Below are 288,358 nucleotides of genomic sequence, written 5' to 3'. Positions count from 1 at the left end.
GTCACATTTTTGGATCAAGTGTGTTTATCCTCCCAGCCGGCCCCAGGTTGAAGTACACAACCTGCGCCGCTGCAGCAGAGAAGTGTCCAGGCATGCTAACAGCTTAGGCCTTATAATGGAGAGAAGAATAAGGGGGGAAATTAATTGAGCTGGGAGTCATTATCTGAGTGGTTAGTCAAAGGACAAAGCATGCTACAAGTCCTGTGACCAGAACAGGTTTTGACAGTTCATCTGAACTGCAAACAAGATGGACCCGATAAGCGCTCGAGGCAGGGCTCAGGTGAGTTTTAGGTGGTCAGTCAAGGTTGAGAGGGTGGCGACCTCAAGCTTTTAAGAGGTCATGGACTCAGCCTCTTTGACCCTTGACCCTTAAAGAAGTCTCCGAGAACTAAGTGGTCTCAAACTCAGGTTTTCCCCCCACTTTGTCACAGCGCATGTCGTTGCTAAGTGGTGACTAGGTGTGTGTTTTTGTTTTACTCACTCTTCACTGAGACAGCACAGTATGATCAAATATTATGAAGAAATGCTGGCTGATGAATAAAGGACTCTGTCATAAAGTAAAAGAAGCTCTTATGTCAGCAGTCCCCCCTCGCAGAAAATCCTCGGCCAATCACAACAGACAAGGGAAAAGGATTCATGTTTGTCACAGTGACATAGTTATATCTCTTAGTGGTGATCCCCCAGCAATAATATCAACATGAAGCTCCTGAAGAGGATTGTAGAGGGATCTGAAAGGCTCGTTGCTTCCCTCTCCTCTCTTAAGGTTGAGCTGCAGGAGCAAGTCTGTAAACATACCGTACATCCTCTCCAGGAACTTTTTGAATGGCTGCCATCAGGAAAATAGTACTGCAACATCAGAGGCAGACCCACTGGACCGCTGGACAGCTTCCTGCCTCAAGCTGTTAAAAACCTATTAAGAATATGCTCTTCACATATTGCTTTCTGTCACTTTGGAGCAAACATATAAAAAATTGAATTAAATCAAATGAGCAAACAGTAGATTGTGGCATTCAAAGTGTTAGTTTTTTCCTAAACGTAGGCTTAAAGTGCAGTTTTCTTTATGCTTTACTTGGCTTTCGGTAAATTATGATTAAGACTAATGAAGATTCCCTGCTCATTTCTTGGATCTCTGGAGCTCCTCCACTGATATCACAGACCCCTATGCTGCTTCTTACTAATGCTCTTTTTTCTCCGCCTCTCAGTTTAGGTGGATGGCTAAGTATCGATGGGTTCTGAGTTGTGCTTGGGATTTGGCCCTCCCCTTTCCATTTCCAGATGATGGGTTTAACACTGTAAGATGGTCCAAACTCAGGGCCACTAATGGGAGAATCTAAGTCTGCTTTAAACTGTATTCCTCTGTTTTCTCAGTCTTCAGGATGCTGATTCTCTTCTAATGTTCTTTTAGTACCCTCTGAGGTTTTCATAGAATGACTTAATGTATACTGGGATTATCTGACAGTGGATTTGGGTCAGAGGGGTGCCAGAAAGTGTTGAATTCAATTGTGAATTATTCAGGACTTTGTTATGGTTATCACATGACAATCCAATAGAATACATTGAAGTTTCAGACTAATGTGAAAACAAAACAGTTTTGGGGATATGAATGCTTTATTAAGGCTAGATATTTAATTTGTTCTTTTTTTCTGTATGCTAACATTCAGCAGCATGTTGTCTGCTGGCATACAGTGAAATTACAATAGATCTGATATAATCTTGTGTTCTCAGCTATATATAAGTGATTCAGTCTGTTCTTTACCAAAATAAAAAGCAAATGAAGAAGAGCCTGATCACCGGTGGGCCCCTTTCAGAGAGCAAGAGGAGCGGCACAGATCAGGCGACAGATACAGGTAAGAGGGGGAGGGATAGAGGAGTTTGAAGTTAACCAGTTGGGTGAGAGCCTTGAGCCAATGCAGCCAGGAAATTATGCTACAGTTGAAGTGTTGAATAGATTAATAACCTGCTGCTTATTGAAGCCAGGTGGGAAAATAGATTTTTCAGTCATTAGAGATAATATTTGAGTCACTTCTTTCTTTTGGGGGAATTTGTAAAACTGTATTTGAGTTCACGTTTGTAACCGCGTGGGTATTTTCAGTACTGTTACAGCAGTAAAACACAACCAATATTTAAAATACATGAAAATTATCCAACTGTAAACGACTTTTGCGAGGTTTTAAATCAGGTCCCATCGATTGATTGCACTCAGCCACAAAAGAAACTGCTGAAAGTTGAGAGGAAACCATCATGCGGTTGCAAACCACTCTCCCCGTTGAGGTAGCACACTTCACACATCATGAACTGAATGTTTTGCAATTGTGTGGACTCACTTTTTGCATGGTGGATCCACCTGGTTAGCTGACAAACCACACTACAAACACCAATTCCTGTCATCTGGCTAAGAATGAAAGAGGGACACATCAAAATCTGAATTCTGCGCGTGCCATAACGGCAGTACATACCGGATCTCGTTTTTTTTTACAACCACAGGTTGTTATCTCCTATGTCCTTTGCAACCAAACCCAAAAATCTATATTACTCAGTTATAGATCCACCCTCAGCACCTCAACACTCCCTGTAACTGATTTAACTGTAAGCAAGATGTAGTGATTTAGAAGTATAGCTGCATTCACAATTCAATTAATAGTCTTTGGTTTAATGCCTCCACATGAGCTAATTATCTGGCTGCATTAAACATTTAAAGCTCCCGAAGGCATAAGGAAATGATAGCAAAATCACTGCTCCAACAACTGCTTTGCTTTATTAGTTTGAGGGTGGATGTTTCTTGGAGAGAGCACCTGCAGAGGAACCTGTTTGAACCAAGAAAAGGAACAGAATGATGACTTATTGACTGTTTATTGCAGGACATTGTCCAATAAACTTGATTTTGGATCATTGAGCACAGAATGTTTTACATGTGTGTATTTCACATTCTGCAAGCAAAGTCAAATATATTCCAAAAACTTAGCTTTAACCATTTCAGAGGAAAATCAGAGCGTGCATGAAGCCATTTACTTGCTCTTTTTTACCGCTTTTAACCTACTTCTCAGACGACTGCATATTGTGATCAGATGCTGTCAAATTGGTCCAGGTAAACACCTTCTATCAATATCACTTCGAGAGCCGGATGAGGCAGAACAAGACAGCACAGCTCAAAGTAGAAGTATCAGAGGAGGAATCTCCTTTAATTTAAGATTCTAGTATGAGTCAAGCAAAGAATTCAGTTTGCTTTATATAGCTGAGCTCAAAATTAGACCCGGAATCTGCATTTTAACATGACCTATTTTACAGACCTTGTCTAGTACCTGCAGTTCTCATTTAAGAGTAATCTAAGTTTAAGCAGAGGTCAACTATCCTTAGGGAATATCATTAAACAAGACCAGAAGGCAGGAGATGAACTGGCTGTGGTTTGACCTTTCTTGCCTGTAAAGGCTTTTCTTTCAACAGCTGCTGAATCATCTCTTTATTTTGCTAACCAAGGGAAATAGTATTGAACATGGAGATATTTGTTTTATTATATACATTTCTAATGGGACGCCATTAGTTGATGATAAGAACCCACGTAATTCCCGACAAAGAAATGAACACAAGTACATCTGTTTATGGACACAATGAAAAAATGTTGGACACCTGATGAAAAAAGATGTAACAAGTGAGGGGAAAACTAAGAAAATAACCAAAGTGTCAGGATTATTCATTGGAAACTCATATCAGTTAGTATTGTTGAATTAGACGGTCTATAAAAACATTCATTATTAATGAAGAAGAAGCTGATTGTGGGAAAAGTAAATAGTTCTCTCCAAATATGTGCAACTTTATTATTGCACGTACTCATGAAGCTGGTTACAGGTGCTCTGCTATAGGCCTGAATATCCCAGTGAGCACAGTTTGGACAATAAACAAGCAGTAAATAGAACATCATTTCAATATTCTGGTTAATCGGAATGATTACTTAATAAACCACTTAATAAGAGATTTGAAAAAAAAATAGAAATAGCATCTTAAAGGTTCTGTGTAATAATGAAAAGTATAATCCCTACAGGAAAGCATGCTCGTTTGTGTTTTAAGCTTAAAGAATTAGCAGACATAAATTAAATAGTTGAATAATACACTCAGGTTAGGTGACAACTATACTTAAAGAGTTTGGATGTGCTTTCACACATGTTTAAAAGAGAAATTACCACTGCACAGCACCCCATACAACACCATGAACAGTATACATCATGGTTTCAGTCTGTTTTTAATTAAATAATCTGAGTTAATGCAGTGAAGTTGAAATTTAGAAGGATATTCTTTACAGGAATTAAAGGAGGAAATGAACATTGCCTTTTTTTCAGCAAGAAAATTATCTATTAATTCACAAACATGTTTTGGTTTTAGAGAATGAAAATAATGTTTGAGTTGGCACAGTTAATCACCTATCTTGGTATCCATTGGCAAATGTATAGAAACAAAAATAAAAAATTGTTCTTGAAATACTTTTGTGTAGAAGAATGGCTTTAAAACAACCACAATGATAGAGTTTGATCCCTAACGGGTAAAATATGGGAAAAAGTATCAGTATTTTATTTTCTTGAGAATGCCAAGACAACCCTTATTTTCCCAGTGAGGGAGGAGCCACTCCACATTAAAAACAGCCATTACCAAATGCTATATTGGTATTGAATAAAACCTGTATTAGGCTCATCTCTAGGATTCACTATAGTAAAAAGAATATAGAAATAGAGAAAAAAGTCTATATCCATGGCCTCTACTTGTTGTTGTTTTTTTGCGTCATTCCAGCACATAGATGAGTCTATAAACTAATTTAGTTTCATATTCACAAAAAAACATGTTTAAGTATGTATGGTATAGAAAATGGATGAAGAAAAATGACCTAGCGTCTATGCCTTACATGTTGAATAAAACTAAATCCTCATTTTGTTTTTACACTCTGCATTGTCTACAGTATCAGAAAATGAATTAAAACTAAATAGTTGCACAACAGTGTTTAATTTAGACTGGTCCCAAATGATGTCAAACTTCAGCTACAGGATAAAATTATTTTACTTTAAATGTGTCAAAAATTACTGAATCTCTTGTTGACGAGTAATATGTGAACTACTGTTTGTATTTTAAAGAGTAGTCATTGAAGTATTCTGTAACTAGACTGTAACCATAATCTAGTATCAATAGTGATGTAGATGTGTTGTAGCTGTGACAAGTCCACCAACAGCTCTCCACTCAGCAGCACCTGACCTATTGACCTTAGTGACACTTTAGCTGATAAAATGTCAAAGCCTCCCCCAGGATTCTATATGTGATTATCAACATTTACAAGATCGTTTTTATCACCACACTGTAAATCTAATTTGTTCACTCGTTTTCCACAATATTCATCCTGCTGCAAGAGCCCTACAGTAAGTGCAGCCTTTATCTGTTCTCCCTTTAACATTGTACAATGCACATTCATTCATGCAGAACCAACATCAACTCTCTAAAAGACAGTGGTGCTTTGAAAACAACCAAACTCACATAAAGGAATGGTAACCAGGTGTAAGGGAGGAAATACCTGGGAGTATTCCTTGCTCCAGGAATGTTTTTATTAGCCTTTTTACAAATGTCGCCATTTTGAGGTGTGTACACTATAAAGTGCACTGCAGACTGGATCACTCAATCAAGGGGAGCGTGGCTTCAATAGGGAACCTGTGTTGAAGCAGGGGTTATGTTATTTGAACAGCTGGCACAGTTTAGTTCGGCATGTTCAAATGCGAACAGGTCTGGGGCCGTGGTACCACATGATGGGGAGAAAAATATGCAGGCCTTCCTCAGTTTTCAGCAGGAAAGGCTTTTTACACTGCGATCCTTAGCAAATAAGGTAGGATCTAGCAGATGAGTGAACCTGCTGACACTGGAGGAGCTGGAATTGAGTGCAAACAGAGCAGCAATAACACCAACACTAAAGTATATTTACATAAGTATCCTGGTATTATGAATTAATTCAGAAAAAAAGTGTCAAAATAGATTTCCTTTATCTTGTTTTCACTATGATGCATCAATCTATTAATGTCAAAAGTTGCAAGTCATATTTGGGAATTATCTCACCCAAAACTCATCAATGTTTCACCCTGATGTTGGAAAATAAACCATTTATTTATCATCTTTTACTTATCTGACATTAGGTCAGGAGGGTTACAAATCAAACAAACCCTGCCCTCTATTCACATTCACTACCTCAGTTAGATGAATACCAAAGAGTTCCCAGGCCAGCGTTGTGGGTTTGTTTTGGGGTCTTTGAATAGACACCATGATCAGAGGCCCGAAGCACCACAGCTGACTCCTTTCCATGCAGACAAGCATCTTATCAGCCTGTTTCTACAGTAAAGGCTCCTGCAGAGTCAGTTGTACTGAGCATGTAACGAGTGACATGAAACCCCACGCACACTGTCCCTGGACAATTAAGATTTGATAGTCGAGGTCATCGCTTTCCTACGGTACTGCTTGGTGTTACCCTGTATAAAACAGTTGGAGGAAGACTTGTTCTCAACCCGCAGAATGTATCTATGGAGTAGTGTGTTGTTTGTCACTGAGCACATATTATGGATAGTATAGAGCTTTGCACAGACCTGTCTACTTTTGAATGCTTTCAGTCCACATTAATTTCACCTATTTTAGTGGAGGAAGGTCTGCAGAGTCAAGTACGTCTGACTTTGTGGTTACCTTTAGTCTAAACAGAAACCCTACACTGTAAGATTATCTCAGTGTGTAATAATGTAACGTCATAAAGCCAGAACTATATCTCACCTTTTAAAAAATTTAACTTGTGTAAAAGGAAATCCAGAAGAATATGCTCATTATTGTCTTCAGTGAATATTCTAACTAATATTAGCCAGGTATACATCAGTATTATATTTCTAATGATTTTATGCACTTAAAACTGTTGCAACACTTTAACAACCAGGGCTAGCACTAGTGGCTCATTTTGACTTCTGAAGTCAGAACTGGTGGGTTCCAAGTGTGATACCAGTGAGGGTTTCCAGCTTTTATTGTCTTTGCATTCAACTGTCTGCAGTCCATACACACCCTTTAACTACAGTACCATCTCTGTTTTGAACCAAAACAATGGGAGAAGAAAATGGCCTACTACTTTCTTTTATGATCCAAGTCTGTAACAAGTCTATGGTATGACTGCACCAGTTCGTACTGGGATGGGGGAACTGTTCTGCAGGGCAATATGTAAATAGTTTTTAAAACAAACAACCAAGTGTTTTCTAGAAAACACTTTCCTGTACTTAATTAAAAATAAAAATTTGCCTTCTGGCTTTCATCCTCTTTGAGATTCTCAAATTCTTGTAAATATATTAGCAGTGTGGTTCAAAATATAGGCTATAAAACTTTCCATCTCCACAAATACAATTATTTATAATTTTCATCATCCAGTCCTTTGGCAGTTAGGACAGTGTGAGAATGTGGGGTGTCAACCACACGTTTTACCCACAATGGTGACAGAAACATAGGCTGTACCCATTTTTCCCTTAATTATTAATGACATCACCAGGAGACCCTCAGGGAGACAACAATATCCGGGTCTAAAGGCTCAGCCAAAAACTCCACTGGATCATGAAAAAAGCAGTTTTGGAGAAGATACAGAAGTAGAAGTGCCAGCTTGAAGACAAATTAATTTCTAAACATGGAATCTGACAATATTGTGCTCTGAAGAGTTTTTCATGGCCTCCATCATTTGGCTCTCCTTTAAATCAGTGCCGTTGTTTTCATCACATCCCATAGCTTAGAACCATATTACTCATTAAGGTTACCATGCATTTATTGCCAACACACTAGGTACAGTGTGTTTAGTCAGCTTAATTTGGCTATCAGTTGGATCTTCTACAACCAAAACCTAATAATGTGGCAGATGAACCCCTGGCTTTGACATATCCAGTTCCACATAACCCAAATATGATAAGATCCAGCAAACCACATCATTTCAACATTTCTTTAGATGCATTTTTAAACCGATCTCTAAAGAAACTCCTGGGTATAGTTGTGAGCACTGATCCAGTATCCAAAAATTGACGAAAAACTCCACCTATGCCAACTGAAGTCTCCAAACAGCAACTCCTTAGTCCAGTCATGGATCTACTGGAGAATGACTATTGGGTGTTAATACCCTGTTAACAACCAGCTCTAGTTTTGTCTGCTGGGCTTTTATCAAAGACCTCAATTCTGCAAAGACTAATGAGCCCATGCTTTTACATCATTCCGATTCCTCATCACCAGCTCACCTTAGTCTCTAACTTTATGTTGATGTCTCTAGCTTTAATTCTGGAAAATATGATCTTGAGGAAAAAATACAATTGAAATTTAAAAGCTAAATTTTGTCCATGGCTTATGTATCTTAGTTTTGATCTGTTTATCTTACAATAGCAGCTTTGTTTAAAAGACAGGATAATTAGGACTCAAGTATAACAATGATCAATTATCCAGTTTAGATCAGTTAAGTTAGGGTAATCTTTGTTAACCTCTTTACTATCAGCAGACACATTAATAACAATGTTTTTGGGCTGACTCAAGTATTTTTTATACTCTGCTTTGTCCCTCCAACATAGTTTTTCTGTTTTCCAAATAAGAAACTGAGTTTCCAAATTTATTCCAGTCTAACTGGCAGTTTTTAGCATATTTCTGCATTTCACAACAAAATGGTTACAATTACTGCTAATGCTCAGCAAGAGAGTGTTGTATATTTTTTATTCTGAATAAAAGTGAACAATTAAGAGTGTGTCCAACGCTTGTAGCTTGTAAAGCCCATTAAACCCAGCCAGGACTTTGGATTCTCATGGACCCCAACGGCAAATCTGAAAACATTCCAGTATTTCAAGGCTTTAAATGCTCTCCCATTTCTATTTGTTCCTATCTCAGTACATTATGTAGAAAAAAACATCATTTTCACTTGCCTCAACTTGTATGTATGTGTGTGGTGTGACAAGTGGGGCCTCTGATTCCTGGTGTTAACAGCTAATAAATCAGGCCCCATCCCCTCAGTCCTCTGCTGGCTCAATTATATCCACATGTAGCCGTTATTCCTGCCATGTTAGCTGTAGTGAGCTGCATATTTTTAAAAGGTGGGTTTCCATAACACTTGCTGAAAGCTATGCTGGTTGTTGAAACACATGTTTGGGTTCTTTGGAAGCCAGACTCTAGCTGTTTTAAAGCACAAATGCTGTGGAACATAGCAGGAGTTAGAATTGTTTTCAGAAGTACAACCACCGGTATGTTTGTAGAGGCAGTTAAAAGGTTTATTATGCAGAGAAAGTCCCTAAGAAAATCTAGGTGAATTTTTTGAAAGAGTCCAGCAACATTGGAAGACTGTTTTTGAAGAACAGATAAGGTTATTGGTTTATGAACTTGGCAACAATTTTGTAATCAAATCCATAATTCATTAAAATCTTAAATTTTTTTCCATAAAGTGTGATCCTGATAAATGGGCTTTAAAAAGAATTTAAAACCAAAGTTAAGCACAAAACATCTGGATTGATTAAAATATCACAGATTTTAGCTGTTTAGTTTAAAAAGTGAAACTTGTTTTGTCGACAGATTCATGAGAGAAATGCTGAGCAATTTCTAAGGTATTTATTTCTGCAAGTTTGGCTCAGAGCTAGTAAAAAACCCAAATTCATAACGGCTATTGTCTGATGTTCATGTGGAAGACTTTTGACTTGACTTAAAATGAGTGGAACCAACAAAAGTACTTGCTATTAAACAACCCTTTTATTGAATTATTTATAATTATTTATAGGGATGACAAGCCTAATTTCACAGCGTGGGTAAAGTTCAAAATACCTGCATTGAAGATGGAATTAGTGCTTCAAGGTACTGCACATAGATACATCCAGGATATGGGCTTTAAGTCATTCTTTGTGTCAAGTCACTCCTGAGAGACAGTGGAAAAGCCTCATTGCTAAAAAAAGAAAGAAAAAAAAAGACGTAATCTTCCTCGTCTAATGCGCTCAAGGCTCAACGTGAAGTTTCCAGTGACTCTTCCATATCAGCTGTTACTAGTCAAGAGACCTGGGCTTCATTAAACAGCAGATCTACAGAAAGGCCTCTATGCCACAATGCAGTAATGCATTACAAATGCAAAATATACAAAGGATTTAGCTCATATACTGTACAATTAATGGACATGCTTTGAGCAGGGCAACAATTCTGCTCTGTGAATAAAAAGGAATGTTAAAATAAGATCATGACATGTGTAATGAATATGGCCTATACATTTATTTCACTACTGAATACTAAAAATAAAATAACACTTCAATTCATCCATCCATCCATTTTCTGTCACACTTATCCCTGCTAGGGTTGTTGATGCCTATGTCAAGCTGTCTACTGGCGAGAGGCAGGGTACGCCCTGGACAGGTCGCACAACCGGACAAACAACCATTCACCTAATGAGAATTTAAAGAAACCAATTAAACCAACAGTCATGCTTGAGGAAGCCAGAGTACCCGGAGAGAACCCACACATGCTCAGGGAGAACATGCAAACTCCATGCAGAAAGACCCTGGGCCAGGAATCGACCCCGGAACCTTGGTACTGCAAGGCACCAGTGCTACTCACTGTCCCACTGAGCAGCTCACTTCAGTTCAATACTTATGCTTTTTTCTCCAGGCTTGATTAGATATAAATTATTTGCGATAAAAGTTGTTATGTCAGCTAATAAGCCATAATAAAACCAATAAAACAAGGTTCAGATGTTTCCCAGAAAAGTTACATTTAGAGCTTTTATGCCAACCCTCTACAGTAACTGAAGGACTGAGAACTGAGCAGCTCCTCCTTTGATCTGTTAGTTTTCAAGAAAAATTTAAATACATTTTTTTTTTTCATTGAACCCATAATTTCTACATGAGTTTTTCATTTAGTTACCAAAAACTAGAGGCTATTTGGTGAACTTTGGTGCCATTATTTAGGTGTATTCCCCCAGAAATACAGTGCTGAAAGCTGCCAGCATGTACAGTCCTCAACAGTCCTTCTGCTGTTTTTCTAACAAATAGTTGAGGGTTCTGAAACTAGAGTAGGACAGGAGCCAAGTCTGTGTCATTCCTTTGGCGCGTGCCAACTTTTTACCAAACATTTCTCCCCCTGTTTTTTTTCCAGCAGGAGAGAGAGGGAAATATAGCGTGGGGGTAGAGGTGGTTGGAGAGCCTCAATGCTATCATTCTTTGATTCTGTTTGAATCTGGCTGCATGTGAGCAGGAAAAGGAGCTGAACGTGCTTCCTGAATGTTTCAGGGGGGAAAGCGGTGTAATAAGCAAGGGGTGGGCGGTTAAAAATAACCGGGCTATATAAGCCCAGAGCAGGATCTCAGTCAGTCTGAAACTCCCACTGACTCTTGTTCAGTCAGGATGTCCAGCAGGTCCGCCGCTGCTTCTTACTCTCTCACGCTGTTTTTCCACTTACGTCGAAGTACATGAGGTTGAGCTGATGTGTCCAAAGTGATGAAGCACTTACCGAACTGACATAGACATGATGAATTCCAGTGTACATTAAATTAATTCAAGCAATTAGATGTAAAAGTGACACCATGAGGTTTCATCATGGAGAAAATGAGTGCTTTCTGCATGATGAAATATCCCAACCCTGTGAGCAAGTACTTGGAAAATGCAAATGAAAATGCATAGGCTTTCGTAATGTTGGGAATGAGGATTTGCTTTCTTAGGTTTTCTTCTGTTTATGGGTTCTTTCCAAACACATTTGATTAAAGAAAAAGACGTTTTAAAAGGCAGGATTTTACTCAATATTGGGATAAACTAATCTAAACCAACCTGGGCATACAGTATATTGTTTTTTTAAACGTTGCTGACTATACTTTTGTTCTGGCAGCAACAGCTGAGATCAAGAGTTTGTGATCAGTCTTTTTAATCACTGTGGAGGATGTTTGCCCCACTCCTCTTTGCAGAATACTTTAATACAGCTGCAATGGAGGGATTTTGAGCATAAATGGTCTGATTTTAGGTCATGTCACAACACTTGAATGACTAGGCCTTCATTTTGCCTTTTTTTTTTTTTTTTTTTTGCCTGGTTGGACTTGCTGTTGTGTTTTATGGTTCTTCCCCTGCTTTGTTACCCAAGTGAATGTGAGCCTTTCCTCATAAGCTGATAGCTGGACATTCTCCTTTAGGATTTTCTGGTTGAGAGCAGAGGTTATTAATACATTATTTATAGTAAATGGTCCATGTTCAGATGGAGAAAAGTAGCTCTAGTTCTCCACTCCACCATACTTGACTGTGAACTAGATATTCTCGAGCAAAAAATTTAAGCCTGATAAACTTTTACATAAAATTTCCAGAAAAAAATAAGCTTTTTTTTCATCGGTCCACAGATTATATTTTAAGAAGTCTCAGTGATTTTCATGTTTTCTGTTTGCAAATATGAGATGAATCTTTCTTCAAGGTAAGCCCCCATAGATGTCTATTATAGGCCAATCCCCTTTCTTCTCCACTAATGGGAAAGGTGGTGCCTGGAGAGCTTTAGATGTTTGGGTTTTGGTTTTTGCAACGTCCAGGTTGGGTCAATGATGTGCTACATTATAGCCACAGGTGCTCTGGGGTGAGGCTGCTGTACACAGTCACCAGCAGGCCTTCTAAACACCATCAGCAGGTAATGCAGGTGAAGTGTCTTGCTCAAGAACCAATGACTATGATCAAAAGCTGGGGTTTAAACTGACAACCCTCCAACTGCCCCAATAACCTGAAAAAAATCTGAGGCCAAATACTGTTGCTAAGCCTTGTAAATGCAATTGTTAATTTATTACATCTTAACATCACAAAACAATGCAATACATCTACTGATCCTCAGTCTCTATTGGATTTTATGCTTCTTTTATTCTCTGATATGTTATTTTGTCCAGAATCAAAAGCTGAAGGTTCCCTGACATCGGTTTTAGAGGAATTTAAAGGACAGTTTTTAGGTCCAGTGCATCAGAAAGATATTAAATATTTGAAAAGCTTAGTTAGATTAATTGCTCAATATTTTGGCTGCTCGTCATCAACCTGCTGATAATGTCGTTCTCTATGCAAATAGGTGAGCAGTGACAATAGAATGCAGGTCATATTGTGAAATGGCACAGCTTACCCAATGGCAAAACTGTTGCACAAATGTCACTTTGGATTTCTCTGGAAGTGTTGCTCATCCTCATTAAAGCGTTGCGATGCCTTCTCGGATTCAGATTGGACTGCAGATTTGAAGACTAATAGACCAGATGAGCGGAAGATCAAGAACCTGTAGAGCACTGTGTGCCAAAGTCAGGGTCGTGACCCCTCCTGGGCTCCTTGATCAAACAGTATGGTGTGTTGAAGTCCAAAACATAAATTAAACATGAATACTTATTTGAAAGTGCTCCAAGATTTAAAAGCACGGTTTCAAAAAGTACAAAACCAACTGCTTGGTTGGGTAATAAGTTGGCTCTGCTACAATTTTATGTTTCAGAAACTGAAATATATGGGAACCTAATCTATAGATGACACTTAATCCCAACCTTATCAGAGGTGTTTCTCTTGCTTCTGACCTTTGACCTCACTCTGAGGCAGAATCTTACACAGGAAAAGTGCATACAAATCTCTGTCGAATGTTCAATAACAGCATGTTCCAGAAATATGACTGATGCACTCAGAAGGGTGTTCCAGCAGTCCCATGTCTACTTCTTAATGAAAATTATTTCAGCAATGATGCACATGTATTCACACGAAGTGACGGCACAGGGTGAAATACAAACCTGTCTGGAAAACATCACCAGGATCACTTAGAACTTCCATTCAGTCTGCCAGGTTTTTTTATTTTATTTTTGTGTTTTTATTTCCCAAAGCCTGCATAGAGATTTTTTTCAGTTTGGGGCGGCGCTTCGGTTTTCTCATCTAGAAAATCTAAATAAATTCCTCCTTAGAGTTCTTGTGTTTTTGCTTTTTACTTCACTATAATCAAGCAAATTTCTAATGGAATTAACGTAAAAGAATAAAGTTTATTTATAATTTCAATTTCATTTATGAAGGGAGAAAAACTCTTTTAGACATGAAAAAAAAAATCTACATTTTAAGGGATAATTTAGCTACCTATGGTCAGATTGCTGCGGGAGCTGAAATATTTAACCAAACACGGGTGTAGTAATGTTATTCTGTTTGAACATCCACCTCCGAATGACTTACAAAATCTGATTTGTAATGCTGAGGTAATACTTTATATAGGTAGTTCATGTGCCACCATCCTCTAGTATGACTAACAAATGACAATTCTGCCAGTAAGAGAGGAAGAGAGTGTGTTTATAAGCCCCTGTGGTACTGTGTAATGCCAAATGGTGGATAGAAAGATGAATACAGGCAGAAGATTTTCCACTAGATGGTGAAATTTAGGCAAAAGTGGATGTTCCACTATAAAAAGGATTCAAGAACATCTAAACCAATATTAGTGATGGATGGTTATATTTAAACTTGTATTCCTAATTTTAAAACATTTCAGGTCAGAGAGAATCAATCACCTGATATAGCTACAACCCTGCCTCAGAGGTGATACAGCGTTTGAAAGCCAGTTTGAACCATTCAAACAAATTTCTCATAAATGTGGAAAAAAATGAATCTTCAGACATGTAGAATAATTTCTTCTTCTGAAAAATAGCTAAACTTATTTTGAAAATGTACTACATCTTGGGAAAAAAAGGTTAAAAACATAATTGAAAGTAATTGACAAATTTTTTACATCTATGATGACTGCATGGAAACTTCTAACTACATATATATAAATATTACTCAAGTAGTATTTGAGCAAAGCAGATCTGGGTTGGTTAATAAAACAGAAGGAGAGCAAGAGTTCAGCAAAGGCTTAAGTTCCCTAAATTGGAACTTTAGAGCTTTTTAATATGTTAAAGGTAGTTGTGCAAAAAGGGAAGTGAAAGTGCTCACTCTCACTTGGAGCAAACAGAGGAGGGTTGTGGCGAAGACCAGGGATCAGACTCAGCGGTCAGGGGTTCAACCATCAGGCCGGCCAAATAAAAAAAAGGCTTTCCTGCCGGTTCTTACTGGACTCGTTCTATGTGGACTCCCTGTATGTGACGCATTTTCCTCTGCAGTGCACATCAGGCATCAGGATGTAGATAACTCCCAGCTGCACCAGTTTACTGAACATGATGGCCAGAACAGGTTGATGATAGGTAATGGGTCTGTCGCAAGGATCTGAGCTACACCAGCCTTGCGGACAAGGTCCTCAACATATTTAATGGGAGCTGTGTATCTGCAGCAGATGGAGAAGGAGAGGGCACAGCTCTGAGCAGCACATTGAATAGTTTCAGTTTATAGACCCTGTTTCACTTCCTCTCAGATGGGTTTTTAATATCTTTATACAACAACTCTCCAATTATTTCAAATTCCAACAAAGCAAATAATTTTAAAGTACAAATTTTTTATCAGTTTCAGAAAATAGCTAATTACAGTTATGTTTTCATTTCCACTTAAAACAGTTTAAGTCACACACAGCTGTATAATACTATAGCCTCTTGCTGAAGTTATGCCATATTTAAATGAATTTTGTGACTGGAAACCACTTTAAAACCATCAAATGCCGGTCACCGAAAGATGACTGATGAGAAATGGAGGAGAAAAGATCAGTCAGAAAGAAAACAGGACAAGACCAGGTCCTCTGCAAAGACGTTCACTGGACAGGCGACACCACGAGAAATTTAAATTGTTCCATGGAAAAACAAAAACGAATGCCAACTAATATGCACTGAGGTGAACTTTTTGGGATATTTTCCAGCACCTGGCCAAACAAATGTCACAAACTGCACAGATGCCAGAGGAAAAACTATAAATTGGGAGGTACTAGTTAATTTTTCCTATGATGATCAAGTTGTATCAGCTATTTCAGGACAAAGATAAAAATACTTAATAAGCACACTTATTTTTACCATAATTTTAAATATGTTGTAATTTAAAACAAGACAATGAAACTGAAATGGATTTCCTCTGTAATGGAAAATAACTTTCCCATAGCATGATACTGCCACCACCTTTCTTCAAGTCCACTTCCCACCTTAGACTAAATTTGAAGATTTGAAGTCACACCTGAGCTCTGGATCTCTGCAGCTCCCCCACAGTCGTGATTGACAGTGTTAAATGTATTCAGTTAAATCAACCTTTCAGTGTTTATTGACTTCTTTGTGACATTTTTAGATTGTTTTTTTAACAAAACAGGGGGAGAAAAAGAACAACACTTTTCCTGCTCTGCTATCCATCAGAAACCAGCCTCCTCTCTGCAGAGCCAGTTCCCTGTTCTTATGCTAATATGTGACCAATCGACACCGCGCTCCCATCATTTACACCTAAAAGAGATGTTACTTTAAGTCATGTTTACATCGCGAGTGGTCCGAGCGTGAACAACCGTTTCAGACGATCCTGGCGCCTGTTTGGACAAGCCTGCTGTGAGGGAACAAAAAAAACAAAACATTTTCCATTAATGATAATGAGCCGAGAGCGAGAAGCGCCAAGCAGGTGGATGAGACAGCAGGCCTGGAGTCACTTTACCCTGCTATAGAAAGACACGTTTTTAAAGTTGTCATTGTTCTAAAAAAAAAAAAAAAAAAAAAAAAAAAAAAAACTCACATTTTAGCTCATTAAGATAATTTTCCCACCCTCTTTGTCCTTCTATAATAAGTCTTTATTTCTTTAAGCAGGTATGAGGCATTCCTGAGAAATGAATGGGCTAATTGGTCAAATTAATTCAAGGTGAGACACCATTCTCATGAAAGCCAAATTTTTCTCCTTTTTTTTTCTTTTTCTAGATAATCCAGTTTAACTCGAATACAAATTTCAGTCTGACACCCACATAAAAAACTTTCTATTAGAAACAAGGACACTGCATAAAAAAATAAGAAGCAAACACGGTTTACTGAAATGAAAATAATTCAAATAAATTGCGTACAATCTGATCTAAGCATTAGTGCTAAAAATAACTAATGCTCCAATATAATTCAACCCAACCTTATTTTTACACATTTATTAAAATTCAGATATGTTTAAGGAAAATGTTCATTTAACGTTCAGTTTAATTGTATGGATGTTAATTGCTTTAATCAGAATCCTTTTTCTTGATTTGGAAAAAAAAAAGAGAAAAAAAAGTTTTGAGTGAGCCTAAGGCACATTCTTAGTTTACACGAACAACTAAATGTTCAATAAAACTGTTAGAGCAGATTGTCCTAAGGCTTTGTTTCTGTCATCAGACCTGTTCTTCTGCTTATATTACGTAAGTATATGGTTTTCTTTCTGCTGCCTACGTCATCCTCCTCTTTATAGGGCTCCGAGCGCCTCTCCTATCACAGTCAGAGAGCGCACTGAGCCGGCAGCCTAGAGAAGCGGCTTTATAAAGAGCTAAATTTACCAGACTTTACGTTCGTTTCCTGAACTCTCACAATTGGCTGCTCTATCTCAGCTTGGAGAGTTATAAAGTCGGGGAGGACCTCCTACCACTTTTAAACTGCTGTTGGTGTGATTGAAGCGCAGCTGTGGAGAGAGAGAGAGAAGGAGACAGTGAAAGCGCTCCAAACTGCTGCGGCTCAACTTCAACAGAGATCAGAAGTTGTGCAAATATTATATCCCACTGAGCGATGGCCCTGTCAGGAGTGATGCTGCCATCGTTTTCGACCTTCTCAAACCAAAGAGAAAAAAACTGGGAAAATGTAAGTTTGAATTCTTGCAGGAGAGACTGAATAACTTTTGTGCGCAAGAAAAGCTGAAGTGATTCTGTGCAAACTTATTTATAATGTCTAATTATTGTTTTTTTTTTTCTGCGCAGAGGTGGAAAGAAGAGATGGACAAACACCCATCTACGGGTTGCTCCATGCTTGAACTGGTACAGAGTCTGGACTGTCAGAGCAAAAAGGACGACGAGGATCTGAGCAATTTCTTGGATCTGGATTTTATTCTCTCCAACACGGCTGGATCGGACAGCGCGGTGGAATACGTTGGCACAGCTGATCCCATGTACTCAACAAGCGGGAACTCCGTGCCGCAGTACCCCGCAGAGGACCACCGCTCCCCGCCTCCTCCCTACGGCGCCAGCCTCATGACGGAGCTGCTGCGCTCTGACGGACCCGGCGGCTACGGTGTCGCGCGCAACCCCGGCGTTCAGGGGAGATTTTACATCAACACGGCGCAGTTCCCCCGCCCGGAAAATATCAAAATAGAGCCAGCAATGGACAGCTACGGCCCCGTGATGGGGATGGTCCCTCAAAGCTGCAGCAGGATCAAACAAGAAGGCAACGTTTCATGCATGATGTCCTTCGAGCAGCCCCGTGTGGCCATCTCCCCGCGGGCGGCCAGCAGCATGACCCCGCCGCTGAGCCCAGACGACCAGCAGGCTACAGACTGCCAGGCGCAGATGTGCTTCCAGCAGAAATACAACACGGCTGCGTCCTTCCAGCACCACCCTCAGGCTCCTCACATGCAGATGCCCTACCACGCTCCGCATCCCGGCTTCGGGATGTACGACGAGGGTCTCGCCCTGCAGCCCGCGGGCGCGCAAAGGGTGTTGCTCACGCCGCCTTCATCCCCGCTGGAGCTGATGGAGTCCAAGCCGAAGAGAGGGAGGCGTACATGGCCGCGTAAACGCACGGCGACGCACACCTGCACGTTTGCCGGCTGCGGAAAAACTTACACCAAGAGCTCACACCTGAAGGCACATCTGCGAACTCACACAGGTAGGCGCTCCATCCTCACTATCCCTTTTGTTTTGTGCAGCAACAATCTATGCTGACCCAAACTTTAAATAGATAATAAAAATCTAACTCTTGTGCTTATCTTTCCTCCACGCAGGTGAGAAACCATACCACTGCAGCTGGGAAGGCTGCGGGTGGAAATTCGCCCGCTCCGACGAGCTGACCCGTCATTTCCGTAAACACACCGGACACAGACCCTTCCAGTGCCACCTGTGCGAGCGCGCCTTCTCCAGGTCTGACCATTTGGCGCTTCACATGAAGAGACACATGTGAAGGAGCTCACCAAAGGACTTGATTGTGATTCAGCTGTATTTTTTTTTATTTAAAATGCTCTCCAAGTGGCCAAATTCTTTTATATATATATATATATATAGTATTGAATTAAAACGTTTTAGTGTATTTTTTTCCCTAAAACTGTAGCTGGTACTACTTTGGTTGTATAAAGAAAGCTTTGGAAAAGCTTCGTTTGCTTGAGAGCAGGCAGACCAAGAAGGGGCTGGCCCTGTATATACTACTCTTCTTTGACAGAACTGGAACGCTGTGTTTGACACAAAGTGCCTTTCTATGACTGTGCTACTGTAAAACTCTTTGTAACAGAACCCAAAAAATATGTAAATGTTCTTGTTGACAGGGGTAAAAATGCACATACAGTTGCCTAACAAGCGCAGAGACAATGTTTTATTTAAACTGCCTCATGTGTCTGAACTGCCTTCTGACTTTTTTATTTTTTGTCATCCTATTTGGAATTTCTTTTCTTCTCCGTGTGAATCTCTGGGATCCAGCCCCTCTGTACACTATCAGGGCTTGATGTCCTGTGCATTATTTTTTACTTACATTTATATGAATAAGTACATGGATTTTATACTGTAAAAAATGTGTATTTATTGTAAATATTAAAAAGAACAGATTTGAAAACAATATTTTGGGACTGATGAACTTTATGATCACTTACTCGTTTCTCATTGCTACCCTCTTGCTCGCTCGTTTTGATTAAAACCACATCCACCCACTCAATACGGTTTCACAACTGTGCTTGAAAATAGATGCACCCAGGAAAGCTGCAGGTTATCAGATCACCATCACTGGAAAATACGGTTTTGAGTAGAAGATGCTGATTTAAGAGAACTTAAGGACGACCTGATTTCCAGTGATGTTTTGCAGCTGCAAGACAGAGAAGGGTAGCCGCTTGTGGGCTTAGCCTATAAATACAAACACTCCATTTTCATAATTACAGAGTGAGGCCAGGAGCCGTCTGGACAGAGGGGCACTGCAAACCCTCATCAGGGAGCCCTTAGACTCCCTTTCAGATGGGTAGAAATTATAGTAGGACATCAAAGCGCCTTAATACTACAATTACACATATTCACCCTGCACTACAGTTTCAAAGTATCCAGGTCCATGCTTTATATTATACATATGGTGTCAGTGAGCATTTGTATCTCCTGCATGAAGGACTGCATTGAGAGCTGGTATCAAAGCCAGATGCCAGTAGTGAAAAGATGGATGACTGCTTTCAAGAAGGTTTTAAAACCTCCCTGAATGATATGGTCACGGACATTTAATGTGAGAACAACAGCTTTGCCCCCTAAAAGAAAATTTCAACAAGTAGATTTCAACCTAAATGTTTCCATGTGCAAGAGTTCATATTTTTCAACAAAAAAAAAGAAAAAGGGAGAAAAAGGGGAAGCATATACCGAGTCAAAAATATCTATACTGAGAGATGCATATGTGTATCACTCTCATTTCACTTTTCTTTGTTCTAATATCAAAGCATAAACTTGAAAATAGAATAAAATATATCCATGGTGAATTTTAACAGGTATAGTGTGAATAAAATCCCTTTCTTTAGAACAAATCATTGGTTTTAGTTATTCCTGTTGAAAAAACGTCTGAAATGACAGACAATTTAAACAGTTTTAATGTTTATTGTCTTTTTCTTTTATTGTTCAGCACTTTGATGAAAAACTTGGCCTTAAGGTGGACCTTATAAATTAGATTTTACTTTGGCAGGACAAAATAGAAAAAAAGAGTATTTTGCACACTATCCACTCATAATGATATCATATTCTCTAAGGTTTTACAAAGTGCCTTAAACCATTTCTTTCTGAGACAAATTGAATATATCAAAACTTCAATGAGTTTTAAAACAAAACCAGATAGCAGAGGGTTGAAATAATTGAGGATTCTCTCTAATCCACACCAGAATAAAGTGACATGCAGGGTAAAACAGCCTTATTAATATTGGCTTAGATATTCATTACTGCTTGCACAGTGGTCTAGATGTTAGCACTGTGGCTGTGCAGCAAGGAGGTCCTGGCTTTGAAGCCCAGCCAGGGTCTTTCTCTAAGTTCTCCTCAGGTATCCTGACTTTTCCCACAAATTCAAAAATAAGCACCTTAGGTTAAAAGGTCTAAATTTCCCTCAGATATGAGATTTTGTGCAAGGATCCAGCACATTTGTGGCTATAGGTCTCAACACTTTTTTAGTGTTTGGATGGTGTTGAAACAACTAGTGTCCAACTTATTTTTGTTTTTTGAGGTTTTTTCTACAGTGGCTGACAAGAAAGAGGGTATGAGAGAAGGAGAGACATGCAGCAAGGGACCACAGGTCAGATTCAAACCCGGGTTGCCCACATCGAGGACTAAGGCCTCCGTACGTGGGTCGTGCGTGCTAACCACTGTGCCACTGAAGCACGCCCATAGTGACTAAGCATTTAGCAGAGAATGAGGTCTATAAAGAGTTTCTTTCCTCATCACATCGACCCTCAGCATAATGCAACCACTATTAAGTTCAACAGTTGGGACTATGTTTTTAGGGCGAACACTAGGCCTTGTGCTTTAAAAATGCAGTCTTGTGCACCAAATGCATGTTTTTAAAAACCTTCTGAGTTGTGTGTTGTAATTATGTGTATCAAGACAAATCATCAAAATCCTCAAAACACGAAATTAGCGTCAGAAATGTGTGAACGTAAACTTAACACACAGTCAGCATAAAAGCAGCTGTATTGTTTCTGTATGCTATAGAACTTCCACTGCAGTCAAACAGAGCTTCAACATCATGCTTCCACCACCATGCTATACAGCTGTAAAAACTTCTTTTTTTTAAACATTATTTTTGTGAGAGGGGGGTGGGGAAATTTTTTTTTCTTCCTAATTTTAAGTGGGTGTTGCACATTTTAGAGCCTTCATGTACAATTTCACCTCGGTTGGGAAAAGTGAAAGTAGTTGTGTTCCCAGTTCGTTTTTCACTCAGTAATTATTCAAATAAATCTTATATAGCCCTTATTGTTCATTTATTAATATTCTATAATTGCATTTTCCTATTAAAGCTGTCCTTTTTTTTGCTTATATTGATGAAGAAATTTTCATTTTCCAGGAATGTTATAACTCAAGTTTATTAGGTTAAAATTTGTTACATTATTTCAGAAAATCAAAACTCAAGATAATTAATTTTTAATAATTACATATATACTTTGCAATATTACAGCTTAGTGTTGATATGTGGATAATCTAAGGCGTTGTCACATGTATTACATGTCCTATATTGAATATGCAGTACATTCATTATGTGCCAAATAGACCTGATTAATAATGGAGAGCGATAAGAATGCATTTGAAAAACCTTCCACATTCATAGACATGTCTTCACAGAAAAAAAAGAACATGTAAAGGTTTTTTTTACCTGTCAGCGAAAAAGCAAAGTAAGAAAAATAAATGTACTTCTGTAGTAATAAGTAAATGAGAAAAAGTTCATGTAACAGCATTAGCATAAAAAGAAAGGGTTTACACTTTTCCATTTTATAGAGGCTTTTAGTTGTATGGGAGTGCAAGTTTGTCACATCAAACCAAACCATTGGTCAAAAACAAGCTGCTCACATCTGAAGGACTGAGAAGTGGTTCATTAACGAAGGAATATGCCAATGATTATCACCAGCTTTGACAACGTTTCAAAACATCTTCAATTCTTGAACCCGAATGCGATAAACAGTGGAGATGAAAGCTTAAATAATTAAATCAGGTGTAATGACAGAAAAAAAGGATGTTATGATCTGACCAAGTCCTTCAGGACAGCTTAGTATTTCAGGCAGGACTTGCCTAATCCAAACCGTGCTCATTTAAGTGTAATTTAATCATAAAGTATGGAGTGCACAAAAAAGATTTCTTTAACCATCTGGTACTGGACAAGCTCAACAATCGCAGACCAACAGAGTGGCTGACGTCTTCTGTTTGAGTTTTCTGCCTAACTCAAGGTTATGGAAAACAGACTTCAAAATGCATTTTACTTCATTCTTTGACTTCATACATAAACTGTAAAATATTCCCTCTTTGGCTAATTTGACTTGCCTGTTATATTAACATAGAAAAGAACCATATGGATGTGATATTCAAAACACTGAGGATGCCTTTGTCGTCATAGTATCAGAGAAAAGTCTTCCAGTGTTTATGTTGCAAAGCATTATGGTTAGCAGTTAGATAAAATGGCTGTGAACGGCTCCAGTCGGCGAGACTACAATGAGATAAATACATCTTCCTCGGCTCCCCCCGCTGAGTGCAGCCTCAGACAACTCTGCAGAGATTACTGGAAGCGTGCGCCAAGACGACGATGATGACAGAGGTGGGAAGATGAGAGTAGGGGCTAAAGTGTGTTGAGTCTGTGCTACAAGTGCCTTTTTTAATGCTGGCAGAGCTGCGCCACCTCCTGTAATCAGCTGTTTAAGGTAAACAAACTAACAAGCACAAGGTGGGCGGTCATTGGGAGTAAAAAGAGTTTACAAAAATGGCTGGTGCACAGACACATGGAAGTTCAAGCTGTTCCTTTTTGATGCAGCTCTGGATCAGAGTTAATATGTTGAAGCCATGGATGTATTTCAGTGTTTAAATAAAAAAATAAAAAAAAAATCTTTTTTGGACACATAATACACAGGAGAATCCAAATTTTCAGTCAAAATATTTAGAGATGCACCAAGAAGGATGGCTGGTAATCGGGTTTTCAGCTTGACCGGCCCTGGCCAATCAGAGGCTGGTGAGAAACTCGGAAATCTGTTTATTCTACTGAGTGAAATCAGGATAAGAAGCAGCTATCAGTATGTGCTGATGATATGGAAACCATTATTGATGGGAAAAACACTTTACAAAAAAAAAAAAAAAACTTTTCCACTCCATGTGGCTGAAAGACGTGAGACGCCAAGATTGAATCCAGACAGAAGATTGAAGAAGTACAACCAGTGAAGAGTAATCAAAGTTATGCTTTTAAGATGCACAGCAACAAAAAGTCCTAATGAGAAAAAGTATTTTGTATGAGAGAGAGTTTCAGCAAATAATAAGAAGGCTGACCGTCTCTTTAAAGATGTAGATTCGGAAATTTACAAAATCATTTGGGGGCGTTTCAGTTTACGTTCTACAATTTCTAAGCTTTACACAAAAACTGCTATTGAAACAGTGTAAAACAACACATCTGTAATGCTTATCTTTATTTCAAATTAAAACATGTTTAACAGTAACTGCTCTCTCACACATACAACCTCACATACAGTAGGTTCCACTTCCTTTACCAATAAATTATCGGAGGAAAGATATAAATATGTAGTTTGCATGCTATTCCTTAATCCTTGACCTGCTAATACTGATTATGATCATTTTCTTAGGAACCTTAAGGCACAAAAGTTTACAATAACTGGATAAATTTGGGATTGGTGCATCTCTAAATTGACAGAAAGTTTACGTCTGGGTGGTTAAATAAGACAGCAGAGCACTTGGGAAGCTCCCATAATTAGATATTTACATTAACCAAGTAATAATGATGGCTGCTAGTGTTAAGAAGGAAATCCATGCTACTGTCTGGTAAGGGTTGTAACAGCACTGTTATGGTAACTAAGATGGCAATTTTATGTCATCATTGACCTGGGACGCTTTACGCACAAAGAGATGATGGGTACTGTAGCTCAGGGTTTGAAGTAATTATAGATAATGTGCTGAACCTAATTTTGACTCTTCTTAAAGGGTTTACCCACCAGGCCGGCTGAGAAGTCAGCAGTGCTGGGTAGCCTGTGATGTTTTTGTTGTGTGGAGCTAAGCTCTGAATTCTCCCTGTTTAAAGTTGGTGTTTGGAAGCTGTACCTTTAATGGTTTGAAATTTAGAGTCACTTGATGAGAGTCCAGTCATAACAGAAGAAACACAGGTTTCTTAAACCACTTGGTTAAAAAAAAAGAAAAGGAAAAAAAGAGGGATCTGAGGTCATGAGCCTGTAAACGGAGAACGGAGGACAGTTAGGTGGACGGAGAGCTGAGCTGGCCGTCGTCCTGCTCAGGTGTTGGAAGCGTCTGCCTTGCTAAGAGCGATGGCCAGCTCCAGATCCTGCTGCTCCTGCAACCGCAGCCTCATCAGCCTCTCCTGCTCCTCACGCTCGCTCTCCCGCTTGGCCCACTCCAGCTGCTGGTTCTCACTTCCAAACTGCAGCGGACAAACAAACATTAGAATTGGGAAACAAAACCAAAAAAGAAGAAAGAAAAAGAAAGGAATGTGGTTGCGGCTTGAGGTTCAAATGTCAACACAGAAACAGACAAATCAGGGAACAAAAGCAGATGTTTCTAAACAGGCAGAAAGTCAAGAACGACGGACATTGTGTAAAATGATGAGCAGCGAACGGCAATAAATTGGTAAACAATTAAGGCCCAATTAAAACAGATGCAGAAATGATTAATCAGTGCTTTGTAAAAGTACTAATAACCAATTAAAGTTTTCATTTTGTCACAAAAATATAGAAAAAAAATTACACAAATATTCAGAAAGTGTTGCTTTACATTCAAAATGCTGTGTGGGGTGAAGACTAAATCCTCTTCGTAAGTCTGATCTGAAAACTCTGATCTCAACACATAGACCAGGAGTTAAAGATGATGGAAGTCAGGTCTTGATGTGCATATGACTTTTTTTAAGGGGAGAAAATACAAATCAAGCAAAACCTGCTGCAAAACTGGAAGAACACGTTAAAGGCTGCAAAAGACTTCAAATTGAGGGCTAATCAAGATCTAGAGCATCAAAAGAGGTTTAATAAGAACTTTGCTTATGTGTTAGTAATGAACCAGACCTATATTAACTTAGAAAAACTAGTGCAAATTTACTTTTTTCAATCTATTTAGCAAAGAATAGGCAAATATTTTGGTCTCCAGATGTAAAAGCCTGCTTGGAACAAACCCTAAAACATTCGCCATTTTAACATCAGCAAAAGTTGAATCTACAATTTACTGACTAATAGGTGCTGAAAATAAATTCACACCACACTTTTAAAATTTATATTTGTAACTTCAATTATTTTCTTGGTCGTCACAACTATGTATACTGCATAAAAAACCAACATAAATGCAAGTAAAATTCATTAAAGGTTCTGGTTTTAAAGTGACAAAACAGATTAATGATGAGGGTTTTTAGCACTTTTGCATTGCACTAGATTTCTATTACATAAAAAAGCAAACACACCAAAGCTAAAAGCTTAAAGCAACACTTTCAGAAAATAATTCTATGCTAAAGCAACAAATTCTTGGTAATTCTTTATAGATCATGTGCACCCATGATTGACTATATTCAGATTATGTGGTGCAAACAAGAGTTTCACATGCAAAGATGGATCACCACACCTTTTCTTTTTCTTTCTTACCTTCTCAACTTCAGATCCTGGCAGAAAAAAAAAAAACAAATAATGCAAAGCTCCATAAAAGAAAAAAAAAATCCCTTTTTACAACAATCATGCAGATGTCACATGAGAAAACCCCAAAAGTTGCCATGCATCATCTCTCTATCTGAGAGCATGTCCGGCTGTCATGAAGATAGTGGAAGGCGGTTTACAAAGCGGCAGATTTTCCTCAGTTGTGCTGAGCTCCGAGGCATGTCATGCTTTGAGAGCAAATAAGCCTTCAACTTGCCCCTCTTGCACTTAATGACACGAAAAATGCTCTTAAAGCACGACCGGAACAGACAGACGCGTCCACCAGCCTGGTGGCAGTCACATTTATAAATCCTCACTTTCTGCAAACATGCAAACCCGTTTTTCCATGAAGAAAGAATTCCACACACATCCAAATCAGTCATGCAAACATTTTGCTCTTTTGTGGCCCAACTGTGAAAAAGCTGTAAATGTGGTTAGTCAACAGCCGGTAAACATGTTTGCGGTGAGCATTCGCTGTCCCGAAGTAAAAGACCAAAATGTGGCCCGACGGCACTGGACGACATCTCTAAGCAGACAGCTCTGCAATTCATGCAGTCGGCGTTTATCGGTCCAAAAATAAAAGAACACACACAGAAAAAAAAAGACGAGAGAGGACTACACTTACAGAACCAAAACCCACAGGACAGTCTTTGGATTCGTTTCTTGGCTGTGCCAGAATAAAAGAATCTCTACCGACACCCTGCCGTAGCTCTGACGCACTCGAACCGAGCAGATTTACTGGAGGAGATAAAAATTGTAATCAATAAATACCTATAGCATCTTTCCCTCTCATTAGAGCTCCCTTGGGAAAACAAGCTCACACTTAAAAACTGAATGTGTAATAATGGACCCACAAAATATTCACAGGAAGCCAAAAGCTTTGTGCCCACGTTGTTCACAATCGTCACCCTGGGGAGAGCGATAATGGTTCAAGAAAAGGTGTTAACCACATTTTTGAGTATAGTTCACTGATGCATTGATGCTTCAATTTGCACAGAGCTGCTTTTCTGGAACATATGATTGGTAAAAGCAGACACACCCTTTTTACTGTAAGCTGAGGACACTTTGACAATAATCGCTTTTCACTGGTTCCCATTATCTTCTAAGTGTCAGAAAAACCTAGAGGGCTTAAGCATAATATGTAGAAAAGCTAACCAAATATTTGTCTCATTAAATCCCAATTACACAACCCAACTTGAGTAGGGGATGTAAACAAATGCTGCAACACAACTGCAGACAAACATCTGAGTTGCAGCGTCCTCGAGGACCAGGATTAGTTGTGCAACTGTTTCAGAGATGCAGATATTGAGAGCAGGCCACAAATTTAGGAGTGAGCCTCTCACTTCCCTTTTACATGAGAGGCACACTGCGAGAACAAGCTTGCTGGCAAACTGTGGTTCATCTCAACCCTGTTCCGCGTGGTGAAGCAAAGGGGAACACCGGCTTTCTCAGGCTGTGGCTTCTGCTTAAAGAATAAGTGCAAGGTCACAGCGGAAGGGCATGGCCTGGGAATGGGTTGTAGGTGTTGTATGACTTCACATGAACTCAAAACGCAACACTGTGTAAGAAAGAACCACCATCATCCCAAAAACAGAACTTTAAATTAAGTAGCATTGGTTTGTTATTGTAAGGAGTAAAAAAAAAAAAAGAAAAAAAAAAAAGAAGTTTCCTATTAATATTAGCAACAATGTGAACTGGTTAAATGAGGTTCCCACATGCTGTGACCCCGACTATTCTCATATCTCTGCCAACAGCTTTCCTGTTGACAGTATCAAAACAAGAAACTACTATCTCTGCAATCTTATACCTTACTGAGGAAGTTGTTTTTCTAGCCTGCATTTAGGCCATAAAACACCTTTCTGCCGTAAAAACAGAAAAACAAATGAAACGTTTATAAAATAGTTAAGCTTTGTTTAGTTTTTCTTAATAAAGAGGCTTTTATGTTGGCCACCTTGCCATGGCTGGGTAGAGTAATAGCACATAGAAAACAAACATCCTTTAATTTTAGTACATTAAAGGATTTCTTAGATTCAACATTTGTTTAGTTCAATGTTTTACTTTTAAAGACCCAGATTATTTGAATTTAAGCCCCATAAGACTTCTAAAAAAAAAAAAATCAAGTCAAATATAACACAATGATTTTTAATTCTGAGGTGTGTCGTGTAATTTGAGTCAAGGTCAAATAAAACGAGCCAAAATCCGGGCATTAAAGATCCACTCTCCCAGGATAAAGGAGTTAGTTGCAGATGACAGTTTTAGCATCAGTGCTCTTTAACTGAAGTCAGGTTTACTTTGGCAATAAAAGTATTATCAACAGTAATTGCATTCCCTTCATCATTGATGCATAGACTTCTGCATATCTTACAGCACATGAACAGGAGAACAACCTATAATGCAACATCGGAAAAAGGACCTATTTTTGGATGGAGGAGAAAGAATCTGACGTAGAAGAAATTATTTAATTTGCTGCATCAAATAATGGGTCGTAGATCTGTGCCTGATTTAGAGCTGCTGATTTTAATGTATTTATTGAATGCAACAATAGAAGACCTCCCAGTCATCAATAAGAGCCGATCAAGTGATGGTAGAACCATTTCCCGACTGAGAAATGACTGAAAACATGAAGCAAATAAAGCCAACTGGTCCTTTTTTTTTTTTTTTAAGAAATATAAGATTATATTTGTAATGAGCAAGGAACAAAAAACTGCATAAATTTAACAGTTATTTCATACATTTAAAGAAAACAAAAAGTTAAGTTAAAATGTGGATTAAGACCTAAAGTTAAGATCATCATATTTAAGACTTTTTAAATAGCTTTGACAGCAATCGCATGAGGATGATCAGAAATATATTGCCACATCAACAGGGACGGTTCAAACAGAAAGTAAGCCTCCTTGTGTGGCCATCTTGGTCCCCAGATAACTTAGTCCTATTGAAATATATCCAACAATGTGAGCTGTGGTAAAGGAAGCTCACGCTGCAGAAGAAGGGATGTTTGACACTGAATTATCAAGACAGAATGAGTAGAAGACGAATGGACGCAAGAAACTGTGAGCGAGTAAGGGGAGAGATTAGGGAAACACATTAAGTATTAAGAGCAAAGTTTCTTCACATCTTTATATTCTGACAGCATTAAGTGACAAACACACTGATGTACAGTAAGATCTAACGCCAATATTAAAAAAAAAAACTCTCATCTGTTAATGTCAAAAAGTGGTATCTTAAAAAAAGGAATTACCATAGGGAGGTGCAGGCCGGTTTGGCACATTTTTCTTTGCTGGAGGGTCAGGCTTCTGCTCATGCGAGGAATAAAAAACAAGAAAGAGAGAGAACAGAAATAAAATCCGTCAACAATTTTATAAAATAAAGAGGACAGCAGATTTCCAAGAAGCCAGCAAATGGTCAAGGTGAAAGGAAAGGTGGAAACCTACAAGCTTCAGTGGAATATTCAGCTTTATGGTGCAAGTGATTCACGACTACAGGAGCTTACCTTAGACATGTGACTGAAGTCAGCAAATCCAGCACCCTTTCCTCCGAAGGAACTGCTTCTAAAAGGGTCCGCTTTTGCAAACAAATCTGCAACAAAAGTTTATTTTAATACATCTGGAGCATTTGGTTGCAGACACAGAAGGAGCCAGAAATTGTAATAAGGTTATGCCCCAAAAACCACACGCCGAAATTATCTCCGTATTTTGCTTATTCTGAGGGTTTTTAGGGGGAGGGGTGCCTTTGTGCTATTTTCAGAGCAGAGAATGTGGCATGACCGTTTAATTTTCCATGAGATTTTCTGTGAGAACCTGTAGAACGGCGTTTTTTTCTTCTTCTTTTTTTCGACCTGACGTATGCATCTGATCAGCTAATTAAAGGCGTCAGTTGGTGTGCTGTTAACCAGAACTGAGCCCGTGTTGTTTTGTTGAAGCCACTTCATTTCCAAAAAAGCAACAAACTGCAGATGGCTGGAGTAAAGAAAACAAAACAAAACATTCTACCATAATCAATTTTTTGTGTGTGCCTAAACCACAAAAGAGCCCATTCACGTGCAGCGTGCTGTTTTCCTTTTACGCGCACTAACTCAGGTCTACAGATGCCTCTGTGTTCCTCAGAAGCATGTGCAGAAGGCGCAGAGCCTTGAACAGCAGCTGCAACCAACTTTAAAACAGCTTCCGCAGCGAACGGGGGCCCAGCACTTCAATGGCAGCAGATACAGAGGGAGGACAGAGGCAGGAGAGCGCCGCTTGAAGGAGTGGCAGTGTGTTCTAGTGTTGAAGGAGCAGCAGTCACAGTTTCTGTTTTGCTTGGCTCCTGAACGCCTCCTGTTTTTCCAGGGTGAGGGGGAAGTATTTTCAGTTGGCCAGCAGTTAAATGTGTAGGTGCTCGGCTAAAAATAACCTGAGACCAGAGGAAAAACTGAAGCCGCAGAGAGTAAAAATTGTTTGCCCCCTTATGCCCCATCCGCCAAAAATAAAACCTAAATCTAACACGTCACCCAGAGAGGCTAAGAATGACTCTTTGAGATGGGTTTGATCCTAATGGTGCCCTCTCAGGACCAGAAGACTGTTAATAGACTCTGAGAAGAACTGAAGGAAAATCTGCCTCTTTAAGTAAAGGGATAAATGCTGGTGTTTTATTTGACAAAGTGATGTCAGGGTTTAAATTATTACACCATCTTCCCATCTTAGTCCACTAAATCCAGCTCAATTACTGTTTTAAATACAAAACATGTAAACTTTTCAACATATTGTCACAAACTTCAATATATTTTAAAGCCATTTCATGTGATAGACTTAAAAGTAAACAGAGGAAAATTATTATTACTCTTAAAAAAACATTAAAACATGTACTCAGCCTCCCTTTATTTGAAACCCCTAAATTATACCTCTTTCCCACTGAAAAACCCATTTAAACCCGGGAACAATTGGCTTTTAGTGGCAGTGGGAACAGCTCACTGTCGCGTGTCGACCCGGGTCAAACGACTCGACAAGCGACACGCATTAAAATCGTCTCAGCCCTGATCGGCATGCTGTGTGAACACCAGAGCTGGGTTGACCCGCTAAATTACGTGACACCATTGAACGCAACATATAGACGTCAACACACAGCACCAGTCACTTCTGATCTAACAAGGAGAAACAACTCCGTTTGCGTTCCATAAACACGGCCAAGCACTGGTGGGAGGGATTCAGACAGATAGAAGAGCGAAAGAATAAAGAACACTTACACTATATTGCCAAAAGTATTTGCTCACCCATCCAAATTATTGGAATCAGGTGTTCCAATCACTTCCATGGCCACAGGTGTATAAATTCAAGCACCTAGGCATGCAGACTGTTTTTACAAACATTTGTGAAAGAATGGGTCGCTCTCAGGAGCTCAGTGAATTCCAGCGTGGAACTGTGATAGGATGCCACCTGTGCAACAAATCCAGTCGTGAAATTTCCTCGCTCCTAAATATTCCACAGTCAACTGTCAGCTGTATTATAAGAAAATGGAAGTGTTTGGGAACGACAGCAACTCAGCCACGAAGTGGTAGGCCACGTAAACTGACGGAGCGGGGTCAGCGGATGCTGAAGCGCATAGTGCGAAGAGGTCGCCAACTTTCTGCAGAGTCAATCACTACAGACCTCCAAACTTCATGTGGCCTTCAGATTAGCTCAAGAACAGTGCGCAGAGAGCTTCATGGAATGGGTTTCCATGGTCGACCAGCTGCATCCAAGCCATACATCACCAAGTGCAATGCAAAGCGTCGGATGCGGTGGTGTAAAGCACGCCGCCACTGGACTCTAGAGCAGTGGAGACGCGTTCTCTGGAGTGACGAATCGCGCTTCTCCATCTGGCAATCTGATGGACGGGTCTGGGTTTGGCGGTTGCCAGGAGAACGGTACTTGTCTGACTGCATTGTGCCAAGTGTAAAGTTTGGTGAAGGGGGGATTATGGTGTGGGGTTGTTTTTCAGGAGCTGGGCTTGGCCCCTTAGTTCCAAGGAAAGGAACTCTGAATGCTTCAGCATACCAAGACATTTTGGACAATTCCATGCTCCCAACTTTGTGGGAACAGTTTGGAGCTGGCCCCTTCCTCTTCCAACATGACTGTGCACCAGTGCACAAAGCAAGGTCCATAAAGACATGGATGACAGAGTCTGGTGTGGATGAACTTGACTGGCCTGCACAGAGTCCTGACCTCAACCCGATAGAACACCTTTGGGATGAATTAGAGCGGAGACTGAGAGCCAGGCCTTCTCGTCCAACATCAGTGTGCGACCTCACAAATGCGCTTCTGGAAGAATGGTCAAAAATTCCCATAAACACACTCCTAAACCTTGTGGACAGCCTTCCCAGAAGAGTTGAAGCTGTTCTAGCTGCAAAGGGTGGACCGACGTCATATTGAACCCTATGGATTAGGAACGGGATGTCACTTAAGCTCATATGTGAGTCAAGGCAGGTGAGCAAATACTTTTGGCAATATAGTGTATTACGCTCTGGCTTCCTAACTTTTCTCTCTCTATTGTTTATTTTCCTGATTTCTGTCGCACTGGTGACATCATCAACTCTATCCCAGTGTGATGGTGTCACCAGACATGCAGCAGCGGGGGGACAGCTTGCCAGCGAGTAGTCAGACTCAGCTTGTTATGAGAGTGGGAATGGAGCCAAATGCCGATTGTCAGCAGGTCAACCCATGTTTGAAAAAAAAAAACATGTTAACATGCCATTTTCAATGAACAAGAGGCTTACGGACATTAGGGAACAAACGTTTTTATAAAGACAAAGGAGCCCAGCAGACTGAAGGAAGCTGTGGAGAGGCTTTAAACACCACATGAAGCTCCGCTCAGTTTACTGTAAATGCAAAGAGTGTGATACAGCTGAAAACAGATTGTCCAGATACCCTGGGCTTGGCAGCATTTGGACTTCTTGAACAATGTTTAGTTTTTTATTTTTTTTAACACAAGAAGCTAATAAAAAAGGCTAGATTTAGTAGTTCCTTATCCAATATTTGCATATTTCTGCACCAAAATGAAACTAGTGCCATGAACACTAATTTCAGTTCCCTAATTTTTTTTCCCTTTCACTAGATTTCAAACAAAAAATGAAAATTAAATAGCATATTTCTTTCTATAGCAGTTATACACTAAATTTTCTTTTTTTTAAAGGGCAAGGGTGGGAAGATATACTGACAGAAAAATGTTTAGTTAAGCCCTTCACCTCTTTGCCTTTATGGACAAGAGCCAAGAAGGAAGTCATTGTTGAATAAAAAATATATGAAGTCTTATTAGCAGCTTGTCAAAAGTATCGTAGGGGGAGAACAAATGCGGAGAAAGGTGCTCTTTAGAGACAAACACTGGGTACTACCCAGAACAAAGTGACTCTGAGGAAAATCTGGCACAGCGTTATGCTGTGGGGAAGCTTTTTTTGGTCAGCAGGGAAGCTGGTGAGAGAGAATGAGAACATTAATGGAGGTAAATACAGGGAAGAAAAGCTGTTAAAGACTTGAGGCTATGGTGGAGCTTCATGCTATAGTTTAGTTAATTAGAGTCAGGCTACAGCGGAATGGTTTATATCTGATTTAGGGCTGCAACTAATGTTTTTTTTTTCTGTGAATCGATGAAGTTGTCGACTTTTCCACTTGAGGAGTTCTAGATAGAGGAATTTGACTTTTTTTTTTATCTTAAATGCAAAATGATTTTTTTTTACTCTTGGTATGGTGTTATTATATAAAATGCCATTAATTAAAATGTTGCGTGGAGAAGATTTCGATTGTTGTTTATAGTTGTTCTTCTTCTGTCTTGTGTTGGTTGGCAAGCAACTTCCGGAGGGGCATTATCCCCAACTACTGGAATGGAGTGCGAATCGCGATGTGCAGCCAGATGACGCGTTCTGCTCATGCGCTCTTGTTATCAGAGAACCGAGCCAGGGAAAAACCGAGCCGAGCCCACCTCTGGAACTGGTCTGCAGTTAGCTCGGTTCGGTTGTGTCTAGCTCGGTTCAGTTCAGTTTGCTTTCCATTTACACACGATAAGTTATCTCAGTTACTAGGGATGGGAATCGAAAACCGGTTCCTGTTAAGAACCGGTTCCGTATTTTCCGATTCCATGGCATCGTTTGGCAGCTCACTGAACGATTCTTTTTTCGATTCCCGCAGCACCAGAGCCTAGAGCGCCGGCTCTGGGGAGCACGACTTACGTCACGTTTTTTACGTAAGTTACGTAAGTTACGCAAGTTACGCAAGTTGGAAGAACTATTCGAGGAGGAAGACAACGAGCTGCGGTCACTTTGTGAATCAAAGCCCCGTCTTTCCTTAGCCCAGAGGGTAGATCAGGAAATCCAGCTCTATAAAAGCTTGCCCTCCATCCCCTGCAGGGATAGCGCCACACTGTGGTGGTGGAACAAGCAAGATACGCTGCCCTTGCTATCTGACTGGCTGAAAACTACCTCTGTGCAGGCTTCCTCCACCCCATCTGAGAGGGTGTTCTCCACGGCTGGAGACACCATAAGCCCTGAAAGATCCTGTATCCTTCCAGAAAAAGCAGATATGCTCATCTTTCTGCAAAATAACTGTTAATTTTCCCTACTACTCTTTTATAATTAGTATTTTTTGTTATTTAAAATAGGTTATTATCCCATCATTTGTTATTAGACATTGTTGGTTATTAAGTTTGTTCTTGTATATTTATTTTTCATTTAAACACAGATGTTACTCCAGTTTCACATTTCCTGTGGACATCTTGATCTTGTTGAGTTTGTAAGATTGTGCAATAGTTAAGTAAACAAAGTTGATGCTGATAATCAAACTGTTTGTTCTCCTTTTTCCCCCAAATTGGAATCGAAAAAAGAATCGATAAAGAATCGAATCATTTCATAGAATCGAAAAGGGAATCGGAATCGTGAAAATCTTTTCAATTCCCAACCCTATCAGTTACTGAGCTCGGAACGGTCTCGGCACGGTTTTTCAAGGGTAGTGTAAATGGGGTATATGTGTTGGTCTATCATTAAAAAGAAAAAAAAATGAAAAGGAGTCACTGAAGATCGTGATGACAGTGTGAAAAATGCTAGATGTACTGATTTGGTGCTCTACTGGAACAAGTGTGAGAGGAAAAATATACAAGACCATAAAGATGTTGAGGCACAGAAAAATATAATCACAAAACACAAAGAAAACACTGAAAAGGATGGACAACAAAGAATCGATATGTTAAAGCGGCCAACCTGAATCTTTTGTTTTAGAGCTGTTGGATTTGAAGGGGTCACCGCTCCCAAAGGCACCAGGCTGGGGAAAAAAAAGAAAATCACCAAAACAATCAAAAAGAGAATAAAAACATCTCATTCTGCAGGTAAAAAGAAGAGCAGTCCAACCAAATACGAAACAACAAAGGGTCAAACCTTGGCTGGCGGTGTGGGTTTCCTACTGAAAGGTTCCCCAGAGCCAAACACGTCTGTCTTGGGTCTTTTAAAAAAATCCTCAGATGAGGATCCCTTGAAGGGATCATTTTCTTTGAAGGGATCTTCACCAAATGGATCTAGACAAATAAAATGGTGAAACATGAATAATAGAGAAAATGACAAAACGTTGAGATAGTCACCCAAAAATATCAACATCTGAAACCAGAATTCTATATATTCTTAATAAAGACAAATAAACAATAATAACGCACTCCTAACCTTTTAGAAGGTCCGACTTGAACGGGTCTTCTACCTGGAAGGGGTCTGCTGGGGGCTCCTTTTTAGCACTGTTGTTAAACATGGCTATCCTTGACTTAAAAGAGTCATCCTGATAAACACAAATATATATGCATTTATTCACAAACACTGAAACAAAAATTTTTAAATCCTTCATGTCAAAGCAACAGAAAAAAAAAAAAAAAAAAGGAGAGACTAGAGATAGCAGCATCCAGCTGTGGGAATGAGGCCTTGGCCTCAAAAATGAAAAATTAATGCTTTTAGACATGTCCTTATTTATTATCAAATTTCACAAATTTATTTAAAATGATAATGTCAAAGTCAAAGAACAGACACAGAGTACATTTTATTATCAACCACTCAAACCCCTTTTGGCTCATCATCGTAGATACCTGTTCAAAATACCAGTGGAGACAAATGATTTGCTACTTTAATGCCAGTAAAACTTTTAGGTGAATAAAGTACTTTAGACAATCTGATTATTTTAAATTTAGATAAAACATTCTTTTTTAGAAAAAAAAAATATTCCATTTATATTTTTACATATATTTTTAAGAGACATCTCCCTCTCCCTTTTCTATTAGATGCAAACAAGCAAGTTAAATGCAAGCGGGTTATTTTAAAAATCTGCTTCACTGGATTTTTTTTATTTTTTATTCCTTAAAATAATTAGATTTGTCATTTCAGGTTTACATTGATACATAAAGCTCAAGCAGATAATTTAAGTGAAATTTCCTCAACATTTTGGTTAAATTTCCTCATTATTTTGGCTAGCGTGACAAATAAAGGAAGTACTCTAATTTTATTTTCTGTACAGGGTTCCTACAGCAAAAGGCAAGTTAAATTCAAGACTTTTTAATGCCACTTGAAATAAAAATTTAAGACCAAATTCACAAGAAAAATCCGCTTGCGACACCTTAACCCAATGGTTTATTTTAACATAAACCACTGCACTAATGTTTCAAATATTGAAAAGCTTCCCATACAGGAAGAAAGCTAAAAACACACAAATGACAGATATATTTTAACAATTATTTAACTGAATTTACAAACTTCGTTTTAGCAGGGAACAAAACAAATCAGTTTTAAAGCCCCAACATAACCAGTGCTAAGTCTTTTTTGCAGCTATTTTTCTTTGTATCGTTTTCTTAGTATGTTTGATTTGGTGATAAGTGGAGGCGTTGCAGAGACAAGGGTGGAACAAAACTGAGAAATACCGGCTGTTTCTCAGTAACTCGATTTTGATGCTTTGTGTTTCGTGCTTCGCATGTGCGACTCCACTGCCTTAATTCCCATCATTCCGAGCTTGAATTGCTTCTTGCACAAAATACACTGTGCCTCATGTATGTTCCCTCATACTGGTTTTAGCCATCGAGAAAACTCTTGGCTGGATATCCTATTTTCGTTACATTTACACTTGCTCATATTTTCCAGACAAAAAGTCAATGGTGCATCTCCCAAATGTCCCGGACGCAACAACGCTTTTATTGGTTCCAGCTATCGGGACGGAACCAATAGTGGTTTTTAAAAAATAAAAATTGTCAATTTTAACGTTTTATTTAGATTTAAAAAATAAATCGTAATAAAAATAATCCTATTTATGATGTTTTAGAAAGACTGATTTAAGACATTTTAATACCAATTAAGGCCTTAGTTTTATTTTGAAGAATTCAATGCCTTTTAAGACGTTTTAAGGACCCGCGGGAACCCTGCTGTAAGAAGAAAAAATATCAAACCACACAATAGAAAAAATACAATTTCTAAATTATGAATATTTTAAGGATGCACGATATTGGGATTTTGGCCGATATCCGATATGCAGATATTTTAAAACTCATGTAGCCGATAACCGATACCGATGTTAAAGCTGGACAAAAATAAGTAGTCATTGAAAATAGCAGTTCTGTTATCCATTTCTGACACTAATAATAATAATATCCAAATCTGACACTATAATATACTCAAATATATTTTCATATGCTGATATCAAATTGATTTTTAAAAACGCAGTATCGATCTATTTTACTTTTTAAAACTTCGTGAAATTTCATCGTTCTGTTACAAACGTGATATTTAGCAAATTCTTGTGAGATTTTGTTAGTAAAATAGATCGATACCGCGTCAATATATCAACATATAAAAATATGGCAACATTTCGTGAATTTTCGGGGGATTTCGTAGCATAACGATGACATATATATCAGCATATGAAGATATTGTGATATTTTAATGTATCAATATTTTTTCCCTCGTCTTTAGAAGTTTGTAAGTCTGTAAAAAAGAAGTTTTTGAGGAAGAAGAAGAATTAGTATTTTTTATTTTTTATTATTTTTTTTTTTACTTTAGAAACTCAGAAGCTGATCAAATATCGGGTTAAATATCGGTGGGGTGGCCGATGTCCGATATTCAGTTTTCAGGCCGATACCGATAGGGGGCCGATTATATCGTGCATCCCTAGTTTGGGGTTTTTTTTGGAGGCTGAAAGACATTGCATTCAGACTCATTTCTGTTTCTTACCGTGCTTCTGAAGCCTCCATTCTCCCTCTCAGTGAAACCCGGGCTTAGATCCGGCAGGTTGCTTAAGTTTCCCCTGTTGATTTCGCTCAAAGCGCTGTTGTACTGCTCAATAGTTTTGGTCAGTTCGTTTTGGGTGTCCTGGATCAGTGAAAGCTTACTGCGAGCCTAAAAACAACATATCAAAAGTGGATAAAAACCGTTTGGTTTTATCTGTAATGGTCTGTATTTAAAAGCTGATGTAGGCAAGACTACAAATTCTGACATCTTTAGAAGGAGGAATATAATTGCTCTTCTGCAAACTAAAACTGAAGCAGTGGTTAGTGGTTAACTGATAAAGGAAATAACCCTAACCACTACGAGAAACATTTTGTTGTTGTGCACCAAAAAGCCTTCTAGATATTAGATTCACGTTATTCTAACTTTTCAGCCGAATTACTGATAGTCTGAAAATAATTAACACATGTAAGTCCTTCTGTCTTCAGCTGCTTGCCTGACCTGATTGATCTCGTCCTGTGTGGTTTTCAGTGACTTCACCACACTGTCCAGCTGAATGCGACCGGAGGCCAACCTCTGCTCCAGCTGGGCCTCCTCCTCCTGCAGACGACTCAGGTCTGCCTTGGTGCGATTCAGCTCATCCTCCTGGCTGCGGACGCTAGTCTCCTGAGAACGGATTTGGCTTTGCAAAGAAGAGATCTGCATAGGGAAGGCCGAAAACGAGGATAAAGTCGATGAGTTTGACCCACAGATCAAAGCTTTAACCGTTGTGTAATGTTTGAGTCTTTGGGATCCGTTCTCTTTTTAAATGAGAAAAGAAAACTAACACATTGATTTCTACATGGATCAAATAATTAATTAGTTTCACAACATTACATAGTGGTACGCCTCAGAATGTGAAAGTTTAAAGGGAAAGAATCTCCATAAATCTTCTTTATGTTCATTGAAATGTAGTGCAAATGACATCTGTGTTTTACCTTAAAGGTACAGTGGAGGATCTTCGCAAATTATTGAAAAGACCCACCCTCTCCACTTTAAAAAAAATATGCACATGCAAACTCATACAAGCTTACTTTATAAAAGAAGATTTGCAATTTTTCAACTGTCAGACTCAGCATCGGTAAGTGAAAATGGGGACGAGCACGTAGAAAGGCCTTACGTAAACATATCGCCAGAATGATTGACAATCAGGACCACTTATTTAGATTAGGGCTGCAACAACGAATCGATAAAAATCGACTTTTAAAAGCGTTGGCAACGAATTTCATCATCGATTAGTTGTGTCGCGCGATTATTGCGTCATCCGCCGCGCCGTCATCACTGCCTCTTGACTGAAAGAGGAAGAAAAAAAATATGGCAGAGCGAGTCAGCGCCGCAGGTGCAGTGTTGCCAACTCAGTGACTTTTCAGACCCCTCCAGCGACTATTTTTCAAAAAAGCGACTAGCGACAAATCTGGCGACTTTTTTCGGTGTCACTGGCGGCTTTTAGAGACTCTTACGTGAAAGCATGTATCGTTCCTACTCTGCCGTGGGGCGCCTCCCCCACCCCAAATCGCGTTTTCCCGCAGTAGTCCCTCTCAGTCAGAGCCTCAGCGTCCAGACTGCAAATGAAGCGCGCATGCACCGGGATTGACGGCGCAAATTGATCACAATAATTAAAATAGCCTGCGCTTTGTAAAGCGAAAAAAGTGATAACATGCAACTTTTTTCAAAAGAAATTAACATGGCACGGAACCACCATGTTCGTTTGGTTTTAAAGTGGGGGAAACGTTACGTTAGTTTCTCAGGTAGCTCATCTGATGCTTTCCTTACCTTGTTAGTAGGTTACAGACAGTGATAAGGTTGGCTACTTATTTTACTTTTAATTTCATTTGAATTAGCTTAAGCAGCGTTTACATTTACTTTATAATTAAATTAACTTGCAAATTATGAGGGCAAGACTTTTAAAGTTTAAATCTTCTGGCTAAGATAAAGTAAAGAAGATCCTGCAATTTATGGAAGTAAAGCAGAATAAAATCCAGCAAGATCAGTAATATGTCAATTAATTATATGCCACATTCCCATGTAAATATCTGTCTTTGGAGGATGTGTTTTTTTACCACCCCTAGTTCTCTCATTTTTATTCCAAATACAATTTATAATTTGAATCACAGGCTATTTTTATCTCTATGGTTCAGTATTTTCTCAAGTAGCAACTTTAACTGCTATACTTACCTGTCTTAAAAGGCAGAACTCTTCTAGTCTAAAAAAACTCATTTGTTGAAATGGGGGGGCCTATTGTTTGAACCCCTTAGGGGCTTTAAAAACAAAAATGTCTTTTTTTGCGCTTTATGAAACAAAGTAGCATATATTTTGTGGATGTACAGCCACATTTCTCATGTAAGTTTGCGTAGTTTTAACACAAACATTTATTTTTCATATTGCACCAGTACAGTTAATGAGCAACCTGTACTTGTGTGCTTGTTTGTTCTGTCTAAAATGTTTATTTTGGAATAAAGAGGTTAATATAAAAAAAAAATTTTGTCCGATTCATCGATTAATCGAAAAAATAATTGTCCGATTCATCGATTTTTAAAATAATCGTTAGTTGCAGCCCTAATTTAGATGATCCACTCAGAAAACAAACTTCCTCCCCTATACCTTTAATATAAACCAGCAAGACCACCTATACCAATTACACCAAAACTTTTCTACTCTACAGTCAAAATGAGAAATCTTAACATATAGCTTTGGGATATGCATGATGATTTAAAAAGCAGTGTCTGACCTGTTGACTCTCCTCCTGACATTTCTGCTTCAGTTCATTGAGCATTCCCTCCAGTTTGGAGCGCTGCTGGTCCATCTCGTCCAGACGTCCCTGGGAATCCTGCTTTTGGGCCTCCAGGCTACGAAGGCTGCTGCTCTCTCTGTCCAGGTCCATCTGCATGTCCTGAGAGTCCATGAAAAGACAGAGGGCATCTGTAAAGCACTGTCCTCATAAAGCCATTTGCCTGATAATGAATAGGACAGCCTCAATGCAGTGTTGAGTGCATATAGTATATAAAGTAGAGATACTGTTTGAATAAGACTTATGATCTGCATATAAATCCTTTTTTATGTTGATTTTATATAAAATCTAACTATTACGAGAAACTAAATACTTTTTTCCTCAATAATAAGCTATAGTTATCACATTGAAGAGGATAAAGTGCTTGAAAGATCTATTAATGAGCATAACGTATCTATTAACCTTTTTAATTGAAATGCTCAAATAAAATTTTCCCATAAACATGTGAATGCTTTAGCTTCACCTTACCTGAACATCACTGTTTTTTTGTCTAATGACTTCCTCGTTTTGAAGAATCTCTTGCTCCAGGAAGAATTTCTCCCTATTTAAGACGGAACATTCAAAGGTAAACAAAGGCAGGAGTGAAAGGTTTTCATAGCTTCTGCTTTCAACAAACTTAAGAGGAAAAAAAAGGCACTAATCACCTGACATGCCACCATCAGAATCAAACACACCTCGACTACTTCAATGCAGCATTGTGTTCTAGAAAGTGTTCATTGTCTCACTTGTCAGCTTGAGTAAAAACTTATGATTTGTTTCAACAGAATGGCTTAAGCAGAGTGATCAACAAATCGTTAATCCAACAATTCCTCGTTTTTTTTTTTCTAGAGGAAGACAATTCACAACGATCCTCCAGCTACTTTGGGTGCTGCTGCTCACCTCTGCAGCTGAGCTACTTCCTGGCTGAGGTCATCCAGCTCTTTGTTGCCTGTAAGCTCAACTGACCCAATGGAGCTGGTGCTATCCTGAGGAATGAGGCATAGAAACAATTTAAGGATGAAGAGAGGGACTGAAAAAAAGATCAGAGAACATGAGATGGGCAACAGCAGGAGGGCTAAAGTGTCAAATTAATTTAAGACATGAAGGAATGATTCTGAAACATAAGTGGAGGGATGAAGTAGAGACGAGGTCTCAGCAGAATAGAGACGGAGAGAGGAGCTCCCTGCTGGTATTTCTAAGAAAACAAAAGTCAGCGGAAGGAAACAGAAACATCTCTTTCAGTTTGGTGGGAGAGAGGGAGAGATAGACAATAGATGAATGACGAGACATGCATGCAGACCACTGCAAAGGCAAAGTATCTGCATCAAGGTTTTAAAAGATTTAAATTTTATATCACACCACTCTGGGGCAGATTTAAAGAGCTTTATTAAGACAGTAAGGTGACCCAAAGACACCAAGGAACGCAGCCCTGATCCTCTCCAATAGTTGCTGCACACTGTCAGCAGGCTGCAAAACTTCTTGCTTAAATAAACAGACAAATTCAGCTGTTTTAAAAGCGAGAAAAATCATTTAACCGAGTAGTTTTGCTTAAACCTGTGTATCTACTTATTATATCAGTTTTTGGAAAAAATATAACATTGAAAAAGAAATAAAAAAAAATGTTATTGAAGCAGCAAGAACATTTTTTTAAATAGGATATTTTTAGTGCTAATACAGTGTTTTTCATAGCATCATTTATCAAGGCTGTCTGTCATAGCGTGACACTCATTGTGGCCTATGTCTCTGGCAGACAAACACAAACTATTTACAAACCTCAGTTTATACTTTACAGGAAAAATAATGAAAGAGCTCCAGATGTTAATTAGGGCTTCTCTAAAGCTTTTCATTTACATGGACCCAAAAGAGAGGGGGAGGACATTTTAAAAGGTTTTGTTTCTCAAACTTGATTTTTACATTACACGTGGAGAGAAAATGTTATCACAGAGCTTAATGATTGCTTTAACATCTTATTGAAAGTGGAATTTTCTTTGTGTTGCGATAATTCATTGATGTTTTTTTAAAGATTTAGTCCAAATAAAAAAAATAAAAAACACAAAGAACTGAAGATATTTGATGAGAAATTCTTTGTTATTAATTTATTCTGTAATCACAGAATTCTGGAAATCTGTGCCACTAGATTTCTATATTCTAGATTTCTTCTACTAAGAAATGTGTAGATCTAAGGAAGCATCAGCTGCTAAAACAGGTGGTTTTAGTCAGAGAGCACAGCTGTACGTTCCTGCTCTCATGCTGGGGCAGGACATGTGATAGAGCAACAACACCACCTTGTGGTGGTGTATGGAAGTACTCACTCTGAGCATACTAGCTGCAGAAACAAGGTCTGGTCTCACAGAAGGAAGAATCCCCATATAGCCCTGATAGAAGGGATAGAAAAGGGCTCAAAAGTTAAACCATTATACTGAATTGGAGATCCGGAAAGAGGAAAACAGGCTTAAAACCACAAATACAACAAAAGTATTCACCCACTTCAACCTTTTTCCTGTTTAAGTTATGTTTCACCCACAAACTTCAATGTTTGAGATTTCATGCGATAAATCAACATAATCATGCAGCAAAATGAAAATAATTCATGCATTTGAATCAGGTGTTGCAGCACATTGGCCAGTACTGGAGTATGAGACCACAGCTTTAAACTACTGCAGATCTGGTTGTATGGTTGGGATGTCATCCAGCTGGAAGTTGAAGATCCACTTTGTTGTCTAAATCCTTTGCAACCTCTAACAGTTTATCTTTAAGGGCCACCGTATATTTAGCAATATTCATGTCCCCATCAACTCTGACAAGTTTCAGTGCTGACAACATTATCCCGCAACCACCATTAATCTCTGTGGAGAAGTTATGTTCAGGGGGACGAAAGGTTCAAGGATGTTTTGGTTTTTGCTTTACAGAGCAGCTTGCGTAAAGGCAAAATGATTAAGTCCTCTTTTAATCAGAGTAGGTTCTTGGACATGCTTCTGCCCAAATGAGGCTTGCAAACTTTAAAGTCAATTTCTTATATTATGTTTTCTTGCAAATCTCTTCCATAAATGCCAGATTTGTGACATGCACAACTAATCTGTAAGAAAAATCAACCTTTTTAATCAAATGTCTTGTCCAGATATGAGCTCTTCTGCAGTTACTGCAGGGTTATCATTTGACAGCTTCGCATGTAAAAGCTCTTTGCCAGCTCTGTTTAAAATATTCTATAAATTACCCTATTTAAAAACCTGACTCTGCCTTAAACATTTCCACAACTTCATCCCAACCTTCCTGCTGTTCCTTGATCTCCCCGATGTTATTCCTCCGTTAACATTCATCAACAGTCCTGAGAACCGGAAATTAAACTGACACATGGACTCCATTCGTTTACCAGGAAGGTAACCGTTTAGCCTGAATTCAATTTAAGGCTATTAGAGTCAACACGGCTACAGCATGCAACACTTTTTATGCTATTTTTTATTTTAAATTTAGCCATTTTTTCCCTTCAAAAAACATGCACTAACTGGTTTTAGTCCATTCATTCTCTACAAAATACATAGAAAGTTTGTGGTTATAGGACAAAAGGTGAAAAGGGTGTGAATACTTGTGCAAAATCACCATGCAGCAAAGACACATGCTTTGAGAAATTAGTCAAATTTTGAAGGTGGTTTTTGTAGAGTATTTATGAGTAGTTTTTAGTAGTTTTTTAGAACACCATTCAATCTACTCATAAATATTTTACATGACCTTAAAGGAAAAGATTTCATGTCACAAATCAGACTTTGCCAGAGACGGATTTATGGAGAGCTTATAAAGTACAGACTCACGAGACCCATAGCTGATCCTGCAGTCCTCTCTGATGGGGGGATCATATCTGATGTCAGAGTTGAGGGGGGGTCTATGCCTTTAGTCACCTTCTGTTGGATGAAATGCATGGCCAGAGCAAACTGCTCTGGTGTCAGCTTGCCTGTCTGTTTTGTGTCGGCGAGTCCCCTGTGCAAAGGAAGTAAGAGTTTAAAAGAGAAAAACCCTGCAAACTTTTTTTCTGAGGATAGGTAGTAAAACCATTGGTGTCAAAAGTTCACACATTTGTTACTTGAATAGAAGTATAGATACTGCAGTTTAAAAACACTCGAAAAACACTTGAAGTATCAACTTGATCTCTTTACTCAAGTTTGTTTTAAAAATGTAAAGAATAGAATGTACAGAAACTTATTGGAAATTGTAACGAGTAGAAGTCAGAAGTAGGAAGAAAAATAAGTAATGGAGTAAAGTATAGATACCTAAAAAGTGTACTTAAGTAAAGTAACAAAGCATTTGTACTTTGTTACTTGACACCTCTGACTAAAACGCCTCACAGATTGATACTAAACTTTTAGATGGTTTGAAATTTCTAAATCACAGCTTGCAGAGATTCAGGTGGTGCAATCAGTTAGGTGACTTTCAATAACGTATTTTGACTGGGAATAATAAAAAAGCTCACAAACCAAAGGGTCTAAGAGTAATTTATGAAAGAAACAGGCTAAAATTATGCCTCAACAATGTCTGCTCCCTGTTACTATGATGCATATATCAGATATTTCACAGGTTTTCTGGATCCAAAAGTTAGGGTAATTCAGCATTTCCTCTAGATTTCATGTAAAACTTACCATAGACTAAGTAAAACGCCTAAAACTGCCAACTTAAGGTGGTGGACAGGTTTCAGTGCTTGGATTATCCCAGAGTAGGACAGCAGCTAATGATTACTTTGCAAATGGAATCGTAATCGAAATTAATAGGATAGCCAAATGTTCCTTAAAGAAGATTTTTCACTAAATTAAACTAAAGCTTGAGGGGTTCTGGATAGAGCATATTGACAGATGGAAAAACATTTTTTTTATCTTAAATGCAAAATGTATATATATCATTTTACAATTTTGATATAATTACTTCCTTAAATGTGTTGTTCTGACAGCTAAAATAATATTATACAGTCTCTATACTCCAGGTAACGATTAATCGATCACTAAATTAGTTGACGATTATTTCAATAATCGATGAATCCGATTAATTGTTTCAGCCTTATCCCAGAGGCTATGCTGTCAGGGGATTTAAAACCCCTGGTAGAGTCTCTCAATGCAAACAGCCTCTGGATTGAGGGTCGGACAAAGAGCTGTTCAAGGCACCCTTATGGTGACTATGAAATCACAGCACTGGGTATTGCCTGGTATGGGGGAGCTGACACCTCACCCTGGACACCCTGGATTATTAACCATCTTTACAGGGACCATCAACAAGTTTGTCTGTGTTTACACATTACAAAACAATTTAAGGTCAAATAAAACATTCTTGAGATGGAGATATGCAGTTGGTCTTCTGCTTAGATTTAAGACCGATTGCATTTTAAAACTGACTGATTCTTCTTGCGTCTAATTTTAGTTGTTTCTGCACACTGTCAGCAGGCTGCAAAACTTCTTGCTTAAATAAACAGACAAATTCAGCAGTTTTGAAAGCGAAAAAAATCATTTAACTAATTAGTTTTGCTTAAACCTGTGAATCTACTTATTATATCAGTTTTTGGAAAAAATATAACATTGAAAATTACAAAAATTTTTATTAAGCAGCAAGAACATTTTGTTCTTAAAATAGGATATTTTTAGTGCTGGACATTTAAAGTTTCAGCGCCTTTTCCAGTGCGTAGTTTTTTTTTTCATGCCTTTAGAAGCATCTGACGGCACACTGCTTTGGACTAAGAGGTGGACTCACCAGATCTGCGCCAGCATCGTCTGAGAAAGGTTGGACTGCATGAAGATCTCAATAATATCCGTCCCGCTGATGAAGCCGTCCCCATCGCTGTCGGTTTTGTTGAAAAGCTCCCTATATTTTTCTCTGTCGGCTACAGGTACCACCCAGTTCACTGCAGCCTGTTGGTAACAACATTAAAAATCAGAGCATACATCTAATCTTTAATGCCCCTTTCGCCAATACAACATGCATTGATTTAGAGCACCTTCTAAAAGTATAACAGTCCATCAACATTCAGTCACATTTTAACTTCAAGGATTGAATCAATTTCATAAGAATGTAAACTGCAATGATAATAAAAGTTGGCTTTTCTAAGACAATCATGATTACAAATCCTCAGTGTTGTATACATTTGTTTTCAGACCCCATTACTTTGACACCTCTAAATAAAACCTAGTGCGATTCATTTAATTTTCCAAGTGTTTTTTTTTTTATTTCTGTTAATATCCTGCAGTTGCTCTGTGAAGATTGGACATTTATTGGAGACCAACGAACAGAGTAGATGAGTCAAGCACAATGATTTTGGGAGAAAATTTTAAAACAATATCCTGACCAGTAGTTTGGGTCACGAGACCATTATGGTACCACTATGTTTGTCTGAGGCTGAGAAGTTTGAATACCACAGTTCTGGCAGATACATTTTTTTTCTCTAAAAATGCAATGTGGTTAAAAACCATTTAAGTATTTCAACCTGAACACAGCATTGCCTACAAGGTGGTGACAGCATTATGCTGTTGGGATTTAGCACAGACAGAAAGGCTGGATAAAGTGGGATGTGAAGACATAAACACCAATATTTGTAAAACATTTGTTAAACTTTTAGAAGCTGCAAACCACATAAACTAGTAAATATTTAGGCCCCAGTAGAGCTAATCAAAAGGCTAAATCACATCCAGAGAATCACTCCAAGTTCTAAAAATGATCTACTTATTTGATTCTGATTTGCTGAGGGAAAGAGTACAGTAGTGCCCCCTGGGGTTGTTTTGAAGTTCTGATTACGGTAGATTGAATCACAATCATGTTACAATGGGTTAAATCTTAAGTAAACTATAACAGTGTCTGGGAAAGGACTGGAAATTTACATTTGTAGAAATTTATTAATTAAAAACATTGAAGTTGTATGTGACCAAATATGCAAATATTCAAAGCGCATTAGTATGCATTTTTAAATTTTTTTTAACATGGAATTTTTAAAGTCTTGGATATCATGGCATCAAGGCAGAAGCAGCCGGTTTATATGCAAAGTCTATGGTTGAAGCATATCAGAAGGACCTGCATCGCGTCTCTAGCAGCAGGTGCAGTGCACCTTGAAGTATCTGAGCAGCTGCGGCAGCGCCTCATTAGCATTTTAGCATCTGAGGCACATAACGCCTTTCACAGGCAGCAGAAGCTGAAGTTTGAATCTTTGCAGCTTGGCGCACCACATCAACCAATCAGAGAAGCTGATCTGGGATCTCGCAGGGAGCTGGACACAGGGATGCTCATCAGGAGCTGTCAGCATAAAGCCATCAGAAATTAACAACAATATATATATATATATATATATATATATATATATATATATATATATATATATATATATATATATATATAGTACAGACACATCTTGTCATTCAAAGAGTTTCCTTTATTTCCATGACTATTTCATATATTCTAGGTTCTTCAGAATAGCCACCTTCTGCTCTGATTACTGCTTCGCACACACTTGGCCTTCTCTTGATGAGCTTCAAGAGGTAGTAACCTGAAATGGTCTTCCACCAGTCTTGAAGGAACTCCCAGAGATGCTTAGCACTTGTCGGCCCTTTTGCCTTCACTCTGCTGTCCAGCTCACCCCAAACCATCTCGATGTGGTTCAGGTCTGGTGATTGTTCAGGCCAGGTCATCTGGCGCAGCGCCCTATCACTCTCCTTCGTGGTTAAATAGCCCTTACAAAGCCTAGAGGTGTGTTTGGGGTCATTGTCCTGTTAAGAAATAAATGATGGTCCAACTAAACGCTAACCAGATGAAATAGCATGCCACTGCAAGATGCTGTGGTAGTCATGTTGGTTCAGTATGCCTTCAATTTTGAATAAATCCCCAACATTGTCACCAGCAAAGCACCCCCACACCATCACAACTCCTCTTCTAAGCTTCACGGTGGGAACCAGGCATGTAGAGTCCATCCATTCACCTTTTCTCGCACAAAGACACGATGGTTGGAACCAAAGATCTCAAATTGAGGCTCATCAGACCAAAGCATAGATTTCCACTGGTCTAATGTCCTTTCCTTCTGTTATTTAGCCCAAGCAAGTCTCTTCTGTTTGTTGCCTGTCCTTAGGAGTGGTTTCCTAGCAGCTGTTTTACCATGAAGGCCTGATTCACACGGTCTCCTCTTAACAGGTGTTCTAGAGATGTGTCTGCTGCTAGAACTCTGTGTGGCATTGACCTGGTCTCTAATCTGAGCTGCTGTTAACCAGCGATTTCTGAGGCTGGTGACTCGGATGCGCTTATCCTCCGCAGCAGAGGTGACTCTTGGTCTTCCTTTCCTGGGGCGGTCCTCATGTGAGCCAGTTTCTTTGTAGCGTTTGATGGTTTTTGCGACTGCACTTTGGGACACTGTTTTGCCAATTTTTTTGGACTGACTGAACTTCATTTCTTAGAGTAATGATGGCCACTCGTTTTTCTTTACTGAGCTGCTTTTTTCCTGCAATTATACAAATTCTAACAGTCTATTCAGTAGGACTATCAGCTATTTATCCACCTGACTTCTGTACAACACAACAGAAATCCCACTTATTAAACCTGTGAAGTGAAAACCATTTCCGGCTGACTATCTCTTGAAGCTCATCAAGAGAATGCCAAGAGTGTGCGAAGTAGCAGTCAAAGCAAAAGGTGGCTACTTTAAAGAACCTAGAATATAAGACATATTTTCAGTTGTTTCACACTTTTTTAAGTATATAATTCCACATGTGTTAATTCATGGTGTTGATACCTTCAGTGTGAATCTACAATTTTCTTAGTCATGAAAATAAAGAAAACTCTTTGAATGAGAAGGTGTGTCCAAACTTTTGGTCTGTGCTGTATATATAAACGGAGTAAAACTCTAATAGGTCTCCATAAAAGTCAAGAATATTCTTTTTTTCTGTTTGATCACTCACTGGGGTCGCTAGGGGTGCTGGTGCCAATCTCAGCTGTCTATGGGCGAGAGGTGGGGTACACCCCGGACAAGTCACCAGTCCATTGAAGGGCAACACAGAGACAAACAATCACGCACACACTCACACCTAAGGAGAATTTAGGAAAACCAATTAACCTAACATTCGTGTTTTTGGAATGTGGGAAGAGTACCCTGAGAGAAACCATGCATGCTTAGGAGAACATGCAAACTCCATACAGAAACATCGGGGGCGGAACTCGGAATACAGAACCTTGTTGCTGCAAGGCAGCAGTGGTACCAACTGCTTCCCTGAGCAGTATTTTTGCCTCATTATTGCCTCAGTGACCTTAAAATGTTGAAACCTGCCAGCAAAATATTTTCACTTTTAATATACTGGTGTCTGCAGTTTGTTCCACATATCTGAAAAACACTAATGTTCTCTTCTAGCCGCCACGAACATCAGCATAAAGTCCCTTATTGCTGTTGTGAGGAGCTCTGCACGGCCATGACAGCAAAATAACATTTCACATTTTATGCTACATTTGAAAATAAAAGATATTAATAAACCGGCCATCAGAGAATGTTTTTGTCATTTGTGCAGGGAAATTACTCTCAGATTAAGCAGACAGGCTTTACCAGAAAATCTGCTTACTCAGCCCTCCTCTGGATGAACCGTTTTGGCTTTCCCAAACCCTGTCCTCCCAGAGTCAGCGCACCCACAACCCGCAACCATGACAACCAGTCAACGTTCGTAAAGATAGTGGCTGGGAGGATGAAATAATACATTAGATGAAGGCTGTAGCTTGACTGATGGGCTGCTACAGACCGTTCTGGACAGTTTAATTCACTTTATCAGGGGAAAGATTTTCAAACTGACCCTTTTGAGCGCACATTAACTAAGAGGTGGAGAAAGGCAGTGAGGGCGGTGAAAGGGTTATCATTCTTTGTTAACCTCATACAAAAGCTTCAGGACACATGACTGTTACAAAATTTTCATAATGGGAATTTTGCATAATATGGGACCTTTAAGGCAGGATCATAATCTTGAAGAACTGACTGCACAGACAATCTTTTGAAGTGTACTTTCTTGCTTAAAAACTAATTAAAACTGCTATTTGCCCACTTACATCACCAAATATAGCAAAGCCAATAAGCTGTTTAACAGAAGAGCACCACAAGCATCAGATGCGTTTGTACATAACTTACATAACATACATAACTACTGTGGACAAACATTAAAGATGAAGCAGCAGACGCTTCTTTGCTGCTCAAATCGCCTTTTATTAGAACGTTAACAGGGTCAGCTACTAAAAATTCAACAAACACCGACTGCTTTCATCCAAATCTGCTCTGAATAAAAAGAAAATGTGTAAATTTCACTGCTGGATGTTTACAGAGTTTGAGTGCCATTTAAGAACCGACCAATCAGCTTGATGGTTTGCTATTTTTTAAGTATTTTATTACTTTTTTCTGTTCTTAAGTTTTAAAACTTTAAATTCAACATCAAATGGATATAATCTAAAAGAATTAAACCCATTTATGGTTCAGGTCAGATTTACTTAAGGGATATCGTACAATTTTTTTATAAATCTGAAGATGATCAGAGTGATCTTTAAGACAAACCATCTTAAGTTAAATGTATGTTCTACAAAGATTCCTGGACGAACGACATGTACTTTCTTTTGTCCCAAGTATTTTGGTGATACCATTTGTTTCCTTTTCCAGGAAACAGTTTCTCAAAAATTCATGGGTGAAAAAAATCCCTGCAGGAGAAACAAACAGTTGTTCATACAATAGCCTCAACAATGTGGTAAAACAAGTCTTACTGTTGGCAACAGTAAAGTTAATACATGAATTACTAGTCTCTCCAAAACTCCCAGATCAGAACCTGTAACACTACTTTAAACAAGTTAAATTGTTATTTGCAGAAGCAAAACACACCAATACACAAGCAGAGCTTTTTTTTCAACCCAAACTTTCCCCAAATCAAAAGCTGTAATAAATGAAATAAAATTTTGCAATTCATATCCAATAATAATAAAAGAAACTAATAAAAACTGAGAAGCAATCTTCTTATGTCTGTGAACTTCATTAAGTCTCTATAAACATTGGCAACATAATGCATAATTCCTGTAAAATCCTTTATAAAAGGAAACTGAAAATAAAGAAGACTTAAATTATTTTTAACCCTCATAATTATACACTTTTTAAATTTTCCGTTTAAATTCTAATTTTTGTGAAATTTAAAAGAAAACAATCATCAGTCAAAGTCTCTAATGAATTGATATTGATGCACACTAATCCTGCAACTAATGGTTATTTTGCTAATTGATTATTTTTTTGATAAATTGATGGATAATCGGATAGCAAAAGGTTCTTTTAACGAAAACTCAAAAGTTTCTACTTGAGGAACTCTGGATAGAGCATTTTAACGGACCTTTTTATTCTTAAATGCAAAATGTTTATGTATCAGCTTGGTATCATTACTGCTCTTAGTGGGTTTCTGTATCAGCTAAAGGCATGCGTTAGAGTCTCTATACTCCAGTTAACGATTAATCGATTACTAAATTAGTTGACGTTTATTTCAATAATCGATTATAATCCGATGTTTCAGCCTTAATGAACCCAGAAAAAAAAGCATCGTAAGTTAACGTACCGTTGGAGTGGATGCTGAGCTGGATTTAAAGGAGTGTTGTGGAGACAGTTTGACAGCACTGGGACTGAGGGGAGTAAAGCCACCCATAGCAGGAACAGTGCTCCCGATAGGAGGAGTGGAGCTTCTAAGAGAAGGAGAGCTCCGCAGAGTCTCTTTGAGAGCAATGGGGCTGGATCCAAGGCCAGGCAGCACGGCCACGGCGCCCGGAAGGGCTGGTGCTGATTTTTTCCTTTTGGAAGGTGGGATAAGAGAGGACGGCAGGCTGCTTGGAACAGGCTCCTTCTCCATAGTACGATATACAAGATGCATAGCCTGGAACATGATAAAAACAACTATTGTTAAAAACTTAGTCATGTTACATTTATCTTAAGGCAACAGTAAAAAAACTAAAAAATAAATAAATAAAAATAAACACATACCACAGTGAATTCTTCTTTGTCCAAATGTCCATCCTTGTCAACATCACTAAGCTCCCAAATCTATAGTTAAACAACGAAAAATACTCAACATCTGATTGCTTTGAAATGTTCAACTATACAGCGGTATACAGGGTGTATATTACCTTTCCCAGAACATCCAGAGGTAGCTTGGAGTTTATTAAAACAGGTCGGACCTTGTCACCAGATAGGAGACCTTTTATAGGGGATAGACTTTCAAATATCGCCTCAAACTTCCCCTTTTCATCAGGCTAGAGGAGAAAAAAAACATTAGGAAGACAACATTTTTCATTCAGTCTGAAATCTTCAGTCTGTTTTGGCTCACCCTAATCGCCCAATCAGACGCTGCTAATGATCCAGTTAGCAACGGACTGTCAGTGTCTCTCTGTAAAAGATAACAGAACATACTAACCACCATTTGCATATAAGGGGAAACTCATAGGACTGATGTATGGGGGTTACTGGTGTGAATATGCAAAAAGAGATTAGAAAGGCATAGCTTATAAACAGCTAGATTTTAAAAAGCTAGTCAAAGTTTTCAGTCTTTTTAATGGACACCAGTAAAAGTCAAATTTGCCCAGTTGTATGGAGTAAACCAAAGAACTGCTACCTCTTGCTGCTTTGCTCTGAACACTTCACTTTTTCCTCTTAGAAAAAACTAATTACACTGCAAAAAGTAACTGAGTCATTACCATCGCCACCCATCAGTGTGTGAATGGTGCATGAATGGGTGAATGACTGAATGTAATGTACCATTACCTCGTTGAAGTAGCTTTGTTGTAAACTAAAACGACAAACTTCAAGCAGAACGTCTGTAAAAGGTGCCAAGCATGGACAACTTCTCTAGCCGATTACTTGAGTTAATAACCAGGTACTTTAGTAAACAAAAACATATAAACTGAGATAATACAAAGTTATGAATAACATTAACTTGTCAAAATTAGTAGTTCAACATGTTGAAACATATTGTGTCTTAACTAAGTATAATCTGATACAAGTTTTGATTTCCAATAAAAGGACAACATTGCAGCTTCAGGTATTGATAGAAACCGATATTAAATCAGCATTAAAAATATATACTATTATTGCTCCTCTTGCACCGTGGAATGGTAGAAAAGGCCTGATCAAATGAAATTACTCGCACAGTTTTATTGACAATATGTTAATTTAAATTGAAACAAAAGTGGTGTTTCTATTAGCACATTATATGGCTGATTGTAGTGGTAGGCCGACGTATTCTGATAACCTTTTTTTGGCTGATATAAGACTGATATTTACAATATCAATATAAGATCTGGATCCCTAGTTTTATTTAAGGTAATTAAACCATCTTATTGACTTTTCTTTTTTTTTCTTTTTTTTTTTAAGTACTAAGAAATCCCAAAAGAGAAAAATCATGTAGGACTGAAACAATTAATGATAATAATCATGAAAAATTGATTGTTAAAATGATTATAAAATTCTTTCATATTTGAAATAAATCTTTAAACAAAGTAAATACTGTAACCTCTAAGATATATCATATGCTGAAATAATAACTGAAGCAGAGAAGTAATGACACAAATATTGAACAAAAAAGGTTTAAAATTTAAAATGAAAAATCTCTGTAAATATACTGTTAGCTTTATCTGGTTCAGAATCTGTTACGACAATCTCTACTAATTAATTTTGCTATCATATTATTAATGCATTAAATGAAAAGTTTACAAGAGATGAATCATGCCAGTAAAATGATCATTTCTGCCCTAATTATAATGTAATCTGTTTTGCCAAATAGAGATGATCATACGGTGCCTTGTGAACGTATTTGGGCCACTTAAATGTTTCGATCTTTTGCCAAATTTCAGGCTTCAAACATAAAGATAATACATTTTAAGTGGCGCAGAAATATTTAGTGGAACAAAATTTACTGGATATTTTAAACTTTTTTTTATCAAATATAAAACTAAAAAAATTGGCTGTACAAAATTATTCAGCCCCTTGAGTTAATTCTAGCACTACCTTTTGCTTCAATTACAGCTGTATTCTCTTGGGGTTTGTCTCTATCAGTTTGGAATTGACAGACTGAAATCTTTGCCCATTCTTCCTGCAAAACAGCTGCAGCTCTATGAGGTTGGATGGAGAGAGTTTGAACAGCAGTTTTCAGTTCTTTCCACAGATTTTCGATTAGGTTCAGGTCTGGACTTTAACTAGGCTATTCTAATACCTGGAATTTTTTATTTGTGAAACATTCTATTGTAGATTTTCCTTAATGTTTTGGATCATTGTCTTGTTGGAAGACAAATCTCCGTCCTAGGCTCTGGTCTTTTGCAGACTCTATCAGGTTTTCTTTCAGAATGTTCCTGTATTTGGCTCCATCCATCCTCCCATCCATTTTAACCATCTTCCTTGTCCCTGCTGAAGAAAAGCAGGCCCAAACCATGTTACTGCCATCACCATGTTTGACAGCAGGGGTGGAAGGTTCGGGGTATTAAGCTGTGTTGCTTTTATGCCACACAAAACAATTTTGTTAATTGTTGCCAAAAAGTTTGATTTTGATTTCATCTGAGCAGAGCAGCTTCTTCTACATATTTGCTGTGTCTCCCTGGAGGCTTGGGGAAAACTTTCAATAAGACTTTTTATTGATATCTTAAAGAAATATCTTTCTTCCATAAAGGCCAGATTTGTGCAGTATACGACTGATTGATGTCCTATGAACAGAGCTTCCCAACTCAGCTGTAGATCTCTGCTCTTCATCCAGAGTGATCATGGGCCTCTTGGCTGCATCTCTGATCAGTCTTCCCCTTGTTTGAGCGGAAATTTTAGAGAAACGGCCGGGTCTTCGCAGGTTTGCAGTGGTCTGAGAACCCTTCTACTACAATATTATCACTTGCACAGTGTTCATTGGGATGTTTAGAGCTTGGAAAATCTTTTTGTATCCAAATCTTGCCTTAAATTTCTCCACAACAGTATCTCGACCTGCCTGGTTTGTTCTTTGTTCTTCACAATGCTCTCTGATGCTTGTTTTTATCTGACCTCTGAGATGATCACAGAGCAGTTCCATTTATACAGAGACATGATTACACACAGGTGGATTCTACTTATCACCATCAGTCATTTAGGTCAGCAATGGATGATTCAGAGATCCTCTCTGAAGTTCTGGAGAGAGTTTGTTGCACTGAAAGTAACGGGGCCGGTTAATTGTTGATGCCCCACTCTTCAGTTTTTTATTTGTTAAAAACATAAAAAAATAAAATAAAAATAAATTTAGTTCTATTTCATGATTATGTCCCACAAAAATTACAGTTTTAGATCTTCGTGTGTGATGCATGAAATGTGGCAAAATTAATGTTTGGGCTTTTTTTTTTTCCTTAGATCAAAACGCTTGAATATAAAGGCATGTTCATTTACTAGAAATTGCTATTTTTAGATAAAGTAAAAACAAACTAAAGACATTTATTAGGAGCTTAATTGAAAACTAAAATAATTATTAGATTCAGCCCTAGTACCATGACATTGTAGTCCTCTAATTTGTTAGTTTTTTCACAAATCTCAGTAGTATTCTCTTCCCTATTAAATTAAGGGCTACAGTACATGAGTAATTTTCAACACTCACAAATTTTGGTGCAGTTACACTTTGGTTGAGGCTGTTAAGGCTTATATCATTTCCACCCTGTGCTGACGCCACAAGTCTCAGCGCGATGAAGAAACCCTGCAAAGAAGGAACAAAGCAGAACAAATCTGCCATTTAATGCACACATCAGCATTCTACAAACAGAGCAACTTTATGGGAGGAATAAAGGCTTACCCTCTTATCCAAATATCCTTTTCTATCAGAATCTGCCAAATCCCAAATCTAAAAGGAAGAATATGAGAAAGATGGTTAGATGACATATACACAATTATGAGTAAAGATCTGGATAAGTTCAAGACCCACTTTTCCAAGTGTACTGTCTGATAATCCAGACTTTTTAAGAAACTGAGCTGCATCGCCTGCTGATATTTTGCCTGTGTTTGCTGGATCAAGCTGCAGAAAAATCAAAACAAACGACAATGTTAAACGTTTCCCTATAGCTAAACTTTAAATCTGGATTTAACAAAGTAACCATCAATGAAGCTGGATAGGAAATAAATCTTACCTGTCTGTAATAATGTTCATAAGCGGCATTTCCATTTGATAACTACACAAAAACAAACAGATGACACATTAAAACAGTGCGAAAAAGAGTGGCATTCAAGTTTTTATGCTTATTTTTTTTTTTAATATATATGTGTTTTATTAAAAAGCCGGTAAAATACAGTGTTTAAAACAAATTGCTTTTGAAAAACTGTTTTACTTTCTGTTTAGTTACTTAAATTTCAACAAGACATTAAATTTACCCATCTTAACTACTTATAGACCTACCTAGCTAACTATGTTTACTCAGTAATAAACGAAAACTCGCTAATTCGGTTAAACAGACATACTAAATACGTTTTTTGGGAGCCTTGACGTAAAACGAAAACTCAATAAAACGTCACCGTCAGTTGATAATCACAGACATTAAAAATTAAAGACTTTCTTTATCTTGTTTGACGTTGTTACCTGACTGAGAGTCATGAGCGCCGCCATATTTCCTGGTGTGTATTGTGAACGCGCCGCGCGCGCGCACACGCCCATAAGGGACAAGAGAACACCGGAGAAGGGCGTTCCCTCGTGAATGGACACAAGAAGTGTTTGAGGCTCGGTGGATGGTCGTTTGGTGCATGGCGCGTGTTTTGAAGCTGCTTATGGAGAAATGTCTTGGGCCGTGAGTAGTGAGGAAACAGGAAGCGATTCTTGTGGGATGGAAGAGGGAAATAGTGACAATGAAGGTTGGAAAATAGCAACATCAAAAAATGAGAAAAAGCGGAAAAAACAGAGATCAGTTCAAGGGGAATCTAGTTCAGAACAATCCAGTGATGATCATTCCATACATTCCACAGCACAACAAAATGAATTCAAAGTCATATTCAAAGTCGTTAATCAGGCAGACTCTTTTACAAATTGGAATCCGGTTCACTTAACAAAAACCATCAATAAACTTGTCGGAGAAGTCAAAGGTGCCAGAATTCTGTACAGTGGAGACCTGCTAATTAACTGCAGAGACAGCGCCCAGCAAGGCAAAGCAATACGTATCAACAAAATTGACGGGATAAGAGTTCAGTGCAGCCTAATGGAGAACAAAAAGATCAGCAGGGGAGTCATTGGAGGAGTTCCTCTAAAAATTTCTGAAAAAGAGATTCTGGAAAACATAAGCGGTGCAAAAGTAAAAGAAGTAAAACGGTTAAAAACAACAAGAAACGGAGAAAGATCTGACAGTTTATCTGTGCTAATTAAATTCGAAGAAGAGCAATTACCAAGCAAAGTATTCATCGGTTACATAAGCTATAATGTCAAAATCTACAATCCTCCACCATTGAGATGTTTCAAATGCCAAAAATTCGGTCACGTTGCAGCAGTTTGTAAAGGGAAACAGAGGTGTGGAAGGTGTGCAGGAGAACATGAGTACGGAAAATGTGGAAAAGAAGCTAAAATAAAATGCTGTAATTGTGGTGGAGAACATACTGCTGCCTATCGCGGCTGTGAAGCAAGCAAAAGGTCTGAGGAAATTAAAAAAATGAAATTTGAGCTCGGAATAACCTACGCTGAAGCTGCAAAAAGGATCCCATCTCAGTCAGAAAAACCCAAACCTACAGTTCAACACACAGCAAATTCCAAACCTCTAGAGAAATCTCCAAAAATTAATGAAGACTCACTTATTGTTAAAAAGACAAATTTTGTTCTTTTCATGGTAGAAGTAATTAATTGTACTGCACAGACAACAAAAAAAACGGAAAAAATCAAAATAATAGTGAAGGCTGCAGAAAAATATCTGGACATTAAAGATTTGAACTGGGAGATGGTTGGAAGTATGATGGGAGGACCGATGGGACCATCAGAAACTGGCAGAGTTAAGATGACCTAGAGTAAATTAAAATTATATGGGCAAATGTGATTTAGTATTATGTTGGTTTAAGTTACACAGGTTTTTTTTTTTTTTTTTTTTTTTTTTTTTTTTTTTTTTTTTTTTGGGGGGGGGGTGAATCGTTTCCTGTTATCTTGCTTTACTCCATATCAGTTGGTGGCGGTAATGCACAATTCACAAGTCTGCCAACCGCCATAAAATCCCATAAGAAGAAGAAGAAGAGAAGGGCGTATTTCCGGGATTGTGACGTTATGCTCCTGAGTGTTTCAGTGAGCTGACGGGTAGGAGGCACTACAGTTAAACGGGTGAGCTTTCTTCCCAGAAATTACTAGGTTTTACTCCACATAAACTCTAAATACCAATGAGTCTTGAAAAAAGGGAATTCAATGTTAGAGGAACTTCATACTGGCACCTGATTCAATGTATATAATTTACAGGGGCGGAGCTAGATGGGGGGCCAGGGGTGGCCATGGCCACCCTTTGTCACCCCACTATTTCCCTCTAATACAGATGGTGGCAACAGTTAGAACTACATTTTAAGTTATATGGGGTAAAGAGAATATGATGTTCTCTGCAAGTCATATAGGAGTATTCAGTGAAATCATAGATAACTATTTTAATAAAAACATATTAAATAATAAATTTATGTAGATATTAGTACTTGTAAATATACATTTTTGGCAGAATGATTATTGATTAAAGTAGGTAAGTAATGACAATGGAAAAGATGTTCGCCCCAGAATTCAAACCTGAAAGAATTGTATCCACTATAACTTTTATCTAGGAAGCACGGATGTTTAAATATACTCGACTATTTGTTAGCAAAGGCTGTAGGAAAGGAGTTTTTCTTTATTTAGAAAATATGGATGTTTTGCTAATAAATTTTCCTGTTGGAACAGTGTAGATTTACCCTGAGGTTCTGGCGCCTATCCACTTTTGCCCACCCCTCAGTGTACATTGGTTATTGCCTGGCCACCCTTATAAAAAATGTTCTGGCTACGCCTCTGCAACACTGGGCGAGTATGTGTCCAAAACTGCAGCCTACACTGTACTGATAGGGAACAGATGTGGTGGGGAGACAGCATCTGATCCACTTGGGGAAATAAAACCTGGTCCCTTTGTTTTTAACCTAGAGACAAGCTGATGTAGGTCAGATTGCTCAAGAATTAAATGCTGGTTTAACTAATAATCAGTGTGTTTGCACTGGATTCATTAAATAAAACTGTCGAAAAGCGTAGAAGAAGAATGAAATAAAATAACTTTACCTGTATAGAATTGTCTTTTTAATATTGAAAAATAAAAGTTTTAGTGGAACAAGGCCCATTAAGTGTATTCAAAATCATAATGTAGCATTTCCGGCATTTACTCATGGAAATCCAATGCAAATGTTTAGACTTTTGTTGTCAATGTTTATACACAGAGTGTATGCAAAACATTTTTTTTTTCTTGTACAGCTTTCAGACAATAGAAGGCTGCAGTTTAGCAGTGAAATGAAAATTTTCATTCCATAAAGTGCAGCTGGGATCAAATGTAAACAGTGTGGGGGAAAAAAAAAACATGGTGCAAATATGCATTGATATGAAAGATTAGAGCATTTCAAGACATATTAGTGCCAGTATGCAGTATTTTTGGTTTGGTGTTATCAGTGTGATCCAGAGTTTTTGACAGATTTTAGAGTTTTTTGTTTGTTTTTTCAAAAATCAGCTGTCAGTGGGGAAAAAGCTGATGCAGAACCTGCATTTAATGCTGCAAAGCCACTTCCCAGCAGCAGGGAGAACAGTCCATGGTGGGGGTGTGAGGGGTCATTGATGATGTTACAGCCTTGGGACACGCAGTGCTGGGATGAAACGTCTTTTGTGGAGAGTAGAGGAGCCCTGATGATCTTCTCTGCTGTTCTCACCACTCTTCTCACTTTTTTCCAGTCTGAGGAGCTGCAGCCTCCACACCACACAGGGACACAGCTGTTCAGAATGTGGCATCAATACAGATTGAAGCATTACTAAAACTATACCCTCCCACTGTGTGTTATGTTTTTCAAGCATGCTATGTTCATATAGTTTTAAACCACTGTGGATTGGAAAAACAACTATATTAGTCTCTGGAACTGCAGGCTAATGACACCTGTACTCTACCCTGAACAACAGTCCATTGGGACTCAATTAAGTTAACAGTTAAAATAATCAGAGACATCTGGTTATAGTAAGGACTAAATAACTGAGTTACAAATACATATCCTTCTCAGTGTTTGGTTAAAATTATCTACATCCTCCAAAACTAAAAAAGACCAATGCAGCCTTGTATCAAAAAAAGAATGGAAACCTTGTTTTAAACTCTGGAATTTAAATCTAGGGGGAAAAGAAACCAATAAATCAAAACAAAAAATATGAATTGAGTTATTTGAACAGTGATTTAGACAAATTGATGTGTTATAAGCCTTACATTTTAAATATAGATTTAATGGTAGAAACCTATCCTTTCAGAAATCTATATTTCAAACTGTTAGTTAATGGAACAAGATATAGGTTTTTTCCAATTCTTTATTTTCATTTTCCCATAGTTGTGCAAATTTTCACACTTCTTAAAAAAAAAAAAATCCTATACTTTTCAGGACTGCGTAGGAACTTGGTAGAAAATGTAAAATGAGGACAAAAGCACCTACATACCTGTTAGCATTAAATCATGTTACACTGATTTTGTGATCATTAAAGTATTTTCAATGATGCGAACATTAGTGGCCAAGCAGCAAAATGAAAAAAAATATAAGAAATTAACAAAGCATCCACATTGAGACATGGAGGCAGCATCAGGCTGTGGAGAATTTCAATTTTTAGAGGCATCAAAACTGGCCAGGGGTAATTGGTAGATGGAAGGAGCAAAATTCAAGAAAACCTGGCCTGACACAAGATCAGAGCAAAAAAAAAAAAAAAAAAAAAAAGGATATGCAATGTGTTTAGTGTATAAAATCTGTAAAAAAATAAAAAAAAATAAAAAAAAACTCACTTCCAAAGTAGGCTATGCACTATTTTCACAAAAGTAAAACAAGTTTGATGTAAGATTTTAAACAAGATTTAACTGGTTTTCATTACCCTATGGTACAACAAAGAAAATTAGATAAAGAAAAGACTTAAACATAAATAAAGGTGAGGAGACAGGAAAAGTATTCTTTTAATAAAACCTTTGGCATCAATCACATTCTGTCCGGTTTACTTTTTTTTTAATATGTGCGTTACCCGTTGTGTGAGCAGCACTGACACGTAGGCATCTGTTTGTCCAGACTTTCTGGATTTAACTGCAAATCCTATCAAACTTCCATGGATGGAAACATACAAAAACAAAACATTGAAATAAAAAATTTACTCATAGGACTTGTTTTATCATTTCATTCAGCTTACAGGAACAAAAACGTAAAGGTTACAGTCAGTGCCAAAGAAACAAACACAAATAAATTACTATTTCCCCCCCTTATAATTAAGTTTTAATCTGATTTATTTTTTTTTTATCTCACTGGCAGTTTCTAGTGAACAACTCCTAAAGTAAACCACCTGATAATCCCGTCGGAAATTGAGATGCGGCGATCAAGAAAATCAAGAAAAACAGCAGATGTCAGTGCCGACTGAATGCGTCGTTAACAAAATGAGGAATGGAGTTTGTTGGTCAGAAACCACAGAATCAATTCAGCAGTTCAAGGGAAACCAAAAAAAATAAAAAGACACCGATTCCCTTAACACCCACTCAAACACACATACACCCTCCCCCATGTTTTCTACTTCAAACCCTCAAGTTGGGTCATGTCCTGACCTCAGGGAAAAGGATGCACAGCAGCCACAAAACCCCTGGGAATGACAGGACAGTTTGTATGAAGGGGGTTTAAAAATATAGAGAAACTTCAAGATACACCTTCTCAGAGCTCATCTTTGGGCTTTGAATCATCATCCTCATCATCATCATCTTCTGTCACTGTCTCCTCTGTCTCATCCTTTCCATCTTCATCCTCATCTTCTTCTATATCATCATCTTCATCATCATCATCATCCCCCTCAGTGGCTTGCTCTTTGTTCTTTTCCTCTTCCTCTTTTCGTTTTACCTCTTCCTGCTCTTGCTTCATCTTCTTCTCTGGTTCCTGTGAAAGAGGTTTGAAAAAAAGAATCACATTTAACAGTCAAAACTGAAAATGCTATTTTTCAAACTATGAGTATCGTTCTCTCTCCAAGCTTTTTTTTTAAACTCCCATTTTCTTATTTGAATTATTTATATTGTTCAAACTACAGTTTCCATATTGTATCTTGTATGAATTTGCACTAATGCAAACATGATTTCCTACAGTTTTGTAGTGTCAGTTGACTTTGTAGATTAGTCTTTTCGCCTTAAAGTGTATCAACTTTTAGTAGTAAATAATTTCATATGAAAACTTTATTTAATAAACTTTTCTCACCCCTCTATGTTAATTTGTGAACTTTTTTTACTTTTATTTTGCAATGATTTATAATAAAAAAAATTCCATTTCATAAAAAAAAAAAAATTGTATTGCAAATTTTTTTTTTCCATTTATGAAAGTTTACTTTAACATTTTCAGTCCATTTCTCCATTTGTGAGGAAACACCAGAGGAGAGACTGCCCTTTATCCCATGTTCAAATTACTAATGAGGGATGAAAAAATAAAAAATGCCAACATACCTTTGTCACGCCCCATGTCTCCTTTCCGACCTCTTCCGCTTCCTTCACATCGTCGCTGATCAAAAAGTTGTCGAAGATCGTACCAGATTTCACCTTAGAGGCAGTCCCAAACGTTACACTGATCTTTGCACTTAGTTTATGCAATAACAATGGTTTATGACCATCTTCTCACCTGCCAGAGATCAAGGCCGATAACACCGATGTTGTCGAACTTGTAGATGGTGGAATCGGGACTATATTCAGGATTGTCGATCTCAGGATGCACCCAGGCTCCCTTGTAGTTGGGGTTGTCGATCTGTTTGGGTTTCCACTCTCCCTGTAATGCAGTTGGGAGCTTGTTTAGGACACAAGTACAATAACAGAGGCCTCTGATGGGTCAATTCTCAGCTAACACAGACTCTTGGGTCCTTGAGCTCTGACTTGCTTGTTAACAATATTAGTTTGACCCCTATGGAAAATAAAGGAATCAGAAGATTAATTCAGAACTTATTGTTCATTTACCGCCACAATGTTGAAGTCCTTCAAAAAAAAAAACATCTAACAGCTTAGATTTCGATCTAATGATTGCAAATATCCAAACAAGGGAACATGGACCTAGTTTCACCTTTGGCCTATTGAGTGGTGCATCTTTATTTGATCATCTGTGTGTAAATGTCACCTACTTTGTACTCTGGGTTGGGGATCATAGGTGGCTCCCATTCTCCATCCATGTCTTCATCCCAGTCTTCAGGCTTCTTGGCATCAGGGTCAGGAATATTTTCAGGTTTGTCCCAATCCTAAAAAAAAAAAAAAAAAAAAAAAAAAAAAAAAAAAAAAAAACTTTTTTAACTAAAAGCATTAAATACGCATCACCTAAATATGGAGGGGGAAAAAAAGCAGGGAAGTTCTGGCATGAGGCTGGTTTACCTCTGGTTTTGTGTCATCAGCGTCATCGATCTTGGGGCGGTCGTCCCAGTCCTCTGGTTTCTTGGCCTCGGGATCCTTGATTTTCTTAGGAGGGAGGAAGTCCCAGTCTTCCTCCAAACTGCCAGACTCCACCTTCTCATTGTCAATCTTCACCTCATAGGTCTGATCTGGGTTCAGGATCAGGGTGTACAGGTGGGTCAGCTCGTCGTCCTGTAAGACAGAAGTAACTGGTGGATTTAGCTTCTTAAGAAACGCATGACGGCACTTTTGAATGGAAAGCTTCAGAAATAATTACCTTGCACTTAATATCTTTCTTGATGAGGTGATTTTTGCCCTTGTAGTTAAAGATGACGTGGACCTTCTTGGTGCTGTAGCCACAGATGTCAGGGCCTAGAGGAAACAAATATGGTTAACATCAAGACCACTTATTATAATAGTTCATTAAACACATTTATTTTCACCATTCCTATTTTGTTTATACTGCGACAGTTTCCATACATACGTCTTCTACTCTAGAACTTATAGGATTAGATTAATATCAGCTGATTTACCTTATTAGATGCTTACCTTTTAATGAATACAAATTTTACCAAAATAATTTTAAGGTAAATTGGTTTAAACTGCCAATACCTTTTTACATTATTTTTTTATTTCACAGCTACAGTTAAAATATATTTTCAAATTTTCAAATATAAGACAGTATTTTACCATACCCATTTATTTACTGTACTATACCTTTTTGGTTTGCATCATTTTGTCATTTTCATTGTTGCCACTATTTTATCACTGAAATTTATTAATCTTTCTTACCAAACATGATGTAATATGTGGAATCCCCATGCATTTCGGTCTGGTCCAAGTCGGAGGGGAAGACCTTCACATAACCGCCACCACAGTCGATCTTCTGCTCATGCTTGACCGTAAACTGGATGACCAAAGGCTTGCCCTCGTTGCTAAAGGGGTCAAAGCGGGCGGAAACGGCATAGAAACGAGCATCTTGGCTCGTCTGGAGACCTTAATGAAAGAAAAAGGTAAAGTGTTTAAACAATGTATAAGATTCACTTAAGCCATCAGCAGCATAGACCCACCTAAATCGTTTTTTATTTCCCATTTAGCGTACATGTGAAGTTTCAGGGATTACCTTTTATTATTTATAACAAATCTATTTCTAACCAACTCACCTGTGCATGGTGTCATTTGCAAGTCACTTTATTGATTGTTGAGTTAAAGTTACTAAAACATTTCTAAATGCATTTATGATAAGGTCCACATAGCTATTCATTTGTAAGTGAAAATAGGTTTCTCTTTCACTTTAAAACCTCAAGAGAAGAAGTATGAAATGATCAACCCTGAAAGATTATAAATGAGCTGAGCCATTAATCAGGTGTCAGTGGGAATCTGTGAACATCTGTCAACATCTGCTTGGGGCTTTTCCTGTCATTTTACCTTTGTCTTTCTCAGCATCTCCATAGAAGTTTCCAGCAGTCAGTTTCCACTCTCCATAGTCAGACTTGTGCTTGGAGTTCACCCAGCGACTTCTCCATTCATCTGAGGGAAGAAAAATAAGCAAAAATAAAAATAAAGGTTGAGGCTTTCGTGAATTTAACCCTAATATTTAAATTCACGGCCTTTATAACTAATTAGTTTTAGAGCATGTTGCAAAAAAAAAAAGAAAAATCGTTTTTTAACTTAATTTGCAACCCCCTAACAGCTTTTCTGGGTTAAACAAAATAAATATTTAATGACAGAAGAATATTTCTCTAAAACAGTTATAAACCCAGCGGCTCCGAATGATAGATGTCACCACGGTGTCGTAAATGTAAAAATAACATGAACTAATGTCACTTACCACCGTCTAGAAACTCCTCCCGAAAATAAACCTTAGCCTGAACGCAGCAGACTGCGAAAACTACAAGAAGTGAACCTAAAAGCTGCATTTTTGCTCCTTTCAGCTGCACGTCCCGCTACACGCAGAGGCACCTCCGGGCTAAACAGCGAGCAGTTTGTGGAAGAAGGAAGACAGGCGAATATGAAGACTGGCTACGGTGAACAGATGGCTGCCTCTGATTGGACAGCAGCATGGAGGCTCTGGACCAATCACGGTGGACCACGAAAACAGCAGCGAGTGTCGAATGAAGGTAAATCAGCTGACCGTTTTTTTTTCTATTTCCTGCTCCCGGTATGGGAGATATCCAGCAGGCTGTGCTGCATTTACCATTATGGAGTACAACATTTTTATATAAATAGTTTTATTTTAATCTGAATTTTAATTTTTCCGACCCCTGTGAAATTATGTGTGAATATTTTTTGCATCCATATCATCTGGTGTTTGTATGTATTTTCTGCTCAAACCTAACCATCTACAGCTGTGTTTTAACAGATAGAGCAATGCAAAATAAATAAATTAATAATAATAATTTAAAAAGATACCGCAACCTTGGCTTATGCAGTATCAAATTAGGGAAACATCTTAGACTACATGAACTGGAGAGATTACATCTTTGTGATTATGCTACAAACAAGGATAGAGGAATTTCTTTTAAAATCATGAAAATTATTCTTTATCATGAAAAAACAAAAAACAACTGTAATAATAGTAGGTCTATTATTGATTCCCTGTTGTAAACTCCCTTAACTGTCTGTTCAGACCTTTTGGTGTCACTTTTTTTCCCATCACAAAATACATCAACAGATAAATTAATTACCAGATAAATAAAATGACAGAATATTGGATTTTTTACTGCACATGAAATAACAAAACACACATAGACTAACTTTTCAGGGCCTTTCCATGAATTTCTACAGCCTAACCGTGACCCTTACCCTAACCCTAACTATATCGGGTTCATACTGAACCCTAACCCCAAACTCAATACACACCTTAGTCCTAAACGTGACCCCTGACCCAAAAACAAACATTTTCCATGTGGGATCCAGGCATTGGCCCCCAAGAGGAGCAGCCAGTCCCTACAACATGCCATTTTCCCCAAAATGGGCCCCACAATTTCTTAAAAACAAGAACACACACACACTTTAGGAAAACACATTAGGAAATGCAATTACAGTGTCAGTTCCAGTTTGTAACCATAGGGGGGAGCATGAACAACATGTATACTATTAGCTACCATGATAGTGTACAACTACAATTTAAGAGTAAAAAGAAAAGAGGTACAATTTGAAGAGTGAGATTAAATTCCTGACATTGTCTTTATAAGTGGTAACCTTCTTTGCTTCAACCGGTCTAAGTTGAGCTGTAACCTCTCTGTAATTTTCTCCTGAGGAACACATTTTTACTCTGTGTCTCCATTCCATTATGCTGGGAAGCTGTGGCTTAAACTAAGGGGTTAAGGGTCTTGCTCAGGGACCCAGGGTGCAGGCTTTGGGGATCGAATTCGGTACTCCTCTAATGACTAGACCAACACTCCTCCCAAAGAGTCTGTAATTGTTTTATTTTATATCAAATAGTTTCCACAAAGAGAGTCAAATTCCTATCTACAACATTATCTGGAGCTATACCCAATATACAGTGTTGGATCTAAGATAATGCCCATGCCTAAAATATATTTTATTTACATTTGAACATTCTTGAAATCTTTGTATATTTCCCCAAATCTATGTTTAAAGTCCCCCAACACCAAACACAAACCCCTCCAACACTTCTATGAATTATTTCTGTACGTTGATGAAATAGATGGAGTATTGAAACACTTTATTTTAATCTCAAATATATGGTTTGGCCTTAGATAAAACTTAATAAATGTAAAATGCCCTATAAGATACTGATCTAAACATTATTAAGGCCATGTTATACAAGTTTTTATACGTCAAAGCAAATTCAGAAGGGCAAAAAAACTCTCAAAAGTACTAAAACTGCTTAGGAATTAATGGTTCCAATGGTTAATTCTGCTGTTTTCAGAAAACTAGAAAGCAATTCAAAACGTGTCAGATTCAGATCTAGACTTCTGACGTCCCCTAAAGTCTGAACAAGCTTATTTTAAAAACTTCTTGCTTTACACAATGCTAATAAAAATCTCATTGAATTTAAACTATATTTTGAGTAAAAAAAAAGCAACTTAACAGAACTACAAAATTGAACTATAATTGTTGTTATATGTTAGTTGTTCACTATGTTCTCTTGAGGATACTCTTTGTGTAAAATTCTTGTGTTTTGCGTTCAAAATGAAGATACACAGGAGCAGACCCGCTTCCCTATCTCTTTTCCACCCATGTCTCATTTTCATATTATACCAGAGATTTTCTATTTTTGTTTTAAATCATAATAATATATTTCCTTAAAGGTTACCAGATTTCCCTCTTTAATATTATTGATGATGGCTGAAATGATAACATTAATCTTTAATCAAAATGAACAAAAAAACACATTTTTGGTATATTTTCATACACAAATTAAAGTTATAAAATATATATCTGTGTTAAAATGTAAATAAAAGGAAAATTAATATTTTTTTTTTTTTAAGAAAAAACAGTTTGATTCAAACCAGTATGGAGTAAAGAATGCACCTAATCTTTCACTAAATACCGAGATTAGTTTTTTGTATTGTTGCTGCCATATTGAAAATTTGCCACGAGAGGGCGCCAAGTACACGATCAAATCATGACATTTTTAAAGCGCTTTTTAACGGTAGTAAGAAGCTGTTCAATAGAGGTGCGAATATTGTCTAAACAAAAGACAGTATGGTCACTTCTTATTAAACTTTTCACATCGTAGCTGAATAAACTTTACAGTAGAGCAGCAGGCACAGTGTAAAGAGCACAAACTTATTACATGTAAGTTCTTTCAACTATTGCTTTTAACACATCAATGACATTAGCACAAAAAAAATAAAACAAAATAATATATATATATATATATATATATATATATATATATATATATATATATATATATATATATATATATATATATATATATATATATATATATATATATATATATATATATATATATATATATATATATATAAATGAAAAATGAAAACAGTGGATGGTGGTTTTTACATGGGTAGAATATTAACAGTGTTATATGTTGTGTCATGATTTTTATAGTCTGGCTTAGGTAGTGAAAACAATAAGAAAGAGTTTGAAATAAGTTTTTTATTTGATTCAAACTCACTTTAGTACCATTACAGGCTGAGTCAACACTCGAAATTTACTGATTTATAGCACTAAAGAAAAAGTATTTATGTTGCTCTACAAAGCAATCTTAAAACCATTGGGAAATAATCAACAAGGAAATTGAGAATAAACAAAGTTTGCTTCTTTGTTGATGTAATTAAAAAGGCTAAATGGAAAAGCTCTGACAAATTAATGACCAGCTAAATAATAATAAAAAAAAACAGTCACAAAAAAACTGGTGTACAGAAACAATAGCCCAGTGGCAAACCACTTTAATTTTTCAGAGAAATAGCTGTGTGGGTATCAAAGTCACTAATGTCTGAACAGTTGATGCAACATTAGAAGAAGGGTAATTTTACTGGATCAAATGTAGTTTCATGTAGAGCAGTTAGTGCAATGAAGCTTCAGGTTGTCTTATTTTATTTAATTTTTCTTTTTTTTTTTTTTTGAAATATTTGTCATTACTAAGGAGCTATGATAATGCGCCTACGTACATAAGGAATCACATGCTGGGATTCAAATAGAGTAAAAAACAAAACTTTTGAGCTATACCATACAGATAAAATATTCTAACAAAAAATTAAATACTTGTAATATTTAACATTTATTATGACAATTTTCTCTCTTACAATAAATCTGCTGCACCATTGGTTTTATGCAGATGACCTGCTGCTAATGTTTGAGGATGTTCAATTAATATAAATCCAAATGATAAACGGATTGGATAGCAGCCCCAGCCCCTTTTCTGTTTTTTTCATTTGGTTTCAAAAACAAATATTGAAAAAATTTGCATTTTTCAGTTTTTAATTTTTGGTTTCAATTTGAAAAACGAAAGAACGAATGATACACAGATTAATATAATATATAAATGATACACGTGTGTTGTGTGAACATAGTAATTTTTATCACAGACAATAGACTAAGTGTATGTTAAAGATAGTTGTTAAATATTTCAAATTTCTAAGATCTTGTTGGTGAACAGTATTCATTCCTTTTGGTCTGAGAAACTCTTGGGGAAAAAAAACAACAAAAGAGTTTTTCAGTCTAATGGGCAGTGATCCCTGTTTCTACTACTGGGGCTTCTCTGCCATTTTCTCACTGTCAGTCAATCCTAATATTTATCTATGATTTCTTCATCTCATTATTTCAACCTACTCAGGGAAGCTTATTTTCTAGCAGGTAACTAATTACACTAATTTATCCAATTTCGATTCTGTTGGGAGGGGAAATTTCTTCTAAAGACTGATTTGTCGCTGCAGGCCTCTGCGTCCGTAGTTCACGTCTAGACAAATGCTGCACTACAGCCACACCAATACAGTCACCAAGTACATTGGTGGCGGTTCTTATGCGATCCCTGTCAACACAGAAAACAGAGCAATCCGAGGTAAAAAAAAAAAAACATGCATCTTTTAACATTTTCTCACATTAAATGTTTTTTTTTGTATGTCTTGTAGCAAAATGTTTGTAATTTAGATTTTTTTCTTACTTGGGAAAGTTACTATTTAATTGTTTTCATTTCACATTCTATGGTCAAATATCTTTAAATTACACAGACTGTTGTACGTACAAGATCCAGTCAACCATGAGTAGCAGTGATATGTCTTCAGTGGGCAGACCTGTTGAGCTCAGTACAATCAGCCTGTGGGATGCCAGCTGCACCAGTGCTTGCTGCTGTGACAACCAAACTGAAGAGATAAACAAAAAGTTGCTTTTATAATCTAACTACTACACTAAATATGTCAAAGTTAATCTCCCATTTACTTCACAAACTGCTTTTATTTCCTTTAAGACAGATTAAAGCAATAAACACAAAAGGCAAATCAGCTTCATCTTCATACCATGTTCATCTCAAGGTTTTAGTTCTGTTTAAGTTTTCTTTTTGTGTTTTCATTGGTTTCATTTCCATTTTGTGTTATTCTAGTTGTTTTCGGTTGTATTTGAGTTCTTATGTATTTCTTGTTTACTCTCTGGTGCCCCCTTGTGTCAGTCTCCTTCCCCTCCCTCCCTCCTAGATGTTTCCATCCATCCTTCTCCTCGTCTGGTGATTAGCCTAGTCTTTCCTAGTCCTCTTCTTCACTATTGGCAGGTTTTTTTTCGTTTCTTTGCTCCTCATGTGTGTTTTCCCTGATGTCTCCCAGGTTTTTGGTGTTTTGTTTTTGGACTTCGCTTCTGTTTGCCTTCGGATCAACATTAAATCTGCAAAAACCACCTCAACTTCTGTCGCAGCATTTAAGTCCTTTAAAAAACCCCACACAACGTGACAGTGCATGCACATGAACTATTTAAAGATGGCGCAGTGGGTAGCAATGCTGCCTTGCAGCAATAGGTTTCTGTGTTCGATTACTTGCCCGAGGTGTTTCTGCATGGAGTTTGCATGTTCTCCCTGAGCATGTTGGGGTTCTCTCTGGGTACTCTAGCTTCCTCCCACTGTCCAAAAATTCTCTACATTGTCCATGTGTGTGAATGATTGTTTATCTCCGTGTTGCCCTGCAATGGACTGGCTATTAGTCCAGGGTGTACCCTGCCTCTCTCCTATAGACAGCTAAAGATAGCCGCGACCACGCTGGGGTTGATGGATGGTTTAAAGCAACAACCAGTGAATCATTGTTTTTGGTAATATTTTGTCATGTTACAACTAAAATCTAGCTCTTTGGTTTTATTGTGACAGACCAACGTAAAGCAGTACTGAAAGTAAAGTAGGATGATAATGCTACATGGTTTTTATATGTATTAAAAGCAATAAATAAGAATAACAAAGATTAAGGAATCAAAGAAAATAAGCACAAGGTTCCAGAGATCCTAATAACTATAAAACTGACAGGAAATTAAGTTGGAGATATCTGCAGCAAACATTGAATATGAACGTTTTAGCTGAAGGTTTACATGAATCTGAAGGATCTGATGTTATTGGAACTGGAGACAGTGCAGGTGCTGCTGTGGCAGGTCAACACGACACTGGGCAAATAGAGCTAGCCTTAAAAGAATCTGCAGAATGTGTCTTCTGTCTCCTTTCTGTGGCCAGGCCCAGAGCAGAACGGCAGGAAAACCACACAGGTAAAACAGAGAAGGAAATATCACAATTGAAGTGGTGATCAAAAAGAAAGGCGTAAGGAAGATAGAACTGATCGGGCATAAGATGGGAGCCGATGGCTGAAAAACAGTCAGTTATATAGTCGGCTCACATGATGAGAATGGGATTACAGAGACATTAACAAGTGAGTTATAATTTAAAAGCTGCAGATATTGGAAAGAGCATGACGATGAGTGAACTAAGAAGACTAACTAGGAAATGACTCAAACACATACAAAATCGGAAAATTAAACACAAATGCGCACTAGAACACAGATCTGTCATGAACTCAAGAACAATTTTTGAAAATGGGAATGGGCAAAATCTGGTTTTGCCACGAAATGTCACCTCTTGGTTGAGGTTTGGAGGACCCAAATGCAGAGGCAGAGAGGCTGAGGTGAATACTTGTAGTTTAATTATGAAAATGGTTAACAAAGGCAGTCCAAAAATCCAACTAAAAAGTAACAGACCAGAACCATGGAGACATCAAGGGAAAACACGTAGAAGGAGCCAGGGAGAGACGAGGGGAGACAATTGCAGCGATGACAGGACCAGCGACAACAGAGGAACCAACAAAGAGACAAAAAAAAAAAAGAGACAAAAGACAGAGACAAAGGGAGGGCTAACGAGCTGACAAGGAGCAGGTGTGAGGAGACAACGAGGGAGCCAAGGGGAAAGGAACAAACACACACACATACATAGGTGGATTAATGACCGGGCCTACCGGGCCCAGGCCCAGGGGGCCAGAGGCCCCAAGGGGCCAGGCCAACTTGGCCCCGCGGCCACGACCCAAGCAAAACTACTTTTGCAAAAATAATAATCTTAGGCCCCAAGGGGCAAGGCCAACTTGGCCCTGCGGCCACGATCCATAGAGGGTAAGAGGCCCCAAGGGGCCATGATCCATAGAGGGTAAGAGGCCCCAAGGGGCCAGGTCAACTTGGCCCCGCGGCCACGACCCACAGAGGGCCTGAGGTCCTAAGGGGTCAGGCCAACTTAGCCCCGCGGCCATGATCCATAGAGGGTAAGAGGCCCCAAGGGGTCAGGCCAACATGGCCCCGCGGCCATGATCCATAGACGGTCAGAGGCCCCAAGGGGCCAGGCCAACTTGGCCCCGCGGCCATGATCCATAGAGGGTAAGAGGCCCCAAGGGGTCAGGCCAACATGGCCCCGCGGCCATGATCCATAGACGGTCAGAGGCCCCAAGGGGCCAGGCCAACTTGACCCCGCGGCCAAGATCCATAGACGGTCAGAGGCCCCAAGGGGCCAGGCCAACTTGGCCCCGCGGCCACGATCCATAGAGGGTCAGAGGCCCCAGGGGGCCAGGTCAACTTGGCCCCGCGGCCACGATCCATAGACGGTCAGAGGCCCCAAGGGGCCAGGCCAACTTGGCCCCGATCCATAGAGGGTCAGAGGCCCCAAGGGGCCAGGCCAACTTGGCCCCGCGGCCACGACCCACAGAGGCCCCAAGGGGCCAGGCAAAATTGGCCCCACGGCCATGATCCACAGAGGGCCAGAGGCTCTCAATCATTATTATCAAAGCTAATTCTCAAATTGGATGGATCACACAACCTCACTCACATATTCTTTATCAATTATTAAAGGTTGTTTCTGAATTTTGATCACAGAACTTAATGCAAATATTCTTGATTGATTTACAAAGCTCATTCTCATATTTTGATTACACAACCTTACTCTGACAAATTATCATTATCAAAAAGCTCTATCTCGAATTTGGATCACAGAATCTCACTCAAGTATTCTTAGCTGTGCCCCTCCCCCATCGAGTCTTTCATAAACCGGTCTGTTCTTTTAGAATCTCCTCATTTGGTATTTTGAACTTGTGAGAGACTGCTCCAAATTTGGTTTCCTTTCCCTCAGTTCAGACTCAGAGATAATTTAAAATCATTCAACAAGAAGTTTAACGCGTGCACACACACACACACACACACACACACTTGAGTTGAGCATTACTTGGAAATTCTTATATTTTCCATTTTGCTGTTACTATCAGCATCTTCCCATTTTGTCCTTTTCTTTCGAAAAAGTTTACAGTCTGACATTTGTCACTGCTGTCAGTTAATAACTTTTTGGTCTTTGACCCATTTTGTCATTTTCTCGATTCAATCGTCACTGACCACTCTCTCCTGTCTGGCAGACATCATTGCTGCCATCATAGCTAGCAAGCTGCCTGCAGATAGCAACATTTTGGTGTCCTTTGTGAAAATATTTAGATAGAAGACAAAAGTGCACAAAGTTGTACAATTAGTATCTTTTCAAAATATTTGTTTCACTGTCAGTGTGATTGACCGACTTTGCCGCTAGATTTCGTGTCTTTTGGCCATACCTAGCTAGCGACTAAAAACATCATTTAGCGACTTTTTGGTTGTGAAGATAAGTGTTAAAAGCAGATCTGCCTGTTGGTCTTCCCACATTTTGCCATTTGGTACTTTGCACTCTTGTTGGTCACTCCAAGGCATTTGTCCCTGCCTTCAGCTAGTCACTTGGCTCTTTTGGAATATATTTCACTGTAATTGGCTCTCTCTCTCTTTCTCCTCAGTACAAATCAGTCTGTTCCCTTGCCATTTAGACATTTTCTTGATTCGATCATCACTGACCACTCTGCTCTCCTGCTGTCTATCAGACGAATCAGTTGATTCTCTGCTCTCAATTGTCTATGCTAGTAAGCTGTTATTCTCTGCCTTGGAGTGTTGATGCTGGGTTGCTAGTTTTCTAAATCACCTCACACACTTGAAGGAAGCAGCACCGATCATAAACACACAAACAAACTCACACACACACACAGACACATTGTTGGTTTATCTGTTGTGATAGGCAAAGAGCCAATGTGCAAAGAAAGAAGGGAAATATGGATCATAAACGTTTAAGTGGAGGAGCTAGAAAAAAAATTCAGCAAGAAAAGAAAAAAAAGGAATCAGTTTTACTTGAGAGTGTTCCAAATATCTCCAGCTTCTTCAGTACAATGCCATCTGCTGAAAGCAATTCTATAAATGCTACTGCAAATTCAGCTAAGGTTAGCAATGCACCTGAGCTAGCATGTAGCTCCCAAGATCCTGAGACCACTACAAGTGTAGACACTGAACCAAATGCTTCTGATGCTTATGATTCAACCAATTCAGCAGTAGCCAGTTGCTCGGATGAATGTGAGGTCACTGCACCTCTGGACAGCATAGAAAATGAGCTGAATCTTTCTTCAACACCATCTACAGTGACAACTCTACCTAGTGATCCCGCTAAATGGGCTGAGACCCTCACTGAGTCAATGAAGGAAGTTCTTATTCAAAGAGGTGCAAAATCATTTCACAACCGTCACAGCCATTATCCAGCTTCTGTGAGGAACAGTGGGCTAGGAGGCAAAACCCGATGCCTAAACAAGGAACATTTTACTTCACACTTGCCCAATGAACAACGAGTACAAAGAGAGTGGCTGATGTACTCTCCCTCTACTGGTAATGTTTACTGCTTTGCATGCAAACTGTTTTCCCCAAAAACGCATTCTTTTGTGACAGGCTATTGTGATTGGAAACACTCAGAAAGATTTGGTGAACATGAGTGAAGTGCTGAGCACATAACCTGCATGCAAGCAGTCTTGAACCGCGCCAAAGGTGCCACAGTTGATGCAGACCTCTTCAAACAGTTTCAGGCAGAGAGCAGCTATTGGAGGCAGGTGTTACAAAGAGTTGTTGCAGTCATTAAATTCCTTGCAGAAAGGGGCCTTGCATTTAGGGGTAAAAATTGATCGTTAGGGTCTCCTCTCAATGGGAACTACCTTGGTATTCTGGAGGTCCTGGCTGAATTTGATCCCTTTCTAAAGGATCACATCAGAAAGTTTGGGCAGATGGGTCGAGGTAATACCTCATATCTGTCCTCCACCATTTGTGAGGAATTCATTGAATTGATGGGTGCAAAAACCAAACAGGCTATAGCAGATGAACTGCAAGCAAGCACATACTACTCTATCATTGTGGATTCAACCCCAGATTTATCTTATGTGGACCAATTGACATTCATATTCCGTTTTGTTAGCAAAGAGGGCAGTGTTGTTGAACGCTTTGTGGGTTTTGAGCCCATTACTAGCCATACAGGTGAAAGTTTGGCTAACTGTGTCATGTCTGTGTTGGAAAATCTAGGGTTAGAGCTGTCAAATTGCAGGGGGCAGGCTTATGATAATGCCAGCAACATGTCAGGGAGGTATAATGGGTTGCAGGCTCACTTAAAGAAAAGCAACCCATTAATACACTATATTCCATGTGCAGCTCACTCTTTGAATTTGGTGGGAGTCAACAGCATTGACAGATGTGGAACTGAAGTCTCTAAGTATTTTGACTTGATTCAGTCTATTTACAACTTCACAACTGCATCCACACACCGATGGGACAGGGTATTTGGCAATTCCAACATAGATCTCACACTTAAAGCTTTATCCAACACGCGTTGGAGTTGCCGTGCAGAATCTACCAAAGCACTGTGGCAGAACTACAGTAAAATAAAAGCAGCACTACAGGTTATTTCCACTGATGACACAGAGAAACGAGACACACGAACTGAAGCTGACAGTCTAGTGCGGAAGCTGGATTCACTTGAGATGGCCTTCATGGCAGGCTTTTGGGACACTGTTCTGTCCAGATTTCAGGCCACAAGTCTGCAACTTCAAAAAGCAGACATGGACCTTGGTACAGCAGTTAGATTGCTGGAATCTCTGCGCACCTTTGTTCTCTCCCAAAGAGATCTATTTGATCATTTTTAGCAGAAAGCCTTAAACATGTTGGGTGGCACCCCATCTTACAGGGCTGAACGGACGAGGAAACGTAAAAAGTTTGCTGATGAATCAGCATCCCCAGATGTTGTGCTTGAGGGAAGGCAACTGTTTCAAATAGAGACATTTATTGCCTCTATTGATCAACTGAGTTCAAGCCTTAATCACCGTCTGGAGGCCTACAAACATCTGAACAATTTGTTCAGTGTCCTTTTCTCTTTGGATACAGAGTCCAATGCTTCAGTCCTTCACAAGGCCAAGATTCTCACTGAATCATACCCATCTGACCTCAATGAAAGTCTTGGACAGGAGCTTATACAGTTCAAATCTTTTATACAGCTCAACAACACTGATGAGGAGAGGACCCCTTCAGGACTGCTCAAAACAATAATACATTTTGGACTACAGCCTACGTTTCCTAATACATACATTGCGCTACAGATTTTTCTCACTCTACCGGTCAGTAACTGTGAGGGAGAACGCTCATTCTCTCTTTTGTCAAGAGTAAAAAATGAGCTGCGCACAAGAATGACTCAGAAAAGATTAAATGCATTATCTCTAATGGCAATTGAGAGTGAGCTGACAAGAGAGTTGGACTTCAATGATGTGGTGGATGATTTTGCAAAATTGAAAGCACGAAAGAAACCCCTTGCTTAAAGGTGCACTGTGCAAGATTTTTAGGTTATTTCCAGAATTCACCCATTCACTGATTGTTAGGCTACCTGTTTTCACCTGTTTTCATGAATACTTACCACCACCATAAAATTCTAAGTATCCATTATGACTTGGAGAATTGCACTTTCGCCATTTCTGGGAATTTTCTGAATTGTGAAGATAGGATTGACTTTAGGCAGAAGCTCGGTGCTTTCTCTGGCAAACTGAACCTCAAGCTTCATTCTCTGCAGCTTTGCATTCTTGTGCAGACTTTCATCCACAAGGAACTTTTCAACTTCCCCACTATCGTGAAGGGGCCATCAAAAGATTTCAGTGTGTCCAGCATGTCTAGTCTCTTACTCTCCTTTCTTTGAGCCATCTCTTGTTTCTCATCTGCCCTACTCTCGAATTTTGCCTTCATGAATTTACTCCAGTTGAGTTCAACCTCCCTTTTTGCTTGTGCTGCTGCCTTGAAACCTCTGAAGCTCCTGGCACTTCTGTAAAATTATTGACCTATTGACTGCGTTCAGTGTGCCCAACTTCTTCAGTTTGTAGTCCACCTTGCCACATTGTCTCTCCATCCCAATGTTGTGCACAGGGGTGCCATCAATGTTACTAGCCTGTTCACTGACAGGGTCCATTGGGAAGGTCTCCTCATCCATCCTCTGCCTGGCCAGGACAGTCTTCAGATGGGGCAGCATGAGATCTGTCAGCTGCTTCACTTCATCCAAGTATTCGGCAGCCACGTCTGACACTGAGTTCAGGACATGTCCGGTGCCTGTCCAGCCACTATAGCATTCTTGGAAATGGGCTATCTTGACCTGCATGCAGCCCTTGTACCATGAACTGGCCTACACCTTTCTTTGTGGTGCTCTCAGATGCATGTTATCATTTTACCTTTCTCCTTCTCCTCAAGCTTAACCACAAATAGATACAGACTTTGAGCCTCAATTTGCTGCACAGCTGCCGTTATGCCAAAGTGTTTTCCTAAGATATTATTTTATTTTTAATGATAGAAGGGAGGAAAAGGGGGCAAAAATCATGTCCGATTTAGTTTTTTGGGTGGGGTGGGGGGTTTATTTCATGATAGCTACCAACTTCCAATACATAATATCTCTCAAATGACCCAATGCACCATCACTGAAGTGGGCATAATCATTTTCCAAAATGTTTATTTTTAGGCCATTTATCCCCTCCCCCTGTGTCTGTGTGAAACCTGTGCTTGTCAGTGTCTGTGTGGTATACCTAATAGTGTGTGTGCAGTATGTGCACTCTTCTGTACAGGACAGTGTGCATGTCTGTTCACAGTATACAGTATTTCTTGCATAGTGCGTGCGTGTGTGTGCGCCCGCACGCGCGGGGGGTTGAGGGGCCAAGACCATGTCAGGCCCAGGGGGCCAAAATTTCTTAATCCGCCCCTGTGTGTGTGTGTTCCTGTCTAGCCCTCAGAGTGAGGACCATTTTCCATTTTCACCATCAATTTGAGGACCAGTGAGGGCCAAGGTGTCAGTTGGGTTTGGGTTAGGGTGGGGTATGCATTGATAATGGTTAAGTTTAGGGTTAGTTTTAGGGTTACTGCATAGAAAGTAGGGATGGAACGGTTTATGAAAACCGTCAGAATCGTTCGGTTCGACTGTCTCGGTTCGATTCACGTTTGTTGCCTTCGGTTCATGTGCTGCTCCTTTTTCTCATAGGCGAAGCGTTTACACTCCAGAGCAGAAGGTGGCGGTACTGCGACCAAAGCCAACCACCAGTAGTAAACAAGAAGAAGAAGCGAAGCAGCGTAGCCGGGTGTAGCAGAAAAAAATCAGTTGTTGTGGAGAATTGTGTGGGTATGGCGAGTGGGAAAGAAGAGGGTTTGAAAGACACGCCAGCAGCACTCTTAGGTCTGCTGTATGGGACCACTTTGCACTTAGAGTGACCTACGATGACGGCGGAAAGAAAGTTGTGGATAAAAGTGCAACAGTGTGCAAGCATTGTGCAACACCTGTTATACTATACAAGACATAATAGATTTTCCTAACAATCAACATATACGGAACCAAACTGAAAACCGTGACCACGAAACCGTGAACCGAACCGAACCATGGATTTTGTGAACCATTCCACCCCTAATAGAAAGGGTTGAAAACGACTAAAAATCAATGGAAGCCAATGGGTGTCAACAAATTTGTGTGTGTGTGTGGTGGGTGGGGGATAGACATCCACATGCTGTGAGATGGACAATTAGGACTCAATTAACTCTCCTGTGCTCTAACATGGCTCAAATATCATATTTTCTCCACACGCACACATTCACAGACATGTTACCACCCCCCCAGTCCATTACATTAGATGGGGCCTCTGTACCCACCACTGCTACATGGTGCAGATATTAAAGATAACAGCAGATGGCGCTCGTTCATTCCCAATACAGCCCTCGGGAGGGTTTAAAGGGTTTTGAAGTTTTCCTGCTTTAAAGGGGAACACCATTTTTTTGTTTACATTTTGCCCTTAATGTTACATTATTACATCATGTTCTACTCACCCATATGAGTTTTGTGTCATTTGGAGCTGTTCTGAAGATATTCCGTTATACACGTGCCGCTTTGTTTTTGAAAGATATAAATATAAAAAATATATCCGCGGATGTCTGGGGGACCGTGATTCGCCTACATGTTATGAATGCTGGCGTACCATAAATGATAAATTATGAACAATTCAGTTTGTACCTTCAAGTTGTTTTCTCATAGGAAGACGTTACTTGGATATAACCTAACAGAATATCTTCAGAACGGCTCCATATGACACAAAACTTATATGGGTGAGTAGAACATCATGTAATAACATAAAATCAAGGGCCAAATGTAAAAAAAAAACTAAATTCCCCTTTAACACAGCCGATTCCCATCGATAGCTGATTAAAAGGAACTTGTTGAACTAATGAAAATGAAACCCAGAAACATTGAAAACCTGCAGCACAGCAGACCTCAAGGACCAAGGGGGTCTACAGAATGCCACGGGGGAGTTAGTGGAGTCCAGCAGGTCAAGTTCTGAGAAAGTAGATGATGTCAGATATACAGATGGAGGTGTTTCAGGACCAAGGAGAATGGTGGGGGGGCGGACAAAGGAGGAAGTTGGAGACACCTTGGAAAGAGCTAGGAGGCAAAAAAAAACTGTTCTTTACAAAAGATTTGTGGGAGATGAAAGGAAGTGAGCCAACGTACTGATATGGAATTAACTGTCCCAAGCAGAAAACCCTTGGAGGGAGCAAAGAAACAAAGTGGGTAAGGTTCAACAAGCAAAGCTTGTTGAATCTGGGATATAGTTGTCACTAAGATTAACACTCAGGTGACAAAATACCAGCTGCAGACTCCTCTAGTAGTCCTCTTAATGGAGCTTGATGGAAACCCAGTAGTGAAGGACACCCGCAAGAACGCCCAGCCAACAATGTCCCCATGGCACCATCTGAAGGTGAAGTGAAAAACTGCAAACCCCCCAGACACCCACAGTTATCTTTCTTCTTCATATTTCATTTAGCAGGGAAATGACAAATAAAAAAGATTTCTCTGTCATGATTTTATCAAGAGCAGGGACCCACATGCAGATAAACCAGTCCAGAGAGACAAGGGAAAAAGTTTAACAGGTTTATTGAGAAGTTTTGTGGAGATTCCGGTGTTGCTCTGAACACTGCTCAACCGGAACTGAAAGGTGAGGGGAAGACACTGTGGTTAGTTCAGGTTCAGTGGGAGAATTGATTCTTGAACTTGAAAAGGAGAAAAGGTTGGCAGACTCACGTTTCCAGAGATTAGGTTGACCCTTAGACTCCAGTAGGTGAGGAATGTGTTCCGGTGTTTGTCTAGTACGGTGGAGGACGGACAGGTTTACCCAGAATGCGGTTGCTTGTAGATAAACAGAGAAAGGCGGACTGCCACTCGGATTTCCTGCGTTACTTGACGGACTGTTGTGCAGATGAATCCCTTGCTCAGTGAGAAGCTCAAACGTTTCCTTGGGGAAAAGTGGATCCAAACCTCCGGTTTGTTTCCTCAGCTCAGTTTGAAGCTCAGTTGATCCTTCCAGGGAGAGAAGGTCCGAAAAATTTGCAGGATGTTCCCCTGCCGAGAGGCAAAGACAAAAAAACAATGCTAAGACTCAGATTGACAAAAACTCAGTTTTACTCAGCAAAACTCAGCTTGGCTAGGGTACCCCAAACTGGCAAACACTCTGGCGTCGAGGTAGTGGCAGTCAGCAGCTTAAGAACATTCTGTTGACGAGGTAACCCCTTGCAGGTGTGTGAAGAGGAGAATCAGAACCAGACGCCGCCTGGTGGAGGAAGGAAGACAAAAACACAAAAATACAGACTGGAGTCATAACAGACATAAATGAAAAAAATGACATGAGAATAAAAAAAAATGGGCGTGGGGACTAACAAGATGGAGGTAGATGACTTCACTTTTTTCGGACTATTTGCAATCCAGTGAATAAATAGAGATCAATTAGGTTATATAGGAGGTAAATGTTTTCACTAGTTTATGTGAGAGATTTTCACTGGTGATTGTGCAAGGTCTTCAGTATAGTACTGTATGTATAAGACTTTAATTTCATATGTGTCTACGGGTGTTAATTCTTATTTATGCCCCTGGTGGCATCCCATAAATTAGAGCTACAATTTTGAAGTAAGTTGTTGTATTTAGTTTTCACCTGCTGCACAGTGCATATTTGTGGTGTTACTCGGAGAGTAAAATGTGGGGGAGGAAAGGGTTCATTTTTTGGATTGTGATATTTCCATATTCTTTTAGTCTAAGCAAGAATCTTGCTGACTAAAATCTGACTAAATTCTAAATAAAAGAAGTTAATTTCACTGAAGCTCTTTGCATTACATTGTCAAAAAGACTGAGGCCAACAATAATTTAACTATCCAATTTGAATACACGGTGAAGCAGTGGGTAGCGCTGTTGCCTTGCAGCAAGACAGCCCGGGTGTTTCTGCATGGAGCTTGCATGTTCTCCCCGTGCATGTGTGGGTTCTTTCCAGGTACTCCGGCTTCCTCCCTGTTAGAATAATTGTATATAAATGTATCTGTGTAGTGTTATAATGCACAAAGCTGTGTGCAATGTGCATGTGTTCATAGCCATCTTTTCTGAAGTATACTGTGATTTGTAGATTTGCTTTTGGGGAGGTTGTGGTTGATTTACAAGCAGCACTCAAGCTGCTGAACTTTGGTGAACAGCTTCAACAGCTTAATCTTTGACTGAACCCTGATATAGGATATAAGATGTTTACTGAGACTGCAAGTCTGAATTCCTCATGTTGTTTCTCATCTCTAGCTGTTGTAACCAGGGACCACTGATTCCAATAAATAGCGAGAAGAACGCTGGGACCGCAGAGTGGGTTGGAGATTTGTAAACTCCGCAGTCTCTTCCTACTCTCCTCGCGAGTAAAACTAAATTAATTGTCTCTGTGCCTTCTTTCTTTCCCTGTATGTATGTATGATGTTTTAGGTGCTTAGACCTGACACTCCCACAGTCCAAAAATATGACTGTTAGGTTAATTGGCTACTGTAAATTGTCCATAGGTGTGAGTGTGTGTGTGTACATGGTTGTATGTCCCTGTGTTGCCCTGTGACAGACTGGCGACCTGTCCTGGGGCATGCCCTGCCTCTTGCCCGTATACTGCTGGAGATAGGCACCAGCCCCACCGCAACCCTGACAAGGACTAAGCGGGAGAAAATGGATTGATGGATTTGGATATGTTTTTAAATAATGTGTATGATGGAAAAAGTGACAGTTTATGAAGGCTACCGGAAGTTTAACTGAATATTCCCGATCACTTACCCTCAGGCAATCGAGGACTTATCCATCTGTAAGGCAGCCAAGTAGCATTCAACCCCAGCACCTCATAATCCAATCAGCATCCAGAGTCCAGTTTGAAACACCCTCAAATACGCAACAAACACCTGAGCCTGATCACATGTCAGACTTTGATTCTGATTACCCTGATTCAGCCAACTTTCAGTCAGATCTTGCGATGTGCTTCCTGTAGTATACAGGGGGTAACGAGGGGAGATCGGCCACTCACAACCAACTCCCGATCAGGAATCGTGAGGTCGGGAGAAAATCAAACATGTTTGAAATTCAGCCAGCCGTCATGGCAAATCATCCAGTGTGCAAGTGCAAACAATGTTTCTTCTTCTTCTTCCTCATGGCGGAGGTCAGGTGAAATGTTTCTGTAAAATTGACAGACCTTAGCAGCCATGTTTGCTCAGCTATGTTTTTGTACAAATATGTTGTCCCCTTTTCTTTTTAGGGCTTTCAGCTCACAAAATTTTAGAAATTGCATTTTTGCAAAAGTTAGCGTGTTTCCCTCTAGTGACATTCATATTCCCCTTCTACTTGTTTGGCTTCCGCATAGACTAGTCCCAGTAGCGCCATCTCACAGCAGAGCTGATTCCGACGTGGGTTTTTGACAGTGATGGGCCTAACGGCGTTGAAAGTAACGGCGTTACTAACGCCGTTACCTTGTTTTAGTAACGAGTAATCTAACTAATTACTTTGACTGTAACTATAACGCAGTTACCATTGCAGACACCCCATTACTGCACGTTACTCAGGTCGCACAATGAACCTTTTTTCATGATAGGACTCGTGCGCAGCTGCGTGACTCTGACACCCAACCCACGTAAAAAAAATCTGCACATAGACTGAATGGTTAGTGCAACGTTAGTGCAGATTTGTGCAGAAAAAAATATTGTTTGTGCTACTTTTGTTTAAGAGATATTAAAGATTATTTTTTAGGTCATCCAGAGGTGCGCGCCTTGTCATGAGAGAGGGGTGGGTGAGATTGGCTGATGTATAGTGAGATTCCGTCTGTCAGTTGGGTAGGTGGGTGTTTCCGCTGGCGGGTGTTAACGTACAGCACACACAGAGAGATGGAGAGTGAGGATGACTCCAGCAGCAAAACAGCGTTTTCCTGATGGAAATACAGGTGTTACGTCGAGCTGCGTTTCCCCATCAGATACAGTTTCCCCTGCATCTCCGCACAGCGCAGGCAGCACGAGTCACCGCGCAAGCGACAGGAAACGCGCATGCTCGCTAAAGGCGCGCAACAGTCGCCCTGTGCTCGCGCCACAGGAGAACTAAGGAGAGCGGGAACGATCAAATGATTAACCTGACAACAGCCAGAAATGATAGCCTATATGGAGAAAGGGAGAAATATGGATGGATGGATGGATGGATGGATGGATGGATGGATGGATGGATGGATGGATGGATGGATGGATGGATGGATGGATGGATGGATGGATGGATGGATGGATGGATGGATGGATGGATGGATGGATACTCTGCCTTCTCAACCTACTGTATTTTTTATTTTAAACATTATTTGATGGCCTTTGTGGCAGGGATGGAGATCCATATTTTATGTCACACGCAGAGTATAGATCTAGATAGATAGATGGATAGATAGATGTTGCAGTATCTATAACAACCCAAACACACAGGATTTCAGAATTAGACATCCCCAGTCATTAATTTCATATACTCACCAGATCTGAATGCCCTGTTAAAAAACTTCACATCGCGTTCCCCCCTGATGTCATTTACATTGAGTTGCAATAAATGCAAAACTCTCTGCAGGTTCTTGTCTTTGTCGTCCACTCTATTCAGCTGGCTTTGAAACACACAGCGAGAAGGTGGGGGCTGGGTGGTGAGGGTTACGGGGGCGAGAAACGCAAAAGTAACGCAATAGTTACTTTTACTAGTAACTAGTTACTTTTATTGTGGAGTAAATCAGTTAGTAACTCTGTTACTTTTTGGGAGAAGTAACTAGTAACTATAACTAATTACTTTTTCAAAGTAACGTGCCCAACACTGGTTTTTGATGTACATTGTGAGCAGGTAGATCCCATAAGAGCGTCGGGTCACAGTGTGAGAACATGCATCTTTAACTGTGAACTTTTAAGCCCTGCGGTTTCGTCGTACAGTGTGAACTGTAGCTACATACAACGATCGAAAAAATCGTACAGAGTATGCCCGGCTTAAATCACTTGAACAGGAAAAAGAGAAAAAGAAAAAAGTAACATCAGCAAGGCATGATTTTTTTTTTCACTCTAGTTATCAACACCAATGCAGGAGTTTCCTTTGGACTTTAGTCGGCTTCTGTTTTTGCTTTTTCTTTTAACGATATAGATTGTAGGCTGTTACGAGTGCAAACATACATTTTTACTTAGAATAATGCTGCTATTTGCTTCACTAGTTTCCCAAACTGAATTAGTATATGTTTTTAAATATATATCAAAATTAACCTAATTGAAATAGTGATACAAAAAATATATATCTAAAATGCATCATATTAGCATGTTCAAAGGGAGAAAACTGTGGGTAACATTTGTCATTTCAAAGACAAGTACCTGGCAAAAATATCCATAGTCCTTGAACTTTGATATTTTGTCACCCTACAATCCTAACCTAAATATATATTGAATCTTGTCATGATCTGGCCTGTTTGCTCTCCCTTAATTAGTCATTCCTTTCACCTGTAGTTTTTCCCTCCCTGCCTCAATTATAATTTATTCCTCTCACCTGTTTCCTTGGTTTATACAGGTGCTGGTCATAAAATTAGAATATCATGAAAAAGTAGATTGATTTCAGTAATTCCATTTAAAAAGTGAAACTTGTATATTATATTCATACATTACATACAAACTCATATATTTCAGATGTTTATTTTGTTTAATTTTGATGATTACAAATGACAACAAATGAAAATCTCAAATTCATCATATCAGAAAATTAGAATATTACTGAAGACCAATAAAAGCAAAGGATTTATAGAAATGTTGGCCAACTGAAAAGTATGTACAGCACTCAGTATTTAGTTGGGCCTCCTTTGGCCTGTATTACTGCAGCAATGCGGCGTGGCATGGAGTCGATCAGTCTGTGGCACTGCTCAGGTGTTATGATAGCCCAGGTTGCTCTAATAGTGGCTTTTAGCTCTTCTGAATTGTTGGGTCTGGTGTATTGTATCTTCTTCTTCACAATACCCCATAGATTTTCTATGGGGTTAAGGTCAGGAGAGTTTGCTGGCCAATTAAGAACAGGGATACCATGGTCCTTCAACCAGGTACTGGTAGCTTTGGCACTGTGTGCAGGTGCCAAGTCCTGTTGGAAAATGAAATCTGCATCTCCAAAAAGTTGGTCAGCTGCAGGAAGCATGAAGTGCTCTAAAACTTCCTGGTATGTGGCTGCGTTGACCCTGGACCTCAGAAAACACAATGGACCAACACCAGCAGATGACATGGCACCCCAAACCATCACTGACTGTGGAAACTTTACACTGGACTTCAAGCAACGTGGATGAAGTGCCTCTCTTCTTTTCCTCCAGACTCTGGGACCTTGATTTCCAAAGGAAATGCAAAATTTACTTTCATCAGAGAACATGACTTTGGACCACTCACCAGCAGTCCAGTCCTGTTTCTCTTTAGCCCAGGCAAGACGCTTCTGACGCTGTCTGTGGTTCAAGAGTGGCTTGACACAAGGAATGCGACAGCAGAAACCCATGTCTTTCATACGTCTGTGTGTGGTGGTTCTTGAAGCACTCACTCCAGCTGCAGTCCACTCTTTGTGAATCTCCCCCACATTTTTGAATGGGTTTTGTTTCACAATCCTCTCCAGGGTGCGGTTATCTCTCTTGCTTGTACACTTTTTTCGACCACATCTTTTCCTTCCCTTCGCCTCTCTATTAATGTGCTTGGACACTGAGCTCTGTGAACAGCCAGCCTCTTTAGCGATGACCTTTTGTGTCTTGCCCTCCTTGTGCAAGGTGTCGATGGTCGTCTTTTGGACAACTGTCAAGTCAGCAGTCTTCCCCATGATTGTGTAGCCTATAGAACTAGACTGAAAGACCATTTAAAGGCTTTTGCAGGTGGTTTGAGTTAATTAGCTGATTAGAGTGTGGCACCAGGGGCCATCAATTTTGAACCTTTTCACAATATTCTAATTTTCTGATATGATGAATTTGAGATTTTCATTTGTTGTCATTTGTAATCATCAAAATTAAACAAAATAAACATCTGAAATATATGAGTTTGTATGTAATGTATGAATATAATATACAAGTTTCACTTTTTAAATGGAATTACTGAAATCAATCTACTTTTTCATGATATTCTAATTTTATGACCAGCACCTGTATTCAGTTCAGCCTGAGCAGTGCCAGATCATTACTTGTCTTTCTGTTAGCCTGTCTGTTAGTTTTGTTCCTTGGTTCATGTCCTGGATCCTAGCAGCCATTGGAAAGAGGGTTTTTGTGTTTGTCTCGTGTCCTGATCGTTCACTGTTCCTCCCCAGCGGAGTCCTCTGGGTTTTTGGCTCATTATGGGGGGAGGTTCAGTTTTTATCCAGTAAGCCTGGCTCCAGGGAGGAGACCAGTTTAAAGTCCTGCTTCAAGTTCCGGTTCCTACGTCCTGTCTCGGCTACCCTCTTCCACTGAGCCTGCCTGTCTGCACTTGATCTTGTCTGCTCCTGTGCGTGACCACCTGGTCATGCTTCTGTTCCCAGTCAGACTCTGAACCCTCCTGGGAGTCTGTGGATGCCTGGAAGTCTGGATCCTGCCACCTGTTTCTGTTCCTGCCTGATCTGGATCCTGCCTGTTCTGTCTGTTCCTGCCTGTTCTGTCTGTTCCCGTCTGTTCTGGATCCCTGACCTCTGGGACTGCAGCTCTTGGGGACATTCTAGGACTGGACTGTTAAACCAGAATGTCTGAGATTGGGCCCCCTCTGAAATAGAAATTATGCTGATAGAACAGCAACAGGACTCAGTGATCATGAGGAGGTGATGCTCTCATTAATATTTTTGGAGAAGGACCCAAAATGCAGAAGGTTACAATCATTGCATATTAAACAACTTTGCAACTTTGGCATTACATTATGTAAAAAAACTTCAAGTGGTAAGGAGTACTTTTTCAGGATATAGTATAAATCTGACCTTTGTATCATTACAGCTTACTTTGTAAAACATGTCCATGAAGAAAAGAAATGAACTTTAACCTGCCACTAAAGAATACAACCTGTTTCCAAGTTTTTATGACATGTTAAAAGGCAGAGTTTACGGTAAATAGTATTTTTCAGTCTGTTGGAGAAATCTAGGTATTTTATTTAATTTAATTCATTTATGCTTGTCTTGCCTGAACTGTGCTTATAGATGGTTTATTTCTAAATCTGTGCTGATACAGTAAGCAGGTGTGACTGCTCTCCCTAAGTATAAATCACTCATTACCTCAGCTGCGGGTAATATTTTTTTCTCAGGTTGTAACAGTAAAATTGGCCATGTCTGTTTTTTCCCCCCCAGTAGTAAGTCAATCTGCTGCCTGTTTTGCCACCTCCAACCAGACAAACAGATCAAGGATTTCTTAACATAGGTAAAACTCTTTACCTATTATTTAAAGGGAAATTAAAATCTTGTTTTGACTTCTAGTCACAGTTTTTCATCTTTTGAAGACTAATATATTAATTAAAGCACAAGAAAAAACTGGATTATTAATTTTCTTCTTTTTTCTGCAACCCTGCAGGTATTGATACTTCAGAGCTCTGACACTATGCCTGAAGTAGAGTCAGTTGAGGTTGAAAAACCTGAAGAAAAGCAATATAAGGAAAGATGTTCTCAGCTTTTGGATGAAGTTAATTCAATTAGGGGAGGATTTGATATCATGATTCTTCTCAAGAGGAATATTCTTATCATTCTCACAATGGCTGCTGTTGGCGTAGATAAGAAGTCTCCCGATTTTCTGGGGTTCCATGAATTCTGATTTTATTTATTTTTTTGTTTAATCCCACTGATTTATGTCTGTATTGTTAGGAATTGGACTTGGTTTTGCTTTGCGACACATTAACATGTCTGAGCGAGACATAAAATATTTAACTTTTCCTGGAGAGCTGCTGCTGAGAGTTTCGCAGATGATGGTGCTCCCACTTATCGTTTCAAGTGTCATTGCAGGTCAGACTGACTTTATGTCATTAAAGGACCTATTTTAATATGTTATGGAAACAAGGGCTAAGTAGACTCAGTCAAAAGCTTGGGAAGTGTGAAAATGCTCACAAGGTTTAATTCTGAGAATCTAACGGCAAGTTTAGCATAGTGAGTGACATCTTTTGTGAAGTGACATAAAGCATAACAATCGTTTTGATTTTCAACATTATTTTCACACTATTCATTTTTTTTTTCATGTCAACAATGCAACCTGCAAAGGTTGCATGTGATACATGCGCACAGATATTATATAGTTGTAGGACAAAGGGGACAAAGGGAAAAGGACAAAGGTATGAAGGAAAAAAATGCGTTCTTCCTTTGCTTTGGCACAACAGAACAAAATGTAAAGATCTGGCTCTCCTAAGGTATTGTTTAGAAAAAGATTAAGAGTCTTGTTATAACATTGCCTTAAGCCATGTTGAGACAGCTAAGCTGCAAATATGTTTTACTCCAGCAGAAACAATCATGTTTGTCAGAGTTAATGAGGTGTCAAATAGAGCTAAATGCAGGACGATCCCGTAGAAAAAACATGTTAGAGGCTTAACAAAAATTTTGTCTGGCGTGAAGGATCACTGTCTGGCAGAACAATGGCCATAAACATACATACATACTTACAATAGTATTTTAGATTATAATCATGTGTTTTAAACGCCTAATAAAAACTAAAACAAGCTAAAGGACTATATGTCGAGAAATTTGAAAATTGAAAAATTTAGAAAAAGTTAATCTGTAAAAATCTAGTTTCCAGATGTGCCAAGCTTGTGGCGTTTTCACAGAAGGGAGTTGTTTTCAGGTCGGTTACGTTATGTGATGTTGGTCACATGACATTCAGGTAAAATACATTTTTGGTCATAATGTCACAAAATGCAGACATGCTTCAGGGTTTAAATACTTTAGTAGGGTAGTATGGCAGGGGATTATACATATTATGTTATTATACAGATTAGTATAAATCAAATATTCCTTATTAATAAAAACACAAGGTTTAGACATGAAAAGAGAATCATACAAAAACTCAGGATCTGGATGACATGTCATAATTTACTAACCTGATTGAGATGCTATGATTAAAATCAGGTCACTTAAATTCTTAATAGTAGACTCAAGTTTTTTTTAGTTTTTTTTTTAAGCTTTTTGTTTTCTTATTAATAAATGGGCTCACTTGAAAAAGTTTGTGTAACTTTGTCTGAAATTTAAATGTGATGACTTAGAACATCCAAGTAGAAGAAGGAAGAAAGGAATATAAAACATTCTTGCCCATAGTTCATGACCACTGTTTTACATTTTAGGCTTGTCAAATGTTGATGTAAAGGACTGTGGGAAAATTGGGCTTCGCACCCTCATCTATTACTTGGCAACAACCGTTGTTGCTGCCTTCACTGGCATTTCCCTGGCTGTTCTCATCCAACCGGGCAAATCATCTAAGCATGATTCTGAGTCCTCTGCTTCTAAAGCAGAGGCTGTACAGAGCGTGGATGCTTTCCTGGATCTGATCAGGTCTGCATAAGGCACTTCATAACCATTTATGTCAATTCATATTTTAGAAAAAAAATCATTCCCTGCATTTTCTATTTTACAGAAACCTGTTCCCGTCAAATCTGGTGGAAGCTTGTTTCAGAAAAGTAAAATCAGTTAAGCTGAGACTTTATAATTTCTTTCACACATGAGTTATTGCTAAGTGCTAATATTTTGCTTCTGAACTCTTTACTTAGTACTTAACAGTTAATCCAAGTAGTAATTCTACAGGAAATCCAGTAGGAGCAACGGATATGTCTACAAACCGTGAGTCCCTATGTTACAAATGTCACAGTCTTGGTTTTCCATTTGTTGTCCTCTGCTGCCCTCTTGTGTCCTCTTTCCCTAGCTCTGTTTTCTGCTCTGTCCTCACCTGTTTTCAATCCTCTCGTTAGCCCTCTCTTTGTCTCTGTCCCCTTTAAAAGCCTTCCCTCTTCAGTTCCTGTTTGCTGGATCCTCGTCTAACGTCTGTCTGCTTACCTCGTCTCTCCCTGGCTCCTAGAGTTTGGTTTCCCCTGATGTCTCCTTGGTTCTGGTTCGTTGTTATTTTTGTTGGATCTTTGATTCCTGCGTCCGTACCTGTAAACCTCATTAAACCCACCTAAATTCACCTCTGCCTACTTGCCTCTGCTTTTGGGTCCTCAATCCAACACCAAATCCTGACAAAAAAATCTGGGATTATTCCCATTTCTATCTCGCCATACATTCCTTATACTGTTGTTGTATGTATTATTGATTCATGATTAATATTTTACTTGTTATCTACTGTTTAGCACCAATGGCAGGATCCTCAGACGGTATCAATGTTTTGGGTCTGTGGATGTTTTCCATCGCCTTTGGCCTCATCTTAAGCAGTATGGGGACAGAGGAAAACTGCTGCGGGATTTCTTTATCTGCACAAATCAAGCCATTATGCTTCTTGTTAATATAGCCATCTGGTAAGAATGGGAGACTATTGATAAACCAATATATATAACTCCAAGCAATCACTTTTTATGTAGCTTAAACTGGGATTGATAGCTCAATTTCCTATGTAGCTGTTTTGTTTTAGATGATCTGATGGAAACACACTTAACCTTGCCTTTAAACGTTTCTGTGGCTCCATCTAAAGTTTGGAAAATTAATTGCATCTTCATTTGTGTAACACCTCCCTTTATAACGGGGCAAGTTGTTAAAATGACAAACACAGCGGAGTTAGGTCATGGTGTAGCCATTTACACTGTCACTGTGATCACTGGGCTGATCATCCACGGCTGCTTCACTCTGCCGCTGATCTATTTTATAGTCACAAGGAAGAATCCCTTGAGGTTTTATGGAGGGATCCTTCAGGCTCTCAGCACTGCCTTTGGGACTTCATCTAGGTTAATAATTAACACTGTAATCAATGGAAATTAAATTACCTTTAACAAAGCAAAATACTACATTTAATGTGCTTTTCAACAGCTCTGCAACTTTGCCTGTTACTCTCCATTGTATGGAGGAAAATCACAACATGGACAAACGAGTGACGCGCTTCATGCTCCCTATGGGTGCCACGATGAACATGGATGGTGCTGCTCTCTATGAAGAAGTGGCAGCCTTATTTATAGCGAAGGTCAATGACATGGACTTCAACTTTGGACAAATTATTGTTCTCAGGTAATTTAAATAGAATTTGTTTTTGTAGGATCCACCCCTCCTGAACCTTCTGATGTTTTGTCTGCAAACAACCATAAAAGTCTGATGTTTATTATTACTTTCAGGGGCGGATTAAGAAATTTTGGCCCCCTGGGCCTGACATGGTCTTGACCCCTCAACCCCCCGCGCGTGCGGGCGCACACACACGCACGCACTATGCAAGAAATACTGTATACTGTGAACAGACATGCACACTGTCCTGTACAGAAGAGTGCACATACTGCACACACACTATTAGGTATACCACACAGACACTGACAAGCACAGGTTTCACACAGACACAGGGGGAGGGGATAAATGGCCTAAAAATAAACATTTTGGAAAATGATTATGCCCACTTCAGTGATGGTGCATTGGGTCATTTGAGAGATATTATGTATTGGAAGTTGGTAGCTATCATGAAATAAACCCCCCACCCCACCCAAAAAACTAAATCGGACATGATTTTTGCCCCCTTTTCCTCCCTTCTATCATTAAAAATAAAATAATATCTTAGGAAAACACTTTGGCATAACGGCAGCTGTGCAGCAAATTGAGGCTCAAAGTCTGTATCTATTTGTGGTTAAGCTTGAGGAGAAGGAGAAAGGTAAAATGATAACATGCATCGGAGAGCACCACAAAGAAAGGTGTAGGCCAGTTCATGGTACAAGGGCTGCATGCAGGTCAAGATAGCCCATTTCCAAGAATGCTATAGTGGCTGGACAGGCACTGGACATGTCCTGAACTCAGTGTCAGACGTGGCTGCCGAATACTTGGATGAAGTGAAGCAGCTGACAGATCTCATGCTGCCCCATCTGAAGACTGTCCTGGCCAGGCAGAGGATGGATGAGGAGACCTTCCCAATGGACCCTGTCAGTGAACAGGCTAGTAACATTGATGGCACCCCTGTGCACAACATTGGGATGGAGAGACAATGTGGCAAGGTGGACTACAAACTGAAGAAGTTGGGCACACTGAACGCAGTCAATAGGTCAATAATTTTACAGAAGTGCCAGGAGCTTCCGAGGTTTCAAGGCAGCAGCACAAGCAAAAAGGGAGGTTGAACTCAACTGGAGTAAATTCATGAAGGCAAAATTCGAGAGTAGGGCAGATGAGAAACAAGAGATGGCTCAAAGAAAGGAGAGTAAGAGACTAGACATGCTGGACACACTGAAATCTTTTGATGGCCCCTTCACGATAGTGGGGAAGTTGAAAAGTTCCTTGTGGATGAAAGTCTGCACAAGAATGCAAAGCTGCAGAGAATGAAGCTTGAGGTTCAGTTTGCCAGAGAAAGCACCAAGCTTCTGCCTAAAGTCAATCCTATCTTCACAATCCAGAAAATTCCCAGAAATGGCGAAAGTGCAATTCTCCAAGTCATAATGGATACTTAGAATTTTATGGTGGTGGTAAGTATTCATGAAAACAGGTGAAAACAGGTAGCCTAACAATCAGTGAATGGGTGAATTCTGGAAATAACCTAAAAATCTTACACAGTGCACCTTTAAGCAAGGGGTTTCTTTCGTGCTTTCAATTTTGCAAAATCATCCACCACATCATTGAAGTCCAACTCTCTTGTCAGCTCACTCTCAATTGCCATTAGAGATAATGCATTTAATCTTTTCTGAGTCATTCTTGTGCGCAGCTCATTTTTTACTCTTGACAAAAGAGAGAATGAACGTTCTCCCTCACAGTTACTGACCGGTAGAGTGAGAAAAATCTGTAGCGCAATGTATGTATTAGGAAACGTAGGCTGTAGTCCAAAATGTATTACTGTTTTGAGCAGTCCTGAAGGGGTCCTCTCCTCATCAGTGTTGTTGAGCTGTATAAAAGATTTGAACTGTATAAGCTCCTGTCCAAGACTTTCATTGAGGTCAGATGGGTATGATTCAGTGAGAATCTTGGCCTTGTGAAGGACTGAAGCATTGGACTCTGTATCCAAAGAGAAAAGGACACTGAACAAATTGTTCAGATGTTTGTAGGCCTCCAGACGGTGATTAAGGCTTGAACTCAGTTGATCAATAGAGGCAATAAATGTCTCTATTTGAAACAGTTGCCTTCCCTCAAGCACAACATCTGGGGATGCTGATTCATCAGCAAACTTTTTACGTTTCCTCTTCCGTTCAGCCCTGTAAGATGGGGTGCAACCAACATGTTTAAGGCTTTCTGCTAAAAATTATCAAATAGATCTCTTTGGGAGAGAACAAAGGTGCGCAGAGATTCAAGCAATCTAACTGCTGTACCAAGGTCCATGTCTGCTTTTTGAAGTTGCAGACTTGTGGCCTGAAATCTGGACAGAACAGTGTCCCAAAAGCCTGCCATGAAGGTCATCTCAAGTGAATCCAGCTTCCGCACTAGACTGTCAGCTTCAGTTCGTGTGTCTCGTTTCTCTGTGTCATCAGTGGAAATAACCTGTAGTGCTGCTTTTATTTTACTGTAGTTCTGCCACAGTGCTTTGGTAGATTCTGCACGGCAACTCCAACGCGTGTTGGATAAAGCTTTAAGTGTGAGATCTATGTTGGAATTGCCAAATACCCTGTCCCATCGGTGTGTGGATGCAGTTGTGAAGTTGTAAATAGACTGAATCAAGTCAAAACACTTAGAGACTTCATTTCCACATCTGTCAATGCTGTTGACTCCCACCAAATTCAAAGAGTGAGCTGCACATGGAATATAGTGTATTAATGGGTTGCTTTTCTTTAAGTGAGCCTGCAACCCATTATACCTCCCTGACATGTTGCTGGCATTATCATAAGCCTGCCCCCTGCAATTTGACAGCTCTAACCCTAGATTTTCCAACACAGACATGACACAGTTAGCGACACTTTCACCTGTATGGCTAGTAATGGGCTCAAAACCCACAAAGCGTTCAACAACACTGCCCTCTTTGCTAACAAAACGGAATATGAATGTCAATTGGTCCACATGAGATAAATCTGGGGTTGAATCCACAATGATAGAGTAGTATTTGCTTGCTTGCAGTTCATCTGCTATAGCCTGTTTGGTTTTTGCACCCATCAATTCAATGAATTCCTCACAAATGGTGGAGGACAGATATGAGGTATTACCTCGACCCATCTGCCCAAACTTTCTGATGTGATCCTTTAGAAAGGGATCAAATTCAGCCAGGACCTCCAGAATACCAAGGTAGTTCCCATTGAGAGGAGACCCTAACGATTCATTTTTACCCCTAAATGCAAGGCCCCTTTCTGCAAGGAATTTAATGACTGCAACAACTCTTTGTAACACCTGCCTCCAATAGCTGCTCTCTGCCTGAAACTGTTTGAACAGGTCTGCATCAACTGTGGCACGTTTGGCGCGGTTCAAGACTGCTTGCATGCAGGTTATGTGCTCAGCACTTCACTCATGTTCACCAAATCTTTCTGAGTGTTTCCAATCACAATAGCCTGTCACAAAAGAATGCGTTTTTGGGGAAAACAGTTTGCATGCAAAGCAGTAAACATTACCAGTAGAGGGAGAGTACATCAGCCACTCTCTTTGTACTCGTTGTCCATTGGGCAAGTGTGAAGTAAAATGTTCATTGTTTAGGCATCGGGATTTGCCTCCTAGCCCACTGTTCCTCACAGAAGCTGGATAATGGCTGTGACGGTTGTGAAATGATTTTGCACCTCTTTGAATAAGAACTTCCTTCATTGACTCAGCTAGGGTCTCAGCCCATTTAGCGGGATCGCTAGGTAGAGTTGTCACTGTAGATGGTGTTGAAGAAAGATTCAGCTCATTTTCTATGCTGTCCAGAGGTGCAGTGACCTCACATTCATCCGAGCAACTGGCTACTGCTGAATTGGTTGAATCATAAGCATCAGAAGCATTTGGTTCAGTGTCTACACTTGTAGTGGTCTCAGGATCTTGGGAGCTACATGCTAGCTCAGGTGCATTGCTAACCTTAGCTGAATTTGCAGTAGCATTTATAGAATTGCTTTCAGCAGATGGCATTGTACTGAAGAAGCTGGAGATATTTGGAACACTCTCAAGTAAAACTGATTCCTTTTTTTTCTTTTCTTGCTGAATTTTTTTCCTAGCTCCTCCACTTAAACGTTTATGATCCATATTTCCCTTCTTTCTTTGCACATTGGCTCTTTGCCTATCACAACAGATAAACCAACAATGTGTCTGTGTGTGTGTGTGTGTGTGAGTTTGTTTGTGTGTTTATGATCGGTGCTGCTTCCTTCAAGTGTGTGAGGTGATTTAGAAAACTAGCAACCCAGCATCAACACTCCAAGGCAGAGAATAACAGCTTACTAGCATAGACAATTGAGAGCAGAGAATCAACTGATTCGTCTGATAGACAGCAGGAGAGCAGAGTGGTCAGTGATGATCGAATCAAGAAAATGTCTAAATGGCAAGGGAACAGACTGATTTGTACTGAGGAGAAAGAGAGAGAGAGCCAATTACAGTGAAATATATTCCAAAAGAGCCAAGTGACTAGCTGAAGGCAGGGACAAATGCCTTGGAGTGACCAACAAGAGTGCAAAGTACCAAATGGCAAAATGTGGGAAGACCAACAGGCAGATCTGCTTTTAACACTTATCTTCACAACCAAAAAGTCGCTAAATGATGTTTTTAGTCGCTAGCTAGGTATGGCCAAAAGACACGAAATCTAGCGGCAAAGTCGGTCAATCACACTGACAGTGAAACAAATATTTTGAAAAGATACTAATTGTACAACTTTGTGCACTTTTGTCTTCTATCTAAATATTTTCACAAAGGACACCAAAATGTTGCTATCTGCAGGCAGCTTGCTAGCTATGATGGCAGCAATGATGTCTGCCAGACAGGAGAGAGTGGTCAGTGACGATTGAATCGAGAAAATGACAAAATGGGTCAAAGACCAAAAAGTTATTAACTGAGAGCAGTGACAAATGTCAGACTGTAGACTTTTTCGAAAGAAAAGGACAAAATGGGAAGATGCTGATAGTAACAGCAAAATGGAAAATATAAGAATTTCCAAGTAATGCTCAACTCAAGTGTGTGTGTGTGTGTGTGTGTGTGTGTGCACGCGTTAAACTTCTTGTTGAATGATTTTAAATTATCTCTGAGTCTGAACTGAGGGAAAGGAAACCAAATTTGGAGCAGTCTCTCACAAGTTCAAAATACCAAATGAGGAGATTCTAAAAGAACAGACCGGTTTATGAAAGACTCGATGGGGGAGGGGCACAGCTAAGAATACTTGAGTGAGATTCTGTGATCCAAATTCGAGATAGAGCTTTTTGATAATGATAATTTGTCAGAGTAAGGTTTTGTAATCAAAATTTGAGAATGAGCTTTGTAAATCAATCAAGAATATTTGCATTAAGTTCTGTGATCAAAATTCAGAAACAACCTTTAATAATTGATAAAGAATATGTGAGTGAGGTTGTGTGATCCATCCAATTTGAGAATTAGCTTTGATAATAATGATTGAGAGCCTCTGGCCCTCTGTGGATCATGGCCGCGGGGCCAATTTTGCCTGGCCCCTTGGGGCCTCTGTGGGTCGTGGCCGCGGGGCCAAGTTGGCCTGGCCCCTTGGGCCCTCTGACCCTCTATGGATCCGGGCCAAGTTGGCCTGGCCCCTTGGGGCCTCTGACTGTCTATGGATCGTGGCCGCGGGGCCAAGTTGACCTGGCCCCCTGGGGCCTCTGACCCTCTATGGATCGTGGCCGCGGGGCCAAGTTGGCCTGGCCCCTTGGGGCCTCTGACCGTCTATGGATCATGGCCGCGGGGCCATGTTGGCCTGACCCCTTGGGGCCTCTTACCCTCTATGGATCATGGCCGCGGGGCCATGTTGGCCTGACCCCTTGGGGCCTCTTACCCTCTATGGATCATGGCCGCGGGGCCAAGTTGATCTGACCCCTTAGGACCTCAGGCCCTCTGTGGGTCGTGGCCGCGGGGCCAAGTTGACCTGGCCCCTTGGGGCCTCTGGCCTTCTGTGGCTTGCGGCCGTGGGGCCAAGTTGGCCTGGCCCTTTGGGGCCTCTGGCCTTCTGTGGGTCGTGGCCGCGGGGCCAAGTTGGCCTGACCCCTTGGGGCCTCTGACCGTCTATGGATCGTGGCCGCGGGGCCAAGTTGACTTGGCCCCCTGGGGCCTCTGACCCTCTATGGATCATGGCCGCGGGGCCAAGTTGGCCTGGCCCCTTGGGGCCTCTGACCGTCTATGGATCGTGGCCACGGGGCCAAGTTGACCTGGCCCCCTGGGGCCTCTGACCCTCTATGGATCGTGGCCGCGGGGCCAAGTTGGCCTGGCCCCTTGGGGCCTCTGACCGTCTATGGATCATGGCCGCGGGGCCATGTTGGCCTGACCCCTTGGGGCCTCTTACCCTCTATGGATCATGGCCGCGGGGCCATGTTGGCCTGACCCCTTGGGGCCTCTTACCCTCTATGGATCATGGCCGCGGGGCCAAGTTGGCCTGACCCCTTAGGACCTCAGGCCCTCTGTGGGTCGTGGCCGCGGGGCCAAGTTGACCTGGCCCCTTGGGGCCTCTGGCCTTCTGTGGCTTGCGGCCGCGGGGCCAAGTTGGCCTGGCCCTTTGGGGCCTCTGGCCTTCTGTGGGTCGTGGCCGCGGGGCCAAGTTGGCCTGACCCCTTGGGGCCTCTGACCGTCTATGGATCGTGGCCGCGGGGCCAAGTTGACCTGGCCCCCTGGGGCCTCTGACCCTCTATGGATCATGGCCGCGGGGCCAAGTTGGCCTGGCCCCTTGGGGCCTCTGACCGTCTATGGATCGTGGCCGCGGGGCCAAGTTGGCCTGGCCCCTTGGGGCCTCTGACCGTCTATGGATCATGGCCGCGGGGCCATGTTGGCCTGGCCCCTTGGGGCCTCTGACCGTCTATGGATCGTGGCCACGGGGCCAAGTTGACCTGGCCCCCTGGGGCCTCTGACCCTCTATGGATCGTGGCCGCGGGGCCAAGTTGGCCTGGCCCCTTGGGGCCTCTGACCGTCTATGGATCATGGCCGCGGGGCCATGTTGGCCTGACCCCTTGGGGCCTCTTACCCTCTATGGATCATGGCCGCGGGGCCATGTTGGCCTGACCCCTTGGGGCCTCTTACCCTCTATGGATCATGGCCGCGGGGCCAAGTTGGCCTGACCCCTTAGGACCTCAGGCCCTCTGTGGGTCGTGGCCGCGGGGCCAAGTTGACCTGGCCCCTTGGGGCCTCTGGCCTTCTGTGGCTTGCGGCCGCGGGGCCAAGTTGGCCTGGCCCTTTGGGGCCTCTGGCCTTCTGTGGGTCGTGGCCGCGGGGCCAAGTTGGCCTGACCCCTTGGGGCCTCTGACCGTCTATGGATCGTGGCCGCGGGGCCAAGTTGACCTGGCCCCCTGGGGCCTCTGACCCTCTATGGATCATGGCCGCGGGGCCAAGTTGGCCTGGCCCCTTGGGGCCTCTGACCGTCTATGGATCGTGGCCGCGGGGCCAAGTTGGCCTGGCCCCTTGGGGCCTCTGACCGTCTATGGATCATGGCCGCGGGGCCATGTTGGCCTGGCCCCTTGGGGCCTCTGACCGTCTATGGATCATGGCCGCGGGGCCATGTTGGCCTGACCCCTTGGGGCCTCTTACCCTCTATGGATCATGGCCGCGGGGCTAAGTTGGCCCGACCCCTTAGGACCTCAGGCCCTCTGTGGGTCGTGGCCGCGGGGCCAAGTTGGCCTGGCCCTTTGGGGCCTATGGCCTTCTGTGGGTCGTGGCAGCGGGGCCAAGTTGGCCTGGCCCCTTGGGGCCTCTGACCGTCTATGGATCATGGCCGCGGGGCCATGTTGGCCTGACCCCTTGGGGCCTCTTACCCTCTATGGATCATGGCCGCGGGGCCAAGTTGGCCTGACCCCTTGGGGCCTCTGGCCTTCTGTGGCTTGCGGCCGCGGGGCCAAGTTGGCCTGGCCCTTTGGGGCCTCTGGCCTTCTGTGGGCCGTGGCCGCGGGGCCAAGTTGGCCTGGCCCCTTGGGGCCTCTGACCGTCTATGGATCGTGGCCGCGGGGCCAAGTTGACCTGGCCCCCTGGGGCCTCTGACCCTCTATGGATCGTGGCCACGGGGCCAAGTTGGCCTGGCCCCTTGGGGCCTCTGACCGTCTATGGATTGTGGCCGCGGGGCCAAGTTGGCCTGGCCCCTTGGGGCCTCTGACCGTCTATGGATCATGGCCGCGGGGCCATGTTGGCCTGACCCCTTGGGGCCTCTTACCCTCTATGGATCATGGCCGCGGGGCTAAGTTGGCCTGACCCCTTAGGACCTCAGGCCCTCTGTGGGTCGTGGCCGCGGGGCCAAGTTGACCTGGCCCCTTGGGGCCTCTTACCCTCTATGGATCATGGCCCCTTGGGGCCTCTTACCCTCTATGGATCGTGGCCGCAGGGCCAAGTTGGCCTTGCCCCTTGGGGCCTAAGATTATTATTTTTGCAAAAGTAGTTTTGCTTGGGTCGCGGCCGCGGGGCCAAGTTGGCCTGGCCCCTTGGGGCCTCTGGCCCCCTTGGCTGAGGTGCACAATGGGACAAGACAGGCTCCATCATCTTGCTATTTTATCAGTTGAAAAGGAAGAACTTTCTAAGCTGAGTCACAGTCTAGCTTGACCGCTTTGCAAAAATGAAAAATAGGAGGTACACTTTAATGCTCAATAAAAAAAGAAAAACTTAGTTCAGGTTGAGTTAAACTTTCCCCTGAACTAAAACTCTGAAACCTAGGAATTAATGATTATTTCAGGATTTTTATAAGGAAACTTTATTTTTAAAGTTGGTGATGTCTTATTTTGTATAGTTGCAAAGTTAAAAATGTTCATGTTTGTTAAAACAAATATGCTCTTATACTCATTAATATCTCAACTGGTAATTTTGGTAGGAATTTATCAGGGTGGGGCAGTGTGCTTGTCTGTATTTGTGTATGGCAGGAGGGGCATATGCGGTAGGGGGCCAGTGCCCCAGTAAAGCTTTGTGCCTAGCAACGCCCCTGGTGTGCGGGTAAGGCGAGCGGCGATCAGTCAAATTAATAAAACAAAAAACACTTGAATAAGTGTTTTTACACTGGAATAAAATATTGTTCACAAGTCGGAAATCACGAGTCTCAGTCGAGTCTGAAGTCCTTCAAATGCAAGTCTAAGTCGAGTCTGAAGTCATTAAATATGCGACTTAAGTGTGACTCGAGTACGAGTCACAAACTCGAGTCCCCATCTCTGACTCAAACATAATCCCTCACAACAAGCATGCATGCAGCAACAATGGAGAGGAAAACTCCCTTTTATTAGGAAGAAAACTCCAACAGCAACTGCTCTGTCCCTGCTTTGCCATGTCTTGTCTTTTCTGAGCTTCATATCACCCGAGTTAAAAAAAACTGGATCTGGGCAGCTGGTCTCTCTATGCAATTGATCAAATTTACTCAACTGGAAGACAGGGAAAGGGGGGTCCATCCTGTCCTGCCGGATCATACTTTGTGGGACACACCATGGACTCCTGGAAGGCTTGGAGGATGGTGTGTTTCACAATGTTTTCAGTGGAGGATACCAAAGGTGTATGGATTTTTGGTTCTATGATACTCGGATTTCTCCTGTTTGGATTTGTAGGATACCTGATGTATCTACAATTACAGAGGATGTCGGCGGCAATTTGGGCACTGATCAGGCTGCGAGATCGAGAGATGACCCGTATGCCAACTCTAACGGGAAGAGTTGGCCTAGTGGTTAGAGCAGTGCTCTGAGAAGGTTGCAAATACCCGGTGCAATCCCTACAGCCTGCCACTCTGGCTTCCTGAGCAGGAACCAGAACCCCACATTGCTCCCCGGGTGCCACACAATGGCAGCCCACTGTTTCCCAAGGGGATGGGTCAAATATAAAGAGTGAATTTCCCCATTGTGGGACAATATAGGGACTTGCATTTCATCATGCTCCTTTTCACTGGTTTCTTTAGGAAAGATGGATGAAATAAAAGACTGCTGCTGCTGTCTCCTAGATGGATTTTATTAGCCTGTTTCTGACTAAACATTCAGAAATGACAAACATAACTGAGCTATAGAGACACATGTCACCTTTGGTTCTCTAACCGGTGCATAAATAAATAGAGCTTTAACACTTTTCTAAGGACCTTCCTCCCATTACCACAGAAACATATGATCAAACCTGAATGTAACATTTCACCGTCATGATATTTCAGCATTATCATCTGAGTCACTGATTTCAATAATTGTCTGACTCGATTACATGCCGAGTGCTGTTCCCATCAATATAGCAGAAAGGTAAAACCTGTGAGAAACGGCAGGCGTGGGAGGACTATTTCAGCTAAAAGCCATTGTTCTGTTTCTCCTCAGCATAATGAGAGCAGCTCTTGTTAAAGTCTGAGCAAACAGGGAGAGATCATGCAGAGAAACATCTGAATGATGATGAGCTCAGTGACATCCTGTCAGCTCTCCTAAACATCGGAACAGAGAAAACAAAAATATGGTGGGTCCAGAGCTGAGACGAGATTCCTGTCCTTCTAAGAGGATTTTTGACACCAGAAGTTGATAAACATCCAACAGCGGGATTAATCCCTCAAACCAATTTATTTCAGGGCACAGATCACAGTGGAGGGTGATACTTTGGAAAATTTAAGAACTTGATAAATAAACTCTCAGTTACGATTTGTGTTCAGATTGTGCTTTCTCTGCATGAAATACAGCGATGTTTAAAAAGAATACCAGTTTTAGACTCATAAGTAGGTATTAATTTATCAAAGTATAGCTTAGTGGGTAGTCTTCTAAGTTTAAGAGCTAAACCGACATAATATGCTGCAGGCAGCCTTTAATTTATGACCAACCTTTAACCCATTTTCACTGGATTTCCCTCAATGCAGCCAAACATAAAAAGTTAAAAGCTGAGAGGTTGCTTTGTGGTTTAACGAGGAACCTTTGAAAAGCCCACTCTGTTTGTTAAATTTTGTCATCTTTAATATCTGTTTATTACCTAACCTTATGTAGTAATTTTCTCCTCTATTTTTGTGTATCTGCAAACTTCCATTCGTGCTTCAAACAGCAGTTGGTGGCAACAACTAAATACGTAGAGCTAAAGGGAAAGCAATATTCACACTGAGGGACTATAAAGGATATTTACATTCTTTTATATTTTCTTTTTTAATTTTTAGAGCAAAAACATTGGGAAGAGATGAAAACGCATCTATATGTTTAAAACGTGTCCAGACTGAAAACTAGACTCAACCCTGTCGAGCACAAATCAGCAGCTTGAGGCTGATAGAATTCTACCTTTAAACCAGCAGGTGCCGCGTTTCCACTGATGTTTCATCATCAATAATAAGAGAGGTGAAAAGATCAGATACAGGTCAAATATGGGCAAAACAAATGGATTTGGGTCACTTCAGCCTGCTGTGTAAACATAGCCTAATTCATGTTAGAACGCTTCAGAATCCCTCCTTGATTTGCTTCTTTCTTCTATGATGTTAGAACACAGTTCTTCATTTGTGATGGGGAGTTCTCAGAGTAACGCAGAAAATGGAAAAACATCTTCGAGTATAAATAGAATTTATTCCAGTCAATATAACAGAATCATTGATAATAAACACATAATACAGAAAAAAAATTGTTTACCTCAGGTATGGGCTACCACATAGCCAAATCAGTAGCGGCAAAGAATATGGTCTTTCCTCAGTACTTATCATCACGCAATAAAAGATGGCCTAAACATCTTACCTCCTGAAGTACCCTGATAGTGCCCACACACCAACCCCTACGTTTCCAAACTAAGGTAATAACAGGAACCCACAACACCCCCCTACTTCTGACATAAACACAGATGGTTCTCATGATAAAGCAACAGTTGGAGTTTCTAATTGATTTGCAAGTCGCCATTTCAACACAGGATGTTCACAAAGATAAAACAGGAACTTGGGTAGCCGTTAGGCTGGCAACATGACGCTACAGTTACAGTGAACAGTAACTTAAAACAGAAATGTATCTCTTAAAATAAATTAGCCTTTATCAGAGGTCAGGGAAGTTTATCCCTTTAATGTAAAATAAATACTTCTAATGATGTATCAAATGGTGGATTTCCTAAGATTTTGAGCATCTTAATGCATAGAGCGATATACCACTAGCAACACGGATCATCTGTGTAATGGTAAAAGCATGACTCTGTTCTTGTCATAATCATGGCTCTGTTAGCTGGCCAAACTGCTCATTTCATTCACCTGCCAACTCTGCCAATTTTACCACAATTACACATTTGTGTTACAATTTTTTTCTATAATCTTTTTGCTGTTGAAAACACCAGAATTTACCCATTGTGAAACAATAAAGGGATTTTGGATTCGATTCTATTCTATTCACTTATCTGTTGGGGTTATTCAATGATGATTATAAAATTAATGTGTGCTTATGAAACATTTGTGCAAGGGGATGCTCCACTCCTGTCTCATGATCCAGTCAGGAGACCATCCTGCCTTGTCATTCTGATGGAGCATTCTGTCTTCATGAACCGATCAATTGTTCTGTCAGAACAATACTCTGTTTGTAACCATGCGTCATGTGCTGTTAATAAACGCTCTGCAGAGGAGGGCCAGTGGGAGACAGTATGTTTGAGTCTGGGGTTCAACTGTCTCTCCTTCCTGCAGGAATAGTATCGATAAAGATGTATTTCAGTTCTTCTAAAGAAAATGACATTTTTGGTGCAGAAACCCGGGAGTTAAGATCCAATTGTCCAGGACCGTGTGGGACCAAGGCCAAGAATCCGTCGACAGCCGTCCTCCCTTCGCCGGACGGGGCCAGTTTGGTCCAACCCTGCCTTGGGCATCTTGGTGACGGCTCCAGAGGAAATGATTCTACACGACAAAGGGTAGGCCTGAAGCTTTTGATCAAAAGTTGGTCTAGGACCATTTAAGTTACAGCTGTAATTGCAAGAATATTTGACGAGACCAAGTCTTGTTGACGGATGTGGCATCTGGGTATTCTGTGCATTAGAATGTGAGACTCTGTGTTGTTCTCGAGATAGTAAGGTTTGCAGCTGCCGCAGCAGGGATAGCAGATACGGCATCTTATCCACCTGCTCTTTTATATATATATGGCTCAGTCCCAGCTAGGGTCTGATTATTGATGTGAGATCACTGCTGAGGCTGGAGTTCATGTTTTCGTTCTCAGAGGCCGGTGGTGAGAGAGGTTTTTAGTGTGCCATAGTGTTCCAGATTTCCTGATCTTGTCCTGCCTCTTATCCACTGAGCTTGCCTGTTCCCATTTGAACTTTCATCCTGAGCTCTCTGTGGACTCCTGGAACCCTGAACCAGCCTGCTCCTGTTCTGACAGATTTCCCTTACTGGGCCTCAGACTTCTGGATCCCTGTTCCTTCATGTTGTGATCTGTTTCCCTGATCTGGCTCATGCTTGCCCTCTGGGACTGTAGTATCAGGGACACACTGGGCGGCACCTGCTGCATCTAATTGGCAGCCCTCCAGCTGAATCCTGACGCGTTCTACGGAGGTGGACTGAACTGTCCAACCAGATAAGTGACTCACATGGATAATAAGAGGATGCAGATCCACATATCCGAGTCTGTTATTTTGAAATAAATGTTTTGAATTTTCCCATTGTCTGTCTTGCCTTGAATACTGGGTCCTTCTGTCTCATTTTGTGACAAAATCGCTGTTTTAGGTTCAGGGGTCATATTTAGGACTACTATAAGGCGTATTTTAGACAGACACGCTGTGTTTTCCAACAAAACATGTCTATCTACAAGTATAAACAACAAAAATTTGAGATTACATGCTTTTCTTTTGTACAAAAGTTTTGGGGTACCAATTTATGGGTATTCATCTTTTTATTTTAAACAACCTATTCTTTAGGTTAAGATTTTTTTTATATTTTGCTTATGGCCACAATTTAGGTCTATATAAAGACTCTGTGCAAAATTTATTTTTTTCCATGTTATCGAAGGGGAACAGAATATTCAATTAGCCCAAATATAAATATTTTAGGTTAATTCCTGCCCTACTGGGTAACAAAACATTAAAGTATGTTAGTTTGCAGCCGAAGAACATCTCTAAATTTTATTTTCTCTTTTTCAAAGATAGAAAATATGCTTCCATATGTTACAGCATGTTTGTTGGCAGTACAATGTTGAATGATACATCTGTTAGTGCTGATTATTTTAACCAAACTCTTCAAGTTAATTTAAAAGAGACTAAGACTTGGTTGCACAATGATGATTTTGCAGAATTTGATTTAGAAGGGTATGAATTACATTACATAAATAAGGGCAACAAAAGGGAGGGGGTATGGCCTTTTATGTAAATCTTGATTTAAAGTGTTGCATGATAAAGACAATGACTACTGTGTTAGACAACCTAATGGAGTCTATAACTCTAGAAATAGTAATGGAAAGACAAAAAACTTGATCGCATCATCTGTGTACAGAGCCCCTGATTCAAAGATTGAGACCTTCACACAGAGTAAAGAAGAAATTCTAAAACACCTAAATGAAATAAAAATTTTCATTATGTATGGAGATTACAATATTGATCTTGTAAATGAGTCCAAACATAAAATAACATCAAATTTTCTTAAAACAATGTATAGTAAAGGATGTCGTCCTCTCATTACCAGGCCCACACGAATCACTGCAGACTCTGTAACACTGATATATAATATATATATTATATATCAGATCATTTACCTATATTTATGAATTATCAGCACTATAGAAATAAAAGGATCTTAAAAATGTACAAACATTAATCATCTGTATAAAGCGGGATATTCTCTTTTGCCTCAATCTTTAAAAAGTATGTTTCTAGTTAAACCCAATTCATCCAGTTGCAGAAAACTTAACTCTACTCTCCCTTTTGTCAGAACGACCCAGAAGCAGATGTTATCTCCGTAGTGGAATGCCCTGCTCCTAAATTTAAAGAACTCCTCTTCTCTTTATCAATTTAAAAAAAACAAATTAAATTTGAGAACAATTATAGTTTTTTTATTTTATTAAATTTTTTTAATGGCAATGTGGCAATAAGAATAATTGTCTTAATGCCAAAAAAGAGCCCGACAGATTTTGCTTTCACAAGTGGAGAAGTACGGCTATCGCCATAGTGTTCCACTTGATTCATGTACGTATATAAATAGATTTATTATAATTCATGCAGCGAGTATTTTTCTGCCCCCCCACCAAGGGAAGAGGAGAGACGACCCCGGGGATATCGCCCAGCCGCCGCGACGCCAAAGCCCCCAGGAGCCGCAGGGACGAGCTCTGCCGGTAGCCAGCCACCCCAAAATGAAGACGGCCATGGGTCCCAGGGACCCGAGGCCCCAGGGGCACCCCACCCCAAGACGGGAGCCCCGACTGGGCCCTGAGGGGCCAGGCCCCGCAAAGCAGCCGCCAGGAATATAGTTTTATGGTAAATTAAACATCAGACAATCTTTTGTATTTCATATTTTGTTTTGTGTTTGGAGAAAGGGGCATATATTAAAAGTTTAGTCTTTTTTGTTCTCCTTTTCACTCATGTAAAGAACATACAAAGGAAAGCTATTAATGAAACAATGTTATAAAAGCAAATTACATTGTCATGATTCTATCAAGAGCTCGGAACCACATGCAGATAAACCAGTCCAGAGAGACCAGGGAAAATATTGAGAAGTTTGGTGGAGATTCCAGTGTTGCTCTGAACACTGCTCAACCAGAACTGAAAGGCGAGGGGAAGGCACAGCGATTAGTTCAGGCTCAGTGGGAAAGTTGATTCTCGAACTTGAAGAAGAGAAAAGGTTGGCAGACTAACGTTTCCAGAGATTAGGTTGACTCTTAGACTCCAGTAGGTGAGGAATGTGTTCCGGTCTTTGTCTAGTACGGTGGAGGACAGACAGGTTTACCCAAAATGTGGTTGCTTGTAGATGAACAGAGAAAGGCTGACTGTCACTCGGATTTCCTGCGGTACTTGAACGGGTCGTAGTGGAGATAAATCCCTTTCTCAGTGTGAAGCTCAAACGATCTCTTGGGGAAAGTGGATCCAAACCTCCTGTTTGAACCCCAGCTCAGTTTGAAGCTCAGTTGATCCTTCCAGGAAGAGAAGGTCTGAAAAAAATCAAGTTTGCAGGATGACTTCCTGCCGAGAGGAAAAAGACAAAACAACGTTAAAACTCACGTTGACAAAAACTCAGTTTGACTCAGCAAACTCAGCTTGGCTAGAGTACCCAAAACTGGCAAACACTCTGGCGTCGAGGTAGTGGCAGTCAGCAGCTTAAGAACACTCCGTTAACGAGGAAACCATCAGCAGGTGTGTGAGGAGGCGGACCAGAGGCAGGCGCCTCCTAGTGGAGGAAGGTAGACAAACACAGAAACACAAACCCATAGACAGGAGACCTGACAATAATGAGTTAATTGCCATGTCACCAAATCCTTGACTGCATTTGATCTCTTTAAGATACAATATTTACATATCAGAGGCAACACTGATTTAGAGTCTCAGAAAGTTCAATATGTTTTCATTGCACTGTTCTAGAACAGTGAGGTCTAATGATGCTGTGTGAATTACTAATAGTTTAATCTACAAATGATTAGTCCACATAATGTTTGTGACATTTCTTTCTCTCATTCACATGTTTCCCATTTGGAATAAAATTGAATAACAGCTATGAAAAAAGCTATTTGGTTCCTTTCCAGTACCTTATCAGCCAGACTCTGCCTTTCTGCAGTCCACAGGTGTTTTGGCAAGATAAATCTCTAGATTTTTCTCAGCCTCAAGCTTCTTTTCCATGCATACGGCTTTAAGATCAACTGGAAGCAGCTCTGCTCAAACACGGAGAATCAGTTATACCTGATATAATATATCTGACGAAATTGTTTGTATAAATTTATAAAATAATAATTTAATCACTTTTAAAGCTACAGTGTGTAACTTTTAGCGACATCTAGCGGTGAGACTGCAGCAACATGAACAACTCCCGCCCACCGCTTCTCCCCCCCAACAGTACGGCGAGCATTACGGGACAATATGTCTTCCATGACGTCCGCATCACCTACCTTCTCAAGTGATGAGGTTTGTTTACATAGATAATTTTACAGATAGTATTTCATTAGTCTGTGTAGGGTATAGATTTCATGTAGACTTAAGATAATAAATATACCCGTTATTTTGTCTACATCGTTGTGACGTTTTGGCGATCTCGCAATCGCTAGTTTGTTGGCTCTGCGCTGCCGTAGCGCAAAGATGTCTGCCTCCATGGCTGCGAGACCCGCTCCTATGTAATTATAAATAACGAATTCTAAGGCAACGCAAATATTAAGGTTAAGAGGCTGAGCTCGTAGATGATGATAAATGACATAGTTATGTATAATATATTAAATTTCTGACTGTATATCCCTGTAATTATTACACACTGTAGCTTTAATGATTTTTAATGACCTGTGGAAACCCTGTGGTTAGATGGATGGATGGATGGAAGCTGCATCACTGATTATCCTATATATATATATATATATATATATATATATATATATATATATATATATATATATATATATATATATATATATACTAGTGCTGTCAAAATTATCGCGTTATTATCTCGTTAACGCGAGGCCATTTTAATGGTGATAATTTTTTTAACGTGAGATTAACGCTATGTGGTTTTATGGTACAATTTTCCAAGTACATCCCGCTGCAGCCTGCAGGAAGGCGGGGCTATTTCCCCCCAGTCTATGCATTTTCCATAGGCTTCGAGAGCGGAGCTCCTCAAGAAGAAAAGACGCACATACACTGGGTAGCGCTAGTGCCTTTTCTTTAATCCCCACCACCAACAAACAAGTTGAGTGTCTGGTGGCTAGTAGCAACCTGAAATACGCTGAGAAAACTGATTACTGAGGTGAAATGGAATCTGCTACGGCACTCTTGCTGTCTGTGTACGCCACAGGTCAGTATCGTGTGTGTGTGTGTGTGTGTGTGGGTGTGTTCTCATTTTTGTTAAGAGGCTGAAAAGTAACTTTCTAGAGCATAGACTACCTCCATCTAGTGATGTCGGTCTATTGATTTTGATGTATTAATTGAAAATTTTTCATTATTACCTTGGTTAATTGACATCTAATGTTAACTCTACTACATTTTATAGCAGTAGGGTAAAATGCTTGTCTTTGTTCAAAAGACTGTATTGACTGTAAAGACTGTCTTTTACATCAGCCTGTTTTCAGGGCCTTTTTTTGGCTACATATTTGTTATTTTTTGCTACATGCCCCATCTTCTTGCCATATGTTTCTAAGGCATAAATCAGTGTCTGTGACCTGTTTTCATTTTAAAAAAAGAACAATGGCACAAACCTAGCCTGTATGTATTTTTTGTATGTCATCGAGAGTATTTAAATGATTTTCAATCAGAAACAAAATTTGCGATTAAAATGCGATTAATCGCGAGTTAACTTAGGCATTGATGCGATTAATCGCGATTAAAAAAATTTTATCGATTGACAGCACTAATATATATATATATATATATATATTCATATACATACATATATATGTGTGTATATGTATATATACAATACAATATATACAAATTTTACCATAAAACCACATAGCGTTAATCTCACGTTAAAAAAATTATCGCCGTTAAAATGGCCTCGCGTTAACGCGATAATAACGCGATAATTTTGACAGCACTAATATATATATATATATATATATATGTATGTATATTAGGGCTGGACGATATAGAAAAAAAGCTTATCGATAAAAAAAAATGCATAATGATCGATATAGATAATTATTGAAAAGATTTGAAACCATATTTCATGTGCAGCTCTGCCTGGACTTTTTATGATATTGCTAAATTATTTAATTTTAATAAAGAACACAAACACAGACTTCCAATTAAATATTTATTTAACCAACTTTTGGTTAATCAATGGTATCAATTCCTTCATCCTCCAGGAACTGCCTGCATACTCTCACCACATATGAGACCGGGCATTGTCGTGTCAGTTTCCCCCCCTCCTTTTTTGTTTCCACGATCTGTAAGAGTCTCCATCCTTTCCTCTGTCATATGTCTATATTTTTCTTTTTTTCTCTGCCGTTTCTCTCTCCGTCTCAGCATTCAGTGTTATCCTTTCTTCCCTGTCAGGTGGTATCATGTGGGATAGCCAAACTCACATGCAGTTGATGTGTAGTTTGCCTTGGACGTGCAACCACCACCTTAAAAGACAATAAAAGCTGCTGTGGCAAACCAGAAAGTGCTCAAAAACATATAGGTTGTTTCTGTTTTTTGTATCAGTTTCGAGTCCACATGAGACATCTCTTCGGCCCGGACGCAGTGACCAGTCAGCCTATTAGTGACCTGTGGTTGATGCCTGATCTTGTAAAGCTGCAAGGTGAGTCAAAAACGTTCATGTAGCTGGGGTTAGTGTAAAGGGATGCAGAAGAGTAAAAATCTAATAAAGACTATTTATACTTCTTAAAGCAACTGGATTTTAACAGCCAGTTGTCTTTGTAAAGCGCCTTGGGATGACGTGTTATAAATGGGCGCAATATAAATTAAATTAATTCAATTCAATCCAGGACTCCAGCCTTTATGTAAAGACTAAGAACCGCTGAGTAAGTAAGTTACAGGTATAAGCATGAAACCAATAATTATAAATTGGTTTTACCCTTGATTTGACTGACCTATTAATTGACTATAACTTTCAGTTCTAGCTATTTAATATATTATTAATCTTTTGGTTAACTTCCACAACAACCCCTTCCTGGGGTTTGCATCTGTGTTTCTGGGGTAATGTGTGTTAATGGATTCAAATGTCTGTGTCTAAAGTGCATTAAAACTGGATACTGCTTCCTTCATGCCCACAAGGCCCACCATCACCAACACCAAGACCTGACTGCTTTGTGCTGATGCATTTGTGAGGGAATAAGAGGCAGGGAGGAAAGCATCATTGTATACAAGACCCCCGAGGTTATTGTGTTTATATTGAATTAACAAATGATCTTAACCAATAGCGCCTGATTCAGAACACAAAACAAAAAAATATTATATGAATAAATCAATATTTATTAATCCATTGTTACATTTCTTTAAGCTCTATCTGCATCAACAGGCCATACCAGGAATTTTTTTTTTTAACTTTTTCTCAATAGTGGTCAGGCGCCACACTGATTACTTCCAATGGCTTCAAAAGGCTCCGCCCACACTAAGAACTCCCCTGTTTGAGAGGGTGTGGCCAAGAGTTCCATGACATCATTAGTGGGTTGGACAGTCTGTATTTCGAAATTCCATGTTCCATTCCATTCTGTCTAGAACCCTTCCCACGCCCACAGCTCCTGAGTGATTTACTCTTTTGTGAGTTTTAGTGTGAAGAAAAATCAGTCCCATCATCAGAGAAAGCTTTGTTTTTAAAACTAGCAAGCATATTTTAGAAGAATGGAATCTACCAATGGAAGTTCACCCTTGAACCAACTCAGGAAACTGCAAAAAACCCTGGAATTTACAAACTCCTCCGTCAATGTTTCCAAATCTGGTCAGTCAAACTCAATGGTGCAATTAGCTGGTGTGAAAGGTTTACCTGGATTTGTTCAGATAATACCAAACGCTGCTGGAAATCCCACTGTGTCCCAGCCTGAGAAAGGTCATAATCAACTGGAAAATACTCCAAGCGGAGAAGTGGGACCCTCCTGGGGTAAATTTCGTATCTCAAATCCTGTGGTGACCCCATCGCAGACAGACGTGGTTAGGACACCGGCTGCTGATACAAGAACCATACCACTTATTACGTTACCAGAGTTGGAGTTTCATGCTATCTTAGGCTCCAAATACAATATCATCTCTGGACTTCAAAGCCATAATGCCAAGCTATCATCAAACATAGGGTATCTTGGTAACAACTGTCATAAATTACAGACAGAGAACCAACAAATCAAAGAGAGAGCGATGCAGCTTCAGAATGAGTTAACTGCTGAAAGGAAAAAGCTGGAAGACGCTGAAAAGTCCTTAAGCTTCAAAGATACAGTGATCTCAGGACTCCAAAAACAAAATGCCAGCTTATCAGGACACACAAAGTATCTTGGTAATGAGCTTTATAAAATGCAAACACTGAATCAGCAAGAAAAGGATAGAGCCCAGCAGCTTGAGTCTGAGTTAATAGCTGCAAGAAAAAAGCTGCAGGAAACTGAGGTCTGTTTAAGATCTAGTGAAGGAGCTGTTTTACCGGAGAAAAACGATTCAACAGATGAAGTAATGAAGTTAAAGCAGATAATAGAGAATCTGCAAACTGAGCATGAGTGCGAACTTGCTCTTCTGCATGATAAACAGATCAGAACAGGCAAAGGCAAACGGGATGCAATCAGACGGGCCGACCAGCTGAAAGTTAATCTGATCTCAGAGAAGAAAAAAACAGGAGAGAATGAGATCTGTTTGGCCAAGCAGATGGAAGAAATGTCTGTGTTACAAGCTACTCTGCTCCAAACGGAGAAAGATTTTGATGAACAAAAGCAGCAGTGGGAGCACGAAAAATGCCGTCTTCTCACCAACAAACAAGATGCAGCCGAGGTAGAAAAGCTGAAAGCTCAGCTTGAGTCGCAGAAAGTTACACATGGAGTCGAGGTTTCTGCACTGTACAACGAGCTGATCAAGAGGAAGAAAGACCATCAAGTTGCCGTTAAAAGGCAGAAGAGCTGGAGAAAAACCTGGCTGAAGTGAAAAATAGAGCAAAAGAGGCAGAGGACTGCTTAGCCAAGCAAACAGAGGAAATATCCACCCTTCAAGCTGCTCTCATCCAAACAGAGACAGCTTTAGCAAACCAGAAACAACAGTGGGAGCTGGAAAAATCCCATCTCATGACCAGCCAACACCAAAGAGATGAGGTGGAGCAGCTAAAAAAGCAGCTGGAGTTACAGAAAGCTGAGGCAGAACTGGAGAAAGCCGCGCTCCATTTGAAGCAGCAGAAAATGAAGCAATGCCATGAAGATGCTGCTAAAAAAGCCACTGAACTACAAATGACTCTGCGTGCTGAGAAGGCTAATCACATCGAAACAATGACATCCGTAGTAGAGAAAATCCGGGAAAGCTTTAAATTAAAGTCTGCTTTAGTCAAAATGGAGCAAGATATGGAGAAACAAAAAAACCTCTGGGACCAGGAAAGACTCAGACTCCTGGAGCAGCAGGAAACTCTCAGGAATGAGAAAGCAGCTATGAAAGATGGTCTACTCAATGAAAGGCAGGAGTGGCAATCAGAGAAGACCTGCCTTCAGGAGGCCATTTTAGCAGCCAAAAACGCTCTGAAAGAGTTACAGGAGAAGAATATGTCAACAGAGAGCAAAGAGGATGAACTGAAAAATCAGCAAGAAAAGATCAACAACTTACAAGGAAAACCTGATAAGAAAACGTTAGGGAGAAAAATGAAAAATCTCTTTAAACGCTCTAAAAAGCAACGGTGAAACCTCAGGAAACCTCCTCCAACCAAAACATCGGTTTCTCCAAGCTCCAACTCGCTCTATGTTTTGACACCCATCTCTGGGATTATCCCACCTTTTCTAACTTTACCACCACTCTTTTCACATTTTCTGTAAACATTGCAAAATAATAATAATAAAAACAAAAAAACATAAAATCTTTTTTGAAAAGCACCAAAAAAAACAACAACAATTATCACATTTAAACAGACACACCTAAAAAACACACACACACACCCACACACACACACACACACATAACAATCCTGCCATGAGGATCACAGTACTATGTGCTCCTGGTGCTGGTCCCAAGCCCAGATAAAAGGAGAGGGTTATGTGAACACACCTCAGCTTAGAGTCCTGCACGGGTCGAGTTTTACCAACCCGCACCCGCCCGAACCCGTTAGGATGACTACCGAACCCGACCCGTCACCAGCGGATATCTTCAATTCAAATCCGAACCCGACCCGTTGATATTTAACCCGCAACCCGACCCGTTAACACATCAAGTAATAGGCTATAGAACACTGCGCTGCAGAGCAGCACCATTAACACTGCAGAAGACATGTATGGCCTTTTTGGAGGGAAGCCCACACTGCCGGTGTAGGTACCAGATTGACTCGGGCTGCTAGATTGACTCGGGGGCCTGCGCCTTTTGATGACGTCACAATACATAATTGTTTTAACGTTTGCACAATTGCGCAAAACATTTTGATTGGTCTGGACAGCTTACTAAAGTAATTATAGCGGGGTGTAGGTTTTATTCGAAAGCGGGATTGCGGTTTGTAAACGGACAATTTTACGAAGAAATTCTCCATGGTCCCTGCGCCTTCCGATGACGTCACCGTATTCGCCATGGGCCTTGCGCCTCCCGATGACGTGACATTATGGCAACGCCACTCAAACAAACTACATTGAGCCCGCGGTCTGCATTTGTAACGACAATAAATTCAGCAGAATGAAGCTAAAGGGATACAAAAAATAAACTTGTAATATTACAAAACCAAAAATACTACGAATACAAAGTATATTCAGAGATTAAAGTCCCTCTGATACTGTTTAAGTGACTGAGAAACTGCAGATTTGCCACATTTAAGATGGCGGACGCTCTGACGCATCTCAAAAGGCGCAGGCCCCCGAGTCAATCTGGCAGCCCGAGTCAATCTGGTACCTACACCGGCAGTGCTTTAAGCTACAACAAGGGTGACCCCAGACAGTGCCTGATTAATATAACATTTTTGATGTCCATAACAATAGACACGCATAAAAAAAATAAAAAATCACTAACTACCCGCCCGCACTAAAAAAATATCCGCCCGACCCGTTTATTTTTATTTATGTATTTTTCACCCGCAAAAGAGCATTTTTGCGGGTGACCCCTCGGGTACCCGACCCGTTGCAGGACTCTACCTCAGCTATTAGATAGAAAAATAGACAAAGCAAAAACATTTACATCTCATTAAGTTCTGCCAAGTTTAGTTTAGGGACCATGCAAGGCTGCTAGCTGCTTTGAGAAAAACTAAACCTGGGATCTGTTTGAAGGAGCAGTTTAAACCTTTGTTGGAATAAACATAGAATCCCAAAACTGAGCAAATTGTTAAACAATGTCAGCTACAGTGCCCTCTAGGGGGCAAAAAACCTGTGCTATAGTGCCATCTTTGTATGGAAGACACGTGCCACAAGTGCCCCCTTGGTAGGGGTAAGTATTGGCATGGGTGTTGTGATACGATACATGTCACGATACTTGGGTCAAGATACGATATTATCAGGACATTGCAGTATCTCTATATGTTGTGATATTTTTCTCTGTTGTCATTAATAGATAAAAAAGCGAGTGCTGTATGGGTTCATCAGAAGACATTGATCATTTACTTTTTTTGGTATTTGTGTTAGTTGAGATTTGGGTCAGTCAACGTTTTAAAGTTGGACTGCCTGAACTACAGAAATGATGCTGCGCTGCACAGCAAAAAAGCTCCGCAGCACTACTGTACCTGCCAGAGTAGCAGGTAAAAAAATTCTTTAAAAAAAAAAATCAATACTAGGAACTAAAAGATCGATATTATATCGGGCAGAAATAAATCACAAAATATCGCCCAAACATTTTTTCCCACAGCCCTACCCCTTGGGAGCTAAAACACATGCTAGTCCCCTCTTGGGAGTCAAAGTGTGTTTTAGAGTGCCTATTGAGAGCAGAAATGCTAAAATTATCGCACCCTTTAAAGCTAAAACACGTGCAATAGCGCCCTTTGGGAGTCAACAAAGGTCACAATACAATATTGTGATATGGGGGTTTGGGATTTAACCAGTATGCAACATGTGATCAAGTCTGCAAAGCTGTAAGCAAATAACGAATAAAGATTAAGCGGTTAAACTCCACAAGTTTGAAAAAATCAGAACAATGTACTTTTTTAATGGAAAGATGGTGTTTTGATCATTGTTACTCTACTAAATCAAAGAGTTACTAACCCTTCTGAACTGTGGTGAAAGAGTTTATCAATACCTACATTAATAAACATTTATTTTTTTAACTTACTTGTATTATATTTGGTTTTATATTCTGGCACTTGCAGTTTTTATCCTAAACCAAAATCCAGCCAAAATCTTCACTATGGTGCCCTCTATGAAGCCAAAATGCATTCTAATTTGCCCTCTCTTGAGCCAAATCTCAGACAAAAGTGCTCACTCAGTTGGGGCTCGAAGTTACACAGTATTGTTTCAATTGCTATTTTTTTAGTCACTCGCATTATGAGAATCTTATATTTCTACATGTTTAATTATAGAACAATAACATATCCAGGTTTAGTTAGTGATCAATTATGTACGGAAGAGGATTAGGGCCACTGAAAAAAAAAAAAAGTTAACTGATTTTTTTTTATTTTATTTCAGTATAGTATGGGGAAAAAGTCAGAATTCTGACTTTTTTCTCAGAATTCTGAGATTAAAGTCAGAATTCTGACTTTTTTTATTGTCAGAATTCGGTCAGATTTCTGAGAAAAAAAAGTCAGAATTCTGAGAAAAAAGTCAGAATTCTGTGATTAAAGTCAGAATTCTGACTTTAATCTCAGACTTTTTTCCCATGTTAAACTGAAATAAAATTTAAAAATCAGTTTACTTTTTTTTTTTCAGTGGCCCTAATCCTCTTCCGTAATTATGAATGGTTATGTAAAAAAAAATAAAAATTAATCCCTTTAGGGTCCCACCATGGGGAAATTCACTCTCTGCTTTTAACCCATCCCCTTATGTTTTGTGTTGTTAAAGAAGTCAGGTCATAGTCATAATACAAAACTTCTGAAAGTACTTTAAATATGAAATTCTTACATACTGTTCAATAAATGAGTGTTTTTAATTAAGAGTAATTTTCATTTGAATGTACTTTACTGGAGGAATCCAAGTTTGTCAAAGAAAAGAATGAGGGGAATTAGACACGATAAGGATCTGCCAGTGTTGAAAAAAGGGAAAGAAGTAGCGTGGGAGAATAAAGACAAAGCAGAAATGCTGGTAAAGAATTTTGTTAAGATTCATAGCTCAGATAATCTGACAGAAGTAGGGAAAGTAAGAAGACAACAAACGTTAGATAGATTTCCGGAAGTACTTGAAAAAAGATTAAATACTCAGAGTCCTCTAGATGAGGCATTTACCATACATGAGATGAAGAGGGCTCTAAGTAAGAGTAAAAGAACGGCGCCTGGAAAGGATAATATAAGTTATACCATGATAGAAAATTTTAATGATTTTGCAATGGGTAAAGTATTAGAGTTGTTCAACAAAGTTTGGGAGGAGGGTAAGTTACCAAAAGGGTGGAAAGAAGCAATTATCATCCCAATTAAAAAACCTGGAAAAGATCCTGCAAATCCTGATCATTATAGACCTATAGCTTTAACGTCAAATATGGGTAAAATCATGGAGAAAATGATTACAGAAAGAATAACATATTATTTAGAAAGAAATGGGATACTATCTTCATTTCAGAGTGGATTTAGAAAGGGTAGGAGCACTTTAGACCCTTTAATATGCCTGGAAAATGATATTAGGAAAGCACAAGCAAATAAAGAGGGGTTAGTAGCTGTTTTCTTTGATATAGAGAAAGCATATGACATGATGTGGAAGGAAGGACTATTAATAAAGATAGATAAAATAGGTATAGGTGGGAAAATGTATAACTGGATAAAGGATTTCTTATTTGATAGGTATATTCAAGTTCGTGTGCGTAATTATATTTCTGACACTTATTTAATTGAAAACTGCACCCCTCAGGGGAGCGTCATTAGTCCAGTACTATTTTCTATAATGATAAATGATGTATATAAGAAGGTTAAACCTGACATGGGAAAATCCCTTTTTGCAGATGATGGGGCAATTTGGAAAAGGGGAAGGAACATAGAATATGTTGTAAAGAAAGTTCAGGAGTCTATTGATGTGGTGGAAGATTGGTCTTTGAAATGGGGATTTAAATTATCTGTTGAGAAATCTCAAGCCATGTTTTTCACGAAAAAGAAAGTGAAAGAAGATGTTTATCTGAAATTGTATAAACAAAGATTAGAAAGGGTAAAAGTTTTTAAATTCCTGGGGTTGTGGTTTGATAGTTTGCTTACGTGGAAAAATCATATTAATAAGATAGAAGATAAATGTAAGAAAGTACTGAATATTATGAGGTGTTTATCAGGAAGTATATGGGGAGCTGATCGTATGGCGTTGAAAAATTTATATATGGCATTAATTAGATCAGTTCTAGGTTATGGTTGTATTGTTTTTGATTCAGCTGCTAGTTCATCTTTAAAAAGGTTGGACATAATTCAGGCTCAAGCGTTGAGAATATGTTGTGGAGCAGTAAAATCAACTCCAATATCTGCGCTTCAGGTGGAGGTTGGAGAAATGCCATTAAGTCTTAGAAGGAAACAGTTGAGGGCAAATTATTGGACTAATTTACAAAGTCAAAAAGAAATGCATCCAACAAAAAGAATATTAAGTGAAAGTTGGGAAAGCAGTAAAATTAAAAAGGAGGTATTTAGTAAGGGAATTATTCAGATAATCAAGGAGTTAGAACTCAATAATTGGGACGTTAGTCTAACTGTCTTAATGCCAGCTATACCATCATGGTTACTACCTCAACCTAATGTTGATCTTTCTTTATTAAAGAAGATAAATTCAAGAAATAACATGTTTAGTATACAAACTTATGTGAACACTTTGATTCATGAGAAATATGGGTATTATGTACATATATTCACTGATGGGTCAAAAAATCCAGAGAATGAAAAACAAGTTGTGCTTTTTACATTCCTGAATTAAAAGTGAAGGTGTTTAAAGATTAACTGATCATTTGTCGGTTTATACAGTAGAAGCCGGCAGACCAAACCAGATGAAAGTGCGCATTCAGCGTCTGCTCTGCCAATAATGCAAGCGTAGAAGAAGAAATGTGCTGTTTACCTGTGCAAAGAAAGAAACAACGAAAGAAAAATATCTGAGGACTTCAGTGTTGAGGAAGATCATGAGTTCTTTGCCGAGCTGAATGCGCTGGTTTGGTCTGTCGGTTTCCGTAGCGTCGTGAACTCGCAGGCGCACGCTTTCAGGAAATCCTATACACTACTGTTTATGCTCTAAAAACATTCTAAATGACTTCGTTTCGAGTAAATTCTGGATGCTACCCACTCAGGACACTTGGAATACATTGGACGAGCAGTATGGAGGAATATTGACACGTTTTTGTGGACTTTTATGGACCTTTCTGTCTCGGGCACAATAGACCTTCATTATTTGAATGTCAGCAGACAGTAAGAAGCCTCCCAGATCTCCAGATGCATTTGAGATATCAAAAAAGTACTCCAGAGTGTTGTTCAGCATGGGGGTGAGTAGAAAATGAAGGCTAATCATGTTTTGGGTGTACTATTCCTTTAATATGTTCAGATTCAAGTGCAGCATTGACTAGCCTTAAAAATACGGTATCTAAATGTAGGGAGGATATTATGTTAGAAAATTTGTTATCATTATACCGAGTACATAATCTGGGGATTGATGTTCAGTTTTTATGGATTCCAGCACATAGTGGCGTTAAAGGGAATGAGATGGCAGATTCGTTAGCTAAGAAGGGGTTGACGATAAATGAGGTAGAAGTAAAAGTACCAATTAGCAAAACAGAAATCAAATCGTACATACGAAGCAAAATTAAGGTACAGTGGCAAAAATTATGGGATAATGGAAATAAAGGAAGACATTTATATAGGATACAGCAAAAAGTGGGAGAAGAAGAGCCTCTTGGGAAGAGCAGGAGAGAACAGGGGATGTTTAGTAGAATTAGGTTAGGCCACACGAGGCTAAATGCATCACTGCATGTTATTGGGAAGCATCCAACAGGAAAATGTGACATGTGTAGTCAACCAGAAACCGTAGAACATGTGCTGTTTGAGTGTATTAAATATGCAAGTCAAAGAATAGATTTAAGGAAAGGACTGTGTTAAAGAAAAATGATTATTTTTTAGACTTTAATACAGTTAATCTTATGGCATGTGTAAACACTCTCACTTGAACATATTTCTTAATTTTGAACAAGGCCGTGTGAATGACTTAAAACTACTAATGGATAAGTATTTAGACCACCAGCCCATAGAATGAGTATCTCCTGGGGGGTGAATAACAGTTAAGCCTGCAGGAGAGATTTCTGCTTGGTTTACAGAAGGTCAAAAGTGAGGCCCCCCGCATTCCACAAGCTGTCTGTGAGAGCTTATCTTGTGTTTTATGACTTTAGGAATGCTAGATGCCAGGACAAGCTTTCCGCCTTTTCTTGTTAAAACAAAGAAGCAAATGACCCCAGATGTTTGCAGTAAATAAGGGGAAGCCCTAGCAGTGTCAGAGATGGCGTTTGATTGGAGGACCGAGGGCCAGCCCCTTTTTGAATGGATTAGATACAAGAGGATAAAGCTTTCTAATTAGAAGAAAAAGATCAGATTTTGCTCTTGCAAACTCTCCAAAGATGTCTCTGTACTCTTTGCTTTCTTTCCTCCTATGTCAGGTAATGGAATGTATGTCTCTGTTGTTCTGCAGTTTCTGGTGTAGGTTTGTGCATTGTCTTATTTCTAAAGTGTATGCATTGTCTTATATTGGATTAAACTCTGTAATTCTGTGACGTCAACACGCAATGTTGGTTTTATTACCAAACGCAGCTCGCCGAGTGGACCTGGGGAAGGGAAGAATCAGAAGCCAATCTTTTTCCAAAGTTAACTATGTTAGAATATTTTCTTATATACAATTGGGGGCTCGTGCCGGTTCTGGAGTCTCGGCGGACGGCTGTTTGGTCCTGATTGATCCGTTTCGGCCCGACGCTTCGGTGTGGTAAGACAGTATTTGATTATTTTTCAGTTGTCTGAAGCGCCGTGTGGTCGGACCGGGGCTGATTTGCTGTGTGCGGCCTCACAGAATTCAGATGCTGCAGAGGTAGATAAAATCCCTTCTAAAAGAGTCGGTTGTTTAAGGATTTGAATAAATACACATTACAGGGAACTGTGGCTAGTTCAAACAGAGCCTTTACGTTAACTCTGACTTAAGCTGGGTTTTTTAAAAGAAGGTTTTATTGATTGATTAATTAATTAATTGATTAATTAATAAAGATTAATTTATTCTTTTTACCCTGAGGAGCAATGCCTGGGCCTCTAAAAAAAGTATTTTGGAAATTTGTGTATTGGTTAGTTTTGGCTTGTATCAGCCGGAGATTTCGACTCATCTCCAGTGGACTTATAATTATTTGGGTTAATTGGATCGAGTTGTATCACTCATGGAAAAGGACTAATAGCGGGTTAATTGGACCGAGTTGTATCACTCGTGGAAAATAAAGGACTAAAATAAATTATTTGATTTAATACGGGTTCAATCGCTCTCCCCAGCTGAAAAAGAAAAAAAAACTTTTGTCACTGGGCGGATTGAGTGATCGAATAAACTAAATTGAGGCTTATTTTCGCCTCGAGCTTGACCCAGCTCTGAAGTGTAGGACTGAGAAGTTGAAATGAGAATAAAAGGGATTTGTAAAATTGAAATTGGACAATTAAAAGATGCGTCATACATTCTTTTAGCCGGCTCCTGACGTTTTCTTTTCTTTTTTTTCTGTCTTTTCTTGACTGAACTACAACGTTGTCTGTGTTTCTGTGGGTGTTGGGTGTAAATTGTTAATTTTGAGGAAAATTTTGGTTAAAACTGCTATGAAATTCAGATAAAATGTAAAGGATTTCTGAAATTTTGAAATAGGACTTTGTCTTGAAGCGTGGGACAATGATAAGGATGTTTGGTATTTAGTAGAACAATATGCAATTCATAATTATTTGACCAAGGGCAATTCCATCACAACTTTTATAAGTATCAGTACTTGGACATTCTAGAGTTTGTTCTAATTCTTTAATGAGTTTGTGAGGTTGTGATTTTAGAATTTGTAGTTGATATTTGGCACAAGCAGAGTGAATGTCATCGAGGTATTGACGTTTATTGATTTTGAACAGTAAGTGTCATTATTTTCTTAATTCTGGCACATCCGATCGTGGACTATTTTAACAAATTTCTATCTATTCTTTTTGCAGTTCAGGATTTGGGGCAGTTGGCCGTTTGTGCTATAACAACAACAAATCTAGCGCCACACGGGAGGAGGCATCACAAGATAAATTTTATTTATAGTAGTGAAAGTAACAAAATGTGGCAAATATAAGTTTTGCTTTTTAATTACTTTGTATTATTTTTCTCTGGCAGTTCTCCTTCCTTCTGACTTGATGGCAATCTTGGGGGAAGGGTCTTTTGAGCTCAGAGATCATGGGAAGATGTATTTGAAGGGATCTTCTTGATTACCGCATCAGGCCGCTGTTGTTGCTGAACAAAGACATGATGATGCTGAACTAGGCCCATCTTCTGCTGGACTGTTGTATGAAAGCCGAACGCTGTTGAGCGATTACGAAGGTCAGTGAAAGCGAACTGTTCTCCTGCTGTACATGATGATGCTGCACGTGCTTGCAAAGTGCTGCTCATAGGACCTGGCAACAGATGTCTCCTTTGACTGCTGCTTTTCATGCCTGGCTGAAAACAAAAGGGACTCAAGCGTTATCTGGGGGAGTCTTCTATGGCTGGGAATCAGCAGTGAGTCGGGACCACAAAGATCATAGCTTTTTGTCCAAACCCGGACGGGGGTTTCAGTAGATGACTGGTCTGCTGGTTTCTATGTCCTGCTCTGTCGACCACGAAAGGCTGACCAAAGTTCATCAAAGCGGGACTGTATCCAGATGTTTCTGCACTGCTGGAATGACTGCTATTCTGGACACCTTCTGATTCAGCAGATAAAGAATTGGGGCATGGCAAGTCGCTCAGCGGTGGTCCTGTTGTGTGTTCTCATGTTTGATCCTGGATTCTCACCTCTGATCATGTGACCTGGGCGCCAAAGCCCACTCCTGGGGTTCCCTTCAGTCTGCAGGTTGGAGACGAAATGGGTGCCAACACAACTTGGTAGTGGTGAATAAGTTCTTTTCTTTAAATTTTTGTAGTGTGTGATGCCATTGTTCTCTTCTTATTTTAGATATAGCACTGAGGCGCCCTGTTTTCTTCACGTCCTGCAGCCCTGCAGTGTAATTCTAGGTGTTGAGGACAACCCCATCTCCTGGGGTCAGAGGTTTTACGATGCAGTTAGGGGTTGGTGTGCACCAACTGTTACGACACTGCATTCCTCCTCCATGATTCACTCTGTTTGTCTCACAAAATGCTAATGTGTTTTTTTCCCCTTCCTGCCTGAAAAGAATGGGCAGGGACTAATGATTGCAATTACATTTTTTTTAACTATAGCTGAATTGCATTGTGTGTTACGCTTCATCTACTAGGGAAGATGATCTAAATTTTTATTTGCATAGTACAGTGGCTACCATTCAGTAAAACTAAATTTAAATTTAAATGGAATTTGAAATTAAGGTGTTAAAGTGGATTGGGTGTCTATAGACTGACTTACTGAGCAAATGACACCAAGTTCTGTGTTGATTTCATAAATTTAATCAAACATTAAATTCTTTGATTGAGGTGTGCAGATTGTAACAGTAACTGGGACACCATGTTTGAATTGCATCCAACTGTGTTACATGAGGCTAAAGTTAGTGGTGATACCGGATTTCATCTCAATGAGTTGTATAGGATTTTTATTGTATTCTATGACAGAACATTTGTTCTGTTATAGAAACAGGGGGACATGAATGGAATTGATCTGATAGGCAAATTTTTAGTTTGGATCTCTGCATTTACTTTTCGGACAAAGAGGTTATTGAAGTTAAATCAAAATACATTAAATGTTTTACGGTGTATTACCAGCATTAAAGATGAGCTAACTATTTGGATATGAAATAAGTAAAATGTATAAATTGAATATACTAAACAAAATATTGACTATCAAATAATTTACATAAAATAGTGTTCTTAAACTAAGGAAGGTGATCATTGGATTGTTGTATCTCTATTCATATGTTTTAAAAGAAGTTGTTTAACTAAGACATCCAGGAAGGTCTAAACTAAAGATTTACATCATTTAATAAATTTAGCTGTATTGAATCTCTCTCCAAAACTGAAAAGGCATTGATAATTGATAAACAATATAAAAAGGGTAATACATTATTCAATTAAATATTTTATAAATAGGTTTTTAAATGAATAAATGGATCAAAGGTAAAAATGGTTGAAATTTTTGGGATTTAAAATATGATTGGAATAAAGTAGGTCATTTTTGATATTTAGTGACTCATGTAAAGCAGGCTGATCATTCTTTAAGGTTTTAAAAAATAGAAAATATGATGATTGAAATTAAATTGGTCTAAATTGGAGATTTACAAATTAACAGTTATGGAACTGCTTCTAAAATACAGTTAAGTTTTGGGTTTAACATGATAGGAAACTTTCATTTCTCATGTAGGCCTTATATAAAAAGAGGGTCAAAGGATTGATAAAATACAACTCCAAAGTAGCAGATTTATAATACAAAAGGAAGACAGTGAAGCTGTCATAAAGTGTAGGATCAATTATTAACCAATCAACAGGGTTCTCTCCATATGAGCTCCAGACAGGACGGATATTTCCAGGACCTGCTACCCGCATTCCAGGATGGAAAGGTAAGCTTGCACATTTATCTCATAAAGATTTTTTCAATGAGTTACAGGTCCTGGCAGCAGAATTTACAAAATACCAGACGTCACAGGAACGTCCAGGCTCGGGATCAGTTCGGGGAATCGACTGGGTGCGCCTGATGGTCATCAAAAGAAAGTGGTCTGAACCTCGCTTCGCCAGACCATACCGAGTCGTGGAGAGTACATCTCATGCTGTCCGTCTACAAGAGAGAAGGAGACACGTGGTTCCATTGGAGTCAGTGCACATCAGCTGAGGAGCCACGGCGCACGCTGCAGGGCATACAGGAGAATCTACAGTCTCAACCTGCGGTCGAGGAGTGTCTGAGGCACATCACAGCGCGGAGGAGGATCTGCATTTCCGGGCAGAAGTCTGCCAAAACCACTTCATTTTCCTGAATTACAAGGCTTAAAAGGCCCAGACAGGCACAATAATCCTGTTCCGGTGTCCTTCCATTGAGAAAAGGAGATTGCACCCTCTCCTTAAACTCACTGTTAAATTGGCATAATACTCCCAATTTTCAGTGAGCAACGGACACTCAGGTGGAAAACCTGAGGTTTACAACCGAGGAGGAACACGTGAAGGATCCAGCTACAAGATCATCATTAACTTATCTTCTGTTTATTGCGTGTTTTCGTTTTTGCGAACTCTTCAAGAACATTCGTTTCTTTTTGCGCGTATTTTTGGATCGTTTCCTGACGAAGAATTCATATTCATTTTTGAAAGACTATCGAAGGAGCATAGAGACGAACTCTAACTTCTTATTGTTGAATTGTGAAAAAAAAGAAAAAAAGGTCTTTTGTAATTTTTATGTGTTTATGATGTATTTTTTATGTTGTTATTGTTTTGTATTGACAAATTGTAATTTTTGTGGCGAGTATTGTCTTTTGAGTCTGCTGAGCATTTTTTGGTAATTTCGAGATATCTTGCTTTGGTTTTCTAATTTTATACTTGGGCTAATATTTCTATTGTGTGTTTTCTTCTATTGACATAACTGAGTTTTATGATTTTTCATGTTTGATAAGTGAAATGTATTTTTTAGTTTAGTTTTTACTGGTTAAAATTTTGTGGTTCATCAGGTGAGTATTAAATTGTTGGACAGCGCAAGATACATTTGATAAGTTTAGATTATGGAGTTTAGCTTTAGACACATGACCTGGCAGTGGACCTAGGAGGTGCTGTTTAAAAAGGGGACTGTTATAAAATTGGGCTAATGTTTTAGTTTTTTAGTATACTAAATAGTTTTTTGGTTCCTCTATTAGAAGGCTTAATCATTTTATTTGTGAGGTCTGTATGTCTCAGACCTCAAAACGGGGACTGTTAAAGAAAAATGATTATTTTTTAGACTTTAATACAGTTAATCTTATGGCATGTGTAAACACTCTCACTTGAACATATTTCTTAATTTTGAACAAGGCTGTGTTAATGATTTAAAACTACTAATGGATAAGTATTTAGACCACCAGCCCATAGAATGAGTATCTCCTGGGGGGTGAATAACAGTTAAGCCTGCAGGAGAGATTTCTGCTTGGTTTACAGAAGGTCAAAAGTGAGGCCCCCCGCATTCCACAAGCTGTCTGTGAGAGCTTATCTTGTGTTTTATGACTTTAGGAATGCTAGATGCCAGGACAAGCTTTCCGCCTTTTCTTGTTAAAACAAAGAAGCAAATGACCCCAGATGTTTGCAGTAAATAAGGGGAAGCCCTAGCAGTGTCAGAGATGGCGTTTGATTGGAGGACCGAGGGCCAGCCCCTTTTTGAATGGATTAGATACAAGAGGATAAAGCTTTCTAATTAGAAGAAAAAGATCAGATTTTGCTCTTGCAAACTCTCCAAAGATGTCTCTGTACTCTTTGCTTTCTTTCCTCCTATGTCAGGTAATGGAATGTATGTCTCTGTTGTTCTGCAGTTTCTGGTGTAGGTTTGTGCATTGTCTTATTTCTAAAGTGTATGCATTGTCTTATATTGGATTAAACTCTGTAATTCTGTGACGTCAACACGCAATGTTGGTTTTATTACCAAACGCAGCTCGCCGAGTGGACCTGGGGAAGGGAAGAATCAGAAGCCAATCTTTTTCCAAAGTTAACTATGTTAGAATATTTTCTTCCTTTACAACTGGAACATGAAGGAATCAAACAACTGGACATTAAAAATATCTTCTCAAATAAATCCAGAAAGACAGTACTTAAAATCATGTCATCTTATCTTCAACAAACTGGACTAAACCTAAGGATTTAAGGAAACATAAATAAGAACAAGTAGGTGGCGATAATGCTCCATTTGGTTGCAAGTCGCCAGTAAAACAAGAAGAAGAAGAAGAAGTTTGTCAAAGAACACTACTGCCACCTACAGGTTTGTGATGTCACAGTCGGTATCGGCTGTTGATCAAGTCCCAATGCTGTATCTGGTGTTTGTAACAACGCGCTATTCATCTTGAAAACATTCTTCTTCCAAATGATGGCTACATATTACATGTGTTTAGAGTTGAGCGCGCGGCAAACCGCTTCTGAGTGAGGGTATTCTGCCCTTACTTAACGTATGTAGTGTTTAGTTTAGCAGATAGCGAACAGACTTGATGTGAAGACAATGTTGAATGACTCTGTCATGTTTATAGCTTCAGCCAATAATAATTTGTAAAACTGCAAATAAAGAGACATAAAAAACTGTATTTGCATTAGAAATGGAGTCATAAACTTAGCTTGTACATATTTGTAACAGAAAACAACAGCTGCAGCTTTATTTACTTACAGAAATAAATAAAATATACACCCTAAAGTCCGCTAGCATAACCGTGGCTAATTAGCATACATTAGCATAACTATAGCGGCCCATTCGGCATAACACTACACTGAAACATTACACCTGCCGGTACAGAACACATCAACACAATGAAAACTTACAGGCATATGCTCCCAAAAGCTCCGTGGAAGATACTTTCTCACTTTAAGCAGATCCACTGTAATCCATGCCTGACTACTTTGCATACAACAAAGTAACTGAACAAAGAAATTCCTTCTTCTAACAACAGGTTGAACAGACTCGCCACAAGGGGGCAGAGCTGCGCTACAAACAGAAAAAATCCTCAGGAGACAGCACAAAGGGTGTGCAAGTTTAAATGATGGACATTGTTCTCACTGCACGCTCAGTGTGGTGAAACCTAATTTACACCAAAGATGTTGAGCAACAGAACACCAAATGCTAAGATTGTCTGAAAACTCTGTGAACTACTCAAAGTTACGCATCCAACCTCCACCACCTGCAGAACAGTTGAGTTCAAAGATGTGCAAAAGGCTCCATTACCTTTGCACTGTGAAGTTAGGAAGCTGAGGCATTTCTAGCAAGAAATAAGGTTCAAATTTATTTAATGTATATATTTATACATTAAACTGCTCCAAATTTGGTTTCCTTTCCCTCAGTTCAGACTCAGAGATAATTTGAAATCATTCAACAAGAAGTTTAACGCGCGCACACACACACACACACACACACACACACTTGAGTTGAGCATTACTTGGAAATTCTTATATTTTCCATTTTGCTGTTACTATCAGCATCTTCCCATTTTGTCCTTTTCTTTCGAAAAAGTTTACGGTCTGACATTTGTCACTGCTGTCAGTTAATAACTTTTTGGTCTTTGACCCATTTTGTCATTTTCTCGATTCAATCGTCACTGACCACTCTCTCCTGTCTGGCAGACATCGTTGCTGCCATCATAGCTAGCAAGCTGCCTGCAGATAGCAACATTTTGGTGTCCTTTGTGAAAATATTTAGATAGAAGACAAAAGTGCACAAAGTTGTACAATTATTATCTTTTCAAAATATTTGTTTCACTGTCAGTGTGATTGACCGACTTTGCCGCTAGATTTCGTGTCTTTTGGCCATACCTGGCTAGCGACTAAAAACATCATTTAGCAACTTTTTGGTTGTGAAGATAAGTGTTAAAAGCAGATCTGCCTGTTGGTCTTCCCACATTTTGCCATTTGGTACTTTGCACTCTTGTTGGTCACTCCAAGGCATTTGTCCCTGCCTTCAGCTAGTCACTTGGCTCTTTTGGAATATATTTCACTGTAATTGGCTCTCTCTCTCTTTCTCCTCAGTACAAATCAGTCTGTTCCCTTGCCATTTAGACATTTTCTTGATTCGATCATCACTGACCACTCTGCTCTCCTGCTGTCTATCAGACGAATCAGTTGATTCTCTGCTCTCAATTGTCTATGCTAGTAAGCTGTTATTCTCTGCCTTGGAGTGTTGATGCTGGGTTGCTAGTTTTCTAAATCACCTCACACACTTGAAGGAAGCAGCACCGATCATAAACACACAAACAAACTCACACACACACACACACACACACATTGTTGGTTTATCTGTTGTGATAGGCAAAGAGCCAATGTGCAAAGAAAGAAGGGAAATATGGATCATAAACGTTTAAGTGGAGGAGCTAGAAAAAAAATTCAGCAAGAAAAGAAAAAAAAGGAATCAGTTTTACTTGAGAGTGTTCCAAATATCTCCAGCTTCTTCAGTACAATGACATCTGCTGAAAGCAATTCTATAAATGCTACTGAAAATTCTGCTAAGGTTAGCAATGCACCTGAGCTAGCATGTAGCTCCCAAGATCCTGAGACCACTACAAGTGTAGACACTGAACCAAATGCTTCTGATGCTTATGATTCAACCAATTCAGCAGTAGCCAGTTGCTCGGATGAATGTGAGGTCACTGCACCTCTGGACAGCATAGAAAATGAGCTGAATCTTTCTTCAACACCATCTACAGTGACAACTCTACCTAGTGATCCCGCTAAATGGGCTGAGACCCTCACTGAGTCAATGAAGGAAGTTCTTATTCAAAGAGGTGCAAAATCATTTCACAACCGTCACAGCCATTATCCAGCTTCTGTGAGGAACAGTGGGCTAGGAGGCAAAACCCGATGCCTAAACAAGGAACATTTTACTTCACACTTGCCCAATGGACAACGAGTACAAAGAGAGTGGCTGATGTACTCTCCCTCTACTGGTAATGTTTACTGCTTTGCATGCAAACTGTTTTCCCCAAAAACGCATTCTTTTGTGACAGGCTATTGTGATTGGAAACACTCAGAAAGATTTGGTGAACATGAGCGAAGTGCTGAGCACATAACCTGCATGCAAGCAGTCTTGAACCGCGCCAAACGTGCCACAGTTGATGCAGACCTGTTCAAACAGTTTCAGGCAGAGAGCAGCTATTGGAGGCAGGTGTTACAAAGAGTTGTTGCAGTCATTAAATTCCTTGCAGAAAGGGGCCTTGCATTTAGGGGTAAAAATTAATCGTTAGGGTCTCCTCTCAATGGGAACTACCTTGGTATTCTGGAGGTCCTGGCTGAATTTGATCCCTTTCTAAAGGATCACATCAGAAAGTTTGGGCAGATGGGTCGAGGTAATACCTCATATCTGTCCTCCACCATTTGTGAGGAATTCATTGAATTGATGGGTGCAAAAACCAAACAGGCTATAGCAGATGAACTGCAAGCAAGCAAATACTACTCTATCATTGTGGATTCAACCCCAGATTTATCTCATGTGGACCAATTGACATTCATATTCCGTTTTGTTAGCAAGGAGGGCAGTGTTGTTGAACGCTTTGTGGGTTTTGAGCCCATTACTAGCCATACAGGTGAAAGTTTGGCTAACTGTGTCATGTCTGTGTTGGAAAATCTAGGGTTAGAGCTGTCAAATTGCAGGGGGCAGGCTTATGATAATGCCAGCAACATGTCAGGGAGGTATAATGGGTTTCAGGCTCACTTAAAGAAAAGCAACCCATTAATACACTATATTCCATGTGCAGCTCACTCTTTGAATTTGGTGGGAGTCAACAGCATTGACAGATGTGGAAATGAAGTCTCTAAGTATTTTGACTTGATTCAGTCTATTTACAACTTCACAACTGCATCCACACACCGATGGGACAGGGTATTTGGCAATTCCAACATAGATCTCACACTTAAAGCTTTATCCAACACGCATTGGAGTTGCCGTGCAGAATCTACCAAAGCACTGTGGCAGAACTACAGTAAAATAAAAGCAGCACTACAGGTTATTTCCACTGATGACAGAGAAACGAGACACACGAACTGAAGCTGACAGTCTAGTGCGGAAGCTGGATTCACTTGAGATGGCCTTCATGGCAGGCTTTTGGGACACTGTTCTGTCCAGATTTCAGGCCACAAGTCTGCAACTTTAAAAAGCAGACATGGACCTTGGTACAGCAGTTAGATTGCTGGAATCTCTGCGCACCTTTGTTCTCTCCCAAAGAGATCTATTTGATCATTTTTAGCAGAAAGCCTTAAACATGTTGGGTGGCACCCCATCTTACAGGGCTGAACGGACGAGGAAACGTAAAAAGTTTGCTGATGAATCAGCATCCCCAGATGTTGTGCTTGAGGGAAGGCAACTGTTTCAAATAGAGACATTTATTGCCTCTATTGATCAACTGAGTTCAAGCCTTAATCACCGTCTGGAGGCCTACAAACATCTGAACAATTTGTTCAGTGTCCTTTTCTCTTTGGATACAGAGTCCAATGCTTCAGTCCTTCACAAGGCCAAGATTCTCACTGAATCATACCCATCTGACCTCAATGAAAGTCTTGGACAGGAGCTTATACAGTTCAAATCTTTTATACAGCTCAACAACACTGATGAGGAGAGGACCCCTTCAGGACTGCTCAAAACAATAATACATTTTGGACTACAGCCTACGTTTCCTAATACATACATTGCGCTACAGATTTTTCTCACTCTACCGGTCAGTAACTGTGAGGGAGAACGCTCATTCTCTCTTTTGTCAAGAGTAAAAAATGAGCTGCGCACAAGAATGACTCAGAAAAGATTAAATGCATTATCTCTAATGGCAATTGAGAGTGAGCTGACAAGAGAGTTGGACTTCAATGATGTGGTGGATGATTTTGCAAAATTGAAAGCACGAAAGAAACCCCTTGCTTAAAAGTGCACTGTGTAAGATTTTTAGGTTATTTCCAGAATTCACCCATTCACTGATTGTTAGGCTACCTGTTTTCACCTGTTTTCATGAATACTTACCACCACCATAAAATTCTAAGTATCCATTATGACTTGGAGAATTGCACTTTCGCCATTTCTGGGAATTTTCTGGATTGTGAAGATAGGATTGACTTTAGGCAGAAGCTTGGTGCTTTCTCTGGCAAACTGAACCTCAAGCTTCATTCTCTGCAGCTTTGCATTCTTGTGCAGACTTTCATCCACAAGGAACTTTTCAACTTCCCCACTATCGTGAAGGGGCCATCAAAAGATTTCAGTGTGTCCAGCATGTCTAGTCTCTTACTCTCCTTTCTTTGAGCCATCTCTTGTTTCTCATCTGCCCTACTCTCGAATTTTGCCTTCATGAATTTACTCCAGTTGAGTTCAACCTCCCTTTTTGCTTGTGCTGCTGCCTTGAAACCTCGGAAGCTCCTGGCACTTCTGTAAAATTATTGACCTATTGACTGCGTTCAGTGTGCCCAACTTCTTCAGTTTGTAGTCCACCTTGCCACATTGTCTCTCCATCCCAATGTTGTGCACAGGGGTGCCATCAATGTTACTAGCCTGTTCACTGACAGGGTCCATTGGGAAGGTCTCCTCATCCATCCTCTGCCTGGCCAGGACAGTCTTCAGATGGGGCAGCATGAGATCTATCAGCTGCTTCACTTCATCCAAGTATTCGGCAGCCACGTCTGATACTGAGTTCAGGACATGTCCAGTGCCTGTCCAGCCACTATAGCATTCTTGGAAATGGGCTATCTTGACCTGCATGCAGCCCTTGTACCATGAACTGGCCTACACCTTTCTTTGTGGTGCTCTCCGATGCATGTTATCATTTTACCTTTCTCCTTCTCCTCAAGCTTAACCACAAATAGATACAGACTTTGAGCCTCAATTTGCTGCACAGCTGCCGTTATGCCAAAGTGTTTTCCTAAGATATTATTTTATTTTTAATGATAGAAGGGAGGAAAAGGGGGCAAAAATCATGTCCGATTTAGTTTTTTGGGTGGGGTGGGGGGTTTATTTCATGATAGCTACCAACTTCCAATACATAATATCTCTCAAATGACCCAATGCACCATCACTGAAGTGGGCATAATCATTTTCCAAAATGTTTATTTTTAGGCCATTTATCCCCTCCCCCTGTGTCTGTGTGAAACCTGTGCTTGTCAGTGTCTGTGTGGTATACCTAATAGTGTGTGTGCAGTATGTGCACTCTTCTGTACAGGACAGTGTGCATGTCTGTTTACAGTATACAGTATTTCTTGCATAGTGCGTGCGTGTGTGTGCGCCCGCACGCGCAGGGGGTTGAGGGGCCAAGACCATGTCAGGCCCAGGGGACCAAAATTTCTTAATCCGCCCCTGTGCGCACGGATCCCGCCTGCCTCTCACCCGGCAGCGCGTCCGTCTCTGTCACCTGCAGATTCCGTTCTCCTTCTCCATTCCTTCAGACTCCTTTTATGTCGGCTTTAATCAGCCCTTGCTCACACCTGAGCGCAGCAATTACGCAGCGCAATTAATGCACTCCGCCTCCTCAGACAACTACTTCAGTCCTGTGCGCATGGATTGTCACAAGCCCAGCTTTAAAAGCTTTATGGCAGTGGTAGAGGAGAAATATGTTGTGAATAATGTTGTAATTTGGCGCTAAATAAATAAACTGAATTGAATTGAAAATACTGCCCGCCAAGTCATTAAGTTACAAAAAGTTATTGCCACAATCTTTCTTTTATAAAAGTATTGTTATTGTCCTGCTATTTGTTTAGGGTTTTTCTTTATCTCTTGTAGTTGCTAACCTCATATGTATTAATAAAAGGCAGGATTGTGATTTTTTTTTTTCCCACAGTCCTCATTTTCACTTAAAAATAAAAGAGCAGACATTTACTGATAAAACTAGAAAAAGTTGTAACCACAAATGTCAGGTAAATACTGTAGGAAAATAGTTTTTTTTGAAAGAAAAAAAACTTAAAATTTATCTGGAAAATGTTTTTGCGTGTGCTTTTTTTAATTGTATTTTTCATTTAGCAGTTCAAGATAATGATGATTCCATAGATATAATAGCGACCTTTAAGCTATACCGTCTCAGTGACAGAGATGAAAACACAAGGAGAAACAAGCAAGCACGAAAATTATTGCACTTTTTTTAATTAATCAAGTGATTAGAATTTTTTGTGCGATTAATTGATTATTGCGACAGGCCTTCTCAAGACTTGAGACTTGACTTGGACTTGCAAAACTTGTGAACATGTCTGGTTTGAGTCAATGAGTTGATGCAATCAGCTGTTTTTTCTTAGACAGAAAACATTAAACCAATCTGACTATATCATCTGGTTGAATTGTCTAAAGTTGGCATGTGTTGTGAATTGGCACTATATAAATACACTGAATAGAAATTGAATTGAGGTATGGAGTTTTTCTCACCAGAGTTCAGTGTGTCGCTCCATCTTATTTCCTCACCGTCGCCAAAATGAGACTCATCGCAGCCCTTTTGTTTTTTTTTCTATAGGAATCAATCAACATCAGATGAATGGCCTCGCGGGTCTGACGTGACGTGACAGTTTTTCCTCCTCCTTTCTGTTCTGATATCCAAACAGACAGCCAGCGGTCACATAGCCACGTCCTTGGGCTACTGATGAGCAGCTACGCAGCAGCTGTCAGCATCATTTACTGTGAGGCGGCTCGAAGTGAACAGATTCTCATCAGAGGCTGAGATGTGCTGCCTGATGAGAGTGCTTTTAATGCAGACGTTTATATAATCAGGGCCAAACGCAGCCTTAATGAGACACTTCTGAGCCTCACATTTATTATTCAGCACGTTGCCACAGACGGAAATGGGATTAAATGTAAAGTGACACGAATTCATTGCCTGTTTATACCATTTTGCTGTTCTGATTTTATGTCAGATCTACCTGGGTTCTACACGGTTATGAAAGCATTGATGTTTTCAACAACGATGATGATGATGACAAAATGATTTTGTTGTCTCTCCTTGTTTACATGACAATAACTAAAACTAACGAGCTAAACCTGGATCTTTAATGACGAAAACATGACTAATCATGGGTTTGAGTATTTGTCAACGAGAAGAGACTAAATAAAAATAAGCTAAGCAGTATAAGCCGTGCTGCTGCGTCTTGCTTGGTCACGCCCACCACAGAGATAAATCATGGCAGGGGAGAAAATAACCCGGAATGGTCTGGTATTGCACAAAGATGCATATCTTCCACCTGTGCTTGTGCAGCTATGCATCTTTGCATGTCTGAGTCTGTGCTTTATGCTCCACACCGATGGTTCTCTCTCAGCAGTATGGCTCTTCTTGCTCTCGCTACTTAATAAACGATGTGGCTGATCAACCTCTGCCAAGTGTAAAAAAATATCAAAATGTTATTTCTTCCAGCTCACTTAGAGGTTATACTACACATTCTTTAATTTCTACCAAAAGGAATCCATAAATTATAGCCATAGAAATATTTCATCAAATACTGTTTATTTTTAGATAAAGACCCAGGTGAAAAGGTACATAAAGCTTTGAATATGACTTTCTCATAGTTCTCGTTTCTATCTATTTAAATGTGATGTACATGTTTCCTTGTGTTGTCTTTAAAACATTTTCTATGTTTCCTTTGAATATGTCGACATTTTAGTTAGCATATTTATTCAATTTAGTGTAGTGCATAATTCATAGTAGATCAGGCAGCGATTGCTGTTAAATGGAAACCTTGTATGTCTAAAACCATCTTTATTGTACATCTTGTTAGCTTCTCTGCTATATTAACCAATATGATGTGTTGAACTAGATCTTCTATTTTCACAGCTTTTGTGAGACACCTTTTAATAAAGTGGGGTATTAATTCATAAAAAAAGTTTATTTGAATCAAAGTTTTCTGCCCAACAGCAATGATGAACTGCTCGGCAGCATTGTATCACCAGCAATTGTAGTATCTAGGCAAGAGCTTTAAGAATCTGGTTGTTATTCGAAATTGTAAAGGGTAACTTTTTTGCAACATTATAAAACTGACTAAAACTAGAGTAAAACCGTTTTATGTTTAGTAGACTAAAAACAACTAAAACTATCACATATCGCAGTGATTAAAATGCGACCAGGACTAATAATAGTTTTGATCCTGAGGACTTAAACATAATAGAAGGTGGCTGTTAAAAATGACTGTGTATGATCTGATCAAGCTCCAGTCTATTGAACGAGCCTCACTCACACCCATGCATCATGCCTAGACATAGACTCAGACAACATCTAGCATTACTATAACTCCACCATGAAAATATAAAAACCAAATAAGTACTATTTACATTGATTATTGACTTTGACATGTGTGGTTTAAGGAGAGTCACGCACACAAACAGGAAAAAGATAAAAATATATAAAACAAGATGTGTTTGAAGTATATATTCAATGATCTGAAAGTCCTTATAGAACAAGAATGTTTGGGCCTTTTCCCATCAACATCTTTCCTGACTTCATATAATCCAAGTCCCACAGGATCTTAGCTCAGTCGTTCTCTACCGTCTTTGGAGGTGTTTCCCACTTTAACCTTGGGGTTTCCAGCCCGTACTCTGCACAGATGTTCCTGTATACTATTCCGGCCACTTGGTTATGGTGCTCTGTGTAAGCTTTCCTTGCCAGCATCTTACACCCTGCAGTTATTTGCTGGATTGTCTCAGAGGCCCCTTTGCACAGTCTGCACCTGGGGTTCTTGTCTGGTGTGGTAGATCTGGGCCTCTATTACTCTGGTGCTTAGGGCCGCTGAGGTCTGTTCGGACTGCAAGACTTCTCGTTATGCTGCCAACAAATGCATTCTTCTTTTTGTCCGTTTTGAGTCATGGGTCAGGTTTATTCTACGTAGCCTTGGATATCCCGTGATTCATTGCGGGTCCAAGCAAGCCGACTCCTCTGTGCTCAGAGGAAAAAGGTACTTGGCGCCAAACATTGGTGAATATTGGAAGTGCAGTTTAATATAATCCAAGTATGTGAATAGTTCCATCTGAAATGAATTGAAAGAGCCTTTTAAATGGTTATTGAGGAAGCTATGTGGCGGGTAATGTTTGGTTTATTGAAAGGTTTTTATCCGTCACTGTGTAAATGGGTTTGGCTAAGCACAGATCTAATATATCTGCAGTGTGGAGACAATAAATCTGATTTAATTGAATTTCATTAAATTTATTTATTTATTTAATAAACCATGTGGCTGATCAACCTCTGCCAAGTGTAAAAAAATATTTAAGTTCCTAAAATTAAAATACATTTATTGAAGGAATCAATATATATTAAATTACATTATTCCTTCCAACCAAATCATATACTCCAAATTTTATTTCACTGTAGACAAATGTCGTCTATGTGAACAAGACGAGGAATGAACTTGACATTTTTGTTATTGTAGTTAAACCCAAACATTTTTATCCTCAGTTTATAACTGGTTACTCTCTAAATTCTGAAACAGAAATATTCCCTCCCGCTCCGCAATAAAATTTCATATTATTGCCCAAGATAAACGAATATAATTTATAATTAATAATATAATTATGGTCAATTTTTTTTTTTTAACAAATGTCTTCTTAGCAAAACTCTCTCTACAATCATAGCATTTAAAAATGATATAAATTTCATTCTTAATTACCCCTTACATATTATATTCTTTATCTTTTTTAGTGTAGTAATTATTATGGCCTATCTCTATTTAATTATCTAATATACTATTGAATAGCTTTTCTTTTTTTCTTATATTTAAATTTCTATTTCGCACAATTTGCTTAACTAAGTATTTTTTTGTTGTTGAATACAAGAGACTTTGCAGATATATTTTTTATACATACATTGTTTAGATTTACTTATGTCTTTCTACCCCTTTTATATAATTTCATTTGTTTTTATTTGTTCATGCTCCTGGTGGTTGTCACCTTTATTCCACTCTGTATTATCATGAGTTTAGTCTTTGCTCACTTAACAATAAAACAAGAAAAAAAAGTTAATAAAAGGAAACTATATTCATTATTCAGCAAAAGCTGAGCAGGTCTCATGTATTTGTATTATTTGTATTATTATAATTATTTATTTTTTTTATGTTTGTGCAACTTGTAATAATCTTTTTACTCATTTATTGCACTTTATAATGTTTGTTGTAAAGCACTTTGGGCAGATGTAGCAGTTTTTAAATGTGCTATAGAAATAAAGTTGACATTGATGTCCCATTTTCATATTATACCAGAAATTTTCTACTTTTGCTTTAAATCATAATAATATCTCTCATTAAGTGGTACCAGATTTACCTCTTCAATTTTTTTGATGATGGCTAAAAATGATTACAATAATCACTAACAAAAATTAACAAAGACAAATTTATAGTATATTTTTGAGAGCAAATTAAAGTTACAAAATATATATCTGTGTTGAAATGTAAATAAAAGGAAAATTGAGGCTACTTTTATAAGAAAAACAGTTTGATTCAAACCAGTATGGAGTAAAGAATGCACCTAATCTGTCACAGTAAATACCAAGATTACTTTTTTGTTTTGTTGTTGCCATACTGACAAGTGTCCACTAGAGGGCGCCAAGTACATGACCGAAACGACATTTTCAAAAGCGCTGTCATCAGAGAGGGAGATTCACGCGTTAATTCAACCATTATCTGGTTGCAGTCATATGACTCGTCATGTTCACATGGGAGATTCACACGTCCAAAATGGAGAGAGTGATGTGGACATAGAGTTTGAAGACATTTATGCGAGTGATGAGGAGTCAGATAACGATGCCTGTGTGGACAAAGAAAACCAGGAACCCACTGACTGCACAGCCAGGACATTGGACATTGAGCCCCAATCAAATTAACACATCAAGCCCCGTGACAGATATCGCTGGCAAAAAAAGGATTTCATCAGTCCCAATACTGATTTTTCTGCTCCAGCTCTCACAGATGATGCAACTGTCCTCCACACACCGCTGCAGTACTTTGAAAAGTTTGTCTCAGAAGACATGATTCAAGCTCTGGCAACCCATACAAATGAGTACAGCGTTCAAAGTAATGGAAGATCTGTGAACGCCACAATCAAGGAAATACAGAAAATGTTGGGCATGTACCTGAGGTTGGGCTTGGTCCAAATGGCTGGAACCCATATGTATTGGGAGACAGATACGCGGAACTCCCCAGTTGCTGATGTGATGCCCCACAACAGATTCCAATCACTTTTGACAATATTACATTTTATGAACAATTCAACAGTGTCAGAGACTGAAAAGAGGGACAAGAGGGACTCTGGAAAAATTCAGACAATGGCTTGAGCTTTCAATCACTGCACTATGGAACTATTGATTACACTATGGAAATACTGACTTGAATTATGTCTCATTTCTTTTACTTCTATATCTCTATATTATATCATAAATGTATCTGTCAACACTCTTTCCTGGTCATGTTAATCTTGTCTGCCTCAACTGACCTAGTATGTTTTTTTGGGCCTTTTTTTTGCAACTCATAGAATGTTCTTTGCACAATTATCTTTATTAGCCTACTCTTACTTGTACATAACCATTTGCAAGGATGTACTAAATGATTGAGACATATACAAAAGCATTTGAAATTTGATGAAAGTTATGATAAATGCCATTCTGTTGTGAGGAACTGCAAATTAGTTTTGGGATTTGTCCATGTTTTGAGAATGACATCTCAATTTCAAGAAATGAGCCAAACCAAGGGAGAAAAACTGTACTGTAACACACTGGGGAGAAGCTGTCTGTCCCTGTTTGTCTTGGCTGTTACCACTGTGAGGTGTGACCCCCTCACCCCTCACCCCACACACGGCCCATAACAGCCTCATTACCATGACAAAATGAGTGATTAGTGTATTCGGGAAAAGCCGCCGGGACAATTGACCCCTCCCTGGAAGTTCTAGGTAGGCGGAAAAATCCTGGTATTTCTAGTGTTAGTAAGAAGCTGTTCAATAGAGGTGCAAATATTGTCTAAACAAAAGACAGTATGGTCAACTATAATTACATTTTTAACACCGTATCTGAATAAACTTAACAGTAAAGCAGCAGGCACAGTGTAAAGAGCACAAACTCATTACATGTAAGTTCTTTAAACTTTTGTTTTTAACACATCAATGACATAAACAGCAGATGGTGGTTTACACATGGGGAGAATATTAACAGTGTTAATATTTACATGACATTTAGGGTCAGGATTTTTATAGTCTAGTCAATATGAATGTTTTTTTTAAATAACAAGTTGAGTTAATTTATTTGACTCTAACTGAAAGTGCTGTTTTATAGCACTGAATAAAAAACATTTATGTTGCTCTAAAAAAGCTATCTTAAAACCACTGGGATTTGATCAATAAGGAAATTGGGAAGAAAAAAAGTGTACTTTTGCTCAAATTGTTGCCTGTTGCTTAGACAACTTTTCATCCAAAGTAGCACTGCTCCCCTGATGCCAATTTCTTAATTAATATTTAGTGAAATTAAAGACAAGCTAAATACTAAAAAAACAACAAAAAAACAATACAATAGTCCAGTGGCAAACCCCTTTAACTTTTCCTGAAAAAAATAGTTGATGCAACATTAGAAGAAGGGTCATATTACTGGATCAAATATAGTTTCATGTAGAGTAGGTTCCCCAATGAAGCTTCAGATTGTCTTTTTTTATTCTAGAAAAGTTTGTCATTACTAAAAACAAAAGAGGATCTATGGTAATGTTTTTTTATGTACCGTAAATGACCTGCTGCTAATGTTTGAGGATGTTCAATTATGGTTGTGCCATGAAAAGTGGTTCAACAAAGTATTAAATATTAGGACTTGAAAGAAAATGCAGTTCTTGCTTTTAAGATGTTCAATTACCTGAGAACAATAATTTATCCAAAGCTGAAGTCTATGTCATTGACCTGGACTATAAATATGCTGCTTCATAGAGAGCAGCACCATTCATGTTCATTGTGGCACCCATAGGGAGCATGAAGTGCGTCACGTTTGTCCATGATGGGATTTTCCTGTCAAGGTTCTGCCCTAAGTTTATTTTTAGTTTCTTGTATTCTTTGTCTTTGTAGTTGTTTTCTAGTAGTGTTGAGTTCTTGAGTTACTCTCTGTTTCCCCTTGTGCTTCTTTCCTTCCCCTTGGCTTCCTTTTAGTTAGTTCTTCTCACACCTGCTCCATATTCAGCTCATTAGCCCACCCTTTGTTTTGTTCCCCATATATACACCACCTCTGCAGTCACTCAGTGCTGGTTTCTTGTTGTTTTATTGCTTTGTCATCTTCTTAATTTTTCCCCTCCAGAGTCAGATCCTGTAGGTTTTCTCTCTCCTCACTCAGACCCTTTTAGCATTCTCCTCAGGCAGATTCACCTAGCCCGGCGGCAACCCGCGGCTCCAGAGCCGCATGTGGCATTTTTGGCGTCCCCCTTGCTGCTCGCTGGAGCTTTCTAAAAAATTTATAAAAATAAATTTTTATTTTTGTTATTTTTGTTTGTTTTAATATGGTTTGCAGGAGGTCAAACAAAAATGAATTATGTTTTCCAGTGCTGTAAACATTTGTATAATAAATAAATGTAAACAATAATTTGCATTATAGCCATAGAGATCAGTGGGCATGACTTGCAACCAGCCTGGCGCGGTGCCAGGTAAAAAAAGCGGTGGGTGTGTATCGGACCGTGGATTCCAAAGGGAAAAAAAGGAAGATAGCTGATGAGAAAAGACGATTCAAATAGACCGAATCCTTTGCTTTCATTATCAATGCGGAAGGATTGCCTGCATTTTTGCTTTGTAAGACAGGTTGTCAAAAAATTTGGAAAGGCATTTACAGGGAAGGCATGCTAAATATGCGGCCGACCACCAAGTTGGGAGTGAGAGAAAAAGTGCGATTGTAGAACTTCTGGATAAATTAGAGGAGCACAAAGATAGATTTAAAAAGTGGATTGCATCTCCAAACTCCACTCCTGCTGCTGGTTTGGTTGCAAGGATGGAAAACCGTCCACAGATCAAACAGGTAGCACTCTGATGCATGTATGTGAAATTTCTTCCATGTTTTTCCCCCAAATCCTGAAGATAAAAACAACACTGGTGATGGAGGATGTGGGATTTTGGGGTTAGAGAGCTCTGCTCTGATGGATGTCAGTTCCTGCTTGGTTCCTCATGACACAATCAGCTCCTCCCAACAGAAACATGTCCACCAACCTAGCCCTTCTCCTCATCCAGGTGCTTTTACTGTTTCTCCATTGGCAGATTCACCCAGCGCTGTTCCTCACTCAGGTCCTTTCAGTTTCGGCTCAGTTAGATCCTCTTTTTGAGCACGCTCTGTGCCGTCCAAAGACCCCTGAGCATGCTCAGTCCACACTTCCAGACCATCTCTGAATCTGTCTCAATTTTTCAGTTCTAAAAAAAAAAACAATGCCACAAGGAATTGGCAAAAAAAAAAACAAATATAAAAAATTAGTGTTTCATTAAGTGCTTGTCATTTTTCGTTTCTCAATGCTCGGGAGAGGAAAGAAAAATCTATGCTTTTCGGTTTTTGGTTGTCGATTTCCACAATGACAGGCCTTGATTTCTCAGAGCATATTGCTGTGTTCTTTATACTTTCGAAAGCCGAACAAAACTTGCCGTCAAAATCCCCCAGGAATTAAGGCTAGATGATGGTCTTTTTTGGGACGGCATTAAAACTGAGGCTTGTTTATATACAGAACCTAAATTGAATATATCTACATTGGTGGTTGAATTTATTTTTACTTTGCTTAATAACTTTTACCAGCACTAAAATTCTGAGCAATCTGACGATTTACATGAACTTCATGAATGATAAATTAATGAAGAAAATTTGATCTGATATTTCTTAACTTAATACATTTTTCTTATATCTGATCAAAATGTTTTCACCAAATAATTTTGATAAGCAAGCGGTTATTTGCTGAATGTGGTGAAAAAAGTACTCAGAAACGGAACGTAAATACAAGTAACAAAGTACTTTAAAAAATACTTCAAGTATTTAAAGTACTTTCTAAATGAATTTCAATTATGTTTTACAAGGACAAGTCTTTCAAATAAAGCCATGGTTGCACAATTCTGTTGGCGGACACTCCGTGCTTGAATCTATTTTAGATGCATGTTGGGGGAGGCGGAGCCAACGTTACCTGCTCGCTTTTTCAGTTGTTCAGTGGACCAGTCTCCATCTAGCATTTGATTACTTTCAAATTCTTAAACAAAACTAACAAAATAAATGAAAATCACAATATGAATTGAATGTAACATGTAATGAAAAGTATTAGAATTTGTAGTGGACAGGTACTTCATGTAAATTGTAGTGGGGTAAAAGAAAGTGTCCATTGTTAAATCTACTGTACTTCGTTACATCCCACCACTGCATTTGATACCCCCCAAATATCAATAAGTCTGGTAGAAACTGTTTGTCAAATTAACAAGGAATAGTGAAAACACAAAGGAAGACCCATTTATTACATCATTTGATTTTATAGCTTGTGTAAATTAAAGGAGATCATGATTAAAGAGAAGAATAAAGCAAATAACGGCAACTAATACATTAACCTAATGATTAAAAAATTAAACAAGCCATTTAAAACCACCAAAAACCAAATAAATAACAGAGCAAACAAGCCAGACAACCTCTTAAAGCAATCGACAAACATACAAAGAACCAAACAAATGGAAAGGAGAGTGATAATAGAAACTGGACAATGAATGAGAAACTCAGCAGCCATCTAACCACTACTGTAGGTGACACTAAACATAGAGGTTGAATGGCCGCTCAGATCTAAGATGCAGCTTTTTATAATCCAATTTTTCTGGTCTTTTTTTTTTCTTTTCAAAAAGAGATCTGTTAGAAATAAAATGAATCTGTTACAAAAAGAAACGCATAACACAGCTTTATTTTTTGATCTGTCAGGTGACATGTATTTATACAAAATCAAAACACAAAAAATACAGTAAAAGAGAAGCTGAGAATTTTGGATTTTCTGATTAACTATAATAAAACAGAAAAGATGTTGAATCTAAAATGTGATAAAAAAAAATTAGAAAATAATCAAACCTAAATAACTTTCTACTGCAAAAGATGAATGGCAGCAGTATAAAAAACAGGAATATGATATCACATCGAAAGATTCTCTCCTAATGTAAGGAGTTAGACTGCGGATGGGTTTGGAGAATTCGATGACTGAAGATTAGAAAGCGTCCAATCAAAGCGGTGAACTCAGTAATCATGTCAGGTGAATTCACACAGTGTTCTGGAAGCACTTAAAAAAAAAAAAACAGGTAATTGAAAGGAGCCATGATTTTAACAATCATGTAAAGCTAAAATTAAAGCTGTTGACTTCCAGATGAATAATTACAGTCAGCATGGGGTCACTGCTGCTCCACAGTGGGATGTGTTACTCTAAAGTTGAACTTTTCTAACAGTTCTTGTCACAAAAATCTTAATAAAACTATGGGAAATTTTATTTTGGTGCATCATTAAATCAAAAAATAAGTTTTTATGTTAAAATCTTCCTGTTTACAAGCACATTGCTTATAGCAGCACCTTTATTTAACAAAGTGATATGAATGGTATTTCAACTTCTTGGTTGTTAAATCTCTTTGTATTCTGTCATTTGTTTTCCTAAAGCTAAGGCTGATGTAGTTTAGAGACAGAAACCGGTCTGACATCAGACCAGCTGAAGCCAATTTCACCCTCCAAAACTTGAAGTTTGTGCAGGATTTCGTACATCTAGACAGAAAACTGTTAGGGCCCTTTCACACCTTGCCGATTTAGCCAGCATATGCCTGACGTCCCAGAATCTCCTAAAACGCTGACATACGCTGAACTCTATGTATTTTTTCAATTTTGGTTGTATACATAGAGTATTCATAATGAACTGAGCATATTTCCAACAACAGCCTAACTTATACATTACACACGACAGCGTAATGCCCATGAAATATCACAAGCAAGTGTCCTGAGGTGGGCAGCAAAGCACCAGGAGGCGCCCTGCCTGCATAAAAAGATTTCTTTGATCGTGGTATCAACCGCCTGCCAACAAAAAAAGAATAAATAAAAAGAAAAAAAAGGTTTGTAGTTGCCGCAGATTCAGTGTCATGTCTGCTAGGAAGTGTGTTGGTTGTGACCAACACACTCACCTTCTCGCTCACCCTATGATGGGGATCCACACTGGAGGAGAACTGACACTTTCCTCCTTTGAACCCCTTTTATACCCAAACGCTCCCAATACTCCATTAAACAGTAGCTATAAGATGGAAACACGTTCCGCGTAACGTCTGGAACACATCAAATACGTTCATTTGTTGGAGATAAGTTCTTCATAAGTTATGCATAAGTTACTCATCGCATTTGGATAAGCTAGACGGCATGACTTATGCGTAACTTATACTTAACGTTTGTCACCAATCAGATAATTTACCTGTAACTTATACCCTACGTATGGTATAAGGTGGCATACTTAAAATTTCCCAACGTAGTAGCCTTATATCAACGTGTGCCAGCGAGTTTCAGCGTTCTTCAGCGTGCTCATAACTTACAAATACAAAACGTCTCCGTATCGTATCAAATGTATGCCAGCATTTTCGACAGATTTTTCGTATGTCAGGCATATGCTGGCTAAATCATCAAGGTGTGACAGGGCCTTTATGCAAGCACCAACCTTCATTATTCTTTCCAAGCTCATCAATTTTCCTTCAATCATGTTGCAATAATGCAGCATCTGTTCTCCAATTCCTTCAGATAAATTCAGCTTATTGAGAAACTTCCCACCAAACCACAATCTTGATTACTCACAGTTTTAGATGTTTAACAAAAACAAAAAACCAACATCTGATTGCTTGAGTTCACACATTTCATAACTTTTTCTCTAAGATTCTGCCCCTTCCTCTTGAACTTTACTCATTGAAACAACCATCTAAAATCTCAAAGCTCCTTCCTCCAGTGTCCTGGTTCCTATTTAGAGAAGTTTTCTGCTATTCTGGTACTCTGGTGGCACCGGTCTCCTCCACTGGTCCCTCCCTTTTAGTTTCCGTAGAGCTCTGAGGCTTCTCCTCTTTGGCATCGGCCAGCTCTCCCTCTGCATCGGCTCCCTCCTGGCCCTCAGCGACGGCCCTCTCTTTCTTCAGCTTGATTCGGAAGGTCTCTTTGTTCGGAGCCTTCTTGGCGATGTTCTCCTTCAGACGCTCGCCGGACTGTTTCAGCCTCTCCCCTGCCTGGTGCATCTTCTCCCTCCTCTCTGGAGGCATGACCTTCTCGCCCAGGTGGTGGAACTTGGTGCCCAGGTTGTCTTTAGTTTTGCTCATGTTTTCTTTGGAAAAGGCAGCCTTCAGGGTCTCAGTGCTCTTTACCATGGATTTCTTGATCCGTGCAGCTCGTGAGGGATCAGGCTCCTCGTCCCTCAGGTATTCTTCATCAGAGGAGAGGTCTGCAGGGATGTCGTAGGCATCGGGCTCAATCTCCAAACCTTCAAGGCCAAGTCCTTTGGGCGATTTGGTGACAGCCACTGATGGAACCTCCGTTTCACCCTGCAATAACAAATAGGAGCTTAACATTAATTGTGAAGTCTTAAATCTTATTACTTTCACACCATGAAGAGATATATGTACCAAAAACTAGATTACATGTTTGACAGACCTAACACCTCTGAAATAACTACAGTACATTACACTGAGGCCCAATTACAGCTCCAATGAATTACAGCACAGATTTTAAAAAATACGTTGTTTTTAACCAAAAAGCATAACAAGCATTTACTGTATTAAAAGGTAGAAAGGCGATGAATAATTGTATTTCCTTAAGTGTTTTATGAAACATATGTACTAAAGGTGCACATCAAGAAACATTTAGAACTTTCTCAAATGTCATTAGAAAGCCTTAGTTAACATTACAAGAATCACACACTTCTTATAAATGCTGGTAGTTTCTTTATGTTTTAAATATTTACTCTGATACGTTTGATCATTTGTTTCAATGAGCTCCAAACCTTGAAAGTTGGATGTCCACCTCACCATCTCCTTTTATTTTTTGATTTCCTTCACAAACTCTCTATTTTATATATAAAACGTAGGACTTTCTAACTATTCTAAAACATCAATAACCCATTAATTAAAAAAATTAAGTATTGGTAAAAATACCTTTAAATCTAAATCTAACTGGAGTACAAATTATTTTGGATTCAGTGGTTGATAGGATTAAAAAATGTATTTAATAAATGACTAAAACGTAAAATAATGATGCACCAATCCGATACCTGGATCAGATATATGTGATTTTATATCGAATATATGAAATCCATTCCAGGTCATTTGGACTTGTATGTCTTTTTTTTTTTTTTTTTTGCTGCTTATTTGTTTATGAATAATATAAAGTACATTACTCCTTTTTTTATGTTTATATCAAAGTCATTCAAAAGGCAAGATATGGGTCATTCATCCAACAGTTGAATCAGATCAGTTGCATCAGCAGATACGCTCAGCTCAGGAGTTCGGTATTAGAATTGGATTGGAAAAAAAACTAGATTGGTAAATATCTAGTTAAAACAAACTAGTATCTATGCATTTTCAGCAACACAATGAAAAAAAAATCTCTCAAATGAAAAAATATCTTTTACCATTATATTTTGTGAGCGAGTGATAGAGCAGAGGGTTTTCATCCTTGGAGAGCTGCAAGTTCAAATCCCTTTGACAACCCCAATTTATCCCTAAGCAAGACCTTTAAAAAGGCCCTAAAATGATCTCTTCCTAGGGTTAAGGGTTCTTCTGGTATAGTCTACAGCTCCCCAAAGGATGGTCTGCATACAGACAAACTTACTGAAATTTACAAAAGTTGAAATGACAAAAAAAAGATGATTATGTTTGAATAAAAAGTTTATTTTCCCCAAACATTCCTGTTTAAAGGAATGTTAATCTAAAGGAGCGGATTAGTGAGCCTTGATTTTTCTCAATTCTTTCACCTTTAATGCAGTTCCATCTGAATGTCCTCTTATCATACATCAGACTCGCCATTTTCTCAGCGGACGGCTCAGCTCTCCGAGTGCAGATGAATCTGATCTCTTCAATCCATTACGGTTAAATTACTCTGCTGCTTAGTAAACCGAAGGCAGCTCGGACAGAAACATGATAATCCTCAGAGATGCTCTGTTAGACCTGACCTATAGCCCCTTTTTACAGTCTGAATATTCAGCTATCATCATGAGATCAAGTTTCTCTATTTTTATATACGAGGAGCTCATTGAGAGAAGAACCTGCTGGCTCCTAAAATTGCAGACCAGTGTTAATAATAATCTCCCCATCTGGTAACAGCTGAGGATTAATGGATCAGGTATTCATAATTCCTACAGAAATAATCTGACTGCCGAGAGTGTGTTAAAAGTGCACATTAACCTCGGCAGGTATTCATCCTCTAATCATCCTCTCATTTCAGCATCTAAAAAGCAGGTTTTAAGATTCAAAAGAGCCAAAGTGATCATGGTAACAGAAGGTGCAGCAGGAGAATTCACCTGCTGCGCCCCACAGACGACTTTGGCTGTGAAAAGAGAGTTAATCATGCTGAAGCTGTGGCCTCCTGCAATGATCACACTCATTAATCACGGAGGTGTTGTCAGAGCGAGCCTGAATATGGTGAATGACACCATAATTACAGCGACCGGGAATTTGGGTCAGAGGATGTATTAATAACCCAAGAGGTGATGAAGAGGAAGAGTCACCGACAGGAAGTTCAGACAATCAGAGGTGGAGATTATAGGAGCGCACAGACACGGTGCCATAAAAACACACCGTATTTCACAACATAGCTTCACCTTTGACCTGGGGAAGAAAACTGAACCTAAACTGAAACGACTTCAGTTGAGGTCTGAGGTGAAGCTGCTTCTGCTTTAAGAGTTTTAAACAAAGGATTAGATTTTATAACTTTAAATTAATTTCAAGCAGACAGGTGATCCCCACTATAAAATTATTAATGAATAAATCCTACTGAGGAAGGATTAATTCAGTCATCATAGTGTCTCATATTCCTGTAAACAGATGTCGACAATCTCTTCTTTTTTAGAAGGTCAGTGTAGATCCAGCTAATATGAATTTTGATAAAACAGAGCTAAAAGTAAAGTTTTAAGGCTTAATCTGATTATTTTCATTCTAGACATTCTAAACACAAGGTTCATAAAAGCATAGTTTCATTAAATCCTAAAGACTTTTTTTTAAGAAGAAACACAAAACATTTTCAAATTAAAGGAATGGAAAATCAGAGAAGGATGAACAGAAACCTCCAACCCATACATGCTCCTATAAGGAGATTTTGGTGTGAAAGACGAACACAAAGTGGCGATTAACTGGAAGATGATCACCACCAGGTGGTCTGGTGCTCATCATAAAAGAATAAATGACCTTCAGAGTTTTTATGCAAATCCAGCACCTCTTGTCACTACTTTTTAAAGGGCACATTCTGCGGAATAAAATGTTTTTTCTCCAACTTTGCACAATTAGAGATGGACAGTTTTCCTCTTTTTTCATTGGCGCATTAAATGAAATAATTCCAACTTGATGGAGAGTGTGGTTGTTCTTTAAAAGCTGAACCTTAACCCCAGGCTAAAGTCTTTAGCAGATGCTAATGTATTCTTTTAAATGTTTTATCTGAATTTATCAACTCTAACCAGCTTCCTTTTGTCTCCATAAGTAATGCCTCCCCACAGCATGATCCTGCCAACACCCTGCTCAATGCTGTTGAGGGCTTGTCCAAGGACGATCAGGTAATTTTTCAATAAAACATTTTTTTTTCGTTCAACCAAACATTTAGCATCCTCTCACATTATGAAGTTTGTTTACTCTCTTTATTTTATTTTTGTAGTTAACTTGAAACCAGAATTCATAAAACTTACTGTCTTACCAATTGTTTTTTTTTTTCTTGTTCTACAATCAGAACCTGGACCGCAGATCTCTGCATCTTTTCTAAGCTGTGAACATCTTGGCAAGCTGTCTTATCATTGCTGTCCTTTAATTGGACGTCCATGTCTTGGTAGGTGTGCAGTTGGTCCATCCTCTCTCAATGTTCAGATGATGGATTGAGCAATACTCTAAAGTTGTTGGTTGTTAAAAATAATGTGAAAAGAGGGGTTTAAATACTTTTGGAACTCATGCTGTCCTAAGCAATATATAGAAGGCAAAAAAAAATAAAAAATCTATGAATAGCAAACAAAAAATATATATATTATGATTTTGAGAAAAATAAATAAATGATCAATGCTCATTAAGAGAGAACCAGGAACACCAAGCTTTAAAAAATCAGAGCAAAAACTAAAGAGCTCCGCAAGCAAACAAGCCTCAGGGAAACATAAACATCTTTAATAAGTGTATTACACAAAATGATACATAACAATCAAAAAAGAAAAATGTTGAAAAATACACTGCAATAAACTATATTATTGATATAAGCAAAATAGTTCAACCCTAACCCTTTTTATAGCAATTTTTGTCTCTTTATACTGTATTAATATTTGCTGCAAAACTACAAGCTTTCTGATGCAACCTGTGGTTTACAGGTCACCGCTCATCACTTCCCACAGGCCCACGCCACAAAAAATCCCAGACTAAAAGCCATTAGCTCTTCTAAAATTAAACATTTCAGTATAGTCTGTTCCTGTGAACAGCAACGGGAATAAAGGAGCCCTGGAAGGGTAGCAACGGCCATTCATCTTTTTCTTATTACTGTCATCATTCAGCCTCCAGCCTCTTCAACCCAGATCTCCTGGTTAAATCACCACAGCCGTAGCTCTATATTAGGACAAGGACGGAGGCCTCAGAATAACGGAGAGAACATCCGTCATGAGGAAACTCAACACTCTCCTAAACAGGTTGGACTGCTGGGATCAAACTGGGCTGAACCTGGACGCAGAGGGTTATCAGGTGGAGCTGAGAAAACCACAGGGAGCATCTGAACAGAACATCCATTAATGATGAGGTTTCACCTCTGGTTGAAGATCAAACTCTGGTCCATTTCTCAGCTGCCAAGGAAGTAAATGAAAGATAAAAAAAAAAAAAGACACTGTTTGACTAAACTGACTCCAAATAGAAAAGTAGATGGAAGAAAAAAGAATTGCTTCATTAGGTTGAATCTGAACAGTATTTATGGATCATGCTATTGTTTTTATTAGCAAACAGTGTTTTTTATTAATACTGTCTGCATCTCTTTTCTGTTTTTCATGCACACTATTTGATTTGATTTTCTGGTAGTGACATGGATGCATATCAAGGAGATGGTAAGAACTGTAGAGGAACTGTTTTAAATACAACATCCAGTGTTTGGTTTTTAAAACTGTCCTGATGAAACGTTTGGCCTTTTCAGATGATGAGTTTCCAGAGTCCAAATCTAATTTACAGCCACATATATTTTGTCTTTCTGCAGATCAGCTTCCATAAGCCTCCTTGGCATGTTAACCTGGTTAACAAAGCTGTAATCGTGTTCGTCACCTGAATATATATTCTGACTGGATCCAGCTACAGTTTTGGATCACACAGTCGAACCGCCAAGATTGTTATGTGGATGGGATAAATCTCTGTTTTAAATGTACATTGAAAGAATTTGTTTCTTTTAAGGTTGATGCCATCATTCTCTACATCACAGCATAAGCTTGATGCTACAGTCTCTGCATCTGAACAATGAACCAAAGCAAAAGAACCTGGTGGCAGAAGGGAGACAAGAGGGAGTCCAATCTGTTCATGGTGGTGCCTGCAATAATTGCTTGAAAGAAGGATCTAATTTCTGAAGAGTCCAAACCACGTAAATGAACCAGCTCTCATCCAGTGAAAAAATGTCTGAAGTAGGCTTAAAAAGTATCGTCTCAACAACGCAATAAAAAAAGGCAGAATGTAACTTAAAAAAGCGGGTTCACTTACTTAGGTTACAAAAATAAAACTGAGCTACACTAAACACCTGAAGATAATTACTTGTATGATTCCTCCACTGCCCTCTGGTGGCTGTACTAACCTGCAGATTAATTGTTTACTATTAAATCTGCTAATGTCTTTTAGGACTGTGGTTTTCAGACTTGGTCCCCATTACGGCTGAAACAATTAATCGTATTAATCGTGATTAGTCAATCATGGAAATAATCGTCAACCAATTTAGTAATTAATTAATCATTAACTGGAGTATAGAGACTCTAAAACATACCTATAGCTGACAGAACAACCCACTTGGAGTAGTAATTATGCACTAATTGTGAAAAAATATATAAATATTTTGCATTTCACATTTAAAAAATGTTTTCATCTGTAGATATGCTCTTGCAAAGCAATTGTCAGTTCCAGCCCTTGTCCCCACTGTCCTGCAGGTTTTAGATTTGGTTTTCCGCCAACACACCTTGTTGATTGATTCCATTACTTCCTCAGCATCTATTGGCCCGTTAATCACCCAGTTAAATGTCAGGTGTAAGGAGGCGGGGAAACACTTTTAACATGCAGAACGGTGGATCCTGAGGACTATGTTTGTAAACCACTGCTATAGGCTAACAGCAGTTCTCAGCAGCAGGTGACTGACAGCCGCCTCTCGCTGTCTATTGATCCAAGTACCGAGCTGCCGCCTCAGACTCTGACTCGAGGTGACAGCAGTTTATGGCCTGTCCCTTTTGGCAGTGCAGGAGAATGCTGCAATCCCAGAATAGGTCCCTCTGTCACGGATCCACAGCAGCTGTTCGCTGCACACAGAGCTCCAGTTACTATTCTGAAAATCTGGACATCAGCGAGGACAGAGGACCAAATGGGTCTCTGCAGAGCGGCACATTAATGAGCTTTAACTTCAGATGAAAGGCAGATACATTCCCAGATCCAGGTGGAAAATCAAGTTCAAAATGCTAATAGGAGAGGTTATCCTTTTATTTTAAACATAGCAAAATTCAGACTAAAGAGATAGAGCTCAAAGAGAGACAGAGAGATCTGGAAAGTACCACCTGTAGTGAGACTTAATAAGTTGAGTAAATCCGGAAAATCCGATTTTTTTTCATCGTTTCTTCTTGATGTGTCCCGGTGGTCTGGCTAAGCAACCTGCTTAGATAAACTTCAGTTTAAGTTAACCAATTGAAGAAAGATTGCTGTATTGACAACAGTATTAACGAGATGACATATGTGGTATTCTTCTACAGCAGGCTTCTTTGGTTATACTCCAGCTTCACCTCAACAATATGTCTTTGCTTCAGAAGACCTGAGCCAAACAATTAGGCCATTAGCAGGAATCTGGAAAACCTGACTGCATACAGAGGAGGTAATTAAGCCAATTGATTCAGGTGTGGAAACAGAGACAGCATCTAAAAGGTGCAGGGCACCTAACCTCGGGACTGGTATTGAAGACCCCTCCTCTAATGAATCCTCATGGGGCAACTGTGACTCAATGGGAAGAGAAGTTATTTGGCTTCCTACTGTCACATGTCAATAGAATGTTGGGCGCGGCACTTTACCCCAGGCTTTCCACTGATCTGCATATCAGAGTACTGTATATATTATTTCTGAGCATTTGTGAAACTGATTTGGCAAATGTGACTCTTGCTCAACTGCTATGGACCAGCGACCTGTCCAGGGTGTACCCCGCCTCTCGCCCATTGACAGCTGGAGATAGGCACCAGCACCCCTCGCGACCCCACTTGGGATTAAGCGTGTTCGAAGCTGGATGGGAGGATGGATGGACTCTTGCTCAAAATGTTGAGAGTGATCAGCAGGCATGTTTGATTTGTAGGTATCTCTATCAAATAAACTAATTTGATTATTTCGACTGCAAAGGTGCAGCAGCTCTACTCTAAAGTGTGCCTGAGTAATGAAAATCCTGCTTTATCTCCAAGGTAACTTTTCAAGATCTCCTTGTATTTTTGTCATGACCAAAGGTAAGGGTTGGAACAAAGACATTCTTTTTTCAATTCAGTGTATCTATGTAGCGCCAATTCACGACACATCATCTTGAAGTACTTCATTGAGACAGTTCAATCAGATCATAAAGTCAGATTGGTAAAAAGTTTACTAAGGAGACAAGTTGATTGCATTGAGTCACTGAGGAACCAGTAAATTAAAAGCTTGTTGGCCAACACCTTCACCTTGATAGACTGGAGTAATTGTCTCATTACTGTGGATCCCTCAAGCTGTCTACCATTTCCTACTCCACCTTAGCATCAAACCTGAAAAAGACAGTAAGAGGCTTCAAATCCTTCACCTGGATTCATTTTGGAAACACCATCTCCTCCCCTCAACATTATGCTGTGAACCTCTGGTTATGGTCCAAAGACCCTGAGAGAAGACCTTCATACAGAGATTAGACCCTGGCATTCTACAACCCAACATCCTCCTCTGTATACCTTTAGTTTCTGTCCATGAACACCAGACACTGCAGAAACACTGATGGAGTATTGATTGATTTTAACCAATAACCTGCTTTGATTTTATACTGGGACCAGTCAGGTCTAGAATTCAGACTGCAGCATCCGATACTCCCACAGCTTTCCCAACATTCACTGAAGACACAGCTAAAAAGCTCCACATTCATTTGACACATTAGAATAACACCAAATCTATATTTTCACCTGTTACCACAGACGAAAATTATATGCCATGCATTCTTCCACCATTTACTTCTTGAGAAACTGACTATTTAAAATAAGAGGTGTGAAATGAACTGATAATATCTATCAGCTCTTGAGAAGGATCTGACACTTCCAAAAAATAAAACTAAAAAAACATATTAGAAACAGGCCAGTTGAGACAAACTGGGAAGGAAAGCTGTCTGCCTCTATGATCACTCTTGGTTTCTGCATTCATATTTATCTCTCATTAAAATACTGTAGAAACTGTCAGGATAGACATGTCTTTGCTGTTTTTGGCTGTTGCCAAGGTCCAAACATTGCTGACCTGATGCAACAGATCCATCTTAGTGATGGTGTTGATTTGCTGATGAAGCTGTATATGAACAGTGAACAAATGATTTCTGGTCCAGAGGAAATTATCAAATTAACCTGTGTAGGCTGTAAAATTTCCCTGAAATGGACTAAAATTAGAACATATATTGGGAATAAAACTGGCAGCTTTGATATATCAGCATGAGAGAGTTTGATATAATCTCTTCTTTAATAGATTTGGTAGAATTTTTTTCAAATCTTACAGCATCCAAAAAGCAGTTTACCTTAAACTGTCTGATCTTCTTTCTGATTAAAAATCTAACACTACTCTCCTGTTAGACGTAATCCAACCCCCCTTTGATCGTCGGCAAAAAGCCCGATCAGCTTCTCTTAATGCTGGACCAGCGGCCTCCAAAGTAAATTTCACGACGGTCCAATTAAATCCCCTTATAAAGCCCATCCATCTCTTCAACATCAACCCTCTTTGCATGCAGACCAGGTTTTTTCAGACTCTTACAGATCAGAACTTGTCCCCATCTGGAGATGAAAAACATGCTTTTGATTGATATTCAAACTTTCATGTTAACAGGCAATATTCTTGGCATACTAAATCGTGAAAGTTGTAATGGCTCCAAACTGGGTGGTTCAGTGTTATGCTACAGTGATTCACCTTGTTTTCCTGTTTTTTTTTAGGCTGATTAAGATCTTTAGTTGGGCTCCTATCATAATGCTTTTTCTATTAAGGGTTATAGAGTGAAGGGCTCTTAAGAGTTTGATCTTCAGCCGCCCTTCATCTCTCATCTGTTTCTTAAGCTCCCTTCATCGGCTGCCTAATGATGTGAGTCATAGTTCATCCAAGTAAAGATCTAACCCGATTTTTCTTTTTTCCACATCCATAGTTCCTCTTGCTCCTGTGTTAGGAAAACAGATCAAACTTCTTCACTGACTAAAGATGCAGACTTGAGCTTACAACAGTAAGGTGAGTTTTCAGGCTATAGGTTAGACCAGAGGTGGGTGACTCCAGTATCCTGTAGCTATTAGATTTATCCTCTGTCCAACGCACCTGAATTAAATGGAGGATAGAGGCCCTCGGGAACTGGAATTGGCCACTCCTAAATTAGAATAAATTTTTTTTAGATGTGCCGAATGTAGCACTACAATTAGAAAGAAAGAAACCCCCAGAAGTCAACAGCTATAGACTCTGGTTACAAAAGAGCATGATGACAGGTCAATGAACACTCCTAGCATCTCCTCTTACCTGGTAGATGACAACTCTGAACTTGTTGCGGGTGAGCAGCTCATCTTGCGTTGATTCCACCTTCTTGACTCTGACATTTTGCTTCTCAACACGACTGCGGACCTCCTTGACATTGGCGCTCACTTTGCGGGTCTTCTGCAGGAGCTTTTCCACGGTGCCGCTGGTGTCGCTGTGGTCCTTAGCCAGCTTCAGGACATCGCCCTGGATGGTTTTGATGTTGTTCTCCAACTCCAGCTGATGCTCCTCCATGCGCTGCTGGCAAGACTGGACATTGTCGATGATGCCGGCTACGCGCTCCAGCAGAGATAGGATGGTGAGGGCACTGATGGGGTTGCCGGCCTCATCTTCCACCCCGACGATCTCCAACTTCTCCTGGACGCCTACTGAGCGAAGCTTGTGCTGGTCCATTTGGATGTTTTGGGAAAACTTTAGCAGAAGGTGTAAATTTGCAGGTTTAGTCAGGAGGCTTCAGTGAGGATCGTTGGGGATACCAGCTGGAGAAGGGAGTGGCAACACCCAACTGCAGTGACCCTAACTCAGATCTGCGAGTGAGACAGAGAAGGGAAACTCCACCTACCCCCCCTTTAAAAATAGGTGTCAAAATACCAAAGGGTCCTGATTCAGATCTCCACTGGATGTGGGCCATGCAGTAAACTTTGAGGGGAGCGTCAGTACTCTCACGAACCTCACTCCCAAGCTAAAATTAGAACCTTGGTGTAAGAGGACACTTTGACATTTCAGGAAGATGCAAAGCACTGGACGATGGAAGCAACCATACAGTGATTCATAAGTCCTCCTCTTGGTTTTTACACTTATGTTCATACGACCAGCTGTAAAACAAGTATATCAACAAGAGCTCATGAGTGTTTCTGTATTTCTGCAGTGACAGATATAGGGAAGCTCCAGTTGTCTGTTCTGATTACTCAGAGCGGGAATGTTTTTTAGAGGATTAGACTCTGTAGCTCTGCCCTTTTTACTTTCCCCTGGGCAGCAGAGTCCAAACATTGACTGAGATTGAGATCTGAAGCTCTTTATAGAGATGACTGACAGTTCCAAAGCAAGAGAGGGAGAATCAGATGGCTTTAACTCCCGACACACTAAACACAGAGATTTATTTATTCTGAAGAAGACTGGTGCTATGAGAGAAAAAAGAAGGGGAAAAACAATTCTTTATCTGCCACCATTATCTATAAAAATGTGCCCTAAGACATATGTAATCAGATTTTTCATGTAAAGAAAGGACTTATGTTTATATTTATCCTGAAACAGAGTTTTGTTTTGGTTAAAAATAACACACATCTAAACAATGTGGAAACTCATTTTTTACAGCTTCTTTCAGACTCATGTTTCTCCTGTTAACAAAACAAAAAAAAGAATCTATTATTGCAGCTTGAACTGCAAAATGTTTTTGCTCTTAGGTGAGTGGTTGCCAAACTGTTCTTGGTCCACCCTTTGATTAAAATGTCATGTTTTTGAGAGTTGAAAAGATAGCTGCAGTAAATTATAGAGCCATCAAATGTATTAAACTGAGGAACTTCTTAAAATGGGAAAAAAAATAAAAATACACCAACCAAAAAGTTACATGTGTTTTGAACCTTATTAGTGAGAAAAAGCCAAAAATATTTTTTTCTTATTATCTTGCTTAGCTTGTTAAGTTTTCATATATTAAGGACAACTGTTTGAATGCCTCTCAGAATGCTAACATGATCTGTGTATTTATGTCTAAAGAACCTTGTTGACAATAAAAAAGACAGCCGAGAAATTTAAAACTTGCTGATAGCAGGCATCCTGATGCATTGAGAAGACCTGACTGCACACAGCAGATACTTTACACATGAGGTCACATCCTGACAGCGTTACTATGGCAAGCTACGCTGTAACCATAGCAGATCTATGGCAGTCTGACAGAAGAATTAGGGCTACCATGCAATCAGTGTCACCTGGCCTCTGACTATGACTAAAAGTGACATCATGGAGATCCTAGGTTTCTATAACAAAAGTTAGATGGTAAACACAGGCATACAATAAGTGGGCATTTCCTCTTGTATCATTTAAAACGTAAACATGGCGGGTTTTTTAAATTCTACCAGGACTTTAACATCACTTTTGGGCTTTACTCAGATGAGACTAAGGTTGAGTTTTTCAGGAACAAGCATGGTTAATTTGGGTGGAACAGATAGTGAATTGTGGAAAATCAGATTTAAATATGGTGGAGGATCTGTGAAGTTCTAGGTTTGTTTCTTCTAAACACCATGGAGACCATGTTAAAAGAACTATTTCAAATACAAGGACATTTTGCATAGAACCGGGTGCATTAAGCTGTCTGTCTGTGCTTTCAGAGACTCTTTCTCTTGATCAGAACTTTTCTCAACACTTAAAGATGAGATTTTTGGTAATTCTTTAACTGTGCTGTAATTTGGATCCATTGGACTGAGCTCAGCAGCTGCTGCTGTCCCTGAATTCCCCGTCCTCCCACTCCTTCTCCTCCACCCCTTCACCTCCAGTCTTTAAATATATATTTACCGGGCCAGCATGCCTAAGACCCCCGTTCCTCCAGCTGAAACGCAAGACATAAACTCGATGGTTTATTTCCATGAGGGCGGGGGGTGTTGGTAAAGGTAGGTAATGACTTTGGGTCCAGCTTTTGCAGACAGCATTTTTTAATTAGACAATTAATGATGTGCTCCCTTCTTTGACACATGTGGGTGGGGTTTGATAATAATGGCTGAAGGCCATAAACAACCTAATTTGTCCTTGTTTTTAATCCACAAACTCCCAAATATTCTCGAATTATCCTGATTCTAGCTTGTTTCAGTGGAAAGATACCTATTTATGCAGGTGATGTAAGGGGCTACAGAACCGTTTTTAAACCTTTCAAAGCAATAAAGACAACCGGGAGGACATCAGAAAGCTCTTATTTTGAGGCCGAAGAGCTAACAAAAGGAAATGTATCCTTATAAACTATGGCTAACAGAAGTTTCTTACAAATGTATCAACTATAATTAAACATAATTCTGTCCTCATTCTGTTTTTTGTTTTTTTTTCATCTGAGTACAGGAAGCCAGTGAAATGCTTTATGACATTGTGTGAAATTGATCAAATAATCTGATCCTAAATTTAAAGTAGAATTGGCATGATCTTGGCAATAACTGGCTTAATTACTTATTCCATTCACCTGTTTATCTCTGCCCACCTGTTCCTGCCTCTATTTAAGGGGCTTACATTCAGTTATCTGGGCATTAGTCTTGTTCTCTCTAGCTAGTGGTGAGACTGTTTTTAGAGTTCCTTGGTTTTCCTGATTTCATGATCCTGACCTACTTCTCAACCACTGACCCTGCCTGTTCCTGTTCTGATCTGTGTCCCTGACCTGGCTTCAGACTCCTGTATGTTCTGTGGGGCTGCAGCCTCCGGGAACACTCTAGGTGGCACCCACCGCATCTTGTTGGCTGCCCACCGGCTGGATCCTACCTCGTTCTCTAGGCATGGACGGAGCTTGAAAACCAGATTTAATAAATGGTTTTTGAGTTATCCCACTGCATATCTGGTCTTGAATACTGGGTCTCCTGTTCTGAATCGTGAAAAGAATATTATTAACATCGTAGGAGAAGAAAAAAATGGTCACAGAAATAACTTGAATCCTACAAAAGTAATCCAAAACATTTATAAAAAAGAACAAAGATGTCTGATTTTTTTTTAACCACTTCAACAAAATAATTAAAAAAATAAACTAATGAAAAAGGCCAGGAGCAAAGGGCCCCCTTAGAAAAGACTGAACATAACATGATCAAAGGGACATGTTAATTCAAGTGGTGTCCACTAATTAGCACCACAGGTGTCTACAATCAGTCAGCAAGCCTATATTTTGGGCTTCGGGTAGTTACTGTGCGTTTTGGTGACATGGTGTATACAGTACCACACTCAACATAGACCAGAGGAAACAAAGAAAAGTGTTGTCTTGGTAAGAGAGAAAGATATAGATAACCATGTTAAAGATCAATGTCATAAGACCATCTCCAAGCAGCTTGATGTTCCTGTGACTAAAGTTGAATTTTTTTTCTCCAAAATTTAAGATCCATGGGACTGTAGCCAACCTCCCTGGACATGGCCACAGGAGGGAAGTTGATGACAAAGCAGAGAGATAGAAAATATAGATTGTAACAAAAAAGCCAGAGAACTTCTAAAGATACAGTATTAAAGATATCCTTGAAGCTCAAGTAACATCAGTGTCATATCACACCACCCGACATTCTTTTAAGTGGACTTAATACTGTAGTAGATGTCTGAGGAGGGCATCATTGTTGAAAAAAAATAAAAATGTATCGAGACTGGAATTTATCAAACTATACGTTAACAGGCCACAAAGCTTCTGGAAGAATGTCTTATGGACAGATGAGACAAACATTGCACTTTTTACAAAGACACACCATTTCTATGTTCGCAAATGGAAAAATTAAGCCTATTAAGAAAAGAAAACTGTACCTACTTTGAAACATGGAGGAGGCTAAGTCATGTTCTGGAGCTGCTTTTCTTCATCTGGCATAGGTGTAATGGGAAACTTTGTGTGTTTACACCTTCAAGCTTTCTCTCCCCGACTCTCTCCTAAGAGGAGATAATTTAAATAACACTTTATGTATGTGTATTAAATAAATATGAGAAGTGTTTTAACAGGTTTAGAGTTTATAAGACTTACAGCATTTTATTACCACTGGGGTTCCTTCCTGTGAAAGTCAGCCCAGAAAAATAGTCAAAGAAGCATTTTACACACGTCCAGGGTCACACTTTGCAATATCATCATATCATTGCATCTCATATACATGTTGTTTGTAAATGAGGAGTCATCACTTGCTCCAGCCCTATTGTAGTAACACAGTCTTCTAGGTCAATGACAATCCAAATGCACACTACCAGAGCTCTCTGCTAAGAATTATTCACTCTTACCGTGCTGTGCTCCGATTTCATTCCCAAATCTTTGTTGCGTACATAATGAAGATCATTATTTTTCATCCTGACAGAAGAGCTGTTCTAATTAGATACAGTTCTTTGGAAAACATTAGCCTTAACTCATCACAGGCAGGTAATATTAGGGTATAACAAGCACATATATGAATCATAAAAATAAAAACTTAACCTGGGTTACATGAAATGAAAAGATCATCAAGGGTTTCTAGAGAGAAATGTGCTGCCAAGGGTCCGAAAATTTGGTCTTAGATGCAGTCTAACAGGATAATGACCTAAAGCACACAGCTAAACACAGCAATGAAAGGCTAAGAGGAAAAAAAAATTGACTATTCGGAAGTGACCTTCTATGACCCTGGCCTAAATCCTATGGAGCACCTTTAAAGCTGAAATATGATGTATGGATAAGGCAGCCTTCAATCCTGAGGCAACTGGACCAGTTTGTCATGTGGAGTTGACCAAAATACCTGTTAAGAGAAGTCTCATTAGCCGTGTATCTCCATTCAACAGCAACAGCTGATCAGGTAAACATTTGCATCTTCAGAGCTGATTTTAAAAAAGTGTTTCCATCTCCTGTTTTGTGCGTTGGCTCTTTTTCACAAAAGCCTAAAACCCCCTCTAGTAAGCTTAAAATCTTTTTTTTAAAACCGAATTTAGTTTTTTTTTTTTTTTTTGCCACTCAACCATCAAGCTTCTCTGATGCAAGACTTCAAAATACCATCATTTTTGTCCAGGCCTGTTTCATTTGTTTATTTTTCATAATTATTCTGTTGCAGCATAGTTGAAAAGCAATGTCTGACTTATTTTTATTTGTATTACTTTTGTTAGATTCAAGTTTTTTCTGTGACCATTGTGAGTTTTCTTTAGGCTTAAACGAGGGGTGCCAACAATTGTGTCCACATGAGTAAAAACTTGGTGTTCACCTGGGAAAGAGACTCCACTGATGATGTAATTGTGAAGTTATCCACAAGAAGATACAGAGAAGACTGTACTTAAGAAAGACAAGTTCCCTCAGCGTTTGCATCAAGATGCTGCATATCTTCTTTAAGTCTTTCTTGGAGAGTGTTATCTTTTCTGCCATCATCTGCTGGGTTATCAACATTATAGCAAATTACATTAAAAAAAATCTGAGAACTCCTCTAGAACCTCTGGAGATGATTTCACAAATAAATAGCTGTTGTGAGGTGTTTTTCCTTTTTGGTCTCCTCCTAAAAAATTCATTTGAACTAATTTAGGCATATCACTGTTTGGACATTTAGATTTAAAAAGTGAAACAAACAGTATTGATACTGCTGCCTTTTGTTTTTTTATGTATTTCATTTTTATGTATTGATTCATGAAGCACTTTAACAAATTCAAATTAGGAGTTTAAAGCTCATGAAAACAAAACTCTAAAAGCACTGAAACTGTTAAAGTAAACATAATTGTCTTGTATTTGCTTTCACAAAGGTTTGGTTGAAGTCCATAGGAAGCTTTAGGTCAGGTCACCCCAGCATTAATGCCTTAATGCTTTCAAGGTACTTTAATAGACATAAACACTTTAAAGCTGAGATAAATAATAATAATATCTTGTTAAAATATTTTAAAATGAAACAGTGAATGTTTGAAATCTGTCCTGAAATAATCAGGAAGCTAGAGCAAGGAGTTATAAAGATTTAACTTTTAAGGACTGGCAGCTCCATTCAGGACAAGCTAAAGGTGATATAGGCTCCACTAGGAGACACCAAGAGAAGATCACAAAAGTTCTCCAGGTCAAGATGATTGAAAGATTGATGATTGAAACATTTAAACCTTTTTTATTGAAAATAAAAAAGGTTTAACTCTTGCTAAATGATGCAACTGAAGAAAAAACAAACACTCCACCTGACTATAAAGTCAATTGGATTTTTTGAGGGGTCATAGTGTTGCTTATAAACTGTGCTTCATGTAGATTGTGAGTAATGATTGTTTCTGTCATATAAAGCATTGGTACTGTCCCCTCTTTGTCTGACCTTTACATGCACAATGAGAAAACATCCAGGGGATGTATTGAACCAACCAAGCATCCATTTGTAAAACCCTGGTAAATGTTTCACAGCTGCTTTAATATCAGGCTATTTTAAATGGTTTTAAATAAAATATTCATTGTTTATGTTGGGATCCTGAGGCTTGCCCACCAGAGGGCGCCGAGGATCTCTTCCTAGGGTTTTGTTTTACTGTTGGGATCTGGGGTTCTGTCTATCTTTTCTCCACCAGAGAGCGTATTGGATCTCCTGAAGCTGGAGCTGACTTCACCAGCTGTTCCTTATCTGCTCATCAGGAGACCAGTATTTAAGTGGGCTGAGGACCACACTCCAGGGCCAGAGTGTTAGTCAGTTATGGTACAGCAAACCCTGAGCCAACCTGTCTGTCTAGTCTTTTGACTACGGAACCTGAACCTGATCCATTTTGTCTTCTCTGCTTCCCAGGTTGAACCTGCCTGAAACCAGAAACCCCCTGAAGAGTTTTCTCTGTTGGAAATCAGTCTGTCTGATCTCAGAAGAACCCTGGAGAACCAAACCTGCCAAAGATCTGCCAACCTGCTCCCTGAAGAATCTGGAAGGGAAACTCAAACCCGGAATCTGCAAGCCCTAAACCAAGCTCAGCCTCCTCCAAGCCCTCAGCCTGCCGACAGCCTCTGGACCCTCCTGGTTCCCCCTTCTGTCGCTCTGCTCAAATCTCCAGAACAGTAATCCAGTTGTGACCAGCCCTGGACCTGATTACCCCCCTGATCTGTTTTCTGTACCATTTATTAATTAAACCTTTGAACTTTTCCCCCAGTCTCTGTATGTGTGTTCTGCATGTGGGCTAGGAACCAAAACCCAAACATGAGGTTTCTTCTTTTTGTTTTGTTTGATCAGGGGTCCTGACCTTTCAGGTTTTATTAGAGTACACCATGGAGGCATACTATATTCTGCTATAGTTAGGGCAGAAACTGGTAGTGTGGGTAAGTACTGTCTATATGGAATAATCTGTGCAGAGGTGCAAAATTTAGTAAAGGGACCATTGTATATTTATGAGATTAAGTTTAACAAGGGTAACAAGTCAACTGACCTGCAGACATTTATAACAGAGGCTGACATATTAACAATAAACTTTTATAACCATTTAAAATGAGCTCATTTAATGGTTATCTATAAAAACTGCGATAAAACACAGAAAGTAGACCAATAAAGCCCAAGGTTCATGGAGCCATTATGTAAAAAAAAATGATGGAGCATGGGGGACTTTCATTATTACCATTATTTGCATTGCAGGGTTTTTACTGGTTGGGCAATTTAAGCACTACCAAAGCTACAACACAGGCTTTATAAGCAGCCCTGTTGTTTAGCTGAGGAACAATCAGAGAGGCTATATGGGGAGAAAGAAATGAAAAATAATGTCAAGAATTTAACTTTCCAGGATACATAGAATGAAAGTTATAAATCAAACAATACAGCAGCAGGTGTGAATACAAATGTTTTTTATTTTGACAGAGACCAGAGACCTGCACAAGATGAACATACCAAACAAACTGTTCTCATTGTGAGAAGTCACTTCAGAATCAGCTGAAAATAAGTAGAAACCAGGCGCTTAGTCAATGAAAAGACAACCTGGAGATAGAAAGACAGAGAGCCTGACTAGAAGTAAAGAATGCTCAGAGCGAAACTGAACCGCCTTGAATAATTAATCCGGACTGCATTACAAATTAAGAAAAAAAATTTTTTTTTTTTTTTGCTGGTTATTTAACCTTTGAAAAACGAACAACCGATTCCAATGAAGAGAAAAAAATTGAAAGCAAACAGAAAAGTGATTGAGTAAATAAATAAAAATATACAAAGATGAAACAGGAAGCAATAGAGGCTTGGCTGACAACCAGATACCTTATATGAGCACCTACTGTATCCTAAAATAAGGCTAATAGGTGGAGGGATTTGGTTTTACTTGAAGTCTGACCTCACAGGCTTTACATATGGCGACCATTTTGACCAGATTTTTAAAAAATTTGATTTTTTGTATCCTGACGAAAAATGCCATCCATTATATAAATTTAATGTTCAATAGAAAGCCTTTCATTACTGATAGGTGGTTACATTTTCAGCTATTTTCATGTGACACTATTTTTTTACTGGCTGCCATATTCCATGCCATTATTCTCTATAACCTTTTTTGTACATCACCCATATACATAGTGATACATTAAAGTGGAATCTTAACTAAAAAAAAAAAAAATGTTCTATGTGATCGTGTACCTTCTTCCAGAAGCATCTAATAACATTGAAGGCCCAAAATATATGATCATGTGTGGCTCCCCCAGTCCTGCACGGTCTCCAACATGAATCTCCAATGCCCAAATGTCTTTTCTGGATTGTTGTGAAGAAAAGACCCACCAAACATTTGATGCCATGAAGTTGGCCTTTGTTTTCCCATGTATCAGTAGGCATTGGTTAGTTTATTTTAGCCTCTCACTTTTTCTTGATGTAGTCAGTATTCATTGGTTTTGAAAGCTGAATTCCATAGTACAATCTGGAAACCACATTCTTCCACTGTTCCAGACATATTAATAATAGGAATACCCCCAAAATCCAACATTGCAACTAGTCATCACATGTTTAAAATTGTGGTTAAAATGATGTTTGACTTGAAGGCACCTATAGAGGTCGGCTTTTTCTAAAACATGCTTCTTTGTAAAGCCTCAAAACTTTTAAATGACCCCTTGTGAAGAAAGGAATCATAACATGTGAGGTCCTTAAAAGAAAGTTTTAATGTCAATTTATTTTCCTAACATAGACATGTAATTCAAAGGTGGACAGAAAACATGCAAAGAAATCCAAAACAAAGAATGACTTATAAATAATTTCTAATTCTGAATAGTTGAAAGCTATTTAGGCATATTGGATTGGTTTTGTATAAACTTATGTAGCATATAGAGTTAAAGCTAAACAGGATGGCTAACGAAGAAAGGCTCATGAAGGTTACAGAAAGAGTACAAAAAAAAACTGATCTATCAAAACTTCCCTTTTATAGCTCCCGGCTGCCTTTATTTTATAGATATATCTTTCATCCAACTAATCAGTAGATATTTTTAAACATAGAGAGACACACAGAAGACAAGCAGGACTTAGAGAGTTTTATTAAACAAGAAATCCAGCCTTTGGCGCTCAGGCCCCGGTGGAATATGCAAGCATAGAGAATTTGGATGTTATGATTGAACGGTTGACTTAGGGTAGGTACGTCTTCCCTCCAGGAGCCAGAACTGGTAGTGGAATGGAGGCAAAATGAGAACGTTAGCCACACATAAACAAGGATGATGGTGGTGGATGCTTGCAGCATGATGGAGCAGAAAGCTGTTGGCGGTAGAGGTGTGCACAGGGCTGACAGGTTTGCAACAGGGGAGTATTGACATCAGTTGTTCCTGGATGCTAATGCAAGTTGGACAATGCCACAGCTGAATTCTTCCATTTAAAACAATCTAAAAGAAAAATATTACTGCAAACCTTGCATTGAGCACATATTTACACAGAAAGTACTTACTTATTCCTGAAACTGTGGTACGAGGTGATGCACTGTACTGAAACTGATGCGTAAATAAAATAGCTTTCAACTCCAACCACTATAATATTCTCCACTAGTATGCAATTAGCTTTAGTTTCCCTATTCAGACCGGCTTCACTAAAAGCATAAAAGGCTGTTGTGCTCAGAGTAACTGAGACATGACAAGAAAAGTGGTGTTAAAAGGAAAAATATTACAGGGGTTGGACATAATTTGATCCTAAATTTAAACAGCTTTACTTTTCTGTTAGTCACCCTGAGGGGAAATTACTGACGTTCCTTCATCAACATGTGTTTTGAAGGTAAATTATCGGTGATGAACTTCCCTCTGAATTTTTGGTGCAAATAATTACTGGTTTCTTTGTAAATAATGGTCCAATGCAAATCTGATACTCATTTAAAGGTTGATCAAATAGTGTTTGCTTTGATATTCTTTAAATATGTGCTGTTTTAATGGAAGTCTGCTTTGGTTTTGGCTGGATGTTAGTTCACTGAAAAGTCTGGATCAATAAAAAAAAAAATAGAGGCAGACAACGTATTTTACTCTATAAATCAATAAAAAGATCAATAATAAAACAAGGAAGTAATTTCCCAACAACAAGGAAGAAGTCCAAGATTAAGTGTGAAGAATTGCCAAAAATATTAGATGCAAAGAGGGATAAGAAATGAGCAGTGCTCAGAATCTCATATGAACGGTTGTGTTTGCTGTAGGGAGACCTTAGTGCAGCACTAATTTTGCGTCCAACCAAAATGTCTGAAAAGGTGGGTAACATTTGATATCATTTAATGTAAAGTAGTGTATAGAAGTCTTTTAGCTGAAAAAAAAAAAAGACTTTTATATAAGTCTGTCTCTTGACTGGATTGTTTTTAATTGCTCTCATGAGGTAATTCAGCCTCTCTGGTTTCATAGCTGCAGACTAAAATATATCAATCAAAAGTCACAATAGTTCAATAACAAAATTGACAGGCCTGCATTAGTAATACTTGTTATTGTTTGATTAGTGAATGCTTTGCCAAAAATCACCCTTGTTAGAGTTCAATACTGATCCAATTCACGTTTTCTCTTCCTTTCCTCTTCTGACAGAGCTTTTCCTTGCCTTTTTTTCTGGCTCCTTGTTATAAATCTTAAAAAATTATCTTACAATCACCTGCCTCTAGTGCATGTGGTGCTTGTCACACAGCATGAAGGAGAACAGGAGTGACAGAGCTGTCAGACTCCTACTGGGGTCAGAGTCAAAGAAAGAAGATAGTTGCTTGTGTGATTTTCCAATCAGAGCCAGTAGGGCAAGATGAGAAACCTCTGAGTGGTTTCATAAATACTCAGATTACTATCACAAGGACTTAGTAGAGGATATATGAGGGTAAAAATGTTACCCAGTACTGCTTCAAGCTGCCAAACCGGGCAAGTTGATGGATGCCCGAGTAACTACTGTCAGCAGATGGAGATGGCATAAAGCATTGTTTCTCTGCTGAGTGCACCAAGTGAAAAAAAAAATATTTGTAAGCGCAAAAAGGACTAAGTAAAAGATCAAATCAAACGGTTGGTGTTTATTGCTTAACTTTAAAATGAAATAAGTTTTTTTTTTTTTTTAATAGGCATAGTGCTTAAATATATGAGTACAACCCTCTAATGTTTTAACAGAACCACTTTTCCAGTATTCAAAACCAGTTTCTTTGAAGCGGGCTAATGCATAGAGATCTTTAGTATTTACCTACATATTTAATTACTTGAACACAATTGTTTTATGTCCTACCAACAATTGTGTTCAAGTAAATAAATATGATTAAGTAAATGCAAAAAACGGTTGCGTTCTTTTTTCAGTGTGGAGGCCTGTTTTATTCTGTAAATCAGTCTAATAAAAAGGCACAAAGAAGCATTTAAAATGCATTATATGTTAAAATATATATGAAATGTCATCTTAAATCATCTAAAAATTTTTTTACCCTCCCTGTGTTTGATGAACTGACACTGCCAATGACATCTTTGAAAACCTTTGTTAATCGTTCCACTTGTTCTCTACATCACTTTCAAAAACATCAAGAAAATCAGCAGCGTTTTTGTATTCGAACAAACAGGAATGACCACTACGACAGAAAATATGACGGCGATCTGACTTTGTTGGATTTCTGTTTATTGGGAACAACATGAAAAAGGACAATGATTTACATCAGATTGACCCGTGTGGATCATTACAGACATACGGACACGGAAACCAAGAATTGGCCTCAAGACTTCAAAACGTTAATACGACAAAAAAGAAAAAAAGTTCAACGGCAGTAAGTTACCTGCACACCACTAACATCTGAAAGACACATTTTTATTCCTGTTTATACCAGCAGGAAATGTTGTACATATTCCCCGATGGAACATGTGAAGTATATGAATTTCTTAATGGATTCCTATGTGCTTGGAATGTGTCACAGAGAAGAAAATGTAAAATTAAGATAAAAAACACCCTCTTTATAACATTCAAAGAAGACACTAAAGCCTCTTCCATATCGGTGACCAAGGAGTCCTGTGATAACGTGAAGCGGCTCAGGGAGCGCTGATCTCCTTCTGAGATCCAACAAAAAGTCCTTCATTTACAATCCTCTACCTCCCAGGTTCACGAACAAGGATGTAAAACACATTCCAGCCTGTTAGCCATTAAATGAACGTCCACATTTCCTTTATAGGTCCTTGTGTGTTTTCAAAAAAAGCCACATTCATCATTTAAACACCGTCCACAGCGTCCTCCGTCAGCTAGTCGGACTTCCCAGTGCCTACGGGACAGGGGTGAACCAGATGGAGAGTCCGGTGACATTTCCTGGTAAAAAGTTGGAACTACACCACAGTACACAGTTTTCACAAGTCATGCTAATTTACAAGAACTACAAGTCAGAATCAAAGCTAACGTAAAAACCTTGAGTAAAAACTACCTCCAAGAAAATTATACCAACGGTTATAAATTATTAGCTTAGTTTAACTGAAGCCTTAAATGATATTTTCCTACCAAAGAATAAAATGTAAATAAATCTATTAGACTGGCTGGATCCCTCTCATGAAAACAAAAAACTCTAAAAATAAACAACATTTGGTGATCAGCTGCACATCATTAGTAAGGAGCAGAACAGACGGGGAAGAAGACCTTTTTTTAATGAAAACAATTCAATAAATATCACATTCCAGAGGGGCACATGTTGCTCTGTTGGCCAGTATTCAAAGTCAGGCAAAAGTAAAGGTTTGTGTTGGTTCAACAGCTTGGAAAAGAAAAATGAAATTCCATGCCTGAAAACAAGAGGAAAATAAGGCCTCTTAAATAAATATTCTTCTTTTAAAGTTTTTTTATTTTTTTTTCAGGAAAAACGGTTAAAAAAAGTGGCATTCCCGCCTTTTGAGAAAAATACTTATCAAAGGGAACCGCTGTGAAACAAGGCTATACCATCCGGGAGTTTGTGTCCGAGGAAAAATGGCCGAGGTTTTGTTTTTGCCGACGACCTCTGTTGTTTTTTGGACATTTCCTGAAGAAAAAAAACAGACACATTTTCTTTCAGTATATCCATTAAGACAAAATATTTTTTAATATATTAGATTTACACAGTCCGTTATATGAAAATGATACAAACTAAAAAGCAGAGGTGGATAGAGTACACAAAAATTTTCATCATATTTTTACTCAAGTAAAGTAAAAAGTTGCCTTTAAAAGAAATATTTTATAAAGAATAAAGTATTTGGAATGCTATTCAAGTACTGAGTACAGGTAACTGATCTATTGAGTACCAATGATCATAACAAGTGATTTAATATTTTTGCAGGTACAAAGCTTACAAAATAAATAGTTACAATAAGTACAATAGCTTAAATTAAGATATACTGTTTACTGTATTATAACTGAACCTCCAAATGACACAGCTGACTTGGCAAATTGAAAATAATAAATAACCAATAAGCCTTGAATACAAAAAAAAGTATCTCTAAATGGGGAAGTGTGAAGCTTGTATTTGCTAAGTGAAGTTTCTCAAAATAGATGGAGTAACCACAAATTGAATTAAAGTAAGAGAAGTGATATTTTATCATATGTTTACTCAAGTGAAAGAAAGACGTACAATACTGTAAAGTTACACCTAAAAGTACTTTTCTTTTTTTTTATTTACACAAATGTAACTGGTAACTACCCGCCTCTCCTAATAAGGATCCAAACGTTACTGGAAACGTTTTGTAATTTATTTACATACAACAGAAGACAAGAAATGTTTTTTTGTTTGTTTTTTTTGTTTTTTTTTAAATAATAAACTGCTAATTGATTATATCAATAGGTGCCTGAATGAGGATGTAAATTTCATACATTATTTTTCACATATAACTGTATATTTGTAGTTTATTACAGCCTAAAATGGTAAAAAAAAAAAATCCAATCCAGTTAGAATACCAATATTTCATTAAAGTCTTCTTACCCTTTTTGGATTAATTAAAGTGGGCTCATATATTTTCTAAATGAAAACAATAAAATACTAAAAATATGCTTCAATCTGAGAGTTAATTTGTCTTTGCAGCAATCTATTTTGCTGATCTAAATAGACCAAATCAGGGTTTTTTTCTCACCTAGTGATGCACATTACCACGGCAACAATGATGGCGATTTGCACAGCTCCAATAATGGCTGCGATCAGGACGTAGTGGAGCTTCTGTCCACTGGGAACAACGTACAGGATGTTGAAATCCTGAGGCTCGTCACACTGAGCACCTTTGTATCCTGCGTCGCACCTGCATCCCAAACACATCAGCAGCGTCACCAGGTGGGGCATGAAAAATAGCACTTTCCTAGAGTGCTCCAACTACTAAGTGCACCAGAGAATCAGAATGGATCCAGAGAGGCTCAGTAATTATAAAGTAACAGTTAGAGCACTTTACAGTAACTACACAGTGTTCAATACTTCCTCAAACTACATTACTGAATTTTAATCTCAAAATTGGCATATTTTAACAAAATAAAGTTTTGGGAAACATCTCAGCAATATAATATAGATCAGAGTCACAATATTTTCCCCCAGAATTACAGAATGGTCAAAGAGGTGATAATTCGCTAAGAGAGCTGATTGAGATTACATATATATATATATATATCTACATATATTCCAATAAAAAATCCTTTTCTAGTCCATACCAATGATGTAGACCCTGTGATGAAGGCTGAGGAAAAATGTTTCAATATTTTGTCTTTTTGAGATTTTTGTCTTATAAATGTGTAACAATGATAACTGTAGTTGTCTTTAAATAGATTTGCTGAGTTTTGGGTGCAGTAGTGGGGTTCTGCTTCTGCTTACAGCTAATTTTTTAGGACATGGAGGGGAACAGGTGAATAAAAAAAAAGCACTGCAATACAAAAGTGAGAAGCTTTCTCCATGTACCCTCTAGGGATCCACCGATCCGATGCCTGGATCAGATATCAGTTCTGATATTGACTAATTTCTGTCTTTTGATATCAGATATCAGTGATCCAATCCAGTACACTTTATCCCTTTCTTTTTTCCATCTATTTGTTAATAAATAATATAAAATACGTAGATACCTGTGTTAATTTCTACCTTCTTTAACAATATTTATCTCATGGCTAAATATTTAAGTCTTTGTTTATATTAACATGCACGTATGGATCAGAGTGTAAATACTATATGTAACCATATAAATGTTTAAATTAATTGCTTAATTTTTATTAAACTGTTTTAAAAGGAATTCAACATATCAATTTTAGAAAGGGGAGATGGAACAGTCATATTTGTAAATTTTGGCTTTCTCATACATAAACCTAATTATTATTATTAATTATGGTTTTGTGTAGGGCTTGTTTTAGGGTGTGCTTAAATCGAGTATAAGTTTCTTGCCTATAAATTCTTTACTTTTGGAGGTTTGGTTGTGCTATTTTGCAAATCTTCATCCTAAATCAGAGGAATACAATAAATATCAATCTGGAGTCACTAACCTGCAGGTGGCCATGTTGTACTTGATCTCACATTTACCATGGACACAGAAGCCAGCGTAGCTGTCAGCACAGGGGATGGGCATGCCGGCGTAGAAGCCTTCTCCTTGATCCAGGCCTGTAGTTTCTGAGCAATTTAAAGGGAGAGAGCACAGAAAATAATACAATGAATTGAGAACTTTTAACTAATGGAGAGTGGAGTTTTTGCATCTGCAAAAAAACTCTAATTAACTATGATGGCTAATTAGCATAATGTGTAAACATCACAAAGTTACAACAATGATATCTACTATAAAATTGTTCCTTTTATGACTTGTTTTCTTGCCTATTTTTAAATGTATTTTTTAAAAAATCTAATCCATCAGGGAGAAGTCGCATCAAATGTCCTTTTTTTGCAAACGTTTGGCTTTCTAAATGGAAAATTATGAAATAAATACTAAAGTCTCACAAAGATAAATGTTGATTTTAACTGTAATTTTTAAAGTGATGAAGGAAATCAGCTTCAATGCCACATACAGCTCATTGAGGAGACATAAAGGCTCCAAATAATAAGCTTGGGTTATCCCTCCCTGCCTCCCCTCCTTTGTTCCTTCCTTCCTTTCCATTGTATGAATTCTTAATTCTTTAAAAATAAACATTACAAAATTTAAATTGGAACAACATAACAATTTAATTAAACTAAATCACATGGAAATTTCACTTCATTTAGTGCAGATCCACAAGTAACTCTTTCGTTCTGTATTAATATACCGGTATTTAAAATGATAAATTATTTGTTTTGTGCTTTTCTTTGCCCCAACACCCTAGGAAATATGGTCTAGATCCCAAACACAAAAGGAATAGTTTGATTTAACTGTCTTTTTGTCCAGCATAAAGACAGACGGTGGACATTTAAATGATCTGTAAGGAGTTGACACATCTGGAACCGAAACCAGAGGAGTGGTGGGGCGACGTGTAATAGACGTTACTGGTCAAGACAATCAGTCAAAACACTGAGTAAAGGTCGGCAGACAGAAACGACCTTACAGGCTCATTAGCAGTAGCAGCACTTCTTTGTGTTGGTTGGGTTTGCATGAGGCTCAGCAGTCAGGTACAGATGCCTAAATACAGAAACCCTCATATACAATTTAATACAGTATTGTTTTGCAGAGCCAATGACAGATGTACCAGGAAATGTTCTGGTTCCTGTAATTCACTCTCACTAATCTAAGCACTGGTCTGATAATACATCTTTGTTGGGTAAAACGTTATAGTTTGGCTTAGATGTTGACACTAAATTGAATTCTGTGTCCTTCACACTGTTTCTGTATTCCAGGGTCACCACAGCAGGTGATTGGGACCTTATAACAGAGTTGGCAAGAAATACAATTGGCTTCTTTCCTGAAACAATCAGTATTCAAACCTAGGAGCCTCGTTTATGGAGAAAGACTTAAACCCATTTGATCATCAGGGAGAGACGGTTAACTAATTCTGTTGATCATAAAAGGGAAACTTAAAGACTGAAATATCTTAAGGAGTTTCTTTTCAGAGAGATTTGAGTCTTAATTCATAATGTCTGCATCTAATGCATCTCTCCAGGTTCTGTTGAATCTTCCCGTTCTTTAAATACCACATTTACATCGTGCATCAGGACATAAGCTCCACCAATTACCCTGTTTCTGCTCTGTTAAATCTGTATGTTTACTCAGGAGAAATTATAGCATCACAGCAGGAGCAGCTCTTTAAATCTCTGTTTTCACTTTATTTCACCATCAGCACCGATTTACAGCTTGTGGGCTTTAAATTTTACTGCTCTTTCCCCCAGTTAGGACTTTAGTGTGTATTAAAGAGATTTTTATTAGGTTTATGCTTCCGTTATTGCTCCGAAGCAGCAGGTTCAGACACAGGTTAACAAGCTGTTGAAGGCCACAGGGATGTTGTTGGTCGGATTAAAGGCAGGAAGAAGATTTACAGCACAGGTCGGCAATAGTGAGCACAAAGTCTTAGAGGGCGATCTTCTTGCTGATCTTCTTCAGAGCGAACAGAAAGCGACTCTGATGGATGACATTCTGTTAAGAGACTTTAACTTCAGGCTTTAAGCCTTTTGCTTTTTTAGTCTGTTTAGGAAATTTTACCACATTTTGAATGCAGCCTAAGTGAACGTGACCTCTGACTGCATATATTTATATCCTAGGGAAACAGGAAGTATTCAATCTCTAAGCAAACCTGAAAAAACTGATTTTAAAATTAAAAATGTTGTGAGTCACCTCACTGAATATTTGTTTTAAAGCTTTTCAGCTGCTTCATTAAAAATGAGTTTATTTTAGAGCTTTTCACACATCTCTTCCAGAGCTGCTTGTAAGGTTAGAAACTGATTTTTGATAAATGCTTCTCATGTTTAAATCTAAAGCAGAAAACCTGTAGATGAAACATTTATCGCTTTAGAGGTTAATGTTAAAAGCCTTTAAACGTTCAAAACATTTGCATTTAATGCTTATTTATAGTTCACTATAGGGAATATGTTAGGTGGAAATCCACAACTATGATCTTCACTGAGCGGAGTGGTTTCAGTACATCTGGAGGGCAGCTGATGGAAACTTCAAAACACTCTTTAACAGGCGATTCTGCTTAGCCTGACAGTTCTGATAAACATGGACGCATCCTCACCTAAGACGTTGACTTTGAACGGGCTGCTGTCGTCCTTCTTTCCCAGTTTTTCTTTATCCGCTGTGGAGAAACAGAGAAGACAGTCGTCATATTCAGACTGAATTTCCTCAAACACACCAAGAGCTCGTTCTTTCTAACATGTCTGGAGATGCTGAAGCGATTGCAGCTCACAGGTACTGCTTGAAACGTTGGAGCTTCTTTAGTTGGATTTTGCTGACATTGTCTGACTGCTTGACTTCCTGTCTGCTGTCTGTGTGTGTGTTTCTTTTCCCTTTAGGACAGAATAAAAGAAGGAGAGGACATGAGGGGATGTTTACTCACAGTCTGAATCACTCCCTGTTCATCAGAGTGAAGGTGGTGATGGGTCAATCTGAGGCACTATGTGTGTGTGTGTGTGTGTGTGTGTGTGTGGGTGTGTCAGAGAGTGATGGGTGAAAACAAACAAACAAAGAAGCAGCAGGCTTCTGTTGGCAGGGCTGCTGTGGTTCCTGTGAGCAGACGTCATGTTCTCATGCTGTCTGCAGGAGGAGCTGCTCTGAATCTTAACCAGAACATTTCTCCATATTCTGTCTCGTGTTTTGTTGTCAGGTTTGACAGGAAAGCTTCAGCGCCGTCTTTGAATTTTAGGGCTGAGTTTTCTTTCCGGGCTCCTTTTTGAAAGTGTGGTGGATCAGATTTACTCAAAGTCAGGGTCTGTTGCAGCTGTGGGGCTGAAACTTCCAAGGTTTTAAAATAAATCATGGCTTTAATCACATTTTGGTTATTGCTGAATACCTGTTATGGGCTTTTTGTTGTCTTTTTATATTCTGAATTCTTCAACATTGACTGTCACTGCTTTCTTTCAGGCTTGAAGCAATAAAGTTTGGAAACCATGATTATTCTCACCTTTTCCCATATGCTGTTTAGTTTTTTCTGAAAAAAATAAAGCGACTATTTTGCACATTTACTTAATCGTATTTAGTTTCTTTAACACAAATTTTCATGTTAACATAGGGCATCTAACAATTGTGTTAAAGTAACCAAATATGATTAAGGAGATAACAAAAAACAGTTTTTCTCTGCATTTATTAGGTCATTAATAGCTCAGAAAGCTATTGTTCTGCTGGGTTACCAGTCTCTGTTGTGTCCTTGAGGAAGACATTTCACCCGCCTGGCCTGCTAGTGGTCAGAGGACCCGCTGACTCCTACTGTATAGCAGCTTCCCTTCTGTCAGTCCGCCCCAGGCCAGCTGTGGCTACAAAGTAGCTTATCACCATCGGTGCGTGAATGACTGAATGTGCTGTAAAGCCCTTTAGGGTTCTTGGACTTGATAAAGAGCTATGCAAGCACAGGATATTTACTATTGACTTTCAGTCATCCAATTGATGATTGAAAGACATAAAGACCATAGACTTTTTATAAACAGGTTTTGCAGAGAGGTAAAAAAAGAGCCATCTTTATCAAAACATAAAACCGAAGGGGGCAGATTGTGGTTTCAGCTTTTTAGCATCCATATTGCCGCAATGAAATCAATTCCAAATAAATTATTCAAGCAGGTCTGTTGAAAAATTAACTCGAGAGTGATGGACAGGTCATATATCTGTTTCACTTGGAACCAGGAGGACAGGCTTACATGTATTTAAAGACAGCAGCTCCCAAACTCCAGGTTACACAATTATGAGCCTCCAGAATTGAAACTCCTGGATATGTATTCATAAACTTGAGTGAAGTCTAATTATAGCCAATTTCTCTGTTTATGTAAAAGGATAAACTGAACTTAAGGCAATGAGAAATACAAATCAAAGTAGACTTCATGCAACATGATTAATGAGGGGAAAAGAATGATTGGAAGCAAGAAGATACTTAATGAATTAAGAGGCTTCTGAGTTCCAGGTAAAAGAAATCTGCATCCTTAGGTGTATCACCTAATCTTGTAATGCTGCAGCTGTAATATTGGTGATTTGATTTCATAATTAGTTCCTGTAATGTTAAAGACAGGATGTGTGGTGTTGTAAATGTGTTGCTAGATGCTTTAAATGAGGCAATCAATGGTCCTGATGGGGATCTATCTGTTATAAAATCAGAAAATACTACAATAAAAGCGATAAAAAGATATTTGTTATCTTAAGTTTTCAGTTGTCCTCACACAGATAGACATTCAGGCCAACCCCACGCTGAGAGCAGCAGAGTGGAACACACAGAAAACCAAACCCACTCATCCATTTTTAAAGCTGCACCATTCATGGAGAAATATTGACAATATCTCACTCTGCTCTTTGTGTCTCCCACCCTCCTGCATCCCTCAATCCCCACCTCCCTCCCACTCATCTTTTTCTCTCAGCCCTGATCCCTGCTCTTTCCCAAACCAGAAGAAACAAAACACGGAATGACTGACTCAGTAACAGCAGTGGGTTTCTGTGTTGTTGTCCTCAAAGAATTAACACCAGCCTTGTTTCCACTTGGTGGATGTGGAGTGCGTATACTGGGATGTCTGAGGAGTGACCCTATTGGCTAGAAAACACGCTTCTGGCAGACTGAGATGTGCCTTTTGAAAAGCACAGTGAATCTTATTGAGTAACACCTTCTTTTTTTTTTTTGCTTATGTATTTTTAATGATCAGATCAGAGCTGAGTGTGTTGAAATTCATTTTAGATTTATCAAAGACGAGATACTCTGCACCTGCTGCTTGGCTGTTTCATCTAGAAAAAATGAAATAAATGAATAAGAAGATATAAACTGCATCACCCCATCTTTTTTATAGAGCTTTTTGGTTCATCTACCTGTTACATTGATGAACTGAGATCAAATAATCATCTTATAATGATGCTTTGCTCCTAAAGATAGTTGCAGCAGCAGCTGTCTAATTGGCAGCAGTTATTTTTCTAGTTATAGAGGGGGGATAAGGTCAATTATTATGATATTCCCTTTGGTTCAAACTCAGATGGCTTTTTTCTGTGCAGCAATGTTGATCAAAATAGTCTTTTCATGGAAACGCTTATAGCTGTATTGCATATTTATTGATATCACAGCAGTTATCCCCCAATAAGGTAGGGTTTTTGCACGTTTATTAAAGAGCCTGATGGTAGAGTGGAAAAGGAGTGGACTCCAACAATCTCATACTGGGTTTTATGAGATGCTGGGCTCAGAGGGATCTTTCTACTGCTGTGTAAGTGTTGAATTTTAAATTATGTAATTATCCTGAATAATATTTGTGAGGATAATAACTCTCCCCTCAAACATGCAGCCCTACATGCAGATATCATGCATGTGTATGCATACAGATGCTTTTTTTAACGCTGGTAGCTCCAGGCCGGGTCGATTTATCTTCATTTTCCTTTCCTTCTGCTATTGCTTCATCAGCTTCGGGGGAAGGGGCAGGTGCTCATCACCTCAGGGTGTTACACATCCACATGGTAGCCCAGCCAGCCTCCGTCCTCAACTGGCACCGCCCCGAACCAATCAGGCTCTTGGTCACAGGCCGCCTTAAAGCCACAAAATGTCAAAAAAAAAAAAATCCATAATTCCTGACGTGTCAGTATCTGTTGCCAACCCCCACAGAGAGCACGGCTCAGGCAGGCCGACACACTGAGATTCAAGGTGAGTCTAGCAGCAGAAATGAGGAGATTCTGTGAGCTTGAAGAAGCCAGAGCAAGTTGGGGTGTTGGCTTGTTCTTTGAACAACATCAGACATCAAGCTGGGACTGCAAATCAGGTTTGTATGCAACACTCACACCTCACAGCATCAAAAGAGCTCTGACTCATCCTCCACAAGAAATCCTTCTGCATATTTTAAAAGCTTACATCAGAGAGGGGATGAAAATATATTTAAAAAAAAAGATGCGGATTTAGTCCACAGAAGCCATTCTTCATTTTAATGATGAGGTTAATGAAAAAGCAAAAGGGCATCTCTGCTCTGCGGTGATACAAAGAAAAGAAACAAAGAAACAATCCTTGGTAGATTCTCTAAATTCTGTATTTCTACACTTTATCAATCTGACACTCAGACAGACCTTTAATCTCTTTATCTTGTTTAGGATTACAGCAAGTGCATTAAAAAGGTGAAAGACAAAAGAGGAAGAGGTGCTATGCTTGTAATAGAAAAATACAATCTGATGGGGAAGGTTAGAGCTCTTTTCATGTCAGTAACGGTAAATGCTGGCTGCAGCCGGATATGTTTAGTCGCTTCTTCATACCAGGTTCCTGAACCACCCCAAAAAAGAAGCAGTTTTTTATTTTCTCTAAGCAGTTGGCCCTCTTACCTCATCCCTCTGTGTGTGAGCAGCAACCAGCCTTCAGGGAAAACTGATTTTCTTTTTTTATAATTTCATCACCATTCTTCTGTTCACTGCCCACACTTAAAGACCAAAGGTGAGAACATTGGTGGGAATGTAGAGAGGCTTTTAAACAGCAGAGTGCTGCAGAGTTGTCATCACTTTAGACTGTCTCTTTCAGGACCATGAGATATTTTAACACCCCCACATGAGGCTATAACTCCTTCTTAAACTGGTGGCATAATTTCTGGTTACTAAATCTGGCTTAAAGAGTTAAAATAATGATACTTCGCGGCTTTAGTTACATTTTTCTGAATTATTCCTGCAGTCTGTCTTCACTTTGCTCTTTGTACTAGATTATTTAACCCCCACTGGTGCTTTTAGGATCCAATAAACAGATTTGTTTGCATTTCTGTAATGCATAGCTTTTAACATACTGTCACTGGTCATTTTATAGGTACACCTTGCAAGTTCCAGACTGGACTTTTCCTTTACACTCAGAACTGTCAAAAGTAAACCACAAGCTAATATTATGCTTTAGGGGTGCATTGGGGTCAACCATTTTCCATTTTCCAATCATTTAAGTGAGCTTAATGCTAAAAAGCGGTACTTCACGCTACAAACGCGGATCGAACATCCCACACTCACAATTCAATAAACACAAGCTCAGGAGAGCTCCGTAAAGCTAATACCCCATCCACATAAAAAAGGAATAGACTGAAGGGTTTGAGCTTCATTACTGCGGGTTTGAGCAGCTAAAACTGTACTTTGCGCTTCTTTTGTTTTTGAGACATAAATAATTTCCAACGACAGTGTCATCTTTAGCCTAAAGTGCCCAAGCAAGCATGATATGAGCCATTATTTCCACCACACCCTAAAGGTGCTTTGATGGGTGGAGCTGATCCTCTCTCCACATTTAGATACTGCAGTGCATTCAGCAGCTTCTCATCGGATGGTCGGTGAGTATAGGCGTTATTAGTTTTTAGGAAAATCTAACATGAACAGTTTGGCAATAAATACAATAATTTAATATTAAATAGTTGAATTAAGGTTTTCCAATTGGTAGAGAATTCAGGGAATCTTTGAATCTTTCAATACAGGAAAATTGGATGTGTTTAATTTACATTATTTCAAAGATTCCACAATATAATCACACTATTTTCCATTTGCAGTTGGCTGATGTCAGAGAAACAGATAAATAGAAAGCAATGCTGGGCACCATTGCACTGAATGATTACTATGAATGAATGATTAATTCTTCTGCTGGATGAGAAAATTAACATTTTTTCGTATCAAAACTGAATTAATGTTTGTGGAAAAAATTTAATTATATAAAGATTACCCTTTGCAAGTTGTTTGAGATGAGCATTTTCTTAGGAAGTCAAAGGGTCTGAATGTAAACATGATGTTAATTCTGCAGTTAGTTTTCCAGAACCTTCCCCAAGTGTCAGATTGCTGCAGCACATTGACGAGGTTTGCATTAATAACTGCGTATTACAGCCCTGCTCCGGCACGCTTGGTTTGGTTCCTAATTGAAAAAGCCGGCGATCAGGCGCATTAATTTGACTGACATGGATTCAGTAACAAGACTGATTTATTAAACTGTCATGGTGCTGCACCCAGCAATGATCAGCAGGAGTGAAGCACCATCAGTCCTGCATTTGACTACATCTGTAAGTGTTTGTGAATGCTTGGCCTGTTAGAGAGTCAGAAAACATTTCAGGTGGGAAATGGAAACAGCAGAAAACAAGGATTCAAGTGGAGGGAAATATTAAATAAACAAAAACTGCTCAGACGGACATTTAATCGGAATAAAACAATGTACAGAGGGAAGCTTTAACTTGACTTAGATGGTGGATGGACGAACGGACAGATAAATCACTGGATGGACAGAATACCACAGTTCCTCATGTTCAACCATTTCAAATTTGACATTTAAATCCGGCAATTAAAAATCCAGTTCAAAAAGCATTTTAACTGCACATTTTAAATAAAATGATTCAAGAGGTATTGTTAATTATATCTATTAATTCATTATCAAGTACTGTAATTTAAAAATGCATTTTCAAATCATATTGACTGGCGACATAAGAGTGAATTCATAAATTTGATTATATAAACTTTTTTTTATTAATAAACATTTAAAACATTTTTCACTTCCATTTTCTAAATAGATCTTTTTAGCAGTTAAATTTGCCTTTCATATTCCCCTCACCATTTTGCATTTTCCATAACCCTACTGGTCCCTGAACACAATTAAAACTAAGTTAAACCGATCACAGTTGCTCCTAGGATGTAATAACACTGCTGATGCTGTAGAAGGCGCTCTGCAAGCACCAACATTGTTCCAGGGCCGACTGTTATTGTTTTTATTGGCTGTCATACTTAATTTAAAATGCAGACTATTTGTCGATTGGTCAGTAGACAAATCGTAACTAACATTTAGATTGAAGTAGCAGGCAGCATTTGGACCAGCGCAACAGTCTAGTTAATCACCTTGGCTAACATATACAGTAACTAAAGGAGACAACTGCAGAAAGGCAAAACTTTGCACTCAAAAGACAAGTTTCTCTCAAAATTTGATAATAATCTCCATTTAGAAAGAAGGATTTGAAAAATACGGTTTCAAATTGCAGTCTTTAATAATCCATTAACAAATGTACAATTCATCCTTTGCATTTTTTCTTAAAGATGCAATTACAGAACACGTTTAAATTAGATTTCTAATTGTATGATTTAAATGTAAAATTTCAAATGGTTGTATTTGTTTTCCAGTAACTCTCCTGGTTCTCCGTAATTCTGTTCTTAGAAGAAATAATTGGAGTTTCTGTTTAACCAAGGTTGACATGGAGGAAGTTGTCTCTTCAAACTACTTAAAATATTCAGTTAGCTTAAAAGAACAGTAGAGCTGAATGTCATCAGCATAGAAATGATAAGACATACATTTAGACAGTATCTGACGATTATTATTGTAGTGATGCGTTTTATGAGTTTCAACATTTGTTAATGCAATACGTGATGTTTGGATTTATTTAACATCATTGAGTGTTCCCTGTTTCAGAGAGCTGCACCCCCACTGATAGAGCCCTAACCCCTAAACCTGGCTGAACTTTGCTTCAGGTCTTTCCTCCTTTCTCTGAAATGCATTTCCTGTCAAGCACCTTTCAAATAAGGACAAGTAGTCAAATAAAGAGCAAATATTGCAGAAGAGGTACACAATATGATAAAAGCTCTGAATAAGGAGGAAAAACTGAAAATATTTTGGGTGAAAGAGAATGACAAGGTTAAATAAATCAAATGGAAAAGAAAGAAATCCGTAAACACAGAATGTGAAATAGAATTAGGAGGAGCTGCTTTCTTCAAAATGACAAACCTGAGCTGCAAAAAAATCCCAGTTTTGTCTTTAAATTAAACAGAAGCAAAAACACCCTCCCATCTGTTTTTTTTTTCATTCTGAAGTTTTATTTAGCTTCTCTCATACATACCACATGTGATGGTGGCCTCATGTGATCAGATGATGGGATTAAATTCTATTAATGTGATCAGCAGGCTGATTTTCTAAGGACCAACTGATATCTGTGTTTATTTATGTGTCAAAATTCTTGTAAAAAACCTGAAAAGGCAGAATTTCTAATCTTTCTAGCTTGCCACCATCAGTAGCCACAGCTGCCCTGGGGCATGCTGACAGAAGCGTAGCTGCTGCTCACAAGCTCCACCGTCAGTATGCAATCTGGTGTGATGTATTTTGCCCAAGGACACAACAGAATGGTGGCTGCAACCTGCAGCTGTCCGGTTGCAGGACATACCTCTGCATCCTGCACCAGTGCCGCCCCAGTTTGATCTCTCATGTCGTTAGATGCTATCCGCCATATTCAGAAAAGCTAATTAGGCTTTAACACTAAATGTCTCTCATTGTTATTATTTTTTTTTTGTAAAAGTAAATGTGGATAAAGAATAATTTCTGAAATACTGCACCATGCACCTATATGTGACTGCTTTGCTGAGCGGTGCAGATATTAACAGGCTTGTTCTTCCAGCTGTAAACCAATGCCAGTCTTATTTAGATGTAAGTTTATGGAAAAAGCAGCTCAGTGCAGCTTTCACCAAAGAGGCATTAAGTGATTGTTTTATATCATAACTTTCTACAATTTGATTCTAAGTGAATTTATATGAAAGTAGAACAAAATGCTATGTAGTTTAATGTACACTGGAGCTTCATTGTCTTGTAATGCGACTTAAGGCATTATCAATGAATGATTTTTTTAACCACATAAGCCTGGCGTCCCAGTCAGCCTTACCGAGGCACCTCCCCAGGTGTTTGACGTCGATCTGCTCCTGCTTCATGCACGACGCCTCTCTGACTAGGCAGGGGTTGTTGTAGGAGTTTCCGTCTGTGGCACAGACCGGGTTTTCGTTATGGCCGCTGCAGTCAATGTTGCATATGCACCTGAGAGCAGAGGTTAGTCGTCAGAGCAATATTTCAGCTGATCAATTTTTTTTCTGTATCCCTTTATAGGGCATTCAGTGAAAGACTTTAAACATCTAAATTTCAAGCAAAGAATACACTGCAAAAAAAATGAAATCTAAGTAAGTCAGTTTTTCTTACAGTAAGTGCATTTTTTATTGAACTGAACAGGTAAGTGAGATACTTTGCAAATGGAATAAGAAAATTTACATTTAAAATAAATAAATAAAATGCAGTCTCCTATTTAAAGTGCATAATATCAAATAATATGATTTTAAGCATAAAAATGCTCCTTCAACTGGGATATTTTCTTATTTACCTACTCAAATTAAGGGTAGATACACTTATTTTAAGACATTTTCACAAATTTTTGATCATTTTTGTAGTGTGTTATTGGAACAAGACCTTATTATCTCTGTAACGTTAAAAAAATATGTATATTTTGATGGCATAAATGAATGTCAATGTAATAACAAGTGCGCCAACTTGCCCGCACATATTAAGAAAAATAACGAAAGCGCTTCTATAAGAAATTCATGAAAAACACTAATGGTAAAAGAAATGGCACTCCATTTGTAAGGGGTAGGCAAGTGATCAAAAATGGTAACTTGCCCTATAAAGGGTTAACCCCATTTCTGACACACAGCATCTACCAGCAGTGAAGTAGTAACCAAAGAGATATTATGACACAGCTTCTGTGACAAATCTTCCAGAGATTTAAATAAAAACCTTCTCTAACTTAAACAAACATTTCAGGGTAGGACTGATATCTCTGAACTATTTATAGAAAGGCTTCCCCACGCCCACCTTCTCCCCCCTCTGAGCGTGCTCCTACCCTTTGCTGCCATTCAACCCCCTCCGGAACCATGCAGGTAGGCAGGGTTTGCCTAACTAACTAACTAACTTTGCCTAAATCAGCAAAAGCAACGTGAAACGTCATCAGCCTTGACCCTAGTACTGTTCTATTTCACAAGAACCAGAACACTAAGAACCAACAAAATCCCTTTACAGAGTATGCATCAGAGCAGACTTGTCCGTTTTTGAGATTGACAGCTGTCCCAGCATGCAACACGGCAGCAGCAGCTTCCAGGGGACAGAGCTCAGATTATTAAGTTAAAAGTTCTCTTTTCTGTTGTCGTTGTTCAATAAAACTAGTATGTTTTAAGATAATTTAAGGCAAGAGCATAATACTTTTAAGCGTCACTATATGGCCCATTTACTGATTTAGTATGTAATTTCAAAAAAAGTTCCAATGTTGAGAGGACCGCGGCAACCAGGGGACCTGCGAGGCTTACCACAGCCAGAGCTAATTTTAGCCTATCTGCAGCATACCTCTCTTAGCATAGCCGTGTGTGAAGTACAGCTTTTATTTAGCAAAAATTTTAAATATATTTGTGTTTATCTGACTGTGTTAATTATTATTCCCCCACTAAATGGAAAAAAAACATAAGAATTTTTTATTATCTAGAGACTATTAGTACCAGGAGGTGAAATACAGCTCCAGGCGAGCAGAGCGTGTGGTGACGTCACAAGTACACATCTGTTCAAACTGACCCATATTTATGCTGCATGCTCCCGTTCTCCCTAAGTCCAGACTTTCCTGTGTACTTCTCAAGGACATACTTGGCGAGGACACAAATCCACACGTATTCTTGTGAACTGAGAAACGGCCTTTGCTTACTGCTAATTTCCTCAACCCCAGGTAAGCCCGATGGTCCTTTTACTCTTCCCGTTTTAACCTGTAGATCACCTACTGCCCCGGCTCTAAGAACCTGAAGCCCGACGCCCTGCCTCACCTGTATATCCCCCAGGACTCTCACAGGAAAAAAATCTAAAGCAAAGTATTTTTTCTTAAAATAAGTGCATTAATTCTTGGATTGAGGAGGTAAAAGAGACGTTTATCCAATGGAACAAGACAATTTCCATTGGCAAAATGTCTCTTAAAATAAGAACACACAATCGCATTGGCTAATTTCAAATGTATATTATCTAATTATCTCATTTTGGGAGTAAAAATAGTCATTCCATAGGAAAAATATCTCATTTACCTGATCAAATTAACGGTAAATACACTTAATTTAAGACATTTTTACTTATTTCAAGATCGTTTTTCCAGTGCATATACAGTCACTGTCAGACCTCCTAGTAATGTCTGGCAATGTTCTAACTACCTGTTCTATTCCCAGATAGTGCGCGCCCGGCTCCCCACCTTTCCGGCACATACAGCTTTATGTTCTAGGAGCGCTACACTCTGAAGTGCTGCAGCCTAAATAAACATCTAAACCTTTCTCCTGCTTCCTGAGTGCATGTTCTGCATGTGGGCAAAACACCTTAAAACCCTGACACATTTAAATAGAACTTTCTAATTTGATCTATTTTTTAAAATTCAGGTAATTAAGTTATATTTAGGTTTCTAAAACATTACACCATCCTCTTATAGTTGCTCAGGTTAAGTTTAGCCCACTATGACCAAAAGATTTGCACTAATTCTACCTATTCTACATCATTATTCATGGACATTTTGAATGTATACGAGCCATTTGAACTGACAAACATACTAATTTCTGTACTTATGTTTGCATTTCGGGACACATCATGCAACGTAGCTGTTGAGCCCATAATGTAAACTGGAAAGCTTGTTGGTCCATTTTAAATACATCTCGTTATCTTTATAGCAAATGTCTGCTTTGGTTCTGATTCCTATTCTTACAAACATCCTTTTCTTGTGTAACGAAATCAATTGAGGAACTTGTCTGTGCTTTCCTTATTTGAAGGAAAATAACAAGTTGAAAAAGCCTAATTATATTTTAGCCTTTAGATGAGTTTTAGAGCATAATATGTGAAAGAACGTTTTATTTATCAATCTCATGCTCACCAGACATCCTCTGAGTCTTCGTCACATTCTGCTCCATATTTACATGTGCTGCATTTGGTAAACTTCTTCCCGACGTCAGAGGCTGAGCCCTCATCATCTGTTGATGAACCAGAAGACAGGCAAAGGGAAAAATCTTTTAGTAACAACATATATTTCTCAACACTACTGCATACCAATTTGTAGTTTATTTTTCCTTTAAAGTGCTTCAGAAAAAGTGTTACAGTTGTTTTTGTAATTCTTCCTATTTCTTTACATCAAAATCACAAACTTCATCCAGTAACAGAAGTTGTTGCTTATTATTCCTGTAAAATCTCCCAGTCTTGGTCAGACTGAATGGAGAGCATCATTAAATGGAAATTTGTCAAATTGTGCTGCAGATACTCAGGTAGATTTGAGTCAGGTTTGACTAGGACATTAAAACACATGAACATATAATGGCCTAGGGGTTAAAAAAAATCCACATAAAATTGACAAAATGCTTTTTGATAAAGCTCATACTTAAATACAGAGTGATATTTGCTTAGTCGCTGGGTGAGTAGAGAGGTAGATGGAGGTAGAGCCTCCATCTACCTCGGCAGGCAGGAATCTCAGTCCAGACCGACTTTTCTGCTTGGCTTTATCTTGGCCCTATTGTGGCTCTACCTTTCTTATACCTAAACCAAAATAGTTAGGTTATCCAGAGCTATTTTCTGTGTTTGGGCTGCTATATGTTTAGGCTTTGGGATTCCAAAGAGACCACTTTTTTCTGCAGTATTTTTCAAGTTCCATTCCTAACTTAATGTTCTCTCTGCTTTTTTTATCATCTGGTTTGTTCCTGTTTGGCTGTGACACCATCCTTGAGAGAAATATCAACTGTGCTGCTTTCATCAACATCTCTGCCATCTGCCTGTTTCCAGTGTAGTCCTGTTTCTTTACTGTGATTAGCAGAATTGACTTAAAGCTCATCTGCCTGCCTGTGTGTTTCCTGGACTGCGCTACCTGTGAAGCTAGTTAACAGTTTTACACATTTCATATCTCTGCTTCTTTTTCTGCCTTGGCAGATGGCAGCCCATACTCAGCCTCGTTCTGCAGGTTTACTCCACAAGTTAAAAGGGAATTTTCCTCTCAACTGTCGCTGCATGCATGCTTGGTGTGAGGGATTGCTGAAGAGTCGTTGCTGCAGGCTCATACAGGTGGAGCATGTCTTGCAAGTCAATGAGTGAATGCAATCAACTGGTTTTCCTAACCAATCTGTCAGTATTGACTTTCTAAAGCGCCTTGAGGTCACACATGTTGTGAATTAGTACTTTAAAAATAAACTGAACTGAATTGAATTAGCAAACATACAAAAGCTAAATATGAATTTAATGGTAAAAGACTGCAAGTAGAAAAACCCATGTAAGAAAAGTAATAAACTAGCTTGCCAGAAAGAAAGGGCTCCAGACCACTAGGGAGAGATGATCATCTACTCATATGGGATGAGACAATAGACACTACGTCCCATTCCCAAACAGCCCCCTACGTTTTAACTGTTCACTATCGATCGTCACTGCCAAGTAAGTCATACTTGCAGCTGTGGAGGATGCCTCGATTGAAGGTGGAGGGTATAAAATAGAATGGGACGCCATCTTCCCTCCACCGGAAAAGAAAATCAGTCATTATAAAACAGAGACACCCCATGTTCACAGCTTTGGCTCCATGTAGCACATTACAAGGCGCAAGGATTTGACAAACTTCACTCAACCTCATGTTACTTGCTTTATATTAAGCTTCTACATCTTGCAGCTTTGTGGGTGTGAAGGGAAGAAGTATGAGTTTAATTTTTATGATTATTCTCATTCTAATACAAATAACCATGAGAAATTGATAGGAATGTAAAACCTGTTACACCCGTCTCCACTCTTTAAACTTTAATTTACTCTTTAAACCAAACACCTAAAACGCTGTGCACTGAAAAAAATTGGTTTCCTATTATATACCTTCCAATATTCATTATGAGTCCAGATTTTCATTCTCTTTCCATATAAAAGTATTTAGTCAGGCTGTTATCCACCTGTAAAACTACACAGTGTGTGGGTGCACTACTGGGTGTAGTCCTATTAGGGAATGTTTTGGAATAGAGGCCAGAGTCTTTTAGAATCAAAGTTTATTCAACATTTTACTTTTTTCTTCAACCGTCTGTATCTTGTTTTGATTACCTGTATGTGGAGACCTTCACAGCTATTCACAGACTTAGTTAGATAAACCTTGTCTGGAGCAGAACAGATCAAGTTGAGTTGTGATGAGCTGTTATGATTGTCTTGTCCTCATCTTTGCAAAGAAACATAAAATACCGACTGCATGAATGACCACTGATGTCCTTTATTGAACTGGATTGTATAGTTGAATCCTTTTTTCTTACAACAAAGAAACACATGAAATCAATCATTTGGCTGTTTCTTAGAACTAAATTCATACAGTCAAAAATATTTCAAAGCGGACCTTCCCTTTTGGAATTACGGGTTTTTCTTCTTCCTAACTTCTGATTTTCTATCAGTAGGGATGGGAATCGAAAACCGGTTCCTGTTCAGAACCGGTTCCGTATTTTTCGATTCCATGGCATCGTTTGGCAGCTCGCTGAATGATTCTTTTTTCGATTCCCGCAGCACCAGAGCCGAGAGCGCCGGCTCTGGGGAGCACGACTTACGTCACGTTTTTTACGTAAGTTACGCAACTTACGCAAGTTACGCAAGTTGGAAGAACTATTCGAGGAGGAAGACAACGTGCTGCGGTCACTTTGTGAATCAAAGCCCCGTCTTTCCTTAGCCCAGAGGGTAGATCAGGAAATCCAGCTCTATAAAAGCTTGCCCTCCATCCCCTGCAGGGATAGCGCCACACTGTGGTGGTGGAACAAGCAAGATACGCTGCCCTTGCTATCTGGACTGGCTGAAAACTACCTCTGTGTGCAGGCTTCCTCCACCCCATCTGAGAGGGTGTTCTCCACGGCTGGAGACACCATAAGCGCTGAAAGATCCCGTATCCTTCCAGAAAAAGCAGATATGCTCATCTTTCTGCAAAAGAACTGTTAATTTTCCCTACTACTGTTTTATAATTAGTATTTTTTGTTATTTAAAATAGGTTATTATCCCATCATTTGTTATTAGACATTGTTGGTTATTAAGTTTGTTCTTGTATTCATTTTTCATTTAAACACAGATGTTACTCCAGTTTCACATTTCCTGTGGACATCTTGATCTTTTTGAGTTTGTAAGATTGTGCAATAGTTAAGTAAACAAAGTTGATTCTGATAATCAAACTGTTTGTTCTCCTTTTTCCCCCAAATTGGAATCGAAAAAAGAATCGATTAAGAATCGAATCGTTTCATAGAATCGAAAAGGGAATCGGAATCGTGAAAATCTTTTCAATTCCCAACCCTATCTATCAGTGTGAAAAAGTTGCAGCAAACCAGTGGAATCTGCATTAAAATGCTTGTGTTTACTCCACTGTTAGGCTGCACTGATGTAGAGTCACTATATAAGGGCTGAATAGTCCACTTATTCTACCCACTATGTAGCTTGGGATGGCCCTTAAGATGGCGAAGCCTCTGCAAATGGAGGGTTACTGCGTAGGGGTAGTCTTTAGGGACCGGTTTGGGATTGGGCATAAAACTAACTATGGAGAAGACTGTTTGTGTGTGTCGTGTTTGCAACATGTTAGCATCTCTTGGTCAGTGTATGATCATGTGTATCTAAATAACCCTGAGGTAGCTTGGTATTTATGCTTCAGCTCTTCCTGTTGGAAGGTGAACAAACACCCATCTCAAGAGGACCCCATTTCTAGATTAGATTAGATTAGATTAGCCCCTAAATACAACCAACAAAACTTTTGACATTTTCTTCTGGTAAAGTTCCCCAAAAATCCATCAACATTTTTTTTTTGGTTAATTGCATAATACACCAGGGCCATAGCGTGGCCCTCTGCTGCTTTTTCCTTTTACACATAAAAACACAATATTCACAGTATGGATAAAATACTCAATAAAGATTTTAAAAAACTCTGAAAAAGCAAATATCCAGAATTAAAATCAAAGTAAAGATGAAGGCTTGATAAAAGAAACTGTGTCAATATTCACACGTAACACTCTTGTAATACCTGGTTAAATTTTAATCCTTTTCTTCTGCTGCAACATTTAAAAAACTCTCTCATTTCTCCACTGTGTGAGTTTCGCTCCTCCAACTGTTCAATTTTTTTAATTTTTTCAAATCTTCATCACCGCATGTGATAATCAGCTTTCAGTTGTTTCTATTTGTTCAGCTTTTTTCCACAAGAGTGACTTCATTTCATTTTTTTTTTTAAAAACAACCTCCAGCTCTCATTCACATTTTGTTCCGAGGAGAGGGAGGCGCCACAGCCGTTAACTCTGATGGAGCCCCTTCTGCCATCAAGACATGACACGGCTCAGGCGCTTTTCTATCAGACACAGTCGGGTGTGTGGAGAGGCTCCTGAAGCCTGTCGGCCAAATGGAAACAGAGGCGGCACATTATCATCTTATGATATTGTTATTATCATTACAGTGGGAAGCGTTTAATAACATCTCGCATGATGACGTCCATTCTCCTGCAGCGCTAGCAACGGATGATCCGCTAACAGCAACAACATCAAGTATCGAAGAACCCCAGGGATTATTCAGGGCTGCCTTTCATCAGCGGAGCCATTTTCATGATTCATCAGGTACAATGTCACTGTAATATGGAAGAGAAGCTGAATCCTGCAGGGAGAAGGAAACTAATCCAGATTAAAATGCAGCAACCACTCTGGAATCAAAGCCTCAAGCCTTTAAACTTTAGGGTTTGTTGTCTTAGGAAAAGCAGTAAAACCTGAATGAGAATAGGACTGTCTGCATGTTGGAGAGGGACTTTAAGAAAAGATCATGACGGAGGAAAATGGCCACATTTTATAGGATATGTCCCTGCAGTAAAAATTTTTGAATTTTAATCGGTTAGCAGTTTTGATTGTGTAACCATCTTTAAATATGGTCATGGGTTGTGTTGTTTTGAATTATATATAAGTATTCATATATAAGTGTTCAACATTGAATGTGTTAAAGTTGTAATAAATCAGTAAAAACTTTGTTCATACAGAACAGTATATCTTAAAACTATTAACAAATCTAATGTTTTGTTAAATATGTTTTGTTAGAAAGAATTGTCACATCTCATTTTATTTTGAAATGGCTCGTGTTGGATAAAGGAAGTAGTGTAGAGCAGAAGGATTTTACTAGTTTGTCAAGGGTACAGAGACAGGTAGACCCAATACTATACAGGGGCAGAATAGGGCCTCAAAAAATACTTTTTTTGGCAATTTTTTATTTTAAAAAAGCATGGTCACTGATAATTAATTCTAGCACGCAAATATTTCATATCACTTATTTGTTATAATAAAGATTCATAAATAGATTGTAGAATCAGATTGTAATTTTATGCATCATTAAATATCTACCAGAACCAAACTGAATTGAATTGGCCCACTTGTGAACTTAACTATATATCTCTAATCCACTACCAGAGATGGGAAGTACTCAAGTAGATTTGTACTCAAGTAGATTTTGTACTCAAGTAGATTTTTCTGATATTTTTACTTTACTTTACTACTTATTTTTATGGCGACTTTTTACTTCTACTCCTTACATTTTCACACAAATATCTGTACTTTCTACTCCTTACATTTTAAAAAATTGTCTCGTTACTTTAGTTTTGAATCATTTCAATGGAGTTACCGTTATTATTTTTCACGTCATCAATACCAAATTCAATCTAATTGGATGGGAATCTACGTTGCATTTGACGCACTAATGCAAGATGAATTGACAGATTCTGCGGTATTCATTCGCGGCAAATCATTGCAGCTTGGTGGCGGTGGCGTTAGCATAGTAATATGGACAATGAGATAATTGAAAATGAACACAACGGAGATCTAGTCCTATTGGCAGACATCCATGTAAAATGTAGGCAACAGCATGAAAAAAGTGGTTTCTACTTTTACATTGAGACTTTAAGTAAATTTACAAGCCTATACTTTACTTTTACTTGAGTAAAAAGTTGAATCAGTACTTCCACTTTTACCAGAGTATTTTTTAGCACAAGTATCTGTACTCTTACTCTAGTACGGAAACTTAGTACTTTTGCCATCTCTGTCCACTACTGATGAAGGCACAATTTATCTTCATTATATATCTGTCAGCAAACATGAACTTGAAAACTGAAAGCTTGAAATCTGCAACTGTAAAAGGAAAAACAAAAAAATACCTCTACATACATAGATGTCTGTGTTTACCATTTCTATTTTGGCCCATCCTATGATGATGTGATGGTGATGATTCTATGAGGTGTGTATATCATGGCCAGAAAGATGAGAGAGCTGGATGTTAATTTTTTTAACAGCAAACGGTAGCGTCTTGGGCTCTCGGCTTCATTTTTTGCGAAGCTGTCGATCAATTGTGACTGGCTTATTTTGGAGAGTTCTCCTCTCAACTCCGCTGTGAGACCAAACTATGAGGGCTGAAATTGAGAGCGGAAAATTAATCAATCAAAAAATCCGTGCCCCAAACATACCCAGGCACTGCAGATCCAGAACGGGGCACGTGCCCCTATAAAAAAGGGTCTGCCGACACCGATGTGCAGAGGAGTGTTGTGGCTTGACCACGGAGAAAAACGTGCAGAAGTTTGCGAAAAACGGGGTTTTGTTGATGTTTTGGACTTTCAACTCCACAGTCATTTTTAAAATATCAGCTCTACATCATGGTTTGCTACTACTGGTACTATTTCAAACAAAAATTGGCTGCATAGATTGCTGTGAGTTTTGTTTCAGTGCTTGCTAATGCATTGGCATTAAATAGCAAAGTGAACACATCTTCAGTACTGGGAGCTAGCTCAGCTAACAGAGACTCAAATAAAGTTTCCGGCGTGGAAGCTGGGAGAGCGGAGCACACTGCAGAGAGGTGAGCAAAACTGATATTCTATGGATCTGAGTCGGAGGACTGCATCTTCACTGGACTTTTCTGCTACATGCTGTGTTGCTGGGGACCTAGAGACTGGTGACGAGTGAACAATATCCTGCATCCATCTTCCTTTATCAGCCGGGACCGAAGGACAGGTTAATTACCAGAAGGTTCCAAACTTCGGGGAGAGGTACCACATTCTAACTGTTCCACATTATCAAGCCTGCAACAGAGGGGATTTTGTTTTATTTTGAACTATATGGCAGCTTAGTTGTGAGTTAGGGAGTGTGGGCCCACATATTTTAGTTTAAGTTGGACAATTGAAACTGAAACTTTATTACAGAGTTAAATTTATTTTACTTTTATTTTTCAAAACATCTCAATTGTATGGTTTTTTTTTGGGGGGGGGGGGTTCTTTTGCTCAATATAAGTTTAAAGACTCATGAACTCGTTTGTTGTTTGGTTGTTTCGGGTAAGTAAAAAGATTGGATAAGATATAAGCAGAAGTAAGGCTTGATTATAAAACTGACTTTGATTGCCTTAGGTTGTATTTAAATGTCATTTCTATCCTCAGAGGTGAGCTGAACTCAACTCAACACAAAAACAGTATAGTAAATTGATTAAATTTTTTTTTTTATGAAATTCAGGGGCCCTTACCCACTTCAGTGGGCCATTGGTGGGCTACATTTGGTTATGATTTTCAGGATGAACCCAGGTACAACTTAGGCCTGACATCAGAGCCACCACATACTCATGCATCACTGATGGCTTAGGACATAAAAAACAGGGTTTGTGTTCTTGGAACTACTGACTTTGTCAGCGGTGAGAGACCAGAGAACATAAAGATGAGGCGTGTCCCTCTGGAGACAGATCTGGTACCGTTTCTTTCATCAAAGTGATGAAGGCTCCCTGACCCAGAGCACACAGATAGATTAAAGCAGTGTAATTTCTCTGGACCAATCATTTTACATTTGGCCAGACCGTCGTATTAAACTGAAAGTCAGAAGTTGTGTTAGTGGCTTAGGATCAATACTATTAGTTGGAGGGTCCAGTGCTGGCCCAGTTACCTCTATAAGCTGGAACAATTAGCCTAGTTGTCCTCATTTGTGGTCAGAGGTAGAAATCAAACTTTGAAACAATGTGGCTTTTCAGAAATGTTTGCAATTAACTCTATTAAAAAAAAGAAAAAAAAATCTAGCTTTGATACTTCAGAAAAACTGAGTGAAAGTCCTTCTGCCTCTAATTTAAGCGTGTTTTGTAGTTTGTATGATCAGTATGAATAAAGATCCACAGGGCCAATTATTTTTAGTGACCTTGAATCCTAGTGGCTGTTAGTGGAATTACATTTCACTTAACAAATTGTATTGCAATAAGGGAACATTGCGTATTTGAAAATACACTCATATGTATTCATTTTGAGTAAGTATAGTTCTTAATCCTAAATACATCAACCTGAAGATTATGTATTTTAAATAAATAAGCTATATTAGACTAATGAATGTGCATCATGTAATGTTTATTTTACAGGTTTGTGTTAAAATTACCTATAAAGTAAATTCAAATTTCTAATGTAATAAAATTACATCAATATTAAAATTTTCCTGAAATATTTTGTGAAAAAATATGCTGGCACAATTAGTAAACAACCCAATCTATTCTAAAGCTTAAATGGTTACTGGTCATAAATTAGCAAAAATCTGAATAATATCTGATTATTTATTAGGACCTCAAACTCAGATTAATTCCCAAGATATTATCTATGAATACAACCCCATCTTAATATCATGGATGATTCACACAGTCAGCTGGCGGTTCAAAGGAAGGATAGAAATCAGCTGCAGGAAAGAAAAGAATTTATTCATTGAAATATGCTGCAGATGTAAAAAGCTACTTCCTGAAGGCTGAGAAGTCTTTACTCTCTGTTGTTCTTCTTCCGTTTGAATCCAGTATGTTAAATGGCATATATTGAATGCTAAAAAAAATCAAAGAAAAAGAAAATCAAATTGATGGAGCTAAACTGCAGAATTGTTCCCATTTTGGTCCACCTCCTTTATGCACAAATGGCAGCTTTAGGGAAGCAGTAGGATCATGCTGAACAATAAAGAGTGTGTGTATGCTGCCTGACAGAGTGGCCGGCTGTGCGGGGCGGTATCGAACATGGAGAGCTCAGTCGGTGCTCGATCGATTGACGACGATCTGCAGCAGAAAGGCGTCTTTGTTTCTGCTGACAGCAGGACGCTGCTGCTTCCCCCTCTTTAAATCCTCTTTGTTTCCTTTAGTTGGGTTGTTAAATATTTGGCAAGAAGGATGAATCCTCCCTGCTGAAAAAGATATGTTTGTATGCATGTGTTGTCAAAGCCAAAGACTGAGTTTGTGACCTAAAACAGATGCAATTTATGATCAGTTTGAACAAAAGGCCATCATTTCTGTTAAATCTATCATCCAAACAGATGAAAATCCAGTGCTATTTGAATGTTACTAACTAATTGAAATAATCTAATGGCATCTATAGCATCTAAATAGTATCTATGTTCCCTCAAACAGATTCACTCAGATACATTTTACATTACACGTGGGATAATGTTGGAGCATGTATCCTCGGTCTAACGGATTGTGGAAGAGTCAATGGGAAAATATAGCAAATCGCCACAAGGTCATCCAGGTAAAGTTACAATAAGTTACTCATTACTCAAAGCAATCAGCTGGTTCTCCTTAAAAAAATTAAGTGATTGATCTGATTTAAGTGTCTTGAGATGACATGTGTTGTGAATTGCTGCTACTTAAACTGAATTGAATTGGTCTCATCTTTACAGGCGGGTTTAGATTTTTTATGTCCATTGTTGTAAAATATATAAATATTTCCCTTTAATTCTGGATTCATCCCCATTAAGTAGTACTTGCTGTAGTAAATTCTATTTTTAAAAAGCCAAACCTTGAACTTACGGAAACCAAGAATTACAGGCCTATATCAACACTTCTTTTGTGTCGAAGATTATAGGAACAATGTATGTATAGAATGGCATTGTATTTATTATAAATATAAATCCAGCTTTTGAAACATGCTGTCCACTAACACTGATCTGGTAAATGAAGCTTAATCGAAAATTAAATCTGGAAGACTCTTATCAGCTTTGCCTGGACCATCTGCGATTTCGCTAGTTCAAGCTCAGCCAATCAACGTCCGGACTGCACCTCCTCTGAAGCCAATCATCTTTCAAGATCCCCTTCATTTAGCTCCTGGTCTACTTTCTCTCAAACACACCAGTGGACTTTCACCCACCTGTGCCTCATCTCCTCCCTCATTCTCAGACTATATTGAGTCTCACTCACCCTCTGGCTATTTCCCCACCAGTGTCCGGATGCTTGGGGAAGGATCTAATCATTTTCCTAGATCAATCATCCAAGTAAATGCTGATTCACAGCATCAAAGTCTTTTGCGGGGGCCCGAGTGCCAAATAACCTTTTTTGTATTTATGTCAATAAAACTCTTCTAATCATACTGTACATTTGTCTGAGTCTCTTCAGGTTGAACGTTTCTGACATTGGCTGCATATTCGAGAGGATACACAGCTTTAGATTTAATTAATTCAATATCTGCATTTGTTACTGTAGATCATAGTGTACTGATTGAACATCTTGAATCAGAGATACAATTTTCTTGGATGGTCCTCAAGTTATTTTACCTCTTAAATAAAAGGAGGGCCTGTTATTCTTTCTATCAGCAATGCCATGTCTATCATTTCCATCCTGTCTTGTGGAGTTGCCCAGGGCTCTGTTCTGGGGCCTGTTTTGTTTTTGCTGTACCTGTTGACTCTTGATCAGCTGATTCATGGTCTTAAAAATGTGTCATATCCTTTCTTTGCTAATGACATTCAGCTTTATTGTAGGTTTATTGACTCAAAGTTTGAAACAGGTTGTCTGCAAACAAGACAGAAACTCTGATCCAGATAAAATAATGCAGATGATTAAAGCACACCACGGGTCTCTGGGCTCATCTGTGAATTGAATTATCAGAAACCTGAAGGGGAATCCATGTCAGCTAACAAAAACTTGTTATTGACTTAGAAATATCTCTAAAGTGAGAGGAACTGTGTCAAATTAATCAGATCTTCAAATGGTCATCCATGCGTTCATCTTGTCTAACATTGATTATTGCAATTCTGTTTTTATTTGTTCCAACAGGTCAGTTTTAGATTTCTACTTTTCCGTGGGTTGTGTGGTTAGTCCCCCAGTCCATAACTGACTAGTCATGTCCCTAATCATCTGCGAAAAGCAATTTATAAATGAGCCCTACTTACTTACCTAATTGGTTTATTAGACTGTTTACTTCAATCCCCTGGTATAAAAGGCTGCTGCTGGTATTTCATGGTCCAGAAGTTGAAAAGTCGGCAGAAATTAACTAAAGGTAAGCTCTGGGTGTACAAACATTATTGAAGAAATTATCTGTGATCTGTTCTTTTTAAGGATGGGCATTTTTTATTTAAATTAAAAAAAAATCAGTTTATTTTATAGTGCCAGTTCACAACACATGTCATCTCAAAGCACATTACACAGAAAATTCAGCTAGATCATACAGTCAAATTGATTAAAAGTTTTCTATCAAGGAAAAGCAGCTGATTGCACAGACTCATTTGCTCTGTTCGAAAACCTAGGACACGTCCTTAGAAGGCCAGCTTCGAAGGGCGATTATGTCATAGCGTGGCGCAGAGGTCTAGACGGATTCCAAGAGTCCTCATTATGCGACCTTAAAATGCGTCCTTCAGAGGAAAGGTTACTTGGCGCCGATCAGTGGTGAAAATTGGAAGTTCAGTTTAATATAATAAAACTCTGTGAATAGTTCCGTCTGAAATGAATGAAAATAGTTGTTTTAATGGTTATTGAGTCAGATATGTGGCGGTAATATTTGGTTTATCTAAAGGTTTTAATCTGTTACTGTGTAAATGGGTTTGGCTGTAATTTAAGGACAGATTCTAATATATCTGCACTGTGGGGACTATAAATCTGATAGGAGTTTATTTTTTTTATTGCTGTTTTGCACAATATGCTTAACTAAGTATTTTTTGTTGTTAAATATTAGAGATTTTGCAGATATATTTATATACATACATTGTTTAGATTTACTTATATATTTCTACCCCTTTTATTGAATAGAAAATCCCTTTATTGTTCCACAATGGGCAGATTTACAGCAGCAGAAAGATTATTGAAAATGGTCACACAAATGAGGACCTTAGAAAAATGTCTAAGACTAACATAGTGGGGAAGAATTAAAATATAAACAATAAAATACTGAAGAGCGTTTTAACAATATAAAACTGGAGAATACATAACCAATATCCAGCTATGGACATTTTTACAGTAATGGATATTTGAAAATAGCAGCAACATCAGAGATGTGCAGAATGACTAAAGAACTGACTAAGGTTTCTATCATTACATTTGATTTTATTTGTTCCTGCTCCCGGTGGTTGGAACCTTTATTCCACTCTGGATTCTTGTTAATGTGGTCTTTGTTCACTTTATAATAAAAAATAAATAAATAAACAAACAGTTTTGAAAACTTCGGTTTTCATTCTTTTCCTGCTTTGTGTGTCAACTTTTGCGGTTGCTAAGCAACAGAGCTTACAGCGGTAAAACCCGCCGAAGGGTAGACCTGTTCGAATTCACAGCCAAAACTCTTCCGGTCTCCTTATTTTCACGGACTTTGAAGGATCCAGTCTAGGTAGACCGCGTCCTTGGAGGATGCAGCCCAGGTTTTCGAACAGATCAATTAACTTGACAGCAAGCCCTCACACCAAGCATGCTTGTAGTGATAGTGGGAATGAAAACTCCCTTTTAACAGGAAAAAAACTTCCAGCAGGATCAGCGTTAGTGGCCATCTGCCGAGGCCACAGGGGTTCACTCCGGTGTAATTATCTTCAAGGGGTCTATTGTTTTTTTGCCGCTCTTAAGGGATGAAGAAAGAGATTATCCCTTAAGGTGATGAGAGGAGTTATGATGTTGTTTCTGATGCTCCGATTTTAAGATTTAAACTCAGAAAAGATACATTGTGTCATCATCAAAGGAGCAGAACTAGGCCGAGAAATTCCATCATCACATCACTGAACCATGCCCGGTTGCAGACTGAGAGCCTTTCAGACCGAACATTGAGAAAAGTTCTCCCTTCAGAGGATGGCTGATGAGACATCAGCTGGAAAGATTGAAGGACAATCCTGCAGCTCAGGGTGCAAAGTTTTATTTCAGATTTCTAGAGGATTACAATGATGAACATATGAACATAGAATATTAATAATTTAATATTTTTGGTGCTTTTTAAGTTTTCTTTTTGTTACACCTATATAGTTACACCTATATATTTATGTCATAATGTGTTTTAGGTCTTTGTTTCATTTCCATTTTGTGTCATTCCAGTTGTATTTGTTGTTTATTCTCTGCTGCCCCCTTGTGCCAGTCTCCTTCCCATAGCTCCCTTCTAGATTCTTCTGTCCACACCTGCCCCCAATCAGTTGATTACTCCATTCATTGTTCTGTTTAGCATATATACTCCTCCTCTGCAGTTAGTTTTTTGCTGGATTCTTCTCATTCCCCCATTCTGTGGGTTTATTCCTCGCGAGTGTCTCCTAGTTATCGGTTTCTAAGGTTCTTATCAATCGTTTTTACTTCTTTGTTACATTTTTCAATGAATCATCTCTGCCTCTTCAGCTCTGCATATGGGTCCACAACAAGTATTTCTGACATCCTGACAGTATAATTTGTTCTTTTTTCTTTTTAACATTGAAATGAATATGAAATCAACAAATATGTCTTAAGTGTTTATGAAGCCTGTCTTTTCTAAATTAATACTAACATGACAGAGAAATAGAAAATGTTACATGCAGTGTTGTACTGTATTGAACATGCAGAATAGGTTTTTCCCAACATTAAGTATAAATGTCACGTTTAGAGGCCCATCAAAAATATGTAAACAGAAAAAATGTTGAGGTGTTTCTTTCCTTGTTTTTCTAACTGTACTGCTCTGTGTGATATATAATATTTATATCAAGAGAGGTCATTTAAAAACCCATTTCCTCCTAAAGCTGTGACTTGAAGAAGAACAAATTACGGTAAAATTAACTTTAAAAGTTTTTGAGAATGTTTTAAAGTCCTGAAATCAGGCCTCACTGAGCTCATGTTTAATCTTTTGATTTTAAAAACCATTTAGCAGGTAAATCTCTGACTGGATTAATAGAACAAACAGCAGAGTTGGAGGCAGCTTCAGTAATTAATCTTAGAGGTTTGACTGTTTCATCAGCAGCAGCCTGTCGAAACTGCCCGCCGTGCAGATGGTGGGGGTACCATCTTTCTTACAGGCGTCTCCAATAAAACCTCTCTGCAGCTGCCAAATGAAACAACAGGCTGTGTGGTCGTCCTCACAGGTGCCTGCAAAATGTCCTTGGCATCAATGATGCTTCCAGCTCTGCTCCCACAGGACTGAGGGATTCAGCCGGCTCCTTGAGGAAAGCTTAATGTCTCCCTACAGGCTTTATTACAGAACTTAAGATACTTCAAAGGAGGAGTGAAGGCTCAGAAACACATCATTATAAATATATGTGTCCTACTATCCTTCCAGGCACAATTGACTTCCATTCATTTTGAATTCCTTTCTATGGCCTAACTCTAATTAGAACATGTAACGTAACCCAAATCTGAACTCAATTCACACCTCGGTTCTTCACATACAGTAACCCCAAAACCAAGAAGAGAACTTCTCCTGATGGGGATCTGTAAATACATGTAAGTCCACACAAAGTGGCACATCCCTGGAAAATTGTCCCCACAATGTAACAAATACTTTGCCTCACACACGGATGATCTCTCCACTCTTCATATCAGAACAAATTCCAGGAGGCAGGAGCAACTGTTTGTGCAGAGCACATGAAGACTCTGCTGTAATTGATTTCTGTTTGACTTTCAGTCACAACAGAAGTGAAACAGGAAATGAAATCTTTAAATAGCCCTCAGGAAAGAAAAAAAGGGCACAGACTTACCGTCTCCGTCTCCTGAACCAGAACCAGGGTCTGTGAAGACACAAGAGACATGGCAGCAGTCAGATATTTGTTCTGTAGATGCAGTTTGCTAGAAAAAAGAGACAGATTTATCCAGCAGGTTATTACTTCGGATACTGAAGGCTAACTTTTATGAAGATTCGATGAAGTATTAAAGCCAGCATGAAAATGAAAGACTGTTTATGGACATTCTTTTGTGGTTAAAGTCAGATGTTTACATTGACTTTTCAGGTTGAAGGGCATCTTTTTCTGGCGCTTTTAAAGAAACTGTAAAGAGAATTCACCACTTTTCTTCTAAAGACATTATACATGTAATAAATGTGCTGTTCTATATGGATAACAAGTCTAATAACCTTTTATAATTAAATTTTGGTTTCAACATTCCTGTGTTTAAGGATTTTTTTGGTGTTTAAAAGTGTTGTTTCACGTCGTTATGTGGCTACCCCCGCCACCTGGTGGCCCACCAGTATAAAAACGAAGAGCAAAGCCACTTATTGTTAGGAATCTAGTTTGTGTGGGTTGTGTGTTTGTGTTTTCTCCCTCCACCACCAGGTGGCGCCCGGTTCTCGTTGGCCCTTCCACACACCTGCGGATGGTTGCCTCATTATCTGAGGACTCTTAAGCTGCTGACTGCCACTACCTCGACGCCAGAATGTTTGCCTGTTTTGGGTACTCTAGCCAAGCTGAGTTTAGCAGAGTCAACTGAGTCTTTGTCTCCCTGAGCCCTAACCTTGTTGTTTTTGTCTTTGCCTCTCGGCAGAAAATCATCCTGTTAACTGGATGTTTTGGCCTTCTCTCCCTGGAAGGATCGTTTGAGCTTCACACTGAGCAGGGGATGCAAACTGGATGTTTGGACCTTCTCACCCTGAAAGGATTGTTTGAGCTTCATACTGAGCAGGGGATTAATCTCCACACGAACCGTTCAAGTACATCAGGAAATTTAAGTGGCAGTCAGCTCCATCGCTCCTCAAGGAACCAACCTAACCTGAGAAAACCCTGTCTGTTGTCCAACGAGTCAACCAAGTTCTGGAAAAACCCACACCGACTTCTGGGAAGGACACCTTTTCCCTGGAAACGTGAGTCCCATTTCAGTCTTTGTTTTTGCAAGTCGTCACTCAAGTTTCCCACTGAGCCTGAACTAAACTCTGAACTTCCCTTCTCACTTCCAGTTCCGGTTCACCAGCATTCTGAGTAACACTGGATCCAACTCATCGTGCTTTCAACAAACCTGTTAAACTTTTTCTCTGGTTCTCTGAGTGGATTTCTGCATGTGGGTCAGATCCCTAAAAAAGAACACGACATTTATGCTTTGTTGCCAACTCAGGTCCTAAATTTAGCATATTTTCAGATCCCCACCAACTCTTTTTTTAAAGCAACTAGCAACAGATCTAGCACCTTTTCCGGTCTTTTTGGAGACTTTGGTGCCAAAACATAGAATACCGATTGCTTTGAGTTTACAGTTAGTGAGCGAGCCCCACCTCTTCAAAAACACAGGAAGTCAGACGCAGCAGCTGCAGCCTATATCTGCAGTCAGAAAGCAGAGCAACATCCTCTGTTCCCCATTGAACATGAGTCACATAATCTAAATATAATATTAAGCTTTTTTTTTTCATTAAAACATTTTAACGGTGAAATGGTAACATACCCCATTGTCTCAGGGCAGAAAAAACAAATGCTTTCCTGAGTTCTGAGACCTAATTTTAAATGCTAAGTTGTGTTTTGTTTAAAATTTCAGATAGGCGATTAATAAGACACATTTCTGTGGTGTGAAAAAAACTGAGAAGACACATTAATTTCTAATTTATATGTTTTTTAATAACTTCATCTTTATCAACTTGAATGATTATACAACAATTAACTAGTTTTCCTCAGAGGTTATACCTGTTTTATGAATACCTTCAATAACTTCTTCTAGAACTGGGCTGGTCAGGAAGAAGAGCAAAACTGCAAGTCTTAGCTTAAAAGAGATTGGTTGGGATTATTTGGGTTGACCAAGAAAGAAGAACCTGGTCTAAAGCTGGTAAATTCAAGCTGATTTGAAACCAGATGTTTCCTACGTGAAAAGCAAAAGCCTTAAGCCATCTTAACACAGGGATGGCAAACTGGCTTTATTATTGGGCCACTTCTGCGTCATCAAGTCTGTAACAGGACTGACTGCAGCTGTATGAATTATCCATTTAGAAGTACTTTTTATTTTTTATAAAGAGCACATTGCTCTGATATCATAAATATACATCCATTAGTTTATTATTTTTTTGTTGTTGTTGCAATTTGTTCTTTCATTTTAGAAACTAAAAGTTCAAATGGCTCTACCTTGATACATAATATGTCTTTTTTGACACATGAGGGCTGGGAACTAAATGCCAACGACACTGGTGTCCCCTGCTGGAACTGAATTGTTTGAATTCACACTAGTCTCTAATTCTGTAACTATATTTGTGTGATGTCAGACCAGTCACATCTGCATAATCTGGAATCTATGATATCACAGCTAACCATCCTGATGTAACTAAACAAATTTTATGTCACACTAGGTTCACCTACAGGAAACAGATATCTATGCTTTCACACCAGTTCGCCTCTGATATCGCAGCAGTCCCTCCTGTAAAAATGTATTTAATGTAACACTAGCATGCAGCAAAAACTTATAACTATGATGTCACTACACCCTCTTTTAAGGAAACTCAATATCAATGATGTCATATCAGTTCATCTTGCAGGAACTAAATATACATGATGTGGAACTGTTCTCTACCTGTGGGAACTCTCACTATGTATAATCACAAACCAGTACTGTTTGCAAAAACACAATATATATGACATCACAACAGTCCTGAAATCTATAAACCCACTGCAGCAATAATTATCAGTGATATACTGGTTCTTATTGCAGGAACTAAATATTACTGAGCTAAATCAAGGATGTCACAACATCCCTTCAGTAGGAATTAAATATATATGACGCCACACCAGACTCACATTTGTCACATTTCTTTAGTAAATTGAACTCTATGTTTTCACACTAGTCACTTTTGCAGTAATTTTTATGTATAATATCACATCAGTTCCTTCTCTAGGAACTGAAATCAGGGATCTTACACCACTAATTGCTTTAGGAACTAAATATTTATGATGTAACACACAAGTCCTTTCTACAGGAAATAAAAATGTCATACCACTTTTACTGATATTGAAATTATACCAATCCTTCCTGTATGAACAAAATCTTTATGGTGTCACAGCAGTTCCTTTTGCAGGAACTGATATTTATTATGCAAAATGTCCTTCCTGTAGGAAATAAATATCTGTGAAATCACACTGGTCCCTCTTGCAGGGATGGAGAATAAAAAAATACAGGTGGAGCCATCTCCTAGCTCTTTCAACTTTACCTCAAACAGCATGCACTGTTAAAAAAGTAAATGGCAATTGTTGTTCTAACACACAATTGTATTGTAATCTGACTCAGAAATATAAATTTGACATCTAACAAATAAATACATGTTTGCCCGACTCAAATTCTCAGAAGTTGGTTTTACAAGGAGTTTTAAATCGCTTATATACAAGATTTTTTGAGTTCCCTCAACTGTAAACTCATGGGCATGCGCACTGCTCATGTTCATGGACACGCCTACTACCGTACGGGGTTTCCTATCCCTTTCTTCAAGAGCACAGCCTTTTTCCCTCACGTTTGAGAAGATTGGCGGACATTGTGGTTTTATGTTTGTATCTGTTGATATAGTAGCCTTGTTGCACACATCATTGTTCCTGCTGGAACCACTAGCCCAGACTGCTATTTACCACAGCACACACACACGCATGCATTCAGGTCTCCAACTCCTGAATAAGCAAACGCAAACACACGCACACGTGGAGAGGAAAGTGCAGTTCTCAAGAGGCTCTCAGGTTACTTTGCTCTGTGCAATTAAGATTATGTTGTTGAACATGGTTTTTTACTGTATCTATTGATACAATGTTTGACTTGAAGCAATAAAAATGTTGTATTAACATAATTTTTTGTGTGTTGAATGATGGGTAGTGAAGACGATTGGTAGAACTAAAAAAACTGAGTTGATAGAACTCAACTTACAGATAATACTACAAAATCGGAGTTTGTAGAACTCAAAATATATATGTCAAACTCATAAAATAAAGTTGATAGAACTCAGAACTTAAAGGTGAAACTGAAAAACCTAAGTTGGTAGAACTCAAAATGTATGTGTAAAACTCAAAAACCTAAGTTAGTAGAACTCAAAATTTCTATGTAACACTCCAAAAACCTAAGTTGGCAAAACTCAAAAATCTTTGTAAACTCAACCACAGTGAATTTAAGTAAGGAAAACTCAAAAAACCAAATGCATCACGTTGCCTAGAAAATATAAGTTCTGTCAACCTCTATTTTTTTTTCAGTTTGGTTAGAAAGATCTGGAAAATGATCCAGATCAGAAGGGGTTCTGAAACAGATAAATCAAGCTTATACCAAGCCTACCCAAAGCTCTGTTCTCAACTGCCCTCCATGGCAGGAAACCAGGCTGGTTAAATTAAAGTGAGGTAAATTTTGAGTGGAATTAAAAGAAGAGTAGTTGGTTCTAAGATTAAAGTATCCTAGCTAAAAAAAATTAAAAATTCACTAAATACTAGTGAATTTGTTTACCTATCTGAGACTCTTTGTTAAAACTTCAGCGCTGTTATTTCAAACCTGCTACCCAGTACTTTTTTTCAAAACAATAGCAGTTTATGTTAAAAAAAATGCTTAATTAACCCAACAAAGGCAGAAACCAAGACATTCACAGTCATAGTCAGTGTATATGGACTTCTCACTGGAGGCTGAGGATACTGAAAGTGCACAGTCTCTGCAGGTGGCTGTCAGGCTGCTTCTGCAGGCGTCTTCTGCAGTCGCTCCATCAGGAAATAGAGTGACTGTTTTAAACTTGGCGGTGATGCACTCAATTAAAGAAATGAACACAGCCTTTGGAGTTTCTGGCAAGACACTGCCGCATTAAGAAATGGACTCTGGCTGCTTTCTTCCATTAAATCCCCCTTCTGCTGCCAGACCACCTCACAGAGTCCCGATGAGGTTGTTTTATAATTGACGGGGAGACAGAAATGGTTGGACTGAGTAGGAGACATATAGGGCTTTGTCAGCATGGTATTGATTATAGTTGAAAGATTTGGCTTAAAACGGCAGGTGAAGCTCTCCTTTAGTTATTAAGATAGAAAAATATTAAAGATCTGAGCGTGAAAAATGTCCAAGTTGTTATTGATTACCTCGGGCAGATTTAGTGATGAAGCAGCAAAAACACCGACTGCAGAGTTTTAAGAGAACACAACGATAAACATGGGGAGAAACTTAGATAAATTTTGTTTTTTTACTGCATTCAAGTCAGATAAAACCATCACAGTTTATAATATTTAGTCATTTAAAAATCTTAAGTTTCAGCAGAAACACAAATAATCGTTTGTCAGGCTTTGCTTCTTTAGTTTTAGCTCTGATAGTTAACATTTCATTTATCTTGGTTGGTGCCCTCAGTCAACGAAACACAGGAGTTCAGCTGGATGAGTCCATTGCTGCTGATGCAGAGCCTGTTTGGCATCAAAAGCAAGTAGGTCAGTGCATCTGTACACAGAGGTGACAATTTATAAACCAGAAATGAAGCAACGGAGCCACTTATCTCATAGAAAAGCATAAGACAAGCATTTTTGGTACCATGCTGAATGTACAGACTTCTAATGCAGCATAAGTAATATGCATTGAATAAAATGAGGACTGAGTTTTATTAGGCTTTGTCAAGCTTGCAGTATGAGCAGGGTTGTTTATGTTCTGCAGGTGAAGCATGGAGGCAGTTCCATCCATCCACCTCTCTTTATAAGCAATATGTTAGTTGCTACAGAGCTGCAGCAGGATCACAGCAGGAAGGTGTCATATAGATATCTAACCGTTAGACTTTAAATCAAGGAGCAGAGATTGAATGACAGATGAAATTAGGATATTTTCACCTTCCTTCATTTTCTGAACTGGCAGAAACTATCCCCTTGGAAAAAATATATTTTTGTGACATTTTGCATTTTTTTCCCCCTTTATTTGTGTTCGGCTTAAATATGCAAATTTTTAAAATAAAAAAGGTCCAACTAAGCAGATGTTTATGTCAACTTTGTAAAGAAACCCGCAAGAAAAGAAATGTAGAGGAACTAATGAATCAGACATGTCTGCATTCTTGGTGTTTAGTTTAAGCTGTGACAACTATAAACGATATAAGCAAGATCTGTTCTGACAGGGTTTTAATGCAGGTCTGTTCTGAACAGAACCAGCCCTGAGAAACCCCTCTGGTGCATAGCTCTAGGATACAAACTTCATTTTCTCCTACAGCCCTGACAGTGGCGAGATCTGAAAATCTCCACCTGCAGCAGAGTCTTTGCTTCTGAGATTGGATAAAAGAGGTACAGATGGTGGAAAAAATGATGAGAACAAACTGTTCATTAACGGTGTGGACACATTAACTCCTGCTTCTGTTGAAGCCCAGTGTCAATAAAACCTGCTGTGCAAATTAAACAAGCTTAATGAAGCGTGGGGAAGTTTGGACTGCAGCTCCCTCCTTCCATAGTTGCAGTCCTCGTCTGGAGACCACTTCAGCCCACACATCCTGCAAAACATCTCTTACAGATCCACCATCTGCCAAAACCTTCCCAAAAGACAAACTTTAACCTGTACCACATTTACCTAAGGCCTATACCAGGTAACTACTCCCTTTCTAAAGCCATCTTTCCTTCCTAAAACTTCATCTTCAGACCCTTATGCTTCGTTCCTTGCTATTTTGTCTCCCTCTTTTCCTCCTACTTGGATGTTTCCTTTTGTTTTATTCTTTCACTCCACCTGAAACTCTTTGTTTCTTTAATTCCGTCCCCCTAATTACCTTCCTACCAAAGCTTCTTTTTTCTTAGTGTTTTCCTTCTTTCATTCCCTTCTGTTTTTCCTACTCACTGCCAGCCAGCCCTAATTTATGGATGCCAAGATGTAACCAAGGCAGCAGGACCTTGTTGCCTCTGCAAAGTGTTCTGTGTCTGGAGCGACCAGGTGAGCAAAATCAAGTTCGTCTAAAATTCTAGGGCACCAGTAAATGATAAGTTCTATTCTTAGCTTATTCATGAGGATGAAAGAGCAGAGCAGCTATCCTATTTATGTCCACCTCCTCCTTCATTCTTAAGACTTTCATAAAGAAGTCAATTTTCCTTCAAATTATAGCATTTAATTCCTTTGATCAAGCAGGTAAGTCACTTTGCAAATGGAATAAGACAATGTATACATTGAATAAGAAAAAAAATAACAACTCCAGTCTGTTATTTTAAGTGTGTTATTTCTAATTATCGCATTTTAAGAGTAAAAAATACTCATTATAATGGCAGATCATCTTAGTTATCTACTCAAATTAGGGTTAAATACACTTATTTTAAGACATTTTACCTTAGTAGATTAGCTCTAAAATATATATTCTGAAAAGAAGGATACAGATTTGGTATCCAGAGCTTTTTAAACCAACCTTTCTAAGCTGTCTGACATTTGGATCCAGCACCAACTTCTCTGATGCATGACCTGCACGTGGTGCATCCATAACTCCTCCCTAGTACCTTCTCTGGTGGGTTTGCAGTTATATTTCATCTGCAGTTCAGTGAGAAAATTAAACCGGCTCATCGTTTAACTTGAGGAATCAGTTCTGAGACCACAAATCCAATCGTCACAAAACCGCAGCAGATGCAGCTTTTCCCCGGCTGAACCTTCTCCTTTCTGAAGTCCAACGAGTTTCTTCGAGCCTGTTCAGGGACAAACTTTGCTGTTTGAAATTGGATTTAATTCCAACGGATAATAAGCAGAGAACATCTTCGAGCTGCAGCAGAGCAGCCTTTGAGTCCTGTCTTCAGCAGACATGAAAGAAAGTCAATCACATTACGCCTAGCTCCCAACTTGTTGCGTCAGTCGCCTCGAAGCAGAGCATTTATACAAAACGAGATGGTTTTGGCGTCTTAGTGTAAATTTGTTTGGTCACAGTGGAGTAAAGCAAGCCAGCCTTAAAGGTCTGGAAAAAAAAAACACATCTTCTGATTCAGCTGTAAAGAAACATCTTCTCAAAAGAAAGCTGAAAACAAGTATTTTAACCAGTGATAACTCTAATCTGAGGTCAGACCTAAGTGAGGACTCTTACCTCATATAACCTGTGGGTTTCATATTTTATTTAAAAAAAAACAAGCAGAAATGACTGCATTTCCTTCTCCTTGGCTCTGGGAAATAAACTCAGCACAACGCACCTTTGGCTCCCAGCCGAACGGTCCAATTACAGGAGGCATAAATCTCTGGAAAAGGAACCACTGGAGGACGGCAGGGAGGTGGAAGCGAGGAGGGGGAGAGTGGCACTGGATCCCCAGTGGAACGGGTAATAAGGGCGGACTGCTGGACGGGGTCTCCTGGGAAATCAGGGTGCAGCCTCCGCAGATGGAGCTGACTGCCAGCACCAACATCACTGCTGAGGAGTTACTGTAAGTTTACTGAAGTTTATTCTTAGAAGTGAAAACAATGAGTTTAACTTGAGCTGCAGGAGAATCTGACTGCAGAGCCCCCCCCCCCCCCCCCCCCCCCCCCCAAACAAAAAACCTGTTGGTACTAAAGATGAATCTGACTGCTGGCTGCTCAGCAGAACCTCCTGAACCTCTATGGTAATCAGTCAAAGGAGCATAATCACATATTAAGACCTTACAAATTTCTACACCATTAGTTGACTATGGTTTCATGTATTCCAACTGAATTTTCACACACTGATGGCTTATTAGGGTTGCTCAGTGGCGCAGTGGGTAGCACTGCTGCCTTGCAGCAAGAAGGTTGTGGGCTCAATTCCTGGCCTGGGGTCTTTCTGCATGGAGTTTGCATGTTCTCCATGAGTATGTGTGGGTTCTCTCTGGGTACTCTAGTTTCCTCCCACAGTCCAAAAACATGATAGGTTAATTGGCTTCTATAAAGTCCCCTTAGGTGTGTGAATGTTTGTTTGTGTCTGTGTTTTCCCCTGCGATGGACTGGCAACCCTATAGCTACCTCTATTTGCGAAGTAGAGCTTGTGTTAGGATTCCTGTCTGTGTGTTTGTATTTCTGTGTTTGTCTCCCTTCCTCCACCAGGAGGTGCCTGGTTCTGGTCCGCCTCCCCCACACACCTGCAGAGGGTTACCTCGTTAACGGAGCGCTCTTAAGCTGCTGACTGCCACTATCTCGACACCAGAGTGCCAGTTTTGGGTACTCTAGCCAAGCTGAGTTTTGCTGAGTCAAACTGAGTTCTTGTCAACCTGAGTCTTAATCTCGTTTTTTGTCTTTGCCTCTCGGCAGGAAGTCGTCCTGCAAACTGGATGTTCCGGACCTTCTCTCCCTGGAAGGATCATCTGAGCTTTAAACTAAGCTGAGGATTTAAACTGGAGGTTTGGATCCTCTTCCCCTCAAGAGATCGTTTGAGCTTTACACTGAGCAAGGGATTCATCTCCACTATGACCTGTTCAAGTCTGGTAAACCCAGAATGCAGAGGGCAGGGAGTGAGCCTCTGCAAACCCTGTCCGCCCTGGAACTACCGCACACAGACTGGAGTCAAAGAGTCAACAACTTATCTGGAAACGTGAGTCAACAACCAAATTCTCCTCTTCAAGTTCAAGAACCAAATTTCCTACTGAGCCTGAACTAAGCACTGTGTCTTCCCCTCACTTTTCAGTTCCGATTGAGCCTGTCAATAAACCTGTTAAAGCTTTCCCCTGGTCTCTCTGAATTGGTTTCTCTGCATGTGGATCCGAGCTCTTGATAAAATCATGACAGCTTGAAGCCGAAAAAATATTATAAAAATCTGCAACAAAAAAAAAAAAGAAGCAAATCTGAAAAGTAATTTTTTTTTTCTTTTATGAAAAAAACTTTTATACCAAATAATTTTTTTAACAAACCTTTTACAGGTTTAAATTTAGTATTTTGTTATATTTTGTTCTTTTACATTATTTTCCAGGTATACATTTTTACTGAACAAGTTAAACTTTATGGTTCCAATTTTGGTTCTCTGATGTAGGCTTTAATCTATAGGGGTGAATGTGTCCTTGCCTTTACAACTAACTCCAGGAGTTTTCAATACAAAGTGATCTGACATTCGATTCAAAAACACAAATCTAACCGTTTAAATTTGCCACAGTGCTTTTATTTAAACCGGAAAATTAAAGGTCTAGTGTACCTTGTGGCTAAAAGGTATGCAGTGTTGTTTGTCTGTTTGTATTTAAGTTAACAAGACCATGGCACCGGTGTTATAATAATGCACATGAGCACAATAAACAAGTGTGTAAGCTAAAGTGCAAAAAGCAAGAAAAAAAGGTCAAGATCAAGTGTTAAAAAAGGGGGATGAGACACAATAATTCTCGTAACAGAATTCAAACATGAATGTTTAAGTTGCAGAAGCATTCAGATTTTGCTGCCAAGTTCATGGATTCAAGTACTGTGCACGGGCAAATGTATGCAGATATCAGTGATAGCAATGCTTTTCTCCAGCTCTTATTTATAGGGATGGAAAAAAATATGTGGCAAGCACTTTTTTATGATAAAATTCTCCAGTTTGGAAATATAAACTGGCAGGAGATGGCAATGGTGTATAACAGTGTTTAGTACCCATTCAAAATTTCCCCACTTTCCTTGATGGTTCCTTGGCTGGCCCTTAGCTAGTCCTTGACTGGTCCCCTGCAATTCCTTTTCAAACATCAGTCTTTATACTAAAATATTCTTTCTGTCACGATTTGTGGACATTAAGATCTAAAGAGAAGTTCCATCTCCTGGTCAGACTCTGTAATTCAGTGAAAGGGTGGAGTCAGAGTCGGACTCCAGAGGCTGGAAGTTAGAGGGGATGTTGGTGGGAGTTCCAGGGAAGTGGGCTGCCAATCAGCTGGCGTTTGACTGGGAAAGGGCCATTTTGAATGCACCCAGTGCAAAAGTTTTTCTATGGCTTAGAAAGAAATAAATACTACCAGGACAAGCGCTTGGTATATATAGTGATATTTGAAAATAAATATATAGTTTTTTCTATACATAAGCTCCACTGCGTCAATATATACAGAAACTCAAATTATATAACAATGACTATATGGTAAGATTACTTAAATGTATAAAGGACCATCTATTATTTTGGGGTGGATCATCAAAATAAGGTGTCATCCTTATTGTCAATCATTCCGCTGATCTGTTTTTGTAACAACATCCTACGTGCTCATCCCGTTAGCTATCTTTTTCTGTGCATGCAAACTTTCAGGCGTATATCTGTGGTAAACTATGGAAAGAAAGGCCTCACAGGAGGCACATATATCCCGGAATACAGGGGACAAAAAGCAATGATCATCTGTCCGAATGGTCAGTTAACTGAGATCACTATATAGTCCACTTTTAAGTCTCGGACACAGTAACCTTGTATGAGCTATAAGAACGGCAACTTTTAAATAGAGCATGCATGAGAAGAAATGGGCTCCTGCATGCTCTTGCACACATTTAATGTACAGGGTTGTGCATGTGCATTTTCTTTTTAAAGCGGAGAGGGCAGGTCTTTTTAAAAATATGAGAAAATTCTCCACAATAACTTTAATATATGCAGATGCTCCATCTCCACTGATTAAGATTCACTCACCTGGACATATTAAGTCTTCTGTCTAAGCAGGTAGCTTCTGTCTAGTAAACATTCTTGCCACACAAATATACAGTAGAATCTTTTATAAAAATCAACACAATATACTGTAGTGGCCCTCAACCTTTTTTACACAATGGATTGATTTAATTTCAGGCAATATTTCCACAAACCATTCTATGGTATATAAAACCAAAAAACAAATCAAATCCATATCAGAAGTAGAATTTGTGATCCTGTCCGTTAAGGCAGCATTCTTTCTTTTGGCGGTCCACGGCTCCTTTCCTCTCCCTTCACTGGACCGATTCTCCTTCTCCTCATTACTCCTTGTTGCTAGCTTGGGTTTTTTAACTGGGGTGTATGGCAGGAAGTATCACGTGACCTACTGTATAGTATTACTATGACACACTGTCAACAGTGTGTCATAGATGAATGTAATGAAGAGAATCTGGTCATTTTTAAAAATGATAAACCATTCAGACTTGGAAAATTAAACCTTTTTAAAAAATAATGGAAGTTTATACTTTTATTCTTTTTGGGACAGATGGACTGGTACCAGGGTTAGGGATCACTGATATACTCGATGTATTCCAAATATATATATAAACATATCTGATATAAATATATCTGTTTTTGTAGATGGATCTGATATAATTTTTCTATCTTTGGATTAATTAGGGAGATGTTTTAGAAACAGCATGACGGTAACTAATGTGACGGCATAAGACAAAGGTCTCCTGGGCTTCGGTTAGTTTGAGAACCTCCAATGTGACCTCTATATGCGTCCTCCAACATCTTCATCAGAAGGGCAGGTTTTAACAGCAGTCAGCGTTTTGCTCTGCAGTGTCAAAAAAAAATTACTTGATGATGTCTGCTCTGTGTTATAAACAGTTTCCTGAGATGGCATTAAACTCCTTAAGGTGTTTAGATGGCACACAGCTGTGGTTGGAACATGACTCATATCACCCGTATCACAAAAAGATACTGGTGTTAAAAGCTTTCTAAACTCTGACAGGAACAGGAAGGGACATTGGCAGTGTTCATTTTCTCTATTTTTATGTTTGCTTTCAAAGCTACACTGAGATCATAAATCTCACTCCCTGCCCTCTGCACACACCTGGGACTTGTTTGTTCCCTCCCAGCTTCCTGAACTGGATCTGAGTCTGCCTCCTATGTTTTTATGGCTTCTGCTCTGATCTTTTCCTGGTTTGCCGCACATCAGAGTTCAGTTCAACTCATTAACTCAGCCTCCTGCTGCTTCCTCCTTTAGGATGTAATCTGCTTGGGTTGCTTTGCAGTTCAGGACTTTATTGTATCCCCAATAGATAGCGTCTGGATTTCCTGTCCTGTTGGTTCTGTCTTTTCTCACCTGTTAATCAGAAAAAGCAGGACTTCTAGTCTTTCATTCAACTCCTCTGTCTTTCATTGTGATGCTGCAGTAAATCTGTTCTTCTTGTTTAAAAAAAAAAAAGTTTTTGTTCAGGATCCATACATATATTTGGGGTTAAAGGCAGGGCAATGCAAGTTTATTTGTACAGCACAACTAGACAATTCAAATTGCTTTAAATGAATTAGATCAAATAAAATAGAATTAAATCATAAAAAAGTAACAGAATATAACAGGTTTGGGTTCAGAAACAGTAAACAGAACATAAAAACCTGGAAGCGGTTTCCAGTTTAAGAGAACGGGAGTTTCAGGAGGATTTTGATGACTCTCATCAGGGGCTCCTAATTAAAATTGATCAGCGGCTGATTAACCGGTTCGGCCTCAGAAATCAATGCCCATGATGACGCTCTGCAGAGCTCAGAGCAACCGTCGAGCTCTCAGCCAGTTAGCAACAGAAAGACGTGTAAAAACGCTGCAGCCGTAGGAGCGTCACACATTATGAGACACAATAAGAAAAACAGATACGGATCAAATGCCGGTTGGCTTTTCACATTTCATTCAGCCTGATTAATGACCTATTTCAACATGTATTTTCTCTAAGAATGACTTTCTGCCATCTCCTTTCAACTTTAGAAAGTCATTATATCATGATGGATGAAGAATAATGCCTGTAATATCTGTGTATGAGGTAGAAGCTAAATAATTGCTTCAAAGAACAATCTTTTTCTGTCTGAAACATTAGATCACTGCTAGGTGTTCATTGTGAAAACTGCAGCTAACCCTCAGCTGCCAGTCCGGGATTTTCCAACCCTGCATGTGAATTTCTTGGAAGGGACTCACCGGTGGAGCACGGCCCGTCGTGGATTCTGGAGATGAGTTTCTGCTGTTTGCAGGCGGCCTGCCGTCGGTAGCACTCGTTCTGGTAGGTGTCTCCATTAGAGCCGCACACTGGGATGTAGTTTTTGTGGCACTGCAGGTTAAACACAGCAGTCAAACTGGTCAGAAAGATGACAGTAAAGAGGCTTGGATAATATAAACCCTGGAAACCTGAGCATCATCTAGAATACACTGGATAGTTTTTACCTCTATATTAGGTTTTAAATAAACAGGAAATGCAAATAAAAAAAATAATCACAGGAACACAAAACCATAAACATGAACATAATACAAAGAATTTAAGCAGGAAAAACCCAAATCTACACAATTTTTTAAGTTGATCCATTTTTTTCCCTAGGGTTTATATTTTATGCAGTCAGTTTATCTTATTGTTCAGATTGTTTATTATTATTGGATGTTTTCAGCAGCTCAGTTTAGTTAGTAATGCCTACATTAAGAACAAGCACAGCCTCTGTTTGGGAAACAGCTCTGCTCTAGCCTGGTTCACAGTCAGAATGATGTGCTAGGAAAAAAAGCTGCTGTTGTTGTGGTTTGTAGAGATCAATAGTAAGCATGCATGAAGTAGGCTGCTGCATCATTGTTTCCAAAACTGTCAGTTTGCCTCACCTTCATGACTAAGATGAAAGCGTTTAGACAGAATCCTTATGTTCATAAAAATATTCAGTGTGTATGTGAGAAAGAGAAGCACAGCAGAAAATATTTGTTTTACATTTTATCTCATTGCAGACGTTCGGATTGGAGACAATCCTCAGATTAGTTCCTGCTTCCTGTTTCTGCTCCATAATAGTTTGATTGTATTACTTTTCCCACCTGGTTTCAGTTTACTGGGCCAACCTGCTCCGGATCAGTTTACCTCTCAGATTCTCTTTGTTTTTAGTGATTCTCTCTCAAGTCTTTAGTGTAATAAGGGCAGAATCACGTTTCCCTCACATAAATCTTAAGTTCTGATTTATGTGAGGAAAACATGCAGGGAAAAAATAGCGGGAGACTAACATAGGTGAGCAGCGGGTAAAATTTTAAACATGAAATGAACTTGATTTTCTGCACACTGCAAAAAGACGTTTTTTACTTATAAAATTAGATAATTATATAATATGCATTTGAAATAAAACAATGCAATAGTTTTTTTTCTTATTTTAAATGTAAATTGTTTTGTTCCATTGGGAAAGTGTCCCACTTACCTCCTCAACTCTTTTTTTTTTTTTTTCTTTCAGTGTCCTGTCTGGCAATGTGGCAATAAGAATAATTGTCTTGATACCAATAAGAGCCCAACAGATTTTACGTCCACAAGTGGAGCAGTAGGGCTATTGCGATAGTGTTCAGTTTTTTCATGCATAGAAATTGCTTTATTATAATTATGCAGGGAGTTTTACAGATTATATGGACACTGCAATGTAAGTAGAACAGAAGAGGAAAAACACAAAAAAGGAGAAAAGATGAAAGAAAGAGGAGATAAAAGGGAGATAATGATAAAACATTTTCAGTCTGCTTCATCAGCTGCAAAAAGATGTAAAAATGACAGCACAACCAACAGACATGGCACGAGATATACAATAAAGTAACACCTAGATACTATCGCTGAAGTAGTGTTATTCAAACTGACATGTACTCTGTGTTTCCTGAAGATAAGAATATGGGCTTTCTGTATGGAAGTGAATCTCAAGTACCTGGAACCAAGCCCCTGTAGAGAATGTATTTATTTAAAAAAAAAAAATCTTATTTAGAATAGTTTTTTTTTTTTTTTTTTTTGCAGTGTGGCATTATGAGAAACTTCCACTGTGTTGAAAATAATGTATTTGAACAGTGACATCATGTTTTGCACTGGAACAACCAGCAGCTGCAGGGAAACATCCAGTAATCCATATTCAATCACCAAGCAGGAATCCCCTACAGGTCTGACCTCTGGCTCACATTACACAGAAACTTCAGTGCAATGGAGAGCAACCGCTGACCGAACCGATGAGCTGGGATCAGAATCAGAGGAAAGAGCTCTGATTTTTTTCCAGAGGAGAGGCGAAGCCTTGATCTCTGTTTTTATTAGCTTGCTGTCGGACAGAGGAAATGCTTCTTTTTCATCAGGTGATAGACAGATCCCTGTCCTTTTCAACAGTAACTTCTCTCAATAATACAGGAGATTGGTCTGATGGAGCATTTATGTTTGTAATGGTGATACTGTTAGCAGAAGGAGCTTCTTTAAAACCAAAAGTTGATCTTCAGAGTAAAATTGAACACATTTAACACAAAACATAAAAACAGGTGTGCAAAACCACAGCAATCCAAAGCTCTTATCCTGCAACCTTTAGATGCTTTCCTTCCTCCAGCACATGAATCAATTTCTGGTCCTTCAGTCATGCAGCTCTGCAGAGGCCTGTTTAACGAGTCATTTATCTCATACATGCATGGTGGAGAATGGATGCTGCAGGATAGCAGCTACTGGAGATTAGAGATCAACACACACAACCTTAATAAGGCCAATGCCATACTGACTATTTTCACCTCAGTCTAGCCGATTCTGGATATGTGCAGATGAATTATGAAATTATGCTTTCAAATGCATTTGAATATCAGATAAATATAACCTGAATAAATACATAGAGACTTTTTCAAATATACCTCAAATGTGACAATTTTGGTGTAAATATACACACATACCACTAAAATCCTACTAAACTCTGACCTTCAGAAATAGGATGCTTCGAAATCCTCTAGAGTACCTGAATAAAAATGGTTCAAAAAAGTGTTTTTGGGCAAATTTCCTTTAAAATTGTGTAAAATATGAAAAAACTGAGCAATTAGTTAGTATTTTTTTTTACTATGAACAACATTTGAAAACAATTTTCTGCATTTTTTCGTATAATAGTTCTCTGATGTTAGAGTAACCAACCGAATAGGTCACTGCAAATGTACAATAAACTATAATTTACATCAGATTTCAACCCATCCATGGAGCAGCTAGGAGCTGACTGGTGAGTAAAATTCAGTTTGTTGCACTGCGGTAAACCGTTTCTATTCCCACCATTTGGTTTCCAAAGATTTATAAATTACAAACCATGAGCAATTATAATGCAGGCGAGGGGAAATGTGGTGTTTTTAAAAGCTGATTTAGGACTGATCTGGTAGGCTGGAGACTGAACGTGTTTCAGAAAGTTATTTGATATCCATTAAACCCACTAAACTACTGAAACTATAAGAGAGGAAGTCTAAATGTGTCTCCTGACATTAGTTGCAATGAAAAAGCTGTAAAAACTGTGCAGTCAGTGATTGTGTTCATGTAATCAAGTTGTCTTTCAATTAAATTATTTCATATACAAAGACTTCAGAATGAAGCAGCATAAATGAGGCAGTTTCCTTAAAGGATTTCTATTATAAGGGTTTACATCTGGGGATTATCTGTTTGATGATTTATAACTAAATAAATGGTTTCTTATAAATAAAGGGATGTTCTATTTACCTGGAACTGGCAGACACATTTGAGCTGAGCGCCGTCATCTCGGCAGACGCCTCCGTATCTGCAGGTGGAGTCGTCACAGACCCTCAGGTCGCTCTTCTTCTCTGACAGATCTGCAGCGGGCACACAAACACAAGGCGAGGATTAGACAGGAAGTCAGGGGGGTGGCGGGCCAATCGATAGGGTCAGTCAGACCTGCAGGACCCTTCATGAGCAGCACATGTTTACTCCGGTCGCTCACTGAATCAGTGTTCATATCGACACATTCTGCAACTAAAAGCCAAGTTATTTGGCACAAAGAAAATAGTTTATCTCATTTCATCCACCTGCTGAGGCTTTATAGAGAGCAGGAAACAGGTTCAGTCTAAAAATGAATCCCTTTTCTACTTTAACACAGACTGCCTCGGTACAGCATCCCAACCTTTGAACTGTTTTACAGTTTCTTAAGTTATAACCAGAACCCCTCAGAGGATTTGATGTGTTGGACCCAAACAGAAGCAAATAAAAGAGGCTAAATAGAAATGAACTAAGTTTCCATTAGGAGCTCTTCACAACTCCACTACTTCCTGAACTTAAGGCAGCTCCTTTACTTTCTGTCTTTGATTACTGGATGAACTGATTGATCCAGGAATGCCTGGCCTGAGGTCAGGCAAATTCACACATATTACCAAGTTCCTTACTTGTAGAAACAGGATGCCTCTAAAGTAGATATAATTTAGAACGTTTCCTTCTAGGTGCCTTGCACAAAGGCACTTCTGTATGTGGCAGGGGAAACAGGAATCAAACTCCCAATTCACAAACAGCTGACAATTATAGACTACTTTGTCTTCATTGGAAATGGTGACTAATATTCATCTCACAGTGTGATGAAAATACTTTACAAAAAAAACGAGTTTATATTAGAATGGGGAAATGTATGGATACATTGGACTCATTCTGGATTTTAACCTGAAATACTCTCTTCTTTGAAAGTTCTCTGAGGAACTTTTAAGGGTCTTTTTGGACTTTTACTGCTTCATCACTTTGTTTCTATCCAGTTTCTGACCATTTATATTAATAGAAGCGATTCAACCGTGAGAAGTGAGGAGAAAAAAAGTTTCTAAGCTCAAGGGAGAAATGGTTTGACTTTAGGAATGAGACATTTTTTGCTCTTTTAAAGGTTTGTCTGTTTTTAGAAGATCTTGTGGAAGTCCAGCCTACGTCCATCCCTAATGATGCTCCCCCAAATTATTTAATGTATCAGCCTTGACAATCCTCTAAAGTTTTTGCTGCTGCAACTTTTCTCTCAATCCATTTTCATTCCACCCAACTATCTATGAATATGCTAATACATTTTATATTATATGAATTATTTAATTCATTCCATCTTTAAAAGGAATTAAAAAGCATAAAAGGTGTTAAGTAAAGAGGTTTTTGATGAGGATATATAATCATTTACCCTTCTAACATTATCATTTTCAAATGGTAGGAAACTTAGGAGCAAAAGATATGAACTCAACAATCAATCATGACACTGATGCTAATTTTAATCTTTAAGCACCAAAGAGCTTCTTGTTAGTTATTCATGACAGGGAAAATGGATGATGCATCCACTAAACTTGATATTCATCAGAGCGTCACTAACGAGCAACATTTCCTAAAATGTCAGCGGGCTCCTTTAAGGTCGGAGTCTGCTGCTGTTTTCCTAAACTCAGAGAAGTTTCTTCTGGAAGTCGCTGCTTATCCTGAATCAGTTCTGCCCTTTAAAGCTTTTTATGAGTAATCAGTTGATAAAATGTCACAATGTGAGACTTGTATGGTCGTTCTCTAATCTGCCCGAGCCGAAGAGCAGATTAGAACCCGACCGAGACACATGCGCAGAGACAGACGCCGCAGGTGGTGGGTGATCTGATAAAACACATGTCATAAAGCGGCAGCTAACTTAAACCACCCACATTCCCTTGAATCTAAAAGCCTCAGATTACAGCCTGCTGCCTAGTTGGCTTTGAGACAACATGTAATGGTTCATGATTATACAGAGCGCCTCCTAAAAATGGCCCCTGAGAATGGAAGTAAAATGGAAAGCAAATGGAAGACTGGCAGAAATCTCCAGCTGATCCAGAAAACTTTCACATTAAAAGAGCAGGAAAATCAAACTCTTGACAGATGTGTCAGAGTTTTACTCCACAATGCTCTGTTTTGGGACCCCTGCTGCTTCTGGAATCTCTGCTCCCTCTTAGGGGCATTCTGTCATCTTCTAAAGACATCTTATTATTGCTATGAGGATGATATTCATTTAGAAATGAAGTTATTAAATCTGAACTCTACTGAAAATGACAACAGCTTGCCGACAGACCCCTTTACTTACTCATAGAAACAAGAACAGATATGCTTGTTTGTAAAAATTAATGTTTAAGACAAAGCCTTCTGAATGTTGGGATGACCTTGGACTGAGATTTTACATCAGATGCTCATGTCAAGTCTCTGCTTGGTTCCTGCTCTTATCCTCTGCCAAACTTTGCTCCTCTGTTTCACGCCTTTAAGTGGAAATACATCTTTATTCCTTTAATTCATCATGCATGAGTTCCTGTAGCACACTTTACAGAAGTTTCAGCTAAACCTGCCTTAAAACAGCGGCAGGTTGTGCAGAACCCTGCTACCAGGCTTCTGACTGAATCCCTTAGTCTCTCACTTGGGATTCAGCTGCTGATGCAACCGCTCTCTGTGTAGAGTGCATTTTAACATTCTTGACTTGAGCTCTTAATGGAGAAAGGCACCAGGTTGTATTAGGAGACTTCATCCACACATCCCCTGAGGGCCCCCGAGGGCCCGCTGAGGGTGCCCATACAAAGTGGAATACAAAAGGAGGCAGGAGTCTTTCATTTAACTTTATTTCTCAACATTGGTACATTTGCTGGAGCGCATTTTGTGATTTTTTCCTTATTTTTCAAACTGACCTCAGGTGCTCTTGCCGTTTGTTGTACTATATATTCTTTTTCTGTTGCCATGGTAGCATAACTTTATGAGGTTAAAACAAATGTGTGTATAGTCTCTTCAGAAAGGACCAGAACCACCACAGAGAAAGGTTGATTTTGTTTCTGTTGAATCTTGTCTGTGTTGACTCAGTCATTTGTTATGGATCATTATCCTGCTGAAAAACACAAGGATGACCCAAATCCTCTGGTATTATAAAGAATTCATGGCGCCATGCAGTCTAAATATTCATCCCATCCTTCATGTCAGACTCACCTGCATGTTCTTTTTTTTCTTTTGCTGTAAAAAGGTCAACTATAATTTGCAATCATACTTAAGCACATGGTTCTAATTAAATATCAAGGGTATGCTCTAACAATAATGGTAGGGGAAAAAAGGCTTGTCTCAGTATGTTTTCTGTTTTATTTACATCCCTAAATGTGCATCACCTTCTGATCCAAACATCCAGTAAAAAGCAAACCTCTCTCTTTTTCTGTTATATTTTGTTGCAGGAAGCAAAACAGTAGCTGAGCAGAGAGCAGGAAAGTGTTATCAGCGCCTCTTTGTTCAATGTTGTTTCCTTGGTGCATGTTGCAGCCGAATGTGGCTAAAAGTAGCTAAATCAGACGGTCAGCCTGCCTGCTAATGGAAAAACAGCAGGATGTTCATTCCGACACAAACAGGGCTTCTTTAGACAGATTAACATAAAGAAAGGCTGCTCTGCTCGTGGCTTTCAGACTTCTAAAGCTACCCTTTAAGAACATATTTAGTGTGTTACAGCTGCAGTCAGAGTGCTTTTCTGTTAATAAATCTCTATTCCTCCTTAGATCTCTGGTATTAGCAGCATCCAGACAGCTGTATTCAGATGGAGCCATGAAAGTAGGACGGAAGGAGGCTTTTCAGTGGTAATGTGCGGGTCTGCAGGCCGTTCATGGCTAATTAAGTCCATGCAGTGGCCGCATCCATCAGCAGCTTGCAGGCTGACAAACACTGCTGCTGGGTTTGTGTGGAGATCTGTGGGTCAGGGCTCCTTCCTGTTTGCAGCTTTTCCTTTTTAATACAAAAAAAAAAAAAAAACAGCTTCTAGTGTACAGAGGGTGTCCTGGCTGTTTGATCAGAGGAGGGAGAAGAAGCTGCTGATATATTTCTCAGCGTTTGTAGCTGTGCTCAGGTTCCTCACCCTCATACATTTTACAATAGAAGCAGAGATTTGAAATGCACATAATTCCCCACTTTTGGATCGGGGGCAGAACTAAAGAAGTCGATGGAGCGTGGCAGTATCCGTCGCCTAGAAGAACGTCTAGCCCCCAAATCCCCAGAGCGGGTCCTGGTTGTCACCACCGACCAAGGACAGACTCTTTATCCTACACCCCCAGCCTGCAGGAGCAGAACATCTATAAATCATCCTATGCTTGGACGCCTGTAGGATCCCTTTAACTGCTTCAGCACCTAACACATTTAATGGAATGCTCAACTGTAATGCTTTTAGTACAGCACAAAAAGGATGACTTCTTTTAAACAGGAGGAAAATGTCCTTTTCTAATATATCCTTACGATTTATAAGCCTTGTTAGGTTTATTAAACTGACTTCAAACTATAACAAAACACAGATTCTTAATATCTACACCTAAGCTTGCTGCTTACAGAAACTATTTGAAACACATTATTAGGACGTAGCTTTGGTCTGAGTGAATTATTAATTATGAATAATAATTAAATGTGGAGGTGATGCAATGTATAACTCATTTTAGATGAAAAAACTAAGATGATAAAAGTAGCATATTTTGTAGAGATTTTGAATTTGCTCCATATAAAATAAATAATCTTTCTTACTTGAGCAATCAGGTAAGAAATGTGACTTGCATGAAATGTTGTGTTAAATATTAACAACATTTAATTAGTAATCAATGGTTTCAACCTGGAACTACTAGAAATCTCCAGCAATATTAATCTAAAGTAAGGTATAAACTTAGAACTCCTATTTTCTTTCTTGGTGTTTTTCGTGTGTTTTTGAAATAATTTAATTTCAACTCTGATAGTTAACAATTCCAAGACCAGCAGGGATTAAAACCCAAATTAGCCACCCCATGCCTATTGTTCCCTACCAGGAAGGAAAACTGTCATGTAACCATACAAAGCTCGTGCCGCACTGCGCCACGCAGCGCAAAGCTTGAAGTTATGGTACACCAAGGTGTGCACCGTAAGAAATATTCTTAGCTAAAAGCCCGGTCTGGAGAATCCGTTTTTTTAGCCAATAATGGTGTTCTTACTATTGACCTCAAGAAAGGTAACGGAGCAGGAAGTAGGAGGCACAATTTGCTGTATCTCTGCTGTGGACAACCTTTGGTTTGAGAATGTTGGTCTTTATTATTGAGTTATAAAGAAGAGGATATTCCAAAAAATTTAAAATAACAATCCACTGGACTTTGTTTCCAAGTTTGAAGAAGTTTTGCTTCCCATCCACAAAGCTTTTTCAAAGAAAAGGATATTTTTTTCCTGTAAAAATGCAGGAAACTGCAGTGAACTTTTTCTTAGGTGAAACATCTTTAAAGCATCCAAGTCAGAGTGATTAAAGAACCAACAGGACTTATTTGAATCTTAAACATTCAATAATTTGAAACATATAATATGGTAAATTTGTCTTGTAGTTGGTTCTCATTAAACAACAAACATATCGACCTTTCATTTAACGTTTGGTGTCAGTGGATCCAAACCAGATCTTAAACTTGACCTTCATCCTTTTTGAGATATTTCTTTTTTCGTTAATAAATCTATTTAGTTATTTCTTAGTTTTGAAAGATCAACTTTACCCACGTTATAATACATGCTTTTGTTATTGTCACATCTACACAGAGCCACTGCCTGTTAAAAATCTCTTCATCCTGCCTCAGTGCTCCAATACAAAAAAAGAAGATTCTTTACAGTCTGACATCAAATAAAAAGTCCTCAAAAAAGAGAGACACAGAAGCAGACTGTTTTCTCCTGAGTTTGGTTTTCATTTCAAAGAGGAGAGAAACCTTCTGAAGGTCTGCTGCAGCGTATTGATCCAGGTTTACTGAAAGTGGAAAATTCATCCTCAATGGGGATGTGATACAGAAATCGCGGGGAGGAGGGTTGAAACTACCAACTGATGCATGTTGGGACCTGAAATCCCTGTCACGCTTACAGACACAAATGTTCCAGTTTTCTCTGCATTAAGGAGGAATTACGGGCAGATTAACTGAGGAAAAACACTGTTTATGATGCTTCAAACCACTCAGGAATCCTAATGAGTTCACTTCCATCTCCAAGCATTCCGGGGAAAAATATCCACCTCCTAATCAGTCTTAGGCAATACAGACATAAACATTCCAAATGAATTCTTCAATGAGAGGACATTTTTCTTGCTAATTGGTGACAAAACAGAGGCTGACCCATACTTGCAGGGTCTTGAGCCAGCAGAGACCCCGCTGGCGACTGACCCGCAAACAGAGCCTGAATGATGCATAGTTTCTTTATACGGATCAGAGCAAGGGGGCTGGTTTTGATTTGTTAGGTGTTACACGGTGAACATTGAGGCTGACAATGATTAACTAACTAACAAGAGCAGCAAGGAGCCTTCAGACACATGGATGCTGGAGAGCATCAGTCATCCAGCTAAGAGGAAGGAACCCTGACAGAAACAATTTGGCTATCAAAGGTCCTGTTCGGATGCTGTGAGCTTTCAGAACCAGCTGTCTCATGCATCTCCCACCCCTCCGTTATGGTGATTATTGTTTTATATTAGTGAACGTGTGCATTAAACGGGTTCCTTTGGGTATTTTTTCTGTTTCCCGGTAAAAACTGTAAAAAGGATCCAGAAAACAGGCAACAAGAGTTTCTGGCCCAGACATTAAGGCACAAATACAAGATAAACCACAACCATATAAAACAACAAATGCAGCATTAAAATAAAGCAAACAGAATGGAGAGTAGTAACAGGTTGGAGTGCAAACTCAGTCTTTATCAATTTTATGTAATGTATAATAATTCAGCACTTATGCCAACTGAATTTTATTTTCTGGGACTTAACAAATAAATTTGAGGTGACCTGAAGAACGCTAACACTCCCGAAATACCACTACAAAATACTCAGCTGCTGTATTTGTATTTTTTTTTTCATCTGAAGGTCTATTTAACTTCAAAGTCAAATTTATGCCATATATATATATATATATATATTTTAATCTCTTTTCTGACTCTCTTCTCTCTGTTTTGACCAAAATACATATTCTAGATATGTGGAGAGCAATTGTGAGCTCAAAGTCTGCCCAGAAATTTGAGGTTTGGGATTATTTTAGGAATAAACTAACCAGCAAGTAATGTAACAGAGGGGGTAACCTTGGAAATCATTTTAACTTAACAAATTGGATATATTGGCATGTTTGACTTTGTCATTATTTAACTAACCACTCTATTTTGCAAATGTTACCGTACACAAATTACAGGGATTGCTTTTTGCTCTTGCTGCTAGTTTGCTGAACATACTGATGCTGACGTTCAGCCCTGCTTGGGAACACGTCTTCCAATCTTCCGGGTTAGCAAGTGTATCCTCATGGTGCATTCAAAGACAGCTCACAACTGCATAATAATGACCGGTTTAACTGTTGTAAAGTCTGAAAAAATTGCAGAGGTGAGCTGTGAAAGTGCTGGGGACATGTTTGTTGTGAATCCCAATGCATTTATCCCTCACAAGCGTACTTTACTTCACTGAAAAATCATGAGATCAGCAGGAGAAATTATTGAAATTACTTAGCGGGAGTTAATATAAAAAAAAACAAGAGTCTTCCACATAAATCAGGAGTTGTTCAGTATGGAAAACTGTACAGATATAGGCTCTTCTTTAGCTTTGAGCACGACATGCATTTTTCAGCATGACACTGATGCTGCTGACTTGAAAATAAGCGCTATAAACAAATTCACTTCTGCAGACGCTACTGCTGCAAATTCAAATTATAGAAGCGTGCTATTTAATTGTTGAGTCAGTCGAGTTTGACGATAAGTAAGACAAAAAATTACTGGTATTCCAGACTTCAAGCTTTGAAAAGTGTGGGTTTTGCATCCCAGACAGGTGCGACTCCCATGTCGGTCTATTTACCTGTTTCTGATGTTTTATTTGATTTTCTGCCTGTTTGTTGTTTAGCAGCGATGCTTTTTCTTCTCATCATGCTAACACCTTCAGTGCATTTGTCCTTAATTTATCTAAAAAGTTTCAAAACTAATTCTGCAGGAGGTCTTGGTACCAGCAGTGAACCTATTCAAATGAAGATGCTTGGATTTGAACCTTCAACCCTGTCTGTGGTGCTGAGCAGATGTGGTCTAATTACCTCCCTCTCTTCCTCCTACTCCTCCACCTCCTCTTTCCACCTGACTAATTGCTTTAAATTCCACCCCTCCATGTCTTCATTTGCTGGAGGGCAGAAGGAACATCTGACCGCTGGAGCCCTGGAGGTGTTCCTGTCAGCTGCTCCTGCAGATTGATCTTCACCTGGAACCAGGCGCTGCAGCTGCTGCCGTGTGAAGATAACAGGTCTGATGTTTAATTCATGCAGGACGACACAAAGAGACTAGATCTGGGTTCATTCTGGGGTTCTGACGGAGAGTCGCAGGAGGAAGTAATTGACTTCCAGGGAAGCGTCTCTAACATCATGGGTCGACTCGGCCCGTCGGTTTGTTCCTAACAGAACTGTTAACGCCTCAGACCGAGTGCAGAGAATTTCAGTTAGTACTGAAACAGGAAAGGAACAGGAAGAAAGAAACAATAGTTGAGATCCGGGAAGGAGGGATGTGAAAATGAACCAGAGCAGCTGTGACTGGATAAAATCTAAGTTTGAAATGTTTGCATCAATACATCAGTTTCAATTTTAGTAAGTAAGTCTGTAACATTTTGTTCAAAAGATATGAATAATGTAATGAAGCTTTTAAATAAGTAATTATTGTCTTTGTACTGTAGATATTTAATTCCGTTTGAATTAGACAGTAATAAAGATGCATTTATTAGCTTGAAAAAAGAGATTCAGATCCTCCGGAGTGAGAAATCCTTCATCTCGGTTGTTCTGCAAATGACCAGCGGCTCTCATGGCTCCACATGCAGCAGCGTGCGATGGATGGAGCCTGCTTTGGATAATTTGGGAACAAATTCAAATTCTATTCAGAGAGAACACCAGGAACAGACCTCCTGCTGTAATCTAAAAAATAAAACACTGACTTGGACTTTGAACTGAAACAGTTCTGCTCAACAGAGACCCGCAGAGCTGAAGGGTCCAAAGAAACAACAGAATACTGAAGCAATTCAACATTTCAAATGTTAGCTTTTTATTAATGACATCTAACTGATCTAATAACCAAGAGCTCCACTTTCTATCTTTATTATACAGTGTGTCCACACTGAGCCTTTCAGTTCAGAAGTTAGTTAATCAAAGAAAAGAAGATGTAGAAAGACATTCGCTTGATCATTAATTTTCACATTTGGAGCCCATGAGTTCCTGCAGTAATCCTTACTTATCTCCCTGGATCGGTTCCCTCACATCTCCATATTAAATCCTCTCTTGTAGCAGTTTGAACTTCACAAAAGATCTCATTATCTTTCTAAAAACCCTGAAAGGCGGCGAAATGTGACTGCTGCTTTTGCATAGAGAACCGGCTGAGGAAGCAGAAAAGTCAGAAGAATTCACAGTCCACGCATCTGAGCGGCTGGACGGAACCAAGCAAAAATAAATCTGATGGAAAAACTAATGGAGGATCTGATGGCGGAAAAAACAACATGTTCACTTCAGGTGGAAGAAGGGGAGCCCATTAGGAAAAAGGATCAAGAGAAAATTACCTGACAGGCAGAGAGGAAGTGAGCTGGGAGAGAAAATATTCAGAACCAACGATCCTGAACAAAGAAGCACAATCTAAGTAAAACGTCCTAAAGAGCCATGGTTTAGAGAAGTTTCTTTTCCAGTCTTTTAGGACAGAGCAACCTTTTAGAGTAATTATACCAAAATTTTATGTGTGTGTATATATATATATATATATATATATATATATATATATATATATATATATATATATATATATATATATATATATATATATATATATAATATTTTATATTATTTTTGCTTTTAAGATAGAAAAAAATGCTTTACTTATCAAAATACTCTATCCAGAGGTCGTAAAATGGAAATGTTTTAGTTTCACCTGGATTCATTTTATAAAATATCATATCTTATTATTAATCTAAAAAAAGAATTAACAGATTAATTGATTAGCAAAATAATTGTTTGTTGCAGACCTAATGTGGAAACTGTCATCTTCTTAGATTGTGTCAAGCTACAGGAAAAGCAGCAAAGATGCCTGATAAATGAGGAAAACCCAAGCACCAAGAACTAGGAGAAGGTCCACAGTCTGAGCAAATCAACAGAAGCTTTCACACCACAAATGGTTCAAATTCCATGCATTGGTTTTGGACAGAGCAGCCTAGATCTTTGTCTGAGTGACGTCCTGTGTGGTCCCTTCAGGGAACGCTGAAATCGTCTGAAACGCCACTGGGAGCCGTAGGCGTGTGAATCCGCTGAGCCGAGACGGACCACTGACGGAGTCTTTAACCAGGTTCATTGGACCGACTCATTTTCCCGTTAAGAATAACCCTGACCGTCACTGTGTTTTGTAGAGCTGCTGCCAGTTTGTTGAACTTCCTATTGCTTAATTTTTAATCATATTTTCACCTAAAATCTATTTCTTTGTTATAAACTTCTTGAGCCCAGAGAAGGCTTGAAGTGTGGATCAAATGATGCTGGTCGTAAATGTTATAAATACAGAGATGGTGTTTCCACCACGAAACAATAATGCTGCTGCTTTTCTCAGACAGTCTTTAGCGAGGCACAGATAGAGTTCATTAAATGCATTCAGTTAAATTCACTTGCATTTAAGACATTTGCCAAAAAGCTGTTAATAGTTTGGGGATGGGGTTTAGAATTCTGCAAAAGGAAATGAGGAGAGACCTCCTCAGAGGCGCTGATGCACGTCTGCTGATTGACTGCTCTCAATATTTTTGTTGGTGGCCTTAATGGAAAAGCTATTTGCAGACATTAAGCTTTTTCGGCTGTAAATCTATGCTGTGTTTTTTCGGCTGCATCCCCGTTTTGCCTGACTGACAGTGCCATTAACCAGACCCACATTATGAGCAGTAAAAGCTTCAGGATGCAGATGCTTTCTTCACCTCATTCAGAACCAAACTTTTAGGCAGAAAGCAGCCAGAGAACAACCTCAGCCTTCAGAGGCGAAAACTAATCAGACTGTTCTTGTGTGTCTCGTTGATAGAAAGAGGTTTTAGATGTTTCCCTGCTTAGCATCAACACATTCTCACTCGCAGCTTTTTAAATACCAAAGTTTGATCAAAGTCCTCTGAGTGCCATATATTGACAGGTAAATGACTGGATTTTGGACATTTTACCATGTGACACACACATGACCCACGACAAAATGTTTTTCAAGCTTTGGCCTACAAAGTTTGTTTGGTAGATTTAGTAGTGTATTCTAACAAGGGCTGAAACATCTGAATAATCATGATCAATCAATCATTGAAATAATCTTCAACTAAGGGCCGGATTTATCAAGATCCAATTTTGCGTGCAGTAATTTGCGCTCGCAAACTGGAATTTTGCGAGAGGGGCTGAACCATGGTTTGCGGGTGATTTAACAAGAGCGATTGCGTAACTGGTGGCAGGTGCAAAACTGTTGGAGACGCTCCAATTTAAATGATGGTTTTGCGCGTTTTGTGGTTTGCGGCAAAGTAGTTTGTAGTTTCTACAAACTAGTGCATTAAGAAATTTAAATCTTACAGTGATATATAAAGAAAAAACTTTGGCAACCTTTATTCCCTAAGGCGGTATGTGGCTGAATTTCTACTTCACTGCAGTAAAAAAAAAAAAAAAAAAAAAAAAAAACAGGTGTTTTGTATTGGCCTGTAGAAAAATGCACATACCAAATGGCTCACAAGAAGTGACTGTGGATGAGATTACGCATCCCTGCAGCATTGGCATGTTGCTCCACAGGCGCAGGGGGAGAACCCCGACCCCGTCGGACAGCACTTCGGACAGCACTTCTGAAAAACGAGATTGGGAGATCCCAGCTCTCGCTGCAACCGTACGCTGGAATGACCCAGATGCAAAAAAGTGCAACGTTGCAAGGAGTTTTGTGATATCTGGTATTGCGTGGGTCCTCCTTGTGGCTGGCTCCAAATCCATTCGGAGTTCCCCCAACAGCTCCAAAATGGCAATGCTGGATAAACGATATGTTTTGATGATCGTTTCCTCGTTCATTCCAAAAATAATCACAAGGAGTGAAAAAATGCGTTCTCTGCGTCTCCTTGCTTCATTTTGATGTCTCCTTCTTGCGACAATAACCGCTGCCATGTGTGCGCAATTACGCATACACACCATTTGCACCTTCTTTTGAAACGTGTTAAATATAGAGTCAGATACCGTTAGCAAAATTGTTTTTAGGTTTGATAAATCACTTTGCGAGTGCTAAATTAATATATTTACATGTTCTCCTCCCACAAGACACACTTTTGCGTGTAAACGCCCCATATTGCATATTCATTGCAGAAAAAGTACTAAATGGATAAGAGGCGCTATTTAGCACGTTTTAAAGACCAAATCCTTTTAGCACGCTGTTGATAGATCAGTTTGTACATTTTTTAGCGTGCGCAGTGAAATAGCTCACGTTTTTATACACGCAAACCTTTGATAGATCCGGCCCTAATAGTAATCGTAATATATATATATATATATATATATATATATATATATATATATATATATATATATATATATATATATATATATATATATATATATATATATTTTTTTTTTTTTTTTTTTTTTTTTTTTTTTTCATTTAAGATGAAAAACTTTTTTGTCCATCAATATGCACTATCCAGAAATTGAAAACTTTCTGTTTCACCTGGTTTAAATTCTTAAAAAAATTTGGTGTTCGTTTCAGCAACCTTTTGCTATCGAAAAAGCAGATATCAGCACATCCTTCACATAAGATATTGCTTTTTCATTGTGATTTTATCATTTTATTGCTGATGTTTTACTTTTCTGTTGTTGTGGTTTTTACCTCATTTGTAAAGTGACCTTGAGTGTTTTGAAAGGTGCTTCTAAATATTGTCATATTGATGATAACTGTAACACTTTGTCTACTTTGTAAGTCACGTTAGATAAAAGGATCTGCTAAATTCATAAACATAAACATGAATAAAATGTATTATTATTACTATAGATACTGACGCAAAGGGGACTTGACAAAGGATCAGGTATTTGATGAGTTGGGACTGTGTTAGATTAACAGGCTTTTGCTGAAAGGGGATTATCAAAATAATCCATGTTGAAGCAGGGACACCTCTAAAACCTGCAGGACAGCGGCCCTCAAGGGCCCACTATGGGCAGGCCTATGCAAAACAAACCTAAGAACTTTAAAGGGGCAAATTTGGCCATTAAATGAATGTCATAAAAAATGGAAACCAGTAGATTTCCACTAGCAACCAACTTTCTGTTCAGCTTTTGGTTTCTGGAAGTTTCTGGATATGTTGTAAAGTTATAAAGACTTTAAAACCTGCCATTCACTGAAAGAACAGCCAACTCAAAAAAATTAAGCCAAATAACTTCTAAATGTTGTCGCAGAAACTGCAGGAAGCTTGGTTCTGACTCAATGGGTCCACTGCAGCCCCATGTATGTGTCACGATCTTGGCGCTGATGGCTGACTTAATGGCTCATTTTATTCACCTGTCTGACTCTGCCCTATTTCTCATTACTGCTCATCTGATCCACCTGCTCCTGCTTCTATTTAAACTGCTTGGTCCCAGCCATCAGTGCCACATTATTTTTGAGTATTTGGTGTAGAGCGGAGGTCTTTAACAGGTGGTCCACGACCCCTATGGGGTCCTCGAAGGTACTGCATGGTGTAAGAAAGGAACTCTTTTAAGCTGTGCACCGTCTCATTCACAACACCTGTCTTCGTCTCGCCAGAGTTACCTGCCTCAGACGCCCTAGCCGCTGCTGCAGATCCGCTAACTGTCCAGTTTTAGCTAAATGCTTTTGAAGTTATTTCACCTTCTGTCAAGCCTGAAAACTGGGTCCTTGTAATCTGAGTCATTACAGAATTATTTACTTGCTCTACTTTAAAAGAATATAAAAACTGAGAAAGTTCTGTTTGAGATTTTCCTGATTTGTGCATTCCTGAGCTCTGGTGTCATCAGGAAGTTACCCAAGCATCTGACAGTTGGATTGCAGTCAGCAGATGCACCAATGTTTGCAGCATGGGAGTGGGTACCAGAAGTCAGCTTGTGGGTAAGCATAAACCCAGGCATCTCCACGTTTCAGGCTGGAAATACATGAATTTATTCTCTCACACCCAACATGTTTGGCATCTATTCTAGGTCCAACTTTTATTCAACAAATCTGCTTTTACTGGAAATAAAAGACAGCTAAGATCCTTTGAAATGGGAGCTCTGAGCTGGTTCTGATAAATCTTCAAGAGAAGACAAAACTCTTGCTGCTTGTTGACCTTTCAGAAGCCGAATAAAACAGCTGGAGACGTTTGGACATCTGCTGGATGACAGTGCTGTGAATATGCATTCGCTACTGACGAGTCCTCAGAGCCACTGAGACTCATTTGTTATTTACTGCTTTTCCAAAGAACAGCAAAGGAGGAGAGACCCGTATGTGTGTACCCATATGCAGCAATGAAATGTTAGCAAGCAGAAAAATCTCCAGCCTTCATAGTTTTTGCATGTTTTGATTCTTTTTACTCTTCCTGGCAGTGTCTCTTCAACCAGATGTTTCCGTCCGAGCAGAACAGCTGTTTTCAGAACTCAGAGCAACCTGCTTTTTCAGCACCACCCTCTTCGTCTGTGAATCAGCTCTCCCGTCATCCTCTTCAACCCCCTCCACCCCCGCTAGTCAACGTGTAATTTGCATAATTGCAGCAATAACTCACACAGTTTGATTTGTTTCAATCCACTGAATAAATGCCGCAGCAAGCGCAGATTACTGCGTGTCGGACTCCCTTTAAAAAAAAAATAAAAAATCCTACTGGGAAGAGCAGCTTTGGTTGGACGCCACCCCGGAAATTATTACCAGCTTCCCTCAGAGCGTCACTCTTATCCCTTAGGTGCCAACCAAACACTTTCATCTGAACAATCTCCGATCTGCAGCCCAGGTTTCTATGATCTGACCCTGCATGAGGAGACTGATTCTTTTCCCCTGCATTAGAGAGCAGCTCTCATCAATGACTGATGGGATGTTAAGCGTGGAGTGGGTCGAATTCATAAACCAGCAGGAGAGATAAGATAAAAATGATAAATCTGACCTGAAAACATCCAGGAGAACAAGTCTAAAGGCAAACATGTGTAACATCAAACAGATGAAACCGGATTATAGTTACATAATCAGATTAAAATGCTGTTTAATTATCTGAAACAAATTGATACACTCAGATTTCCTCCTCAAACATTTAAATCAAAAGATCCAATATTATAATCAAATGAAGTAATCCCATAATTTTCACCCATAATGTGGAGTAGCCTGACCCATGAAATGATCAAAAGGTTCAGTTCTGACCAGCAAATAGTAGGTCAGACTCTGGAAAATCAGGATTAGGTGCTGGATTACATCCTCTAAATGGCTTCATTGTTTTTAGGGTGTTTGAATTAAAACATAAATAAATACAACTGACAATAAGAAAGCATCAGTATCTAACATCCTGAAAGATGTCACTAGTTTTACGGTAGGTGATAGAGTTTAAAACATGCCTCTGCAGCATTTTAATGCACTAAAATCCTCAGGTGCCTTCTTCAAAGATCTGACTTTATTTTCAGCACAACTTGCTAAAGGTCCGGATTTTAATTTATATTAATGTAATGCTATGGATTTTTTCATTTAATGAATATCTAAAATTAGCAGTAATATGTTCTGTTTCAGCTATGATTATATTAATGCACTTTCTAAATGAAGTTGGTTTGATCGATTCTGTGTTTTGCATTGCAGAAGCATCGACATGAGGAAGCTCCACATTTAGGACAGCATAATTTATTAAAGACAGAAAAGCTGAATAGATATTTGGTTTATAGGAGAATAAATTATCCATAGATGATCATTAAAATACAGGAACATAGAAAAAATGTATTTCAATGATAATAGTTGTTTAGATAAAAGTTTCTGATAAAATATGTTTTTTTTTTGTTTTGTTTTTACGAGTTTCTAATCTGGGCTCTACGTTTTAGACGCCCCCCAAGCAGTGAGATGTTAACTCTATATTCAAAGCATTTTCTTATAGTGATGCTAATTCTGGTGTTTTGAATAATGTTGCTGTTCTTTCTTGTTTTCAAGATATTGATATAGCTGGTGGTTCTGCAGCAACAGCTGGTGATGATTTTGTCATCAATGTGAAACGGTGTCTATGGACATGCTACAAAAGCTTTATGTTTAGACTTTGACTAGGCCATTCTAAACCTGTATAATGGTTCTTTCAGAAGTATTCAGATATGGACTCCATTGTCCTGCTTTAAAACCCCAGTGAGCCTGGTTGAGCTTCATGATTCCATTGGTTGGAGCAGGTCACCCAGAGTGAAGCGTCACACCTGTCCCGCATCATCACACTACCACCATCGTGTTTGACTGAAGGTCTGGTTCCTTTTCTGAAATGCTGATAGTTTAACAGAAAAAGCACAACTTCCTAAGATTAAAATTGCTTTTCTTATTAGTCCAATTAATATTAATATACCACTTTTATTGACAATATAACATATTCCATATATGGGCATTTTGTATGGAAAAGGCTAGTTTAGGTACTTTTTTTCTTTGTCTGTTGTTACAATTTTTTGAAAGAAAATGAAATTGTAAGAGAAACTAAAATAGATTTTTTTTTCTTACCCTCCAGGGCTATATGTGGATGTTTTCTCTTCCATGTGTGAAACTTTTAGCCTGGATCTAGTTTCTCTGAGCTTTTTCCCCATTGAATTGGTTTTGTGTTTGTGATGAAGAGTTTCTTTTGCATTTCAGAGCCTGGTTCAGTCTGAGAGGAGCTTTTGTCCTCCCCTGGGCATTTCTCACAGCCTGTTTACGGCCTCTCTGCATGTCGCGACTGTTCATGAGCCTCGTCGAAGCCGCCGTCAGGGCGCCACGGGCTCACCGCTGAGGCAAAATCTGTCCCGAACTCCCGCTGCTCTCCTGCAGCCTGAAGGCCAAACAAAGAAGCTTTCAGCTGACTGCAGCGGGAACAATACATTTCTAAACCTTGATTACAGAACGGGTTCATTTAAAGCTGCTGTCAGCAAGTCAAAGAGGCCTGACAGCTGAACAGAAGGCCGCCTTCGTCCTCACCATCACCACACATTTGCATTTTCAATTTCCAGCCCTCTGCTTGTTTTATCCTCCGGTTCTGCCCTTTTAAACTGTCTGTCAGGATCTGTCTTCCTTTCTGCCTCGCGGTCTATAACCTCAACCTCTCAGAACCCAACCAATCACATAAATCTCACAGGCGGTATCTTAACGGCCCCACTGAGATGGAAAATTTCTCCCCCTGGTATTGATTCAGAGGCAGGATCACATGCCGGGATGTGAGCTTAACTTTTAGCTTCTTCTTGCATCCTGAAGAGGAAAAAAAGCCTCATAGTCTTCATGATGATGCAGATCGCTGATAGTCAAAGCACTAAAGATAGAACAGAAGACCTCTGTGATACTCTGGAAACCTTCAGATGGTTTATAGTTCAAACAAGAACCTTTATTGAAATGTAACCTACCTAATAATAACTGTCTGAGTTGATTAGGTCAATAAATTCCACTAAAGATCAAAGATACACTTTTACTTAAGCCTCTGATAATTTAAGATTCAATTATTAACCTTAAATCAATAAACGTCTGAATCCACTAAAACAAACATTTTCTAGTAACAGGTTACTGAGAAAAGTTTTTATTTAAAAAGAGTCCAAAATCCAAATGAGAGCACTTCCAGCATCAGAACTATGAGTTTATTAACAATGTTTTCTGCCGCTATTAAGGTTGGAAAATAAATATTAAGCTCCTCCTTTATCTGAGGGCTACATATAATTTCAAAGATGTATTCATATTTTAGCTTTCACAAATATTATATTTCCTGATATTATTTTCCCGTTCCTCACAATGTTTGCCTGGGTATTTATAGAGAGATTTAAGGAAGCAGCTTCATATTTGGTTTACAATGTTTGACTGATACTATCAAGGTGGAAGTTGGTACATTTTCATTAAGAGAGTAACGAAAAAGAAAAAAAATTATAATTTGGGGTCAATTTATCCTTTAGGAAGAATCATTTCATTAGTTTTTGTTTCAACCTGAAGACTCTGCTCCACAGGGAAAGAGAAAAATGAGCAGCTTGTCCAACAGATGGTTGTTTTACCAACATGATGCAGATTTTATTGCTCCTTTAACCTTTTGATTCACTGAATTATTTAAGCAACAAGTGGATTATCTGCCTTTAGTCAGGATACTGGTGTGGATGTAGTTAAATACTTGATTTAATAAAGTGATACAATAAGGTACACAGATTGTAAATAATAATTTTACTTTGGGCAGAGGGAATATAGAAGTTCTGAGGTCAGAGTGTGTTTGTTTCTCTGGTGCTTTAAGGAAAGTTTCTCTGAATCCTTGAATCCCAATGGGACCTTTATTTGACCCTTTTTCCTTTGCTCTTTTAAAGTCTGATTTCCGACTTCAGACATTCATGTGTTGGACCATAAACCAAGCTAATAATTTTGGACATTGGGGACCAATGTCCCTGTTTCATCTTAACATGTTCTGGAGTAGAGGGTATAGTTTTGGCCCACAGTGCTGCTCTCCTCTCAGAGCTTCTGCAATCCTCCCTCAACGCTCTACAAGACCCTTCCCCAGATGTGTGCATTGGCCCCCCACAGTTTGAGGACAAAAACACCACAGCACACGATATTTCTTTCTCTTTTCATGAAGCTCCAGTGGGCTTACATTGGAAAAGGAAGCCATCATTAAAAGCCCAGGCCAAAGGTCTAGATCTCCAGAATGACCAAGGCTAAGTCATTATGGTTGACATTTCAAAACTATCTTGCTGCAAAATTCTTCTATTTTGAATGGAAGTAGTGGTGAATTTATTCCAAGTACCGTATATGCAGAATTATCTGGGTTTTTTTTTTGTTTTTACGGCACTAATGGCTCGGTTTTTTTATGAACAGTAGTCTGACAGGACAGGAGGTATGAAAGAGGGGGAGAGACATGCGGGAAAGGACCACAGGCCGGATTCGAATGCGGGTCGCCCATGTCGAGGACTAAGGCCTCCGTACATGGCAAAAGCACGCTCGAATTATCTGCTTGACCATGACTTGAGCTTGATTCACACTTTTCTTTGTTGTTCTAACACATAGCCACTAGGTTGTGCATTTATAAACAATATATGACAGTCCAAATAATATCTACATTCCAAACCTACTGGGGTGGACAATAAATAAATAAAAGTAGCAAAACACATGTTTTTATGGAAAAATATGTTTTCACTGCTTTTTGTGCAGAGCTGGAAATGAAGCAGATAAAACACATCTTGTTAAATTAAATCAATCTGGAGGGAAAAAAATATTTGGGAAATAAGAAGCTACATTCACTACTTTGTAGCTAAACGTATGTTTAGGAGAGCACTGTTGTGTCTTCACCCTGGTTCTGTTAATGTAGAGGAGCCTGTGCTCTGGTTTCAATACCTGCAGAGAAAAACAGAGTAACAAAGGTGCATCTATATTTACGTTTAGACTCTGAAATGTAACCTCTGACCAAATTTAAATGTAGCCTGAATGATAGTTTAGAGAAGAGTGTGTCAGTGGGTGCATTTTCCTTAACCATGAAATTATGCAAAATGTTATTCCGGAAATAAAAATGGAAATGGTAGTTTTTTTTGTAAAAAGATAAAGAAAAAGGCCAGAGGTAGCTGAAGAATGATGGTCCTCACTAGAACTGTGGCTGAAATAGTGATACATCTCATGTGGTCACATCCACCGCCACAATGCTGTTTGTAGTTATTGTGATCTTTCAACGGTCTAGAAGTGTTAATATTAGTGAAAACAAAAAAATATACAACACATACCTTTCATTTTAAATTTACAAATTCAGAAACAGTTTGTGTGCAAAAAAAAAGAATAAAATTGAATAAACAGGTAAATGAAACAGGATGAAAGAATATGCTGTTATGAACTGTTTTATGACGTGTTTCATGAGAACTGGTTCATGGTTTACTGGATGAGTCAGAATTGATCTAAGTCTGGCCCTAATTTTTATGCTGTCATAGAGCTAGACTTAGAAAACTTTTTATCGTTATATATAAATGAAATTTCATTTTGTACAGCTTGCAGAACATTTCCATTCAATAAAGGGCAGCATTGATGAAATGTAAACAGCATGGGAGAAACAAAACAAGGTGCAAAAAAGAATTGATATGGAAGTTCAGAGCATTAAATACATATAGTGCAAATATGCAGTGATTTGGTTGGTGTTATCAGTGTGATGCAGAAGCTATGACATGATTTAGAGTTTTTTCAACAGTTTTTATAAAAGAAGTGAATCCAGTTTAAAGTAAACCTTAAAATCAGATCTTAGTTTTCTGTCTATAGAAAAATAAAACAGCTTTCTGGTGTCATCAGTTACTGTACATTAAGGTCCAGGTTCTGTTTCAGCCTCACAGCGGCTCCCCCCCAACCCCCCCCCCCTCCATTCCTTGCCACATTGAATGGATTTGCCGAAGAGTCTGCGAAGCGAGACTAATCAGGTCCCATTCCCAGTCTGGGCACAGCAGTGGACAGCAGACCCCCTATCCCCAAGCTCTAACAGTAACCCAGTGGGTTATCTATGCTTGGTGTATTTGAATTGCTGCAGAAAGAGATCCAAAGCTGGGTGTGGTTGTCAGATGCGAAATGCATCCCCCTTACCTCCCTCCACCTCTGAGTCCCCTCTGCAGCTCCTGACTCAGAGGTAACCAGAGCCTTCAGACAACGCTCAGGGTGACAGGACTCCAGACTCGATCTTCAATCAATACCGGAGGAAAGCTAACCCTGAACTCGGTGGAGGCCAGTGGCTTCACAGCGGAGCCTGCAGAGAACATGAGCTGCTGCTGCATGAGAACACGAGGCCGAAACAAAGAGCTGCAGAGCTGCGGACCAGCAAACAGCAGCGAGGTTGATTTATGGAGATGCTAGAGGCAGAACAAAGAGTTAAACTATAAAAGTCGTCTGGAGAAATATTAGCCCAATCAGGTCCTGCTGGATAATGAATTTATGTTTGGACAGGGCTTAAACTACTAATTGGATTAATCGATCATGGAAAAAAATAGTCAACTAATTTATTCATCCAATAACATCGTTAAGTTGAGCATACAGACTGAAGCTGCACCCTTCAATTACAGCCTAATCAGAAAGCTTCATGCACAAAGTTTAAATGTCTGTAAACAAGTTCTTTTGCGTTAGAAAAGAATAGAATAGAATAGAATTCAACTTTATTGTCATTACACTGTCACAAGTACAAAGCAACAAAATTAACTCTCTTCATTTAACCCATCCCCTTGGGGAGCAGTGGGCTGCCATTGTTCGGCGCCTGGGAAGCAGTGTGAGGTTAAGGGTGTTGCTCAGGGACCCAGAGTGCAGGCTGTGGCGATTGAACCAGCTAATTGCAACCTTCACAGAGCACAAGTGCACTCTTTTAACCACTGGACCAACATATGTTATCCTCTACAGGATAACATCAGCAGATTGACAGGTATTATTCATTTTCTATTGAAGCTGCAGGCAGAAACTCTACATAAACAACAAAGTTTAGTTCAGTTGAGCAGAAGCCCACAACAAGAGACTGAGAGCTCAGATTAAATATGGTTGGAGAATAGGAGTTCATGGAAGCGATAAGGAAATTCACCCTATTTTTAAAAATTCAGGTTTAGAAAAGTCTATTTCATGAGTCAATCTAAACATCTAGTTACAGAAGCCCAGTTGTGTCTTCCTGGACGCCATCATGGCTCAGGATCTCAGTGCGGAGCTTAGCATCCCTTCCCTAACCAAGAAGAAACAGCAAAAGTACAGCAAGTTCAAGGCACCAAAGATAATGATGGTGCACTTCGACACCACCGTCTCTGAACCCATCCTTGCCACCTCGATCACCATCTGGTATGCTGTTGCCACCACCTTCTGCAGAGAGGGTGATTGGCTGCAAAATTTTAGGATAAACCACTCCCATCCTGAACCCAAACAGTTCCACACTCTCCTCCCTAGCAGAAGCCAATGTCTGCTATCATAAAAAAAATCTAATATCTGAGTATATCGTACTCCAATATTAGCATGCTGATAGAAAAACTCTGCAGCTGTAACACTGGACGCAGGGTTGATGCAAGAGTAAAGTTTGCGACTGTTAGTAATCAGGTTTTTGTGGGTTGTGTTTTTGTTTGTTTTCCCTCCACCACCAGGTGGTGCCTGGTTCTCGTTGGCCTTCTCACACACCTGTGGATGGTTGCCTCATTAACGGAGTGCTCTTAAGCTGCTGACTGCCACTACCTCGAGGCCAGAGTGTTTGCTAGTTTTGGGTACAGCCAAGCTGAGTTTTGCTGAGTCAAACTGAGTTTTTGTCACCTGAGTCTTAAGCTTGTTGTTTTTTGTCTTTGCCTCTCGGCAGGAAGTCATCCTGCAAACTGGATGTTTTGGACCTTCTCTCCCTAAAAGGATTGTCTGAGCTTGAAACTGAGCTGGGGATTCAAACCGGTGGTTTGAATAGAACTTTTCCCCAAGGGATTGTTTGGGATTCATCTTCACAAGAAACCATTCAAGTACTGCAGGAAATCTAAGTGGCAGTCAGCTCCTCCGTTCCTCAAGAAAAAACCTCAACCTGGTAAAACCCTGTCCACCCTCCAACGAGCAGGTCTATTACTGGAACAAACCACACCTACTGGATACAAAAAAAGACACCTTTTTTTCTGGAAACATGAGTCCTGTTGCCTTTATTCCCTTTTTCAAATCAAGAAACACAAATTTCTCACTGAGCCTGAACTAACCGCAGAATCTTCCCCATGACTTTTCAGTCCTGGTTCGCCAGAGTTCAGAGCAGCACTGGACCCTTCTCACAATACACCTGTTAAACCTTCCCCTGGTCTCTCAGTTTGGTTTTCTGTATGTGGGTCAGATCTTTGGATAAAATCATGACAGCGACCCATGTACAGAGGCTTTGGTCCTTAATGCGGCCTTCATATGTTCAAGTCATGACCTGGTGACCTTTGCTGCATGTCTTTCCCATCTATCTCATTTCCTGTCAACTTACTTTAAGAATTTAAGGCTGCTAGTATGAAGGTAAATATGTGCCAAAATGAACGAACTTGTGAATTTAATGTGAAAACTTGAGAATGCAATGTGAGAATTTGTACCACAAAAATCTGAACTTGTATGCCAAAATGTTCTGCTGTAAAGAAAAACCGCACACACACAAACTGAATTTGAAGTTGCACTAAAAGAAATATCAGGCAAGAACATGTAAAAAAAAATTACACTTGTCAGTCCAATCTTCACCTGAAGAGGATTTTCACTCAAATCTGATTTAAATGTGAATGCACAAAAAAACTATTTACTGGTGTGTTCATATAGTTTTACACAAATAAAATTACAGCTGACAAATGATTATTGATAGTTTATTTGTAATTATTATTTTTTTGCATATGTTAATCTTGCATTACAACCTCAATTTAGCCATTACAGCTTCTTGAATCTGCTGCTTCAAGAACACAAACGCGCTCTCGCGAGACACAGCACGTTGACACCGCGCTTTGACTTTTGTCACATTCCTTGCGAGATATTTGTGCCAAAACGAACTTGTGTTTGAAGATGTGAGAGCAAATGTGGAGGGGAAGGGGGGGGGTGTTCTATAGGCCAACCAATCGCAGGCTGCGTACTTGGGAGGACGCCTTTGGAGCACTTCCTTTTTTCTTTTTTTTTTTTAGTAGTTGAAGAAAAAGAAGAAGAAAGTCGGATTTTTTTTAAGTTACGGACAACCGAAAGCAGCAGCAGCGCCGGCAGTAGAGCGGAGAACACCTTTAAATGTAAGTAGTTTGTTTTTGCTTTTTTTAAATGAACATCTATTAAAATACATGACGGTAACAGAGCCACCGGGATGTGTAGGACCAGCTAAAGCTAAAGCTTAAAGCTAACCTGTTGATACGTGATGTTCATCAACAATTAAAAGCTTTCATACAAATGTCACTATTTTTTATTTTAACCTACATCTTACTGTACTGATAGCCGTATCCCTCTCTAATCAGATCTATTTATTCTCAAACAGTTTATTACAAAGTATTAGAACTTTTAAAGCTTAATGCAGCTGAAGAAATAACATTAGTCCAGCTGTACTGGGCTGTTAATACTGTAAACGTTTTGTTTTAATACTCAATAATGTATAGTTAATTTACAGTACAGTATAATAAGGTTTAAAGTATAATTCACTTGAAGAACAATACCAGTGTAATTATACAGAACAGTCATTTTGCCTGTTGACATAACAGAAATATGCTTTACATGTCATTTTGTTCCAGGGAGCAGACAGAGGAGTGGATAAAATGACCACCTTATCATCGGGGCCAAAAATACTGCTGCAGTCGGATGGAGCGAAGAGTTGAGGCAGAATTCCATCTACATGTTGCATTTCTATGTAAAAGTCACACAAGTTAAAAGAAGTCCTGTTCAAACACCAACGTACAAATATATAATAATTTGATCACATCAAATGATGCCCAGATGCCACTTTTTGTAAATCTCATATTTGTGATAGAAGTGATCCTTGTGTGGGACAACTTAAAACAAAAATACAAAGTATGTTCAGGTTTGGATAATGTACACACACACACACACACTATATATATATATATATATATATATATATATATATATATATATATATATATATATATATATATATATATATATATATATATATATATATATATATATATATATATATATATGTATGTATGTATGTATGTATGTATGTATGTGTGTGTGTGTGTGTGTAGGGAAATTACATCTTACATTTATTATATTCATGTTAATTTTGAGTAAGCTTAAAAAAGTAATCTCCAGGTTACCATTCCAAAGTCTTTTTCTGTAGAATTTCATTAATCCATCCAAATCATGAAACCTTCCTTTTTTCTAGCTTTAAAGAAACACTACAGAAAACAGGGGGTCAGTGGGAAGCCTACTGCTGCCACCTGGCCCTGGTTTGTCCTCATGGATGAGGTATTAGGACAGAGGCCCCCTAATGCCCCACCTGTCCTAATTGCCTCCATCCCTGAGGACACAGCAGGGCCAGGTGCTGCAGAGGCTGAGCAGCACCAGGTTGACGATGAGGAAGAGAATGAGGATGAGAGGCCAGGAGAGAGGAGGGAAAGGAGCAAGAGAAGAAGGAGAGACGAGTTGGTGGATTTAATCAGGGAGGATATCAGATGGCAGAGGGAAGCGGGAAAGGATGGACAGATTATTTCATTTATTGGAGAGGATGGTGGACAGACATTATTATTTTTGGTGTTTTTTTTTTTTAACAAGTTCAGGTTATGTGTTGCTGTTATTAAATTAAATTATTAAATAGTTTATAAAAGTTATTGTTGTCGGTGTGTTCTTAAAGTCTTTTATCTGTTTCATCACTTCTTTATAATTTAAGTAAACTTAGAACAACTTCTCAGTGACATCAGTTTATTTTTAGAGAAGCAAGTATTTACAATAAACTATTAAAAACATTTTTAAGTATTGAAATTAGATTTTAAAATTAACTACTACAACTATTTACAGAAGATATACAGCCAATACAGAAGATATCTATATATATATATATATATATATATATATATATATATATATATATATATATATATATATATATATATATATATATATATATATATATATATATATATATATATATATACAGTAATTGCAAATAAAATCAGGCAGTAAGGGGATAACAATTTAGACAAAAAATGATTTATTTCTCAACAGTTTGGCTTCTCAACAAAACATTAGTAATGGTGAAAGTAGTTATTCAAGTCAGTTATTTACAGGGTTTGTACACATTTAAGTATTCAATTCAAATTACTAAAGTTACAAACAAATAAATTACAAACTTAAAAATAAATATAAAATTTGATATTTAAACATATTCATCAATCTGCTGACAAGCGTTTATTTAATAACTGGTATATTCTGATCATTAGCAGGCCCCTGTGGGTTAGAATAATAGCAGGTAGATCTTACCTCTCCACTGCGCTCTGCCAGCCTGAGAAAAAAACGTCGCAGGTTTTGCTGCCGCCGAAGCCGTCAAAGCGACTCTCCTCCTCCAATAACAAGTAAATAAAAAAAAAAATTCCATATATATTTTTTTGTTTTTGTTGTTTCTTTCCGTATTTCTCGAGCTGTCGGATTTTGTTTGGCGCTGTATTTGGGGTAAACGTGATGACGTCGTGTCATAACCAGGAAGTGCTCCAAAGGCGTCCTGCCAAGTACGCAGCCTGCGAATTGAGACGCAGCCTGTGATTGGTTGGCCTATAGAACACCCCCCCCCCCCCCCCTTCCCCCCCACATTTGCTCTCACATCTTCAAACACAAGTTCGTTTTGGCACAAATATCTCGCAAGGAATGTGACAAAAGTCAAAGCGCGGTGTCAACGTGCTGTGTCTCGCGAGAGCGCGTTTGTGTTCTTGAAGCAGCAGATTCAAGAAGCTGTAATGGCTAAATTGAGGTTGTAATGCAAGATTAACATATGCAAAAAAATAATAATTACAAATAAACTATCAATAATCATTTGTCAGCTGTAATTTTATTTGTGTAAAACTATATGAACACACCAGCAAATAGTTTTTTTGTGCATTCACATTTAAATCAGATTTGAGTGAAAATCCTCTTCAGGTGAAGATTGGACTGACAAGTGTAATTTTTTTTTACATGTTCTTGCCTTATATGTCTTTTAGCGCAACTTCAAATTCAGTTTGTGTGTGTGCGGTTTTTCTTTACAGCAGAACATTTTGGCATACAAGTTCAGATTTTTGTGGTACAAGTTCTCACATTGCATTCTCAAGTTTTCACATTAAATTCACAAGTTCGTTCATTTTGGCACATATTTACCTTCATATGCTAGAGACTAAAAAAAAGTTTATGTAACTCATTGGTTATAATACATACCGGTACATACTTATAAATATAAATATAAGGGTATTATCTTCTGATACCTGTTTTTAACTGTTGTTCTTTATTTGATTAACGGCACTAATCAAGCCTCTTTATAACATCCTTTTTAACAAAATATCTAATAAAAGTATCTATGATTTTTAGAGCTGTAAATAATTACCAGAGATGTTTGTAAAATAGGGGAAACATCTTCTTGAGTTAATGTTTTATAAACTCTGTGGATTCTGAATTAGCTTTTGTTTTAATTGACAATGTTCATCAAACGCTTTTAACAGCATCCAAATGTTAATGCATTCATTAAAATGTCAGGGTGAAAAAGTAAAGCAGTAGTTTTGGCAAAGATTTAAAAAGTTTATCAATGTTTTTAAATCAAACATTTAAAGTTATACTAAAAATAAGTGATAAGGGAAAAAAATCAATCTGGTTTGTATTTTAAATGTCATGTTTAAAATGAACCTCTTTTATAAAACAGCCTTACTGTATATAGACAGAAAATACTGTAAGTCTGCTAGATGTTAATGGTAACTTTCTTTAAAAGCTGAAACAGTTGTATGCAATTAGGATGCTGGTGAACAGTTGAGACAATAATGCCCCATTCTTTATAAAAAAAAATGTGATACAAACTCTTTTTCGCTGCTTCATTTAGGAGGGGAAAACAGAAAGGGAACATTGGGAGCAGCAGTAGAAGCGGTTAACAAACGGGAACAAAAAGAGGACAAACTCCTCTGATGTGGATTTTCAGGCAGTAAAACGAGGCCTGGAAGCCATCAGAGCTTTTTCTGTTTCACACAATGAAGAGCTCAAAGGAGTGACGGGGCGTTAGCAGAACATCCAGGCACCGTCTGAAGCTCTAATCTGTGTTTTATTATGAAAAGAGCTGCTTTCAGTTTAACTGTTTCCACCACCGGAGGTTTTAGACTCTTTGTTTAGGATTTGGTTTTGCAGAACATTTCCTATTTAAAATGTTAAGGAGAGACAATCAGGTACAGATTTTTACAAATATTCTTATAGGTGCTTATTTTTTTAATTGCTAACAAATAAAATAAAACCTTTTCTTTACCAAGGAAATTACACAGTAACTTGTTTAGGAAAGATTTTATCTGCCGGCTATGGTCCATTTGGCTAACCACAGTGGGAGTACAGGCTGGCAGTTTAACCACAAAATTGGACCATCAGCTGTGACCTTTTGAGGTTGAAGAGACATGCCAGAGTTTTCTAATGACACTGTCACCAGTGTAGTTAAAAACTGCGGAGTTTTCATTGGGGTCTGAGTTGAGCTGGATGCCGGTTGCTTCTGAGTTTCCACAAAATCCACCTTGAATACATTGTTTGCAAGGTCACACCCATTTGACATCGGCTTCAGCAGAAATGGGTAAAGCAAATTCAGTAAAATAGGCTAAAGGCTTATAGATGCATCAGCGTTGAACTACAGAGGTGTTTACGTAGATCATTATCTCTTCCAGTTTGAGAATGTTTCCAAGTGTGGTTAGAGAAAAGGGGAATCTTAGATATTTCCTTCTGTTCCTTCCGTTACCTGTATGATTGAGCTTGAAAAGTGGAAGAGAACGGACTGATGGATGCTTTGTGCAAGTGAAAAGATTTACACCACTGCCATCAAAGCCACAAATACCAGAAAAGCATGTTTCAATCCAAGCGTCTGCTTGAAGTGATGATTTCTGTAGATCTGCCAGAAAAGTGATCAGATTTTATGGATCTTATTGAGAAAAGGAAGCACAGACTTCTCAATGATTGGGAATCTGATAAGGATTTATCCGTCCATCTACTGTACCTTCTAGTCTTTACCAAACCACGAGGTGGGGGACACCCTCTACATCACATGTGTCAAACTGGTTCCAGAAAGGGCCGTGTGGCTGCAGGTTTTCTTTCCAACCAATCAACAGCACACCAGACTCCAGTCATCTCATCAAGTCATCATGTTCAGATTGGACTCCTTTGATTAGATGACTGGAGTCTGGTTGCTATTGCTTGGTTGGAAAGAAAACCTGCAGCCACACGGCCCTTTCTGGAACCACTTTGACACCCCTGCTCTACATGCTGCTTCCACTTTACAGGGCAGAAGAAGAAAAAACACACAACTATGCATAAACACTCTTATCTAAAGAAGAGTAGCCAATAAAAATGACAGAAAGATTATTAGACTTTAGCGGGATGTCACAGAACCTACAAAGAGCAAAGAGCCAAGGCTGGGATTTAAACCCAAAACCTTTTTACCGTAACACAAACAACGAAAATAAGGAACCAGGAGTTTATTAAAACCACCACTGGTACTGCAACTACTGGCAATTTAACACAAGCTTCAGTTAGAGCCACCTACATCCATCATTATATACGGATTTATAAGCAATAATTTCTAAAAGTGGTCATTATGAAAAGAAAATATTAATTTAGCACAGATTAGTCTGTATTTTGCTGATATGATTGCTTTGATTTGACCACAAAAAGCTCATGTTCGGTTACACAGAAATCCCTGGACGCCTTAGAAAAGGGAAAAAAACTACTCCGGCCTGATCTAGAGCCTTTTTGTCGGAAAAGAAATCTGAGAGATGCATTAAACTGGAGTCTGCCTATCACAAAGGAATAGAGAGCAGTAAAGGCGGCTGAATGTAGCAGCAATCACATCTATTGTCGTAGGCTGGACAAACTGCTATCAGTATTTAGAGAAGCAGCACAAAAAGAGTATTGTGTGTGAACGGACAAACCGCTTTAGTTGTTAAATAAATGCAGAGTTTGAAAGTAACGAGAGCAACACATCAGCTGGTCACTGTTTCCCATTTCCTTCATACTGGAACCCTTTAACAGACCATTCATTAGACTGTTCCAGCTCACCAAGCAATATTACACCGCCACATGGACGCTTAATTACAACAGGAACATTGGAGTATAGGCAAAGGTCCAGATTTGGTCTAAATGACTTAAGTATCATGAGAGATGCAAGAAAAAAAAAACATTTCTAAATTCATGTCGTTTAAGCTTAACTTTTTCTTGAATTATTCAGCATACTTATACCTTTCTGTGGGTTCAGCAGTCAGGATGACAGCAGAACACTTTAGATTCAGAAAGTTTAAACTGCTGCAGGACAGAACTTTGTTAAGACGGCTGATTTATTTTAGCCTACCCCGAAAGAAGACATCAATTTACATCCATATCTTCTGGGTCTTTTCCTCACTCTTATTGACATTCAGAAACAAACTGCAGGAGTGCTATATGCTATATAGAGCAAGTCTTACTTTTGAAACGTTCTCTGAAAGTACTGGAGGACTATTGAACCCCTAAAAGATCAGCAAAAACAAGTTTCTGACTGCAGACTTTTTTTTGCTGACTTTTTTTTACTTGAGGCCAATCTTCAGGGTTTTAGTTTCCCTTCTTTGGTCATACTGAAACTTTAACAGGATATTTCTAAAATCAGTCAACTTATATCCAGTGCAGTAAATATGCAGTACATCTAATAACGAGTTACAGAGCAGTAATCAAGCTGAAACATCAGAACTCATTGTGAAATATGAGTAAATAACATTTGACAGAGAGGAAAATGTCTAAAACTTTCAGGTAGATGTTAAAATATTGCAGAGGCTAATATCTCTAATCTCAACAGAGACTATGTCTGTTTCTAAATAAACCTAGGATAGATACCCTTCAACCTTTAGCTGAGGTTGTGGTAAACACATAGCAGCTATGTAGCTTTATCATCTATAATAATAACATTATAAACAGAAATGCTGCACATAATGTAAAAACAAGAGATCTTTTTGAACAAAAACATCAGCATATAGCTTTTACTTTTCCTTTGCTGAAGCTTTGACTGGAGCTCCTGCAGTTGTGTCCTCCTCCTCCTCTTCCTCCTCCTCCCCCTCTTCGTCCTCTGTTAGCTTTATCCAATAGACTGTGCGTTGACAGGTGGATCGTCTGCCTTCGTGCTACCAAGACAAATGGCTCTGCTGCTGCCGCCGTACTCCACATATAAAGCAATACTGGTCCCTCTCATCAGGAAAACACACGTCATTTTTTTCCAGCTGTGACATTCAAACCAAAGCTAAATGAATGTGTGTGTACTTTCATAAATTTCTATCATTTTTTTAGCAAGCTCCAATTAAAAGAAGGAAACAGCTACATCTACAGTGCATCTCTAAATGTTGACAGATGAACCCTCTGCAGGCTCATTTTCTTCATTAAACTGCAGTTCAGCCCCTAATCTGTGGAGCCATCAGCTCCGGCTGTATCACCCTGAATAATTGACAGCGTGTGCATTAAAAGCAATGTCACAGAAATAATTTGCGAACTGAGGACAGAGGAGGTTGTCACCAAATATTAATTGTTCTTTCACTCCGACACCCACGTGGCGACAAAGACGAGCCAATTTTAAATGTGAACATAAATCAGTGTTAGAGACTCTGCAGACATGCTGGAGTCATCACCAACACATGGACCGCAGGGTAGAACTTGGATTCTCCTAAATCAGAAACGAACAGTGGTTCTGATGTCTACATCAAGATGTTGCTGTTGGATCAGATAAAGAGAGAAAGGATCTTCTGAAAGGAGCTGGGATTACTTCTCTGATGATCAGGAATAAACATTCAGAAGACGATAAGCAGAAGCTTCCTGAAGGAATAAATGATGTGAATAAGGCTGTTTGGAAGTAGCTGGATTGAAGATTTAGACACATGACAGCTCCCTGAATATACACTCTGCTAAACACATAAATTCCTAAAATAATCCAAAAACCAAATTACAGAAAACTATGTCTATAGAGCTTATAGCTGCAGAGTTACGAAACATTTTCAGTCTGCCGTTTTCAATTTGCAAGACTGACATTGTCCTTTTGTGACATTTATACTGTTTATTGATAGATCTTTGCAGTTTAGTGGAAAGAAAATGATGAATCATTTGCTATCAGTTAAACAAAACATATTATTTGCCAAAGGTGGTCCAAGCAGAAACAAGAAGCAGTTGTTTGTTCCTGTTTTCTGATATCGTCTCATTGTTTATTACTTTTTGGGAGAATATTTTGAGGATTGACGGGACACGAGAGGGAGTTTTTGGAAAGTCTGCATCCTGTTGAGACGCCATTAATAAATTAGATCAGAGAGGTTTTTGTTTTCAGCAGCCTGTAACAAGGACTTCATTTGTTGATGCTTTAAAATAGCTCCAAATAAAACAGCTTTGGATTCAGAAAATAAGATTTAGGTTAACAAAGTTATTCTAAAAGGGTAATTAGATCAAAAACAATCATCAGCCCAAAGTAAATAACCCTATTAAAGTCCATCTTCTAAAACTAAGGGTACTTAGTACAACTACAGTATTTAGAAAACAAATCTCTTTAGCTTTTCTTAGAGCAAAACAAGAAGTGAGGCAGATATATTTCTTTAAATTAGACATTTTTGCCATTCAGACCATATTAACCATACTGTTCTTTCTCTAAATTCTAGAAATACTTTCAGAAAGGTGACTTTGGTCAAAGAAAAGGAACAGAAGAAACAAAGGAAGCAGGATATCACATTTCTGCAGCGGAAACTGCCTGACAATAATCGGTGCAGAGCATCTTAGGTTCAGAGAGTGGGATCAATCAAACACTGCCTGTTCCAAACAGCCACACCTGTGGCCAGGCACCATTAGGATACTGGAGGTAAGATTCATCTAAAATTTTTCCTGTTTTAGTACAACCATCGGGGGGGTTGTTTAATGCTGCAGGGCTACAAGGCAGCTGTGAGTGAGAAACCTGTGGGCCAGACCTGCAGAGCTTCAGATTCACCTTCCTGAGGGTAGCCTCAGACACACAGAGGAACAATAACACACCAGCCTTAAGCTTTGATAATGATTTCTGGTCTAATTTTCTGTTCTGTGAAGACTGACAACAAACACCTGCACAGACGGCCGTTTAGAGCCTCCTTTCTCCCAACTTGATTTTATGAGGCTTCTTATCCTCCAGCTTTAATTAAACTCAGGAAACCTCCACAAATTTAGAAAGTTCACCTCCAGCCGGCTGACAAACACCCTTTATTACCTCATGAAAGACAATTAAAAGTGTCTGTCACCCTTTAATGCTGCAGCTAATTGGTTTGTGCTAAACTAATAAAATAATTATTCTCTGGCTGCAGAAGACCAACGAAGAGAGCAAGTGAACTGACATCGATGAAGAAACCAATATAACCCATAAAGCCTTTTATTGGGGGCTTTCTTTGACTATTACGTGAGCCGACTGTCATATATTTGTCTCTAGAGGAGCGCCTCAACTCTGAGGCCAGATTTTATTCATGAGCTTTAATTAAAAGTTAAGAATCAGGAAGGAACTTTTAAACAAATAAACCCAAACTATTCAGGCACTCTTCAAACAGAAGCAACCAAATATGCAAACTTTAGAGAAAGCAATATTCTTAAAGCAAACAGAGTCTGACTGAAATGAAACTAAATTAATAAAGACAAACTATGAAAAGTATAAAACTTTCTCTGCAAGGTTATAAATAAGAACTTAGACGGCTGAATGAAACTGAACAAAATAAAATGTAACTTTGATATTTGAATAATTGCATTGTGTATTATGTTATTTTATGGGAAAAGAGAGTAATGAATATGTAGCAGTTCTTCTATCGGGCTGGCACCAGCATGGGTGATACCATTCTGTCAAATTATATGACAGATATGACTGTAGGGGCTCTTAGAGGCTGGGCAGCAGTATGAGGCACCTCAGGGAGCTATGCTGGTACCTTTTCTTTTTAATCTCTACAATACAGACATGTTCAACCTGAAATGTGAATGTCTGAACATTTTTAACAGTTCTACCTTAGATGACCTCATCTCAGATGACATACAGTGCCAGTGAGACCAGATGATTGCCTAAAAACTAAAGGGCAACATGTGGGATTTATCTGGAACAGAGAAACCAGTGCAGCAATAGCAAGCATCCAGGAAGAAAACTCATCGTCCTCTGCTTTATTCCCGACCTGGCTCGTCTCAGAAGAGAGTCCCAGAATCTCCCCTCAGTAGACGCCTCCCAAGCAGTGTTAATTTCGTCAACAAGGACAATGAGGAAAATATTTCGTTAATGCCCCTTTTTCCCGTGACGATGAAGCACAAAAATTGTTTCCAGAAGATAAAAATATGACGAGAATAAAAAATTATTTTCGTCAACGAGACAAAGACCAGACAAAATTTACAAGCCATGGCGGCATTGGACATTAAGAATTATAATTGTTTATAATTAATTTGTAATTGTTAATATAAGTGTTTCTTGAACTTCATAAAAGATTACGCGATGTTGCCCTGTTTGTCCCTACACAACGCCTGTCCCACAGTGCCTCGCACCTCTCACTCAGTTGTAGCAGAGGGCTTATACTCCTAGAAACAATGGTAATAGTTAACCGTTGCTAGTTTAACTTCGCAGTCATGACGTCGGGCTCGGATACCGGAGTATGGTTTGTTGGAGGAGCTGGGCGAAAACAACGTCTGGATGTATGGAGCCATTTTGTTTACAACATGAAGGACAACAAAACAACCTGCATGATAATGATTGACACCACACCACAGCCAAATCAGACGTTGAGGAAGACTGTTGCAGAGATGTTGGGAGCACCCCCACCGTACAAAACCTGATGCCAAAGAGCAGAAAGCCCTGGAGAACTCAAAGGCAAAGTGGATGGGGTGTTCTGGCCTGCCTGCAAGGACCATTGAGGATGAAGACTTTGTGGATAATGAAACAAGTTATATAAATAAAATAGAGAAAAACAGAAGCTGTTTGTGGAGAAGTTTTATTCTGTACAGTGTGACATATATGTTAAAAAGAGACGCAGTGTGTGGAGAAGTTTGATTATTCACAGTGTTGACTAAAATGACTAAAATGACAAAAATGACTCAAATTTGACTAAAGCTAAAATTGATTTTCATCATTTAGACTAAGACTAAATTGTGAAGGAAATGACTAAATATGACTAAGACTAATTGATTTTCGACATTGTGACTTAGACTAAATTTTAAAAAGCTGACGAAATTAACACTGTTCCCAAGGTGCTCCCAGGCTAGCCAAGAGACATAGTCCCTCCAGCTCCTTCTGGTGGGATATGCCTAGAACACCAAGGTTGGCGTCCTGGAGAAATAGGACAAAGATGTCCAGGCCGCCTCAGCTGAATCTACTCAATGTGAAGGAGAGATGCTTTTATCTGAGCCTCTCCCTGATGACTGAGCTCCTCACCCTACATATTATAAACTGTTACATCCCCCTGGCTGGGTCTAGGAGGTATAAAGGACCAACATACATTTAGACAGGAAATCCAGGAGTCAAAATGTATTTAAAGAGATTTATTCTGCCGTTTAAAAAAAATAAAGTTTCTGTAGAGCGGTCAAAGCTTCAGGGAGAGCTCAGGCCAAAATATCAAATGAAACAACCCTAAAAGAAAAAGGAAAGTGGACTTACCTAACTCAAACTAAAAGCAAAATATACAAGCCTACAAAATAACCAACCTAACAAGTATATAAACAGGAGAAAACTCTGAGTAAAAAAGGCAAAAATTGAGCACTGCATGCATTGAGCACTGCATGCATTGAGCATCAATGCATGCAGTGTGAACGTAGCCGGAGTGTTTGGTCTCATGTGAGTTGGTGATCATCTCCCTCCTATGTTCTGGACAACTTCTATCAGAGACGCTAGTTTCCAGCCTTCCTTAGCTTGCAAGTTTTTTGCAACAGGTTTTGCATTTAGAGCATGTTTATATTTTGTTGCTCTCTTTTTTCTGTGATTCAGGCACGTCTCTTTTGTAGCGCTTTTTGTTTGCATTGGAGTTGTGTATTTATCTCCTTTTTGTGTTTTGTAGTCTATTTTATTTTATTTTATTTTTTAACCCTCATTTTTGTATTTTCAGTGCTTTTTAAATTTGATTTACATTCATGTATTTGTAGGACTTTTGCACTCCTCTGCTGTTGTACTTATAACCCTCTCAGATCAATGCATTTAGGTGTTGTCCCCTCCTGCATATTAAACATAATTTATTTACAATTTAAACACCTGACAGAGATTTCCCACACACTGGATGCGACATCACTGCCTCCTGAAGGGATGGTCGCAATGTTGGTCCAGGGCCAAAACAATGTTGGTGGTCCAGCACTGAAAGCAGCTTGGCGGTTACAGATGGTGCATTGTTAACAGTCTCTTGTTTTGGTTTTTCCACCAAATGTTCCCTAAAAATGTGTTTTTTTTGTAGAGTGAATTCAGCAAAGAAGAAAAACAGCCTCAGTCTAAAAGTCTGTGAAGTGACAAAACACACATAATGAAGTACTCTTTGTAATCTGCATGTCTCCCTCTGGACTCTGTTATATAATGTACACAGAGATCTTCAATGTGTGAAAATAACCTCACACTTTCCAAAGAGAAAAAGAGGCTTTTAGAAAACTAGATGATTCTACCACTGTGGTCTGTCTCATCTAATGTAACTTTTGGTCTCCATTACAGTTCAGCAGCTGGACACAAACTCTCAGAGCTTGAGGATTGAGAAGAACGAAAAACACCTTACTTTACTTTGCTTTAAAACAACCAAAATGTTCTCATTTTCTGTGTACGACAACAATATTACAAGCATCATAATATTGTCATAAAACCATTAATAATAGGGCATTTGATTGTAATATAGGATATTTAAAGAGCCAGACATTCAAACCGGCATTTATGTAAATAATGTGTTCGGCTCACAGTGGTTGAATTAAGTAGAATTAACTTTGTGGTAGAAAAGAGAGAAGAGTTGAAGAAACTGGTCTATATTGCAAGCAATACCATTATTGAGGTATTGAACAATGAGGTACTGATTGCATGTTTTCCTCACGGCGTGCAATCCAGCCTGAGGTTATACACTTTCTTTCAACAACAGGAATGTCTCAGCAAGCTATTTTGTCCTCTTTTGTCATGAAAATAGTCTGTAATTTCAGCTTCAAAGAAGTAAATGTAGAAGTAACAACTCTTTAAAATAATTTCAAAAATGTAATTTAGACACACTATGTAATAAAAGTGCTTTTACACTGAGTCTAGTTTCTTCTTTTCCATTTTTTGTCACAATTAAATGTTTAAGATTCCATTTTGTATATTTAAGCATTATTAAAAAGTACCTATCTTACACCATGAAGTAGGCTTTGAGATTTCAAAAAGCCACACATCATGCCCTGATTGAATAAACTTAAAATACAGATAAGGTAAAAACAAAGCCATTAACCATTTGGAAATGGTTACAGTGTCCTTTCTAAAGTTTCGGGGATCCAGTGAACCAAACAAGAACTATTATCTACAAACAGAAGAAACAGTTAATGTCAGAGTTACTGACAAGGCAACAAGAGAGAAAGACTATGAATAGCCTCCATTTGATTCACCTTATTTATATCCAGGAAACTCACAACACCTGTCATCTGAAGACACTTTACAAAGACAATTCAATCAGGTCATACAGACTGGTTAAAAGTTTTCTATCAAAGGAAACCCAGCTGCTTGCATCAAGACATGACATTAGCAAGATCAAGCTGATCCACAATTTTTTTAGGTGAGTCATTGTGATCGTACAGTAGCAGTCATTCATAATGGCCCTTCCCAGTCAAACACCAGTCGAATGGCATCCCACTCCTCGGCAACTCCCAGCAAAATCCCCCCCAACTTCCAGCCACTGGAGTAACCCCCTCCTTCTGGGCATGCATGTTTTTTTACTCTGACTCAACACTATCACTGAATTACAGGCTCTGACCAGGAGATTGGGCTTCTTTTTAGATCTTAATGTCAACAAGGCATGAAAGAAATAATATTTTAGTACAAAGATTAATGTTTAAAAGGGAATTGTTGGGGACCAGCCAAGGGCCCGTCAAGGAAAGTAGGAACATTTTGAATGGCTACTACTGTATCATTAGCAATCCTTTTTATACAGGTGAAGAAATAAACTTCAACACAAAATATATAAAAAAAACTTTTATTTATTTATAAAAAATTTTAATTAATTTGACTTCTCTTTGCAGAAAAATCTAGAACCCTCACAAATTTACACAATATTCATAAACTTGATGTCAGGAAGTTATGGATTAATGAAGAGAAAGCTGCAGGTTTAAGTTCCCTTTAGCTTCAGTTTGGAAGCTTTTAAGATGTGAAGGAAGATGATTAATCCTGTGCTGTTCAGGAAAATAAATCAGTCAACATTTTTTTAAAGGAGGTTCAGAAACTCTAAAAACAACAACTCCTAAATGGAGTCGTGTCAGAACCTCCCAACGCCGCCTGTCCCAGGGTTTGTGTCATCAATCAGAACAATCTGCTCGGAAACAGAAATTTAGCCGAGGTGTAAAACTTTGGAGCCAAAAAAAAAAGAAAAAAAAAAGAGATGATTAATGTTGTTTTCTCCCCCTCTGCTGAAGATCAAGTCATATTTAGGTTGTTTGCTACAGCAGGAGACAAAACTCAGAAGGAATTCATTATCCTGTTTGTTTCTGCATCTTTATGAGCAATAAAATGCTCATTAAACAGCCTCAAACAAAAATCAAACCAAATATCTCCAAATGCTGGAATCCTAAAATGTTTCCTTGCATGATAGATTTCACTTTTCTACGAACAGTTAAATCTAAGCTTTATCAGGAAATGAAGAATATGCAATGAACTAATGAATGGTGGAAGCAGCTGGTGGGTTTACGTTTAGGTCGACTTCCAGCAGTTAAAGACATACGGGACTGACCAGCCGGATTTTTATCATCAAACCATTAGGGGCTTCATGAACTCTGTGCTGCTTCAGTCTGAAGACAGATTCTCTAAGAAATACAAATATACAGGAAAAATTTTAAACTTTTAAAGAGTAGCTAAATTAGAGGTCAAGCGGACAAGTACAGGTTTGTTTACAAAAGGGGCAGCGTCTTCTTCTACTACTAGTAAACTAGACACTTCCGCATATACCCATATGGTACATGTATGCACATGTCATCATTTATTTAGTGTCCATTTAAACAGAGATTTTGAGTTTTTGATCAAGAAAGATTTAGATCGCATCGAAGAGGTTTTGTGCATATAAATTTAGCTAATATTTCAATAGAATAAGATGAGTTACATTTAATAAAGAATAAAACTATTCTGTTCAATTATTTCAGGTGCATAATATTCAATATCTTATTCTAAGGGCAAAAATAGGAATTCCATTGACAGATAATCATATTTACCTGCTCAAAATAAGGGCATATACAGTATGCTTATCCTAACAAATGTTTTACTATGTTTAGATCAATTTTATACAAAACAGTAACAACAGAATAAATGAGGCCCCCAAAAAAACTGTATCAAATAAAGAATAATAAATAGCCGTTTTATGTAAGAATAAAACTAAACAACTAAAAACTTACCCTAATGAACAGAAGACAAGCTTATTAACCCAAAAACTGACTTTTGTAAAAGATAAAAAAAAAACAAGGGATGGTCTTAACATACATGCTGCTACTAAAATAAAATGTTAAATATTTAAATAATAAAAAAAACAAGAGTCAAAAGGGCCCTGTGCTGAAAGCTACAGACCTAAGGCCTGCTGATGGTTTATGGTGATGTTTTTTTCTTCTTATTTTAGTTATTCTGCTGCAATTGACCCAATAGACACTCTGCCTATAGCTAACAGTGCAAATAGAGAACAAGCCTGGGAAAGCTCCACTGTCTGAGCCTCAGAGAGGAGAAACGATTGTAAAATAATCTCATCATGACATTTTATTACAGAACATCAGAGAATCTTAATAAAGTGAAACAGCAGGACCAGGTCCTCCACCTGCTCCATGAAGGAACAGCACTGAGGAGCTGGAATATTGTCCCCATCACCAGTCCCTCCAGATGAGAGCTCCAGCTAAACGTTGCAGCTGTAAACCGTAAACAATACAGACAGAACATCAATATTCATCCGCAGTCCTGTTAATGTCGGAGCGGCTGCTGAAAATGTAATCATGCCTGCTACACTCTTCCCAAGTACATTCGTCATGTTCCAGTCGTCGACAGACTGGAGTGAGCGTGCTCCGTGAGGCGAGGTAGAAGACTCGGAGAGGATCTCCCAGGAGGACGGTGTTTAAAAGCCTCACAGAGGGCCAAATTATCTGTCATCATTTCATCTGTGTTGGCGAGGGAGAGCCGGCTTCTGAAATAAAACCTGACTCAGCTCCACTGACCAAGCGAGGAGACAAAAACAACCCGCTGCCGTAGATTTACAAACCAGCTCTGCTGTTAGTTCCACCTGAGCTGCAACAACAGCCGTCAATTTACTCATCTAAGTGTGAGCAGCAGAACCTCTCCACCATCACTACTTCAGCTCACTTTGAAAATTCAGACAAACATTTCCGCCATGATCGAGGATTCTCTTAGAGAACTATAAGTTAGGAGGGCTAGTGGACTAGAGGTTACAGAGGAGGGCGTTTGTGTCCGTTAGAGGCCCCAATATCCTCACAGACACAGACTGTCATTTTGGGTCCCTGAGGAAAAACTCAGAGCTACTAAATGCCCAAGTGATCTGTTAAAGTGTGGGCTGTATGTTTCAGTTTGCTTTTCGCTTAATATACAAAGTGGTCAATTGCAAGGTTACAGAACGAATTTACTATAACGAGCAAGTATGGCTGAAAAAATATATCTTTTTATAACACATCTCTTCAACACAGTGCAGAAAATGTAAATCTATGAAAGTCAATTTTTCTTAAAATAAGTGACTTTTTCTTACATTCAAGGGGTAGGTAAGACACTTTGCCAGTTACATAACACAATTTGCATTTAAAATAAGGAAAAACCACTGCAGTCGCTTATTCCAAGTGCATAATATCTAATTATCTTATTTCAATGGTAAAAAATACTAATTCCATTGGCAGATCATCCTATTGACCTACTCAGATTAAGGGTACTGTAAATACATTTATTTTAAGGAAATTTGACCTTTTTTTAGATACTTTTGCTGTGTAGAAACATTTTTTTATATATATATATATATATTTGGCCTGTTATGTAGCTCTATCTACCTCTGTTCTCTCATTCTGCAGTCTTTTTAGTTCAATCTCTAACTTCTCTCTCTTTTTTTCATCACAGTAGCTTCATCTGTTCTGTTCCTGCTTGGCTGTGCAACATCCTGGAGAGAAATATTAGCTGTGCCTTCCTGCTTTTGCACATAACTTTGGTCCCATTGGTTTTTAATGAGCTATATACATAAAGTTGGGTTTGATTGGATTGGATATCTTAAATCCAAATTAAATTTTGTGACAGTGTGCAATGTACTGCACAATGAATAATTTTGGACAATTAAAAGCAGGACAGAGGAGAAGTTGTTATTTACTCCAATTCCAGTGTCAAACAGGAAACATGTTGAATGTTGGTCTGTATCACATCTCCTCAAACAAGCCCCTAAACAACCAATCCAAGGCAGTGAGGATGATCCAGACTGTCAAACATCTGAAACCTGCAGCTGTATCGCGATGAAGCAGCAGCTTGTTAAACCCTGCGGGTGTCGAGTGAAGCCATTATAATACAGAAAGCTTTGGGATCATTAAAAGGCAACACATGAAACAGACCACATCCTCACAGACAAGAGGGGAGGCTGCAGAACAGATGTGGCTTGACAAAGACCAGCAGCCCACAGGAGAAGCTCTGTAAACCACAAACACACAGGATGCAACCATCCGGCTAACAGAGCAGACACGTGCATAATAAATGAAAATAAATTTAAAGTGATCAACCCTTCTTATTTATTGGCCGGAGATGGAGATAAACATGAGAGTGGAACAGTACATCAGTCTAATGACTGAGGAAGATGTTACACAAACACCATCAGAAAACAATCATGTGAGGCTGTTTGTGACAGAATCCATCATTCAGGGTCTGGAGTCAAAAGTAAGAACTGGTCTCCACCTTTGCCATACTCATATCTCTGAGTCAGAGATGTGAGTCAAAGAAATTCTTCACAACATTGAAGCCAAAACAAAAAATATGATACTGCCAGAAAATGGGATTGTAAGCTTTATTTTGTAACAGAAAATGCAAAAAAATAAGAAAAGTCAAGGGTTGATTTATGCAGGATGGGCAGTACAATTTAAACACTGGTGGCTTGCAGGTACTAAATTAAACAGCGGGCCCTCTATGCACTGGTATGTTGTGGAAAAACAGCATAAAGAAAAGATTATTCAATTTTAGAGATAAAAAATATAAGAGTTTACTATTAGGCAAGCATAAATGATCACAAACCCTCTAGAACTTTTTCTGGATGAAAGTTTGACTTTAGTAGCTCAACTAGAATATGGTGTAACACAAGGTTTACACCTTAGCCCTCTGTTTTTCAATGACCTAATTTGTCTAAACCAGGGATTTATAACATTTAATGCAGATAATACTCACTTGTATAAGTCAGAAAAGCAAATCTTAAAGTGTCTTTCAACTTTACATCTTGTGTTACATTGTGTGTTACAACTTTCTTGAAACTACAGTGTCGAGTCACATGTGGAAAACTTGAAAGTCCCCCGTCACCCCCTGCAGGTGTGGGCCTGCATGGCGGTGTGCATAACTGGTCTCTTATTGACTTGGTATGGGCTTAGTAGAAAACAGACTACAGTTAATAAAAGGTGGATTAGATCTACTGACATAAACAAGACCGTCGCTGGAGCAGAATGTATTGTAAGTAATCCCTCCACCCCAATTTAATGGGATTACAATGCATCGACTTGACTTAGGCTTTTACTGTCAAATAGTTTGTAAAAATTAGAACTTGGCAATGCCCTAGTCAAAGGTATTTCTGTTTGGTTCTCAATTCTCTATTTTGCAGGTGAAAGTGTTCATAAAACATCAGGTTACACTCTTTTGTAATGTGAAAGAACACAGAGCTAAGCAACCCTATCCAATGGTTGTTAAATCCTGAAAACCTTCAGCGTGAATGCAACAATGATGCTACGACATTTGTAGTACTTGCTAAGAAAAAGGTATATATTAACAATCAAACCACAAAGGGCTAAAAGTACATGACTCCATGATAAATCCAATCCCAAGTGTTTCCCCACACCTTAGACCCTAATTTGCTTTCACCATAATAATAGAGAACCATAACCTAACCTCTTTTACAGACGTGTTACATATCTGCAAAAGAGCTAAGGATTCCCGCCCTCACTGCATCCCTAATGCACCCCAGAGGATCACCATCCACACATTCTGGTAGCTCTTTTACATGGTAATAGAGTCCTAATAAAGTGTGAAGAAGCATTTCTATCAGTGGAACAGCAGAAACAGTATTTCATATTAATCTCCATTATTCTACCCCATCTTCAAATAAAGCCATGCACTGGCACCAGTTTGAGCCGTCTCCTGATGGTTCATATTGCAGCAGCCCAAGCTCATTACTGGACAAAAGATTAAAAATTACATATTTTTCCTATTTTCCTGTTTAAATCAGTCGGATTGAATATTATCTGGCTTCATGAAACATTGTAAGGCTTTTCACTTGCATAAACATCGAGCACCATATCTCTTAAACTGGGCTTGTGTTTTTGGTTAAAGTTCTACATAATGGAACCCCTGTAACTGCAGACAAAGATAACGGCAAAAACCTATAAGTCAAACTCAGTTCAGCTGCTGATGTCAGAAACAAAACTATTCTCCTCTTGCTCCAAACATGTTTACTGTTCCAGTGATGATTAGTAGTCTGCGGTAAATGCTTGATGTTTCTCCAAGGCTGAGTTTTCCCAGCGGACCACAAACAAGCAGCCGACTGCTTCGACCAAGGTGCCAAAAGCCATTTTCTGTTTTTCAGCAACAGCAAAAGCCTTTTGGTTGTGATTCTACAGAGAAACAACAATTCTGAAAGCTGTGCTCTCACTTATTATCCTGCATCCACTCTCAGCAGAGTGAAGCACGGTTGCTGCCATGCATAGAGGCAGCCGGGCTGTGAACATGACACTTTCTATTAAAAACCAAGTGTTCAGGTTCTCGGGTGACTCAAAACATTTTCATTTGCAGAATGTGAGCGCCCTCTGATATAAAAACCCTCCACGTATCAATGCAAACAATCTATTTCAGCTCATCTCAGCCCTTTATTATATAAACATGACAGGGGTGAGTTTTCCAGACACAGCAGTCGTCTAACACTCATCTACATGAAGCTGATTTTTTTTTTTACTTTAAATATTTATTAAAACAAGAAGGAGGGGATGATGGTGAGATGAGTTTATGAATTTTATATTGCGATGATCCAGGATGCTTTGACAACCGTAGTATGGATTATATTAGGAGTACCTGGCAGTGATCCTTAAAACGGAAGTCTGTGTTTCATGCAATGTGGACTCATTTAGAATTAAATATGTTTCCAGGACGACAATTCAAAGGATTTTTTTAATGATCAAATTATAGACCCTCTACCGTTTTTTTTCATTTCCAAAGGTCAATCTTATTCAGATTGTGTTATTCTTAGCAACAAACCTCTCCCATTCAAAGCCCATGATAAACTTCATTATAATTAAATATGAACTATTACTTTTGAAATCACTTTTTTTTCTGTGTTGAAAGCTTGTTTCTGAAATCTTTAGAGGCTGACAAATACATGCAAGCTTCCTCTCCGTCTCCATGGTTGGACTCAGTCAATAGGTGGCGCCTTCAAAACTCTGTCTCACCTCTGGTCTTTGTAAAAGAAGACAGTCTCTCTGTTGTCCATTAGATTAAACCACTGCTGCATCCAGATATATAACTAGCTCTTGGGACAAAAAAGTATCATTTTTATAATTTTTGTTATTATTATTGGTGCAATTAAAAGGTATCTGTTTTTCTTCCTTCATAGAGTACATCTGCTCTTATGCTGCAAGGCAACCAGACCCACTATGATGTGTGTCTGCAGCAAATAAAATTAAGAGCCATTTATAAGAGAGGAACAACTCGTAGTAAGTATATCGCAAAGTTTTAAACACCTCCTGTCAATTTAGTCTTTTTTTTTTTGCACGCTTCAAATGTTGACAAAAAAGTTTCAAAACACTGCGACAAAGTCAAAATGAAAAGGATTAGCAGACCTCAAAATGTTTATGGGTCATTCCATAACTTTCACATTTCTAAAATTTCTCCAGGCATGTTTGAGATGAAGCGTACATTAGTGATGTAGGCTTATTGACTGTAAATAAATCTGTGTAACGTTAAAACAATAAATAATGCACCACAACACTGGATTAGCAGATAATTTAAGAACTAAACACAAAGCTGGACACACAAACCTCCAATCCTATTAATACCTCAGACTGAAGGCTAACATGTCTTCCTCTACACTGAAACTAAAAACCTGGGGGGGGGGTTATGAATCCGGTTTCCTAAAATGACCTCAGCGCAGTTCTTACTGGATGTCCAATAATATCCTTCAATTCCTACCACAATAACCATTGTTCCCAGTCAGCCTTTTCTCTGTTCATTAAGAGCATTTGTCTGTGAATTACTGGATTACCTGTAAATGATTTTTCTGTTCCTACTGGGATAAATTTGCAGTTTAATGTTTGCATTTCTGCATGTATAGGATGTTCTGCTCCAGACTGATTCCCTGTTTCTGCCCTTTGTCTCTGTGTTGTTCAGTCAAAGCAAACACATTCATCTTCCATAAACTCTCCATGAGGCCGAAACCCTAATGAAACATTTCCATTACAGAAAGCAAAGCCTAATTTGGTTTAAAGGCTTAACCTAATAAAGGCCTTAAAGATGAGGAACTAGACTCTGATTGCTTTAAGCAGTTGATCCCTGCAAAGACAGCGGAGAGGATCAGGAGACCATCCGGAGCCTCAGCATGAGCACAGGCTGGAGGTGCATGAACTGCAGATGCAAAGCCATAAAAACTTCATGCCAAGTCCTTACTGAGACCCTCTATGGTGTAAGGAGGAGCAGGAGGAGCTCAAACAGGCCAGTAAGGACAGCAATGCATGTCAATAAGACTCTGTTTAACCCTGACTTTCAGAGCTCTGCAGACTGCACCGTGATCTGCAGCTGAAAGTGAGACCAGAGGAGTCTCCCAGGGAATATTATCTTCATCATGTTAATTGCTGCTGCAGCATCTCAGGTCCTGCGCCTTTCTGTCTCAGAATCCTCTAAAAGCATCATGCAGCCTGCCTTACCTGAGCACTCCTTCCCTTTGCCTTTGCACTCTCCGCTCTGTGGCTGATAAGAAGCCAGAGCCTCCGGCAGGTGCAGCAGCAGCGACAGCAGGTAGGCGGACACCAGGCACCGGACAACCCCGCCCGGGTGCCGGCGACACCGCCCAGGGCCCGTCAGCATCATGGAGAAGACCCGAACCCCGCAGTCAGTTTGGTTGGGTTCACGAGCTGCGCACACTTTCGCGTAATTCCTATATAAACGCAATGAAAAAGCGCAGCGGTCCTGAGAAGCGGAGAGATTCAGGAAGCCTCAGCGGCGGCGGTCCGGTTCTGCCAGGATGGAGGCAGCGGCAGCAGCATCCTCTCTACAACGTCCCTCCTCCACTGAAACTCCGCGCCTTTGGCAGCAGATCTATGTAGCAGCCAGGCGCTGCTGTCAGTCACACCCTCACTGAAAGCACCGGGGCGCTCCGGCTGCGCGTCCTTCGCGCGACACAGGGGCGGTGAAGGCGGCGCGTGGAGCGAAGCGGCAGCTGCAAACACAACAAAGAGATCCGGACTGAAGAAGATGAGGAGGATGAGAAGGAGGAGGAGGCAGAGTGGTCACGTGAAAGGATGCAGCACTCCCCTACACCTCCACGCCTCTTCACGCACACCGCACTCACGCGCGCGCACCTTAGACGCAGCCAATAATTTGCAGCAAAGCGGTGCTGAACGCTGCTGCGGGTCAACTTCAGACTTCAGGGCGCATAAAGAAACCAACGCATTCTGACTCCGGATCAGCTCTTAACTAAATAGGACAAATTAAAAAACGTCACTGAGAGAAAAATCAGATGGAAAGTTTTTAATCTAATAAGAAAAAACCGTCTCAAATCACAAGATATCTCATGTCTTATCAGGAGTTATTTTCCCTCGTCAGATTTAACTCAGAAATTGTCTCAGTAGATTTTATTATCAGTCATGTGTAAGTTCTTAGATTCTGTGTTTTGAATTGTTCTTGTTGAAATTCTGAGTTGTTTGCTTTGGTTTTTTAAAAATATGTTTCTATCATATATACTTTTACCCATATGAAGTATCCTCTGTTTTTAATTTGTCACTAATTATTAACATCAAGACTCCCTACCTGTTGATCCAAGACCACAGTTTGGGTACCAGCAGATTATAACTTTTGTTTTATTTTAGCATTTTCACTTAAAAAAAAAAAAAAAGATTGTGTCTGGACTTCAGTGACATAGTTGCCAAATCCTGAGCTTCAAAACAAAAGAAACATTAAAAGGATAATTAAAGAAATTAATTAATAATCAGTTATTTGATAAAATACTTTGCTCCCTGCAAAGTCTTAATTGATCTGGTCTATCAACCAGAAGACCTTGGATGACCCTCCAGGAAAAACATTATCTTAGTCTCCTCCACAGTCAGAGGGAGTATGGAGAACCTCCTGAATCCTGATCAAACTATTTCACAAGGATACAGAAAACAGCTTTTGCATAAACACTGAATGTAAACTGAAACTAAAAACATCCTTGTTCTTCATTCCCATTTCTGAATTAATCTGTTGCTGAGAGTAGATAGAGAAACATTAAAAACAACATTGTTGAGGTTTATGCTCTGATTTATGTTTCTATTTCACAGATTTGTAAATAGAAGTGATGTATGAACTGGTTTTGTCACGTGGTATGGTTAATAAAAAGCCGAGTTCAGGTGGGTCGGGTGTGCCCCGCCCCTCCTCTCTCAGAGCACAAACGCAACCAGAGTGTGGAGTCCTTCTTTTGCTGCCGAAATATATCCTTTGTGATACCGGGTCTAGCTGCTGTATAGCCACTTCTGCTAACAGGTTATGGGCCCAGCTATACACGGAGACCCAAGTGAAGAGTACCAGAAGCGCAGGTGAACCACCGGCAAGGAAAGACGTAACACACAGCACCATGAATAGAAGAACTGCAGAAGGGAGTAACCGGTGGTCACGGTTGGTTTTTGACGGAGATGCGGAGAAGTACGAGCTGTGGGAGGCAAAGTTTCTTGGCCACCTTCGGTTACAAGGATTAAAGGACGTAATTCTAAAGAAAGAAGAGGAAGACGGAGAAGAAGAAGATGAAGACACGAAAAACGCAGAGGCGTATGCGGAGCTTATCCAATTCCTAGATGATACAAGTTTATCGCTGATAATGCGTGAAGCTGCTGATGATGGACGGAAGGCTCTGAGGATTTTGAGAGACTTTTATGCGGGCAAGGGTAAACCTCGCATTATCAGTCTATATACAGAACTTACCTCACTGCAAAAAGTTGGCAGCGAAGATGTGACAACTTATGTTCTTAGAGCTGAGGCCGCTATAACAGCATTAAGAAATGCAGGTGAAACTATGAGTGATGGCCTGCTTATCGCTATGATTCTGAAAGGACTGCCAGAGTCATTCAAACCATTCATCATTTATGTCACACAAAGTGAAGATAAAATGACTTTTTCTGACTTTAAATGCAAATTAAGGAGTTATGAGGATGGAAATTTAGGCTTGCATGCCTACAGTGATGCTGACTGGGCCGCTGATGTAAACGATCGCCGTAGCACAACTGGTTATTGTATAAGTTTGTCTAAATGGGGACCTTTGGTTTCTTGGAAAACGAAAAAGCAGCCCACGGTCGCATTGTCTACCTGTGAAGCTGAGTACATGGCTTTAGCCGCAACCATTCAGGAATGTCTATATTTGATACAGCTACTTAAGAACATTGACTGTTATGAATATGTACCAGCTAAAATTTATGAAGACAACCAAGGGACCATAGCAATAGCAAAAAACCCTGTAAAGAGACAGCGCTGTAAACATGTTGACATAAAATACCACTTTGTGAGATCAACTGTAAGGGACGGCAAGGTCAGTCTGTATTACTGTCCAACAGAACTGATGGTAGCAGATGTATTAACCAAACCAGTAACGACATTCAAGTTAGTCAAGTTTGACAGTTTTATCTTTGGAATGTAATTTAAAATATTATTGATTGTAAATAGGATTAACGTCAGAGCAAGTGGGGGTGTTGAGGTTTATGCTCTGATTTATGTTTCTATTTCACAGATTTGTAAATAGAAGTGATGTATGAACTGGTTTTGTCACGTGGTATGGTTAATAAAAAGCCGAGTTCAGGTGGGTCGGGTGTGCCCCGCCCCTCCTCTCTCAGAGCACAAACGCAACCAGAGTGTGGAGTCCTTCTTTTGCTGCCGAAATATATCCTTTGTGATACCGGGTCTAGCTGCTGTATAGCCACTTCTGCTAACAAACATCAAGCTTTACTTCTTCTGATCCATCGGGGCCAAAACTCTTCTTCTGTGGTGCCTTTTGTTGTTCTTACAGGGGAAAAAAAAGACCCAGAGTGGATGTTAGTGTTTTGCGTTTGATAATTCATGCACAACTTGAGTCTGATGCAACAAGCCCAACATCATTTTAAAGAAAACTAAGTTGTTGCCTTAAAAAAACAAAACAAGAACACTGCGGCTGAATGGGTCAAAGGACTGAGCAGAAAGTCTCCTTATCAGCTGAAGTTGTACTGACTTTAGCTTTTAATTCAAACTACCAGCATGATTTGTCTTTGTTATCTAGAACACACGCCAAACTTTGTGAGCCAAGCAATTGATCACCTTCTTGGTCTGTAGAACCAGCTTTTTTTTTATTTTACTAGCAACCAGGAGATGAACAACACCTGATTATAAACCTTTGACATTTAGACAAATGATGCAGGCTGCCTCAGGAATATGGAAATGAAAATGACAGAAATAAGAGAAAGTTTCTGTGGGTGATTGTTAAATTACCACTTCATTTTCAGTAAATGCCACTGGGGCCATCGATTCTGCTTCATATCAATGGCTTTAGTCCAACATTAATCATCCCGATGTGTCTGAATTTCTGTAAAATGTCTGTTTCCCTCTGGCTTTGTCTTCTTGTGTTCGATGCCGCTCCATTTGTACAAACAGAACCCAACTCGACTCATTAAACCCTCCGTGTTGACTGGATTAATATTTACACAGATCCATTCTGGACGCAGCTGGGGCTCCTCCAACATGGACCAGCCGACTCCTTTGGCTCGCTGCCTCCCGTCCAGCGGTTGTTGGTTTGTCAGCTGTCTGTCCCTCGCAGATTTTTCCTCATGCTGGAGGCAGTAGAAGTGTTGGGTCCTGCGCTGTGCTGTTGGACATGGTTGGCTCCACGTCAGCAGCATTAATTGTTCTCCTGGGCCCTATCACAGCCTGCCAGATGGCAGAGTGAAAGCATCCTGTCCTAAATCACCCCAGAAGTTTGAGAATTAGCTTCCAGGTTGGGGTTAAAGAGCTCCTAGAAGGTGGGCAGAGAGACCAGAGTAGAGATAAAGATGACTTTAATGATTTATTTTTAGGTCAGCCTGACAGCAGAGCTCAGACTAAGAGTTTGTCCAAAAGGCTCTCTCAGCTGATCACTGGTGATGGCTGCCCCATTCTGGACGTGGTGGTTTTGAACCTGCAGGTTCAGAACCTGAGAATGGCATATTTGCTGTTCTATGAGCCCTAATGCAAGCCTGGGAAAAGGCTTAGAATGAATCAACAGATCTTCTTCCTTTTATGGTATGCTCATGAATATTTAGATGAGGTGTGTGCTGATTGGTTGGCTTACAACGAGCAAAGCTGCTGAGCAAAGATGCATAGTAGCAACAAGCACTCACTCATTGAAACATCAAAATTGTTGATATGGTAGGATGACAAATGTCCTTTTTATCCAGGACATGTCCTACCTTTCATACCTAAAAAAAATGTCTGGGGGGAATTTCAAAATCCCCTACCGAACCTGCAGTTGTGTGTTTCAACCATAGGTGGCAGTATCATTAGAAAACTCCTTCATGCCTCTATAAGTACAAGAAACAACCTGTACTTTTGCACTTTTGCTTTTTTTTACAGGTATCTTAATTTCGCTAAAGTAAATTATGTGTGTTGTTTTAACTAGTCTTGTCAGCTTAGTCTTGTTTAGAGCCAGATTTCAAAAGTTGGACTAACAGAGTCAAAGGGAACAGTTTAGAATCAATCATGAATGTGAAACAAAAAAATATTTACTTTAAATAAAAGTTCTTACATGCTACAATGTTGGATACAGAAAAATATGTTGTAATGTATGAAAGGCCGGACACAGGCGAGAGCGTATTGGGAGATGGAGACCGAGACCAACAAGACCTCCCTCATCCTTGGCCCTATCTCAAAGAATTTTTTCAAATAGTCGAAAAATTGAGCTTGCATATAGTGGCATCTGGCAGTTTTTGTTAAAGGTTACTTTATACTTTAAGCAATTTTTGGAACACATACTTTTTCACTTTTACTTGAGTGAAGAGGTCAAGTTGATCCTTCAACTTTTACCAGAGTGTTTTTAAACTGCAGTATCTATAATTCTACTTAAGTAACAAATGTGTGTACTTTTGACACCACTGGTCTTGTTGGCCAAGCTAACTTTTGAAACCTATGATTCCATCATATTTTGGTTTAAATACACAGAGTTTATTAATGTAATTCCAACTCGTTTTGTCAGGATTTCTGTCTGTGTGTTTCAGTTTGTCTCCCTTCCTCCTCCAGGAGGCACCTGGTTCTGGTCTGCCTACCCACACACACCTGCAGAGGGTTACCTCGTAAACGGATCGCTCCTAAGCTGCTGACTGCCAATACCTCGACGCCAGTGTGTTTGCGAGTTTTGGGTACTCTAGCAAAGCTGAGTTTTGCTCAGTCAAACTGAGTTCTTGTCAACCTGAGCCTTAATCTTTTTTTTGTATCTTTGCCTCTCGGCAGGAAGTCATCCTGCAAACTGGATGTTTCAGAACTTCTCTCCCATCATCTGAGCTTCAAACCGAGCTGAGGATTTAAACTGGAGGTTTGTCTCTACTTTTCCTCAAGAGATCGTTTGAGCTTCACACTGAGCAAGGGATTCATCTCCACTATGACCCGTAGAAGTTCCGCAGTAAATCTGAGTGACAGTCAGCTTCTTTGTTCACCTACTGTACCAACAACCGCATTCTGGATAAACCCTGTCTGCCCTCCACCGAATCAGACAAACTCTGGAACTACAGCATACAGATTGGAGTCAAAGATTCAACAACTTCCCTGGAAAAGTGAGTCAGCAACCAAATTCTCCTCTTCAAGTTCAAGAATCAAATTTCCTACTGAGCCTGAACTAACTGCTGAGTCTTCCCCTCACTTTTCAGTTCCGGTTGAGCAGTGTTCAGAGCAACACTTGATTCTTCATTATCTCTTCAATAAACCTGTTAAATCTTTACCCTTGTCTCTCTGCATGTGGGTCCAAGCTCTTGATAAAATCATGACAGGTTTGACGTTAGCCAATTAAACACATATGGCTGCCACATTTGACTTTAAAGGAGAAACAACTCTGCAACAGCAAGAAATCTGTAGTAGAATTAGGAGAAGTCCTGTTGACAGATGAAACAACTGAAATTACTCAGGTAGAGTTTGGCCATAATGATAAGCATAATAGGCAACAGCTTAATTTCATGCTTTGGTATAAAATAGTCTTCAGAATGGACAATGACCCCATTAATATAACCAAAATCAGCTAAAAAAGAAAAACAAAGGACAACATTAAAGCACATCTACAAACCAGCTTTGATCTCAGTTCAAGAGGACATTAGTGGACAGAGCTGAGAAGAAAATAGGGCTAAAGTCACAGCCGTTCGGGTTGGAGGAATGGACCAAAGTTGAATGAAACCATTGAAGGCTGCAATAGTAAATCAAAAACTGAATTTATCAAAAGTCATATAAGAATATTTGTAAAAAGCTTTTTTGGAAATAGAAATATTTATGGCTTTTATTAAAGAAGCAGGACATAAAATGTAATCTGATTTAATATCAGGGTTGGAGACGGCTTTGTATGTCTTTAAAAACAGCAGTTTACATATCTGGGTTCTTCTGCATAAATGATATCAAGTTGGACATGGACTGTGATTACAGCCCTCACACATGGTCATGAGATATACCGGTAAATCATAACTGGGAAAATAACATCCTGGAAACAAGCAGCTGAAATATTCTTTCTGCCAAGAATGGCAGAGTTCAAATGTTCAGCAATAAGAATTGCAGAATCCCTCCCTGTTTAGGTCATCTTCTCATCCTATATAGAGTAGGAGACCTTTGAATACAGTACACCCAAATTCCAATAGATGACTGTAAACCATATCTGGGATAGGAACACTTTGGATGAGGATCGGGGATGAAAGGGGTGTCTGGGTGTCCTGTTCCCAATGTTGGATGGATGTAAAGCAGCAACTTCACCGCCATTAAATTAAACCTCTGAACAGGAAATGTGCCTGTGTAATCTGCTTTTACCACTAAAGTTCTCAGTCCTGACAGCTTGATGAATAATTTGCAGCTCATTAGTTAATGCAGAGTCAGAACTAGGTCATTTCTTAGACTACGGAGCCCCAGTGGACTTCATGCTGTGTGGAAATCACCTCCTGCTGATCCTGCTGCAGTTCTGACTCTTCCATTCATTATCTTATTAATAGCTGTACACATATCAACAGAGAACAGCATCTTTAGAAACCTACAGATTCGTGATGAATGCAACGTTTTCTAAACTGTCCATAAGGCAGAGTCAGCAGGCAGCTGTTTGGATCTAAACCAGAGTTCTTGAAACACTTACTGCACATTATAGATGAAGTACTTCTTAAATAAAACATACTCAAAAGTAGCTTTTGGGGAAATCAGTGAGAACATACTTTATAGTCAGACTAAATGTAGGGTAAAACACAACTTTAAGATAATACCTAACATTATGTGATTTTGACAATTTAAGAAATTATCATCATCATCTATCCATAACAAAATATTGCTAAGACAGTGGCTCAAATGCACATATCATTCACAGATATTAGGTAAAAAAAACACCTACAGAAAACAATTAGAGAGCATCTAAGAACATATGTTAATGAAATGTGGCTTGTATTATTTACTTCAAATGCTATGTGTGCTTAAAACGATTTGTGCGATGGACTGGAGGTTTCTTTGACTTTCAGCAGAGATGAATCAGGGTCTGCCTGAAGGGAGAAGATTGAAATAGAATTGTCTTGAGCACTATTGGTTAATACAAGCTTGTTCTTTATTCTTTTAGGCTAGTCGATGAAGTAACCAAGTATTTACTTAAGTAAGAGCAAGGATATTACACAAGTAAAAGTGAAAAGTATGGTCTAGAGAAACTAATCAGTTCCTCAAGTAAATGGAACTGAGTAAATGTAACTATTACTGATGATGACTTGGGTCAGAGCAACAGGGCAGTAGTCTTTGAGGAAGGTGATGGCTGCCTTTTTGAGCCTGTGCCCAAAATAATTAACTATAGCCCCCTTGCCATTGCCCCATAAAAGCCAGAGGGTTTTGAAAGCCCAGGTGTCATTTCACTACATATTTACCGTGGCAAATTCACATTCCTGGGACTTTGATAGACCCGACAGACCCAGAACCTTCTTGTCTTTTGAGGGATGGGGTTGTGCACAGGTGCAGTGCTTTGTCCTACCAGCAGCAGTAGTAGCCAAAGAAGGTCGGTGTTTAAATGTTGCTTTTATACATTTAGTTTTTCCAGGAAATACAGTTTAAGGTATTTTTCAACAAGAAAGTAGATCTCAAAGGGAATTTTTCCTCTCCCCAATTGCTGCATGCATTAGGGAGAAAGATTGCTCAAGATTCAGCATCAAAAAACAAGAAAATATATACTGTTGCAACATGCCAGAAGGAGCATGTCTTAATATAATGACTCAGTGCAACCAGCTGGTTTTCCTTAGACAGACAATATTGAACCAATCTGACTGTATGATCTGGCTAATTTGTCTCTGTAAAGTGCCTTGACATGATATTTGTATGAAATTAAATTAAAGCCTGGTACTTTAATAACCTGGCACAAGCCAGCTTGATATGCGTAGAATTGAGTTGAGTTCTACATGATCAACCTGGGATGGCTGCCGTTCAATCTGTCTGTGAAAAAGAGGGTGTCATGATGTTTTTAAGAGATCTGACCCACATGCAGAAAGCCACTCAGAGAACCAGAGTAAAAGTTTAACAGGTGTATTGAAATAATCAATAAGGTTGATCCAAGATAACTCAGAGAGCTGGTGAACCGGTACTAGAAGTGAGAAGGGAAGTTCGGAGGTTAGTTCAGGGTCCGTGGGAACTTCGAACAACGTCTTGCAAAAATCAGAGATGAACAGAACTCACATTAGCAGAAAAAGGTTATCTTCCCAGAATCCAGTTGGTGTGGGTTTATCCAGAGATCGGGGGGCTCGTTGGAGGGCGAACAGGTTTTTGGTTTGGTTGGTTCCTTGAGGAGCAATGGAGCGGACTGCCACTTGGATTTCCAGGAGAACTTGAACGGGTTGTGTGGAGATTAATCCTCTGCTTAGTGTGAAGCTCAAAACAATCCTTCCAGGCAAAGAAGGCCAAAAATCCAGTTTGCAGGATGACTTCCTGCCGAAAAGGCAAAGACAAAAACAAGGTTAGAACTCAGAGAGACAAAGACTCAGTTTGACTCAGCTAAACTCAGCTGGGCTAGAGTACCCAAAACTGGCAAACACTCTAGCGATGAGGTAGTGGGAGTCCACCGCTTAAGAGTCCTCAGTAATGAGCACAACCAGCCACAGGTGTGTGGGAGGACAAACGAGAACAGAGCGCCACCTGGTGGTGGAGGGAGAGAACACAAAAAACAAACACAGCCCACACACACTGGATTCCTAACAGAGGGATGTTTAGTACAATACTTCGAACTGATTGAGTGACATGCCAGCTAGTACCTGCCTTCCATAATACGCTTTCAGACGATCGTAGCAGTGAATTGTCAACTTTCAGACATGTGCAAGCAATGACAGGTGGGACTTTCATTCATTTCGTTCCTACGTGTACCGCCTCCAAAAACACTGCTGGCATGTAATTTGTCCAACTTGCTGGTTGCTATGAGATGGAAATATTAGCGGGAGTCTTTCAAGATGGATTTTTTGCGACACTGAAAACTCAGATCCTGCTACAATCCAGCTTGCAGCACAAGGTTAGTACTTTCAGGCTCAATCCGAATACCTCAACAGGCGACGCTGAAATTGCATTTATAGTCACCATGAATAGTCTTGGCAGTTAGGAAACAGGTAGGACCATAAGGCAGTATGCTTTCTAGCATCGGTTCATTTAACAAAGGAATCTCTTGATGTCCCAAGGCACCACAAGGAACTATCCCTTGTTGGACAGACCTTAAATGTACAGCCCACGTTTTCTAAAATGAACTCTGTGTGAAGGATGCTATTGTCCTCACCTTTCTTTGTTTTGCAGTTTTATAATTAGCGCTTCAGTTGTTTGCTACATTTGTGTAACCTTTGATTTTGTAGTTATTTTTCAGAAGGCTGTAGTTTTAAATATGAGGAGCTCCATCCATGTGCGTTTGTTCTTTAATGATGATCGTAAGGCTAAAAGGTGATGCAGCACAGACGTGCCTTTCCAATGCTGGATAGTGTTCTTATTGTTCACTCTGCAAAAGGTGAAGAGATAGGAGGTAGGAAGAGGAATTAGGAGCAACATATTTGATGGATTCAGATCGAGCCTCAGTCCATAGAAAGCTGCACGGAGCATAAAATGACGTCAAGAAAAAAAATCCTTCAAGCTGCTCAGCACATAATTTATTTTGAAATACAACATGTTGGTGTAAAAGGGGGAGTCAGGTTGACTTAACTGGGAGAAAATATCTCCAAATGTTGAGAAGCCTACCTAATTCATTTAAAGCAACGCCAGAGAGATTTTTCAAAAATTTTTTCAGTGAGCAAACTGAAACTGCACAGCCATGATTTCCAAACCCTCTGATGGCAACACATAAAGAACCACTTACGTTGACGATCAGGTCAAATCTTGATACAGCCAAATTTCCTGAAAGAAGTAAAACGCTTCATCGGGCATGCAGGTGGGTTCGAATCCAGCCTGTTGTCCTTTGCTTCACATCCCTCCCCTGCTCTCATACCCCCTTTACTGTGAGCCTCCAGTCAGAAAAATGAGCCACAAGTGCTGTAAAAACTAGAAAAAGGAATTAAAATGATTCATATCTCAAACTTTTGGTGGAAATAAATTTTAGGTTTGTTTTTTACAGGAAGTTCTCACTAATTTCTCTCTAAGCTTCAGCAGCTGTTGTTCATCTGTTTCGGCTTTACTCATCAGATTATTCCTCCCACCATATGTTGGCCTTCATGCAACAAACCCATTGCTAAACTGGTGTGGTGCTTATTCAAATAAATTTTGGATGTGCTTAGGGCTATGACTGTGGAGAGTTGGGGACAGAAGAAGAGCCATAAAATAATTACTGAGTTCAAAGGCTTTGGGTTGAAGACAGAGGAAGAAGAACAGCAAAAAAAGTGAAATACGGTTTAAGAGAATCACATTGTCAGTATCCTTTAGGATATGCCAATTCAGACAGAGAAATTTAATCTAAAAGCAAGATTTGTATGCTGATTCATGACCATTAGGAAAAAAAAAACACCTGTGAAAAGAAATCTCTACAAGTATGATGATCCAGAGATTGAACTTAATAGGACATGGACTAAAACAATACCAATACTCATATGACTTGTGGAAAAAGGATTGAAAAACTGATCGTAAAGATCCCAGGTATCATCAATTTCCATCAGATTGGATCTTGAAATCTTGGTTGGCAAATTCCAACATAGTGGTGTCATAGGAAAGGCTCTCAATGGTTCAGAAGTTAGTTAAGTAATTCCTCAGGAATCCAAATTAGGTCCACATCTTTTTATCTTATATATAATTGAATTTGCATATTCAACAACTGTCCCTTATAAGGCATTTTTGTTGATTAAACTAAATCATTTATTTCTCACAAAAGGCTTAATAATTTACAAAACTTGTGAACCAAGATTTGGCTAATGTCAATGACTGGTTCGAGTGTAACAACTTGTCTTTTAATGTAGGTTAGAATAGTTCTGTTATTGTCATAGAACGGGACTGATGGACCCAGTATTCAAGGTAAGACAGTCAGTAGTCAGTAGTTCAAAACATTTATTTAAATAAAAACATGAACAGACAGAACAGAAGCACGGAGCTGATGAGGATATGCGGACCTGCCCAACCACTGACACTCTGGTTTAGGGAGAAACACAGGTAACACACAGAAGATGATTAGAGTGAGTGACTTACAGTACCCAGTCTTACCCAGTCCATCCTCTCAATGATAGTCAGGATCAGCCGATGCACTGCCAACGAGAAGCGGCCCTCAGCCATACAGAGTGTCCCCGATACAGCAACCCCAGTGAGCAAGCACAACTCCGATCCAGGACAGGGATTATGATCAGACGGTAGTAGATCTGGAATCCAGGAGTCCGCAGTCCGGTCAGGGGTTCCGATCAACACGGGAGCGGACAGATCTGGGTTCCGGGAATCTATCAGAGTTCAGGTTCAGAGTCCTGTGCGTCGAGTATCAAGCAAAGACCGAAACACACTTGGGAAGACAGGTACAAAGTCCTGTGCGCCGAGAATCCAGCCCAGACAGAAATGCATCGGGGATGACGGGTTCAGAGTCCTGTGCATTGAGCAACCAGCTCAGACAGAAAGGCACAGACAGGCTCCAGCAGGAATCCAGCAGGAGTCCAACAGAGGTTTAGGTGAGCAGATCAGGCAGGGACAGACAGGGCCAGTGAGTGAGAGGGAACGGAATCAGGAAAACATAACCACTAGGGAAACGCTAAAACGCTTTCACCACTGGTTAGGAAATAACTCGCCTGAAGACACTGGCTTAGGAATAAACTCCTCACTGGAACAGAGGCATGAACCTTGGAAAAAAATCTAAAACTAACAAAGTTGACAGACAGGACACTAACAGAAGGAAAACAGGGAACAAACATCAAACAATGATCTGGCCATGATAACTGGAACTGAGCCCAATATAAGGGAAACCGGCAGCCGGATGAGATGAGTGATAATTAGAAGCTGAATAGAGTTAAGCAGGTGAAAGGCATGAGTGATTAAGGTGCGCTATCAGGGCAGATCATGACAGTTATGTTACATATAAACAGAAGCAGAAACAATATTAGTACTAGAAAGCACCCTCATTTTGCCCCAAATTGTGACTTATATTCAGTGGCTTTAACTCACACATGATCTGGATTATTACCAAATGTAAATTATTTTTTCCATGGCATGAGGTGCACCTCTGGAAAGAATTTCTATAAAATCCGTTAATAAGTTTTCAATTGATCCTGCTAACAAACCAACAATGTTCCCTTCTCTTAAAGTTTTGTCGAAAGTATAATACCTCAATACATTTTGAGTCAGATGATGAGGCTGTCAATAGTCACTGCTGCCACCATCTGGTTTGTTGCGGAAACTGCTTGTTCAGCCTAATATCCCTATTTCACCACGTTAGGGTATATTTAAAAAAAACCTTTATCCAGATTATGATCTGGATCATCACCAATATTTTATGGATTCGGTGACACCTCTGATAAAAATGTCATTAAAATCTTCTAATAGCTATTCAAGCTATAGGGTACAAAGACAAAGAAACTCACAAACTCTCCTAAAACATAATCTCCTAGTCAGAGATAAATATACAAATTAAGATCAGTGGTAAAATTATTGTGAGTGTAAATAAATTTATAGGAATAGTCCTCTATTAGTTTCTGAACTTTAAAACACATCTACTATGTTATTGACAAACTTTCTAAAAACATATCTATTTATTGATATATAGATATATATAAATAGTTTTTTTTATATAAATTGTGAAATTATCTTCCTCTCAAGGCTTTTTTGATTCTCTACAGGTCTCTGTAATGACATTCCAAAAGAAATTCATGCAAATGATAATATAGTCAAATCATATTGCAATAGCTTACATAATGTGTGCAAAATGCTCAGTATAGTATCGGGAATGCTGTTCCGGGACTTCCGTTCAGCTTTTAACACCATTATCCCACAGCATCTGATCGGAAAGCAGGGACATCTGGCCTTCAGCACACCCCTTTGCAACTGTTTGCCAGACTTCCTCACCAACATCAGTCAGTACGGTCTGACAGAAGGCCTCTGATGTCATCACCCTGAGCACAGGCTACCCTCAGGGCTGCGTCCTGAGCCCCCTGCTGTTCACTCTGATGACACATGAGGTTCACCACCAATCATCGTGAAGTATTTCAAACGACACCATGGTGTTGGGCCTCATCAGAGATGACAATGACCAGGGCTACACAGAGGAGGTGGAGGAGCTGGTGGGCTGGTGCAGAGACAACAGCCTAATCCTGAATGTGGAGAAGATGAAGCAGATCATCTTGGACTTCAGGAAGAAACTGCCTAACCACCCTCCACTGGTCATCAACAACTCAGAGTAGAGGTGGTCAGCAGCACCAAATCCCTGACGGTGCACATCACAGACAACCTCACCTGGACTGTATACACCACCTCACTGGTCAAAAGGGCACAGAGGTGCTTGCCCTTCCTGAGGAGGATGAGGAGAGCCCACCTGCCCCCACCCATCCACACCGCCTTCTACAGAAGCACCATAGAGAGCATTATGACCAGCTGTCTCACTGTGTGGTGTGGAGGCTGCGATGCCGCAGACTGGAAGAAGGTGAGAAGAGTAGTGAGAACAGTAGAGAGGATCATCGGGACTCCTCCTCCCTCCATAAAAGACATTTCATCCCAGCGCTTCGTGTCCCGAGCCCAAAACATCATCAGTGACCCCTCACACCCCCACCATGGACTGTTCTCCCTGCTGCCATCTGGGAAGACACTTCCCAATAGCTGCTGCAGGTCCAGCAGATTCTGCAACAGCTTTTTTCCCAGCTGCCATTAGACTGTGGAACTGTTGAACTCTAAACTGGACTCTGCATCACATTATTTCGCACTACCAATACTGCTGAACTTTTAAAATCCTTTTAACTAGCACACAACTCAATGTTTATACTGTATTTTGAACCATATTTATTTTTAACTGCAGTGAACTTTTTCAAATTAATGCTCTTTTGCACCATTATTTTGAACTGATTTCTTTTTCTCCTACATTATTACATTCTGTTCACTCTTGCTCTTCGTATTGGTAATGTTTGTCTACTCCAACTGCAATGTCAGTACACTTTTGTAAGTTGTATGCAATGAAATTTTGTCAAAAAACAATAAGGTTTGTCTAAGTCTAAGTCTAGTTAGCAGACTAAATCCTTGACCCTGTCGAGCCAAGCTGAGGATCAGAAATATCCTCAACTTGGCCTAAAGGCTGTTTCACGTTTATGCCTGGTTTAGCAATGGCCCTTGTCAATTCCAATGAGGTTTCTGATAAACAGCTTTCTTATGAGAAAGGATATGTGCTATGGCAAAAGAATGACTAGCACACCTTATCGTTAGGATTGGAGTTTGAGTTGTTGGATTATTTAGTCTGATAAGTCAATTTGTTGATGGTAATTACATTTGTTATTTCCCAGTTTCCCAGGCAAGTGCTTTTTCTTTTTGCTGTCAGCTAATCATAGATGACCCCTCGTGCACCCGCTTAGTTAACCAGCATTGTACAGTTTTCAAAAGTTTTAATACATGAAGACCTTGAAAAGATGAGGGCTTAAAAACATATAGGTACAAATAGGAATAGGATGTATTTAGGACTGTGAGAGTGTAAGGAACTTTTAGATTTGCTGTTAAATGTAACTTTATTTTCAAAATTACAATCTACAATGTTGTGTTCTGGTCCGGTCTACTTAGTACAGTATAATACCCACAATCAAACTACACAGTCCAGCCTTGGCTGCCGTAATTACCTATAAGGGGGTGGGGTGGAAGAAGAGGGATTGCAAATCAGCATTACTGATTTGATTAGGTTCCATTATTGTTATCTCTAATTGGCTTAGAGCATTTGTTGTGGATTGGGCAACTCTGGGGGTCTGTTGTCTCGTTTAAGCATCACTGTTAAGATGTCTCATTTAGATAATATGAAAGCAGAAAATGCTCTCAGAATTTCTCTGAAAAAAAATTAGAAATTCAGCAAGTCCAGCCAATTCTCAAATATTAGTGTATTTAGAGTGGAACTGAAATTAGATAAAGTAAAACATTTTATCTTCATTATTATTATTATTATTTTTAAGTCTTCACTTAACGTTCCATGAGGTATCCTGGCTGATTCCTGGTTTTATTTCTGATACTTATCATAGCGTGCAGCTTTACAATTCTTCCACCATCTGCGGTGGCAGCTCTCTCACAGGAGAGAGCCCATCCCTCCTACTGTTGGTTACAGGGGTGACGCAGGATAATCCAAAGCATCCTGCAGAGGAAACAAGGTTGGGGGAGGCAGGTTAATTCTTCTCTAATCACCACACAACCATCTGAATACAGGAATTAAGTTTTAATGAGCCTAATCTGCAGGAAGTTCTTCTGGAAGCAGCCTACAGTAGTCTCTGTGCTCATGTCCTGATCTCACTGGACCAATGTACCTCTATAATTTTTGCCCCATTTAAGCTCAGGACCGAAAAACATGCTTCAGTCGGTCAGAGCCTGTCAAGGAATGCTGTTCCTGCATATACACAGAGAAAGATTTAGATCTACTTCCTTCGTAGCTCATCCAACATGTTAGATAACCTATGGAGGTCTTGTTGATGACTTCTAGTTCTGCTCTATTGTGTTTGTGGTTTGTGGTTTTATTCAACAGTTTTCAATGGTTTATAAAGTTATTTTCCAGTCTACTATCTTTTAGAGGAATGTTTCCTTTAATCTGATCTATAAATCATCCAAGCTCCTAACCTAAAGGGATGAGCCAGGGTTGTGTCAACACCTTTGCCTGCTGGGCAAAAACCCAATTTAATTTATGTTCAAGCCTCTTTGTGACCAACGGCCTGTTTCTTCTCAGTTTTCATCTATATTTATGATAAATTCCAAAACATCACACTCTCTGTACTTTTATGCCATAAGTAATTTTTTTTTTATTTTGGACATTAGTGGACCAATGTCTTTGCAGGTATTCTTTGCAAATTGTATTTTCTACTGAATACTGTTTCACCTTCAATTATTTTTGTTAATAAATTTTTATATTTTAAAAGGAGGATGTTATGAATTTATTCCTTGGAGTGTTAATTGCTTGACCATGATTTCGTATGAAGTCATTATATATAGCCAGTTGGGCGTGTTAACAGAACAACACGACAGTCTGAAAGTTATTGGATTACATGACATAAAGTTTCAACATCATTTAATCTCACAACAGTACTTTGTGGTGACTGAAATCAAATTTAGCTCCATCAAGCTAATTTCACTGGTCAAAAAAATGCTGTGTGCAGGTGGCGCAGAGGTTAAGGACGTTCTGGAAAAGGAAATGGGTAGGAAGCAGCCAAACAGGACAAAGCATCATGCAGGAACCTAAATGTAAATGGGTCCATTACCTTGGCAGACATCAACACAAGTTAGCCTGCCTTTTTTTCATGGGGACTAGTTCGTTGCCTTGAATGTGCCAGGCAAGGATGACTAAGATGTTACGGGAGTCGACCTCTACAGGTGCTGGTCATAAAATTAGAATATCATGAAAAAGTAGATTGATTTCAGTAATTCCATTTAAAAAGTGAAACTTGTATATTATATTCATACATTACATACAAACTCATATATTTCAGATGTTTATTTTGTTTAATTTTGAGGATTACAAATGACAACAAATGAAAATCTCAAATTCATCATATCAGAAAATTAGAATATTGTGAAAAGGTTCAAAATTGATGGCCCCTGGTGCCACACTCTAATCAGCTAATTAACTCAAACCACCTGCAAAAGCCTTTAAATGGTCTTTCAGTCTAGTTCTATAGGCTACACAATCATGGGGAAGACTGCTGACTTGACAGTTGTCCAAAAGACGACCATCGACACCTTGCACAAGGAGGGCAAGACACAAAAGGTCATCGCTAAAGAGGCTGGCTGTTCACAGAGCTCAGTGTCCAAGCACATTAATAGAGAGGCGAAGGGAAGGAAAAGATGTGGTCGAAAAAAGTGTACAAGCAAGAGAGATAACCGCACCCTGGAGAGGATTGTGAAACAAAACCCATTCAAAAATGTGGGGGAGATTCACAAAGAGTGGACTGCAGCTGGAGTGAGTGCTTCAAGAACCACCACACACAGACGTATGAAAGACATGGGTTTCTGCTGTCGCATTCCTTGTGTCAAGCCACTCTTGAACCACAGACAGCGTCAGAAGCGTCTTGCCTGGGCTAAAGAGAAACAGGACTGGACTGCTGGTGAGTGGTCCAAAGTCATGTTCTCTGATGAAAGTAAATTTTGCATTTCCTTTGGAAATCAAGGTCCCAGAGTCTGGAGGAAAAGAAGAGAGGCACTTCATCCACGTTGCTTGAAGTCCAGTGTAAAGTTTCCACAGTCAGTGATGGTTTGGGGTGCCATGTCATCTGCTGGTGTTGGTCCATTGTGTTTTCTGAGGTCCAGGGTCAACGCAGCCACATACCAGGAAGTTTTAGAGCACTTCATGCTTCCTGCAGCTGACCAACTTTTTGGAGATGCAGATTTCATTTTCCAACAGGACTTGGCACCTGCACACAGTGCCAAAGCTACCAGTACCTGGTTGAAGGACCATGGTATCCCTGTTCTTAATTGGCCAGCAAACTCTCCTGACCTTAACCCCATAGAAAATCTATGGGGTATTGTGAAGAAGAAGATGCAATACACCAGACCCAACAATTCAGAAGAGCTAAAAGCCACTATTAGAGCAACCTGGGCTATCATAACACCTGAGCAGTGCCACAGACCGATCGACTCCATGCCACGCCGCATTGCTGCAGTAATACAGGCCAAAGGAGGCCCAACTAAATACTGAGTGCTGTACATGCTCATACTTTTCATGTTCATACTTTTCAGTTGGCCAACATTTCTATAAATCCTTTGTTTTTATTGGTCTTCAGTAATATTCTAATTTTCTGATATGATGAATTTGAGATTTTCATTTGTTGTCATTTGTAATCATCAAAATTAAACAAAATAAACATCTGAAATATATGAGTTTGTATGTAATGTATGAATATAATATACAAGTTTCACTTTTTAAATGGAATTACTGAAATCAATCTACTTTTTCATGATATTCTAATTTTATGACCAGCACCTGTAAGCCTGGTGAGAAGGTTTGAGGTCCTGATTCATCAGAAACCTATAAGGATCCCGATAAACAAGAGTTTTCTCCAACTATTGGGGAAAACTAGAAAACTGTTCAGTCCATATGTAATTTATGTACCTTGAGGAGTTTATTGTTGTTGTTTTTTTTTTTTTGTGGTGTAGTCTAACTATGCATTCCGGGGGTTTTTGTTGTTGTGCCTATTTGGTCCCTATTTTAAACCCAAAACACAGCTTCCCAGTATGGTATGACTCCTTCAAGACTGTCTCTTCTCACTAAATTGGTGCTTCAGTTGATAGTAAAATTCTGTCAAGAATAATAGCCTGAGTATTTTGTTGTCTTGGTAACGAAGGATGGTGGGACAGAGCAAGTGTTGGAAACAGGTTTTTACTTTATATGCAGAAATGCTCCATCCTGACCTGGTGAAGAAGAAGCTGAGCTGAAAGGGTCATTTACATTCCTCACCTACGGGTGTGAGAAGGCAAGTAGAAGACCTAACATTCTTCAACAGGAGGAATGGGCTTTTTCTTTGAGATCTTTTCTCAACAAAATCTTGTTTTTAATATAAAAAATTTAGAGAAGAAACACATCTTTGTTTCATCTTCATCTACAAAATAACAGTGATTAAAAGCAGTGTAAGAATATCTGTGCATGCACAATACTTTTGTTTTACAGTCTTAATGAATGCCTTAATGTTTAACAAGATGATCCATCCTCATTTAAAATGTTATTCATTTCTTCTCTTAATAAAATCATCAAAGTCCAGCCAAAGTCATCAAAAGATAAACCCACATAAATAATTCGCCTTTATGTCCATTGTATCACTCCCACATCAAAGTGATTTTAGAAAGTTATAAAGACAAAATTAGAGCATCTTTAAAGTATACAAAAACCAACATCTTTTATTACTATCCAGGTAAAGAAGTGCCAGTGAACAGAGGTGAATTTTTAAGGCCAAAAGCACAAGCAGGCAACATGACGTTTGAAGATTCGACTCCTGTGCATCAACATTTGCTGATTCTTCCCTCTGAATCTCTGAGACCTTTAAGTTCAGAGTTGAATTTCTATAATTTAACCACTTCTTTGTTGTTCTAATACTTATAGGTGTTTCCTTCATATTTTCCACAAGTATAACATGCAGTAATCCGATGACCTCCTGAGAGCAACCCATTATTTTACCAATGCATGCCTAGGTGTCAAGGTTCAGACCCTGGAAGTGACATTTTTTCTATGTGAAGTAATCTAATATTAATTTCTTGATAAACAACATCTGAGTTAAATAAGAGCTCACCTGTGGATATGCTAGGGAACATCCTTAAACACATTTGAAAAGCTCAAGACTTTAAGAAGAGAATGAAAGTCTAGTTCATCTCCAAAAACATGATGCTTTCCAGTTCATCTGCTCCAACAGTTGTATGAATCTATAAAAACATGGCCATGTTGATCCATCAAACCAGTCAGAAAGGAGACAAGTCTGCCTCCCAAGGATAATGAGATTTCAATGTGAAATGCATGAATGAATCCCCAAAGATCTTTA

General features: G+C 39.1%; 5 protein-coding genes, 1 long non-coding RNA gene and 1 pseudogene across 10 annotated transcripts; 3 read left to right on the top strand and 4 right to left on the bottom strand.

The window, feature by feature from the left end:
• Window positions 1-17,323: 17,323 nt before the first annotated feature.
• Window positions 17,324-19,645, top strand: klf2b (Kruppel-like factor 2b). Its single transcript, XM_038287721.1, has 3 exons — window positions 17,324-17,689; window positions 17,806-18,709; window positions 18,825-19,645. Exons 1-3 carry the CDS (start codon window positions 17,618-17,620, stop codon window positions 18,998-19,000), a joined length of 1,152 nt encoding a protein of 383 aa, XP_038143649.1. The 5' UTR covers window positions 17,324-17,617; the 3' UTR covers window positions 19,001-19,645.
• A 4,764-nt stretch (window positions 19,646-24,409) lies between these two features.
• On the bottom strand, window positions 24,410-58,065 carry LOC119785208 (epidermal growth factor receptor substrate 15-like 1). 5 transcript variants are annotated; one of them, XM_038287703.1, is made up of 25 exons: window positions 57,967-58,065; window positions 57,521-57,562; window positions 57,319-57,408; window positions 57,190-57,237; window positions 56,998-57,093; window positions 53,728-53,787; window positions 53,528-53,653; window positions 53,385-53,444; window positions 52,966-53,277; window positions 47,135-47,292; window positions 45,217-45,382; window positions 43,723-43,785; window positions 42,311-42,396; window positions 41,900-41,972; window positions 41,372-41,533; window positions 39,106-39,303; window positions 38,611-38,775; window positions 36,076-36,184; window positions 35,797-35,933; window positions 35,623-35,683; window positions 29,917-30,002; window positions 29,665-29,719; window positions 27,052-27,164; window positions 26,379-26,395; window positions 24,410-25,177 (listed from the first exon to the last, which is right to left on the bottom strand). In XM_038287703.1, the coding sequence occupies exons 1-25, from the start codon at window positions 58,039-58,041 to the stop codon at window positions 25,108-25,110; spliced, it is 2,628 nt and encodes an 875-aa protein (XP_038143631.1). In that variant the 5' UTR covers window positions 58,042-58,065; the 3' UTR covers window positions 24,410-25,107. The 5 variants fall into 5 exon arrangements, with proteins under 5 accessions (XP_038143631.1, XP_038143630.1, XP_038143634.1 ...); XM_038287702.1 differs by lacking the exon at window positions 26,379-26,395; XM_038287706.1 differs by lacking the exon at window positions 27,052-27,164.
• Window positions 58,066-62,523: 4,458 nt separating this feature from the next.
• On the bottom strand, window positions 62,524-66,963 carry calr3b (calreticulin 3b). The gene is made up of 9 exons (XM_038287718.1): window positions 66,798-66,963; window positions 66,395-66,496; window positions 65,759-65,962; window positions 65,244-65,338; window positions 64,949-65,158; window positions 64,705-64,818; window positions 64,215-64,358; window positions 64,043-64,135; window positions 62,524-63,488 (listed from the first exon to the last, which is right to left on the bottom strand). The coding sequence occupies exons 1-9, from the start codon at window positions 66,883-66,885 to the stop codon at window positions 63,270-63,272; spliced, it is 1,269 nt and encodes a 422-aa protein (XP_038143646.1). The 5' UTR covers window positions 66,886-66,963; the 3' UTR covers window positions 62,524-63,269.
• Window positions 66,964-81,954: 14,991 nt separating this feature from the next.
• Window positions 81,955-93,786, top strand: LOC119785214 (annotated as a pseudogene).
• A 54,037-nt stretch (window positions 93,787-147,823) lies between these two features.
• On the bottom strand, window positions 147,824-158,922 carry cavin4a (caveolae associated protein 4a). Its single transcript, XM_038287701.1, has 2 exons — window positions 158,358-158,922; window positions 147,824-148,760 (listed from the first exon to the last, which is right to left on the bottom strand). The coding sequence occupies exons 1-2, from the start codon at window positions 158,763-158,765 to the stop codon at window positions 148,209-148,211; spliced, it is 960 nt and encodes a 319-aa protein (XP_038143629.1). The 5' UTR covers window positions 158,766-158,922; the 3' UTR covers window positions 147,824-148,208.
• LOC119785207 lies at window positions 151,905-153,761 on the top strand. Its single transcript, XR_005281022.1, has 3 exons — window positions 151,905-151,978; window positions 152,149-152,244; window positions 152,768-153,761. It is a non-coding gene; the product is annotated as an uncharacterized LOC119785207 (long non-coding RNA).
• Window positions 158,923-170,974: 12,052 nt separating the features above from the next.
• On the bottom strand, window positions 170,975-268,286 carry LOC119785213 (tomoregulin-1-like). The gene is made up of 10 exons (XM_038287720.1): window positions 267,731-268,286; window positions 221,453-221,562; window positions 217,945-218,074; window positions 204,040-204,069; window positions 189,057-189,153; window positions 186,015-186,163; window positions 177,467-177,526; window positions 174,824-174,947; window positions 173,446-173,607; window positions 170,975-172,364 (listed from the first exon to the last, which is right to left on the bottom strand). Exons 1-10 carry the CDS (start codon window positions 267,891-267,893, stop codon window positions 172,280-172,282), a joined length of 1,110 nt encoding a protein of 369 aa, XP_038143648.1. The 5' UTR covers window positions 267,894-268,286; the 3' UTR covers window positions 170,975-172,279.
• Between the last annotated feature and the right edge of the window lie 20,072 nt (window positions 268,287-288,358).

This window comes from Cyprinodon tularosa, unplaced genomic scaffold (assembly GCF_016077235.1).
Source record: "Cyprinodon tularosa strain WSP-4 unplaced genomic scaffold, ASM1607723v1 ctg243, whole genome shotgun sequence".
In the NCBI taxonomy this organism is placed as follows: domain Eukaryota; kingdom Metazoa; phylum Chordata; class Actinopteri; order Cyprinodontiformes; family Cyprinodontidae; genus Cyprinodon; species Cyprinodon tularosa.
The sequence above is the reverse complement of the archived record's forward strand: the minus strand, read 5'-3'. Positions and strand labels throughout refer to the sequence as shown.

Coding starts and splice junctions, on each gene's coding strand:
- klf2b (XM_038287721.1), top strand. CDS start 17,618: ATGGCCCTGTCAGGAGTGATGCTGCCATCGTTTTCGACCTTCTCAAAC. Junction 17,690..17,805: donor GAGAAAAAAACTGGGAAAAT/GTAAGTTTGAAT, acceptor TTTTCTGCGCAG/AGGTGGAAAGAAGAGATGGA. Junction 18,710..18,824: donor ACATCTGCGAACTCACACAG/GTAGGCGCTCCA, acceptor TCCTCCACGCAG/GTGAGAAACCATACCACTGC.
- LOC119785208 (XM_038287702.1), bottom strand. CDS start 58,041: ATGGGCGTGTGCGCGCGCGCGGCGCGTTCACAATACACACCAGGAAAT. Junction 45,383..47,134: donor ACGATGCTGGCGCAGATCTG/GTGAGTCCACCT, acceptor TCCTTTGCACAG/GGGACTCGCCGACACAAAAC. Junction 42,397..43,722: donor CTGCAGCTAGTATGCTCAGA/GTGAGTACTTCC, acceptor CTCATTCCTCAG/GATAGCACCAGCTCCATTGG.
- calr3b (XM_038287718.1), bottom strand. CDS start 66,885: ATGCAGCTTTTAGGTTCACTTCTTGTAGTTTTCGCAGTCTGCTGCGTT. Junction 65,339..65,758: donor CACATATTACATCATGTTTG/GTAAGAAAGATT, acceptor TGTTTCCTCTAG/GCCCTGACATCTGTGGCTAC. Junction 64,136..64,214: donor TCGGCCTTGATCTCTGGCAG/GTGAGAAGATGG, acceptor ACTGCCTCTAAG/GTGAAATCTGGTACGATCTT.
- cavin4a (XM_038287701.1), bottom strand. CDS start 158,765: ATGGACCAGCACAAGCTTCGCTCAGTAGGCGTCCAGGAGAAGTTGGAG. Junction 148,761..158,357: donor TCAGAGTTGTCATCTACCAG/GTAAGAGGAGAT, acceptor TTGTTATTGCAG/GGTGAAACGGAGGTTCCATC.
- LOC119785213 (XM_038287720.1), bottom strand. CDS start 267,893: ATGATGCTGACGGGCCCTGGGCGGTGTCGCCGGCACCCGGGCGGGGTT. Junction 174,948..177,466: donor GTTCAAAGTCAACGTCTTAG/GTGAGGATGCGT, acceptor TAAATTGCTCAG/AAACTACAGGCCTGGATCAA. Junction 172,365..173,445: donor GTGGTAATGTGCATCACTAG/GTGAGAAAAAAA, acceptor TTTTTTCTTCAG/GAAATGTCCAAAAAACAACA.